General features: G+C 40.6%; 8 protein-coding genes across 11 annotated transcripts; 2 read left to right on the top strand and 6 right to left on the bottom strand.

Moving 5' to 3' along the window:
- Window positions 1–50,339: 50,339 nt before the first annotated feature.
- sdc2 (syndecan 2) lies at window positions 50,340–98,846 on the bottom strand. Of its 2 annotated transcripts, none has more exons than XM_030740845.1 (5): window positions 98,396–98,846; window positions 59,676–59,790; window positions 58,747–58,919; window positions 56,395–56,527; window positions 50,340–52,809 (listed from the first exon to the last, which is right to left on the bottom strand). In XM_030740845.1, the coding sequence occupies exons 1-5, from the start codon at window positions 98,453–98,455 to the stop codon at window positions 52,646–52,648; spliced, it is 645 nt and encodes a 214-aa protein (XP_030596705.1). In that variant the 5' UTR covers window positions 98,456–98,846; the 3' UTR covers window positions 50,340–52,645. The 2 variants fall into 2 exon arrangements, with proteins under 2 accessions (XP_030596705.1, XP_030596706.1); XM_030740846.1 differs by having other exon boundaries at window positions 56,407–56,527; window positions 98,396–98,840.
- A 3,554-nt stretch (window positions 98,847–102,400) lies between these two features.
- Window positions 102,401–110,863, bottom strand: ppp1r36 (protein phosphatase 1 regulatory subunit 36). Its single transcript, XM_030741188.1, is given in 13 exon segments — window positions 102,401–102,636; window positions 103,253–103,449; window positions 105,238–105,290; window positions 105,292–105,468; window positions 106,078–106,120; window positions 108,338–108,463; window positions 108,635–108,733; window positions 108,835–108,904; window positions 110,030–110,076; window positions 110,078–110,149; window positions 110,300–110,380; window positions 110,487–110,554; window positions 110,755–110,863. Coding segments are annotated over 13 exon segments (1,299 nt in total). The 5' UTR covers window positions 110,785–110,863.
- A 5,306-nt stretch (window positions 110,864–116,169) lies between these two features.
- LOC115788406 (probable thiopurine S-methyltransferase) lies at window positions 116,170–120,059 on the bottom strand. 2 transcript variants are annotated; one of them, XM_030741413.1, is made up of 9 exons: window positions 119,948–120,059; window positions 119,087–119,233; window positions 118,590–118,682; window positions 118,326–118,458; window positions 117,839–117,891; window positions 117,683–117,757; window positions 117,303–117,388; window positions 116,616–116,660; window positions 116,170–116,423 (listed from the first exon to the last, which is right to left on the bottom strand). In XM_030741413.1, the coding sequence occupies exons 2-9, from the start codon at window positions 119,182–119,184 to the stop codon at window positions 116,305–116,307; spliced, it is 702 nt and encodes a 233-aa protein (XP_030597273.1). In that variant the 5' UTR covers window positions 119,185–119,233; window positions 119,948–120,059; the 3' UTR covers window positions 116,170–116,304. The 2 variants fall into 2 exon arrangements, with proteins under 2 accessions (XP_030597273.1, XP_030597272.1); XM_030741412.1 differs by having other exon boundaries at window positions 119,895–120,047.
- A 1,520-nt stretch (window positions 120,060–121,579) lies between these two features.
- ext1c (exostoses (multiple) 1c) lies at window positions 121,580–217,445 on the top strand. Of its 2 annotated transcripts, none has more exons than XM_030741580.1 (12): window positions 121,580–121,756; window positions 134,478–135,871; window positions 198,838–198,931; window positions 203,297–203,404; window positions 205,196–205,315; window positions 209,222–209,354; window positions 209,846–209,964; window positions 211,339–211,434; window positions 211,826–211,912; window positions 212,035–212,195; window positions 214,882–215,053; window positions 215,158–217,445. In XM_030741580.1, the coding sequence occupies exons 2-12, from the start codon at window positions 134,925–134,927 to the stop codon at window positions 215,341–215,343; spliced, it is 2,223 nt and encodes a 740-aa protein (XP_030597440.1). In that variant the 5' UTR covers window positions 121,580–121,756; window positions 134,478–134,924; the 3' UTR covers window positions 215,344–217,445. The 2 variants fall into 2 exon arrangements, with proteins under 2 accessions (XP_030597440.1, XP_030597441.1); XM_030741581.1 differs by lacking the exon at window positions 121,580–121,756 and adding an exon at window positions 122,612–122,762.
- Window positions 217,446–218,078: 633 nt separating this feature from the next.
- Window positions 218,079–224,012, bottom strand: LOC115788395 (mediator of RNA polymerase II transcription subunit 30). Its single transcript, XM_075074406.1, is given in 6 exon segments — window positions 218,079–218,996; window positions 219,757–219,776; window positions 219,779–219,845; window positions 220,901–221,059; window positions 223,496–223,749; window positions 223,884–224,012. Coding segments are annotated over 6 exon segments (618 nt in total). The 5' UTR covers window positions 223,906–224,012; the 3' UTR covers window positions 218,079–218,900.
- Window positions 224,013–237,812: 13,800 nt separating this feature from the next.
- LOC115788497 (jacalin-related lectin 34) lies at window positions 237,813–239,591 on the top strand. The gene is made up of 2 exons (XM_030741529.1): window positions 237,813–237,974; window positions 238,561–239,591. The coding sequence occupies exons 1-2, from the start codon at window positions 237,927–237,929 to the stop codon at window positions 239,341–239,343; spliced, it is 831 nt and encodes a 276-aa protein (XP_030597389.1). The 5' UTR covers window positions 237,813–237,926; the 3' UTR covers window positions 239,344–239,591.
- anxa14 (annexin A14) lies at window positions 239,546–244,266 on the bottom strand. Its single transcript, XM_030741187.1, has 7 exons — window positions 244,170–244,266; window positions 243,865–243,904; window positions 242,888–242,984; window positions 242,657–242,745; window positions 242,074–242,187; window positions 240,092–240,199; window positions 239,546–239,927 (listed from the first exon to the last, which is right to left on the bottom strand). The coding sequence occupies exons 2-7, from the start codon at window positions 243,889–243,891 to the stop codon at window positions 239,868–239,870; spliced, it is 495 nt and encodes a 164-aa protein (XP_030597047.1). The 5' UTR covers window positions 243,892–243,904; window positions 244,170–244,266; the 3' UTR covers window positions 239,546–239,867.
- A 966-nt stretch (window positions 244,267–245,232) lies between these two features.
- On the bottom strand, window positions 245,233–282,711 carry crybg2 (crystallin beta-gamma domain containing 2). The gene is made up of 24 exons (XM_030741186.1): window positions 282,512–282,711; window positions 274,999–275,104; window positions 271,687–271,842; window positions 267,984–270,607; window positions 261,333–262,494; window positions 260,178–260,945; window positions 257,080–257,127; window positions 255,310–255,428; window positions 253,133–253,346; window positions 252,224–252,363; window positions 251,984–252,110; window positions 251,849–251,884; window positions 251,629–251,768; window positions 251,418–251,544; window positions 251,001–251,158; window positions 250,752–250,878; window positions 250,641–250,673; window positions 249,129–249,241; window positions 248,817–248,946; window positions 248,590–248,729; window positions 248,359–248,482; window positions 246,835–246,993; window positions 246,578–246,737; window positions 245,233–246,268 (listed from the first exon to the last, which is right to left on the bottom strand). The coding sequence occupies exons 1-24, from the start codon at window positions 282,709–282,711 to the stop codon at window positions 246,180–246,182; spliced, it is 7,200 nt and encodes a 2,399-aa protein (XP_030597046.1). The 3' UTR covers window positions 245,233–246,179.
- Window positions 282,712–288,358: the final 5,647 nt, after the last annotated feature.

Raw genomic sequence — 288,358 nt, 5'->3', positions numbered from 1 at the left:
CTTGACATTGCGTGAGCCACTGAGTGCACACTTGACTGCCTCTAGTATTTCTTTTATACCCAGAGACCCCAGTTTCAGGACTAATATAGTTTCCAACTCTGGACTTTCTATTGTTGGATTTCCTTGGATTAAAAAAAAATGTGAGTTATTGTCTAAATTCAGCTTACCATACAGTATGAAAAATGATGAAGTAATTGAGCTGAAACATAGCAAAACAGAAACATTTATCAGACACTTTATTAAGCACACATTGCTGGGTTGGACCCCCTTTCATCTTCTGATCTGCCTTCATTCTTTGTGACATAGATTCAACGAGGTGCTGGAAGCATCCCTCAGAGATTTTGGTCCATTGACATGATAGCATCACAGAGTTGTTACAGATCTGTCAGCTGCACATCCAGGATTTGAATCTCCCATTCTATTGCACCCAAAGGTGCTCCACTGGATTGAGACTGCGGAGGCCATCTCAATACAGTGAACTCATTGCTATGTTCAAGAAACCAATTTGAGGTGATCTGAGCTTTGTGACAAGTTGCATTATCCTGCTGTTAGCAGCCATCAGAAGATGGCCACACTGTGGTCATAAAAGGATGAACGTGGTCGGCAGCAGTACTCAGCGGGATTCTGCATTTAAACAATGTCCAACTGATATTAAGGGGCTCAGAGCGTACCAAGAAAATATCCCCCACACTATTGCACTGCCACCACTACAACCACCAGCAGCAGCAGCCTGAACCATTGATACAAGGCAGGACACATATATATTTGGCTTATTGATACCAGGATTTCTCCTGATTGGACTTGGGGATACCTGGCTTGTCAGGAAATTCGGGACGTCTGGGCACCCGTTCGGGCCTTGGTAAGGCTGCCTGTGAGGGGATGCAGAGTAATACAAACTCAAACTCAGACTCAGTATATCTGGAGCTGAATCGGAAGGGAGTAAATGTTGTCTGTTTCTGCACAGCGAGGAAGGAACCAAGAAAATTCGTATTGGAGTTTCGCCATTGAAAGTTTTCCAGTTAACTGTAAGGCAGGCAGCAAATTAATCAGTGACAGCCTGTACCAAAACAATTGTGATTATCTCTAATTTGGCTCCCTGGCCAGCCTTAAACAGCCAGTAATCTCATTTCTTCTCCTGTTAGTTATGTAAGCAGATGCTCTACTCCCCCCCACACCATCCCATCTTCTTCTGACCTGTGTGAACTGATATTGCTGATGAACATTCCACCTTTTATCAGGAGCTGTTAGCTGAGGGGGGAGCTGGGTCAGCTCCACAGTAACCCGAACCTACTCGCCTCCGCTGGCTCCCTTCCATACCCGCTCCTCCCCACCCTAACGCTCCCATGAAGTATATGTGTTCACTACGCTATGCAGAGGTTTTTTCCAACCTCATATTGTGCCCTGTTATGGGGCAAAATATGAGGTGCTTATTTTTTTTTCTCCTCACTTACCTCATTATGTTCACTATTGTTTCCATCTTTTTTTAAATGGCAGCACCTCTGATGGCTGCAAGGCCGCAGACACTGATCTCCCCTGCTTGTTTGATTTGTTTGTCTTTTCTTGGATGGGTATTCTGGAATGTAATCTCATTGTGAACAATGACTAATAAAGGAAACATGAACTCCTACATATCTTGTTTTGGCTGAGTTACTGATTTGTCTTCATATCAACTTGAAGCAGCCTGACCATTCTCCTATGACCTCTGACAGCACCAAGGCATCCTCAACCAGAGAACTGCTGCTGTTTGAACTTCAGCAGGTCATCTTTATCACGTGTCAGTGCCATGTGATTGGCTGATTCAATATTCACGCTAATGAGTAGTTTAACAGGTGTGCCTAATAAAGTGTATATTATGGCCGAAGTTGAAAGTTGATGTTACTGCCTGTTAAAGTAAATCCTGACAAAACCGGAAAGAGAGGTGAAAGTTGCAGTCAGAACAAGGTGGTGAATGTGTTTTATTCAGGACAAGTCAGCTTATCTATTCTGAGCATTTGCTTCACTGCACATGTCTGCAGAAAAAAGCACCGATCGATTAAAGCTTGTCATGCTTGTATTCTCTAAGGCTAACCCAAATGTCCCGCCATTTGTCAAGGGCAGCAACACATTTAGCCGACATGTACCCTAGTTTTCTCTCTCTCTCTCTCTTTTTGCAGAGTGTTTTTAAAGGATGGAAAACTGCTCCAAGCACAATGCTCTGAGAATGAGACTCATGGAGAAAAATACTACATCATAACACATTTCATTCATTTGCTAATAAATCAAATAACATTTATTTTTCAGTAATGCCGCTAAATTTTACATTGCAGCCCTTAGCTGGAAAAATAAACACACATACCTAAAAATGTGCTTTTGATTTGCACCTTGAGTTGTCAGTTACTACCTGGGAGGCCGAGTACACACAGCGCAGCTCCAGGCCATAGTGACATTTTCACAGACGCACATCAGAAGATTATATTAACAGCGCACATCAACCAGATCCATCTTTAAATTTGCCCACCACTCTCCGCTCTCGCCCAAGGCCACATGGCTTCTGAACAATGAGAGGACTATTACATTGCAGGGAGGGTAATAAAACCGTCATGGTTATTAAATAGCTGGGGTAAAAAAAAAAGAATAAATGTTGAATTAAAGCCAGTAATGATGATGGTTTTCATTGTTTTTATTGTGGATTCCAATAAGTCCTTGTAAATTAAATCAATTGAATCTGACAGTTGTGGACAATTACTTCAGTAAGTGTTCCACTAAAAACCTGCTGATGGAAAGCTACAGGGAGGAGAAAAAACAACCTGTGAGGAGTTAAATCTTTGTGGTTCATGACGAGATGATGACAGCAGACTTTTACTTTAAATGGGAAAATGTTGGAGTAGAAGTACAGCTTTGCAGTTTTGTTGCTATGCGATGAAAAGAACAGAGCTAAGATTATAGGCAGCAGAGTGTAGATTAAGAAGAAATCTTCTTCCTTGACTTGTTTGATGTGTATTTACAGCACATCCCCAGACACAAACAACAAAATGGAACTATTGTAAGTGCATCACAACGATACAAGATGGTCCCAAAACCGACCCAAATGAGTATGTTACGTGTTTCTGGTTAATACTTCTGTAATCAGTAGTGACTGGACTACCTTTCTAACTAGGCTAACTCAGTGAAGCTTTCAGCAGCTTAAGACCTGGATTTCCCCCTTGAGTGCAAAACAGAGCTAAAGGAGAACGAATATTGGCCTTGTTTTTACCAGGATAACAGAAACATGACCATGCAGCACATCAGCAGCTTGCTTCTGCCACTGACAAGTCGCAGCCCATTAATATTGCTCTAGCATGAGGTAGACTATAAGCCATCGTGGCGAAAAGGACTCAAACATGAGAGACAGTTGGTAAACTCAGCTCTCTCAGTGGTTGTTTGCAGGTCACATTCAATTAAAGCATATCAGTCACATCATATATAAAGTTTTTCAGTCATGTTTTACAGGGATTCAGATTAAATGATACAAGTATAAGGCAGATAAGTAGCACTCTCTCTTAGTATGCCTTTATAACAGCTGGTAGATTCATAGTGTGTCACAGAGGTCGGAGTTTAAACTGAGGAGACACTCAGCTCCTTGGTTGTAATTAGTCACAGCAGAGGACGAACTAATAGACACAAAGGAGTCATTTGTCAGTTTTTCCTTCCCACTGTTGCCACGTGCTTGCTCATAGGGGGTTGTATGACTGTTGGGATTTTCTCTCTATTTTTGTAGTGTCTCCACTTTACAATATAAAGCACCTTGAGGCGACTGTTGTTGTGATTTGATGCTATATGAATAAAACTGAATTGAATTGTAAGTCTTTGAGAGGAAATCAGTTTCAGGCATTATTATCAAAAGAGTGACGTAATGGTCAGCCAGCCACACAATGGCGTCATTCTTGCGCTCTATGATAAGAAGCATAAATGATCAAATGTTTTTATGAAGATCATTTTCTTGTTCTTTTTTTTTCTTCCCCATGAAAGCTGCAGGATGATGCCAAAAACAGCTGGTTATTTTTGGGGACATTACAGCTAAAAATAACACACAGCACAGACACTTTTCTTTGCTGTCTGACGGCGTGTCGCAGCAGATCCAGTAACCTCCTTTTATTCCAAGCTGCCACCACGAGTTATGTTTAGATCGTAAGTTAAGGTCATACAGAGGTCACGCCCCAGGGAAGACAGCAGGTCACAGCCCCACTGACCTGTCTACATTTCATGTTATTATTCAGGTATGCCGGGAGGAGGCTGGAATCAGGTTACAGTGGACTGTCAATTCATCAAGGAAAAGAGGAGAGAGAGAGAGAGAGAGGGTGTCAGAGACAGTCAGAGGCATGATAAATATCAGCAGGAGCCAAATATAAACCGCAATAAGAGTGAAGATCCAAAAGCTGCAGTATTAAAACACACAGGGAGGAAAAAATATGACAAAAGTAGAAGGAAATGAGAGAGCAATGTGGTAAGAATATGATACGAGTACCCCGCACGGAGCCTGTCGGACCTGAGACTTATTGGCATAAATCAGTCCCTCTGGCTAAGCTGACCATCAGACCTGCAAGCTAATTTATAGATCGGTTTAAGTTTTCCGTGTCTGCCTGGAACTTTTCATTCTATTGTAAAGTCCTTTGGGAAAGGAGCGGTTCTGGCTGGAAACTTAGTAGTCCATATTTTTCTGCCGTAAGCACTGTAACCCTACCTTTTTAGCATTCATTCTAAGCTGCAGTGTCTGTATTAAGTGAGAATGCCCCCAAAATGCACCTTTTACTAAGAGCCTGTACATCTATAAATATCCGTCTGTCTGTAGGGCACATCCAGAAGATGGCTCCTTCAGGAAGGGAATAGACAGATTTAAACACTGCTCATTGTCCTGGCTGACTGCCCAAACTTCTAAAGACTTCAGGGGGTGGAATTTAAAATAGGAAAAGACAAAGAAAATGAGAGGGAAGGAGGGGGAATTTATGTCAGGTTTCGGAGGTAAACCTAAAGACTTAAAAAACTGCAAAGTTTTTCTATGTGGCTCAATCAGAGTGTGACACTGGTGGCAGGGATACACTGTCACATTCTGGATGAGCCAAAAACACACTTCTCTGATCTGTTTTCAAAGGAAAGCTTTTTTTTTGTTTGTTTGTTTTGTGGAGAAAGTAACTGCAGGTAGATTGGGCAAACTAACTGACTTTCTTGCAGCTGCATAGGCATCTCCACTTTCACATATTGTACCACCAAATGCACAAGCGTAAACAGTACATGTGCATGCATACAGATATAGTGTATTGTACGACAAAGATATAAACACACATGTGCAAGTGGAACCGAAGCCCCTTGTTCAAAAAAGTCCTGTATATTTATGGACAGAAAAACTGCATAAAAAGAATTAAAAGCACATGTGTGAGTGAGGCTTCTTATTTAGATTGTTTTGTTGCGGTAGGATGTGTACCCACCTGCTGTCTGAATTCTATAGCAGAATACTTTGCGGCACCTCTGTGAGCAAGCGTTTCTGTAGTTATATGCATCCCGCCTGGAATAGTTTTCAATTGAGGGAATTATGTATGGCCTTAATGAATGTTTGTTTTCCTGCGTGCATGTGTGTGTGTGTGTGTGTGTGTGCGTGCAATGTCTTAAGGTAAACTCTTTTCAGCTAGTGGTCCCTTGCAGTCTCATTAAGTGCGGTCTCTGGCAGGGAGTGCAGTGCTGCACATTCTCAGGGTGTGGTGGTGAGAGCTGGCTTACATTTCACTTTTCTATGAATGCGTGTACATGCAGACATGTTTGTTTGACTGTGTGTGTGTGTGTGTGTTGGCTTATTAAATGCACACAGATGCCGTTCTGATTGATCCCATAAACATCCACTGGTTGGCCTTGCACCAAACAGTCTGTTTTTTATAACTTGAATATACACGACCAAGTTTTTTTTAATTTATTTGTTTATTTATTTATTTATTTTAACAGACTCCATGTGTGCGTATGCTTGTGCGTGTCTGTTTGTGTGTGTGTGCATTTATATGTGGAATAGAAACACTCACAGGTCTTTAAATAAAATGCACAGCTCACTGAAAAGGTCCCTGGACCACAACATAAACCAATGCTGCCACAAAGAAATGGAAAAAACAGCAGAGGCATTTTTGGTCTGGAAGCCTTGTGAATTGCTGGCAGAGAGGAAATTATCTTATACATTTTTATCCTGCTTGTGAGCCTCTGTCTCAATAGCTCTTGTGTTATTTTTCCTGCTCATGCTAATTAAAAACCTTGCCCGTGTCTCGTTTGCTTTGCCTTTCATTTTTCTGTGCTGCTTCTCTCCTAACCTCCACGGCTGCCTCATCTCAGTAGAAGTTTGTGATTTTCGTGTGTTGGTGTGGAGACTGCCACTCTGGCGCTACTTGGTGGGAGCATCTGACAAAATGCAACCTCAGCCGTGGGTGTCAGAGGCCTGTGATGTCTGGAGCAGCAGAGAATAAAGCTCTCAGAGAGTAAGAAATAGCTTGGCCTGTAACAGTGACACACACGTAAGCACAAACAACCTCTGTTAAGATAGGACACAGTGTCAATGCTCTTTCTCTTATGGTTTAAATCTGCAGCTACTCTGGGTTATGAACGAGTCATTTAACAATAGTAGAGCAGACTTTTGTATGATATGTGAAGTGCAAACAGGCAGCAAGCCTTTGCTGTGAAGTTATGAGCCTTGCTGTTATGAAACCTGCCGCTCCTGTGGAACATCATGTGACCAGTTACATAACATTTTAAAGAGGAGAAATGCTAAATGTAAATTTGAAAAACATTTTAATTGATGACCACACGGGTGTCAATAAGGATGGACTGGAAAGCTGCCCAGCTAGGGTTTGTTTTTAACCTACTAATGTTTAATCTAGCCCTCCACTTCCTCATCCTCTGCTTACATTGTTTATTCTTCCAACCGCCAGCATCAGGTGATGCTGAGGACTGGAAAAGATTCTCCAGAAGATCCTCTTTCAGTTTGTTGTTTGCTGGCTGATTTCTATGCTGTAGTGTCTTGACGACGGGAAATCCAAAGCAACGGGCAGCGCACAAGAGAGGTGAAGAGAGTGCAGGCAGGAGACGAGTGTCAGCGGTGATTTGTGACAGAAGGATAGCAGCAAGAGTGAAAAGGAAGGATTTCAAGATGGTAGTGAGACCTGCTGTGACGTATGGTTTGAAGACAGTCGCACTGATAAAAAGACGAGAGGTAGATTTGGAGGTGGAAGAGTCGAAGGAACTAAGAGTTTTGCTGGAACTTACTGGGATGCACAGGATTAGACATATCAGTATATCAGAGGGACAGCTCAGGTTGACTGCTTTGGAGGCAAAGTTTAGGTGGTCCAGACATGTGCACAAGCGGGAGAGTGAATATACTAGACCAGATGTTAAGGCTGATTTGCCAAGCAGGAGGAAAAGAGAAGATTCATGGCTATAGTGAGGGACATGCAGAAGGTTGGTGTGACAGAGGAGGATGCTAGGGATAGGGCATGATGGAAGCAGATGATGTGCTATGGTGACCCCTAAAGGGAGCAGCCAAAAAAGGAGTTGTCTGGTGATGGGAACAAACATAAACTGCAGGTGCCCAAATATTGGTGTGAAATGTCCTGAGCAGATAAGTTTCAACGAGGCATTAGCTGGTTCCATAATTGTGGCGCCTCAGCTGCAAAGGTTCAATCATCCTTAGTGACCACATCAGTCTCTGTAAACACTAACAAGGCCATGTCGCAAGATCTCAGGCAGGCACAGTCAGCAGTGTGCAGAATGTAGGCAGGTGCTTGACCTTATAGTGCTTTTAAAAACAAGCAATAAAATTTTAACATCAAGTCTAAAACTAACAGGTAGCCAGTGATGGGCTGCAAGGACTGGTGCAATGTGATCGTTCCTTTTGCTATGTGTTAAAAGCCTGGCAGCAGCATTTTGAGATAACTGTAGTCTGTACAGTGACGAAGACATAACCTTTTCTAAATGAGACTGAGATAGGATTGAGCTGATTTTGGTCTGTCTAAGCTGAATGAAATAGGACTGCATAACTTTTAGACACCAGTGAATCAAAAGAGAGTTCAGAGTTAAAGATTACCCTCTTTGTAGACAATTTTTGATACGAGACCCCAACTAAAAGAAAAAATCTATAGTGTTGATAGTGCTGGGAGAGTTTTGGAGTCATTCAGTTTCAGAAAGTTTTTGGGCATCCAAAAACTTTCCTAATTTCAGGCAGAAAGGACCTAATATGTGAGACATCAGTAGTGCCAGTTTTTAACAGGCCGTAGAGTTCGGTGTCATCTGTGTAGCGGTAAAAATCTAGGCTGTATCACCACAGGATTTGCCTGAGGGGGAGCAAGTTGATGGTAAATAAAGGGGACCAAAATAGACCCCTGGGGAACCCCACAAGATAACGAAACTAACAGTCTTGCATATGATACATTTAACCAATTAAACCATTTATTGCAGGTACATTTATTACAGGATATTTTTTTTAGCTAGATGTATCTGCTAGAAGTTGAGTTTCTGTGTTTTTCTTCAGCACCTGTTATTTGTTTTTTTTTCTCTCAGCCGCCTCTTTCTGAGCGGGTTGTGACATTTACAATTTTTGTATGTGACGGTAGTTGTTGTGCAACAGAGTCAGCGTAAACAGCCAGCGGTGAGCAGCTGTGGCAAAAAGCTAACATGACTAAGTAGGTGAGGCAGCAATATATGAGGCTCCAGCTCTCGTAGCCTAACACGGCACACGCACACACGTATACTTGAACACTTTGTTCAGTCACACATAGCTAAGCATGCTAGTATTTGGAGGCACACACCCACCACACACCAGGTGTGCACTTGACACATGGTGATAATGGCATGCAGGCATGACTAATACACAGAGCCTTATTGGTGAGAATATGGGTTAGCCTGGGCATATGGAGATCATCACTCACACCTAGAGAGCTAGCACTAGCAGTGTGAGAAGATCTATGGGTTTCAATGAGGGCCTGGGCTCTGGCCTCTCAATTCCAGAGCACATTACTGGCAATCACTTACTCCAAATAAGCACACCAAAGGCTGATTAAAGGGGAGCGACTGAGATAAAAAAAAAAAAAAAAAAACAGTCAGATGACTGAGAGTCAGGGAGAGAGAGTGAAAATACATGAATCACTGTGAGGTTTTTAACAAAAGAAACACCACACCTTCTCTGGCACTTGCTGGAACGAAGCACGTAGCATCTTCTGGGACCAAAGAGGTGTCGTCCCAATTTATTTAACAACGCCTCGGCTGAGTCACCAGCATTTTAAACTTGTCTTTTATCTCCAGATCCGTCCATTCCACAAAAGGGCCCCATCGCTCAACGAGCCTCTGAAAAAGATAAGCAAGGCAGATTAGAGTCAGATGAGCAGAGGAGAGGAGGAGAAGATGAAAGGATTAAAAAGTGGAAAAGGAGGGGAAGTGTTAGATCCATGAGCTGGTTAAGAGAGGTGCTGTCATTACATGATGATGATCCCTATAGAAATATGCAGGGTGAACCAGCAGGGCCATACAGGTCTGGCTATGCTTTGCAGGCATGAGATAGAACACTTTAACAAGCACTCAACAGTATCTTTGAGACTGGTTTTGGCACAGTTATGCTTACACAAAATTACCCCTTTGTGGTGCTCATATGTAAACGTATACCTGTAACCTTATCCTTTCATATTGACCATCTGCTGGCTTTTGGCTTTGACTTTGCTCTGTCAACAAATCTAGGACGGCTTATGAAAAAAGACTTAAAACTGCCATGTAATAATACACCTTGATTCAAACATTCAAGGTCCAGTTAAGATTGATTATAATAATTTCCGGACTTTTTTTTTTTTCTTTTTATCACCACCATCACAGCATAATTTTTGATTAGGTCATTATACTGTAGCTACAAAATGAAGCATAACATCAACTGTTTGAAGTACACTTTGCACCAGCTTAGTCACCGGACAACCTGACACTTAATGCTCTGCTCTGGTGACCACGCTCATGTCAACACAATTTGCTACTCCCAACCACCTCCACACAGTATGTCATAGTTTGTATTGTTTATTCAGGTTGATGGTTAAGGTTTTGCTTTTTTTTGTTTTTGTTATTTTTTTTGGCATGGCTTGTGTTCACTTATCCCCTTAGCAGGAAGGATCAGTTGTTCTGAGTGATCACCTTTATGCTATGATGAAGTTTTTCCATACTGGAAATTGGGGTCTTCTTGAATGACGATGTCCCCAAAGCGCAAGAGGTCAATGAAGAATTTGATGAGTATGACAGTGATCTGAGTCATATGATGTAAACCCAGCTGCACACCTATGGGGGATTTTTGTTTGACAGCACTCACTGGATTGAGCAATACTCAGAACAACGAGAAAGTCCAAGGACCTCAGTGAAGATCTAAGAAGGAGAATTGCAGGTTTACACAAGTTGGGAAGGTCTCTTGGAGCCATTTCTAAATAACTGCAGGTTCCAAGATCATCGGTTCAAAAAGTTGTATGTAAGTACAAGTTACTTGGAGAAGACCCCATCTGTCAGCCTTAGATGAGGGGAAATTGGTTAGGATGTTCAGGAACAATCTATCAACCACCAAGGCTCAAGTCTGCCATGGACTGGAAACTGCTGGAACCGCAGCATCACCGTCCACTGTAAAGTTCCTGGAATTGCCTTTCCAAAGCTTAAAAGCTGAGTCTATGCCAGGAAAACAACCAATTTAAATGATCTCTACCGATTCTGCCAAGAATAACGGTCAAATATCCAGTGAGAATTAACTTAATTGCTAAGAGACATTCAACCAAATATTAGTGGGGTTCTATGTATACATTTGAGCCTGTATGCATACTTTTGAGAGTGTGCGGATTAGAGTAAATGAAAAATGTAGTCCAACTTTTGCACCCAACTCCTGTTTTTTTTTTTAAGTAAAGATGTATGATGTACAATCGTTCCACTCTGGAGAAGGAACAGTTCAAAGAAAGCATTAAAAGCCTCAAATTACCATGAAATTCAACTCATGATGAGTGTATGTAAACTTCTGACCATAAAGTATCCCTCCACTAGAGTTAAAGAGACTTTTGGCGAGGCACATCGCAGCATTTCTGGCAGCGGCCCAAAACTTTGTTTTGTTGGTTTTTTTTGTTTTGATTTTTGTTTTTTTGTGCACAGAAGATGTCTAAATTTGAAAGGACAAATAATCTGCTGATGTTAATAACAAGCTGCACCCTGTTGGTGCTGTAAGTCCTTGGACTGTTGATGGTCATGCCGCTGAGGGTCGTAACGTGGCTGATACAGTGTTTTTCTCATGATCCAGTTAGAATGCTGCTAGTGCTGGTGCAGTAATAACACATTCATTAGGAACATTTTTTTCACTCCAGTGTAAAAAAAATTTTTTTTTTTATCATTATTTGCTGGGTATGACAAAGAACTATATGTATTACTATCTAAACAGAGGGCAAATATTTATTTCTCTTGATCGCTGCTATATACCAGATTTTAATTTGCAGCTAAGACCTGGGGTCATCACAGGAGAAGCAACACAGATCTAACAACAATAATACTACTAATAGGGAACAGTTTTGTATATTCTGACAGTTCAGGAGTGAATTGGTTGTTAAGTTATTCTTCATCTGTGAATGAAGAGTATAAAATTAAGTGAAAGGTTTCTGCACTAATAACTGCTGATTGAAGAAGAGGAATATTAATGTTATAGATAATTAGAGGAGAAATACACCAGCACAGTGGTGTGCATTATAACATCTTTTGATAAAGTGCATATTTAGATGCTAAAAGGGTGTGGTTGTGATCAGTTCTTTTCACTGTACTTCAATATCTGTTTAATTTACACCTCCTCTCATGTGAATGATGAAAATTTCTCTAGCATTGCCATCCAGAGTCTTGCGTTTTCACTTCTACCGTATGCTCTCAGGTTTGTCTCTGCTGTAACACTGTGTTGCACAACAATGAATTGTAACTCATACTACATTATGAAGACAGCTTGCAATTCTGTCCTGATTACTGTACATCTTCTAAAGCATGTCAACTTGATAATTATAAACCATTTCAGTGCTTAATTATAATAAAATAGTTTGTTATGCAGCAAAAATGTGTTTTTAACTTAAATACTGAATTTTTCATTCATAATACATTAGAATGAAATGCACATTAAATTAAAAGCAACTTCTATTTGCTAATGTATCACCCAATCATTTTCCTTCTTACAATTAATTTAGCAGCTTAGTGGGGGCAGTAGGCTAAGCAGAGAAGCCCAGACCTCCCTCTCCTTGGACGCCTTCTCCAGTTCTCAGGGATGCTGAAGTGTTCCCAAGTTACCCGAGCAATATCGCCTCTCCAGCATGTTCTGGGTCTGCCCTGGGGACTCCTCCTTGTAGGATATTCCCAAAAACCTCACCTATGAGGCAGCCCACCTACTTGGATGCCCAAACCACGTCAGATGGCTTCTTTCAGGGTAGAGCAGTAGTGACTCTTCTCTGAGCTCTTCACCTTATCTTTAAGGCTGTGCACAGACAACCTATGGAGTAAGCTCATTTCCACCACTCGCACCTCATTCTGTTGGTCACTGCCCGAAGCTCACTGCCTTAGGTGAGGTTAGGACCAGTAAACTGACAACTTAACTTTCCCGCTGAACTCTCTTCACCACAACAGATAGTTTATTTGTGTCTACATTAATGCTGATGCTGCACCAATCGAGGAACAGTTTTGGGGGGATATGATGCCTCTTTAGACCCACTGCACTGCCTTGGTATGTTAAATGGGTTTGGGTGCTGGAGTGATCCCAGAAGTGATGTTTTCAGGGGAAATTTGTACACGGTGGTGCTCTTCCAAGGAAAATAGGTCCTGTATGAGATCCTCTATGAAGACGAGAAGACCAAAGGACTATGTTACCATCTACCCCACCACGGAGACATGCCTTAGTCCATGGGACCCAGCTGGGCTCAGCGAAAATGAGCTACATGGGTCTGCCCTCCTGTGAGCCCTCAGTTCCTGCTTCTGTTGCAGTTCAGCTTCCACAACCTGCAGCCACAACACTGAGTTAGCCTCCACGATAACATGGCCGTTAACCTATAGCCATGATTAGCAGGAGGATTTTGTTTCCATGCTGTACAAATTCAAATGTTAAATAAGTCAAACTCAAGGGAAAAATTGTTTGTGATCTTAACAAAACACCCTCTGATTAAATTCTAATTCCAGTAGACGCGGGGTTCTGGTAGTTATATCTGTTTCTACTGGTTTATCAGTGCAAACACAGAGAGAAAGCGAGAGAGAGAGGGAGGAGATGGGTGGTGGGGTGGATTAATGTGCTCATTATGGGGAGGATTCGGCTCATTGCAGTTCTGACGCTGATACATGTAATCCAGCATTTTGGTAATGAAGCTACAAGCTCCCCCATTGGCTGCTTTTAATTGCTCTGACAGAACAGGGCCAATGCACCGTCCACGTCCCAAAGCTCGCTGCTGTGTGGCAGTCAGTATTGAATATGTATACATATTTAGCAGTTAAATACAGTATGTGTTCAGATGAGCAAAAGAGAGGCAGTTTTGGTCAAATATGAGAAGCGGTCGAGTTTCCGTTTCACACAGAGAGAGCGATGAACAGGTTGACCAAGCTGCTCATCAGTTGGTATGAAAAGACACCTTATCATAAATGAATAAAATATTTGAACTGTTTAGTTGGTTTGGTAACTGTTGTTCATCTTAAAATGAAAAGTATGCTTGTCCTTCTCTCCAGCCTAATATTTTTCAACAGTGACCATGCAGGGGATAGGTTGCTTTAGAAATGGGTGGGTGAATGGATGACACTGAAAATACTATTTTATTTCTGTTTCCCTCTGTGTAAACTGGTAGTAGTGTTTTTGTATCCATGAGTTTGGAAGGATGTGAGACCTCTTTAGAACCACTGTAAATAAAAGTTGTGATTTTTGCCCTTTTGCAATAGATATTAAATTTACAGTAACCACAACTGCAAAATTGATCTATTACTTTCTTCTCATCAGTCATAATTAAAATTAGTATTTTCTAGTCACACACTATTCATGCGCTCCTCTTTTGGGACTAATTTCCAATCTTTTAAGTTTTTATAGCAGCTGTCTGCAGAGGAGTTGTGGGTCTTTCGACCAGGAAAGCAGAGGCGTTATCTGTCGTGGAAAACTCTACCACTGAGTAAACCCATTTCTAAAATAGCAAAAGCCAAAATAATCCCCCAAATTTGCATTTTCAGTGTAAGGAAACAAACAATGCTAAGGCTGAAAAATGACAGCACCCTAAGAAATGAGAACCCACTGCTGCAGCATGTCACATCTGGTAATGCCCTCAGTGTTAATGCAGGTTAACAACAGGGGTGATGACAGGGGTGGCTGTGGTGAAGGGGAGAGGAGCCAGTAGTTTATCAGGGGTGGAGGAGGATCTGCGGGGACAATGTTAAGGTGGTAGCGAGATTTGGAGGTTCGGGGAAGTGAAGAAAGTTTTTGTACAGTAGGAGAGTGAAGGGGGAGTGAGAGGCAAGGGAGCATGTTGAGATAAGAGCAGTGATGGTGGTATAGTACGGCAACAGGAGAAGAGTTTATCTGAGCTGACTGAATGTCCTCCATTGTCGAGGTCCCAGTTTGCTGCATTGCACACAGATGGGCTTCCGAGGACAGAGGGGGACAGAGGAGGAATTTGACAATCTGCAGCGCTCTCTCTCAATCTGCAGCCGCAGCTGTTACCAGTGGACTTCCCTCCTTCCTTCACCTCTCTCCTTCACTCTCGGTGAGGCTGTGAAATATCCAGAGAAACAACCGTCTCACATGTTTAGAACAAATCACACATTTGTATTTTTATCTATATTTTTGAGACACCACAATATTTCAAACGAGTCATTTTTGGCAAAAGTTTTACACCATCTGAATAATGGCTGTTTTGTTAATGGTTAATAAAGTACAAAATTATTTATATATGTATGTATAATATAAAATGTGGCTTGTGGTGTAAAAAGCACTGTGAGTGTTCAGTAAGAGTAGAAAAGTACTATATAATATATAATTGATATAAGACTATGTTGGCTTTTATGAAGTTAAAAACATGCAAGAGACAGAGATTTTAAATCACACACCATTTTAAGAAATTGGCACACAAAAGCATTAAATTAATAATTAGCATTTTTACACTCACCTGCCACTTTGTTAGGAACACCTGTCCAACTTCTTGTTAATGCAAATACCTAATCAACAGCTCAATGCCTCTGGGTATGTAAACATGGTAAAGACAACCTGCTGAAGTTCAAACTGAGCATCAGAATAGGAAAGAAAGGTGATTTAAGTGACCTGGCCCGGTTGTTGGTGCCACACTGAGTATTTCAGACCTGATGGGATTTTCTCACACAACCATCTCTAGGGTTTACAGATAATTGTCTGAAATAGAGGACATATCCAGTGAGTGGCAGTTCTCTGGGATCAACAATGCATTGTTGATCCCAGAGGTTAGAGAAGAATGGCCAGATTTCTTCAAGGTGATAGAAACACAATATAACTCATTCGTTACAGCCAACAGATGCGGGTGAGCTTATCTGAACACACAACTCATCAAACCTTGAAGCAGATGGGCTACAGTGGCAAAAGACCACACCGGGCGCCACTGCTGTTGGCTAAGAACAGAAAACTGAGGCTAGAATTTGCTCAGGCTCACTTAAATTGGAGAACAGAAGATTAGAATAAAAAATACCTGGTTCAGTGAAGTTTAGTACCACATACTACCTGAGTGTACCCATCTTTTGATGACTGCCTCCAGCAGGATAATGCACCATGTCACAAAGCTCAAACCATCTCAAACTGGTTTCTTGAATATGATCTCCACAGTCACCAGATCTCAATCCAATAGAGCTCATTTTGGAATATGTTGAAATGGGAGATTCTCATCACGGATGTGCAACTGGCAAATCTGCAGCAAGTGTGTGATGCTATATTGTCACTATGGACCGAAATCTCTGAGGAATCTATGCCATGAAGAATACGGTGGAATATAGTTGTTATAGAGAGCTTCTGATCAAATTGAGATCACACACAAAATTCAGTATTGGGAATCAATACATGTATTTCTGAAAGAGAACGATGGAAAAAGTTTCGCACAGCTCTTACCTCTGACCTCCTGTACCTCATGTGCTGTTGACCTGTTTGGAAGACGATATGACAAACCTCATTGTAAACTACCTGGCAGCTGAGCCCCTGTCCTATAATAAGTAACCTATTCAGTCCAGTTGCTATGGACACAGATGGCACAGAACAAGACCGGGGCAATGGTAATAGACAGAGGGGTGAATGTGAATGTGGGGATAAGGGCAGTTACTGTGACACTGTGGTCACTGCTCTGATAATAGGCTGGCTCCATGGCAGGTTACAAATAGAAAACACATGCACTCTGTCAGCTGCAGTGAAAATACCTTGAAAAAGGAAAAGAAAATATATTTTCTCTGAGCCATAATCAGTGTGTCCCTAAATATTTATTCAACAAGTCCAGTTGATGCAAAGGAATTTGAATTTAGGCCATCGGGAAAGTGACAGCAGCGGCCTAAATTATCATAATAATAAGGAAAAGGACTGAATAATTCAATCACTATATGATGAGGAAAATATTGTTTTACACAACCTGCTTTTGAGAATAAAAATATAGCAACTACAAACAATACTTCAGGTTTTTGATCTGTACTTTATTTTTTTTCCCCCAAAATGATGCTGGTGATGTGGAATACACTTCTAAAATAATGGTAATTTCACATTCAAGTATCTGAGTTACTGCTTTCTGAACAATGCTATAAAATGTTTTTGGTATATCTCGGTCAGTTAAGCTATAACTACTTTTGCATATATTTATTTGCATATATATGCGGTATTTAAAATACTGGTGTTCATTTACTGCACAGGATATGTTGTGGTTCTTTACAGCTGTAAAGGAACTATTATTGTGAGCATCATGCCCACTGGACCATAACACAGTTATTAAAAATAGAGAAAATATCCAGTGAGTAGTAGACCTCTGTGTGAAAATGCCTGGTTGATGTCAGAGATCAGACGAGAATGGCCAGACTACTTTGAGCTGATAGGAAGGCAACAGTAACTCAGATAATCACTTGTTATAACCAAAGTATGCATGAGAGCACAACACATCAGACCTTGCAGCAGATGGGCTACAGCCAAAGAAGTCCACACCAGGTGCCACTCCTGTCAGCTAAGAACATGAAACTAAAGCTACAACGTGCACAGCCTCCCTAAACCTGGACAGTAGAAGCCTTGAAAAGCTTGCCTGGTCTGATGGGACTCGATTTCTGCTAAGACATCTTGGTGGTGGTGGTATAATGGTTTAAGGGATATTTTCTTGGCACACTTTAGACCTATTAGTATGTACCTACTGAGTTTCTTCCAAATGCCACAGCCTACCTGAGTATTGTTGAGTGGGTTGTCTACCAATCAGAAGGTCAGTGGATTGATCCCTGGCTCCTCCAGTCCAGGTGTTGAAAATAAGATCCTGAACCCTGAGTTGTACCCTCGTGCATCCATCGGAGTGTGGGTGTGTGAATGTTAGATAAAAGCACTGCATGGATGACTGTGTGATTGGAACAAATTAAACAAATTTTAATATTAGACAAAGATAACCCAAGTAAATACAAGTAAATGTGGGAAAAAGTAATTGCACCCTAAATGGAATAAGTGGTTGTGCCACTTTGGCTGCAAGAACTGCATTCAATTGTTTCCAATAACTGGCACTGAGTTTTTCACAGCACTGTGGAGGAACTTTGGCCCACTCGCAGAATTCTTTTAATTCAGCCACACTGGAGGGTTTTTGAGTGTGAGCGACCTTTTTAAGGTTGTGCCAAAGCATCTCAATTGGATATAAGTCCAGACTTTGACTAGGCCACTCCAGAACCTTCATTTTATTGTTTGACCCATTTAGAGGTAGACTTGGTGGTGTATATCGGAGCACTGTCCTGGTGCATTCCCCAAGTACACTTTGGCTTCGGGGCACAAACTGATGGCAGGACATCCTGCTTCAAGATTTTCTGGTAGAGAGCAGAATTCATGGTTCCATCAGTTACGGCAAGTCGTCCAAGTCCTGAGGTAGCAAAGCAGCTCCAGACCATCACACTACCACCACCATGTTTGACCGTTGGTATCATGTTCTTTTTATGAAATGCTGTGTTAGTTTTGCACCAGATGTAATGTAATGGGATGGGATGCAAAGCTTCCAAAAAAGTACAACTTTGGTCTCATCAGTCCACAGAATATTTTCTTGGGGATCATCAGGATATTTATTGGCAAATGTGAGACAAGCCTTTGTGTTCTTTTTGGTGAGCAGTGGTTTTCACCTTGGAACTCTCCCATGGAAGCCATTTTTGTGTGTTGAATCACAAACACTGACTCTAACTGACACAGGTGTAATTATTTAGATGTTGTTCTGGGTTCTTTTGTGACCTCCTGGATGAGTCACATAATAAACAGAAGTGTCACATTAACTGTTTAGAAATTACAGCCATTTTTATGCACTAATCCGTGCATGTATGAACAGTTTTACCGGTGTCCATGTTTTGAAACCAGCTGCTCAAGAGGACAAATTGCTCCTTATGCTCAAAATGGATACATTGTTGGTCAAACAATCCACTGTAATTTAAAAGCAAACCAGGAGGCGCTGGTGTTTTCTTAGTCCTCTGAGCCTGTCACATGGTGAGCACAGTTGTTCTGTTTATATGCTGTGGCCTCTGTGGAGGATTAGCTGTGCAATAACAGATGCCTTGCTAACACACATAGCGAGGCACATGAGCCTACAGTAGCTGTATAATGAGAGAAAAGGGCAAATGAAGTGTTGCCACCTGTTGAGGATGATTTCTGCTTACAGTACGACTTCTCCCATGAGCCCCTCACTCTTCACATGGTGAAGAGCAACTATTGCTACATCTGATGCCAGCGCTGACCTCCTGACAGCACGGCTACCGTTGAACTAACCACACAAACATGCACATAGTGGCAAACAGGACAGACGCTGACAATTGGATAACATCCCCAGCTGTCCTGTCACTTTCACCTTCACAGCTGCTAAGCCTTGGCGTGTACTTTACATTAGGCTGAGCCGTGTCAAGTATAGTGCTTTGGGTGTGTGTGTGTGTAAGTGCGTGAACATGTTTAAGCAAACGTGTGTGTATATTTTTTTAGTGGCCTTGTAACCACAACTATCTAAAGCAGATTTAGCAGTTGCTTTTGACGCCTGCGGTCAGGAGGGCATGTGGGATCATTTGCAGCACACGCACACAAACACGCACCCAGATAAACACTCACTGCATACAACAACAGCTAAGAAATAGAAGAAGATATGTATTAATGGAGGAGAGGAGCAGAGTGGGTGCAATGGTAACGGGGATGGGGCTCTCTAAGCCTTGTCGCTCAACTCGGATTGGATGTGGAAATGAATATGAGTCGGCCATGTAATCAGCTTATCCCAGGACCTCGCTCCGTGCCTCCTTATGCAACACTCACACCATCTGAGAGCCTTTCATTTAGTTTTCATTTAGCAGGATGAGAGACTGATATTCTTCATCCACTGGCTGGCTCACCACAGCTGGGCTCAGCCAAATGCATCCTGTTCTAATCACGCCTGCTGCTGCTGTAAAACCGTGCATGGGTGGAATGGAGTTAGGCAAGAGGTTATCAGAGGTTGTGCGGGTGAATTTTTACTCAAGTATTGTTCATCTGCGCTAAGTGTGTGTATGTGTGCGGGCTGCAGCCTTCTACAACATCGAGTGCATCTTTCATGCTTTCATACACGTTCCTTTAACTATTTATGCATCACTGACTCGCTGTTTTAATAAGGAAATCAAATTCTCAAAGTATCTACCTTTGAATTAAAATATTTATTAATTTGAAAACAATACATTAAAGTCACAAGTCTTTAAATGTCATAATTTACACCTTAATTAGGACTGATAAGACTGTCATCCTTCCTTCTGTTTTGGCAGCAGCCTAGGTAAAAGCTGCCCTCTTGGGGTCTGATTTATTCCTGAATCCAGCTACTTTATTTTTTAATGAATTTAACATTGCAGATACACGGTTTGCTCCTTAACTCACTGAGCAACCATTATGCATTTGCTCGAGCTGCTTTTATGAACTACTTAAAACCCATCTCAACTGAGAAGCTCTTTCTTTTTTCTCTCTCTCTCTTACAAAACCTGCTCGGCAAAGTGCTGTCAGCGCTGTCATTTCTGAGGCAAACAGCAGCAGAAATAAATCAGCAGAGCAAAGTCTTGTGTCTGTCTCAACACCACTGGTTTATTTTCCTTTTTGTTTGAATTGGACAGGGCCGCATGTACCCGCTGTACTAAATCTGAAAAAGGTTACAGTAAACACTTTAACTTTAGAATGAATCCATGGCATTTAAAACCAGAGTTTAAATTATCTGTTATACAGCATAAAAAGAATGCATGTGTTATGCATTAATAATACATCAAAAGCAAAGACGTCAAAGAGGCCCAAACATGAAAATATGACTTGAGGAAGAAAGCCTATTTGGAGGTAAAACTTTGAATGGATAGGCAACTCGCTGAGAGGAAAAACACTTTTTTCTAAACCTAGATTAACCACGTTAAAATGTCTGAGTACACATGCTGCTAAGTACAAGTGCCCTGCTTTATTATTTAATATTTTCTGCTTTGTACAACTGTCTTCTTGGAAGCCAAGAGTCAAGGTTAATCTTTTGCTTGGTGGTAATTTCGATATGTAACTTTTAAAGCGGTAATAACACAGCCTTCCTCTTATAAGTGAAAAGCTCAATTCATCAAAAATACACTCCAGTACACCTAAGTTTTCTTCTACAACTGGAAATACAGTAGCGTGCAAAAGTCTTGACCACCTTTAATCTTCAACACAGCCTGAATACTCTTAGGCAGGCCTTCTTGTCATCTCTTTAAATAGTCATCATAAATAGTTCTCCAGGCTTCTTGGAAGACATTTAGAGCTCTGCTTTGGATGAACACACACTGCTTCAGTAATGCTGAGGTTCAGGTTCTGGGGAGGCCAGTCCATGAGTGATGGTGTTCCATTGTGTGTTTTTTCTGTCCTGGTGTGCTTTTGCTGCATTGGCAGTGTGTTTGGGATCATTGGCATGCTGAAAAACGAAGCCACTGCCAATCAGAAGCCATTGCATGGTGGATCAAATTCGGTTTATGCTTTTCTGTGGTCATTATTCCATCAGTTTTGACCAGATCTCCAACACCACTGACTGAAATGCAGCCCCAAACCATGACAGAGCCTCCACCATGTTTTACAGACGGCTGTAGACACTCGCTTTAAAAAAATTACAATAAGGTTTTTCTCAGTGGGAGCAAAATATGAAGAAATGAGGGGTATTACTGTAGTAAGGGTTGGGGTAGTACTGTTTTACACATTTTATCTATTGATTTTCTTCATGGACACATGTATAAACCCCTCAGCAAAGTTTATCCAGGCAGTCTTGAAAATAGGCACAATGTTTATTCATTTGTGCTCATAGACCAGAATTGTGGCACTTCCAGTCAACAGTACCAAACAGTCATAAAGAGAGCCGACCTTTGTCCCTCTTTCTCCAATAAGAATGCATTATTCTCTGTTATCACTCCTTTGGTCATACCTGAAATCAATACGTGATATTTTAGTATTTCAACTCGTCAGCTAGGAGAAACACCAAAAATCAAACAGAAATGCCCCAAAAATCATCTACAACAAAGTGCCCTTTTCCTTTTGGCAGGGAGGACTGGAGCATAGGCAGAGAATTTGTGGTTAGTCTACAGTGGTATTAGGATAAATGCGTAGGAGGAGGATTTTTAAGGACATCCAGTTTGATAACCTGCAATGCAGAAAAATAACCACACAGGTTTGATTTTTTCTCATGTCAGACTTCATCAGTCTTATGTATTTTCACTTGATCCAGCATGCGTTTACATCCATCCTCATTAGAAAGCATCTCTGTGTGACATAACGTGTCGCAAATCTGCCGCCTTCGCCCGGTCTGTCACAGAGGAACGATTAAAAAAAATGCATTGATATCCGTATGTCCTTGTAAATTGGCCTTTATGTGTGTTTGTGTGCTCTGTTTATCTTGATTAATGTGTATTCCATCCTTGCAAACAGTCATGAATGCCAGTGATTCTCAATTACACACTTGAATTTTTCCGTATTACTCAACGTGAAAACACAGCTGTACTCTGTGTAACAACACAGATAGATCACGTAAACTCTACAGTCTGACGCCTCTTCTACCACAAGACCATTTTCCTCACTTCTCTTCCAGTGAATGCAGCTGCATTCACTGGAAGAGAAGTGAATTTACCATATAGGAGGTGCGCCACGTGTTTATAGCTAACAGCACATACTCCTAAGTAATGTAATCTAACCCTGGATGCACTGACATAAAACATGGATGAAAGAGGATTAATTTTAGTGGAATCTCCCTTTTAAAACTAGAGACATAATCCAAGACTCATTCTCAATCCTCTGCTCCACACGAGTGTGTCTGAAGAACACCCTCACAGTATAATGATTGGGTGTAATCCAAAACTCGAGAGCTTTATTAGAGACTGTTGGGTGTGCAGGCTAGACAAGGAGTGTTTCAAGTGATGGCTCACCCACATCTCTTGTCTAGAGGAGAAACAAAGGAGCCTTTCTGCTCCCTGGGCAGTTTACCCATTCTGGTAACAATAGAACCACGCTCCTCATCTGTGTGTATATTTGAGGTCCACTCGCAGCAGTGAGCCTCAGAAAGCGGGTTGAAATGTATAAGGTAATCTAGACGAGAAATGAAATACAACCTTGAGCCATTCGATCTACTGGGGAAATAGCAATGTTACAAAAAATTCACATTATGTGTTATGTGGATTTGCTTGTGCGCTCATTTTGGATTGAAGTTTAAAGTACATCACTCTTAGATTTCTGACAGCAGAGCTATCTTTGGAAGTAAACAGAGCAAAGGTTGTGTTAGTTTGAGAGATCAAAGTACTTATGCCAAATTATTCCAGGAGTCATGAGGGGAAGAAATATGCAGATATGTTTTGATTTTATTTACCCCTAACAACAGTACTGCAAAGCTTTTCATTCATATGAGGCCATGTTTTTGTTTTTCTTGTTTGTTTGGTTTTTTTTAGTAAGCTGTGAAAAGCTTATTCTCTTCAAACATTTGATCATGTTTATGACAATCCATGCAACAGTTATTGATTTTTTTTATTATTATTTTATATTTCTATGTTTTATATAACCTCATTAAATATTATATGCACAGGTTGGAATGTGAATGCCAAAAAATTTTAAAAAACATGATGGATTGCCATCCATCATTATTTTGTATTTTGCTCTTAAAAATGGGAAATAGGCGCAGTGATTTATTGAAACATGGAAAGGTAAATGCGTTTTTCTATCCAGGTGTGCTTTTGCTGCATTGTGTGTTTGGGATCACCGTCATGCTGAAGCCGTTGCCAATAAGATGCTTTCCAGATGCTGTTACATGATAGATCATCTGTCTCTGCTTTTCTGTGCTTTTCATAGCTCCATCAATTTTGACAAGATCTCCAACACCAGTGGCTGAAATGTAGCCCCAAACTATGACAGAGCATGTTTTACATATTTCAAGTTCTTACACAATTTGGCACACCTCTACCTTTTCTTTCTGTTTCCCTTCCTTAAGAATGGCTTTTTGACAGCCACCCTTCTATTGAGACCATTTCTGATTAGGCTTCAATGAACAATAGATGGATCACCTGAAGGGACAGATGTACCTCTCTGGTCCTGTGTCAGGGCTCTGGACATTACTTTTAAATATGCTTCATTTGCTGTAGATAGTTTTTTAGGCCTGCTAATTCTTTTGTCTTCAACTTGCCCGGTTTCCTCAGATTTTTTGAGGATATGCTGCCCACCAAGCTGAGATATTCCAAGTTTTTGGCTAATAGCTTTTTGGGAATCACCTTGTTGTCACAAAAATATTTTATGCCTGTTGAACTGTGTTATCTTTGGCATTTTTTGGTAGATTCAACAAAATAAGCTAGAACAGATTATGTGTTTATGTCACAGGCTGTTAGTAACAAAGTGCCCAAAAATTTCAAGTTCAGATTGGTTCTTGGGTAAGTTGTCTGGTATGTATAGACACAACACTATTTAATCCCTTGGGTTAAGTGGGGTTTTTGTCCTTGATTCATGGGTCAGTGTTAAGTGGCTTAACAAACAAAAAACATTCCTCTGAAAATGGTCAGATGCGAGGACGGGACTGAAAATGAGTGAAAAAGCAGACAATTTCCAAAGGAAAACTTTTAGAAAGCCTGGATAACTATTGCACAAGCCCACTTTAAAAAATTACAAGTAAGTCTGGCTCATTGGAAGGAAAATATAAAGAAACAAGGAGCACTCCGAGAGCACAAACCTCCACCAAGGCAGCTCACTCTCTGGGCAGCATTTCCTTCTAAGGGAACAGTATTGTATTTAGTATATATTCATTTTGTTTTCTTTGTTCTTTTTAAACATACTTTAATAAGTTTGTAGTGCAGTAGGTAGTAGGCTTTTGGTGATCATCATTTACCTGCCCTTAAACTTCAGCGAGATATGTTGTAACTGAACTGGTGTATGGGCTCCAGTTTCACAATACTATGTAAATGCTTAATTTGGTGCTAATAGGCCACTCTCTGTTTTTATAAGTCTTTGCAAGCAGCCACTAGAATTTCACAAGACTGCTTTTGTTCCACAGCTACACATGTAATTTTCTCTCTCTAAAAAAAAAAAAAGAGGGTAGTTAAGGGGTGTGAGGTTAGGGAGAGTGGCAGGGAGTGGGTGATTTGGTGATACAGGTTAGGGTGGAGTCAAAGTCCAAACATAATCTCTTTAGCAGTTCTCAACAAAAACTTTGTGTCTTGGTATAAATAGATCAGCTAACCAAACAATGTCACAAGAACTGCAGTAACTGTTCGTTTGCTTTTTGGAGGGGGTGGGGAGAACCTATAGATTGACATTAGCACTGATTTAGTTTTTTAGTTTCTACTCAGCACTTCTAATTCAGTTTATCTTTTAGCTCTGTTATAATAGCACACGTCACCTTTTAGAGGTATCCTTGGAGAGATGATGCAGAATGAGCAAAAAATAAACAAAATAAAAATAAAGTAAAAATAATAGATATATACTATATATAAAAGATTAAAAGATGGATGTAGCCACCATGACATCACCTACTGGTTAGTGAAACCTCATTTTGGAGTACATTTATCATCTACGGCTAGCTTGGTTAGCGAGGTGCATCCGTAGAGTGCATCTGTGCATCAGGTACCTGCTAATTAGTGCTGAGTGGTTAGCATAGCAAAAGGCCACAAGACCACAAAAACAGTCCAGAGAGGCACTTCGGCAGCTTACATTAGCCGAGATGACGCCTAGCCCAACTGTTACTCAAACTCTTCCTGATGGCATAAATATAACTTTACACATTGTTAAAAATGTAAACAAGTGAGATGACGCTTGTTTACATTGTTTATAAGGCAAAAACAGTTTTTTATACCAGGTCCTATAATTTATTTTGTGAAGTTGACCATTTTAACATGGGAGTTTATGGGCTGTGACTTACCTCAAGTGGCTATTCAAGGAATTGAAGCCTTTGGGACATTCAGCCCCAGAGGTATGCAACCTCTGGGATTAGATAGCTAAACAATGAGCTTATAGACTCTAAACTACCTTTAGGTCTGTCATCTTTACATTCAAGGTATTCACACTCTTCCTTAAAACACTAATATTAATTAATGTAGCTTTAAAAAAAAAAAAGTATATTATGTTATCTCTTGCCCTTTTAGCAGATCTTAAATGATATGTTGTAGGCTAGTGAGGATGTTGCCACAGCTGCAGTGCTATCACAAAATTATTAATCACACTGCTGTGATATCATAGCAATGGTTCCTCTCGGCTCAGACTCCTGCTGGAAGGATTATGATAAACCAGTCACTCAGGGTTCTGTATTTATACTGAACATGGTATCTTACTGCGAAATGTTTCTGCAGGGGGCACAAATAAATAGTACAGTGTAATTTTATTTATTTAGTTTTAATCTCTGGTAGCATTGTTCGAACATTTGAGTGAAAAAACCTAATATTGTATGGTTGTTCTGCAGAAAATCTACCTGTTAGGGCTGCAAGATCTCCAGATTTTATTGTCTTTTATGAACTAGGCAGTGCTGCACAATCTTCTACCAATAAGAAGCTGACAACACAAGTGAGTGCTCTGAGTGTTTTGAACTTTTCTGACATAAACGCACAACATCCTAATATAGATTCAAGTACTAGACTGGTATATTCTGCCTTGATTTCACAATAGAAAGAGAAATGGGGGAAATGGAGAAAAGCAAGGAAAGAGACAACAAGGGAGGCAGATCATTAGGAGATTATCTGATGTTCCTGTGAAATAAAAGACAAAAATATATATTTTCACTGAAGTTTAGGAATAAAAGAGTAGTCACATCCTAACACCCACTCTATCTTGCACTACAAATGTGATTTATAGTCAGTCGTTACCACTTGCTTCGGGTAATAAAAGAACTGGGGAGCTCCGAAATACATTATCATAAATAGCGAAGTGCTTGGTACCTGAAAACACAGAAAAATGCCATTAAAGAGTGTGTGAACTCTATGACATATCTGAATAACTAGCAATAGAGAAGCCAGGAGCACATTCGACCCTCATTCCTCTTCTTTATGAAATGTGTCATTGCGTACAACAACTGCTGCTCGTCATAGTAATTGTTGCGGAAAAGGGAGTAATATACTCCGACGAGCAGAGAAACGTGCAGAGGCTGTCTGTGGATTATCAGCCTCTGAGCCTTGCGCAAAGGGCTCGGACATATTTATTTTTCATGATGTTTTGGTGGTGAAAAGTGCACCTCAAAGTAATGCGTCAAAACAGGAAAACAGCCGCTCCTGTGAGTAATGCATGGATATGTGTTTAAGGGGGGTCTGTGTGTTCTTTCCTTTGCTTCAGCGTGTCATCTTTTTGCTTTTTGATTTCTCTCAGTGGTTTTGGAACAGGGCTCCATATCCTACAATTCATCTTGCAGACCTTCTTTCAAGAACACAACTTGTAACTTAATCTCCTTTTAAAAAAATGTCTCAAGGAGCTTCAAACCATGAAGGGGAAGTTGAAAATGACACATTGCCATAAAGTCATTTTTTTTTTTATTTCCCTTTTGATAATTTTATCATGTGCTTCAGGTGCACAGAAAGAAACGTATGTAGTATGATGCTTTGGACTGTTGCCTCACAGCAAGAGGGTCCTGGCTTCAAACCTCACTAGGGCCCTTCTGTGTGGAGTCTGCATGTTTTTCCTGGGCCCTCCTGTTTTTCCTACCATTGGAAAAACATGCTAGGTTAATGCTGCCTATGACAGCCCAGCATACCCGAGAGATTCTAAATCTCAAGAGTTTCACTTCCTGGTTAAATAAAATAATGGTGAGTAATGGTAATCTTCTGGCTACTTTACTCTCTCCTCCACTTTGTGAGGTACGCCTGTTCATTAACACAAATAAGTAATCAGCCAACCACATAGCAGCAACTCAATGCATTTATGTATGTCGATATGGTCGAGACGACCTACTGGAACTGAGCATCAGAATGGGGAAGAAAGGTGATTTAAATTACTTTCAACAATGACTTTGTTGATATCAGATGGGCTGGTCTGAATATTTCAGAAATTGCTGATCAGAAAATGTCTTGTTGATACCCGAGGTCAGAGGAAAATGGCCAGACTTCTGCGAGCTCACAGGAAAGCAGTAATAATTGAAGTAACCACTTGTTACAACAAAGTTATGCCAGAAGAGCATCTGTGAACACACACAGCATGTTCAACCTTGAAGCAGACGGGCTACAGTAGCAGAATACCACACTGCGTGCCACGCTTGTCAGATTTAAAAAGGAAACTGAGGCTAACAGATGAGCTCACCAAAGGTAAAAAACTGGAAAAACATTGCCTGGTCTGATGAGTCCTGATTTCTGCTGAGACATTCAGATGTTGAGGTCAGAAATTAAAACATGGATCCATCCTGCCAGTGGTTCAAGCTGCTGGTGGCAGTGTAATGGTGTGGGGGATACGTTCTTGGTACAGTTTGGGTACCAGATGAGCATTGCTTAAATGCCACGGCCTACCTGAGTATTGTGGCTGACCATGTCCATTCCACTGATGTCTGTTTTCAGCAGGATAACGCTCCTTACCACAAAGCTGATCTCAAGCTGATTTCTTGAACATGACAATGACTATACTGTACTCAAATGTCCTCCACAGTCACCAGATCTCAATCAATAGAGCACCTTTGGAATGGTGGAATGGGAGATTCATCCATAGATCTGAAGCCGACAAATTGGAAATTGATTTGAGTTTCACTGTTGCTCAAAAATCTCTGTCTGTTCAATAACCTTTTAGATTTAAGCTAAATACACAGTGGAAACCATTTGCAGCGACATGGCGACCAGAGACCACTCTGCAACTTCAAGCAACTATAACCACAACGGCCCTGATATAAACTTTTCTCCATTTCCAGGCGAGCGGCTGAAGCAACCACCAGCGAGAGAGGAAAAATATCGTCCATTGACACCTGACCTGGTAGTGAATATATTAGAGAGTCACCTAGGCAAATGGAACCTGGAATCTCTCCAAGTGACCATTCATCAGCTTCAAAGCGATGTGCAGCGGCCAAATCGCTTCCAGTGTGGACAGAGTGCGAAGCAAAGCAAAATCTGCAGTGATTGTCGGGGAGGTTGTTGCTCAGGAGGTCGGTGGTTTGATTCCTGGCTGCTTCCGTCTGCATGCCATCGTGTTCAATGGAGTGTGAATGTTGGATAGAAAGCACTTAGGTGTGGAAAAAAGTGCTCAGGTGAATGAGGCAGGAGTGCTCAAGTAGAGCAGAAAAGCACTATATAAGAACCATTCCAGTAAATGTGTTTTTGCGTTATTTCCAGCGATTAATCCTTCTAATTCGTGTATTTTTAGTATATTATGGCTTGGCTGTCTCTAGCTGTCTCTAGCCTTAATACTCTGGGAAACACATGTAGAAAGTTAGAAAACAAGAACAATTTATATTGGAAAATGAGGCAATGATCTGTAAAATTTGACAAATCAGGGCACAGAAAATCTAAAAGCCATGGCCTCTGTTTGGTAGGGTTCATTGACTTTTCCTCTTGCACTATCATCAGTCTCCCATTGCAGCATTTGCTTTTGACAGCGTTTCTCTGCCTAGATGTGAAATGCAACACCTGCCTTTTCTCTCTGCATTAAGAAAATCCACACCTTCAACTATATTATAAATTCTTTTTCTCTCCCTTAAAATGCGCGAGGACGGCTGGATGTCTTACAGGTCTGTACATGTCAGAGGGGGTGTGCACATGTGTGAGGCAGGTAACTGTGTTATTTGTACTGTAGGTCCTCTCTTTGTCATCACACTTCAGTGTGGTCTATAGTTCTGGTGACAGGTACATTAGTGCCCACATACTGGCTGCAGGGTGTGTGGGAAAATAAACAAAGAACAGTTCAATCATTTGCTCTTTTGTGTGGAACTTTGAAGAAATTGTGTTCTCCAGGCTTGGAAATCTGTCTCATAGAACAAGAAAAGCTCAAGAAAAAACTTCCTGTGAAAGTTTGGGGGGGGGGTCTTTGTAACTGCTGAGAAGGAGGATTTGAACTGAACAAGTATGTCGTAATCTGCTTTCTATTAACACACAGACAGTATATTTTTCTCCTTTCACCACTGGCTTCTTTTCCATTGCTTGTCAACATTTTATGGATTGCTTTTCTTTCTTAAAGCGTGCTAGCCATTAATAATAATTTAATAATTCCTTGGCCCTTTAATATAATCCATGTCAGCATTTCTTGAATTAGCTCCCCAGCTAAAAAAAAATATTTGCTAAGATGAACTGTCATGTGTTGATCTTAGCCAAGATGGTTTCAAGATTGCATTTTCTTCTTTGTGACACGAGTAAAAATTGGACAGCAACCTTCTTGCAACTAGGAAAAAAATTGTGGTTTCCTGATTATTGAATTCAATTCGTTTTGCTTTTGCAGACTGATTGCAAGTAGTTGCAACAACCTACTGATTGCCCAGATCACTTTTGATCACAAGGCAATTGCACAGGTCACCTGATGGGAGGCAACCTGTCTCCAAGCAATCTGAATGGGACTGACAGTTACTGACTCAGCTCCGCTGGTATATTCCTATATAAATCAAAATTGCTTATCGTCTATGTCATGTTGCAGTTAAATAGTTGTCCTGCAGCAACTACGAAACTATTTGTAGAAGAATTTCTTAATTTCTGAAAATCTATTAGGTTCTGCTTGGACTCTGAATGTAAGTTGTTTATATAAATTTCTGTGTATGTAGATCGCATCAGCGTTACAATTGTTCTTGTTTGTTTGTTTTTGCTGATTTTTCAGATTTAATTGCTGTATTACCACAAACAGATTGCCAATTTGACCCCATTCAATGGCAGAATGACACAGTTTTATTGCTATGTAATCTCTGTCTTGACAAATGTCACTTTGAAGACAGCAATTAACTCAGACAACAAGATCACAAGTTCATTGCATATGGTAATGTATGTAAGCTTAAAACTTACATTTTTCATAAAACTTATAATTAGGGCTGCATCAGGTGACCCAGAACCATCCCTGCAATAGGCCAAGGCTGCTGGGGGGTTTCCATAATGCACTGAGTATTTGAATAAGTTTGGTCGTTCTGCGGCCTCCAACCACCGTCTTTCCTAGTGTGACTATAGAATTAGTCTGCAGGCAGCCAAATTCCACTGAGACAGGACTGGTCAATAGTACTTGGAATACAAATGGCAGCTGGAAAGCCTCTATTATCAAAAATGTAGTCTCTGTAAGTCTTACTTACAGATTAGGTGTGTTCATAGGGAAATTATCCTTTGCTTGAAACTTCAGGACAGGGCAATGTGTGGAGCAACTGATAAACTGTCCCCATACTCAGTCATTACAAAGCATTCATAATATACAATAATACACATCACCGTAATTGTTTGAATTAAGTACATAATGTTCAAACATATCCTAAAGATAAATACTGTATTGTACATGTAGCATATATGCATATTCTACAGGTACAGTATACTAATTAAATTGCAAAAATACATTATTTAAGTTGACTGCATCTACAGTTCCAGCAAATCCCATCTTGGGATATCCATATTTTAATAGACAGTATAATTTTTCTTCAACTTTAAATCCTTTTCTTAAACCACCCCGCCTTTAAAAGAAATAGAAATGCACAAATCAAAGGCAGTAAAATAAATATTCAAAAGCACTAAAGTTAAACTACCATTCGTAGACATTTTCATGCCAGCTCAGATATGGACACATACTGCACAGCTCATTTGATAAATACATCATTCAAAATGGCCACAGCCTAAAAATATGACTCATTGAATCATTTATGGGTTAACAATCAAAGTTGTTCTGCAGACATGAGGAAGCACAGCAGGAGTCGAAACCTCAGAGAGCCGCCTCGGCGAAGCAGCTGATAGAGAAGAAAGAGAACAGAAAAGGAAAGACTTAGCAAAAAAACAGGTTTTCACTCCCCGTGCAGTGCGTTTATAATTTAGGTCATTACTGATCTGGCGCCTCATGATGTGAAACATTTAAGGTACAATTTTTCGAAAATGATAGTCCCTCTTAACGACATCCCCCACTGACATTTTATTTGACACCATATTCTCAAATGGAAGAAGATTTTATAAGGCATATTCTTTTTCCATAAAAGAAAAAATAAATGTCAAATAGCAAGATTATCTTCATATTGTGAAGCAAGATCTGGAGCATTTACATTATGGCATCCTTTAAAGGTATTTTTTCATATAAAAAAAATAAGTACCCATAGGGTTTTTTTGACCTCATTGTGCAAGGAAGATGGCTTAGGAGAGGGGAGAGAAATGGATGAGGGCAGCATGCCCAACCAAGCAGAAGCAGAGAGGTGAGAATGAGCCATAGCACTGTGCTAATGTTGTCTTTCAACTCATTAATCTCTAGCTGGCCACGCCGCAAAAACAGGGCCTGGATGAGAAGGAGGCTGTAATCACACAGACTAAGCTTGCCAGTGGCTGACTGACCGTCCCTGGCCTCATGTATTCTCCATGAATTCCAGAGCTAAATTCACGCATGCCAGCCTCTGCCCCACCAAACACAACACCACATGACTGCATGGACACAGAGAATGAAGGCAGAAATAACATAGCCAGGTGAAGATCAAACCATCTCAGTCTTTGATTTGTGCTGATATCCTGCTGGTAAACATGCGTAATGAGCACAATCTCATTATGCTCGAGAATGTACTGCTACTTTTTTTTTTTAATAACTGGCTACAGTTTATTCAGTGGACCAAAGTCAGACCTTTCATTGCAAAATGTTTCCCTTTGCCTCAAACTCATGGATATACTTGTGTGTCCTTGAGTATGCGCTCAAGATGCAAATAGAGAACACTCATACAGTCATAGTCATGGCTTACTGGTGCTAATATCAGTAATCTAGCCCAGTGCATTTAGACATATATTTTTTGCAGCACATTTTTGCACTTCCACTTTGTTGCATAGCAAAAGCCATTAGAGTCATTTTTTCAGTGTGCAGAGTTCCATTCCAGTAAGATATTTTGCACTAACAGATTCATGAGCAGGAAGGAAGGTGGGGCTTCAGACGGCTGTCTGGGACTGTTGTTTACACACTTTCATATCGCTTTCATTTTATTTATTTATTTTTTTTTTGCAGTTGTGAGCATTTTTGCACAGTCTCTTCATGAAATACGGCAAATGTGTGTCTTTGACATTGCATTTGTGGTGCGGTTTTGGGCCGTCCTTCACACATCCTTCAAATCACCGGTGTTGAGGTCATTACTGAATAAAAATAATCCATTACACTTGTTACTTTTCTTTAAAGTAATGCAGTATGTAACTTAATTACTCCCCAGAGGAAGTATTCTACAAGCTTGACTGCTCATCACAGCTTTGGTTACCTGTTGAAGTTCAGGCTCTGGCTGCTGGGCTGGTTCTCCACTAGCTTTGTGTTAGCATGTTGTCTGCGCAAATGTTTGCTAAGAGCTGAGGTTGTGTTAGCAGTATAATGCAGTTGTTTCTGTCCTGGACTCAGTTTGCACTTCTGTGCAATAAAAACAAAAGCAATGTCTTTATTTCCACTCCTCAAAAGTTGTAGATGCTCCGTTTTCCTCCTCCCTGTGAAGTATTCCTCCCCGTAACACCAGTATACAGAATTGTAGACACAATTGTAACTGTACTGTGATTTAGTATAGCAATGCCTTACTGAATGTAATGTAATTTGATTACAGTAACATGTTATGTTGGAATGCGTTACACCCAACACTGCAGATCATATTGTGAGTGCTTTAGAAGCAGAGCATGCAGCTTCATGCAGTTTCTGTAAAAAAAAAAAAAAAAAAATGGTCAGAAGCTTCTGGGACACCACACTGCCACTGCATGAAGCCCCCCCTGGTGTATTTCAGGGGGCACGGTGTCTGTTTCAGATGTGACTCTTACTTACTGAGTCAGTCATACTGAAATTATGTTAAAGGGTTACCCAGTATATAAAAATGTGACGCCTGACCGAGCCACTTGGGACAGAAAACAGACTGATTTTTGCTGACTTTTCTAAATCCAGTTCACATAGTTTGGGATGCATCTGGCATGTTAGCATTGTAAGGGTTAGCGGATTCTTACATTTGCATGAAGCTGGTTTAGAATGTAGTTTAAGTGACGATTTAAGTGCTATTACAATGCTCCTCATGGCCACATGTAAGTGTAACAAAAATATTGTGACTCATGGGTAATCGTTTGTCGCTATGAAGCCTTTCTTGGACAGCTTTTCCACATTTTTGAATGCGGCAGCACAGATTTCACACAAAAGCGTTATGGAGGGAGCTGCTGTTTGGCAGGCAACAGATCTTTATTTGCTGACGTACTGTAGTATTAAACAGTAAAAAAAAAAACCATATAATTGCACTGTAATAATGTTTTTATATAATTGTTGACTTATTAAGATTTTACCTCTAACCCTTTCCTTAGTTGCAACTAAGCAGCCAAGTCCAAACAATATAAAACAGCCGCAGACTAAAAGTATGTGTTTCTTTTTTTCGTATGCTACTGGCTATGGAGTTTATGTTACTGATAATTATGGTACTTTCAAGAAATTGGGCTGAAACATTCCAGGAGTCTCATTTGATGCTATAGTATTATGACTGTTCATATCACATTCACAAAGTATTGCACGCTGAAGTTCACTTCCCCTCAGCTCAAATGCAAACCACATGCAGAAGAGTATATATTCCTTTTGATAACACATGGCCTTAATAGATCGCTCCAGGCAAGATGTCACACTGTATGATAGCGGCCCACCACAGTGGAGAATACTAGAGCGTTTGGCTGGGGGTGGGGTAAATAGAGAGCTGCTCGAGAAAGCAAGAGGAGAGGATGACCTGCAGAAAGAAGAAGAGGAAGAGCATAGGAGGGTTGGATTAATGGGAGGACAGCAGTGAAGTCGCCCACGGAGTCACTTTGTTGCGATAACAGAGTAGTATCAGCGCCGGGGGATGACGGGAAGAGAATCACTATCTGTTCCTGAATGCCGCAGGGATGCATGTGTGTTTCTGAATGTCTTAAAAACATGCAGATATACACACACACATGCACCTTTTAGACCACAAATGCACACACACTGGTTTCTGCTTTCCATACAGCCCATCACATCCTGTAGTCATGAGCTTTAAAAGTCATGGAGCTAACGGGATGGGACCACCACGGTTAGTTAAGAAGAGACATGATCCATGGCCTGATCACAGGGAAGGACAGGGGGTGAAGGGGGGTTGGTAAAATGGGAGAAGGGGGTAGCAGCAGTGAAAGGAGGCAGTTGTAGGAGAGAGAGGAGAAGATCTCACATGGAACTGACAGAGACAAAAGGAAGGAAATCAAGAGGGAGAGGTGGTAGATGTGAAGCAAGAGGAAACGACAGCGTGTCTTGGGAGAGATGTTGGTCCCTTTTGAAGAGGACATGGGTGCTGCTCAATCATAGTAAACTTCAAAGGCTCTTCATTAAAGCCTTGCCTGGAGACAGGGAGCCGCTCCCCTCCCCTCCAGCCCTCATCCATCCTCATCCTTCTTTTCTTCACTGTCTGTCTCACTCACTTTCTCCATTTCCCCCTCTGCCTCCAGTCAGCCATTTAAAAAAAAACAGCAGGTAGAGAAGCGAGTGAAAGAGAAGAAGCGCAGGGAAGAGACAAAAGGACACAGAGATCATCCAGACGTGGCAGCACAATGCCGCGTCTGCCGAGCCAAACGGGCAAACGTCTTTTCTTAGAAACTGTCTTCTTTTGTTGTTGCTCAAGCTCAATCAACAAAGTTGTCTTGCTCTTCGTATTTTCTGCTCGAACGGTTGAGTCAGAAGCGAATGAAAAGGTGTGCACAGGCTTGAGTGAAGAAGCAGAATAGAAGCAGAGACGAATGCTTCGGCGTGTTTGAAGCCCACCGTGGCAGGGTGATGTGTCACACAACTTATCAGCTGTCACATGAAAACACAGCGTTCTCAAAAAGTCAATCTCAGGGCTTTCAGCCTGTTAGACATTTAAAAAAAATGTGTTACATACACTGTTAATATGTCATCAAAATTATCTAAAAAAAAAATCAATCAATAATTATCAGATGTTTTGATTTGACTTTTGAAAACACAAGCCTGAAATGATGTAATGTAATGTGCACGCGGTCCTGCTGACGCTACTCTCAGTCGTGCAGTGAACACATCCAGTCTAATCAATGTCATGATGAAATACACACCACGCTGAGGAAAACGCAAGACAGCTGATCATTAGGATGAAGAGTACACAGACAGCGAAAACACGCAATCGCATCTGCAGATAGTGACTCACAGAAAAAGACAAAAGTGGCATGTGGCTTTAATTGGATATGCGGATATGCTGATGTGGACATATGTCAGGTGGAATAGAAAAGGGGAAAAAAAAGTTCCCTTTGAAGGCAGAGACCCTGCCTGTCACAAATGATGAAAATGCATCCATGACTGTGAAAGAAGTGACACTGAGGTGTAATTTAAGGAGAGAATGATAAAGCTGGATTGCTAGCAGCCTGCTTTTTGCATCACTACTTGAATGTTTGCTCAGGCTGTCAAGAGTCTGAATTTTGGTTATGATTCAGGATCTGACTGTCAGCTCCTCTTATTAGTGGTACAGTAACAGTGGCATCAGAGCTCTTGTCAACAAACTGAATGTCATTTATGTAATCGTTTGTAATTGCTTTTGTATTTGTCTTCTGTGAAATTATGTCTATATATTAATGTTGTCTTCTTGATTATCTCAGGATAATCTGTAGTTTATGGATTATGTGGATTATGTGAAAGGAAACTTTTTCTTTAAATGAATGAGGCACTTCATTTCTGGGTTTGCCCTCTGTGCTTAGTTTTCAATAGTGAAAGGATTTCAGTAAGAGTAAATCTATGGTTTTGGTTGCAATGTTAAAGCTTACTTAATTTAATTTAATAAAAAAAAAATTCAAAATGGTAAATTCTATATTTATTTTCTATACACATAAAGTGAAATATTTAAAGCCAGTTTTGTTTAATTCCTAACGTCAGTCATAAAGAGTATTCATAATATGTACAGAAATGTCCAACTTCTGAAAAGTCTGTTCATTTATACAACCAATACATGGTTGGGGCTCCTTTGCCATAAATTACTGGATCACTGCAGTGTGGCGTGGAGGCGTTCAGCTTGTGGAGCAGCCCCAGTTTCTTTGATAGCTTTGATTTGATCCTCCTTTTGACAATAACCCACAGAGTCTATGGGGTTGAGGCCAGGTGTGTTGACTGGCTAGCCAACCACGGTAATAACAAGATCAGTAAATCATTTGGTAGTAGTTCTGACATCATGGGAAGGTGCCAAGTCCTACCAGAAAAGTTGAGCTTAGCATCTCCATGAAGCTCAGTGTTGGACTTGATAAAACAAACAGCAGCGGATGACGTGGTTCCCCAAATCACAGACCGTGGAACAGAAGTGGCAAAAGTACATACATTCTTCACTTGAGTAGAAGTACAGATACTTATGTTAAAAAGCAATTTTAAAAAAAAGCTCTATTTACGGTTGCCTAAATTATAGATGAGTGACTTTGCCTCCACACTAAAACAGTGTATACACGGGAAATCTAAGACTGGTTGTAGTGGTGCAGTGTGGGAAAAAGATTGACTTGAGATCAGCTGAACGTGCTGCTGCTCTCTGTAGATTTACATAACTGACTTTAACAAAATATAAGCAGATGTTACATCAGCTATCAGCTGATTGTCAGTGCCTAGTATAAAGTTAGAATTCAGCACTTCTACGTTGTTACTTTCCACCTCTGCTGTGGAAACTTCACACTGGACTTCAAGCACTTTGGATTCTGTGCTTCTCGAGTCATCCACCAAACTCTTAGACCATGATTTCTTAATGAAACGCATTCATCTTAAAGATGAACGATAGTCCACAGAGCAACAGTGCAGTTATTTTTCTCCTTAGCCCAGGTAAGACGCTTCTGAGGCTGTCTCGGATTCAGGAGGGCCTTGATGTGACAGTTCCTGAAGACGTCTGTGCGTCATGGCTGTTGATGCACTGACACCAGCCTGAGTCCACTCCTTGTGAAGCCCTCCCAAGTGCTTGAATCAACCTTTTTTGAAAAGTCTCTCAAGGCTGCAGTCATCACTGTGGCTTTTGCACATTTTCCTGCCTTACTTTTCCCTTCCAGTCAGCTTTCCATTAATATGCTTTGGTACAGCACTCTGCAAGCAGCCAGCTCTTTCACCCATGACCTCCTGTGGCTTATCCTCCTTGTGGAGGATGTAATTGATCGTCATCTGGACTACTGTGTAGTCAGCAGTCTTCCCCATGATTGTGGCTGAGTTTTTTTTTTTTTTTTTCGTTTTTTTTCATGCTGCTGCATAAACAGGAGAAGCTGATTAGCCGATATCCAGCAGATATCCCGATCAACTCCACCTGGCACTGCTCCCTGAACTGCTCTGCCCCACCTCTCCTCCTGCAGCTGAGCTAAAACCACAGCCCACTGCCACATGGGGTTTTCTGGGGAAGTAGAGTCTCAGCCACAGTCATGATCAGAAATAAGTTTTCCAGCAGATATTAATACATTCAACATCAATGCTTTCCAACTTGCCAAATGCTTATTATGAAATTGTGGCACCAAAGATGGAGCCTTTTAGGTTTTATGTCTAAAGCAAAAAATATATTTCATTTATAATCCAGTCAAATACGACTATATTAGACACCCATCCTACCTCAGGTAAAAGTCTGACTTCATTAGGTCTATGCCCAGTTTGAATTCCTTTAGCATCACTCCCTTACTGCATGACATAATGATGGGCAACCAGGCAGGCTGACCTTCACGAGAAGCCAGATCTTGATGTGTGGCATGACCAGAATAACACACATAAGGTCCCTGATATAAAAGTGAGCTGGACAAGATTAACCAATTTCAGTGACTGCACCATTGCTGCGAGAAAGCAATTTAAAACCTTATTGGCCCATTATCAAATATATTTATGATAGTCTGGCTGCAAAACTCCGACACCCTTTTCTTTCTTCCATTCAGATTTGACTTCAAAGATGCATCCCTTCATTGCTCTCTGTTTCCTTTTTCTTTTTAAAGATGATTTATTTGGAAATATGAGACTTTCATCATACAGCACTACAATGAGAACAAAGGCGGCTGTGCACCAGGTCTTCCCGAGTTCAGTGGATGAAAAGTCTGTGATGAATATATAATCAAACAATATGAAAGGTAAAAGAAGGACAGATCAGCACACTGTGACTTTACTGAACCTTCGTATTGTGTATTTTATTGTAAAGTTGGTTTCTGCAAATTTCTCGGAAATAAACTTTCCTCTCCAGCCTTGATCTCGCAGAGCTTCAGTTTTCACTTAATTTATGCTTCTCCACAGAATACTTAAAATCACTCTATTACAGGGCCTTAACACCACAGAAAATCATAATTTAAACCATCACTGGAGCAAATATTACACTTCCAGAAAAGAGAGCTTTCCCAAGAGTTCTGAGCAGAAATCCATATGACTTTTCCTCCCCGTAGCCTCAAATCTAATTAGTATATAATAGTTATAAACGTTTCCATCACAGAAACCCTAATCAAAAACAAAACTTCCATTTCCCCCCAGTGGACCCCCAATGAGCGAGCTGCATTTAAATGAAATGCTGGTAATATCATGTTGCAGCCTATCTTCGGGGAAGATGAGAAGTGCGTGTCTTTTCCAGTTCAGTGAAATGATTTTGCAATCCTATCGAGAGGTGGCAAGGTGGCACATTGGCATTCATCGCCAGTCAGTATTTAATCAAGAAACTCAGTGATTAAGTGACAAAGTGAGCTGCTTGTTGTTTCTCCAAATTAAGTTTGTCGTGTGTGGAAGGTTTTATTAGTCATTTCTTAATTGCATGTTAGTGTTCTTTTCTTTTAAAAAAAAAAAGAAAAAAATAGGCATTATCCCACAATTCTTCCATTTTGAAGTGATTTTAAATCAAGAATACACAATATCAGAGGGATGATGGGACACTTTGGTCCAAACTGAAATACTGTAATTATTGGATGGGTTCCTATAAATCTTTACGTTAACAATTCACATAAACAGGTGAGATTTTATATCCTACTATAATACACCAAATTTCTGTCTGTGTGTTTGCTTCTTTGTCTGCAAACTTTTCCTAGAACATCAGGAGTTGAGCAACTTAAAAGTGGCACACGGGTACATCTTAGGCCCCTGAAGGTTCTTAGCTATATCAGATATTATGATGCTATCATGTTAGCTAGCAACCACCCAGGAATGGGCTAAAATTATCTATTTATTGCATGATATACACTATATCGCCGAAGATATTCACTCACCCATCCAAATAATTGAATTCAGGTGTTCCCATCACTTACATGGCTGCAGGTGTATAAACCAAGACTGCTTCTACAAACATTAGTGAAAGAATGGGTTGCTCTCAGGAGCTCAGTCAGTTCCATCATGATATTGTGATAGGATGCCACCTGCACCAAGTCCAGTCGTGAAATTTCCTCGTTACTGAATATTTAACCGTTAACTGTTAGTGGTATTATGACAACTGGGATTGACAGCAACTCAGCCATGAAGTGCTCGGTGATGTAAAATGACAGAACTGGGTCAGCAGATGCTGAGGTGCATAGTGTGCACAGGTTGCCAACTTTCTGCAGAGTCAGAAACTTCATGTGGCCTTCACATTAGGTCAAGAACACTGTGTAGAGAGCTTCATGGAATAGGTTTCCATAGCCAAGCAGCTGCATCCAAGCCTTATATCACCAAGTGTAATGCAAAGCGTCAGATGCAGTGGTGTAAAGCATGCCGCCACTGGACTCTAGAGCAGTGGAGACAAGTTCTCTTCATGTCTCCATCTGTCAATCCAATGGATGAGTTTGGGTTTGGCAGTTGCCAATGGAACGATACTTGTCTGACTGCATTGTGCCAAGTGTAAAGTTTGGTGGAGGGAGGGATTATGGTGTGGGGCTGTTTTTCAAAAGTTGGGCTCTGCCCCTCCCAGTGAAAGGAACTCTTAATGCTTCAGCATACCAAGACATTTTGGACAATTTGATGCTCCCAACTTTGTGGGAACAGTTTGGGGATGGCCCCTTCCTGTTCCAACATGACTGCACACCAGTGCACAAAGCAGCTCCATAAAGACATGGATGAGGGCGTTTGGTGTGGAAGAACTTGACTGGCCTGCACAGAGTCCTGACCTCAACCTGACAGAACACCTTGGGGATGAATTAGAGCAGAGACTGCGAGCCAGGCCTTTTCGTCCAACTGACCTCAAAAATGTGCATCTGGAAGAATGGTCAGAAATTCCCATAAACACTCGTAAACCTTATGGAAAGCCTTCCCAGAGGAGTTGAAGCTGTTATAGCTGGAAAGGGTGGGCCGACATTGTATTAAACCCTATGAATTAAACTACTATGAATGTGATTAAGAAAATCAGTTTGCCCAAGCAGGAGCAAGCCAAACAGTCCTGTAGCATGGTGTTGTGCCCAAGCTTAGGTGAAACACCAGGCTGGGGCATAGCTTAACCTTACTTCCCTGCTCCCCACTCCCAAAAAAGGACAAAAGAGAAAATGAAATATGTATCACTACAAAAAAAAGAGTGTGCAGTAATTTTGTGAAAAAGGAAAAGCCTTCCCATCCCTACATTTGCCCAGACTTTTTTTTTAAAGAACACATTTATAGTATTTGCAATATTTAAAAAATTACTAATCCAGCTATCTCAGATTAAAAAAATATAGTTCACACAGCACCACTCTCAACAACACAGCTCTACTCTCTGTTACACAGTTTGACCGTTTCTGAGCAAATAACAGAAAGAAACAGCCCGTTCTCATTCCTCAGGCATCAAAGACTTCCATTGTGTTAAAGCCACTGGAGTCTCAGCGACATGCACAAGATTTCTTTGGTGTCAGCTCATGACGCACAAGGTTATAACAATAGTGAAATGGGTCTCACTCCAATTTAAATGCACTAGCTGTAAGCATCATTTTGTAATGTACAGAGCACAGTTTAACCCAAACCACAATCTTTTTCAAAACTTAACCAGGTAGGTTTTTGCTACATAAACGTAACCAGCAGGTGAAAGCAAAAGAAAAACAAAGCTCGGGAACTCGATACAACCCATTAGCCGAGAAACTTGCGAGTTATACCACTCCCACTGCAGCCCTTCATCCTAATGCAGACTAATGCTTTCAAATAGGACTGTCATCTGCTAGCATCCAATATTGGTGTGAAAGCACAAAACAAATAGACACCTTGCGTGGATTTCTGTGCCATCAGTGGTCTCTGACCAAAGGGGACTGTAATAAAGAGTAATCACTGACACTGCTGTCATCCTCAGTCATACTTTATCTCCAGTACCTCCTAAACATCAACATGTCAGCTTTGTCACTGTGAACATGCTTAACACTTAGCTCACAGAACCACCATCCCTACATGCAGCCTCACAAAGCTGCTTTCATGGCTGCAGACTTTTGGTTTTGTTCGGTTTCATTTCCAGCGTGAGAGTTAATGTTCTCATTTTCCCAGTTTGTTCTGCAGGTTGGTGGTAAACGGGACAAGAGCTGAGTGTTTGTTGAGAGCTTCCCAGATTTCAATAGCGCAGCCTCTATAAGTCTAATTCATAGTGGAAAAACTGGGACAGCTGCAGCTTTTGGAGACGAATGTTTAGATCTTGTTGGCTCCCAGTTGTTGAAAATGATCCGCCTGCTTTGTTCGAGTAAGGGAGCAGAGAATAGTTTTTTCAGGGAGCGGTCATCCCTCAGAGTGAAACATAGTACAAGATGTTTTGTGTGCTCACAAAAAGCTTAAAGCTTAACATGATAAATGAGTCCTAATAATCTCATTTCTTTTTATCACAAAGCCGACTCCATGCATTGAGCCATCGGAACACGAGGTCATTACAATAAATCGGCGCAATCAAGAAATTTAATTGAGCGTGACATAAGTTCAATCTGGGTGAACTCTTGGGTTTATGGAAGAAGCTCAAAAAATGTAGGAAAAATCTATTATTTATCTGTTCCTATGTGCAAATAACATTTAAAAACAGCCCATAAAGTATTCAGTCTCTCATAAATAACAGTAACAGCCATGTTTAAAAAATAAATGCTCCACTTTGGATTCATGTGTTGGTCATTACATTTTTCCTCCATGCCATGTACGTTGCTCTTTATGCAGCAATAATGGGTTAATGGCTAAATGTCTGAACCCGACTCAACAACCAGCTTACAAAGGCAGCCGAGTACTGGACTCCACTCTAACAATGCACCAGCTCTGTTTATGCTTTCAACCAAGGAATTAAAATAGTTCAAATTCCCCACTGGATCATTCAAACTAAGCAAAATTGTTACATAATTAGTTTGTGCTCCCCTGGCTGATGTAAAAAAACAAAAAAGAAAACAAGCATCATTAAGCTTTAAAACCTCAAGATCTAAATTACCTCTTTTTTTTTAATACATGATTCAGAGCTGTAAAAAGCAGAGCAACAATAAAGGAGATGGAGATTAAGCCACACGTTCAACACATTGCAGCAGCTTTTTCACAACAGTTAGACATGATTTACCTCCTAAGCATCTCTGAGCACTAAAACCTTTGATCCTGAGAAGTACTGAGCTGAGCTCACCTCCCTCACAGGGGGTGAATTACACAGGCTCTGAGAGTGCTTTGCTTTTAGGAAAAGGCATACCGCTCGTGCCCCTTTGGACCAGTCAAACTTTAAATCCGGTGAAGTGTATTTACCAGAAGAACACTTAGTCTGACTTAGACAGGACAGAGATGAGGATCTTCACTGCCAAGTTTCCTTGTGGCAGCGATGACCAAATATAGTGGCTATATGACAGACTAACATTAAGCTTTCCTTTATTCCGATGGTGATTTATTTCTTCCTCTCTCAGTCCAGCCAATCTACTCCCGTCACATGTGGTTTCCTTTTTTGTAAAGGCTCTGCAGAGGACCTTGTGTGCTGCTTTAAATCTGCAGTTTTGTAATGCAGCAGTTAGATATTTCTACTTTCTACTACGACTTTCTACTAGTTTGGTGATGCTGAGCTATACAGTAGCATTCCTGAGGCCTTTCTGTGTGGAGTTTGCATGTTCTCCCTGTGTCTGCGTGGGTTCTATCCTGGTTCTCTGGCTTCCTCCTACAGTCCGGTGACATGTGGTGTTAATTGGTGAGTCTAAATTGGCAGTAGGTGTGAATGTGAGTGTGAATGGTCGTCTGACTCAATGTGTTGGGCTTTTTTCTTTTGGTTCTCAGCTTTAATGTTAGGCTACATTTCCATAAAGGTTTGAGTATTTGCTTTGTTTGAAGCTGTAAAGCACCATGTCGCTGAGGCTGCAGCTGCTTTGGCTGAGACTGTTGAGACTGAGGCCTGTGGCAACAACAGCTCTGACCAATCCCAGACAAGAATATAGACATTTCTAGAGCTCAAACCAAGACTTCAGCTTCAATAATACTATAATTAGCACAGTTTAATTTGCAGGACCCGGGCTTGAATTGGTGCACTGTCCCGATGAAGTGCAGTGTTTTGTCTGCTTGCTATGCTGCTGTACTCTGTGTTTGGGTCAGTGAGATGCTTTGTGTGGATCCTGGTCGGGCCCGGGCTTAGTATTCAGCCATAAGCTCTTATGAGGCCTGACAGCCTGTTTACCTTGGACGCCAGTTCCTTGACGTTTCTGCATGGTTTGGCACTGACTACCAGTTGATGGCCAGCAGCTTTATTGAATTAGCTCTGCAGCTATAAAGGAAGAAAAGAAAAAAGAGATGAGAAAGAAAAAAGGAAAGAAGCAAGGAGTGGAGGAGGAATGAATGAAGGGAGGAAATGGGAAGAAGGACAGAAGGGAGGTGAAGAAGAAACAAAAGGGGAGAAGAAAGGACAGAAAAAAGTGGTAAGGAAGGAAGAATGCAAGGAGGGAAAGAAAATGAGCGAAAGAGTGACACACAGAAGGTTATACCACTCTGCTGGACTCATTGTGTTCTTCCTGACATAAACACACTGTGACCTTTTATATTAACCTAAGTCACACACAAACAGTGCATAAATCCTGGTTGCACTTTGACACAAACTTGAGACTAACAAGGCAAACACTTGCAACATATCTTCACAAAGAGTAACGGATTGAGAAATGTTTGTTACTGCATCAGCCTCAATATAAATGGCTTCTCCCATTGGCTCTGTGCTCCACCACCCCCCTAAATGGCTCCTATCCTGGTGAAATATCTTGTACAATCTCCCTCTGGGCAAATATCACATACTTTATTAGAACATACTGACCTGATTCCATAGAAGAGAGCATAAAGATGAGCATTCACTTGAAACAACATAAGAGAGCCAAAAGTAGCTTTATACTGTACCCAGTGAGCTACCTCCCCCCAGGTTAGAAGAGGGGAGATGCATGCAGCTGCTTTAATACAATAACGCACACATATGCAGACAGGCTCAATTTTGGAATATATATATATATATATTTATATATATGCACGCTTGTTCAGTTCAGACAACATCATAAGACCCATGCAGGGGTTCTTTGCATATGTACACTCAGCAGCCACTTTGTTAGGTACACCTGTTCAGCTGCTTGTTAACGCACTGCATTTAGGCGTATAGACATGGTCAAGCTGATAGGAAAGCAATAGTAACTCAATAAACCACTGGTTACAACCATGACATGCAGAAGAGCATCTCTGAGTGCACAACACATCAAATCTAAAGCAGCAGACGACCACACTGGTGCCACTCCTGTCAGCTAAAACAGGAAACAACCGAGGCTACAATTCACACAGGCAATAAAAAACTGGGAAAACATTTCCTGATCTGATGAGTTCATACTTCTGCTGCAACATTCAGATGGTGGGGCCAGAATTTGGTGTAAACAACATGAACGCATCCTGCTTTTTATCAGTGATTCAGGCTGGTGGTGGTGGTGGGGACGGAGATCCCCATTATGGATATGCAGTCAGTAAATCTGCAGCAGCTGTGCGATGCTGTCATGTTAGTATGGAGTGAAATCTCTAAGAACTAAGACAGCTCTGAAGGCAAAAGGTGGTCCAGTCAATATCTGTGATGATGCAGCCTGTAAAATTACAAGTCAGTGTTGATTGAATATAGAGGAAGAGAGCCAATAATCTTCAGCCAGTGTCTGACATTTCTTTTTATTTCATGGTTATAAAAACTACATATCTTAATTGGTCAATATTTATTAAAACAGAAGAATAAAAAAAATACTATATTGCTATTTTATATTTTATATGCTGGGTGATAATTTGGCAGGTGCAGTTAGTTTCACAAGCCTTGTAGTCACAGTGAGATTTCCAAAATAAAAGATCCTTTAAATCATATTGTTTTGGTAATTTCATATAAACAAATGAGACAGCTGTTTGCCCATTTATAGTTTTTACTGTATGATAAAAATTGGCTAAAAATTTAGATAAATTTTTTTAACAGACATTTTTTGCTCCCCAAGCTAACTCCCATTCCCCACCTTTTTCTGCTGTGCCAGCCTAAGGTTTATATGCCCCAGGTAGCTAGCTGTGACTTAAAAATTAGTGTGTGGACATTAAATATTTACATTATCTTAATTTGATTTGGAATAAATTAAACACTTCCTGTCTCTCCCTTAATTATCAGGATCACTACATGTATTTCTTTCATAAATAAGAGATGAATAATGGTGTATTTTTAATGATCTTTAGAGGGAAGAAACTTTACATGAACCACACGAGGGTACCTTGTGTGTTTTTCTCTCCAAACTCAGTTTAAATAAACCAGTTAATGAAAGTAAACCCCCACCTCCCCAGACAGTTTTGTCAGAGGATGATTCAGTCCTATCCCCACCCCCCAAATTCCACTCACAGAACCACTCAAGATGTGCAATCCTGTGGCGATTAATCCCCTCTGTTACTCTAATCTCCCTCTGTAACAGGGTGAGATTAGGGAACCAAAATGATATGGTGCAGCTCATAACCACATAAAGATTACTCATCTACACTCTGGTAATCCCCTTCGACTTTAAGTAATGTTAAGAGAGCAAATGTGCTATAGAGTGTTAAAGTCAGACTTACATTTTAAATGTGCAGTGCTCTATTTAGAAATGCACAGGAATTCTTTCTTTTCCTGAGGGCAGCTTTGCTGTGGGGTATCTTGTGCTTCAGAGTAAGCAGAGAAAGAAAAGCTTACCTTTGAATAATTAGCCAAATGAGCACTTTGTTGGAGACATTTTTTAAGGCGGTCAATGAGCCGTAAAGCAAGGCGTCGGCTCTCAACTTTTCAGACAAAACATTCAGTAACGGATCCCAGGAGAAGTCTTTGTTCAGAGGTATTTATGAAAAATAGAAAACATGTAAACTAAAAGCCACAAACGTTTCGTAATTACAAGGGAACGGAATGACAGATATGCCAGCAAGTTAAACTTTAATTTCTCCGTATTTCAAAGGAATTATTCAGCATCCTGGGAAGTCGAGTTAAATGAGAAGATTGCTAGCCCTCTTATATCTATAATGTCGAGTAACTGAGCCAGGCTGCAATTAGGCAGCATAGACTGACAAAAAAATAAACACCTAAAGCCTAACATGTTTTTGATGTTTGTCCAACTGGTACACAAACAGAAGAATGTTATTAAACCTGAAGCAAGGCATTTGTCTTCTGAATCCTTTGCCAGTAGGTCCCAAGAGAAACTTTTGCTCAAAGATGTTTAGAAAAAAAAAAAGGGAAAATATGAGCTGGGATAACAAAAAGGCCTCTGAAATGGAAAGGTTTGATTGATACAGTTGACAGTACAACACACTGTGCTTCCTTTGTTTTGGGTTCATGTGTATGAGTCAGCCCACCACACCAGCTGACCCCTTCACAAACCTCCTCTCAATCAGGGTCAGGCACCGCTCCGCTTTGGTGACCTGCTATCAGGGACTGTTATCAGGCATGAACATGAGTTCTGTGATGCTGATGCTTACAGGTCATCGGCTGGAATCTATCCCAGCTATCACAGGGCAAAAGACAGGTTACCCCCACCCCCCCGGACAGGTCACCGGTCCAATGCTTGGCTCACACAGTGACAGACAACTACCCACACGCTCTCAGAGCCACACTTGTAGTCAGTTTAGAATCAGCACTTAAGCAAACAAGGAAGCAACTTTGGCAGGAACAGGATTAGGTCATAACTCCCTCGACTTCAGGGCTTTAAAACATTTGCTCACAAACCAGCAGGTCACGTGGCTACATCCACTTTTCCTAAAGTTGGGAGGTTGTGCGTCCAACACTGGGTTTGTGTGCACTGAGATCAGAAAATGTTGAATATTGTTAACAATTTGTACCAACATTTTCACTATTAGGAACTTATTGTTCTGATTACTCCAACTTGATATGGTTGCACTATTCAGCGTAGCACTGGAGCCCGTGAGACAACTGGCCGTGTTTAGATGCACCGATCAGCTGGCCAGGGACCGGTGCTGTGCCAAAAAGTGAACATCTGCCAAAAAGTGATTTCTATTGTTTCTGTGGGTTTTTTTTGTGTAATTTCTTTGTTTGTATTGTTAAATAGACTGTAGTCAGGAGGATTTATGAAGGGTTTATATATAAAATGAAGAAATGACCTGTTTTGCAAGTATCTTTATGACTGTGTTATTATGTCTACATTATAATCAATCCAGTACTTTCTGGCCACTAAAAATATCTTTATAGAACTGAAATGTTACATGTGTTGCAGTTTCTGCTGCCCTTTTGGTCAGATCTCTCTGAGACAAAAAAGACACTTTAATGGCAATGACAGTTTTTACCCTGATAAATAAAAAAAATATATCAAAGTAATTTTGCCAAAAGGTGATTGCAGCTTCTACCTTGTGACAGGAGTGTTGTTGATATCATTCATGAGATATGTTTGACATAACTGTAATAAACTGAACAGTAAACTATAGGGGGACCACCACAAAAATGTTTGTAATTACAAATCTAATACAACACTTAAATTACCCTCACCCAGCAAAACATGGGCAAATATAAGGAAGTAAACAACATGGCTAAAGGTAAAGCTATCTGGAGCTCAGAGCCAGCAGCCTCGGTATGAGCGATGAGAAGATCAAAAACGTTACGAGCAAAATTATGGAAACAAGTGAAAAAATGAAAAGGCTTAATATCCTGTGTTTTGGTGACGTTATAACATAATGGAATATTATGTAAGTACCTGCTCAAAAAAAAAAAAAAAAAAAATTAAAGGAACACTTTTCATCAGAGTACAGCATCAGGTCAGTTAACCTTTTGTGATGGTCAGGTCAGGTCAGGTAAGTAGCAGAAGGGGTTGTTAATCAGTTTCAGCTGCTTTGGTGTTAACGGCATTAACAACAGGTGCACTAAAGGAGTAACAATGAGACAACCCCCAAAACAAGACTGGTTTTACAGGTGGCAGCCACTCACATTTTTCCCCCCCTCATCTTTTCTGATCATTAATTTTGCATCTGGCTAGGGTCAGTGTCACTACTGGTGGCATGAGGCAATACCTGGACCCTACAGACGTTGCACAGGTAGTCCAACTCTTCCAGGATGGCACATCGATACGTGCCATTGCCAGGTTTGCTGTGCCTCCCAGCACAGTCTCAAGAGCATGGAGGAGATTCCAGGAGACATGCAGTTACTCTAGGAGAGCTGGACAAGGCTGGGAAAAGAGGAACATGATGAGCACTGTCAGAACTCTACAAAATGACCTGCAGCAGGCCGCTGATGTGAATGGCTCTGAGCAAACAATTGGAAACAGACTTCATGAGGGTGGCCTGAGGCCCCACACTCACCTGACCTAAAGCCTATAGAACATCTCTGGGATGTTATGTTTTGCTCCATGTGATGCCACCAGGTTGCACCTCAGACTGTCCAGGAGCTCTGTGATGCATTGGTCCAAATCTGGAAGGAGAACCCCCCCCAGGACACCATCCGTCAGCTCATTAGGAGCATGCCCTGATGTCAGGCATGCATACAAGCACATGGGGGCCATACAAACTACTAAGTACCATTTTGAGTTGCTTCAATTAAATTTCAACAAAATGGACAAGCCTGACTCATCATTTTTTTGCTTTAATTTTCAGGGTGTCTTTGAATTCTCCTCTCACATTAACATCAGCCCAAAAGCCAGGAGCTTCATGGCATTGGGTTTCCATGGCTGAGTAGCTGCTGTTGGTGTAATGTTCAGGTGGCCCAGTACTTTTGTCTGTCCATTCTCTTCTGCTTATCCTCTTCAGGGTCTCGAGGGGGCTGGAGCCTATCCCAGCTGACATAGGGTGAGAGGCAGGGTGCACCCTGTACAGGTCACAGGGCTAACACAGAGATATAGACAACATCCACACTCACATTCACACCTATGGGCAATTTAGAATCACCAGTTAATCTAACACCAGTAACTGCATGTCTTTGTACTGTGGGAGGAAACCAGAGTACCTGGAGAAAACCCACGCAGACATGGGGAGAACATGCATTTGTTTAAAAATGTGATCAAAAAAGGTGATCACAATTTCACAGAGGCCATGATGACACCTTAAAAATTGTCTCACAGGATATCAAATCTACACTTATTTAAGACAGAAAAAAGAAAACACACAAAAAAAATCCCCATTAAACTGCCATATTTGAAAAGCTGAGTAAATTGCCTGAATCCAAAGAAAATCAGCGAGTAAAAGCAAAACACCTAATTGTGAAATTTCTACTTCTGACCAAGAGATCACAGAGGGGAAGAAGAGATTTTTAAAAGGACGACAGCACGAGCAGTTGGATATTAGGCCACAATGTTTATTCAGTAGTGTTGTTTCAACTTATAGGTACAATACTGTCAGCTTTTGTAAGACTAAAAAAAAAAAAGTTACCATTACAGTCATCCATGCTCACAGAATGCCAGTCAAGTTGCTTACACTCCTCCTCTGTGTACACACCCGACACATGCTCCCCTTGAGCAAGTACATTTCCAAATGGTAGGCACTTTGAAGGTTTAAAACATTTGTGAATATACATTTATATATATATATTTATATTTCTTTTCTTATACTAATAAGTAATTGGACTCAAAGGTCAGGTCTCTAAAAAGAAGGGGGGGAAAAGTAAAAGAGTGAAGGAGAAGAAAAGGGAGGGGAAATGACATGATGTGGCCATAATGGAGGGGAGTGAGTATGAGAAGTAGAGTACTTTGAGTCTTTGGGTTTTTCTGTATAGTTCAGTAATTTAGGTCCTATGACAACAACAAAGGAAGCAGACACCAAAAAGGATCACGGAGACTGAAAGAATGAGAGGAACACAAAGGATGGAGAAGTAGAGGGATGAACAGCTGCATGTGGGTGGTGTTAGAAGTTTAGACGATACTACATCTACTTCACATTACTGTACATCTAAAAAAAAAAGAAAAAAAAAAAGGCAACTTCACAAACCTGCCTGACAAAAAATGTCTCTCAAGAGCAAGTTAATGTAGATGTAACATTAAAAGGAAAGGAAGACAGCAACCTGCTGTCACGTGACCATAACCTTTGTTTTCATTTGATGTAGCTATGTGGCAATCTTTCAGCAGCCATCATTTAAAAGATTTTATTTTTAGGATGCAAAATGGCATCAAAACTAACCCCAACTTTAGGTTTTTAACCTGCTAAACAACCTCCCAGAGAAAGCTCTTTAGAAATGCAAGGACTCACCACTAAAAACAAACAAAATAGCCCTCAATACGGGTGTCTTGTCAAAGACTATTCAGATATATAACACGGTTTTACATTTTCTGTGCAGCTTTATGCATATTTCACTCAGAGAAACTGGATTTCTAAGAGTGCTTCTGCTTTCGTTTGCTGCAAAAGGATGTGCACTGCATGCGAGGATTCAGGCCCAGCCTCGTGTCCAAGAAGTAGCAGGCCTTCACTGAGCAAATCTGTGGGTCTAAAGTACCTATGCTGGGACACAGACAATGACACCAGGCAACCGGGGAGGGAGGAGGACTGACAGCTCAACTGGCTGTGCTCCACTCTGTTTATAAAGACGGTAGGAGCGAGGGAGTTTGGGGGGAAACAGAGAGACAGAGAGGGGACAAAGGTTAAAGTCTGCTAGCAAAATCTGGGTGCAGTCACTAAACTTGAGGGACACATCGAGGAGGAGGGGGCTATGGGACAAAAACACAAGAAGCCATGGAGAGGAAATGCTCCACATACATGCGCACAAAGCTGGACAACAACAAGTGGAAAGCAAAAGCAGTAAATGCACAATGTGGAAAGAGAATGAATTAAATAGACAAGAAGAGAGGTTTGTGGATTTGCTTGAGCCCACACATTTTTTTCTTTTAAAAGATCCTGTGTATTGAAGAAAAAAAAAAAAAATAGGGCTACACTGAGAATATACAAATTAACATGACATGATGACATGCTCACATTTGACCAAAAACGGATATGAGAGCAAATAATAAACATTGTAACCTGAAGGGAGAACATTAACATTGACTGTTAACAGCGTTAATGTGAAGACCAAAGAGCTTCATCAAAACTATAAAGGCATTTTTTTTTTTTAAAACGTCAGAGAAACGATAAATTAATGTAATACACCTTTTAGAGATCAACATCAGACATGCTAGGACAAAACAAACAAACAAACAAACAAAAAAAAAGAAAGTAGGTTCGATACAGAATAATTATATTCAATTATTTCCACTTAACTTTTTTTTTTTTCCTTTACAAAATAACATACTGCTACAGTTAAAAGTAGTCAGCGACTAAAAACGGCTCCAGAACACAGATGCGGTCAGTTGCCTCAACTTTACACATCCTGTTTTTATTTTTTCAGCCTTTTCAAATAATACACAAAATGCTTAAATATACTCAGATGCCTTAAAATGAGAAATGCTTGGTTTTCATTTAAAAAAAAAAAAGAATGAAAGAAAGAAAGAAAAGGTCATAATTACATTACTCTATGCAAAAGCTTTCCTATTTTACCTTTAATCAACTTTAAAACATTTTGTTGTTGTTTCTTGTGTTTGAGCAGGTTTGCTGTTGTTGGACTGCGCTGCTCACAGTCCTTCGTGATTTGCTGATCTGGTGATGGGAGAGCGGGTTTTATGCATAAAACTCCTTGGTTGGGGCCTTCTGATAGGCCGCGCCAGAGGGTTTCCTCTCTCCCAAGTCATAGCTGCCCTCATCCTTCTTCCTCATGCGGTAGACCAGGAGGAGAATGAGGAAGATGGCAAACAGGAAGCCAATAACACCACCTGCAATAACAGCTGAGAGAGAGCGAGACAGAGGAAGAAATGGAGGGAGGATATCAATGCTACTGTGCATGTGGAAAATAAGAGCTTAAATACAGTCTATCCAAATGAATCAGTCATAAGATTATTTGAGTCTTCTATCCTGTGCAATCAGTTGCACAACAGTTTACTTTAGCAGCTGTTGCTGGTACTGTTTTAGCAAGTTTCCGTATGAATGTAATCCAACAGCAAATGCTCAAAATTGATGGTTTTAAATGTGTTGAAATCAGGCTGCAGCCCTCACAGGTGATTGCTCAGACTAATGCGGTTACTTCATGTCAATGGGAAAAACGGCAATTTGTCTCAGGAGACACAGAGTCAGTCAGTCTTAACGCTTAATTTCACCTCTTCCAACGTGTTGCCGAGTTTAAAACGTAGTGTTCTGTTAGGAGGCTATTCGAGCTCCTATCCTTGATTAGTACGCAGAGTCCATCGGCTGTTGGTTCATCAAGGTTTATTTTCCATTCAGTGACTGCCGATTGAGGTTTTAGAGGAAAAAGCTTGTGGCGTTGGCTAGATCATTAAAAGTCAGGCAAATAAATCCAGCAGGGGAGTGCAAACAAAAATAGGCCATTAACACCAAACAGAACAGCAGTGCTTTAACTGACCAACAGCCAGAACGTAACCAACATACACACCCTCACCCTGGCCCAGCAATGGTTCTGATATAATGTTAATGTTGTGACATTTAAAGTGGACGAGCACTTTATTATTAGGTAGGCATTTTTAAGCAAACCATTATTAAATATATCAATGGCCACTACATTAGATGCACCTAATAAAGCGGCCACTGATGCCATTTTATTTCTTATTAGATACTGTATTATACAATTAGGTACGCATGTGGTCACTTTATTAGGTACACCTGTGGCTGCTTTATTGGGTACACCTAATGTTGCCAGCCACTTTTTTTTTCCTAGGTGCCATCTCCCTTAAACTTTTTTAGCCAAACTTTTTACCTCTTTTTAAAAGCAAGCCAAAGTCGAAGAAAAGCAACAATTCCACTGCAATTTCTCCAGAAATTGGATTGTGTAATATTATTACGGTTGCTGTCTCTAAATATCTTTAAGAGCTTAGACATTTCTGCTTCAGGCTTTGTACTAGGTATGGGATGTTTCACTATTAAACTATATCATGTTTTTTGTGACTTTAAATCTAATTTTCTTTTTTTAAGCCTGAAAGTTATTTTTCTACCACCTGATGAGTTCATATTTTCAGCAGCCATCCTGTATTATATATTATGTCCATGCTGATCTGTAAAAAGATGTCTCAAGAGGTATCCACTCAGGACACTGAAATATAGTTTGGAGATACTCGAAGTTAGACTTTCTGTGGAGGGCATATTGTACAGTAAACCAGTGGGCTAACAGCAGACTAGCATCAGGGAATTCGGAATTAAATCCACACACCCTGAAATCCTCCCTTTCAATTATGCCTGCATGAGGTTCTTTATAGCTTCTAAATCTATTTAAGGTCTCTCCTGGTGTTACAATCTGCCCTCGTCTGCACCTTAGGTTTCCACTTGTTGCCTAGCCCTTCTCTCTCATGGGTAAAGACCTGGCTAAACATCCAAGTGCTGAGTTCCAAGAAGCAGTAATGCAATACAGAGAGAATAAAAGAAAATTACATTATGGGCAATTATTTTTTTTTAGAAGTCACAAGGGGGATGAAGAGTAATGATTATAATCTAGAGGAAGAGAAGAAGGTGGAGAAGAGAGATAAAGACTGGGTTTTGGTGGGGGGTTGGGGAGCGGGGGGTGCTATTTTTCAGTTTTTTTTAAGGCCTTATCCAAAGACTGAGTGCAATAATATTTTTTCCTATCACAATCCAAGAGCAATGTGCCAAAGATGGAGTGAGTTGATCAGTAGCAGAGAAATGAAAAGTCTTTGAGGGTGTCCTGATTTGTCCTTGTTGATGTTGTTTCTGCATATTGCCAACACCAGATGGATATCGCAGTAAAGTAGGTGCCAATCAAGGTTTGCTCCAGACATGCAAGGATACAGATACAACATCAGAGAGCACGGTGGTTTTGAGTCAGAAGTTTTTCTTTCCACCATCTTTTATGCATTCAAAGCGAGTAACAGACATCTGAAACGTCCACAATGCTCTGAACTCTGCGAGGTCCCACAGAGGAACGTTTATGAAGCAGTTATTCTGAGGAGTGGTTCAGGCGAGAGACTTCAGGGAAAATATTACCGAGATTTCTGAGATTGTTTACTGAAAATATGCTCACATAATAAAGATTAGATGGAAAGCTCAGTAACTACTCATACACATCAAAGAACATAATGATGTTGATGAAATTTTGAAGGAACAGTTTGACATTTTGGGGAAAGAACTAACTTGTCTCTGATCAAACTTAACAAATTGGCATACCAGAAACACTGATAAAAAATATAAATAAACTTAGCACAAAAAGTGTGTTTGGTCGATTATTTCCTTATTATAACGATGCTTCTTGGCAATAAATCTTATACCATTGGAAAACCTGTTTATTTCCCCTTAAAATGGAGCCACATATATAAGGAAAATGCATTTGCAGAGTTGAATATGTGGGTTGAACCCATGAAAAACTTGCCAAACCCTCTCTGCCAGTGCCAAACAGCTTATTCTGCTATTGACTCTTGTTTGGTGTCGTTTAATTGATTGAAGTCTGAAAAATCAAGACATATTTATTCATTCAGCCTGGCACCACCTTCTCATGCTGCTCACACACTGTTGTGGGATGGCTTCAGTCAGCTCAAAACGTGAGTCGAGAAGCATTGTTACGAAAAAAATTCCTTTCTTTTTGTGCTAAGTTTATTATGCAAGCTTATTATCTCCAAATTTAAGTCTGTTCCTTTAAGAAACACTCATATGCAGACAGTTCATGGCAGTGTTCCAAGTTTATGTGCTATGAACATTCAGAGCTCTTCTTTGGATGTTGGATGCCTTTTGTTCCATTTTCTGTCAAGATGATCCCACACTACTTTAATAATGTTGAGGTTTGGACTCTGTGGAGGCCAATCCATAATGGTGATGGTGTCCCATTGTGTATTTTTGCTATCCAGGTATGCGTTTACTGCATTACCATGTTGAGATATGCCAAGTTTTCAACTAACAACTCTTTGAGAATCACCTTTTTGGTACAAAAATACTATTTTATGCCTGTTAAACTGTCATCTTTGACCATTGTAGTAGATTTAACTAAAGAAATAGGAACAAAATAGGAACAAATTATGTGTTTATGTAACAGGCTGCTAATAACAAAGTGCCTAAAGATACAATTTTAAAATTGGTTCATTGCTAAGTTGTCTTTTACACAACACAGGTTCCTCCCTTGAGTTTCAATGACACATAGGACAGTGTTAAGTGGCTTAACAAATAAAAAATGGTCAAATATAAGGACTAAAATTAAAATGAGTGCAGCCAGTGTCCAAAGAAGAATGTCCACGAGAAAACCTGAAGAACTTTTGCTCAAGACCACTTTAAAAAAAATACCAAAGGTCTGGCTCCTTGGAAGCAAAATATCAAAAGAAATGAGAGGTGGCTCAAAATTTTTGCACACTGCTGTAGCTTACTATGACACATACCTGCCAACACCTCTGTCCTCTGGAAGAGGTTTTCAGTGTGGACCTCAACGGGATCTGGAGGTGAGCCGGGGGCACTCGTCGTGCTAGTCCTCTGCATGCCCTCTGTATCTGGCACTGATGCCTGGGTGAGGAGAACGTGAGGAAAGAGTCAAAAGAGAGTTTAAAAAAAAGGTAAGAAGAAGAAAACAGTTCAGGGCTGCCCAGCTGACTAACTTAAATTCCTCTTATAGTCCTTGTTTGTTTTTAGAGGGTACATAGGTTTTTCTGCCCAAATCCCTCTGAGGCATATTAGAATGTGTTTAATATTTTTGGAACCATTTTGTTTCCTCCTTTGAATTTTTGGTAGATGAGAAGATTGATATAAAGCTCATATATGAAATTAAAACCAGCACCCATTTAGCTTAGTTTAACATAAAGAATGGAAACAGTTGGAGGATAAAACAAAAAAAAATATGCCTACCATGATATCTTGCTATAGAAAAACTGATGGATAAAAAGGGTTCATGTGGGATATTTCCTATTTGCTGGAAAACTTAGAGTGTCAACAAGATTTCAGAGGTGCTGTTAAGCAAATGTTTTTACCTTTATTCATTGTCTAGTAAGCAGTTTATGCTGTATGCAAAACTACACTAACAAGCTGTTGGCCTTAGCAAGGATCCAATCATGTGACGGGTCACCCTTACAAGAAAGCAAAATGCCTGTGTTTCCCCACATATTCACCTTGGAGAAAAAAGAAATGCGGTCCATTCAGCTTGGCTGTCTACTCATAAGGTGGGGCAGGGCTAAAATGGAATCTGGCCAGGGAAACCTATGAAGGCTAACCAAAAATGAAAATGTAACAAATCCAGATCGCCTAAAGAGATTAGTGGAACTCTCAGGAAAAGTATGCAAATCCAGCCAGTGACCCCAAGGCTTTTTCTTCTTAAATGACTAAAAAACTGAGGCAAAGTATCTGGGCCCATGCACCCCATATTTTTTCCAACACCAGTAAGAAGGATGCAAAGTGCCAAAATGGAAGTGAGTCAGTGAGTTTGGCCTAAGGGCCATGGACAGTAGCAAGGGGGGGGGGGGGGGGGGGGGGGTGGGGTGGGGGTGGGGGTGATGGACTGCATCCAGGTAGGCTTAGGGGGTTGAGACCTTGATGACTAATCCCAAACAGATGTAGTATTCAGCATGTTACAGTAAGAGTGCAACACAGAAATGAAATCTAGGATGCTTCCAGAATATGTGATTATGTCCGAGAGAGATGTAATCCCCCATAATTTGCAACAGGGCGAAAACAGTGAGAACTGACGTGAGCACTTTATCTTTATCCTGAAAGCAACCTTGCAGCTCCTGGTATTACAGGGGATTTCATGGCATAGTGGGTCAGCTAAAGACATACTGAGGTAGTGTGTTATTCTCTGTTGAGTCACGACAGTTACAGATGAGTGACCATGACTATAAAAGACTGGGTCACAAAGTGGCATCATAAAATATAGCTGCTTTCCAAAAAAAGCACACAGCAAGATTTTACATCAGTAGCATCCTTTAAGTACAGTAGATACAAACACTTAAATGACTGATTAATCTATTCAAAGCCCCAACTGTAAAAACAAAAGCAAAAAAAAAAAAAAAAAAGTACATTTTCATTTGTTTTACCAGGGATATGTCAGTCACACTGGCCTAGAGACCCATCGGTGACCTGTGTGCAACCACCAGTTGCTGGAGTCTGCTTGCAGTCAGTAGGTGAAACTGGTCATAAGGAGGTATACTGTGTTGCGATTGCATTGGTTGCTAGAAGGTTTAGGTGCATGGCATGGAAGACACCAACTTGTCTGCAAACACTCACCAAGTGCTCATAAAGCAGTAATCAAACTGTGAAAAAGTGCAAAACTGGAAATAGAGACCATTCGCCTTACCTTTGAAACTGATTTGTTTGAAAAGCCATTGCCATTTCCAGGTTGCATTGCAATTTTTCAAGTTTCACTGCAGCTCAGAGAATAGTCTGCACAGAAGTCAGTATCTTCCAAGCAAAATATGGGCAACTGCAGCAATCTGGTTGCGACCAAAGCAATCACAATGAGGTTTTTGGTGCAGCGCCTTCTTTGAGACTGATTTTAGGTTGCCGGGGGTTGCCAGCCTGTCTCTAGGCCTGCGTGACTGAGGCTTTAAAGGGTGAAATTATCCTTCGTAAGGAGAACGGTCTCTTCTGCAGCTTAATATCTGATTGACTTCTACATGCCCGCTGGTAGTAATTTCAATCCCACCCACTTTGAGTCACCAACTGCATCAATTGCTATCTAAGCTCTTGCTTGGTGTTATTTATATGTCACAGGACTTTTTAAAGTGGCGTCTTACCTTTGTTGTGAATGGTTTCCTGGGTGTGTTCTGCCTGGGTTTTACTCTAACCGTGGCTGTGTCCATTCTCGGGGTGAAATCTTTCGTGGAGTCTTGGGTAGGTTGTGCTACACTGGGCTCAATATAAACCATAGTGACAGTCGCTGTTTCTTCTACCACTTCTTCACCTCCACCTAGGAGAATGACGGTGTAATTAGTCATGAAATAAAAGACTAATGAGTAAAAGTATCTGGTTAATGTAAGTCCTGTTGTATTCTTTACAGAAAATTTGTTTCACTGGATATTATAATACAGTATAAAATGTAATTGCATACATACATATGCAAACAGGTAAAATATGGATTTACATTATATCATTATTGCCTAACTTCACACTAGTGGAATTAATTTTAATGCAGTTTTAATCTCCAATTGAATATAGAGTGGCAGAGCAGAGTAATGGGCTATACACTGTGTACAGAATTGAATAGGTTATTGATCACAATCTGTTCTCCTTTTACCTAGTCTGACCTTTTCTCAATGTAGCTGTACAACTGTCTTAGAAAGAAGAGTTACGTTTGACCAAGGAATGAGTGTTATAAAAGGTGCTTAAGGCAAGCAGAGCAAAGGAGCTAATAAAAAATACACATAAAATTTGCACACTTGCCCACAGCAGTCTTGGTGACAAGGCAATCTTAATTTAAAATCGAGTGAGAGAGAGGCAGTGAACAAAGAACAGACAAAAGCGAGAAAGGAGGGCGATTAAAAAAAAAAGAGAAGGGGGAAAAAAATATGACACAGCCTAAGTCTGCTGGTTAAAGTCGAAAAACTTGGTGCGCATAAAATTTACAAGCGGTGGACAGGAGAATGGATGTCGTCAGGCCTCTGAGTGATTGCCTGCTGAGCCTGTGAGAGAGTGTTTTCACCCTATATGTGTAAATGTGCCTTACCTGAGCCAGACCCTGAGTTAAAGTCATCATCATCTTCAGGGTAGTAACCTCCTGATCCTGTGTCATCCAGGTATAAGTCATCAGCCTGGGAGGAAGTCTTGGCTGCTTGTGCTATCTGCAAAATAACAAGATAACGAGGAGTTGAGGACTCGTGTCACTTTTATTATACATCTCATTTAATGTCCACATACAGGTGTATGTTTTCATTCTGCGCATCACATGAACATTTTCCCTGGTTATAATTTCAGTATCATACACTTAACATTTCAATAAATCAAAATCTAGTGTCTGGCTTTTTAAAAATATTTTGAAGCATTTAAAATCATTAACAGCCTTTTTGCTTTTAGTACACTTTAGATTTTTTTTTAAATGCCAGAAATAAACACCTCTATTGTAGCAATGCAAAATCGCTATCACTGAAACTTCTGAAGAAGGAAATACAAAGTTGATAAAAAAAAAATAACAGGTTTTAGTTTCTAAAAGTAGACATTTTCATTACATTAGATGTAATATATGCATAAGAAAAATATCTACTGTCAACAGATCACCTTACATATATCTAAGTTTAAGCAAGTGCTACAACTGTATTTTGAGCTAAATGCTACCTTTAACATCATAACACAGCTCACAAAAGCAATGCAAACAATTCAATTTAAAATTAGAGCCCACTACAGATATTTGGTCATTTAAAAATCCTATATTCAAAAACATCGCCCTATATAATTTTTTTTTATAGCTGCTGATAAACTGGCTGGGCTCTAAATGAACACAAACTTCTAATTTTTAACAATATGTTGTCTTTGTGCCATTTGTTAAGTACAGGATTTAAATTGATCTACTAATCACAGTAATCTATTTCTATTTAGAAATAGATTACTTTTTTTTTTTTTTAAAAACAGGGTTGTAGGTAAACAACACATTTAAAGGTTGAGAGAAAACGTTAAAAGGGATCCCCGGAGTCATTAGGATAATTATTCAGTCAATATTTGCTGAAATATTTTGACCATAATTGTGGACAGATTGACATTGCCATCACTAGAGCTGAACTGCTCGAGTCGATAATAACACTCGTCCACAGCAGCACAGATGACTATCCAGTCAGAACATGTAGCTCCTCTCACAGCATCATCACCTAGACAACAGCTCACAGTAGTGGGAATGTTTGTGTTCTGGCTTAATGGAGTGATTGGCTGAAAAGAACAGGGTTTAACAGTGAATCTGTGTTTAAAAAGCACCTCCTCACGTGGCGTGTAAGTTTAAATTCTAACAAGAAATAAAAATAAGAAAACAAGATGGATTTAAACATACCAACAGGTGTGTGTTTTAGACGTGCTGCTAGTTACATGTTTTGCTGAGTGTGTGTGACTGGACTAGCTATAAACGCATCCATGGCAACATCTATTCACCAATCTGTGTTTGGCTGTGCTGCCCCTTCTATACTAACAGTCCTGCTTTCAAAAGACCCCACTATACATTGCTCCTGTGTATGTGTGTATTTGCACCCATTTAGCTGGTTGCTACAGCTCTGCATTGATGATATATATTAAAAAAAACTGGTAGGACTGGAGGAAATCAATTGCTTTAGCAATTTTCTAAGGAAAATTGGCCAGAACCTCCCATTTATGCCAGCTTTGCATGTTCTGTGTTTTAGCACACCTTGTTTGAGCTGCTCATTTTGCATGCTCAGAAGTCAAAAATGCAAATATATTAAACTTGCAGTGAAACGCTTTAAAGCAGCAAACCTTCACACATGACATCTTCGCTTATTTAAATGCTCTTACTCCAGGGAATAAAAACAAGATGCAAGGACAGGGAAAAAAAAAATGTTTTCTTTCAGATGCATTCCTCATGTTTCTCGGCATTTCCAATTACAATTATTCTAACGCGAGTGTTGTCTGAGTTGCTTTAAAGTCATTGTGTGCACATATGTGTTTGGCGTCTCCACACAGTCACTCTCCATAACAAAGAGGCAGGGAGTACACAGCAGTGTGAAAGAGAATACAGAAAGACAGAAGGGAGATGAAACAGAACAATACGTTTATCCATCTCTCCTCTCACAACTGCCTCTGACTTGTGGGATAAAGGCCTTTCACCACTGAACCACCTGATCAAAGAGAGAATTTGTTCAAAGCAACTTTATCTTAACCTTTCTTGCTGCCCTCTCCTCCAACCCCCCCACCGGTCTATGGGTCTTTATGCACTGCAGATATGAGCACAATAGACCAAAAGGAGGCAGGCCACAGATTAAATGGTGACAAAGAGCACTAATGAGATTGAGGCCACACACACACACACACACACACACACACACACACGCACACACACACACACACACACACACACACACACACACACACACACACACACGCACACACACACACGAGTACTCGTTTTACAAATGTATGCAAGAGCATTCAGTGAATATGCATCAAACACATATTAGAGCGAGCAATTGAGCATATAACATTACAAACCACCACCAAACTAAACTTGTAAAGAAAAGAAGGCAGGTATTAAACTCTTGAATGAATAAGAAGCATAGTGAGATATATTTAAGTAGCTAATTATAGTCTATTTTTTTCTTTCTTTGCTGGAAAGTCCCTGGAGATACAATTAGTGTTAAACATTTTTGTGGTAGCACATTTGATCATTTTGTGTGTAGAATTTCAGCTAATAGTAAACAGAAACTATTCATGATATAATATCTGTAACCACTGATTTCTCATTTTTTTGTCCAAATTTCAAACAGTTCACATGCAAAATCCATTTAAGTGCGCTGCACTCATGAGTTTACAACAAGGCTACATCGAACTGCAATGACACAACTCTCAAAAGCAGACAGCAAAATCTCAGAGATTTATGCTACCTTTCAGACATGCAGAGACTTTTTTCCTTTTTATATTTCAGACTTGTAGGTACACAACAGTGTGAACAAAGCTTCTGGATTAGAGTGGATCAACTGTGCAAGCTTCACTGCAACACAAAATCAGTACAGATTGGAGAGGACAAAAAGGTCTGACCTCGATAAACTTCAGTGACTTTATCTGACACATAGGGAGACACAGAAACTAGCAAGCATGTGTTCTTGTGAGTCTACACAATATAAACTTGATAAAGCTGACTTTATCAGTAACACAGAAAAGTGTGTGCACAGACAGGAGCCCTGATAAACTTTGCTCTCTTTATCAATCCAGTGACATTTACAGTTTGTTTTCTGCTTTTAGCTCTTATCGCAGGCTTTAAGCTGACCCAGACATCAATCTGCCACCAACTAAAGGACACACACCGAAAAAATTGTTAGTAAATAGATTTGCAGAAGTCCACTTTTTATTACGCTGCTTCATTGTTGTGTTGCTGCTCCAATCTAAGCGGCAGTTATCTAAAAAGTCCCATAGTGCTGTAAAAACGAATCAGGGCAGGAAGGGGTAGTGATATAGAACTAATAGGAAATATCCAATTTAGCAACAATTTCATAAATCCATCTATTACACAGCAAAAGATCAAATCAGAGATTACTGACCCATTGCTTCTTAGAAACCAACACACTGTCCTTTTCCTCAAGAAGTACCTATTAAATCCATCTGAAGACTGATGTGAAATTTAAGTTACTATGTTTATTGGTGTGGCAGAAAAGTTTTATATATATATATATATATATATATATATATATATATATATATATATATATATATATATATATATATATACACACATACATACCCTGGCTCTCACCCCCGTGACCCTGAATTGGGTAAGTGGAAGGAAATGGATGGATGGGTCTGAGGTTACTTTCTGCCAGTCGTGTATTTATAAGCTTTATTCTTTGACTTTAAACCGTATGCACTCTAGTGGACTGAAAAGGAGTCTGTGTCAGACAGAGAAGGGTAAACTGTCACTGTTCACTACAGTAGACATTCACAAAGGCGGCAATTTAAAAAGACAAGTAAGAAAAAAGGCCTCAGTTAAAATGTGCAAAAAAATAAATAAATAAATCTACCGGATGCAGACTATCAGTATGGTCTTTTCATCATTCACACAAGCCTGCACACGAACACATATGACATTATTAACTCTGCTTGGTGCTAATACAAGTACTGAATACCTGCCTTCTTCAGGAGTGTGCAGAAATCTTGAGCCACCCCTCGTTTCTTTATATTTTCCTTCCAAGGAGCCAGACGTTACTCTAATCTTTCAAAATGGTCTTGATCAATAGTTCTCCAGTCTTTCTGAAGGTCTTTCAAAGTGTTTGCTTGAACAGTGGCTTCCTTTTCACTCATTTTCAGTCCAGTCCTTGTACCTGAGGAATGTTTTTTTTTGTTAAGCCACTTAACACTGACCTATGAATCATTTAAGCATACAAAAGGCACCTGACTCACAGGATGAACCATTGTTGTCTATAGATAACAGACAACTTACCAAAGAACCAATTCTAAATTGCATCTTTGAACTAAAATAATGAGAACCTCCAAAAAAAAAAAAAAAAAAGCCAGAGCTAATACAGTTTGATGGACATAAAATAGTACTTTTGCACCAGCAAGGTAATTCCCAAAGAGCTATTAGCCAAATACGTGACATATCTCTGAGGAAACTGGACAAATGTACTGTATTTTCTTCTATTTCTCATTTTCCTAACAAAATATAACAAAATGAGGGGTGGCTCAATACTTTTGCACAGTACTGTATCAGTAATAACAGGATACACAGGCTCCGGCAGTCTTCCTTACAACGAGCTGGGTTCGATTTTTGACACATTGCCAGGCAACATCATGTGGCAGGAGGTCTGTCTGTCTGTGTCTCCCCGTCACTCTGCAGTGGTAAATCAAATTTGTGTTGGTGGTGATGTGCTGTTTCAGCTACTAGTGCCTGATCCCTTGCATTTTAATACAGAGCTGTTTTCTGCCTATATACCTACAGTACGCCCACCCAACTCTTTTTTTTTTTTTTTTTTATGGCACTGTTACCACAGTAAGCACTTGTGGCTTCAGAGGATGCTGTTCATCAAAAGTTATAATACTATAATATACCTGACCGTCTAACATCATCTAACTGTAGTTTCAAGACCAAATCTTAGAGCAGCTGGCCCTTTGCCTTATTTATTTGTGCAGAAATCGGCTCTTTGATAGAACTAACCAAACGTTGTCATCATCACAGTGAATAATTAGTAGAGCCTTGTGACTTCCCATACACCGTGACACATAAGGGCACTGTCTAGACACACACACACACACACACACACACACACACACACACACACACACACACACACACACACACACACACACACACACACACACACACAGTCTCATTTGGACACCTTAACAAGCAGATCCTACACAGTCTGACCGAGCTCCCAGACGGTGAAAGACAAAGGGATTGACAAAAAGGCAGCAAGTGAAAGCAAGCATAAAGGAGGGCGAGCTGCCAATAATGAGGTAGTAGCTTGCAATGTATCCTCTCTTAGTTGTGAAGGGCTGCTGTATCTGGCACCTCTGCCTGATAATGAACTAATAAGCCAGCAGGCGGTCCGTCTGTCTGTGTCTCCTTGTCACTTTGTCTGGTTAACCTGTTGATCGACAAATGCACGAAAATCTAAAGACCAGGATTGGACAAAACATAGATGACAGAGAAGGAGGGCAATGAGAAAAGAGAGTGATGACAAAAGAGAGAGTGGGGGTGGACAAATGAGGGAGAGGATGAGAAAAGAGAGAGGGAGGCAAGGGGGTAATAAGCCACTGCTGAAGAGAATCCTGTAGCCTGAGGATGCCCTGCTAAAAGCCTGTCAAAATCACTAAGTCCATGCCCAGCAGGGCTTGAAAGGCAGCAGGACTATATGTGCTTACAGTATGTCAATGTAATATTTGCAACTCTCTTTCTCTATAAGAGACGGGACAGAAGGAATGAGGGGATACATATGGGTGAAATGGAGTCATCTGTGCCTGGGCGCTGACTTTCTACTGTTGACACACCGCTCTCTCCAAACACAACAAATATTAGCTCAGCTCCAATTCAGGCCAGGGGAAATATTGTTCCTCAAAGGAATGCAGACACACACACACACACACACACACACACACACACACATACACACACACAAGCATATGCGTGTCCATGAAAGAACCCATGGGACATACATATGTGCCAACACTGGCACACGCGCGCACACACACACACACACACACACACACACACACACACACACACACACACACACACACACACACACACACCCTTATCCAGCTCTCACATCTTGAAGGCGTGAGATGAATACACAGACACACATCATAACACCAACTTCAGAGAGAAGAAAATGTGGAAAACAAGTGCACAGGGGCCAGCAGACAGACAGCGTCTCAGATCTTTCCTCATCGGTCCGATGCTCTCTCTGGTTCTTAACTATTTTTTAAGTCTACCACAGAACTACAAGGAGCCTAGAAAAGAACTACCACAGAGGAGGGGAAAAAAAAACACTGCTTTTCAAGCACTGTCATTGCACTGCACATGTCTTTGTGCTTCACAAGTCCCTTCTCAATATTTAATCAGAATATCTAGAGTATATGCACTTACGCTAGCCACTTTCAAATATTCCTTCAGCTTAATACATTTCCAGTCTTTTATTAGACATTGTTTCAGGGAGCAAATTTACACTGGTGAAGCAGTGCTGCATCATATTAATGATTTATTATTGAGCAAATTTGAATGTTAAGTGGTTCTTAAAGGCTTGCTGTGTTTCAGAATCAGAGAATGTGGAGAGATGGACCTACAATAACATAATTATATCCAAGGCTGGTAACCCTAATGTCATCATTTGTTAGCATGTAAAGTGTGCTAACAAAGCAAGCGAAGCATCTCAAGACTGCACTGAGATGCTTTGCTTTTTCTGACATCTTTCCAGCATAATAGCTGCAAATGAAAAACCTGCCATGTGCCGTCTCGTGCCACAGTCTCAGTGGCAGAGCTGAGATGTAATAAGATTAATCATCTTTGCCTAAGAATCACTAATAATAAGTGAGTATGAGCATTCATCGATTTGGACACCGATTACCACAGCAAGAGTTTAGGCTTTGAAGCATTCAGCTGTCCTAGACTGAAAAGTTTATGTTCTTTGCTTTCTTGCAGTCGGTTACATGAGACGATTAATAGCATTCTTATATGGATCTGTATTGTCTGTACAGCCAGTGAGATTAGCATGAAGACTGAAAGCAGGAGAAGACTGAATATTTCTGATTTAAAGGAAAATAAAAACCACCTCCCAGCAACTTGAAGCTGGTATAAGCTGGCACTCCGCCTTGAGTCCTAATTTACTACATGATTACTGAAGGATCTCTTTGCCTCTTATTCGTTCAGATGCATTAAGTTTCATAATACCAAGGTTCTTCATGTGCATCCTGCATTAGTTTCACTCTATGGAGTGTGCTGTTGGCTTGGGGAAGGCGTGTGTGAGAAAGACAGTGAAATAAATAGTGTGTTAATCCCCAATTAACAAAGTAAAGATGGCAGATTGGCCTGCTGGACTTTACTTTATCTGTTCTACTTGGCCTGCTGCAGTTCAATACAGGAGGTCAATACAGCAACGCAGGCTGGCAAGCAGCACCCATGCTCTGCCCTGTTTCACTCCGCTGTCGACAAACCGAGCCCACTCTCTTTTTCCTTCCACGGGTTTCTTCCTAACCTGTACTTCACAGCAGACAGGACAAAACCAGTGGAAATAAAGAGAGAACGCAAGCTGAGAGGAGCATATGAGAGGTGCCCTCCTACACCTTTGAGGCAGAAAAAGAGGGCGAGGCAAAGAATCGCTCAGTGGAGGCATTATTGCAGATGTCAAGAAGTCTAAGTAATAGTCCTGCAACCTGTTGCACCTGTTTACTCTTAAATTTAAGGGTAGAGCCTTTTAAATTAAGGGTAGTTAAGTGGTTAGTTTCACAATAACAAATAATTCACCTGAAATCAAAACACTGTTGCAGAGTGACGTTTCTATTTGCATCTAGCGAAGCATTACAGCAGCAACTACTAAAATAGCAGCTCAAAATAAAACTGCGATTTAAAAATTCTGTAATTAAAAAATCCAACAGTTTGTGTTTAGTATAGTCATGATATTTAAATCGCACTTAATTAGTCGTGACATATAATAAACATCAACAGTCCTTCGCTCACAGCCAAACGATCCTGCGTCCACTACAATTAAAAGCAGCACAATTCCCACCCAAAGTCATGTCTGTTCTAACAGTGACCACACATTCACTGGTTACTTCATTAGGTACAGCTGTTCACCTGCTGTTTACACAAACATCTAATCCTAAGCATAGAAATGGTCAAGATAACCTGCTAAAGTTCCAACTGAGCATCAGAATATGGAAGTAAGGTGATTTAAGTGACCTGGCATGGCATACAACCAAGATATACAGAAGAGCACCTCTGAACGCACCACACATCAAACCTTGAAGCAGATGAGCTACAGCAGCAATGGATGCAATGGTGGGGGGAATATTTTCTTTGGGTCCTTTAGTACCAATTGAGCATTCTTTAAAATAGCACAAGCTAGGTGAACCTAACTATCCTTGCTTTCCATGTCCATCCCTTTATGACCAGTGTCTCATGGCTGCTTCCAGCAGGATGACGCACCATGTCACAAAGCTCAAATCATCTAAACTAGGTTTCTTGAGCATGACAATGAGTTTACTGTACTCATATGGACTCCCCAGTCACCAGATCTCAATCCAATAGTGCCAACAAATCTGCAGCAAGTGCATAATGCTAGCATGCTGATATGGACCACAATCTGATTCCAGCTCCTTGTTGAATCATTGCCATGAAGAATTAAGGCAGAGCTGAAGGCAAAAGGGGTCTAACCCAGTAGTAGAGCGAAATAACACCAACTTTTCCTCAGGGACATTTCATGAAGCATGATGAACTACACTGCTTTGTGTAGTTCGGCAACAGAAGCTGACATTGTGTTTGCTGCAGGAGTATTTCCTCTGAGTTTATTAAAGACCTGCAGCCCTATAGGGTTTTGTGCATAGAGTAAAAATAAAGTTGAGGCTTTTTATAGAGATAACAAAAATTAGCATAACAGTAGTTACAACAGTAAAACACCATCCGTACTGTTCTACCTCAGGCAGGTGGGCTGTCACACAGAGTCACATCCTTAAAGTCTCAGGTTGAGTCCTGAACTTCGTCACAGCTGTTGGACCATATTATGCGTCATACTGTTTGCTGTATTGAGATAAATTATTACACATGGGCAGAACTTTCAGTGTTGAGAATATGAGAAAAAAAAAAGGTCAACACAGAAAGCAGATTTGGGCTATTTTTTCTTTTCACCTTCAAATAAACCTCTCACATCTACAACTAATTTTCTTTTAAATGCTCGCTGCAGATGCTGTGTGACGATATCATTCCCCCGAAACATCCAAACATTACATTTGTCCCACAAACACCTGCCGAAGACTGAACAAACTGACAGCAAAGACAGACAGAAAAAGGGTCTCTGTGAGTCATCTATGTGGGCGGTGAGCATTGTTTGGAAAATGTAAATAGGAAGAAGAGGCAGCAACAGCCACCCACAGGACTGCCAGTGAGGATGTCCAAACTGTAACTCTAACTCTAACTGGTCAGAAAAGGTTAGTGTGTGTGTGTGCGTGTGTGTGTATATCTGTCTGCCTGTCTGCCTGCCTGCCTTTGTGCTCTTTTGAACCCACTCTAACTTTTATTGCCCTCCCAGGGATCATAATAAGGAACTAATTGATAGTCTTTGAGCTGCGGGCTGAGAAGAGGGGGGAGTTCCTGCAGGAAGTCAACACAAATCAAACTCTCTCTGAGCCCTAAAGGTCTGGAGCTATTCCAGCAGAGTTGTGGTGGGTTACAGTCCCTGTGAGCATGTGTGTGAGTGCGTGTGTGGGTGGGAGTGAGGCCAACAGAGAGGAAATAAGAAAGAGAGCAACAGTCTGGAGTTGACATTATGGAGTTTTTCCACATCAACCTCTCTATAAGTTGCCTCATCACGCAATGACACAAGTTTACATTTTTGATTTAGTAACTCCTACATTGTCATTTTGACCTTTAACTTGTTGCAATTATTGCTTCTTATGTGTGTAAAATATTTACGGGATTTTTTTAGTTTAAGCACGAAATCAGTTTGATGAATTTGACATCTTGGAAAAAGACTTGTCTCTGTACAGTATCTATGGGAAATTCCTTCGCCCCCCTCCTGCATTTCAATTTCTCAGTGCTCCTAAAGAACGAGATCACATTGCCCTTGTAGGTGAAAGGCCCCCACCCTCAACAACGTGAGCACAAGTAGAGCATGTAGGTGCATTCGGCTCAGATTCACATCGTCTCCCATTCCAAAACAAACGGCTGTCTGACACAGAAAGGCATACAGTACATTCCACAGGGCTCAAGCCCCTCCATAAGGGAGCTGGCAGGAGCGGGAATGGTTTCCAGCTCAAGCTACCAGGGATATTCGCTCCATGCTGCACTGTGTGAAAGACCATGGCCTTATAACACCTGAAAGTGGGCCACTTTTAGGAAGGTTTGCAATTTAAAGAAATGTTTGATACTCCACTCCTGAGCAAATAGCACTAAAAAAAAAAAAAAAAAAAACTTATGTCACTAACAATGGACTGTTTGCCCAAAGACTCGCTTATTCCTCTGTACCAATTAATGAATCACACATTTGCACTGTGTGAAAGACTCATCCATCAGAATAAATGAAGGCAAATGTTTGCTTGAAAAGGGTTGCAAGTCTTTTTTTTTTTTTTAAGTAAGTATAGATGTGTGTGTAAGAACCCAAGCGGTATCTAGTAGCTGGATTTGAATATCTTCAAAAGCTGTTCTGCTACTCGACTACCTTCAGTTTTATGCTGGTGTGCAGTCGGCTTGAAATAAGTGATGTTCAGGACAAGAGGCTAAAAAGATTTTTACTTCGGTGTGAAAATACGAGTTACCCTTCCAGTCCTCATACTGCACCCTTTCTTGCATACTACCATTAAAAGGATGAGTGCAACCTTCTACAACTTTATGTCCCTATAAAAGATTAAGTAAATGGCCTTGAACTGTGGAGCAGTCGAATGAGGCAGCCTGCTCTGCGAGTGCTGCTGCTCCACGCAGGTGTCGCCTGACTGCCACAGTCTCAGCGTTTGCTGCTCAGCAAACACACCAATTTTCTGAAATATGACAGATCAGCTACTGTAACTCTTCACTGCACAGTGGGAACATTTTCTGCCTACAGAGAGAGTACCGAGACCTAAAACTGCTTGCTTTTGGAGGGATTTTTGTTGATGAACAGGAACTGAAATGTTGAATCAAGTCATTTTATAGACATGCTTGTGGCACATCAGTCACTGGTGAAATCTCAAGATCTATGGCTTACAATGAATTTAAATTAATGTTATTAAGAGGATGAATCCTAATGACTTTGGTAACACACAGTGTGCCATTTGGGTGCGGGTGGTTCTTAGTGAAAATCTCAATATATTTAAGTGGAAAAACTTCAGCAGATAGATAGCATCATCAGCAGTTCAAATAATTTTTTCGCTTTAGTTTGGGGCATTCTAACACGCTAAACTAAACTGATGAACACGAGCTACTCATTAGCATGCTGTCATTATGATCATGCTGATGTTAGCATTTATTTTAGCTAGTGCCACTGTCTTGCCTAACTGCAGCCTTGCAGGGCTGCAATATTTCTTCGAGAACAAAGAGAAGTAAGTCAAAGTTCACTCTGATATCTCCCACTAACAATGAACACCTTCTGGCAGCAGGGATTTAATTGCTACTTTCAAACACAGCTGCCAGAGTTTATTACTCTAACTCGTCCCATGCAAACGGCACACGTGGGCTCCTGCCTACCCTAACATGCTGCTTTTGAACCAGCACCACATGCTCCTCTGTTTTTTCCTTCCCACAGACCAGTAAGAGACAACATGGGCTGAGTCTGATTTTCTCCCTCACAGTATTACTTCCCAACAGGAAGAAATTCAATTTCATGGTTTCCAAAAATAAATAAATAAAAGGCCACAGGCTGGCAGACCACTAACAGTGGCCTTTTGAGGCTAAGTTAGACAGCAACAGATAATAAATCCAATACATTTTCTTTAAAAAGTAAGACATCACCTAATTTTACAAAGAATCATGTTCTTATCTTGCTGCCGTGTTGTATTTATGGGTCTCTGTGGGTGCATCAGTGTAAGAATATGGATTCTCTCACAATTCATCTCAGACCGCTAAATATTTTAGCACTCTAATTAAAGGCTGCCTGTCAAGTGGCTTCTCTTGATGTGCTGATCAGATTTAACGTAAACTTAATGCAAATCTTCTCACTGTGAAATCTGCCCCTCTGCACTTCCACATATCATAATGAGGGGAACAATGTGGAGCTCATGTGGCTTCAACATGGCTCTATTTAGAAATACCTCAGTGCTGTGGTATCCAGGCTTATGGACTGTAACTGGCTTTTTTTTTTTCCTTTTGCACAAGAAGGACCTTTGCAGATTCCCAGGCTGAGACCATTGCTGCTCCCTACACTGAATCCCGCCCTCTCCACTACGCCTCCTGTGCATACCGGTTGGGAATTGGTGAAAAATCCTCCGTGTCGGTAAACGGCTTCGGATATGCACGGGGAAGTCTAGATTCTTTGTCAACTGTGAAACTCAACACACTGGGAAATAAGCTTTACCTTCCAGTCATCTCTTGTGCTGAGAAGGGGGAAAACTATAAGATTTGCTTCAGCACAGCAGCTCTCTTCCCTCATGACTAGAGAGAAATATGAAGCTTCAGAAAGAAAAAAAAAAAGCCCGCACTGAGCAGCATAGTGAAGAGCAAATGGAGTAAGCGAGGGTATTTTAAGTGCATTATATAAAACGGGTTTCATATTCTCTATCTGAAAGATAGTAACCCAAAAAGCACTAAGCAGCACCATGTGAACAATCTGGAGTTTCTCCATTTAGCTGGAAGTGACTGCACAGTCCATATCATGAATACCACATATCAGAGACTCAAGCTACTTACAGGGTCTCAAAATGGAGCTGAGCCATCTACACACAACTGTGTAACTGCTGTAAGACTAAGAGACTGAAAATGGAAAGAAGTTTTGCCAACACTTCAAATCTCTGCTGAAAGGGAAGCTGAATCTTTGATTTTAAAGTTGTTCTTGTTATTCCCAAACTGTTCACTAAATGAGGCAGGTTAGCTTCCTTTTTAGAGTTTTAAAGCATCCTTCCTTCACATATTGAATTTACTAACTGATTGAGATATGCCCACGATGGCTGTTTTGTCTTTCAATATTCAGTATTTTAGTTCCTCAATTTTGTGGCAGTTGAGTACCTTTATTAGCTGTAATGCTTACTACATTTTAGTTAGCAAAAATAAACTTCATGATGAAATTTCCAAGGACTTTAGAGGACCAAAACTGTTTGTGCCTTGTGAATGTCCTTCAAAGCAGACAAACAAAAACAGGTAAAAGCAGTTGCAGCTGTCACTAAGAGAAAAACACACTTCCACTGAGAGACAGCAATTATTTTACTGAAACTTCTAGTTTTTTCATATAATTAATAGACACCTTTAGCACTTGGGTCAACCTTTCTCAAAATAACTACACCTGCAGGACACCCTGGGGAGAAACATTAGCATTATGACAAAAGCCTATTCTTTTGGAAAGGTCTCAGTGACCCTCCTCTATTCACTCACTCCTGAAATAACATGAAACTTATCCAGCATCAGGGCCCTGTATCCGTGCAGTTTTTCACCTGCACTGCATTAATTCTCAATCAGCTTAACTTTTAGGCCACAGGTGCACACTATATGAGACATAAGCTTTCTGTCTATGCATGAGCAGGAAATTAATAGTTATGTTGCTAACTTAGTGTGTGTTCTCCCTGGAGCTGCAGTGTATATTAGAGGAAGTACAACATAGAACATGCATAACTCTCTCCCCCTCCTCATTTCCTGTTTAAGAGTTCCCATCTTTCAGCTGTGGTATGTAATGCTCACCTCAGTGGGCAGGAACATGTGCATACTTTCACTCCTATTTAAGTGCATGCAATTTTTAACTACCTCTCGGTGCCAAAAGATTTCCTGCTCACTTGATGCAGGCATACGTGGTTTGGTTGAGTAGCATGCGGTCCTGAACTGAAGCTGTTCTGTGTTCAGCTGCTGTCAGCAGCCAGCAGACAGACAGCAGGCTGGGAAAGAGGAATACTTACAGACTGTGCCAAGTCCATCTGTAAAGGAGAGCAAGAGTGAAAACAGGTCTTTCTTTATCGTGTATTTGGATCAGCCTGCTAAGAGGACAGGCTGGATGGATGGAAAATACTTTCACAATTATTTTTGGATGTTTGTGTGCTATGTGCTGTGTGTACTATGAGAATAATGAATCGTATTAGCTTTTCTTCATCAGGAAGCATACAAAACAATTCTTATCAGTGCAGGAGCAAGTAGTTTAAATGTTTCACCAATTAATAATCATTTCAAAAAAATAAAAAAAGCAAAAATGCTGCATCTATCTTCTCAAATGTCAAGATTTGATCTATCACTGGAAATTTAATATATTTGGATACTGGAGTCTGCACTGCACTGCACTGTGGCATGTTGTGAAAAACAACTTATATGATCATGGCCTGAGATTAATATTTCAAAATTGGTGGGAATTCCCCCTTTAAATGCTTCCCAGAGCGAAGATTTATCCACTTTGGAAAGGGCGGGTCAGGACTGGTCCTAGCCTGCTATGTCAGGGTGGGTAGCCAGAAATAATAGGTGGGTGTTTTGGGCCCACCTAGTTAATGCAGTCACACACACACACACACACACCCACACACACACACACACACACAGAGACAAGTCCTCACTGTGTATGTGAAAATACTTAATAATACTGCTAAAATCAATGTCCCTCACCACTGCTGCAGTAAAAGCAAGATGGAATAAAAATCAGTGGTTAAAAATGTAAATGCCTCACACTCTAGTTCATATGTAAACACAACTATCTATTCAGAGGAAAAATAAAGGGAGTCATTTCTTTACATTAAGTTTCTTATTCGATGCAGTCAGTCAGAAACAATGGCTTTAAAAAAAGCAACTTTTTTCCTGATCAAAACTATGGCAACACACCTCAGTAAAGATTAGTTAAAACAGTTAAAACAGATTGTATGTCTGAGTATGTGATATGTTTTATATCTTTTTTTCATGCAGGGGAACAATGTGTGAACACCTCTGAACACTCCACAGGATTCTGCTTCTTTGGATGGCTGCTTCACCTTAATCTTGATGGGTTTACCAGAAATAAGTACAGAAGTTAATGTTAAACATTGTTAACCAATTGCCAATTTCCTGGAAATGCCATCTGAGCTCGTGATAGAGGCCCACGTTTGCATGCCTCCAAATTCACATCTTAGTCCTGCAGTGTGTGCATTATAAAGGCGAGAGTACAGGAGTTACAGGATTGTGCACAATATGTGCAGTCCTGCGCTGAAATTCAAGTCCAGTATGATAATCACTGACTACACAATTAGCCAACGATAACAGACATATCAGTCAATATTAAAGTAATTCATTGCACCAGCTGTTTTTCATATTGAGAGTAGTATTATAGACTAAGATGTACTAAATGATGGGGTGGATAAATAAAAGTGTATGCATATAGCCGTGAAGTAAATTTGATAAAACATTTTCAGCACGTTCTTCGGCCTCAAGCTGTGATTTGGTTTTTTTCATACATGCGCCACGACACTGATAAGTATCCAAGGAAATGTAATTCATTGACTTGGTGTTGGGGACGTTATAAATGCCAGACATTTATAACATCCTCACACTCCCTTTGGGGTCAACAACATTTAACTGATGTGCAATTCTGCACTCCTTGATGCTTAATATCCTATCGCTTCACCTCCATAAGCTAGAAGCATTAGTTAATAAAACTATCTTTTTATAGTGTCACCAAATTCAAAAACAATTTGCTGGCAAAACTCATCTCAAACTCCACAACCAGCAAAGTGACATTTTGTTATATTTAGTTTCATTAAACAGTTGCAGTTCATTCTGAAAGTGGGCTGACTACCAGAACATCTCACATGAGCGCAAAGATGCTTTTGTAACTCAGGATATCACATGAAATGCCAGATGAGTCGAATTAGATTTTATTTGCATTAAAAACACATTCATAAGTAAATGTAGTCGCATTCGTCAACAACAATAAGGACTTCAAAAGCTTCACGGGGCTCCCATCTGAGCTACATCACGCTGTTTGTTATACGCACACACCTGTGCCGCAGGAAAAGACACACACCGTGTGTACAATGCCTTTGATGTACACAAGCACACACAGGCATATATGTACTTCTGAAATGTTGCTTGTTCATTGTTACACTAGTTAGTCTACAGCCAAAATGCTTCCAAATTAAACTTTTCTAACTTTGAGTCACTGAAATTAAAATGCTGCTTAACGTCATTGGTCCATTCTAGGCTTCATAAATGTTCTTAACTGAGACCAGAAATGACTAAAATACATATTTACCTCAGAATTTTAGCAAAAACTGCTCAAATGTGGGTATGTGTGTAATTTTCAGATGGCTGCTCTTTTTAAACTATTCGTGCAATTTCAAAGAAATTGAACTGCTCATATGAACTGCAGTCGTATAAAGTATGAAAAGCAATTTTCCAATTCAGATATTATGTCTGTCTGACCTTGGATTTGACCTTCATGGTAGCAGGAAATTTGTGATGCTATAAAAAAGTTTTTTTAAGCACATTAAAATAGTAATCGTTTTTCATTCTCTTCTTTCATTGTGTAACAGTGAAACGCCCTTGCATTTCCTCTATTGGTGAGTTACATTGTCAAGTAATTAAATACATTTGGTTGTGGAGACATCCATAAACAGACGTGATGAAACCAACAAAATCACCTTGACCTGGGATCTAAATAAATTCAGTACAGTCATTTAGTCAAATGAGTTGCAACAACCCTTCAATGCTTTCTAATATAAAGTCTTCTCTATACAGACCCTCTTCACTTTTCCTGTCAATGTATTATCAAATTAATTGACCATATACAGATAGCACATAAGCTTACAATGTATGATTAAAACACAACTATCCAAACAATACATAGGTACAAAATGTAAAAAGAATTAAATATCTTGGAAACTGAGCCAAAGAGCTATTTTAATAGTCATATTTGGACTCAGCACATCAAAATCCATGTTAAAAGCAGTGTTGCCTTGACCTGCTCAATGACCTCTCTTCATGCAGTGTGCACATGCATGGTCTTCAGTCTTTCTCCCACCAACGCTTATACTGTATATACACACACATTTCTTCCAGTCAGTCAGTCAGTCCGCTGGATAAGGATGAATGTGGTCTTTTAAGCTGCAGCAAGCCTGCAATATCAGCCATTCCAGCTCTAACGCAGGTGCTGCTTCTGCTGGATGAGTCAAATAGTAGCCATGTGCGTGGCACTCTCTAAACAGCATACATACACAACGAGAATCATAATCACCTGAGAAGCACACAGGGGCAGTCAGAGCTCTGTGTTCTGCACCACTGATCCCACTTTTGCCAGCAAAGCTCACAGACTACTGGAATGTGTTTTGTTTGAACCCTATCACTATAATTAGGCTTTGTGTATGTGTGTGCACTTGTTCCATGATGCCTTAGCATTCTTTGTTCGTGGACTCTTTGTTCTTGAGCTGGGCAGTTGTTCAAGTATTGCTAAATGCTTTTTGCATCAATGTTGAAAAGAGCAAACACACACACCAAATGTCCTCATTGTGAACTCGATCTGATGGAAAGAATACATTTTTTTTTCCACTTTAATTTCCCACCTTCAGTCTCCTTTTAGCTGTTATACCACTGGCATGCACATTATGTCTAACATAAAGGGGAGCTGTTAAGGGTTTTAAACTCAGTGCCCTTAATCTTTAAAACAATGGCATGTACATGGTTCCAGGCTTGAGAGGGGGTCAGTGTAATTAATCACTGACCATGTGCTGCAGACTTACAGCTAAGCTAATCAACTTGTCTTACTGCAATCCAGTTGCAGGAATGGGGGGGAGATGGGGCAGAGGTATGCAAGGAAGGGGAAGAGAAAGGAGAATGATTTTGTCCCTTTGTTGGCTGATCTGGTTCAATCCTTGTGGTGCAGCAATTGAATTCCCATCCAAGCCTTTTCCTTAAGAGGATTTGGACTCAAGGGAGTCGGAAAGCCACTTGACTACAGGGCAAGGCGGGGGGGAAAACCCCTGATCGGATGATTGGAGTGATAGAGGAGAGGCATGGGTGCACGAAGCGAGAAGAATGGACTGGAAAATTGCAGAGAGGTAAATAAGAATTCTTAATGATAAATCCTGCGCATTGTCACTTCTAGCAGGAATAATGTGGCAGCTATCTAAAGACTGGTAGGAAGCACAGATGGTTAGGAAGGTTAATGAAAGATGTCACCACATTAAAACCATCAGAAAGCAAATGTGAAAGAGAAATGGGACAGTAACGATAAAGTGATGGATAAACAGAAGAACTGCAGGAGCAGAGGCAGGATGAAATGATGGCAGAGGAGTGGCAGGTGGTGATCTCTGATCCCATTATACAGGGCTAATCCTGAGCAGCAGCGAGTGTTTGGATGTGTAATGGTGTGCGTGTTCTTACTGTTGGTATGCAGTAACAGAGGTATTGAGTCTGTCAATCAACTTGTAGTCGGGTCTGAAGAAAAACTGAGAGTGAAATGTGTGAAAATTTCACTGCAACGCAGGTGCAAAGGTTAATTGACAAAATGTTATTACAGGTGGGGAAAAGTAAACTGGCACATAATTAAGCGTTACCTCGTTGTAAAAGTACATCTAAAGTTTAAGATCTTTACTACAGCTATCCATTTCATGAGAAATATGCCATTTTGTCCCATTATTATGGCAAATCTCAAGTGAAGTCTTGGTCTTGATGTTGCACAGAATCGTTTTTCTGAAGTTTTAACAAGACATTTCTCTGTCACTTCTCGCTTCATTTTCTCCTGTGTCTGCCTGCTCTCCACATCGCCCTCACTGAAAAAGCAACAAACGTCTGACAGCTCGCTGCCTGTCAGATGAAACGGCGTACGTCTCTGCCAGCTTCCACAAAAATAATAAAACTCAGGTGTAAACTTTTCAGAGCTTGAGAAACACCAGGTATGGCTTGATGACTGATGCTTGGTGCATGCAAGCTGGCAGCTCTCAGTATGAGGTCAAAGTGACATAATCTACAGTGCAGTCATTTGACCAGTGTGTCTGGACACGTACGTCATGATGTTATTTTATTTATTTTTTTATATTAAAGACCTACTGTTAGAATTAAGGCTACAGAATCCATTTTCACTGACTGCTTTTTTGTTTTCAGGACTTAAACTGTCTGATTTCATATCAATAAGTAACTGTTACTTGTGTTGTTATACAAAGTGTGACCCACATACACGAACACATATCAAAGAGGGCTTTATCTTTGGGCCCTCATCAAGTCTGGGTCACCAGGTCACATGATGAGTGATCCTGATGTATGCAAGCAGGTCTGTTCAGATAGGCCAATCCTCCTATAATCAGCCTAAAAATACTGAATTAGCAATACATATTAAAACTTTAAAAAATTGGTTACTTGAATTTTTTTTTATGAATAATTGCCTATTTAATTATTTTATCCATATGCTCTTTGTCAGAGAGGTGTTAAAAGAAGTTTTCTTTCTACTCAAGTGCGCAGTGACACTAAATGTAAGTGGGGTTTTAATGTCTTCAAATGGGCTAGAATTACAAATAATGGCCACAAAATAGCCCCGTTAATTCTTTTGATAATCTTTAAAAAAAAACAGACATGCAGATCTGAAGACACAGGCTACAATTAAGGTACTGGAAGGGCTTCTGAGTCATTTCAGTCTGTAGAAATGTAGGCTCTGATAAGAGTTTTGAAGTCATATAATAGAGCATCTAAGCCTTCATTAAAGCAGGGCTGTGAAAGTAGGTCAAGAGAATGCATCTGAAAAGTGTTTTCTTGGCAGGAAAACTCAACAAAGATGAACAAGATGGCAATCACAGATGAAGAAAAAAAAAAGAAGGTGGCACATGGTGGGCTCCAGCACAACAGTGATGAGCTCCAACGTGGACTAAGCATGACTCATCTAATTGCAGATAAATGACAGTGTCTAATTATGGGTGGGTGAGCTGAATACTGTGCCAGGCTTAGCTGAAGGTTTGCAACCACTCTCCTATTTCTACTCTCCATCAATATAAAAACTTTAAATATTCCCAAATATGTCCCCCAAATGTCTTTTCTGGCATTAAAACAAGGGTATAGATTTAATTCCTGCAGCATGTTTAAGTGAAACCATGATCCAGACTCTGAGGCCAATTATTTAACCCATAACCCAGACTGGTTTCAATGATATCATCAGTGACCTCATTTGTTGCTACATGTATATTCAGGTGTCCTGCTTTGTTAATAAACTGCAGATTCTAGGCATGAACACGCAGTCTGATTCTCCACTGCCACACAGTTGGCTGAGCAGTGTTAGAAAACCACCTGAGGTTCAGCAAGCACATCCTAAAGATAAGCTTGGAGGGACCTCTTAGCAACACTTGTGCATGGCATGCAAGTACCACCACACTCACAATTACTCAAAGTCACACTAAAGGTGTTAACACCCGTTTAATTTGCTCCCAAGTTAGAGTAGAGGCAAACAGCTCTTATGTAGAGCTGAAACAATTAGTTTGTAATTAATTAGTCCTTCAAAATGTTTAATTGTTATCTCTTTTTTTTAACAATTTATTTATTGGATTCATTTACAAGCAAAAAATCTCAAACCTTAAGTGGTTCTAACTTCTCCAGTATTTGGATTTCATGCTTTTCTCTTTTCTTTACTGTATGTCATCACTGACAAAGTCTAGGGCTAATTTTGAGGGGTCTTTTTCCAACTTTTTTGACCTTTTGTGGATTAAATCAATCCATTCATTCAAAAGTAATTGCCTGTAAATAGATAAGTGTTAGCTGCTTAAACCTTTACAGGAAGAAGGCAGCCTACAGTTAAAGATTATGGCGTATGCTGGGGTTACTAAAAAAAGAAAAAAATGCTTTCAGTTCCGCACCGTGTGAAACAACAAATGTGACTTTGGTGAGAAACATAACAATTTCTCAAAGAGGAAGCCATTTATAATATACATCTGTGCACATGCGAGTGAAGTTTGACAGAGACGCCACATCCATGAGCCATCTACTCGGTTCCTGTGCAATTTGAAACAAACTGATCCACAACAAAAGGAAAAAACGGTTCCATGTTTTACATATGTTGGCCAGCTGCTTGATGCAAGATGTATTTTTCACTTATCAGCCAAACAACAGAGAGAAATATGAATGAACAATTCAAGTCTCTCTGCGTCTTGCAGGGTGGGTTACATGTAGCAGTTCTGCTTTGATTAGCTCCTCACTGGAAAGCCTTTTAGGTGAGGACTTTCTGAGTTTAATATTCTGTTTAATCAAAAGAAGTTCACACTCATTTTTAAAGGATGGGGTGTGTGTATAACTCATGCTGCAACAAAACCAGATGGTCTCTTTTTCTTTGGTATATTTTTATGACCTTTTTTTTTTTAAGTTTAGGGTCTTGCTTGTCACTGGAAATGAAATTCTTATTCATGTTCCCCTCCTATGTAAATAATTGAATTCTGGCACCCAAAATAGGCCCAGTTCTGCTGCCACCGCAGCTAGGCTGCATTTTCAATATTTAATGAGTATGTGAAAGAATAAGCTGAGACTTTGAAAGAGTGCCAATTTATCAAGATGGGAAAACACACTTTCAGCTGAAAGAAAACACAATTACGAAGCCAAATAAAAAGAGATTTTTGTTATCCTTCTTTTGGATGCAGGACAGAAATCACAACCAAAATTCCTGTAGCTAAAAATGTCTTTCAATATGTCTGCCAAACTTTTGCTCTTTCCCACTTTTTCCCTGTGCTGTAATTCTTCAAGAATGAGTGGTTTCTTAAGACTACAGTCCAGGAAATGATCCTGGAAGGTCCTGAGAAGACTGGCCAACTGGATCTCCACCCTGTGCTCCAGGTTTTACTTCCTTACTAATGGCCTGTTGATGCTAGGGTCTCAAAAGGACAGTCGTGTGGTATCATCATGTGGTTAAGAAAATTCAAAAGACAAGTTTAAAGACAGCTTTTCTTCCAAGTTTTAGGGCAGTCAGTGAAAGCAATAAGAGATGAGGCCATAAGCTCTGATACATCATGGAGAAATCTCAAGTAAAAAACAGACAAAGATATACCATGAAAGCTGGGAGAGGCTGTGGTGGCACACTAAAAAGCTCCCATTATCAAAAAACCACCACAAGCCAAACAGATGTGTTACACTGCAGCTCTTTTTTTTTTTATTAAAGTCATAAGACCTTTTATGGTTACCAAGTCACACATGAAGTGCAACCACACTAAACAAAAGCAGAAGCTGCTAATCATCTTCAAACAGCAATCTTCAATAGCTTCTCGAGTTATACGTTGATGGGGTAAATATGGAGGCAGCTCTGTCTGCCACATACACATGTGGTAAGGCCACTCGAGTTCATTAGATGCATACTGGCAAAGCATGATGCCGATGAAGGAAAGCCCTGACACAGCCAGAGTAATTCACATAAAATTAAAACCGCAAGCGGTGATATCGGGCCCTCGCACTCCGCGCGCGTCGACCTGTGGCGCTCGTCGACCCGTGCCGCACTCGGAGGTTTTGTGATCGTGAGGGGTCTCTAGAAAGTTGAATTCTTTTATAGGAAAAGGTATCTTTTGCTCTCGGCATAGACGCAATGGAATATTTGGGGGTGTGGTCACGGCTCCAGCATGCAAAATAGGGCATGGGTCTGATTGACTTTTTTGATGGGCTGTTTGTCTAGATGATGTGGAGCCAATTTGGTCTCACTGGGTGAAATGCCCTAGGAGGAGTTCATTCAAATAGCAGGCCTGAAAATGGCAAAAATTGACACTTTCAATTGAAGATGCTGGACTTCCTGTAGGGTTTGGAGTATGGCTCCAAGAGACTTTTTTGTATGTCTTAGGATGTTACATGAGTGTGCAAAATTTCAGAGCTGTAGATAAAATGTAACTCAGGGGCTAGCTAAAAAACATGGTATATTATGATATTTAAAGCTGCCAGTAGGGGCGCTCTAACGTTTATGGACTTTATGCATATCAATGGGTTCAGGGCAGGAGGCTTATCAAATAGATGAGGATTTTGTAAGGAATGGTGAAAGATATTTCATGTATTTCAGAGCAAAACTAATTCTGTGGACGGTCATACAAATTTTCATTTGCTTCTGTAGGGGGCGCTATTGCGCCTACAGTCTTGAATCTGTAGTTATGGATTCAGCCTGGGTGTGTACATGAGTGATTAAATTTTCAGCCTGATCAGACAAAGCATGTGCGAACAAGTGCACAAACAATTTTGGTGGTGAGGGAGAAAAACAAAGGCCAAATTTAATGGCCTGGTGTGACAAGGCCGTTTAATATTTTGTAAAGATTTCCACAATATTTGATGGGCTACTTGTGTAGATGATCTGGAGCCAATTTGGTGTCAGTGGGTGAAATGCCCTAGGACGAGTTCGTTCAAATAGCAGGCGTGGAAATCGCAAAAATTGACACCTTCAATTGAAGATGGCCGACTTCCTGTAGGGTTTGGGGTATGGGTCCAAGAGACTTTTTTGTACGTCTTAGTATGTTACATGAGCCTGTACATTTTCATACATGTAGATAAAACGGAGCTCCGGGGCTACTCAAAAAACATGCTATTTTAAGATATTCCGAGCTGCCACTAGGCGGCGCTCTACCGTTTATGGACTTTATGCATATCAGTGTGTTAAGGGCAGCATGCTTATCACACCACTGAAGTTTGAGCCAGATTGGGCAAGTTGGCTTTGAGTTACAGCCATTTTTGTGTTCATGGCGAATCATCGAACTTTGCCGTCCCATAAGGGTCACGCCCTTTTGTCAAAAACTCACAGTTTTGAAAACACAGTAAGTCCAACGTCTTAAGGCTTTCCAGGTGAAATTTGAGATGGTTCTGCTAAACCACCTTGGAGCTGGACCTCCAAGTGTAAAATATGACATTTCCTGTTCCCACTAGGTGGCGCTGCGACTGATATTAAATATTGTCATATGTATGTGTTCAGGGGGGCACCCTCATCCTACTGGACAAGTTTGATGCACATTGGATCATGTAGGTATGAATGAGAGGCAATCAAAATTTCATGGCGAATGATCAAAGTTCAAAGGGGCATAAGGACCCCTCCCCCTTGCCAAAAACTCACCATTTTCGAGATTTAGATTCCCCTGGGGGTGTAGGTTAGACAAACCAAATATGAAGATGATAACGTCTAAAACCTCTGAGTTATTAGAAAAAGCGTGAGGGCTGCAAATCGCCAAATTTGCATAATTAATTCAAAATGGCGGACTTCCTGTTGGGTTTAGGGCATGGCTCCAAGAGGATTTTTTGTGCGCCTGGACATGATATACATGTGTATGAAGTTTCATTCATGTACGTGAAACACAGCGGTGGGGCTCCAGTTTAGGGGGCGCTAGCGAGCCATTTGGGCGCGCCCTTGCCCGAGCCCATTAAAATACTTAAATTTTCACCAGGTGTGATGCATGTGCAAAGTTTCATGAGTTTTTGAATATGATAAAGCCCCCAAAAAGCCAATTCATTTGCCTGAATAATAATAATAAAAATAAAAAAAATAATAATAATTAAAGCCGCAAGCGGCGATGAGCGGGCCCTCGCACCCGGCGCGCGTCGACCCGTGGTGCGCTCCAGCCAAGCTGCGCGTCGACCCGTGGCACGCTCCAGCCGAGCCGCGCTCTGAGTTTCTCGCAGACGAGAGAGTAGTGGGCCCACCCGGCTGCTGACGGCTCAGCAGGCTAGCTGTACCTCCCGTCGTTCGTCTCCCGCTTCCACTAGGTGGCGTCGGTGAGTGCCCACTAATGAAAGTATCACAATGCTCTATGTAATGCCCGCAGCCATCAATGAAATTATAATGATCATAGGATAATGGTTATCAGTATTCTACTGATTTCATGTCACCACTAGGTGGCGTTATGAGTGTGAAACAAAGCTGATAGATGGGTGTGTCCAGTCTCCCTTACCCTCCCGTTAAGCCTGTGAAGTTTGAGGCAGATCGGACAATGTATGTCAGAGATGTAACAATTTGGTGCACTGTGGTATATGAGTAAAATCCCACATTTAGAGGGTTGCTACGGCAACACCGTTCAATATTCTACAAAACCATGAATATCTTTTGATGGGCTACTTGTGTAGATGATCTGGAGCCATTTTGGTGTGACTGGATGAAAAGCTGTAGTAGAAGATGATTCAAATAGCAGGCCTGAAAAATGTGAAAAATGCTGCAAAAATGACACCTTAATTAGAACATGTCAGGCTTCCTGTTGGATTTCGGCTATCGGTCCAAGAGACTTTTTTGTACGTCTTAGGATGTTACTTCAGCATGCACGATTTCAGGTACACAGACCAAGCACTGGCCTGGGGCTGATGTTTAGAACCTATCTGGGCGTGAAATGGAAAAAAGTCCAAATTCAGAGGGTTGCTACGGCAACACCGTTCAATATTCTACAAAACCATGAATATCTTTTGATGGGCTACTTGTGTGGATGATCTGGAGCCATTTTGGTCTCACTGGGTCAAATGCCCTAGGAGGAGTTGAGGCAAAAAGGCCTGAAAAAGGCGAAAAATGCTGCAAAAATGACACTTTAAAGTGAACGTGGCTGACTTCCTGTTGGGTTTCGGCTATCGGTCCAAGAGACTTTTTTGTAGATGTTAGCATCTTACATCAGCAGGCACATTTTCAGATACACAGAGAAAGCACAGCCCAGGGGCTGATGTTTAGAATCTCTGTGAATTTGAAATTGAAAAAAGTCCAAATTCAGAGGGTTGCCATGGAAACACCGTTCAATATTCTACAAAACCATGAATAACTTTTGATGGGCTACTTGTGTAGATGATCTGGAGCCAATTTGGTGTCAGTGGGTGAAATGCCCTAGGACAAGTTCGTTCAAATAGCAGGCGTGGAAATCGCAAAAATTGACACCTTCAATTGAAGATGGCCGACTTCCTGTAGGGTTTGGGGTATGGGTCCAAGAGACTTTTTTGTACGTCTTAGTATGTTACATGAGCATGTACATTTTCATACATGTAGATAAAACGTAGCTCCGGGGCTACTCAAAAAACTTGCTATTTTAAGATATTCCGAGCTGCCACTAGGCGGCGCTCTAACGTTTATGGACTTTATGCATATCAGTGTGTTCAGGACAGGGTGCTTATCACACCACTGAAGTTTGAGCCAGATTGGGCAAGTTGGCTTTGAGTTACAGCCATTTTTGTGTTCATGGCGAATCATCGAACTTTGCCGTCCCATAAGGGTCACGCCCTTTTGTCAAAAACTCACAGTTTTGAAAACAGAGTAAGTCCAAGTTCTTAAGGCTTTCCAGGTGAAATTTGAGATGGTTCTGCTAAACCACCTTGGAGCTGGACCTCCAAGTGTAAAATATGACATTTCCTGTTCCCACTAGGTGGCGCTGCGACTGATATTAAATATTGTCATATGTATGTGTTCAGGGGGGCACCCTCATCCTACTGGAGAAGTTTGATGCACATTGGATCATGTAGGTATGAATGAGAGGCAATCAAAATTTCATGGCGAATGATCAAAGTTCAAAGGGGCATAAGGACCCCTCCCCCTTGGCAAAAACTCACCATTTTCGAGATTTAGATTCCCCTGGGGGTGTAGGTTAGACAAACCAAATATGAAGATGATAACGTCTAAAACCTCTGAGTTATTAGAAAAAGTGTGAGGGCTGCAAATCGCCAAATTTGCATAATTAATTCAAAATGGCGGACTTCCTGTTGGGTTTAGGGCATGGCTCCAAGAGGATTTTTTGTGCGCCTGGACATGATATACATGTGTATGAAGTTTCATTCATGTATGTGAAACACAGCGGTGGGGCTCCAGTTTAGGGGGCGCTAGCGAGCCATTTGGGCGCGCCCTTGCCCGAGCCCATTAAAATACTTAAATTTTCACCAGGTGTGACGCATGTGCAAAGTTTCATGAGTTTTTGAATATGATAAAGCCCCCAAAAAGCCAATTCATTTGCCTGAATAATAATAATAATAATAATAATAATAATAATAATAATAATAAACGAAGCAATTACAATAGGGCCTTCGCACAGTTCGTGCTCGGGCCCTAATTACTGCAAGTTATCATTTGCCCTTTTTATATGATGAGAAGTGATCATTATTCCTTATTAAGCTTTGGCCACAAGTGTAAAAGAGAGTTTTCGTCTCATTAACAATGAAACTGCGTTGAGGTAAGGTATTATTCTAACAAAACTAACACAAAGGCTTAGTCATTCAACCCTGCTGAAGCTGAGCCTAGATAATCAGGGTTTTCTTACCACAGTGCAACTCAACATTAGACTTTCCCCTCCACTCCTCTTGTTTGTAACACAGGCTTCCCAGGCTCAAGCTGAGAGATTCCTAAACCTGAGAAACACCCCTACAGTGCCAAAGCAGACATTATACTGTACTTATTTTCACAGCCTCTGTAATTATTTCCTTGACTAGCAAACTAATTTTCGCGATATCATAACTAGTGGTCCAAAAATCACAAAAGTTAGCCAAAGAGTCTCTTTAGATCCACTTTTTAATTTATTGTGGTGAATCTAAAACCCCCTACAGAGAATGTCTTGTAAAACTGGGAAGCTCCAGTGTCTCCAGCTGAGTATGGAGGGTAGCGGTCATGCAGCAATTCCACTCAGCCACCCAATCACTTGATTATACAAATTATCATCATCAAAGTAATCAAGCTTTGCACCCTGCCGGCCTCCATTATACCATGAAAACGGGTTTATCCATAGCATGGAAATCATATGGATTATAAGTGAAGCTGTGACCTTAGCTGCTGTCACTGTTAAAAAGGTTTTAGTTTATGGCCGAGGGTCGGAAGAAAGATGGCCAAAGAGGCAAAGAGGATGGGTGAAAGTAAGGGACAGAAGACAGAATGAGGACATTTAAAAGAAAAAGAAAAAAAAAGGATAACGCTAGTTAGTGTCCTCACCTTTCTTTCATTTTCTTGTAACTCTTTCCCCCATAAAGACAACATTAAACAACCTCTCCTGTACCCTTAATGACAAGTTTTGACACCTCAGTATATATGTCAATAAAGATGTGCTGTGATGACCATTAGAACAGGTTCCAGGTTCTTCCAAGGGTAGCCTTAGTAAGCCGTATAGGCAGAGATTACCTTAACTAACTTCTGATGCATACTCAGTCATTTTGTTCTCGAAGCAGGCCTGAAATATGACAGAAACTACTCAGTTCCAAAAAGAAAAACAAAGGTTACCCCTTGTAGGTGTCCAAGGAGGATATGGCAGAGTATGGCAAAGTCTGCAACCTAAACCTAGTCAACTGTGCACAAATAGATTTCCAGTAAATGTGTCAAAGGGTCAGCTTTGTACCTAACTGCCGACATGACACATTCTGACCAGCAGCCTCTGTTTAATTATCACCACACACACACACACACAAAAAAACCCACCAGCAGTCAGCGATATTTGCATTTAAAAATCTAAATGGTTTCCATCTGACTTTGTTTCCCTGGTCTGAAACCTCTCTGGGATAAATAATGAACCCAATCCCTCGACATAATGTAGGACTGACTGCTGGGGAGCTGAATGCAGCGTGGTACTCAGCTGAAAGGGTTTACAGTTGGTGCTGAGAACACAGATGGCTGTTAACAGAATGAATTAGTAAAGATTAACTCGCCTGGTAGATTTGCCACATTAGTGCCTTTGATCATGTTAACAAACATGGCAGAGAGACAGTCTGTGACATGATAAGGCTCGGGCTGCACAGTTCTTGTGTAGGCCAGTGTTACTATTATTTAAAGAATACTGATGACATCCAAATGCACAACAGTGTGGAAAGTTCACTGGCGTTCAAAACAGCAGGCAAGATGTTGATGAATATGCCAACTGTGCACGCAAGTCATTTTCTTCTACAAGACTGTAATAGTTTGCACATGTTTTGGCCCATTAAGTCATGCTTGCTATACGTTGCTCATTTACCATTTATGTTGAATAACTAGAAATCATCTTGTGATGGGATCACACCAGTGATGCCAATGAGTTCTCACACATGCTTATACATCAGATAGAGATCCTTTATAAGGGAAGGTACCAATAAATTAAAAAATTAAGTGGTTCCTGCACTTTATTTACCATTTTCCTTGGTCAGATTGTATCTATTTTCCAACATGACCTTTATTTTGATCCCAGCTTCACACCTTTAAAGGTTTGTGACTGTATCTTGATGCACCAATTCTCATTTAAACACACACTTGGCTGGTATGAGTGGTATGGCTCTAGTTTTTTTTTTTTTTTTAAATCACATCTAGTCTGGATTTGACTGAATTATAATCGCTTGGCAGTTAAATTATGGTTTTATCATATTTGTGACTTTTTTTCTATTTCTGTTAGAATCGGCTATCATCCCGTTACGACCACTTGTAGTCAGAAACTTAGAGAAAAGAATAATATTACCTGTTCACATTACCTTTCTGAAACTAATGCATTGTCAGAGATGCTAAATATTTAACCGTTTTGGGCGCCGCGTGGTGGTGCAGGCGACCCGGGTTCACCGCCCGACCTGTGGCCATATACTGTGTGTCTTCCTCCATCTCTTTCTTCCCACTTTCCCATCTCTCTCCACTGCAAACTATCGAATAAAGCTGCAAAGGCCAAAAAAAAATATATTCGACTGTTTTGCTATACGATTTTGCATGAGAAGTAGGCCAGTGAATTTTTAATTCATTGGAGAACTCCACTGACTTTTAACTTTAACCTAATTCTGCTGAAACATTTTGCTTCTGACTTGATGAAAACAGACTTCTCAGTAAGTGGGGTAGCTTAATGGTACTACTGCTCTTACAGATTCAGATTTTTAACACAGTACTTTACCAGAAACAAAAACAAAGGAAATTAAGAATGCAGTCCACATGGTTTCATTTTCTTATATATACACACTATATATAAATTAACATTCGTGAATGGTAAAAGCAAAAAATGCAGGACATTTTCCACAACACTGAGATTACAACCTGTAGTGCCAGAGCTTATCCATACTATGATCTTTAATAATGTAACCCTGGTGGGGATTTTAAAACAGGTTTTCAGTATAAAGGTATTGCATACATAGTAGTACATGAGACTATTCCAAAAGTACATAGTACTATTCCAAAGATACAAAACTGCTGATCTACTGGGATCCATAGGGTTTACAGAGAAAATATCCAGAGAGGACCAGTTATCTGGGTGAAAATGCTCATGCCAGGGGAGAATGGCTGGATTGTTTCAAGCTGATAGGAAGGCAACCATAACTAAAATAACCACTCATTACGGCCGAGGTATGCAGAGGAGCACACTGAACCTTGAAGCAGGTGGGCTTCAGCAGCACCTGGTGTGGGTGCCACTTCTGTCAGCTAAGAACAGGAAACTGGAGCGACAATTATTCCAAATTGGACAACAAAATATTGGGAAAATGTTGCTTGTTCTGATGAGTCTTGATTTCTGCTGCTGAGCATCATTTAAATGCAACAGCCTACCTGAGTACTGTTACCTACCATGTCCATCCTTTTTTAACCACAGTGTATCCATCTTTTGATGGCTGCTGCCAGCGGGACAACACATCATGCCACAAAGCTCAGATGATCTCAAACTGGTTTCTTGAACATGAAGATGAGTTCACTGTAGTCAAATGGCCTCCAGATCTCACTCCAATAGAGCATCTTTGGGATGTGATGGAAATGGAGATTCACATCATGGAGGTGCAGCCAACCAATCATCAGCCACTGTGTGATGCCATCGTGTTAATATGATCAAAATCTCTGCTGAATCTATGCCTGATGAATTAAGGCATTTCTGAAGGCAAAACCCAGTGCTAGTAAGGTGTACCTAATAATGTGACCAGTGCAAAAAAAAGAGAGTGAAAGAGAGAGAGTGCATGTGTGTGTGTGTGTGTGTGTGTGTGTGTGTGTGTGTGTGTGTGTGTGTGTGTGTGTGTGTGACAGAGAGAAATTTGTGTGGGATATTTATATTTCATTAGTGCTCAGCCCTTTACATATTTTCCCTCTTTCGAACCACTGTTAGCTCATGCAGTCTTACAGTGTGAGTCACTGTCTCAACTGGCTGGATAATGTGGTCAGAGTTTAGACTTTCATGGGATGTCTGCTACAACTCCAAGAGCAACTCAGGATACGGATCTGGGGTGTCGACATCAGAATTCCTTTAAATCAAAATAATGAAAATAGCAAACTTCAGCAAAATCGTCAGTAACCATTACCTTTTAAATTAAGGTGGAATTATATGAAAACCACTACTGAAAACTAAAATGTTTCTCTTTTGCCAAAAATATGGAATGCTGGAGACAGATGCACATTTATAAGCATGGGAAAAAAAAGCCCTAACATTAAATTATAGGTTATGTGCTCATAAGGAAATTATGGAAAGCTAGAAGCATTCAGCAGTTTACTTAGACTACCCACACAGAGACAGGAAGGGAAGTTTTCCTATTTTTATTTATTTATTTGACATGCTATAATGACAAACATCTCAATTATGAATATTCATGAGCACTTAATTGAAGCCTTTAAAGTCACCGCTTTTCACTAAATTGAGATGGGGTAATGCAAAGTGTTATGTGCTGTGTGGGGAGTTCACTAATGAATTCCTTTCCCCAGCTCATCAACTTCCCCGAATACCCTTTGGAATCTCTCAGTTTTCTCATGAAAACAGCTCCAAATTAAGTGATTGCATGGAGTTTAATTTGTGGTGGGTGATACACCCTGCACAGAAAGCATGATTTGCATGCTTTAGCTCATTCAGAGCTCTTTTGACTCAAGACGAGGGAAATAATGGAAACAGCAGACATTAAAGCGCATTTTTCTGTTTGGAAAAATGCCAGAGCAGATATCAATTTGGAGTCTTTTAGAAACGATAAAGCGCGCTCGTAAATATGAGTGAACACAGATGTGTTAAATGTGCCGTGCTGTTTTCCACAGCAATCTTGGGAGTTAGATGGAAAAAATCTAGCTGACGTCATGGCTTCACATATCGCCCATATTTGGATAGTATACACATGGAATGCATTTGTCCATACAGCAGAACAAAGTGAAGCAAGACAGCTTCACAAGCAGCATTTGATTTCATTTCATCCTTTAACAAGCTAGACGCCAAAGCCTGAACTGACCACAATCTATACTAATGATATTTAATACAACTTTAAAGAGAGAGGGTTTATTTTAGTTAGGGTCAAAGGGTAAGCAGACTAATGTCAGAATTCCTGATTTATAGCAGCAGGAACTGCATAATGCACAATTTCTGATCATCTTTCCATGCTTTGTCTTCTCTGAACACTCTTAATTTCAGCCTGTTTAACAAAGCACTGGGCTTTCGCTTGTTTTGGCTCATATGACATTAGACTGAATATAATCAGCTAAGGGACACTATCTCAAGATGTCACCGTAGGCAGAGACCCAGACATCAGTCTGCAACTATCTGGCAACCACCGGCTGTGAGGGAAAGATTTGTATTCCTAAACCAGTTGGTGAGTTTCAAAGATGCACCAGAAACCTCCTCGTAATTCCTTTTGGTCGCTAGCAGGTTGGCACTGTCAGCAGTGGTTTACATGGAAAACCCTGACTTTGCAATTTTTTCCGGCATCATTACATCTTTGAGAGTAAATGCTGAGTGTCTGCAGATAAGTCTGCGTCTTCCATGCAAACTGTGGGCGACCGTGGCAATCTACTTACCACCAAACCAACTGCAAGGAGGTTTTTGGTGCAGCACACTCTTTCTGACCTACTTCAGTTGGTGACAGCCACCAGCCTCCAACAATCACTCGCCAACTGGTCAAGGAATGCAACCTTTTCTCTAGGTTGCCAAGAGGTCACATGGTCTATGTCTAGGTCTATGTGACTGAGGCCATAGATTCTGTGATAACATCATTTTCCAATATTTTCTGACACGGTTACCAAACAATTAAGAGATTAATCAAGTAAGGGATACAATAATCTGGCAATTAATTGATAATAAATTACCTCAATCATCATAACTGGCTTCACATTAAGTAAAAATGCACACCAAACTGTCCATAATTCTGCATGCTGAACCAGTGCAATATAAATATTTAAAGTGATAATAGTTTAACAGCAGCATTAAATGCAATTTAAAAGAATCTTCTCCCTAATAACAAAACAGAAACGTACAAGCCGAAAATGTCTTTGGAAGTTGGCAAAATAAACAGTACAGAGAGATTCCTGAAACAAACTCTCCATTCACCAAACAAAAAATCAAACAAATTAGAGGCACTCTGCTGCACCACGTGGTTTAAGTCCTGGACAAGTTAGACACCTTTCACACCTTGCATAGCAAATATCCAGAGAGGACCTGCCTGGCTTGGAAAAAAACACAACACCAAAAGAGAGACAGGGTTTAGACTCCTCCCCCACAGTCCTTTTCCTTGATCTCTCTTTGCTTTTCCTTCAATTAACTCAAAACTGTAAAGCAACAGGCAGTTAAAAGAAAAAAAATCGAGAGAGAGAGAGAGAAAGAAAGGAAGAAAACAGACATCCTGACACAGGGTTTTCCCCCCATTTCTCTTTGTCACAGCCACAATCCCCTCAACCACAGTCCTGCCAAGGAAGTTTCCATTTGCTAAGCTAATTAAACCGAAGAAAAATGGGAAGAAAGAGGGTGGGAACACGGGAGTTCCTGATTTGCTGTGTCTAAATATTTTCAAAAAGATTGCCACATATGCATGCAAAAGGTTTTGTACAGTGCTGCGGCTCCAGATAGCCTGCTATCTAAGGTGGCTGCGTCCCAACATAAACCAGCACTGCTGTCATCCATTTTTGCTGCAGCCATATCACCTTAATGTGTTTTCCCCATGCTCTGGTGGCTGGTATGACTGTGTATTTTAAACATGTGGCTATAAACTCGCACACACATGCGCGCGCACGCGTACGCACACACGCACACATACACACAGGGATGTAAAAAGGCACAAACAGGGACACACAAACATGCACAGTAAACACAGTTTGACTATTTGTGAGTCTCTACTAGTATGCACAAGTTGCTGCCAAAGCAAAGGCCTCTTCCAACTCGTCAACAAGGGAGGGGAGGGGGAGGCGAGAGGAGGGAGGCAGCTTCTTTCAAACACACATATGTTCTGCAGATGTTAGCAAATTCAATACAAGCACTCACACCTTTAGGGAAGGGAAATGTGGTGGTGGGGGGGGTGCGGGTTGTGAACGCATCTTGGATGAGAATATATTATTTTCCTTCATTTCTCCCCCCATCTGCCTGAAATATTCTGCCACTGTTCTCAGCCCACACCAAGAGATATAGTGGTAATGACATGCAGCATCTTGACCAGGCAGGCAGAGATGTGGCAAGAGGGGAGCAGTGTGGAAGAGGGACCCAGAGAAACAACAAGGGGGAGGCAAGGGACCATGTGTGTTTATCTACTTGTGCTTGTGTGCCTGCATGGTGACAAAACAACAGTTCATGCGTGGACACAGATGGATTCAGGGAAGGAGGAGGGAGGGGTGGTGGTGTTGTGCTTTCAGTGGTCCTGCAGCCCCTGCCTCCTGTGGAGTCCATTAGCGATTGCATAATGCTTGGCAGACAGGGACTGAGTGAATGCGCCCCCCTGAAGGGTCAGACACTAGCGAGGAGGTAGGACGTTCTGCAGCGTTAAGAAACTCTGCGCTCCCATGTGTGTCAATGGCAGATTGATGAGAAAAATAAAAAGACCATGGCCCTTTTTTTGAACAGCCGGACAAAACAAGCCCTGTGAGCTGGTTATGACTGCAGATTGAGGAATTCTACACTGATGCAAAAATAAAAGAGCTTCATTAAATATACAGCAGGATAAGCTGCAGTAGCAGCACAGCACCTGTATGTGTTCATTTTTATCCTCAGTCATGACTTTCTCATCTTGTACCTTTTAATGCACTCCCTATTTGGCCATTTTTGTTCTCTCTCAGTTAATAGTGTTCTCCTCTGGACTGAGCGCTGATTGAAAGAGAGGAATATTTTGTCCACGCATCCCAGACAGGCATTTTACTTATTCATCATGAAGAATATCGGAAACGAAGTGCTTAAGAGGTTGCGCACTGCTTTTAATAATGGTGAATGGAAAGAAATTTGGAGTGTACACACCTCATTCAGGCCCTGAAAGCCTTGTGCCGAGTACAAAAAAAAAAAAAAGCAACACATTCAGTTCAGTTGCCTTGGACAGAACAATCAAAAAAAACATTAAGTGCAGTGGAAATAACATGTTAATATAGCCTTCATATCAATCTAATCACAAGATAATATCAGTGTTAGTTATTTGCTCTTGGTTGAGGACAGAATAATGTGTGTGAGTTGCGAGGAAGGTCGAGTATGTGTCTGTGTTTGTGTTTTTGCTTTCATTACCAACAAAACTGCAGATACTAAACAGTTGTTTCAACTAGAAAATGAAACTTGAATACAGCTGTGGGACCCAGATAATATATCCTTCTCTATACAGAGCCAGCACCTTCTCCCCTCCCTGAAAAAGCCATCAAAGGTTTCTGCTTTAGTTTTGTATTTCTTGTATTGCCCTTCTCAGCCTTGAAATATTGTTAAGGCTCAGGCTTGGCATGCCTTTTTGTCTGTTTGAGGATAGCGAGCCAACCTCACTGTCCCTTTTAAGACAAGACAGCTTTCACCCAAGATCATCCTCATGAATTGGGTGAGTCCATAACAAATGTCCAGGAAAGAATAGAAAATATGTCAAATCTACCATTCTCTGTCCACTAAATCCCTTGAATTTCAACTGAACCATTCACTGCAGCTTCTTCTCCTTAATCCTTCAATTTCCTTTCCCTTTTCCATCACACTCCAGTTTTTCTTTGACTGTCCTTGGAATCGAGGCTCATGCCGTATCCAGCCCTCCTCTGAAGTGATTCCTTTTGAGTGCGAGACAGCACTCAGACCCCCCGCCCCCCTGCCCCCCAGCTCACCCTCCACCCGTAAATCACAGATGTAAAGGGGGGGTGAACAACACCCCCGCTTCCCACCAAAACATGACACAAATTACAGACCGCAACATCTGGTGAGTGGTGTGCACCAAAACACAGCAGGGTGGGCTGAGGATATATAGCCTAGCTTCACTCAAACAAACCCATCCTCCATGTTCGCACAGGTTCTTGGAAGCAGAGGCGTGACAAAAGGTAAGGTTGTTGGGGCTGTCAGCTAAAGACAATCCTGGCTGACTGAAATCAGACGTTCTCTGGTTGCAGGGAAAAAAAAAAAAAAACATCTGCACATTATCTCTAGATGAGCTAAGTCTAAAAGAGAGAGAGAGGAGGCTTCACATCCACATTCTACTGGCAGACAGTGGAGCCCTGTAGCTGGTGCAGGATGTGATGCTGTTAGAAAACTATTTTTAGTCCAAACTTATTGAAATATGCCAATTCTGCTGTGTTCACACTCAAAGCTTACTCGAGCAGACCACCTGAAAGCAGACAAGATAACATGCATCACGGCGCTTAGTTGTGATCGACTTCCAAGTAAAGGTTTAGTTAGTGTTAAAAGTTACAAACACCCCCGTTTCCACAGGTAGCCTGCTCTAAAAATAATGGGTTCATGCTGGAAGACTATTGATGTAGAGCTTTTCTCCTTATCAAAGTAACCCCAGGGATTGTCTGACCAATTTGTTTGGATGAGAGCATATCGACCAACCGATCGACACGACAACCTGGAGATTCAAGCCCTTGTAAAACGTGAGTGAAACAATCAGACTGCCACAGCTCCACATTCAATACATCATCTCAGAGAGATGCGATAACAGCACGCAAGCATGGCTTGCCAGAAAAAAAATAAACTGTATTTTCTTCAGCGTGTGCAGGGACCTCACATATAACACTGCTGTAAAAGCATTAATCAGTGAGCAAGCTGGTAAGCAGGAAAGCAAACCAAAATACAACAAGGGGCACTGATGGCGTCTAGAACTGCAGGGTAACAAAGAGTCCTGTCTCTTGTTCAGTGGTGAAATAATTCCTTCTTTAAAGCCAGGAGCAGTTTTATCATTAAAATTTCAGAAGCCTCTAAGTGTTACAACATACCTCTGTGATGTAATGGGGTAATTAACACACAGACAGATGTGCCTGAAGCAGGTTATCAACCACTTGTCAACATTGGAGTCAATACTGAGAATCAATGCCATGTGTCAATTTCCAGCAAGGCCTTTAGGGGACACTGATAAAAGAGAGTCCAGTAATGATCAGGTTAAAGTGTGTGTGTGTGTGTGTGTGTGTGTGTGTGTGTGTGTGTGTGTGTGTGTGTGTGTGTGTGTGTGTGTGTGTGTGTGAATAGTTGGTGAAGATTTTAAAGCATTCTATTAAATATTTTTTTTTGTATTCATATGATGCTTAAAATATAGAGAAAAATCTGTACTTTCATTATACTACTGTAATAGAAATGTCTAACTGGTATATTCTGTATCAAAAAAACTTGTAAGTATCTCCAAGAGTATAATTGTTTCTTATATTTTAAAAAGTTTGAGGCCACTTCCAAAGCCTGGCATCCTATAGCCAATGTACAGTGACGAACTCAAGCATTTCTTGCAGACACACAGAAAACATTAAAAAAAAAAAAAAAAGTACTCTGAGGGTGACCTCGTGCAAAACAATGAGTCATTAAAACAACAGTGACTGAATCAGCTAATTGGACAAGTGGTTCTAACAGTGGAGGAGGCGCTGTGCCAAGTGACAAGTCACAACCCACAGAGAAACAACAGGAGGGGACAATAATGACAGAGGCTGCACATTAAAATGTGCCAAAATCTGTCGTTCCAACAACCCAGCCAATTTGCAGGGTGATGCCCACTCAGTTAGGAGACTTACTCGAGCCTGAAACTGGAAAACGAGTACATCACGGACTTTTTCTAGAAAGCATCATTTGTTTTTTTTTTTTAGTATCGACATGATGGGTTGGGCGTGGGGTGGGGGGGCAGAATTCTGTCTCCAATCATGATGACATTTACTCAATAACGCAACTATTAATGTGAGCATGAATCCGCACAGTTGCCACGGGGATTAAGAGCTTGTCGTGAAATCACTGCAATACAGCTGTACAGAGCACCTCAGAGCCAGCTTAGTGATCAGACCCCCACATTTCAGACTCAACTCTGTCCACATAACTACATTCAAAGTATGAAAGCCCAAAGCTGAGCACCTCTGGGCAAAAAAGAAAAAAAAAAGTGAGAAGCACGCTTCCCTCTGCAGGATTAAAGGAAATTATTACAGCCACATACTTGAGCACAGGGGCAGCAATAGCCTCTATTCTAGTTGGTTAAGTCAGAGATTTAGTTGACAATGATTTATCAGGTTGCACAACCCCCCTCTCGCTGTTTGCTTCGTCAAATTAAAGCAGCTGTTTTTTCTCTCTCTCTCTTTTTACAGAAGTAGTAAAAATATACTAGAAAAGAAATGAACAAATGCTTCGACGGGATTTCTCTTAGCGGCAACAAACAGCAGCGAGTGGTCCCTGCGTGGACCCAAGTTGCCTTTCTCCCCCCCAGACACAGCTGAATGCCCAGTAGTTTAAGTTTGCTATCGGAAAAAAAAAGACAAAAAAACTTACCCTTTCCCCGGAGAGGAAGACAGCCAGCCCAAGGGTCAAAATTATCCAAACGTTCCTCATTATTCCTCTTTGTGAATTAAAAACGCGTTGTTGCAAGCGAAGTGTCAAATCTTTCCCCCCTCTTCTTCTTTCTCCCTCTCGCTTTCCTCGCACCCAACTCCTGCCGCTTCTGTCTCTCTCAGGAGTGGGATCCCACCGGATACGTGTTGCGTTTTGATTATTCCTCCTCCCCTCTCCCCCAGGCACTTTTTTTTTTTTCCTTTCTTTTTTTTTTTGGGCCGGGTAATATCTGAGTAAATGTATGTGCCGTACAAGTACAAATGCGCACGGTTTAACCGCGAGGTCCTCCGCGCGCCAGTGTGTCAGTGGAATCTGCACGAGACGCCTCGCTCGCTCTCGCTCTCCCTCAGCGAGCGCTCGCTCGAAATAAGAAGGGGGCAAAGTGTAGAAGCGCGAGCACGGCACCGGCGCTCCGGTGAGTGCGTGCGTTCCTTTCAACCGTGTCACCGCGAGACGAAGAGAGAACTTGCGACGGAGCAGCTAAAAGGAAGCCAATAACAGCAGTCACAACAAATCTCTTGTTTAGTTTATTGACGTACAGTAAGTGTTTATTTTAATTCGCTTACTATTGATTATTGTCTATTATTTCAACCCGGGAGATCGGATAACAATTCTTCACCGGGATAAGGCTCGGCTAAATGAGCCATTTATCCCCTTGTCTGCGTAACAATCATTAATTGCACCCTAATGAGGATTACACAGTTTAATTCAGTAACTGCGCCAATTTACAATCAAGCCTCGTGGTTATCATGCAGCAGTTTTTAACCAGCGCATTTGATTAGCCGTTGCAGCTGTAATTCTGCATATGAGATCAGTTCACAGGCTGCATGTGAATAAAGCGCAAAGCACCCTGGTGGAAACACGCTATACAATAGGTTGGGAATAATGTTATGGGCAAAGTCTCCCCCTGTTGGTATAAGTTGACAACTTTCTCTAGAAGCTGAAATCTGCAAGTTTGCATTGTATTTTAGCTCTGTGGGGGAAAAAAGGCGGGGTCAGATTAGTCTGAACATTTAGCTTCTGATTCGCAAATGACATGTTTGCTTTCACCTTCGTTGCACCTTTTTTTTTTCTTCTTTGTTCACAGATTTATCAAATATGTTGATAAATCTGATAAGGCTTAAGCTACTGAATAGCTCTTGCCTGAGTGTCTCACCAATTCTGGTTGTAGCAGCTCCACAGAAATTCATTAGTCATTTCTAGTGGGTCCTTTACAAAAAAAATAAATAAAATCATCTCAAGCCTGTGAGGGCGCACACACACACACACACACACACACACACATCCTGACATCTTCAGCTTCACAAGACCAACTGATTTTCCCTCCCTCATCTAATCATAACAAATCGAATAAAATGAAATAAAATGCCAGTACGGGCACAAAACTAGATTTCAAGAAAACCTTTTTTGAATGACTCCATAAGTGTTACTGAAACGCCATTAGACAAATGCAACGTGCTTTAATTAAAATTGAATCAGTGGCAGACACTTTTGCATAAAGCGTGGTAGAAATCCAAGCCAGAGCAAATCAAAGAGAAGCCTTTGAGAGCTTCAACACTCAGTTCCACTTTCTACCTGATACAAGTGGCGCACGGCTTGCTGGTGCATGAGGAGAATCAAGATAAACAGGTAGTGAAAGAAGAGGGAATTCAAATTTAGCTTCAAAGCATGTGCTACTTATGTACATTTGAGATATAGGTTTTGCAGTCACATGAGCAGCATATATTCACACCTCACAGCAAATTTCCAAATTGCTCGCTAACACCCCAAACCAAAGAAAACAGCATTTTCCAGTCACCTTCTAAAAGCCACAGTGACAGGCCGCTCTTTTTGCAAAGTAAATGCTTCTTTTATAGCGCTTTTCTACTTGAGCACTCAAAGCGCTTTATACACTTATTCGCCCATTCACACCCACATTCATACAAGCACTTTTTTTTTATGCCTAAGTGCTTTCTATCAAACATTCACATTTACATTCTGATGACCGCATCAGGGTTCAGTAAATTGCCCAAGCATACTTTGGCATGCAGACTGGGGCAGCCAGGGATCGAACTACAAACTTTGCAATTAGTAGATGACCTGGTCTGCCTCCTGAGCCACAGCCACTCTCAAAATTCAACCTTAAACTGATGATGATAAATTAGGACAAAGGTTCCTGTAAATGTATATAACAGTATAGTGTAGAGTTAAATGTATAGCGGTGCCATTATCCCCCACCAGAATTACATGTATCCATGCTAATTTGGCTAAAATATGAATACATTCCACCTGTGGAGGCGCTTACATGTTGCGATCTGCATTAAATGCTGACTTTATGTACACCTGGATGCTGAGTTCAGTGTCTGATATAGCATTAACCAGTTCATCTTTAACACTTAGATGGAAAAAAAGATGCAGGTCACAGCACTAGAATTACAAAGCTTTATTCAGGCGGCATCACGGCTGACTTGCTTATTGTAAAAAAAAGCAAAACAATTTTGAAAAGGCTGCTTACATTATTCACCAGAATATTGTGTGGAAGGAAGTATAATTTAAAACCAAACTAATTCCAGCTCTTCATATGAAACTTACAATAATTTCACTGTCTACTGTCGAATTGAGGAGTTTTTGTTGGAGTAGTTTGACCACCGTTAAACATCAAATTGTCATTTTTACACTGAGTTTTTGTGCAGATTTTAAAAAAGCTGAGCTACAGCGAGTTAACTTGAATAGTAATTGAGGTGTTGTTACCTTACAGGCGACCTGTTTCTTATCGTTATCCTAAGATAAACTACCCAGCTGTTGTCTCCAGTTACATATTCACAAAAAAGCCCCAAAGGTTGGTACCAATATACGATCATCAAGAAAGGTAATAAGCATATTCCTCAAAATCTTGAACATTTTGATGACCAACCTTTTATTGTTTAACTTATATCATTTATAGGTGATAGTCACTGCTCCAGAGCCAGTGTAGCACCTCTGAGTATTCATTGAGGCCAGTGAGAGGGACCTGTTAACAGACACGACAGGTTTCATTCTGTCAAGTATCTGTCAGTTTCCCTGTTATTAGCCACAGTGCACGGGAGGAGGAAGGCAACAGGAACAAGGGAGGAGACAGAGAGGGAAAGTGATAGTAATCATCAGGGGGAAAGATATGGTAGCCAAAGGAGGAGAGTAACATGTCTTATTTGACCTCTACAATTTTCACTGCCTGTCTTTAGATTCTTCCCCCTCTATGACCTGAATAAAAACAAACTTAAATTTTGAAATTAAAATTATATCTTGGGACCCATCCCCCATCCTAACACACAAGCTTCCCAGGCCTTCTCTTTCCTGTCCTCGGAGGGCTTAAGTCTACTCCTGGTGTCCCAGATTACTCAGCCAATTAGGGCAAAGGCAAAGCCCCTTCTGCTACCAAGCCCGGCTCGAGTGATTTGTGAGTGTGTGTGTGTGGCAGTGGTTCACATGACTGCCAGCCTTGTTTCCAACAGCACAAGGACACATAACGACAAAGTCAGCAACAGGAAAATAAAAATAAATAAATAAAAACCTTGGTGTGAAGAATACATAATTTTACATATCATCCAGAGTGAATTATGAACACGCCGAGGTCGACTTTCTTTATTTTTCTGTCAACTGAATATATTTAAGAATCTATAGAAAGGAGACCTTCAAAAGTGTTATGAATTTCACTATATTTTATTCAACAGCACCACCAGCTGGAAGCACTAAACAGATTCATATTCAGAGGCATATTCCAACAAATAGTGTGCATGGTAATAGTCCAGGAATGAGCTACACATGAGCAGACTGAAATCTTAGATCCTACCTCATTGTTTGCCTTGTTTTTTTTTAACCTATGTGACGTGCAAATAAATGCACAAGTTTAAGCTTATTGAATGCCACACACGCATGCAAAAACACTCACTTTCACACATGTGCACGCAAGTCACTCAGTGTGCCAGGTCAGTTTTTAGTTTTTATGAGGGCGGTGCTTCCATATTTGGAAAGGGCCGTCGACTTCATTCCCACGAAGGACAACTCAGTACCTTGAACATGGATTCCAGGATGATCTGCACTGTTATTAATGTCACTGCCAGCTTCCTCGTCCTCACCCTCGTCTCTGCTTTTCTGTTCTCCGTAGGGTAGCAGGGTGCTGTGGCTGAACTGAGCCAATGGCTTCCCAAGAATCCCAAAGCGCAAAAAAAAAAAAAAAGTTTTGGCAGTCTGCTGCTCTCGGGTCTTATCAGGTTTATAAAGGCCATTTCCAAACAATCTGAAGTCCATCATTCCACAAAATTCCCCCACAGTGATGTGAGAGATGATAAAATCACACAGAAAACAATTACTTCTAAGTTACTGCTGCCAAAGGTGGTTCTACGAGCTACTGAATCATGGGGTGTATTTAATTTTTCACAGGGCGGCGTCGAGTCCTCTGAAAAACCCAATTTATAGGATTGTATTTTAATATACTGTATTTCTGCAGTTCTCTCTGAATGGAGTAACAACATTACAAATAAAATAGATGTGCATTTTTATACAACCTGATGATAAATTAATGTAAAGGTCTTTTTATAGCTAACTTTAATTATTTAAAAAAAAAAAAAAAACACTAACTAACCAGCTCAGACTCAAACTGCACAGCACTCTCATGGCTGTCATCTCCCCACATATTTATGCATATAAAAACCAAAGGTAGTTGACTGGAGCTAACAGATGAGGCGGAGACGCAGGTATCAGGAAAAACAGTAGTGCTGGACCAAAACATACCCCTTATAATAGTAAATCACATAGGATATGAAGTTGTACGCCACCTGACACTGGAAACCTGCTGGTCAAGCAGCTCCATCAGCGCCTTGGTGTCACAGTACTGGGCCTTCAGCGGGCTCTGACTCCTGGCTCGGCTGCCCAGGAACAGATGGGGTGACCGTTCTTTGGGCGAGGGCAGCAGAGAAACCATCAGAGGGGATCGCTGATTTACTATACTGCTGAGTGGCGGACGCCTCTGGGGCGTTCTGGTAAAAAGTCAAATCGAGGGATAGGGTAAAAAAAAAAAAGTACATACTGAATAAAAACTCCCAAGGGAAATATGCTAATGTAAAAAAAAAAAAAAAAAAGTATAATTGAGGGGAAGGATTGCTTACACAGCAGTGTGGACACATTTCTCTCAAATACATTTTACTTATGCAGCTTACAGCAGGAAGTCAAACTCTGGAACTGTTTACATATTTTAAAAACACTGAAGCCATAACAAATCTGTCTGTACAGAAGCTTTTCCAAGCACAGACAACAGCTGTGCAAACCTTTTGAAAAGGAGACATTCCTCATTACATTAAACTTAAATACATATCTTGAGTCAGTTAATCAGAAAAACTACTTTGGTAGTAAAACCTATATTCAGATGCTCATCCAGAAAAACACAAATCTATAGACCAACAGATGTTTAAGATTTTTTTGTGTGTGGTGAAGGTAGTCCAAATTGTGTACATCCACCCTCAGGAGGACAGCGAGCTTCGAGCCCAGCTTTTGATTGTTTGCTCTCAACCTGACAGCAGGAAAGCGCACCGGGCCTCTGACAGCTTACAAAACCACCCCTCTCATGTCAGACAGAGCTGAGCAACATTAAACAGGCTGTCAGACGGTCCCTCCCATCAGACAAAGCCATGACTCCGTCTACATCAGTCATACTGCAGTCAGGTGTCAAACATGGCATCCATCAAACACAACTTTAATATCTGAGCTATTAGGTCATTTGCAGTATGATGTGCTGATCCAGGTTAAGAGTGGTTACACATATTAATGGTTAAACCAAAAGCAGGATACTGAGAAGTCCTCCTCAAAGTGTGGGCAGTGGTCACACTGGCTGTATGCTTGGCCAGAGTTCAACAAACATGAAGTCTGATCTGAGAATGAGCAGGAGCTAAGGTTTATGAACTTATTAGGTCACTCCAAATAAAACAAAATCAGAAAAAAGGCTCCCATCTGACCCAGTAAGAATCAGTTGGATTTTTGTATAATAACTTTAGTATACAGCTTAATGAAAATATGTAAAAAAAGAAAAAAAATTACTTCTGGCCCCAAATTTTGTGCAATTTAATTTGCAGCATTTTTAAGCCCCTATAACATCATACATTAGATGCATGAAATTCTCCTGGCTAAATCAAAATAAAAACACATTTATGATCTAAAACCAACCACATCAATCATACACACACCAAGTGTACACATAGTCCAATTTAATTTTTCATCAATCTCATGGGATATTTCACAGTTTGAGTGGCATAAATGCACCAATTTAATGTCTATGATGTAGATTAACAGAAATGTGACCTGGCTGTTTGGGCCGTTTCTGATAATTCACTGGAATTAACTTGAAAAAAAAGTGCATTTTGGGTAAACTTTTAAGGGTGGTATCACCCTGTGGGATAGGTCAAAACAAGCTCTAGCATATGAAAGGGCTCATATTTACTGTACCTACATTGTGATTCCAGGCTTATCCTCTTGTCATGTAAATATTCAAAGAACTTCATGCAAAAATGCACTCAATGGGCAAACCTTAGAAATACTGAAATATACACCACAGGCCATGTATATGCTTTTTTTTTAACCTTTTCTGATTGGCCTATGGGCGAAACCTTTTAAAAAAAAAAAAAGGAAATGGATAATGTCACTGTAACGGGACTGTATTTAGAAATTTGTATTACGCTGCTCTCTATTTAAAAGGTATTTAAGTAATAAAAATATCCACAAGGCCCTACAGTAACACACATCCTCAAACCAACCTTTTCTTCAAATTTATGTACCTTGGTTTTAATGCACTATTACATGTCGTCATCTTGCAGTCAGCTGCACCCGTCTTCACTTGAACCATTACCGACAGCTGAAGTCATTTTTGAGTTCCCATCAGTCATGTTCTTCACTGCCATGTTGAATGCGTCAGAGTACAAAAGACGTCCAACCTCCTCTTGAATGTCCTTCAGGTCCTTCCTGCCAAATGTCACCCAGGCCACGTAGCAGAAGAAGCTGTAGACGCACTAGAACATGAGAGAGGAAGGAATCTGTCCTTTATCAAACACATTCGTACATTTTGTCCATGTATTCACAGAATGAACATTTACCATCCCTACTTTCAGAACAAAGCCCCAGGTGGCCTCTTAGTCATCTGTGGTTTTGAAAAGGTCACAATAGCTATTTCTGTCCAAAAAAAAGGTCACACACAGAGCAGTCGATAGGCCGCTGCTGTTAGCACGGCTTTGCTCTCCCTGTCAAGCCACCTGGCTAAATACCGGAGAGAACCTGTCAAAGCAAAGCACCTGTGTTGAATCAACATCCCCTACCACTAACTAATTCATTAAGGACACCAGGCGTAACCGCCACAGTGTTGTTCTGTCCTGCTCCCTGCTGTCTGTATTCACAGATGGTGAACTTGCCTTGATCTGATCCGCTGAAGGATCTGTACTGCTGTGGAGATACTTTTTGAATCTTTGGAGAACATCTGACCAAAGTCATCAAATTTTAAACAAATTATTAAACAAAACTGTCATGGGGAACAGGTTCTAACGTTCATTAAAAATATATCTGAATGGTCCATTAGCAATGGATGCGAGAAATATGTGTAGCAGAATGTTATGATTGCACCTTACCGCATGCAGAAGCCATTCTGTTCTATTTGAGGACATCTGACTCCTAGAAATCAACACAAGATCTTCATATTATATGTCGCAACAACCTGGTATTGGGTAACTGTGAATGACGCAGTGATTTCAGCACTAACTTTTTGATTCAGGATTTGTGAGCTGCCTGGACACATTTCAAATATTATTTGCTGTGTTTTTAATCAGCAGGTAACATTTTGCAGAATAAAGCTTTTTAAACAATGACGCAACTGCAAAGAACAATACCTGGATTTTGATGTGAGATATCAACACAAAAGCAATGCAAACCAACGATCAAATACAAGTATGAACATTTAAAAAGAAATCAAAAGCATTTTAAGAGGAATAAATACAAAGAACTCCAAAATCTTCAGACTCAAACAAAGATCTACAAAAGGTTTCATACACACATTCTTTAAGATGTGCATATTAACCTGACTCCAATCTAAGGAAGACAGTACATAAATATGCACTAAGGAAAGCCTGTGTTCATATTTCTTTAACTCTGTCCTAAAGTACAATTACAAAAAAATTGGATCACTGTGCAAAATGTAAATAAAAACAGAATGCAATGATTTGCAAATCTCATAAACCCATAATTTTATTCACAGTAGAACACAGAAAGTACATCAAATGTTTGAACTGAGAAAATTTTCCAATTTAAGATCAATATTGGCTCATTATGATGTTGATGGCAGCAACATGTGTCAAAAAAGTTGGGATAGGACAACAAGAGGCTGGAAAAGTAAGCAATACCAAAGGCAACATTTGAAAGCTAATTAGTTTAACTGGCAACAGGTGAGTAAAGGAGCTTCTTAGAGAGCCAGATTCTCAGAAATAAAGATGGGCAGAGGTTCACTCATCTACAAAAACAACTGCTTCTACAAATAGTGGAACAATTCCAGAATAATGTTCCTCAACATTAAAGAAGCCATGTGTGAAGAATTTGAATATCTCATCATCTACAGTATATCATCAAAAGAGTCAAGGAACCTGAAGAAGTCTCTGTGCACCAGTGACAAGGCCAAAAATACAAAAATCAGTATTGGTTAACTGTCATCTTCGGGCTCTCAGGCAGCATTGCATTAAAAACAGACATAATTCTGTCATGGAAATCACTGCGTGGGCTCAGGAACACTTCCAGAAATCACTATCACAGTTAGCCACAAATACAGGTTAAAGCTCTATCATGCCATCTTCTCCAGACAAAAATGTCCTGAGGCAAAGTGGAAAACTGTTCAGACAAATTGACTATTTGAAACTCTTTTTTTTTAGAAAATCCCACATCCTCTGGACTAAAGAGGAGAGGGACCATCTGGCTTGTTGTCAGCACTCAGTTCAAAAGTCTGCATCTGTGATGGTATGAGGATGCACCAGTGCCTATGGGGCTGGTGCATTTTCTAACCCTGGAAAGGCACCATGAATCCTGAAATGTGCAGGTTTTAGAACAACATCCAGATGAAGTCTTTTTCAAGAAAGGTCTTGCATAATTCAAGACAATGCTAGTGCTAAAGCATATCCTCCAGGTATTACAGCAGCATGGCTTTGTAGTAGAAGAGTTCAGGTGCTGAACTGGCCTGCCTGCAGTCCAGACCCGCACCAACTGAAAACATTTGGGGCATCATGAAAAAGAAAATACAACAAAGAAGAACCAGGACTGCTGAGCAGCTAGAATCCTCTATCGGACAAGAATGGCACAACATTCCTCCCCCACAGGTCTGGCAACTGGTTTCCTCAGTTCCCAGAATGGACTGTAAACGTGTCCCTTTCCCAGCTTTTTTGAGACATGTTGCTAATTAAGTTTAAATATTTGATATGTTTTCTATGTTCTACTGTGAATAAGATATGGATTAATGAGATTTGCAAATCACTGCTGCACTGTGAGTTTATTTACATTATACACAGTGTTCCCAATTTTTTCAGAATGGGGGACAAATTGTTACTCCTGTCTCTTCTAAACACAGTGCATGTAATGGGAACAAAAGCCACAGTTGTAGTTTTGCGTAGATGTTTTAGAGTAAAGCTGAAGCAAATTCTGCTCTTCCTAACATGAATCTCAGCTCAACATTAAGTGCTTTCCTTAGACCTCCTTAAGAACGTCTCACTACTGCCACCCAGAAGGTAGCTTCGTTCAGGTATCACAAGTAATGCATCCTCGTACAACAACAAGTATGCAGCAGCTGGGTGAAAATATTACAGAGGAAAGTGGACTTTCTCTGCCCATCAGCTGTTCAGTGAATTTCCTCACTTGTGATATGGGCGATGCTGGTCTCTCTCCAGATCCATCATTAGCCGGAAGAAGCAGACAGCCAGCTTCTTTTGAGCCATCTCTTTTTTAGCCAAAGTCTCCGCCATCATCTGGCACTCTGACACGCTAGTGTAGGCAGCGTGTCAGTGTCGGAAAACACAGGGGTTGAAGAGGGAAAAAAAGAGAGAGATAATGGACATGGGTATATAAAAAAATGGAGTTAAACACAGATACATGCAAGGAAAAACCGACATGATTACAACGAAGGAAGTAGTCACCACTTTGTAATCTACTTACACCACTAAAGGCGTAGGTTTATTCTCCAGAGATTTATGTTCAAAGAACCAAGATAGGTAAAGAAGAAGAGTAGCCAGGACTTCATCGAGCTCCTCACTCCTTTACAAAGACAATGGAACACAAGGATGGGAACTTTTATAGTATAATACCTACAAATGTAATGATTTGTATGTAAGAGGTCATATTATGTTATCCATTACTTCAATAAATCCAGAAAGCGGTGAGGAACGGGAAGCAAATAATTCTCCTGTAGCAAACCGACAGCCACCTCTGCAACACAGAAAGTGTCATCACAAACACATTTAATGCTCACTACATATACAAGAATGCTATCACCATTCCTGAAAAGCATCATTTTATGAGATTTAGTATTGAGACTGGTCTACATTTAAAAGCAAAGGGTAGGAAAAGGTGCGCATACAGTACACTGAGATAAGTCAAATCTCAAAATTTGTTCTGTGGTCATTATTGGGTATTTTCTGATAATACTGCAAGCCAAATTCAGGATTTCTGCACTCTCACAAAATAAAATGATCCTGTTTGAGTTAAAGGTCATTCTGCAATTGCAGGGGCATTTTCTGTTTGAAAATAATCCATGCACAAAACACTAAAACATGTATTTGTTGTGCAAACTACACAAACTATGAACCTAGCTGTTGAAAATGTGGTTCCAAAATGACATTTTTCTCTTGCTCCAACTTCCTGATAACTAAATTCATGCCAGTTTGTGTCCCACAACATATTTGCAACACTGTTACTGAAACCTGTTTAACCTGGAAGAGACAAAAGTGAGATGTCATGACAAGGAGGAGGTGACACAATCAAGTCATGTGCTAGCATCCATTTAGCCACGTTAACTTGTGCAACACTGTAATTTTAACCCTGTTACCGTGTGATTTTTAATAAAATAATCAAATGGTTTTCTTGGCTCACAAGGGTTTAATCTATTGCCTTTGTAATAATTTGAATTATTATGTGTATAGTGTATAACATTACTAGAAACTGTTGAAAATCTGGGCCAGTTAGACTTCAAAAGTTGCTTGAATTAATATAAATGAAGCCTTATCTGAAGTGGAATGAGTAATCAGTATAATAGTGACTAACTTAATGATCAAGAATTTATTAAACAGTATTTTTAAAATCTACTTTTTCAGGTTCTGGAGTGTTGGTAACAGGGTTACCTTGCGTTACCTTTGATGCCCGAGCTGGACAAATCTAATTTCGTGGATGGTTTATTATTTGTTTGTTTGTTTGTTTTTTAAATACATAAACAGAAAATTATAAAGGGTTCTTTTTATATATAATTTTTGAAGCCTGAATTGTCCTCAATCTGTAGAACGACCCTTAAATCACACAATATTACTGTCATTAGTTCAACATCATCCTGAGACTTGCGTTTAACATCTTCAATGGTGACCCGGTCCCCTGGTCTCTTCAGCATCGAAATGAGCAGAGCTCAGGCTGCTCCTAATGCTTTGGCGCCCTCTATGGTTCACTGTAAATATCTCAGCCAACCTGAGGAGCCAACAGAGGAGAGAATGTGCAGGTTAGTCCCAAACACACCGTGAATTACTTTCTACTTTGTGCAGTCTTTGTCTTTTAAGTTGCAATAAACACAGCTGAATAAAGTGAAAGCATAATAGGTAAGTTTTGGTCCACGCCTACCACTCTGCTCGCTGCTGAAGCTCTTTAAAGTTGTTAATAGTTTGAAACGTCCTCAAAACACCCTCTTCTCCTGGGTGAGAACTATAAATTAAGAAAAAAAAGTGCCTACCGTGTTATTATATCCTAACAAAGCTTCTCCTGTTCTCAGGTGCTGTATACTACTGGCTAGTTGGCCTGCTTCGCTCACCTGATTAACTCCAGCTTTTTGGAATCATTTTTCCAAACCCAGCGGCCTAAATGAGGCGGGATATTCACCTGAAAGTCACAAATGGTGAGTTTTAATATTTTCTCGAGTCGAGCATTTCAAAAGGTTAACGTAAAAGGCGCAGCACAGACACCGGTGGTGATATTTACCGCAGAGCTGCAGCATTACTACATTTTTTTTTCTTTGTTTTGCCACAACACAAAAATATCCAAAAATTTAGGAATTTGTCTATTTCTTTGTGACAACTCACATTTTCGGTATCCTTTGAATATTTTGGCATTTTTATAAATTTCCTAAAAGGTTTAACTCCCGCCTCTTCCTTCCTGTTTGTTGCTTGCTAATGTTAGGCACGGTGTCCGGGCAACAGCCAATGGCGAAGAAGCTGGTCCCTCTGCAATCAGAGCCTTCAGAGAGTGACTGCAATTAGCTGACCGTACTGCTGTAAAACAACATAACCCATTAAGTCCATTAATAGATCATATTCTTGCGTTAATGGTGTTCATAGTATTGTACAAATCACTGCTTCTTCCAGATGACCCTTGGATTCATGTTACTACAGTTCACTGTTAATCTGAGGTCAATCAGAGATTTAGAGCTCGTTAAAGTTTATTTGAACCAATGTAAACAACAGCACATCCATTAAATACCCCCCCCTCCAGTTTGTAGCAAACTGAGCTACTGAAATACTTTCCTGTATTGGGTTCTTGTATTGCAAAAAAAAAAAAAATTTGCAGCTATTGCACCACTGGGGCCTAAAGGGTCATCAAAAATCAAGTATTAATGTGTGCAGTATAGTATAATTTAAAAAACTGTGAGCAAAGGCTGGATGGAGGACAGTTAGTGAATCAGGAAGTGTAGAGGAATAGTAAGGAGGAAGAAGAAGAAGAAACAGCCTTTATTGTCCCGCAAAGGGGAAATTTAGGTGTAACAGCAGCAAAAATGTCAAAATAATCATAATAATAAAATAAAATAATATATACTGTACAGGATTATAACCACAGGAAATGACAATATACTATGTATTACTATACAATATATACATACTATTGGTTCTATTCTTGTTTTTGTTGGGAGCAGTGATGGATATAAAGTCTTACAGCTGCTGGGAGGAAGGATCTGCGGTAACGCTCCTTTGTGCATTTAGGGTGCAGCAGTCTGTCACTGAAGGAGCTCTCCAGCTCAGCAACAGCTTCATGCATGGGGTGGGAGACTCTGTCCATCAGTGATGTTATTTTGGTCAGGGTCCTTCTGTCTCCCACCACCTGCACTGGGTCAAGAGGACATCCTAGGACAGAGCTGGCCTTCCTGATGAGCTTGTCTAACCGAAGTGCGGGCAGCTATGAAAAGTTGAAGAGTGGAAAGGCAGTTGGTCCAGATAACATACCTGTGAAGGTAAAGTGATGTCTAAGAGAAAGAGCAGTGGAGTTTCTCACCAGTATAGTATATAATTAAAAAAAATGTGAGCAAAGGCTGGATGGAGGACAGTTAGTGAATCAGGAAGTGTAGAGGATTAGTAAGGAGGAAGTGCGGGCAGCTATGAAGAAGTTGAAGAGTGGAAAGGCAGTTGGTCCAGATAACATACCTGTGAAGGTAAAGTGATGTCTAGGAGAACGAGCAGTGGAGTTTCTCACCAGACTTGAACACAGTCTTGGAGAGTGAGCGGATGACTGAGAAATTTAGAATTGTACTGGTACTGATTGTCAAGAACAAGGGTGATGTACAGAGCTGCAGTAACTACAGAGGGTTAAAGTTGATGAGGCACACCATGAAGCTATGAGAAAGAGGTGTCAAAGCTAGGTTGAGAGGTGATTATCAGCGAGCAGCAGTGCGATGTTTGGGAGTGTTGATGAAGAAGTATAGAGAAGGTCAGAAGGAGCTTCAGTGTCTTTGTAGATCTCGAGAAAGCATAAGAGTGCTAAGAGAGAAATTGTGGCACTACGTGAGGAAGTCTGGAGTGGCAGAGGAGTACTGAGGGTGCTGCAGAACATTTATGAGGTCAATTAGACAGTGGTGAGGTGTGCAGTAGGAGTGACAGAGGGGTTCAAGGTGGGGCTGGCATTACAGCTCTGAGACCAATCTTCTATGTGATGGTGATGGACAGGTTGACAGATTAGGTCAGGCAGGAGTCTCCATGGACTAAAATGTTTGCAGATGATATTGTGATCTGTGGCGAGAGGTGGAGGGATGCAGTGGAGAGAATTGGAATGAAAGTCAGTACAAGCAAATTAGAAAATGTTTGTGTGTGTGTGTGTGTGTGTGTGTGTGTGATTGATGTGAGGGTGACTGAATCCATGCAGTGAAGATGCAAGGAGCAGAGGTGGTGGAGAAGAGAGTGCAGGCAGGGTGGAGCAGGTGGAGACGAGTGTCTGCAGTAACAGTGAAAGGGAAGATTTCCTAGATTGTCGTGGGACCTGCTGTTATGTATAGTTTGCTCTGATAAAGACAGAATTTCAAGTTTGTCATTGGGAGTGATCAGGATGGACAAAATTAGAGCGGTTTAGAGCCGAAGTTAGAGAGGCAAGGCTGAGATGGGTTGGCCATCTTGAGCGTTCTAATCTCATAAGCTTGAATTACTTTTTGGAGTGATGGTGAGGTGCACATTTTCAGTGAAGAAGTCCTGTCCCAAGTTTTGCTCTTTGTTAATGCATCCACAGACCACAGCAGGTTCATAGCTGCCCCCACTGAAAAAGAAATGCACCACTGAAAATAACATACTCTCCATAGCACCGTGGCTACTTCGATTTAGTCTGAAGATCATTTCTAATGTTGTGTTTATGTTTGATTTATAGAAGATGCCAAACATGGGGGAAAAAATTGCTTGTACAGATTCTAAGACAGCTTGACCCATAAATCTGAAACTCTACTTAAACTGACTGCATGTGCTTTGCTATTTCACATCATATATTATAGTACCAGATCAAATAAGGCTTTACTCAGAAATACCCCTGTACCAAAAGGGGAAAACATTGTATATGAGTAAAAATGTCATCTAGTCTCTAAAAGCTCACTGACTTCCCAAAACACAGTTTTTTAAATACCTTTCAGCACTGCAAGAGCAGCAGTGGTTATTTCTTTATGATATGACATTCCTGGCAATCATTTCCTCATACCTTTAGCTGATAATTCCTGTCACATTGTTATTAAAGTTCACGAAAAGGTCTCTTCATTATGCATGTGATCAGATTTCATCAGTAGTCCTTTTGATTCACAGACACATGCAAGACATCTCTAAAAAAACCCAACATGGCTACAATTATTCGTATGACAGCTGTTTGCATACAAAAGGCCATTAGAATCTAGCCCAGTGACTAACTAACATATAGAAAGGTCATTACAGTGTATTAAATGCCCATTGACTTGACATGATTTAAGTGGTCTTTTAAATGACTGTTACTCATCCAGATATTAAACACACTGTAATCTTTTGGTGTTTAATCAGGTATACATCTACACTGTAAACCTTTGCCCCAGATAAGTTCAGCACAGGCCCTTATTGTACAGCACGTTGTTCTCTTAAAACTGCTGATTACTGATGTCCTCAGATTGCCATTCTAACCAATGGATGGCCCATAGCCATGACCTGATTGGCCTGTGATGCCAGCGTGCTGTGTGTGTTTGTCTGACCCCAGCTCGAGTGGATAACGAAGAGCAGTGAGAAAACCTGAGCTTTCATATCTGCACATTTCATCTCTGAGAACACATTACAAAACCTGACCTAAGTGCAAGAATCTAAGGGTGGCCAATCACAGATGAATCAGTTGTAGTCAGAACAGACTCGTAGACGCAGTAATCTGCACCCTCTATTGTGAAAACCCACTGCAAAAACAGGAAGTCAGAGCTTCTAACTCACATCTCAAGAATAATTCATCCAACTTCTTGAGATATGAGAAACATGAGAAAGCAAACGTCTGAAACTTACTAAATGACTTCTGTAAAATGAGAAGCATTTTTATTTTTTAATGCTGTAAATAAACATCATGGAAATATGTCTATTATGACTAGAAGTATTCACCAAAAATATGGGGAAGTTTTGCAGTGCCAATCCTAGTTTATGTTGCACTATATTGGCAAAAGTATTTACTCATCCATCCAAATCATTGAATTCAGGTGTTCAAAACACTTCCGTGTCCACAGGTGTATAAACCAAGCACCTGGGCATGCAGACTGCTTCTACAAACATTTCTGAAAGAGTGGGTCGCTCTCAGGTGCTCTATGAATTCCAGCGTGGTACCATGATAGGATGCCACCTGTGCAACAAGTCCAGGTGTGAAATTTCCTCACTACTAAATATTCCACAGTCAACTGTTAGTGGAATTATGATGATTGGGAACGACAGCAACTCAGCCACGAAGTGTTAGGCCACGTAAAATCACAGAGCGGGGTCAGCGGATGCTGAGGTGCATGGTGCGCAGAGGTCGCCAACTTTCTGCAGTCAATCGCTACAGACCTCCAAATTGTACACAATAGAGTAGCAATATAGTGTATTTAGGTGGGAAATAAGTGGGCTTTTTTTTTTTTTTTTGGAGGCACTTCCTTTCAGATTTTGGGGCGACTGGTAGAGAGGTTAAAGTAAATTTCCAGTTGAAGTCACACAAACACATTTGGAATACTTCTGTTTTCCAAATGCACGGAAGACAAAATGCGCTCTTTACTTGTGCACTTGAGGCTGATGGTGGCCAGTTCTGTCCGTGTTCCTTCTGCTGTCCGTGGCCCATGACCACCTGGGGTACCAGCATGCTCATTTTCTTGCCTGCCCTTAACTAGTGGGGGATAATAAAGTGCAATAACTGAGAGAATACTCTGGAGTAAATAGACTAAATATCTGCGGGTGGAGACGGGAGTGTGAACATATGATGTTACAAAACTTGACCCAAGTGCATGAATTGAAGGATAGTTGATCACAGAAGAATCAGCTAGAATAGGCACAGTTAAAGGTCATAAAGCTGCATGGAGACACAGTAATCTGTGGTCTCCGTCGTGTAATGTAGGAAAATAATGACCAAACTCGTCTGAGTTCTGCTGCATCATTTGGATGGTAGTCAATATTTGCTATAAATAACATGAAGATGGGATGCATCCTGCCTTGACTCAATGGTTCAGGCTGCGGCCGGTGGAATAATGGTATGAATGATATTTTCTTGGCACTTTGTGCACCAATTGAGCAGTGTTTAAATGCCACAGCCTACTTGAGTATTGCTGCTGACCACATCAGTCCTATTATGCTGACCGTGTACCCATCTTCTGGTGGCTGCTCCCAGCAGGATAACCCAGCATGCCACAAAGCTCCAATCATCTCAAACAGGTTTATTGAACATGACAGTGAGAACCTTAATGTGCTGGATGTGGCTGAAAAATCTGCAGCAACTGTGTAACGCTAGCATGTTAATCTGGACCAACAATTCAACCTTGTTAAGTGTGTGTGTGTGCGTGTGTGTGTGTGTGTGTACTTCTATGCTTACACTTGATTGATGCATCTGTATCAGCATGTTCTAAAACCAGTGGGTCACTTATCGTATATTTCTTAAATTCTATGTGGTTTTATTTTTAGTATTTTTAGTCACAAACTCATTAAGCCACACATCTTGTTATAAAACATGTTCAATTATTTTATTATATATATATATATATATATATATATATATATATATATATATATATACACATATCTGTATCCTTGTGGTATTAAAAATGTTTTTTTTTAATTCTCTTGCCATTGAATATTCAGGCACTTTGATTTCCACTTTACTTTTTCTACCTGTGACTGACAGGATCTGCTTTCTCGAAACACCGAAGCTAGTCTTTAATTGCTCTTTGGTGTGATGAGGTGCACATTTTCAGTAAATTTATCCAGGCCCCATTTTCGCTGTTTGTCTGTCAGAGCATCCTCTGAGTGCAGCAACTCTATGTCACAGCTGCTCCCTGAATTTAAAGAAACAGACAAAATAATACACAATTAAAAATGTTAACCTCCAATATCAGGAAAAGGACCCCAAAATTAAAAGATCTGCACATATCGATCAATTATCACCTGTATTTTAGTTAATTTCTAGGCATTGGCTTTATGATTGAGTACAGAAATGCTCAGCCATAATTATTCTTATTAATACTCACCAAACAGGCTGTGTACTTGCTCATCGGGCACAAAAAAGGGAGGACCTAAGAGATGCACAGAAACAAAAATAGCTGTTATATTTATTTAACCTCAGAGAAACCCCCTTAATCGAGCTTTCACACCAAATGCAAAGCTAAGTTTCACCTCACATTATCCGCATGTTAACAGTTGCACTGGATACACACAAATAGCCAACGGGATGACTACTGACATCTGGAATCAAGCTGCAGAAACACATCTTCCTAACTTACCAGCAGGTCCCACAATATTCCCTGTTTTCTCCAAGCCGCCTCCTTTTTTTTCCCGCCTTTGTCTGAAAGCAAAATTGACCCAAACGACTCCAGCTGCCCTCAAACTGCATCAATGAGCTCGTCCTCCATTTCTGACTGTCGGGAGCATCAGGAGAGAATCCACAGTCTATGTGACTGCAGCAGATTTGTCTCTATTTGAGGTCGCCTGGCAAAAAATTGAGTCAATTCGCCTCTTTGCATTGACTTGTTCTGCAGAAATATCACTTTGCATTTGGTGTGAACAGCCTGGAAGAATCTTCATTCAAAATGTATGAAAGTAAATTGCTTTAGATTTAGTACCGGAGATGTGTATGGAACTTGTATTTACCCTACCCCACCCCACCCGCTCACAAACACACACACACACACACACACACACACAATATAGAAATATACCTTGATATAAATCAGGATTGTACAGAAGAGTGTCCAGAAGGTATCTGCAGTCTTTAGCCATCAGAGAAATGATGAGATCAGCATACCTGCAAAATAAAAGAACATGGCATGGAACATGCATCTGTGGTTACATTACATAATCCAGTTTCAAACTATGCGATGTACCTACACTTAAATAATATTTACATTTTAGAAACTGAAGTGCTTTTATTTTGAAATAAATGTCACTTCCAGAGTTTAAAATGAGGGCTTGATCTCTAAATAAAAGCACTTCAGTTTCTAAAATGTAAATAATATTTACATTTTAGAAACTGAAGTGCTTTTATTTTGAAATAAATGTCACTTCCAGAGTTTAAAATGAGGGTTTGATCTCTCTTTACTTTTCTCTGTCTCCTGGGTTGATGGCCACGAGCGAGCCCCTGTCCCAAATTGCTCCAAACTGACCTTCAATGGAACTGGGAATTAAGAACGAAGTCATTTTAACAGAAGTCATTTATAATTTTAAAAAAGCACAAAACCATATGTAGTTTGCTCACCTGGAGAAGGTAAACAGGTTACATTGATACAGGGAGATGTTCTTCTCTGAGTTCTAAGAATACAAGACAGTGTGGATGAACATCAGTTTGAGTGTCTTAAACCTCAGGTAATAATATTTGAAAAACACTGCATACATTTTCATTGCTATCAGGGACCTCTGCTGTGGAAACTGCTCCCAGTTTGTCTCACACAGTGTGTCTTTTGTCCAGAATCTCTTTGCTCTGTTATTTCTACATCGCTCTATTATGTCACAAGGTTAAGCAGAAGAAAATGGATGGATTAAAAACACTTAACTTTTGATTATATGCTGCCTCATTTCCTGCACAAGCAGTTTTAATCTAAGGCAGACCCCAGCAGCGCCATAAAAAGCTAGCATACAGAGATGTAATTACAGTATGTAAATACACTGAATTGCTGAGAAGTAATAACACTGAATACCTTGACCACATCATTTAGTGGTTTTGTTTGCACACAAAGTCCACCAACCTTGTAAACCTTTGCTCCAGGTATAGCAGGCACAGGCTCCTCACTGTACGTCATGTTGTTCTCCTCAAAAAACTGCTGAATAGCCTTTTCAGATATCTCCACTCCAACCACTGAATGGCCCAAGTCTGCTAGCCTGAGAATCACAAAGAAAGAAAAGGGAATAATTGAGAATTTTATTATATAGGATGACCGTACCTTTTTTTTTATTCAGCAAAGATGACAGCTAAAGTAGTAAAAGTAAGAGTAATCCATTTTTTTTCATACCACTTCATATCTACTGCTTTCCCACACAGAGGGAAGAAGAAGCGAACTCCTGTTCGTCCATTAAGAACTTTATCAATATTGTTCTCCAGCATCCTGTCAAAAAGCAGACACCCCCACAAAAAAAAACAAAAACACTATTAACATCCAAATAAACATCCCTCTGCATTAAAATAATTATGTCTACATCTTTTAAAGTTCTCATATTTATGAAAACACTAACTTTATAAAAGGCGCTCTCTTATAGAGGTGGTGACACCTGGATTAAGAGCCTTCCTGATGGTCCTTATTTACCTTGTAAATAATTTGTCTGTGCTCATTTTCTGAACCTTTTGTGGGACACACCTGTAGGTGGCAATGTGCTTTTACAGTTGAGGTAATCTCCTTATGTCTCACATGCACTTGGACTATTTTTTTTTTGCACCTGTACTCCACTGAAGTGTGTGTGTGTGTGTGTGTGTGTGTGTGTGTGTGTGTGTGGTGGGGGGGGGGGCCTTTACTTGTGCACTTCAGGCTGATGGAAGCCAATTCTGTCCTGTTGCCAGCGTTCCTCCCATTCACCGAGCGCCATGACCCGATCTGCCTGCTGTCCCAGCATGCTGGTTCTGTTTGTTTTACACCGACCACCAGTGGATAGCGAAGAGCAGCTAGACAAAGTGAAAAAATAATTGTTTGTGAAAAGCATTCATGTGACTGGAAGACAGCATGAAAATACACGATCCACACAGGATTATGGTCTTGCGCACTAAGACACCTAAAGCAACTGCACAGTTTGTGCATGTGTGGGTATAAAACAAGCCTTAAGGGAGCGGTTACCCTGCATGCAAGGTTACAAAACCCGCTTATCTGAATCTTCTGCTAGATAATCAATTGGAGCCAGAACATTCACGGTTAGCCGGTTAGCTGCACGCCTGCGCACGGTTATCTGTGCGGTCCACCGTAAACACACACGACCAATCAGAGCTTCTAGCCCGCATGGTTATCTTCAGAGTAACTGACGTTTAATTAAACTAATAACAAGCAATTTTTACTTAACAACAAACATTTCTTTATAAAACAAACTCCATTTTACAGTTTTAATGGCTCGAATAACAGCGTCGTTAAAGTGTTGTCATGATCAGGAGCGATTAATAATTACCTAACAGTTTCATAACAGGGTCTGATGCTCGCTTACCTCACAATATAATGGCAAAAAACCCCACCCCACAGTACTATAAACCAAGAAAGTGAACGTGAATTAAGGCTAATATTGTGCAGCGTTGACCTTACACCCGCTGCCATCAGTAAACGTAACGCAGCGTGCCTCACCTTAAGTCTTAACCCTGTGTTTTGGCAATAATGCGACCTTTTTGTTTAACTACCTGTAGGCTGTCTCTCAGAACTGAAATGATAAGGAGGAACCCTTTGCCTGAGTGAATGAAACGAGGAAGTACAACTAAAAGTAAACCGGTTTTACTTCTGGTTTGGGAGGAGCCTGAGGCTGCGTTCAGGTTACGTTAGAAAAATGGGAGTTATTAGTATTCTGTGTCACAATACCTCATGCTTTTAAATTGCTCAAACTGGACAAATTCAATAAAAAGGCAAGTTTGGAATATAATTTTAAATAAGTAACTTAAAAGAAAACAATGTGAATGTTTTGTGCGTGAGTGATTAGAAATCTTTGAGATTACCCGTTATGCAGATATCTCTGGGGACGTAATGGTCCCTGAAGGGGTTCTTAAGGGCTCCTATGGTAAAACATAAAATTTTATTTTTCAGACTCAGATAAACAATGCTTTCTCTTTTCGAGACAAGGATGAGAATGTCACCTCACATTTTATAATAATAATAATAATAATACTAATAATAATAATAATATTAATAACGTAATTTATTATTATTATGTTAAAAATGCAGTATAAATTTTGACATGGATTCCTATTTATCTTGAGCTGAAACCGGAATACTAGAATTTGGCTTCTTTATTGCCCATATATTCCCTTGCGATATAAATAATGCATTATTTCCAACATGAACCTTTTTTTCTTTCTTTCCTTTTTCTGTAAAAGCTTGCTGCAATCACGATTCATACTGTGACAGCTGTCACTAATCCTCAGAAAGCCTCTGGACTGTTGCACAGTGATTAGTCTCGCTTGCTCAGGCTGCCTCTCTCCACACTTGATTTGGTACAGCTCCAGCGATACGATATTCTCAGCAAGACAATGAGAATTAAGGAAGGAAGGAGTGAAGGAAGTGAAAAGTGTTTCTGGACGCAGAGCGGCGCAAGCGTTTAAGAAATCTCGGGTTTACGCTGAGGCGCCCTGCCATAGGTCCGCTTTACCGTAGTTTTGTCATGTTTTACCTCCTTAAATGTGCAAAGGTGTTGAAATTTGGTCATATAACATTTTTAACTTCACACAGTCATAGTGCAGCATAATAATGATCCATAAGCGAATTAAAAATATTATTGGTGTTTGTAAGAAGATACTATAAATCAGGTGATTCTGCATCCATTTCTGGATCTTTATGCCTCTACATGCAGATCCCCGATATCTGGAGCGCGCAAGTGTCAAAATAAAGAAAGAAGCATCTCACTGCACTCTGGTTTAATGTAGAGTAATCATGTGTCAGAGCCCACTCTCAACCTGGCCATTAACCAAACGCTATTTTTAAACAACTGATAGAACTGCTGAAGCAAGGAAATTCTTTCATGCTGACCTCCCTCATAGAAAGCCGTTACCTAATTATGGCTGTGTTTACAGCGGTGTATTGGAAACAATGCTTTCCACAAAGGTGACAAGATTGCTATCTTTAGCCACAATAAACAGTGAACTGCGTTCACAATGAACCACGAGAAAATGTGACGTTCGTCTGTGTCGGTTCAATTCCTGTGCGTAATTCGGTGTTTCCAAAGCGCTCCAGCTGCGCAGGGTCGCGTCCAGATGTGTGTGTTTTTCTTTACGGGGCGACGAAGACAGCGAGGAGCTTCTGAACCAATCACTGCCGCCCGGGGGCGGGTCGAGCGTGAAGTGTTGTGGATATGGAAAATGGACAATTTATCACGCACATTCATCATTCATATCCCACCGGGGAAACCTTTGGTTGCACGCTGATTTGATTGGCAAATGCCCGGCCGTGGTGTGAAACGGAAAATTACCAGTGGGGAGGAGAAGAGCGTGGTTCGCTACCCGGTAAGGGCGAGCTCTCTGATGGGGAGAAGTCGGGGCGCAGTGGGGATTGTACTGGGTGATTGCTGTTATGTTTAGAGGCTGTGCTCACCGGGATGCATTTCAACAGCAAATTATAAGCAAATGGTTCTGTTGAGAGCTAAGTAATAATTCCTGTAGCCTGTGTATTTCATATTTTGCTCACATCTTGCCCTCTGTCCTGAAGGCGCAAATCACCGCTGCAAGCTCATATTCTTGAAAATTCAAGGAAACGCTTTCACATTCGTTGTCCACTCGCTTTTGACAACGGTGCTTGCAGCGATAGCGGGGATAATAGCCTGTAAAGTGCGTTTATCTGCTCGGAAAGCAGCAACTGACTGCTGTTAGCCACTGATGTATTGTTTGCATAGCGCTCAGCAGCAGCGCACCTTTGTTACTCACTGCTCACCGAGACGGGAATCTCAAGTGCTCGTAGCAGCCCTCACCAGCACACGGAGCAGTAAATCTCAAAGACCTGTTAGACGGACTGTATGGAGATCAATTAATGCGATAAGGTCACTGACGCCTGAAGTCCTTCTAAGAGTAACAGGGGCACTTCAGTCCACCCCTGGATTACACGAGACTACCAGCATGTATTTGGCAGCCTGTAAAACCAGGTTGTTGTCGGAGCAGCAGTGAGTGATGGGGGAGGCTGTTCACGGCGCTCTGACAGGGAAGGGTGCATGCTAGATAATAATAAAGGAGAACACGTTGGCGGGTGAGGGATTTGGGAAATTTAAAGGACGTATTCGAGGGGGCGGCGGGACATTCCTCTTTGGCATTATTATTTTTTTTTTGGATGCGCCTGGACTGTGCGTACAGTGCGCGCTATGCCAGAAGGTGGTAACTTAATCATATTGTAAGCGTCCGGATTTGCACCGTGAGGAGGAGAAGTTGGTGTCTTGAGCCTCTACAGCTGGTGTCATCGGGAAAACGGGCTACAGCAGCGCCGCAAGAGCAGCGCGCTCAACAGCTCAGTGCGCAACTGTAGGTACGGTTCTGGTTCAGGGGGGTCTAAAGGGCACATATCTCAGTATCTTTCTCTGGCAGGCAGAATAGAAGTGGCATGTTTTGACAGTGAGATTTGCACACCTTCCTGTGTCACACTATGACTGATGTATTTATTGACTCCACTGCAATTTGATACACTAGGACAGTATATAGCTGTGCTTTGTAATCCTAACAATGTCTCTGGGATATCGGGGAAAGTCAACACAGGCTGGACAGATGGGCTGCGGGGTGCTCTGCCACCATCCAAGAATATTAAGCTAAGTAATGTAGTTCAGCTGTCCTACTGTTTCCGCTTGCAAAATAGTTGGCAACGTTATCAAAACATGAATCCTTTTACCCCAATATGAAGTCTTTCCAGACATCTTTCCTAATTTGATGGAGATTGTGAACAGACCACGGGCGCACTGATAATACAAGGCATGTGTGCATCAGTGGAGTGTGCATATCACGGAATATATTATGACTTCTTCCTAAGAGGCTCATTCAGTAAGCCCAGCAAAATGATATTCAGTCCTGAAAAATATAATGGTAATTCTAAATTAAGTGCTTTCCATCTCCTTGAGTGCTATTTTAAAAAGCACCTGCTCATCTTCTGATGCAGTCTAAAAGGCATTGTTTTATTATGATGCCCGATTGTCTTAGCTAATGCCCATCTTGCATTAGCTAATAGCTCAGGAAAGACTGGAAAAATTGCCAGCTTTCACATCCTACTAAGTGCGCCATGTATTAATGAATCCCAAAGAAACAAACAAGGCTGGCAGAGTTCATTGCAGTATTTAATTACCAGTCTCAAGTTATTTATTTTATTCTATTATATTATTTATTTATCATGTTTTTTTGTACTTTTTTTGTTGATGAAAAATGATGCTGACCTCACTGATCCCAAACAAAACGCTGTCATTATCACAGTGGTTCCAAAAAAAGGCTCTCTGGGGGGAGGCTGGATCTTGACAATAAGCTGTACATGGATTTCATTTGATTTATGAAATGACTTTTTTTTGTAATGGCAACCTCCTCATCTTAATGGGATTTTGCATTCATGATGGTTCTGTAATACCCTCCCTGGTGAATAAGAGACTCACAAATCTTGTCGTGTCAAAGCCTTGGCCATGCTAGACAGTTTGCATAAACCATGGGCAGCAGGAATTTCCAGTCGCACGTTCATTAAGTGGGCTGAGTTTACAATGTGCATTGTGCAACTTTGGTGTTATTGGTTTTAGTATTCTGTTGCACTCATCACTCTCCTTGTGTAAAGATGGGTAATGCTTTTAAAAAAAATGTTTTGTGTTACTGTTATGAATGCAGTAACACAGTGTCAGTGGGGAAAAAAGGCTGTTTAAATTTCTTTTTAATTTTCCGTACAAGACTGAGAATTTTTCATATTCTTCTTCAGTGAAAAACTATACCTCCCTAATGTCAGAATTCAGGGATGCGCCGCTAATTGAACCCTGTCAGGAATGCTCTTCTTCTTTCTTATCCTAGGGTCAGGTCGTATATCTGATCGGGTGTTGTCAAGGTCAGATTGTTTATAGGCCGATCTGATTAGAGTTCTGTGATGAGACTGCCTCCAGGCTGAAGCCTCAGAGATGAGATGCGCTGCAGGTAAGATGCACTGTTAGCAGGACTGGTTAATAAGGCAGATGGGTTCGGCTACACGCTGTTTCACAGCCAGCCACTGTGCCGTATCACTGTCCTCTGAAGGATTTTTTACTCTGTATGCCTGGAGTGGTGTGCTATTGTTACTCTCTGCCTGTGTGATGCCCGCACATATTCTGTGTCTGTGTTTTAGGACTGTAAACAGCATTGCCAAATTCAGAGAGCAAGCTTGAACCTCCTAATAATTGTTCCTGCCCATCTTGTTCATTCTGTTAATTAGCCCTTGTGGCGTTGGAGTGCAGCATATTGTTGAGACATAATTAATCAACCGGGCTTGTAATTATGCTGGGTTTGGAATGCAAGCGTGGTTGGGAGGCTGGTTGCGTTGCAGGGCGTTCAGCTTGAGGTAAACATCTTATTAACTGTGTCGGAGTACCTTGGCCAAGACAGAGCAATGTGGTTTTATTAAGCTGGAGACGAATGTGCTGTTATCCATACTACGAAAATGGCCTCATAAAAGAACCGGCGCTTGATTAAGTTTATGGCCATTATGGTTCTGAGGTGGTCGAGCTAATGGAAAAATACTTCAGTAGCTGTGTGGAGACAGCAAGAGAGATGGTTTTTTTATAAAGTAAAAAGCCATTTGTTGAGCAAAGACCAAAGAGTGTGTGTGTGTGTGTGTGTGTGTACCTGCTTATATATGCATACAGTGTGTGGGAGTGTAAAGAGCACCTCAATTTCAAAGGCCAACTAGTAGGTAAGGACAGAAAATGGAACATGGATCACATCCCAAGCCTTTAATGCAGGTCTGTCAGGGGAGACAGCCCTTCACAGACTGAGTGATACGACTACAGACAGACAAACCTCTCATACTCAGTGACTTCTAATCAGGTTTTACATTGTGAGAAAGTTATAGCATATAATTACATGCAGGCATTCAGATTTATTATGCCAATTAAAAACCACAAAGAACATACAGTACAGAGAAACGTACATAAGAGCTTTTTTCACCAATGCTCTGCAGTCCTGAATTCCTCTAGACATTACCGGATGAAAGTGAATGTGAGAATGCAAATGTCCAGAGTTGGACCGGATGTTAGCAGACATTTGCCTGCCAGCTACTGAGTAGAAAGTCTGTGTGATATCCATTTGTGACAATTTGAGCCGATGTGAGAATAGCACAGGTATGTAGTCATGAAAAACAAAGGTTTCATAGGTCTCTATGCAGCCTTGTATAAAAACTAAGTACACCCCGTGATTCATCAGCTTGCAGAACAGCTGATCAGTTAGCAGCATTAGCTTGAAGTAATGACTTTCTGTTTGACTTTATGAGTTTCTCACATTGTTGTGGAGGAATATTGGCCCACTGTACTTTGCAATAGTGCTTTAGATCATTGAGGTTTGTGTCTATGCACACCTCTCTTAAGCTCCCACCACATCATTTCAATCATGTTGAGGTCTGGACTTTGACTGAGCCATTGAAATACTTTGATTCTTTACTTTTTCAGCCATTCTGTTGTAGATTTGCTGCTGTGCTTGGGATCTTGTTGCATGACCCAATTTTGGCCAAGCTGTAATCTGACTCTAGAATACTTGTAAAGTGTAAAGTGTTCAGTAATGCAGTAATCTAAAACATTACTGTACTGTAAATTCAGTAATCACATTACAATTACAATTCTGCTGTTACTTGTGTTACAAAGGTTCTTCAGTTATCTGCACGATGGGCAGACGGAACATGCCTTTTTATTCTTGCGCACTCGCACAACAATCAGCTGATTGTGTGTATGAGAAAAATGGTGGAGCATCTACAACTTTTGAGGAGTGGAGATGAGGGCATTACTTCTGTAGTTATTGCACAAAGGGACAAGGAGAAAGTGGTAAAGTGCAAACTGCATCCAGGACAGACACAACTGCATTATACTGCTGACACAGTTTCGGCTCTTTGCAAACATCTGCACAGACGGCGTGCTAACACAAAGCTGGCGAAGAAGTGATGTTATAGCTGAGCGTATGCTGACCTGAGGCTTGTAGCATTGTAGTCTTCATTTCTACCTGTACATGTTTCAGCAGAATCACAGTGGTGATCGTTTTGGAGTATCTTTGGGGTAGATTTCAACTTTTAACACAAAACTGACAACACAAAGCAAACTTAAACACTAAAAGAAGCATTGCATGTATGACCTTATTAGTACAGGGTTATGTGTTGGCAAGTGGGACTGTAGTCGATAATTATGTGACAATCCCCTTTAGGTCAGAAAAACAATGTAACTAGTGTAACAAATTACTTTCCCCAGGGAGCAATTAAGTGACCTACTGCATTACTTTTAAGAAAAGTAACAAGTAATGTGCAAAGCATTACTTTTGTTCAGTAACAACCCCAACACTGATGGCCATCTGTCCAAATGGCATTGTTTGACCTTGAAGTGAATGTCCTGGGACATCCACTCCTGGGACGATTGTGCCATTTTGTTAACACACATCTGAATGCTCCAGACCAACAAACTGCCCAAACCTCTGCTTTTATAGAAATGTTCTATACAGGCTTATCAGTTAGTAGAGGTAATGATTAGCAGCACCTGGCTGCTACTCACCTTCTTAATTTCTTAGTTAGTTTCTCACAGGACTGCAAAGAATCCTGTGAAAACTCTTTTTCACTCGACTGTAAGTTCACAGCTAGTGAGTGGTCATCCTGTGTCCTGCCTCCTGTATGCTTAAATCAGGAAGACCCCCCTCCAAAACAAACACTGTATTGTATTTATACACAATTTCTACTGCTGTGTAGTACGTATAAAAATGGGCAACCTCTGACAGACATTGTCTGTAGTTCATTCATGAAAACAGCTTAACTCAGTGGTTTCCAGCCTGGGGGTTTATAACCCTAAACAGTCTACATCTAAAAACATCTGAAGAAGCTCATATGACTTTTTTGCTCGAACTGGCCTCTATAGTCTGTGAAATATGCAAGTATTAAGGAATCACAAGTAGACACTGGTTTAATTTCAAGGATCACACAAAAAAAAGTCGGGAACCACTGTAATAACATAAACTGCACAGTGCAGCCATCCCCTGGTCCTCCGTCACGCTGTCACATCTCTCGGGCCCGTAATAACAGAGTCCAGCATTTAATTTTAGCTCGATTGAGCCTTTCACCTCACCGCAAGATTTGTGTTTTCTTCAGAACACTTTATTTTGCCGAACCGATGTATTGCCAGCACTAGGCTTGGAAAAACACGCGTGCCAGATGTGCATTTAAGTATAGTTTTGACATATGCTTACACACAACCACAAACAGTCACTGAAAACACTTGTATTTGTAAAGAGCAATCAACCAGCGTTTGTCTCAGTGTATGTTAGGCTTTCATCATTCAGGTGGACTGTCTAACCATGGAGGTATCATTTTTCCCAGCATTTGGCCCATCTAGTGTCAATTTTCAACCTGCACTATGTCTACCCAAATCATTTCAGACATAATAATGCTACTGCTGCTTCTTTGACAGTGACAATGACTTCACCGCACAGAGAGTGATTGTAATGGCAGTGGATTTCATTTTGAGCATTTACAGTGTCAGTTGTGCTCAGCCCTGGTGCTGTGGCCAGAAAACAGCAAATTGAACAAATAAGGAAAAAGCCAATCTGTCAGCGAATGACAGAAAATTCTTTCGAAAAATATCCCTTCTGGTGGGAGAGAAACACAAATTGACAAATGCTGAATTTCTAGCAGAAGGCCATCATCGGCAACATCCATTTCAGAGCAAGTCAGTTTTCATTTTCTATCAAAGCCGGTATAACCACAGTTGAATAATCAGCTGTGCAAACACAATTCAAAGGAGACATGGGATGACAAATTTCAATTCCATTTCCCTGAATGGCTTAATCGTGTTGTTCCCTGAAAAACTGCAGCAGGTAGAAGCAGTTTAGGGACACCCATAAGGCCATCACGGAGAGAGATTGAGGGCAGGAAGAATGGGGACTGGGTCCAGCTGTCGCCCATAGAATATCGATCTCACAGTCCCTCTCCATTTTGCTGTGTTCTCCTTCCTCCGTGCCTCCATGCCACTCATCTGCACATTTTGACTGAATAATTCTGTGTCCTCCAAATGTTGTGTTTATCAGGCACTTGCAAATTAAATTACCATCAATAGATTGTTAAATCCTTTGAAGCTTTAATCCTTAAGAGTACTTCACTGTGGCTGCGATTTCTAATTCCATTAATTCAATTGAAAAACTAGCAAAAACTGACACTTTACTCATTTTGTGCCAGCGCTTTGATCATCTGAAATAGTCTTTTATAACCTTTTGTGATTAATATATTAAGTTTTTAGGGTGTGAAAAGAGACACGGTAAACAGTAAATCTGATATTAATGGGATGGAATTGCAGTAAAGAGTAATGCTACATGTGTGATCATGGATGCATCATACTCTAAATCCCTGGTGCTTGTAAAGGCACGTTTAGTCTAGGGTTGGGAGCGGTGGACTCTGTGATTACGCACAGGATAATAAGATGTAATTAATTTAATTACATTTAATTCTTGTTGTTCAAGTCTAATTCTGACCCTGCCATTTGAATATTGCAGTAGAACTCGAGCCTCGTCAGATCAGGCGACAGTTTTCGAATCGTCTTTGATCTGATTTTGGTGAGCCTGCATGAACTGTGGCCCCAGTTTCCCTAATCTTAGCAGGAGTGACACCAGTGCGGTCTTCTGCTGCCGTAGCCCATCTGCTTCAAGGTTCAGCAATGTTGTGCATTCAGAGATGCTCTTCTGCGTACCCTGGTTGTGTATTTGAGTTACTGTGGTTTTCCATCAGCCCGAGTCAGTCTGGTCATTCTCCTGTGGTGTCAACAAGGCATTTTCACCATGAAAACTGAAATACTTAGACCAGCCTGTCTGACACCATCAACTATGCCATGCTCAAAGTGACTTGAATTAGCCTTCTTCCACATTCTGATGCTCAGTTTGAACTTCAGCAGAGTGTTGGATTCAGCCAGAGTATGTTTAATAAGAGTGTAGCATGTTTAGAGTGGTGAAATAAGGTGAGCATAGAGGTTTTTTTTTTTTTTTTTTTTTAATTCCATTTTTGTGGTTAGGATAGGAAAAGCTGGTTTGTCCTGTTCTCATGGTACATTAATCACAACCTTTATGTTCCCTTGTTTCAATCTTGTTTTCTTTCTTCATTGTAACACAATTTCATTGCTCGCTCAGGACACTGTAAATGAACCTGCCTCGAAGTTTCTGTGCACTTAAGGCAAGCGGATGATCAAAGAACTGTTGGCCTTGCTGAGTGTATTCCTCGTTTCTGTGATTAGGAGTTTTTCACGCTTCTCCTCGTCCCTCTTTTGAATAATTGCCAAAAGAAAAATGATGCAGAAAACATGCATTGTTTAAGTGAAACCCTCCAGTCAACCGAGGTAAGGTAGGAAAAGGAGTGGATAGGGAAAGTAAAAAATAGAAATAATTAATAAACTGAGGTAAGGAGGTGTAGATGGAAAACAAATTATGAAGGGCCGAATTGTAGAGCTCTGAGTTCAGCTTTCAACTTTCCTTGAACCCTATCCCTCCACCTAATGCCCCTCTATTCAATGAGCCTTGTGGCTTTTTTTCCCCTTTTTCTCCAGTGCTAGCCACACAACCACAATGATCCATCAACCGATCCATGACAGAGGGACTGTCACCACTTAAAGCCACTTACTTGTGTTTATGTGTGCAGCTCTGTGTGTGTCCTCTTGCTTATTTGTAACTTCAAGGGTACTATCAGAGCTGGTGAGGCCCAGGCATGCCCTACAGTTTCACCGGCTTACATTCATCATAATTGCTTATTGTTAATAGCCACTATTTGATATTGTACAGTTTGCCCTTGGATACAAAAGTGCACACAGAAGTGTTCAAGAGGCTTCCACATACTTGGATATCTTGTAACAATAAATTCTATGACTCTGTTCAATTTGCATATTATCCTTCACCAGCCTCTAAACCTGAAACCTCACTGCCTCAGATATTCCTCAGATATTTCTCCTTGTATTGTGTGATTTTTGAACTCAATTCAAATTCGAGACTGAGTCACTATTGTTTGTTAAATGAAATTTAATAAAGATTTCCAAGAGAAGGTTTTAGATAATGGTGTCTTATTGTGAGATTCATTTTGTTCATCCAGCAGGAGTGGAGAGAGACTTGGTGCACTTAAATCAATATCCTTACGGGATTCTTATTTTTGGAAGACTCCTGCAGAGGTTAGGCAAAAGCAATGGTGTCCTTATGCGAAGTGGCTTGGCATTAGATTAGATAAGGCAACAGAATCAATCCTTCATGCCCATCATCATTACCATCATTATAATGATACCCTCCATCACTTTTCTATTACACCTTCTTGCCATCACTATCAATTATCCCACGCAACCACAAATCACCAGGACAGAGCTCATTTCTCACCAAAGTGTATCCCGAATAAAACTGAGGTCTAATTGCGCTCGTTGGTGGCAGGGGACATAAAGCATGAAAAAAAGAAAGAAAGGAAAATCAATGCCTTAACTAAAGAAGCCAGTGAATTATTGATGAGGAGCATGTAATGGGATCCCAAGTGTCTATTTCTCCTTAGCTTGGACTGCTTGCTTCTCAGTTGTGGCCAGAAAAGTAGAAACACGAGAGGTGACATAAACCACCCACTAACATCTCCACAGGCAGATTAGCTGACCCAAATTATCTGGGGCACCGTAGCTCACGCTCGTGGCAGTGGTATGCATACACACACACACACACACACACACACACACACACACACACACACACACACACACACACACACACACACACAGCATTTTCATTAAAACGTGTGTGCACAGAAGTGACTGTTAGACCGCATACGTGCTTTCAAGCATTTACTTTTACTTTAATTAAAGTCAAATTTGCATGAATTTGGTGCCTCTGCTCTCTAATTTTGACAAGCTCACAATAATACAGGCTTATTTTATGGTGCTGATGAACTGAAAATGTTTTCTCAAACCACTGCTTCGATGTTTTTAGTGCTGTGACTGTTTAGCGTTTCATAAAAAAGAATTAACGGTTCTAACACTGCAGAATTTTCTTATAGTATGACGTTTCGAGCACACCTGCTCTTCATCAGGGACCCTGCTTAGCATTCCATACCATGTTCTAGCAAAAAGAACAGCTTATTGTATCGATTGGGCAACAAATAATATAAGGGATTAGAGTTATATTATTATTATTAATAATAGATGGCATTGTATATTTTCAATCCAGTCCTCACACCTGACCATTTTCGGAAAAATGTTTTTTTGTGTGTGTTAAGCCACCTAACACTGACCCACAAATCATACAAGCATAAAAAAGGCACCTAACTCAAGGGATGACCCAGTGTTGTCTTCAAGTAACAGACAACTGTATCTTTAGGCATTTTACTAGCAGCCTGTCACAAAAACACATAATTTGTCCAGTTAATTTAGTTGACATCTATGAAAAATGCCAAAGATAACACAGTTTGAAGGCATGAAACAGTATTTTTGTACCAACAAGGTACCAATGAGCTGTTAGCCAAAAACTTGCCATATCTCGTTGTGGTATGCAGTGTGCCCTCTAAAAATTTGAGGAAACTGGACAAGTGGAAGAAAAAAGTGGCAGCTTCATATGAATAAGGAGAGATCGTTAGGAAGACTTGAACGTGATTTATTGATATACAGAATTCCATTAAGCTGTTTGGCAATTAGACTCTGATGGCCCATCGAAGCAGAACGGAATCCCAGCAATGATAGGAATTAGGGCAGGACGCCCGGAGTGTAGACGCTAGTGGTGGTGAAGATAAAGATGGAGGCATGGATGGCACACTGAGTGACTTATGTGAGGCGGAGATGGGGAGGAGGTGGGCTCCACGAGTGAGTCTGCAAGAAAGAGTGACAGATAAGCAGTGAGATTTAAAGTATGCAGAGGGGAGACTGATTGGCTTATAGAAAGTGGGCAGAAAGATGATTGGACTAGAGCACTGATGCCAGCTTTAAGTTGGACAGTGTGGGGAAGCAGAAGTGATGTGAAGAATAAAACTAGCAGCCAAATACAGAGGAAAGCAGACAGGAGTGAATACACATCTCGATGACAATGATCCCAAACACACTGCTAATGCAGTAAAAGCATACTCGGATAGAAAAACATACAATGGAACGCTGTCAGTCATGGATTGGCCTCCTCAGAGCCCGAACCTCAGTGCTACTGAAGCAATGTGCCAAGATCCAAAGAAGAGCTTTGACTGTCCTTTAAGAAGCCCAGAAAACTATTCCTTAAGACTACTTAAGGAAATTCAAGATATGTTGAAGAATAAAGGTGGTCGTACCAAATATCGACTCTTTCCTTGCAAAATATAAAAACATGAGGGGTGGCTTAAGACTTTTGCACAGTACTGCATTGCTAATATTTTCCCCTCTTCATTGGAACATTTGGGACATTTTGACTAGAAAGTAACACCTGAATCTAGTGCACGTTTATTAGACTGCAATGAGGGCTTTAATATGGATTGTCGCATAACAATGGGAAACAAAACGATGTTGACGATAAAAATTGAAGCGACATTTCAAATTGATGGTTTTATTTGGCCAAAAGCTATTACATTAACAAAAATATGACACAAGCAGTAACACCAAGTGCTCCCATTTGCAAAGGGAAAGCAGCAAATGTCGAACGTTTTTGCTTGATGAACGACTCCGGCTATCAGTTGATTGATTTTTCTGTCATCTGTACTACTCATTCAGCAAAAAACACTATACCAGATAACTTTAGTTATGACATTCAAAGAGAGCACACAGAGATTTGCCATCCGCCGCCATTGGAGTTTATCTAGTTCTCCTCTGTACATCAGATGAATTGCATAATCCTTGAGTTTATTGAACCCTTGAAATAATTACCCTAGAAAAGCTAAAACTGCAGAAACAGCTTCTCCCAACGTGTCTGATTTCCTTCACACTTTTCACTAATTTGAACTTTAATTATACACGGCGTTTAAAAGCAGTTGAGGTAATTCACATGTAAATTGTCATTTCCTCTGTATTTCACCTTGAGGAATGAGAACTCGCATTGTTTACCCATACTGTCACTGGGTTGCTTGTTTTTGCTGCAAGAGGAGAAGGCAGGCAAGCTTCTGCTCAGCTGGAGAAGGCAGAACGGAGGAATGTGAATGAGCGGGTGGCCAGGTGAGGCCTGAAAGCTGCCTTTGTGTGGCAGCTGGCGGTAAGAACACTGACCTTCACTGTGAGGTGTGCTCGCCGCACAGACACACACTGTATGTACTGTACAAGTCTGAGAGTTATGAGGAAAAAAAGAATATGGAGCTGAAAAACCGTTGCAAATTTACAAAAAAGCCTTCACTCAGTCCGTCCTCGGTGAACGGACGTGTCAGAGCCATAAAGTGGCTGTGTTTTCCTGCTGTGTTTCCAAATCTCATTTTTAGATGCTAAACCCGCTCTTATTTTCTCCTCCACTGCACCTCAACTGTATCTGCTTCAGTTCAACTGGAGCTTGAAGAGCTTGATAGTATTGAGCCCAGTCTGCTGTTCCCAGTTTCTCATGCTATCACAAAAAAGGCTATTCCAGAAGCGAATGCACATCATAGTACAAATGAGCCTGTAAATAGCCGTTCCTTTTTATAGGACTGTGGAAGCTGGAGAAGGATGAAGGTGGACTTGACTAAAAGATGATTTTGATGTGTGGCCGATCACGGTTGGATGCCTTTTTGAAAGTGCGTTTAGTTAACTTTTCACAATTTTCTCCTTGTGAACTCCGGCTGAAGGAGGATTTTGACAGCTTAAAACCCTCCGCTGCCTGTGAAACATTACCCAGCTGTGGCGCTTGAGTGCTATTTGATTATATGTGTGTTTGTGTGTGTATTAAATGTGATCGGGTGGGGGGGGAGGGGGGTGCAGATTACATATGTTTAACCAAAATGAAAAGCTATATTCACTGGGCTATGAAAAGTGTTAGTTACGGCATCTGCTGAGACAGCAGTTACACAACTATAACCCAGTATATCTCTCAGTGCTGGTTGCAGAGCCGTGATGCTGTTCTGTGCACTGATGTGTGTTCTTGTTTGTTTACTTCTCCCCAGGAGGGCCACTGCAGACAGCAGTTGTGCCAGGCACCATGAGGCAGCAAGCTTGGCCTGTGAGAGCGGAGAAATCACCCTTCATCACTCTCGGCCAGGCTGGACAGCGGAAGAAATGCACAAAGCAGCAGCACATACTAGAGCAGAGACAGGCTAATACAGAAATCTGAGCGTACAGCTGAGAGCAAATGGGGAAGCCAGAAAGAGACTGAAAGAGTGGAGTCAGTAATTTAGACTGTGTCATTCCTAAATGGCAAAGTGGACTGGGCCACATTCAGAGGCAGTGATGTCCTTGTTAACACATTGTCCTCCATTGGAAGCTCCTTGTTAGAAGTCACAAGTCTGTCCAAAACCCCTGTGAGGCTAAGAGCTGAGGGGCCGAGGAAAATAAAAACAGAGGACGAAAGAGAGACAGAGTGGGGGGAAAAAAAGAGAGTGTGACAGGCCCTCATGCAGGCGCGTAAGAAGTATGTTCTGCTGGGCTTGTGTGCGTGCTGCTGGCTGGTCCTCTTTTACTTGGGCGGAGGAATCCAGCTGCGTCTACTCCGCTGGCTGACACGCCACCGGGGTGAGGTGCTGCGCCACTGGCCCAACTGGACCGACCGAGCCTTCTTGCCCCGCTATGCCCACTTGGATGAGCTTCAGACAGACCCCGGGATGGCAGAGTCACCCCGCCAGCGGCGCCAGGCATGGTCTGCCATTTATAAAGACAGCCGCTGTCGCATGGAGACCTGTTTCGACTTCTCTCGGTGTCGCCGTAGAGGAAGGGAAGGTTTCAGGGTGTACATATATCCATCTGAGAAAAATGATCGGGTGTCAGAAAGCTACAGAAAGATCCTAACATCTATAAAGGAGTCACGGTACTACACTTCAGACCCCCATGAGGCATGCCTGTTTGTGCTTGGGATAGACACCTTAGACAGGGACCAGCTATCAGGACAGTTTGTGCCCAATGTGGATGAACGCATCCGTGGTTACCCGTTGTGGAATGACGGGCGGAACCATCTGATTTTCAACCTGTACTCGGGCACGTGGCCGAACTACACAGGGGACCTGGGCTTCAACATCGGTCAGGCCATCTTAGCCAAAGCCAGTCTCAACACAGAACATTTCAGGCCCGGCTTTGATGTCTCCATCCCTCTCTTCTCAAAGGATCACCCACAGAAGGGTGGAGAGCGGGGCTGGCTGGTGAGGAACAACGTTCCGCCACGGAGGAAGTACCTGCTGATGTTCAAAGGGAAGCGCTATCTCACGGGCATTGGTTCAGACACAAGAAATGCTCTTCATCACATTCACAATGGCAAGGACATTGTGTCGCTGACAACGTGTCGCCACGGGAAGGACTGGGAGAAGCACAAAGACGCCCGCTGCGACCATGACAACCTGGAATATGAGAGGTAAGACGAGTCACATGGCACGCAGGCGGGTGATGTTAAAATGAGAGGTGTGAGTCAATGTGGCGTTACATGAGGATTCATAGAAAATGGTGGGAAAAGTTATATTTTTTGATTAGGAAATACACAGTGGGGTTGTTCTGCTCGCCTTCTTATTTGAACTTTACATGCTGTTTTATTGGTCTTTTAGATATCACTGATTTTCTACAAGCAGTGTCAGCGGTAGCTTTTGTGTCCCACTGGTTATTTTTGTCTCGCTTTTATTGTTGCACAGTTTTTGACTGCTTGAGTTTATGATATTTGGCAGTTGCATCCCAGATCAAAGATTTTACACATAGACTCGCATCTCTGGAAATTTAGATTCAGGTCACAACTTCCAGCAATCCCTTTTTTATTCTTAAATTATATTTGTACTATTAAAAGTGATTGTAATGTGCCTAACCAACAATAACTGACCTTGAGCTCCTTTTATTGTTTAGGGTTTAAAACGTATTACAGTATTATAGATGGGCAAATTAGGGAATTCAACCAAAGTGCACATGCAGTTATTTCCACTCTGTATTTTGTGTGTACTCATGCAAGTCCAGGAAAAAGCGTAGCTGCAGCTAATGAATTACAACTGGAACTACAGTGTGAAATGAACCAAAGCAAAGGTCACCACAAAGAATGACTTTGCGAAATCTGTTAAGAATAAACTGCTGCTGGCTTTTGGGGTGTTTAGTGTTTATTTTATTTAATTTTTGTTCAGACGGTCCGTGTTTTTCATGGCACGATGTCCTCGCTTGTGTTGCATTGAGAACGATGAGTTTGCAGCAACATCTAAAGTGATTTATTATTAAAACTAATTAATTTCAGGATGCAATATGTGAAAACAGTCTGGACAATGTTAAAATATATATTTCCACTTGTGTGCTGTCTGAGGTGTTTCACTTAGTGGTTTTCACCCATTGTTGATTTTTTTTTTTTTTCCTTTTAATAATGAAAAGCTTTTGGAAACACACCCATCTGCCTCGTACATGTTACAGCAGCAGCTTGATAAGTGCGCCGTTTCCTCTCTGCACTTTTTGTCCTTCTGGATTATTAGAGCCTTAACAGTAAATTGTCCCACTTGAAGATTTTTCCCGTCAGAACTATGTGTCTCCAAGCTTATCAATTTATCATGGGTTTCTGACAGTTGGTTTGTGAATTGAGCATTATGAAACAATGGCATAAGCTGTTCACACCTCAGTCACACACCTTTCTTTTATTAATATTTTTTGCTGTTTCTTCACTCTTATGAGCCAGAGATAGCAAAACTTTTTTCTTATCAAGATCTATCCCACACCGCATTACCTCAGAACAGGTTTAACCGCCAGTTGTTGCCTGACAAGCTGATAAAATGAACACAAATGAAGGTCGACGTTTGGTTGCAGGAAAACAATGAGTGCCATTGTGTTTAAAATCCACAAACTGAGCTGATTTGGTTTAAAACGCTAAGAAAATATATTAAATGACAGCTCACATGCTATTTTCAGTGGCGTTTATTTGCTGAGTTAATATTCCAACACTAATGCTTCTGTTTGCTATAACAAAAATGTTACACCCTGGTAATTACAGTGTTATGCACATATTAAAGGTGGCGTAGCTGTAGACCCTATTGGCTGTTCCCACTCTTCTTGGTTAGCATTTTTTCTTCATTAAGCAGAAATGAATGTAATCATTTTGTCTGGACCAACACTGATTGAACATTGATTATAGCCTATGTATTTGTGTAATTTTCATTATCTTTTATTATTCTTTACAGTAGCATCTACATAGATTTGAACACTTCCCACTTGCTGAACTTAGACTTTGCAATAAAAGTCTCTGCAGCTGAAGTGCTGACAGAGCTTCTCATTATAAAGTCTGTGCCTGTCCATTCATAGAGCCATACCGTGGTATTCTGATGGTGCAGAACATTTGTAGACAGGAGATGATGGATTTCTGCAAAGGAAAGTACAGGGAAAGCATGAAAATTAGAAGTTCAAGTCACACCAGACTGTCAAACCTCAGCTGTATTGGGGCTAACGGAATAAAACTGCAAAGCGACTTTTGGAGGACCTGTTAACATTGTCATTATACTAGTGTAACATAATAAATATGAAAAGATGTTTTTTAGAGTTTTGTTCTCCCAGCTTAATATCATTTGCTTTAAATTCAGTAGTTAGTTGGTTGTTCTGATCCATGAACATGCTGTAGACTATACCTTAGACTTGTTTACATTGGGCTCGGTAGCATAGGGACGGAGCTGCTTAAGACTTTATGAATGAGCTCATTTATTCCACACAGCTCACTACTTAGAAACCGGGGTGGGGTTATGAGAAGGTGGGTAGGATAGTGGGGGATGAGAGGAGGGCCCATGCGGTCACTTGTGGTAAATTTGGATATAGCAGCGGCTCTGAGAGTGTAAGGGTGTGAATGGGGGAGGGAAAGTGAGAGACAGCTGCTGTTTGAACAAAAAAGAAAAAAAACAGCTGATTTATTTTTTTAAATTTTTTACTACTTCATCCTTTTGTATGGATTCTCTCTCGGTGGTGAAGGAGAGATGTGAGGGGACGGGAGCAAGGGAAGGTGCTGGATCACCTTTTTTTTTTTTCCCTGCATCCTTTGAGTTTTCCTCTGGGGGTAAGAGAGAGGATTCCAGTGGGGAGAACACGAGAACCATGGTGGCCGCTGAATTAAGATGAATTAAAAAGAAACAGAACATAAAGTGCATGAGTAAGATTTAGAGTGTGTAGCAACACATCCTCATTACTCCATCTGTCTGCAGGCTCATTGTTTCTTTTTTAGTCAACAATGCAACTGAAAAATCGCTACGCTACTACTAATAGTTCAGATCACAGAGGGCATATGTCTTTGTTTGTGACTGTCGCTGCTAATATACAGCGTGCATGTGTTTGTGTTTGTGTTTGAGACCGTGTCTTGGTTAATGAGGCTCTTAGAAGGTAGCACCAGGTTAATGATTGCCTGCATCTGGTACACCAGCAGATTAGCCTTGAGAGACCTGGACAACCAGTGACATAAGCAACCCAAGGGGGGGAAAGGGCACAAGGGAGGAGGAGGGGGAGGAGGACCTAGGAAAAGGGGAGGACTTGGATGGTGCAATCAGTGGAACGCCATGACATAATTTTTCTGCCCCTATAAAAACCTGACCCCCCCCCCCCCCCTGTTTTTTTTAAACAAACGAGAAAATGAATAGGACTGCAAACAGATTTCCTTCGGGGTGAACATCAGCTCTGTATTCTTTTAACAGTAAACATTAATGAGTTTTTATAATGACAAATTGTTAAAATTGGGCGGAGAAAATATGGGAGTGAATGTGATGAGATTACATTCACAAATTAATCTTGTCATTACCAGCTAAACTGCTGAACAACACAAGTACAAAATGTTCAGTATAAAGTCATAGCTGGTGGTTGTAAAGGAAAAAGAACTTCAGTAAGAAACCCTTAAATCTGTGAGTCTGGAGAAAATATTTTTTTTTTATTGAAGAGTCTGAATGTCTACATTCTTGGTGTACAAGATACATAACTGGTAATAACACTGCAACTGAGGGAACGTTAGAAAAGCTGCGAATTTCAGAGATCTCACACTGTGTGATACACTCGCATCACTCATAGCAGCTGTACATCACTTTACAAACTGGAAAGCCATATTTGTGTGTGTAAACATGTTCATGCATACATCTTTAATTAACCCTTTATATATATATATATATACATATATAGCACTGTCATCAAGGACAGTGCATTAGGAGCACATAAGTCAATGGTGCCATAGCTGATCTCCTATCTTCACTCTCCTAAAATGTAAGTCAGTCAGTAAATTTTATTTATATAGCACATTTGAAACCAAAGTTGACAGTTTGTACACAAAAATGAAAGGGTTCCTAAAAATTCATGACCCAAACATTCACAGCATAAAATAACACAACAACCTGTCCTTCAAACACAGTTCCAGAAATCAGCCACTTGCAAAAAAAAAAAAGCTTATATTTAAAGACGGCCGGTTCTAAAATGTTGAGGTTATATTATATTTTTGTTGGAATGCTGAATTGTGTATCAGTGCTGTGCTTTTCCTGGCTTGAGGAAAAATTGGTATCTTCATGTCCTCAAAGTCCTTTTTTTTTTAAGGTTTAGTTAACTACCTTTGTCCCTACTATTTCTATTAACACAATTTTACTAGTTAAAAGTGCAGAACGATTGGTAAATTGGACCCAAAGAATCCCATTAAAATGCGCCACAGGGAAAAGGAAATCTGAATAGGAATGGAGGGTGCCGGGAAATATTTTTTGGTTGGACTGAACTGGTGGGGAACTGTGTGTGTGTGTGTGTGTGTGTGTGTGTGTGTGTGTGTGTGTGTGTGTGTGTGTGTGTGTGTGTGTGTGTGTGTGTGTCTGTGTGTGTGTGTGTGTGTGTGTGAGTCAGTGTGAGAGAGAGCGAGTGTGTGTACATGGATTATGGATGATAGGAAGGGAATACAGAATGAAATAGAAAAGAGACAAGTTGGAGATAGGACACAGTGGTACCCAAGGCATAAGAGCAGCAAGATAGAAAGGAAGAAAAAAAAAATGCCATGTGATAGAGATTATATAAAAAGGTGGGGGGGAGACAGGGTGATACCGCAGGCAAGTTAAGGAAAAAGCGAGTATCTAACAGGGCAGGAGGGAGGGTGACAAAGTGGGAGAGAAAGACGGGGCAGAGGAAGAGGGAATTGGAATAGTGGGGATAGTTGAAGCAAGGGAGAAGCAGTGCTGCAGCCTAATGGCCTAGTTTCCCTCGCTTTATAGAATTCTCTAAGAAAGGGTTGGGAAACGTGCATTGTACAGTGAATGTAAATGAGCAAGAGTGCAAAAAAATAGAGAGAGGGGAGTAAGAAAAGGAGAGAAATATACAAAAGGTACCGCCAAAAACACAAAGTTCTCAGCTTCCTTTTGCTCAGAAGTACCAAAGACGAACAACATGGCAGGAGGAGATTTAAGTTGCTTAAATGCTGTACTTCACTGTTAGTCTTAACCGGCTTTGGTTTATATAAGTTCTCAAGTTGGAAACCAATGTCGATTATTGACAACCTTCCTTGAAAGAGGCTGAGGTTATTGAAGGCGAAAGAATGAGCAATCGGACTTTAAAACCTGGGTGAGAGTTCAGGATGAATGCAGCATACTGATCGAACAAAAGAGAACTGAAGGAATTCGTTACCCTAAAAGTTAGAAGGAAAAGCTGCAGAAATGCACTAAAACCTGTGTAACTCGAAAAGGATGGGCGCAGTCTTTTATGGTGCCGTGTGCATGCAAACGCAGTGTAAGAATTCCTACACTATGAAGGATTTTAGTGCATTGGATGAAAAGTGAATCCACACTAGAAAAGGAGCTAGTTCCGGTATTAGCTGCTGGTAAACAAAAAAGGCAGTGTAGTTACTACTTCCACACAAGCACAATCTAAATTAATATGTGGGTGGGTACATGCATAATTATGTGTGTGTGTGTGTGTCTGGATCTGTAAATGCAATATGAGAAAGTGCAGTTTAAGATTTTGGCAAACCGAATATGCAGCCCACTGTAATTAGGGCCTGTGAAATTGTACCTCTGGAGATGCGCGCATGTGTGTGTGCGCGTGTCTGTGTGTGGTTTGTGTGGCCCATCTCTGCCGTCTCTGTTTAGAATACTTGGAAATGAGACGCAGCCTTGTGATTCTCTGGCACTTTCACACTCCATTCTCCGTTCTTTTCCTCCTCTCAAGCTCACATCTTTCTAATCCCACACATCAGTCCTCTTCCCTCACTGCTTTCATCAAGTCTTGTCCTATATAATTATTGAGTCTGACAGTGTCTCACAGTGCTGCAAAAGGTTGTATCCATGGCTTAAGATTAACCTGCTGGCTCACCCAGAAGCTTACTGGTTTTAAGCTTGCTTAAAATCCATTAAAATCCGTATTTTTACAGTAGCAGTGGATCAAATGGCTGTAAAATGTGGAAAGGTGCCACTCATGACAGACCTGAAGAATACAGTCGGACCGATATTGCTATTTGCCAATGCACCATTTATAATGGTCAATAAATAAAGACAGGAGAAACACCCTTCAACTGTGTTATGCGAGTTGATGTTGCATAGTTTGTCCATCAGAGGGCACTCTGCAACTTACATGTTGACAACATGCGTTTGGACCTCCACAAACACAACAAGCTGATCCGAGCAGCATCGGGCAGACTTGTTGTGACAATAATAATAAGAAGAAGATTATTTTTAAATTGCATTGTCATATTATCTCAGTAAGGACTCATAAATAACTACATATTGTTTATGTTATGTCTGTCTGAAAGAAAAATATTGGCTGATATATTGGGTTTTCAAATCACCAAATACCAGTGTTGGTCTTAAAAAAAATAATCCTGTATCGATCAGGCTGTACTGTAGATAATTATTTACTAACTAATTAAGTCTAATTAAGTCCCACAGGCCTCGAGACCAGTCAGTGACCTCATGGCAACCACAGGTCAATAGAGAAAAATTTGTTGTCCTTGGCCAGCTGGTGTGCAGTTGCTGGAAGTCGCCAATTGAAACTGATTTCAGTAAGTATATGGTGCTGCACCTTCCAATCACTTGCTAGTTGGTGAGTGTCTGCAGACAAGTCAGCATCTGCCATGCAAACTATGTACTGTTCTACTTCCACCAAAGGCGATCACAAAGAGGTTTCTGATCCCGTACCCCCTTTGTGACCAATTTCACCTAGCAACAGCCAGAAACCACAAACCAACTAGTTGGGAAATACACATTTTTCAGAGGTTGTCAGAGGGTGGCCAACCAGTCTCTAGGTCTGTGTGACTGAGACCTAACTAACTCAAGTCTCTAATTCCCATCTAACTACGCAGTTCCCCAAAGCTCTGCCCAGCTCTTTATGTCATTGTTTGGTTTTATTGACTACAGCTTTGTTTTGATTCAAGCTCATGGCTTCTGGAAGGGGTGTTTTTTTTGATAAAATTAAAAAACAAAACGTCTTATTGATTATCTACTGAGTATAACATAGCAGGTTGCCAGATGTTTTGAATCACAGTTGGTGGAGACCAAAGTGGAACTAAAAGTGCAATCTTAATTGGAATAATTGGAGGAGGTTGTTTTACCTTCAGTACTGGTTTTAAGGATGCACGCGCGCCTTTGCATATTTTCTTATATATTCCCTTCTTTTAGGTGACAACTTCATAAGTCTGATTTTTTTTTTAAAAAAAGTGATTTTTATCAATTTTATTATGTGGTGTACAGTTTTCTCTTTCTTTCTGTAATATACACTGCTCAAAGGAATTACAGAAACACTTGTTGATCTGAGTATAGCATTAACTTTTGGGATATTGATGTAGGTTGATCGTTTTCATTTCCATCAAACAACGTTGAATCCTTTTATTCCTAACAAATCACCCAGTCAATATCAGTATAGATATCCAGCATGATTTTTAAAAAATATTGAGATCTGATGCGTTTTTAACGTGTTTAGGGTGGTTTATTTATTTATTTTTGAGCAGTGTATATTGCTATTCAATTCCAGGAATTCCAGGAATTCTTGTGCACAGATAACACTTGACCAAGGAGTAATTTGTTAGGTCTTGACTCTCATGAAATTCTCAGTGTATAAATGGTTTAGCTGTCAGAGAGGGAGACACATTTGCAAGGTCATAAACCTATTTAACTTCACTTTAACTAATGGGAATGATGTCTTTGGCTATAATTCCTACTTGGAAAAGAGAGTTTTGGCAGGGGTTTGGAATCTTTTTTAGTTTCCCACCGCTGCTCATCTGAGAGGTTGAAAAAACATGACTTTCATTTTCACATAAAATTGAAAAGATGACATTTTGCATTTCTGGTCAAGCATAAGCCAGTCACAACCTGCTCATCATTTTGGTTTTTAGCGTTGATCGTCATGCAGTCATTGTTGGATCAACTGCTGCATTCATGGCTTTGGCTCTCCCACTTCCTAAATGCTGTTATTAGGGCCCGAGCACGAACTGTGCGAAGGCCCTATTGTAATTGCTTCGTTTATTTTTATTTTTTTTTTTTTTTTTTTTTTTTTTTTTTATTATTATTATTATTATTATTATTCAGGCAAATGAATTGGCTTTTTGGGGGCTTTATCATATTCAAAAACTCATGAAACTTTGCACATGCGTCACACCTGGTGAAAATTTAAGTATTTTAATGGGCTCGGGCAAGGGCGCGCCCAAATGGCTCGCTAGCGCCCCCTAAACTGGAGCCCCACCGCTGTGTTTCACGTACATGAATGAAACTTCATACACATGTATATCATGTCCAGGCGCACAAAAAATCCTCTTGGAGCCATGCCCTAAACCCAACAGGAAGTCCGCCATTTTGAATTAATTATGCAAATTTGGCGATTTGCAGCCCTCACACTTTTTCTAATAACTCAGAGGTTTTAGACGTTATCATCTTCATATTTGGTTTGTCTAACCTACACCCCCAGGGGAATCTAAATCTCGAAAATGGTGAGTTTTTGCCAAGGGGGAGGGGTCCTTATGCCCCTTTGAACTTTGATCATTCGCCATGAAATTTTGATTGCCTCTCATTCATACCTACATGATCCAATGTGCATCAAACTTCTCCAGTAGGATGAGGGTGCCCCCCTGAACACATACATATGACAATATTTAATATCAGTCGCAGCGCCACCTAGTGGGAACAGGAAATGTCATATTTTACACTTGGAGGTCCAGCTCCAAGGTGGTTTAGCAGAACCATCTCAAATTTCACCTGGAAAGCCTTAAGAAGTTGGACTTACTGTGTTTTCAAAACTGTGACTTTTTGACAAAAGGGCGTGACCCTTATGGGACGGCAAAGTTCGATGATTCGCCATGAACACAAAAATGGCTGTAACTCAAAGCCAACTTGCCCAATCTGGCTCAAACTTCAGTGGTGTGATAAGCATGCTGCCCTGAACACATTCATATGCATAAAGTCCATAAACGTTAGAGCGCCGCCTAGTGGCAGCTCGGAATATCTTAAAATAGCATGTTTTTTGAGTAGCCCCGGAGCTACGTTTTATCTACATGTATGAAAATGTACAGGCTCATGTAACATACTAAGACGTACAAAAAAGTCTCTTGGACCCATACCCCAAACCCTACAGGAAGTCGGCCATCTTCAATTGAAAGTGTCAATTTTTGCGATTTCCACGCCTGCTATTTGAACGAACTCGTCCTAGGGCATTTCACCCACTGACACCAAATTGCCTCCAGATCATCTACACAAGTAGCCCATCAAATATTGTGGAAATCTTTACAAAATATTAAACGGCCTTGTCACACCAGGCCATTAAATTTGGCCTTTGTTTTTCTCCCTCACCACCAAAATTGTTTGTGCACTTGTTCGCACATGCTTTGTCTGATCAGGTTGAAAACTTAATCACTCATGTACACACCCAGGCTGAATCCATAACTACAGATTCAACACTGTAGGCGCAATAGCGCCCCCTACAGAAGCAAATGAAAATTTGTATGACCGTCCACAGAATTAGTTTTGCTCTGAAATACATGAAATATCTTTCACCATTCCTTACAAAATCCTCATCTATTTGATAAGCCTCCTGCCCTGAACACATTGATATGCATAAAGTCCATAAACGTTAGAGCGCCCCCTACTGGCAGCTTTAAATATCATAATATACCATGTTTTTTAGCTAGCCCCTGAGTTACATTTTATCTACAGCTCTGAAATTTTGCACACTCATGTAACATCCTAAGACATACAAAAAAGTCTCTTGGAGCCATACTCCAAACCCTACAGGAAGTCCAGCATCTTCAATTGAACGTGTCAATTTTTGCCATTTTCAGGCCTGCTATTTGAATGAACTCCTCCTAGGGCATTTCACCCAGTGAGACCAAATTGGCTCCACATCATCTAGACAAACAGCCCATCAAAAAAGTCAATCAGACCCATGCCCTATTTTGCATGCTGGAGCCGTGACCACACCCCCAAATATTCCATTGCGTCTATGCCGAGAGCAAAAGATACCTTTTCCTATAAAAGAATTGAACTTTCTAGAGACCCATCACGATCACAAAACCTCCGAGTGCGCCACGGGTCGACGAGCGCCACGGGTCGACGCGCGCGGAGTGCGAGGGCCCGATATCACCGCTTGCGGTTTTAATTTCTATTTGAACTTTTACTAAGGCTGCCTCTCCAATTGTTTAAAAAAGGTTATAATTTATCCATCTTGTCAGAGGGCATTCATTGTAACAAAAGCTTGTTGTTTACACTGTCACCCAAGCAAAACCAGCAACACGGGAACCACAGCCCTGGATGAGTCAGCTCGGGTCTCAGCAGCTTTGTGCTGCACCACGCCTGGAAAACAGCATTTTTTTTCCTTTTTTTTTTTTTTTTCATATACAAACAAGATCAGGAAAAAAAAGCAGCCACCCAAAATGGTAGACACATCTGCACCACCCAGGTCTTAGGAGGTCTTAATTTTAATCCCTGTGTTTAAAACAACAGCAAATCTAATTGCATACATAAAGTACACGCACATGAAAGGATTTTTCAGCTCACTGTAATCATTCCTCCTCTCCCTAACTCACAACTTTTTATTTCAAGTATTCCCTTCACTTTTTCATCCCATTATCTTCCCTTCCTTCTCTTATTTTTTTTTAAACTGTACCGTACACAGTCCCGCAGCCAACTGCGAGCCTCCTACCATCTTTCTGAGCTCCAGTGTGCATAATTTATGAACAGACCAGGCAATGAAGGCAAACTTTTTTTGACAGCACAGCTGTGTCTGTAGTGTAACACAAAGTTGTCTTGCTTTGTGTTAATTACCTGCACATGTGCATGCACGCAAACCCTCGTGAACAGTCCCCTTTTTTGCTTCTCACTTGCTGATCTGTGCATCCCAGTTTTGAAGCCATGCTCCCCCCAAACCCCCCCATACACATTTGAATGAACCCTTTCTTCTGCATGCAAAAAGGTCACAAAGGGAAAGGTTTCACAACGTGTGAGCCTTAGGGTGTCAGTTAAGGTTTTATTTAATCTATACTTTAAGAAGTTACAAGGTTTTGACACACAAGTATGTCACCCTCTGCAAAGCCGATTCCTTGCACTTTTTTCAGTACCCTACAGCCATCATGGATTGATTTTCTTTTTTCAACTAAGGTGCCTCTTGCACGGTTTATTAATGGTATATAAAACATTTATATAAATCATTCCATCTTCCACTTTTTCCAAACTCACTGAAAAAGTAACATAACTGTTAGTGAGCTTAAGAAAAGCCGATCAGAGTTCATTATTGTTGAAAAAAGGAGACCACCACCCCTCCTTTTGAGTCTTTGTTCTTAGCAAGATAACCAGCTGCTCTTTTATCCTCCTTCTCATCTTATTCTGTAATATCAACTGAATGTGCATGGTTTATAAATTTTCGAGCAACAGTATCATTTTTAACAGCATAGCAGCCTATATTCTCCAATACATGTATTTTGTTTCCAGCTAGTTTATCAGTGTTCATAAAGCAGTAGGAAGTAGTCCTTTATGCTAACTTTGTTGGAATAAGGCCCAAGACAAGTGAGATACAACTAAACGCTTAGATAACGGTAACAGTTTTGTAAGACTTCAGCCCCTCTGTATCTAATTTTAAAATAAAACATTTTACTTGTCAGTAGAGGCACCTGATCATAAATCATAAATTGCTGTCACATTGTCATATTGCGCAGCAAATACGATCCAGCTGCTTTGAAGGAGATCACTTTACCTGTAATGTCCTCTGTCTGTGGTTTGACCTCGCTGGGTTCACTCACTACAGACACACATGTGAAAACAGTGATGATTTAAAAATACATCCATTTTCTTCTGATTGTCTTCGGGAGGTTGGAAGCATTTCAGAGGTCACACAGTTAGAAACTGTGACTCAAGAAATCTTGGTGGAATTAGTCTCAGTTTATTCCAAAGGAGTTCAGGATCTTTAAGGCTGGATAAGTGGGGGTACGGGGTGGGGGCTTATCCAGAGCCAGTCATGGCTTTGTTTCTTACTGTTTAATATGGGAGATTTGGCTTAAAGTTATGACTTTATATCCACATGCACTGTCATAACTAGACTTCCAGCAGAAATAATTCAGAGTGGAAGGTTAACCAAAGCTGTATTTAATAAGATTCTGCTTCGGGGGGCTGATGATAGCTTGGGCATGAAACATTTGCCTCATGGCAAATTATATCTGAATTTATTGTGCAATTTATGATGCTGAGAATTGTATTGTGTTCAGAAACTTTCTTAACCTTTTAAATGTGACTTTAGGTTCTGCACAAAGGAAGGAAAAAAAGAAACTTTGACATGAGATCAGATGATTTGTGGTATTATTGGGTGGTCTCAAATTATGCCAACAACCTGGCTCTGATTTCTAGGCTTTGGCATATTTTCACATGCATCTTGTAGCTTAAGTAGAATATGAAGAAAGTCGGAGAAGAACTTTGAATAAGTGTCTGTACTTCAGGGTCCATATGTCCTGTTCATTGTAGATTTTTCCTGTTTGTGAATTTAATTATTTGCTTGTGATGTGATGACTCATTTTTTTTAATGGCAGATTGGTTGTATAAAAATTAATTCTGAGTTACTCACGGACTTGAAAATGTTCTTTTCTGTCAAGTCCTGCCCGTGAGTAACTCATTCAGCTTTGCCACCCTCAGCTCTTCATTCTTCAGTTGTAGCAAAGATGTACAACTCTGGTGAGCGTGTGTGGGTGGTTCCACTCTGTCAGGTGCATATCAGGTTTCTCAAGGAAGGCCGTTTGGCCCTGGGGCTCTCTCACTGGTGTGGTTGTCCTCTTAATGGGTGCCCATTCAGTGCCCTAATCGAGCCCTTTATCAACCCCAGCTAACAGCACGGCGATCATAGCAGAAAAAGCCTCTAGCAACTGTGCTTGCTTTGTTCAGGCCAACTGGAGCGTTAAAGCTTTGACAGTGACAATGCAGTTGGGAGAGAGAGAGAGAGAGAAATGTGGAGGGAGACATTTCTCATTCCTTACGTAGTTAAGGAGCCAGCCTTCAGTTCAGTGGCCTAGTTTTCATTTGTTTGCTCTTTCTTGATAGCATCTATTTGACCTTTGACCCCACCAGCACAAGCTATGCGCATCTGTGGTTTAGTGATTATCAAGAGAGGTATGTGATTAGTGATACATCTGTCTTTATTTCCTTTGGTAAAAAGCAAACATGTGAAGAAAATTATGAGGCATCAGGGGAGAAAATACAGGGGAAGGCTCATTTGTGTATAGCTAACTCACTGAAACCAATCGACCTCAGCAGAAGCAAGTGCTGCAGAAATTGTTCGAGTTTAGAAGTTCAAACCATTAATGTGAAAAGCAGGCAAATCATTATGAAAAGACACGCAGCACTCCAGCACACTGCAGATTTTGCTGCAATTAGGCTGTCCCAAACACATTCTGAAGTTTTCTATTTTTTTTTTTTTTTTTTGGAAGCATTTCCTCACAGGACGCTCAAATTGCCCGAGATATCTGCTGTAAAATTAGGTCAGAAAATATTGTGTAGTATAAGTTTGCAATAAGATGAAAAGGCTTTTTTAATAACAGCTTCTTTTTTGCCCTCTTTGATGTAGAACGAAGGGCTCCGATTGGCTGGTCTCGAGATGAATGACTGATACTCGGTGATAATCTCGACCACTGGGGGTTTCAAAGGATTCGCTAATTTATGGAGCACTATCAACATTAAAATAATCTGTGTATCTCGGTTTTTAATAACACAGTGGGGTATTGGGGTTAAACAGGGATTTGGACCCAAGCAACCTCTAGTATGTTTTTATGTATTTCACAACCTTCCGTGTAATTGGTTGATATTTCACTTATACACCATCCTTTATTTGAGTATGTGTAGTACTGTCTAATTAATATATGTTTCACTTATATTGCAAGCTACTTAATCAAAATTACAAGGTCCTGTTTCAATGTTATGTTAGTTTAAATTATTGATATTATATGAATAAAAGTTTAAGTTGGAGGTTCTGACTCCATATTCATACTGCACTGAGACAGGGAAAGGTGTCATACTTTGCTTCCCCCTCAAGCAGACGTGGTTTTCAATCAGTCCCACAATGTGAAACTGAGGGCTTACAGCTTGTTTGTTGTGGGGTGTAATATAGTGCTGCTTTGTCAGATGCATAAGGTGTCCTTTGGCACTGACATGCACCAGCCTTTGCAAAGCTGGCCACAGAGTAGGGTTGTCAAAAATAACGGATTCTCAGATACTAATTGATGCTAAAAATGAATGGAATAAAATATCCATTTGCAACATTATCAATACCAACACTGCCAACTTCACCTACTTCAGTCTACAGGAACTACAAAGTCTGTGTTAAGCGCAGGGGGGGGGGGGGGGGGGGGGGGGGGGGGGGGGGGGGGGGGTGACTGGCTATAAACTGCGGGTTCATCTGCCAGGAGTTCACTTCCTGTTTGCACCTTTTTGTGTTTTGCACTTTCTTTTACTGTTTTCACTTGCTGATTTGTTTCATCTTTGACTTGCTTTTCATTTCATCTTTCCTGTGCTGAGTAGATTAAGGCACTCAGAACTACTTTGTTAGGTTTAGGCACTAAAAATGTCTGTTAGGTTTAGGAAAAGATTGTTTTAAAATACACAGTTCACCCTCATGGCTACAACCAGCTATGGGGTCACTGAGGTTTTCAAAACAAGACATTAAAGGTTGGCACAAATCAATGTGTGATTCTCATTGATGTGTTTTATTATGGCTTCTATTTTGAAAATTCTACAACGTTGTGGCCCATCCCACAGTGCCTCTGATTGGGTTGCATTTAGGGAATTAGGCTGATGCATGACTCATGAGGAATGGTAATTGATAATTGGTTTAGGCACCAGGAGTGAATCAGAGGCACAGTAGGACCAGAGCCATTGAGTAATTACATTTTTCCATTGTTTTATGCACACAGCACTCATCTTCCATATTTGTATGAAACATGGAAGATGTTTTTTTTTTTCTGCAAAAGAGTGAAACTGTGTAAAATAAAGGCCTTTTATAGTTTTTAAAATTTCTGGTATTGCAACTCTAGGACTTCAGTTTAGCTTTTTTCTATTGGTCATTGATTCACAGGTGCTACACCTTAAACATGATGCACTAAGAGAAAAACATTCTGGACCTCATTCATTTCTAAAGCCTGGTGATGGCCCTGGTACCCTTGCAGCGTGATGAATGATGAACTGGGGGCAACAGCACAGTCTCAGTAATGCTATAACCCAGTGTATTAGGGCAAAGGGCTTTGAAAGAACTGCAGTAATTGACAATCCTAGGATGAGAGCACGCTGAAATGATAACACAATGCCTATATCTGGCTAAAACATCAGGTTTTACTTGGGGAGGATTATCACTGTATCTCTAATTCTTTTTTTTTTCTCCATCCTATATGCCGTGTCAGTGTTTTATATTGTCTGTGGGCAGTGATAACAAGGCAGTAATATTTTTTGTTTGTATCGTACAGGATCAGGAGGATTGTGTTTGCATACAGTGATATACTCTACATTTCGCTAGCAGTGGTTTAAAAAAAAACAAAAAAAACTTAGTGCAACTAATTTAACAACTGCCTAACATTTTGACTATGCAATAAAGTCTTGTTTGGCCCTCGAGGCCCTATAATGGCGTGGCATAAAGTGAAAACTATGAATAGGAAATTAGAGCCATTCCATGGCACCAGTAGGTGGGGAAGAAATCAAACAAGTACACAAAGGTGGTACCGAAATGACTGATTTTGATCTATGTTTGATCAAATACGGATCCTTTAAGAATTGGCCACAGTGTTAATGTATTGAGTGTTACAATAATAGACTACAGGCCACACTTATCATGAGAATAACGGAAATTTAACGAGCTGTCACTTGTTGTGTTGAAAAAAAGTTTTTGCCAATTAGTTTTTCTGCTACCTGGGCTGCATGCAAGTCAACACTGTGTGTGGGCAGTGCAGATAATACAGCCCTTTCTTCCAGAAACAAATATTCATACGATTGCTCTCCACTTGCTGTAGCCACTTAGTACAAGATGTGCTCCTTAATTGCCAGTTCTGCTCTTTGAAAAGGCATACATGGGTGGCACAGCTTGTCTGACCTGTGCAGCAAAACCTGCTTAAAACTGAGTCATTTTCAACTCTTTTTTTTTTTTTTTTATAAAGTGACATGCTTGTGTTTCTCTTCTGTTTGTGTTCCTCCAGAACAGGCTGCCTCAGTTCCACTTCATGTTATCATTTTGGTGTTTGAACTTTCATTAGAAATGGATAACAGAGAGTTCAGCGACTTTATTGGATCCTGACCTGTCTCGCATGCCCTTATATGAGGAGTGTATGGTGTACTGTTACCTCGGGTACTTGTATTAAAGGAGTACACTGGGTACCTTTTGATCAATAAATAGCAGTTTGTAAAGGGCAGCCGGTACATCAGTGGAATGCAGTCTTTCTCTTAAACTGTTACAATATCAGAGAGGCTCTGAAATCAGACCTACTGCTCTTGTGCTGGTTAACCAGCTCCTCTTTCTCAAACACTGCGACTCAAAGAAACAGCAGAAAAGCCTGTCTGAATTGCACAAAGTGGACATTACAAGTGAAAAAGGATCTTTTTTCCAATTTATATATTTTTTTTTATTTTATGATGATGGGGTAGAAAGGAGATATGTTTTTAAAGAGTTTCGCCTGCTTATTTGTTTCTTTTGCAATGCAGTGCATTCTTCACTGGATGGAAAGTGTGCATAAGTATCTGTGTGCTACTGTTGCCAAGCCCAACAGCAGACAATGCAGTATGTGTGCCCCAGATAAGGGCTTTTATTCTGCTACCTAGCAGATGAACAATGTGTAGATGATCATGAATTTCTCATGAGTTATACTGTTGAGCTCTTATTTAATGATAGCCATTGCCGGGGTGGGTTCTGAACCTCTCTCTCGTCTCCCTCCTCATCACCTCTGATGAATGGGGAAACAAGTAAAGTGAGAGAAGCTTCCCCTTAGTTGCTCTAGAAATGTCTTTTGCAGTGCAGTCTCTCAGAAACTGCACCATAGACACAAACTCTGCAAGCCGCAGTTGCACTTCCGAGTCTATGATGTATAGCCTGCTGCTCTTCTTGTCAGATGGCCTACTACACTGAACACTCACCTACAGCACACTACAAAACAGCTTTCCTCCAAATGGCACCGCACCGAATATACAAACACTGTCAGGTCTGCCTGCCGTGTGAAAAATGGGCTTTATGTTGCCTCCGCCTGCTCAGCCTAAAAGACTCCTTTCTAGATTAAATCCTCAGCACGCTGAGCCCCCTTCACACTACAGCAGGCCCTGACTCATTCCAATCTGACGCTCATTTCAGTCCTCATTTCCTTTACATTATACACACCATTAAGTATATGAAGCTCAAAGCCAGCCAGTGCACTGTCCCATGAACTTAATGATAAAGCTATCTGTGTGCATCTTCATTTCTCAGCAAGCAGGTGCACCAAGGCAGTTTTTTTTTTTTTCATGTATCATTACATGAAGCAAGATTTAATGTCATCTGAAGTATTAGATAAAAAGAGACTTCAGTCACCACCATGCTAGCTGCTCCAAGAAACTCACTGGTTCTTTGAGCTAAATGCTAACGTATGCAAAACCAATCTGGGTACCGACTGGCTTCTCTTTTGACTTTTTAGCCTTAAGGTGCACACAGGGTTCTGGTCAAAACTTTCTCTTCCACCCGCTACTCATTACTTAATGAAAGTGGCTCAGACACATACATAAAATTCAATTCAGTTTTATTTATATAGTGCAATATCACAACAAACAGTCAAGTCAAGGTGCATTATATTGTAAGTTAAAGCCCCTACAATAATTACAGAGGAAACCCAACAGTCAAAACGACCCCCTGTGAGCAAGCACTTGGTGACAGTGGGAAGGAAAAACTCCCTTTTAACAGGAAGAAACCTCCAGCAGAACCAGGCTCAGGGAGGGGGGGTCATCTGCTGTGACTGGTTGGGGCTGAGGGGAGAGAGACAGGACAAAAGACATGCTGTGGAAGAGAGCCAGAGGTTAATAATAACTAATGATTAAATGCAGAGTGGGGTATAAACAGAGGAAAAAGAGGTGAATGAAAAGAAATACTCACCCCCCAGCAGCCTAGGCCCATAGCAGCATAGCTCAGAGATAGTTCAGGGTCACCTGATCCAGCCCTAACTATAAGCTTGGTCAAAAAGGAAAGTTTTAAGCTTCATTTTAAAAAATAGAGAGGGTGTCTTTCTTCCAAATCCACATTGGGAGCTGGTTCCACAGAAGAGGGGCCTGTAAGCTGAAGGCTCTGCCTCCCATTCTACTCTTAAGTATCCGAGGAACCACAAGTAAGCCAGCAGTCTGAGAGCGAAGTGCTCTGTTGGGGTGATAAGATGGGGCCTGATTATTCAAGACCTTGTATGTGAGGAGAAGACTTTTAAATTAAATTCTGTATTCAACAGGGAGCCAATGAAGAGAAGCCAATATGGGAGAAATATGCTCTCTCTTTCTAGTCCCTGTCAGTACTCTAGCTGCAGCTGAAAGATTTTCCGGGAGATTTTAGGACGGCCTGATAATAATGAATTACCGGATATTTCTAATTTTAGAAATATTGTACAAATGCAAAAAAAAAAAAAAACATTCTTACATATTTGTTTAATATGTGCATTGAAGGACAAATCCTGGTCAAAAATGACTCCAACATTTCTCACAGTGTTACTGGAGGCCAAAGTAATGCCATCCAGAGTAAGTATCTGGTTAGACACCATGTTTTGTGGGGCCGAGTACAATAACTTCAGTTTTATCTGAATTTAGAAGCAGGAAATTAGAGGTCATCCAGGCCTTTATGTCTTTAAGACATTCCTGCATTTTAAATAATTTATGTGTGTCATCTGGTTTCATGGATAGATAAAGCTGGGTATCATCTGAATAACAATGAAAATGTATGCATTGCTTCCTAATAATACTGCATACCGTATTTTTCGGACTATACGTCGCTCCGGAGTATAGGTCGCACCAGCCAAAAAATGCATAATAAAGAAGAAAAAAACATATATAGGTCGCACCGGACTATAAGTCGCACTTTTTTTTGGGGGGGGGGGGGGGGGGGGGGTTGATAGAATCCGAGACCCAGAGCACAAATTCCATCTTGAACGGCAATTTAAAATAATAATGGATTAAAGAACAGGACGAACACGGTTACACCTACGTTATGCTAACGTAGCACATTCAGCTACATGACGCACAACGAACACGTGTTCGGTATGTTAACGTTGTAAACACACTTCCAAAGTCGGCGATATTCACAACAAAGGTCGTCTTTATTAACAGAAAAACGGCTGCTGTAGGCCACAGCCACGCCAACCACAACTACAACAGCGGAACAGCAACACACACACAGGCAAGCTCTCGGTCTTTTTCTCTCTCTCCATGCTGCCTTCACGAACCTCCCGAACAGTCCGAAATCCCACAACATCAACACGCTCTCTAACTAAGAGAATCGCTACAGTATGTTAACGTAACATTAAGTTATTCAGATAATCATAGCATAAAGAACATACTAACAAGTTAACCAAACCATCAATCCATTGAATTCTTCATCCTCGGTGTCACTTCTAAACAATTCCGTACACTCCGTAGACGAAGCGCCGCTTCCTCTTCTGTGTCGCGTTAGTCAGACTCGTCGTCAGCTGCAGTTCCAATTATTCCAGCCTTTCTGAATCCCAACAGGATGGTTTGTCACTGAAGCCCATGTTTTCTTGATCCATCCAATGACTTCCAGGAAAGTTGGGTGGCGCATTCTCCCAGTTGCCGTTAAGCTGTGCTCTCCATCCATCATCCACTGCGCCCTCAGATTACGCAAGACTGCCTTAAAGCTGCAGTTCACGGAGATGTCAAGTGGCTGGAGTATTTTGGTTCATGTGTTATAAATGTCACATATACGTCGCTCCGGAGTATAGGTCGCACCCCCAGCCAAACTATGAAAAAAAGTGCGACTTATACTCCGGAAAATACGGTATATAGGGAAGCATGTGCAGTCTAAATAGAATTGGTCCCAGCACAGAACCTTGCGGAACTCCATAATTAGCCTTAGTGTGTGAAGAAGACTCCCCATTTACATGAACAAATTGGACTCTAATAGATAAATATGATACAAACCACTACAGCGCGTTATCTTTTAATACCTACAACATGCTCAAATCTCTGCAAAAAAAAGCTACTCACATTTTTATGCCAAATCCAAATTAATTATTTTAGGCCATTAATTATTCTATACACCAGTGTTTCAACCATGTTGGTATGGCCTGAAATGTACATGTATACACTTCCAATTTTCATTCATACTCTCATCCACTTTTGGGGTCATTCAGTTTTATCCTGATCACTGAGGTCAGAAGAAGCTGGAGATTCACTGCTGCATATGTTTATACCATTACTATTATTAGCTTCCTTGTTGGCATCTACTATAATGACCTCTAACCATCTAGTAGTGGCATTCAGTGTCTTTCCCAACCTTTCACCCAGTGCCAAGCAGCAGGTTACACACATGCGTACACCTCGTGTGCCCTCAGAAGCTCTTCCACTCTTTCCTGTCTTTCCTGCGGCTCTTTTTTTCTACTCAGTCATTCTCTTAGCACAGGATACGAGCGGTCACACATGCCCCTGCTCATGTTACTCGCCGTGTGGCCATCCGACTGTGCCCTCCTTTCCCGGCCCTGCTTCTGTGTTTCCAGCTGTCCTCTGGTTATCACTCTCTCTTTCCACTGGCTGCCAGTAACCAGAGCGCTCTGCTTCTTTGTCTATCTAGTGACCTCTCTTATTATGGGATAAGTCTTCATCCCATAATAACACATTCCTCTTTCCCTTCGGTTTGTCATCTTGCATCTACTGTCTATTTCTGTTTCATATCCTTTAGGAAAGGGTTTTACTATTTCTGGTGCTTTTACTGCTGAATTTATTTTGCTGCACTGCTGTCTGTCATCCTGCTGCTCGTCCAGCTGTCTTGAGTATATAACACCATCAGGTTGTGTGTGTGTGTGTGTGTGTGTGTGTGTGTGTGTGTGTGTGTGTGTGTGTGTGTGAGTGGTTATATTCACTTATATGCGCTTGTCTCCTCGTAATTTTTTTTTTTTTACACCTTTCACACTTTTAACCTGCTGGTGACACTTATTAATTCAGGGGCACATTGGTGTACACAACTGTGAACTATGCAACCAAACTAGTGAAAGGATCCCTTCCCTGGATGACTTAAAGTTTTCAGACAATTTAGATACACTTAAGTGTTTGCAGTGAGAATGTTTGGTACATCCCCAATGCATTACACACCCTCTCCCCACACCAATCCTGCCTCTGCCCACTTACTATGCACATGAAGCACTTACTAACTCTGTCACACTCCATCATGGCCTCTAATAGGCCCTGGCCTGATGGAGTGGACGGGCATGCTCAGCAGACAGTGGGAGAGTGAATCTATATTCAGTCTCTGCACTTCTTCCTCCTTTTTCTGGAGCCTGATGAACTCAAGGGAATCTGTGGTGCCAATAAACACCCTCTGATCTATGGAGGCACTCTCCCTGGAATGCAATACTCCTTGGGGCATGGACTTTTTCTTTGTGAAGGTGGAGTGTGTATGAGTGGTTATTTTTCCTTTGTGTGCCTGATGCAGAAAAAGGTCCAGTGGTTTAATGCACGTGTAAATGCATTAGGAGTTTTCTGTGTGTGAATGCAAGCCACTAAGTGAAAGCGGCAGGCTCAGAGAGAGAAAAAGAGAAAATGGATTGGATAATGAGTGTGTGCTTTCTGAGTGTTGCAGCTATCAGTTGTCTACGGGGCAACTGCAGCAAATGAGCCAGGAGGAGTAATAATGTTAGTGTCCCATAAAATGCAGCTTCCCATGAGAGTGCCCTCACTGCCACAATGCCATCATAGGTTAATGCAATGATGATTAAACATGTGTGGCTTTATTGATCCCAGCAGCATTTTTTTCTTTTTCACCACGAGGTCAGAAGAAGGTGGAGAACAGGTGGCGAAACTGCCAGAATCCAGTGTCTTGCTCAGTGGCATGCTGGCACGTTGACAGTATTGATCACTGTACTAATCTGCACTTAGCATATTTTTTTTGGTTCCTAATTAAGTGATATGTTCAGTTTGAATTTTGAGGTACAGTGCTGTGAAAAAGTATTCACCCCTTTCTGATTTATGTTTTTGCACATTTGTCACAGTGACACATTTTTAGACAAAGATAACCCAAGTAAATACAAAATGCAGTTATATGATGATTTAATTTATGTCTGACAAAGTGAAGTAGGCTAAAAGATCTCAAAAAAGCAACACTTCCATGCCATGATCTCAAGAAACTCCACAACAGATGAAGCACGATGTCGCCGACATCTATCAGTCTGGAAAGAGTTCCAGAAAACCACAAACGAAGAAAACTTTGAAGAGTGGTGAACTTTCCCAGGAGTGGTGACTCATCCAGGCCTCACTTGCCTCAGTTAAGGTCAGTGTTCATGATTCAACAATAAGAAAGAGAGTGGGCAAAAATGGCGTCTATGGGAGAGTTCCAAGGTGAAAACAACTGCTGACCAAAAAGAACACAAAGGCTCGTCTCACATTTGCCAAAAAGCATCCTGATGATCCCTAAGACTTTTGGGAAAGTATTCTGTGGACTGATGAGGCAAAAATGTAACCTTTTGGACAGTTTGAGTCTAAACTAACACAGCATTTCACAAAAAGAACATCATATCAACAGTCAAACATGGTAGTGGCTGCTTTGCTGCTCCAGAACCTGGACAGATTGTTGTAATTAATGGAGGCATGAATTCTGCTCTCTACCAGAAAATGCTGAAGGAGAATGTCCAGCCATCAGTTCGAGCCCTGAAGCTCAAACACACTTAGCCAGGACAATGATCCAAAACACACCAGCAAGTCCACCTCTGAATGGCTCAGAAAATAAATCCAAACAGGCCGTTCATACTTCAAAATCCTCCAATGTGGCTGTAAATGATACCCATCGAAACTCATACTGAAACAATAAGTACATTTTGTGTAGTAGTAGTAGTAGTAATAGTAGGATGGTATTGGTCCACCACAGGGCTCTACAACATCATCAACACATCTCTGGAACTCTCCTGAGGGTGAAGAGTCGTCATCTCTGGTCACCAGTATTTTGACGATGCTGTTGGTGAACACCAACATGTTCATCCAAAAGTGTCCACCCAAATCTGGACTGCTTTTCTTGTGGGTCATTCTCCTCTTGATATCTTGATTTTTAGTCAAAGCATACTGGGCCTGTTTATTCAGAGTTTTACTTCAATTTGTCACTTTCCCTCGGATTGCATAGTCGTACGGTAAACTTTTTGAGGTATTGCTTCCCGAGTTTCATTTCCCTCATAGCTCCGAGGAAACTGACAGTGAGCAGAGAGCGTAATGTCATTTGCACATTTATAAAAAACTCAAACCCAGGTGCAATGAAATGATAAAAGTAGAAGCTTTAACAAGGCCAAGTTAAATCCTCAGAGTTGTTAATCTAGCTTGGGTAATTTTAATGCCGGGTAGTCAGCAAAGGGCTCTTTATTCAGAAATGATGAGGGGAAAAAAAATCTTAAAAGCTTGTTTAGTTTATGCTGGCTGTGTGCAAAAAAAAAAAAAAAAAGCCCCCAAAAACAAACCAACAGAGAAAAAAAAATTGAAAAAGACATGAGTATAATGGGCACAAAAAAGAGAAGAGTTTCCTCCAGTGATATCCGAGCCACTGAGGCTCTTTCCTTCTGCATCTTAAAATGTTATGCTAGAATCTTCTTGAACTGCAGGGTAGTACAGCGGTAAGCCAAAAGCAGCAATGCCCTGAGAGGCTTCTTGTGCGAAACACAAAATGACTGAATTTCATTGGAAATTAGGCTGCAATTGTGGAAAATTACATTTGATTTTACGTGTGTGGGCTGCTTAACTGTGAGTGTACAATAGTGCTATTAGCCTGGTAACCTCCTAATTCATTAAACCCATAATCAGGCCTTCATTTGTATTCAGATAGCTTTTCTCATTGATTATTGGCTGGAAACTTGCCGTCCTGAATCTGTGATCTCCCTTTTTTATTGGAGATGTCACTCTGACAAAAAAGAAAGGGGGAGACACACAGAGAGAGAGAGAGAGAGCGTGCTCGAGGCAGAGACCAATCTTTGGTTCGTTACTGAGCCTTTCTCGCTGTCTTTTCCCTCCCTCTGTACCACCGTCCCTCCCTCTTTCCGTCGCCCCTTATTTCTTACGGTAATGCTCCATTGATCTATGCTGGGAAGAGATAGTGCTAATTCACTGAACCCTGCTCAGCCGCTGCTCTGCCTTGGGCTGATTGCACTAGTTCATCCCTAATGTTTCCTTTTCTCTCTGAGCTTTCTCTGCCTCTCTAAGTTCAAACCAGCATCCTGGCCAGACATGTTTAACCCTTCAGCCTTCTAATGCTGCAGGGCGGCTGCCAGCTAATAGTGAGGCAGACTCGTCTCTGTGGCAAGTGGTGCTAATGATGACAGCGCCAGAGTACAAGTGCCAAGAGAACGGAGATGGTAAAAGCGATGGTTTGATGAGTAGTGCTTTCAGCAGTGTGTGTGTGTGTGTGTGTGTGTGTGTGTGTGTGTGTGTGTGTGTGTGTGTGTGTGATGAGCTGTGAAAAGTTTGTAGGGAAAACTTCTGCGGCAGTTTAACTTTCAGAAATGATAAACTACAGACAAATTAAATTTAACAATGACTCCAAAATTCGGCTTTATTCTCTCCTCGTCCTCAGGCGCTTTCGTCTAAGGATTCATATAAGTGTATAAATATGAAATGAGGTCTGGGTTCAATCATGAAGCTGCTCATTAAGTCGTAGGTAGCTCCTGATTAGAGTCCCTCAGCTGCTGCAAAGGTGTGATTGGTGCAGCAAATCATATATATGGACAAAAAAATTGAATGGGAAGACTGTTATTGCCAGCTTAGTTTGACAATAACTCACAAGTGAACTGAAAAACAGCCAACTACACAAAACTTAGAAGTGAGAGGAAGACACTAAATAATATACTGTATAAATAAAAGAGGAGCTATAACAAATACCCAGGGGGGAAATGCCTTTATTTTGCAGTCAAATATTGGTTTTTAGTTTGGATTTATAGGTAGGTTGTCTATCGCTCACACACAAACGCACACGCTAACACCTAAGGCCACAATGCTGCCTCTTCCTCTCGGATGTCTCCTGTCCCTTGTTCCCTCACTGCGACATAAGAGTGCTCTTTTCTCCCCCTCATTCATCATCTGCCTGCCAGGTGGGTCAGCCTCTGAAGCACAGTGGCTACAATTAAACTAAACCCATTAGAATTGTGCCTGTGGTAACTTTACCAAGGGCACAGTATTGAAAAGGGGACTTACACCTGAGCTGGTTTTTAGATGGTTATAAAGACTATTTTTAAGGACATTTTTTAATCTTTAGGTACAGTCTGTATGTTTTGCATTGATATTCATTTTAAAGAAAGATATGCACAAGTACTGTGGTACAAATTAACCAAATGGAAATGATGTATTTTCTGCCAGGATTATTCAGTGAAAGGCATGAGGGCTATTATTTGTGCATTTGAGTATAATAAATCATTGCCTGAACATGCATAATGATTTTTCCACTGCTCCTGAAAGAGTGTGAATCATATTTCTTCAAAACAACAACAACAGCGATAATAATAAACCAACACATTAGTTTAAAGGGCAATTGGTCATTAGGAAGTAAATGCTGATGGTTCAGTGGTGTGGCTGTTGGACAATGCCACTGCTGGCCTTTAGATTTGTTCACATGCTATTTGAAAGCTGAAAGGGTCGATGCTGGAAGAGCTGGAATAACTGTTGAAACTCTGTGTTGCAAAATACCAAAAAAAAACCCTCTTGTTGGAGGATGCAAAGAGGGAGAGTAACAAATGAAAAGTGAAACAACTGTTAAAGTTGGAGCTCTCTTCATTAGACCAGTGTTAATTTCGTTGACGAACTATTTTCATCATAGTTTTCGTCAACGACCCTTTTTTCATGACAAAAACGAGACGATATCGAAATAAAAACTACCTAAAAGGATAAAAACGATGACAAAATTAATTGACAGTTTCGCCAACAAATGAAAACGAGACAAAAATGCTTGGCAGGGACGACATCCAATCAGAACTGATTCAATTTTGTGACAGGGCGGGACAAATTAGGAAAACATCCAGTCAAACGCACAGTTGCACAAATTTGATCTAAGCGCGGGGGGGCCACACTAGCCTGTGAATTTTTCAGGCAGAGCAGGCCTACTCATCAGTATTTTATTATTATGTTCAATAAACAAGGTCAGGTAAATGTTTGTGTGTGTATTGGTCTTTCAAGCATTAATAATATTGCAAAACCTTTAATAAATGTTTAATTTCGTGTAAGTGTGTATAATGACTAATTCAAGGGAACTGAAGAAAAAGCATTTACATTTTACACCCTTTATATTTTAGTCAACTGAATTGACTGTATATTTAGACGACTATATTCTTACGCTAATTAGTCGACTAAAACTAGACTAAAACTAAAACTATTCAGATGACTAAATTATGATTAAAACTAAATTACATTTTTGTCAAAAGACTATGACTAAAAGTAAATCAAAATTTGCTGTCAAAATTAACACTGGATTAGACCCTCCTGGGACTTGGAGGGACTCAAAAGAAACTTGCTGTTGGCATTATGGCCACTAGATTAGCAAGTAAGAAAAGTATTGATGGAAATCCGCTTAGTTTCTTCTTTTGCTACAAAAAAGTGTGATACAAGCTTAGCATTCACATAAAGATGGGATAAAAAACTGGACATGGGTTCAAAACAAAACAAAACAAAAACTACCAAATATATTTTCTTGCAGTTTCCAGTCTTTGTGCTCAGCTAACTGCTTGCTGGGGAGCCTCATATTAACTGTCTTCTATGCATCTTCTCATCTACTCGTGGCAAGAAAGCACATAAGCCCATTTTCAACTTCAACAAGAGTTTGAACTGAAAACAAAATGTGACAATAACTAAGTGATTTCTGAGGATAACATAGGTAGTCCAAACTGAAATAAATTGGATGTTGATGACCTACTCCAGGTGAAAAATTCAGCTCACCCATTCTTCTGGTGTAATTTTCATGTTTGATGTAACTCAAGAGCTGTTTACATGTCTTTGAAAATCAGAAAGTTCTCTTTGATGGAGCTATCAAAGGCAAATGCTGTGTTGTTTATATGCAGTGGTTGTGGTGTGTGTTTGGACCTTGCTTTCCTCTTTACCCCCCCCATGTGTGTGTGTGTGTGTGTGTGTGTGTGTGTGTTTGCCCCCAGTGGTAAGGTCAGAGAATAGTGTTTATGTATCTACTGAGGCATGACATTTTGAAAATGCACCATGCAAATTTCTTCTCCCTTCTCTCCTCGTCGCTTTCATTGAGCATTCTCAAGTGTCATATACGGTATCTTCCTCCCCTCTGATCCACTTTTTTTTTTTTTTTCCGCATCCTTCTTTACCTGAAACTGGAAATTTGCACAGCTTTAAATATGCGCGCAGCAAGCTAGGTGTCAATCACCATATTGTTTTCATTACATGCTCCTTATCTAGCCTTTCCAGATGTATGGGAGGCATGAGAAGCTGTGGAGTCAGGAAGTATTCTTGCTGCTTTTGGCTACAGTCTGGTTTCTTCTACTGAGCTCTCCCTAGAGGCTGAGGTAGTTCTCTTGTTTTCAAACCAAACGAAACTGATTGGCTCGAGGGCTGTTCCCTGCATGCCAGTCAACTCGTCTGACTTAATTAACCACTAATCTCTCAGCTGTCAGCTTCTGAGGCGGGAGCTGGAGTGACTTCAATCTCCCGCTCTTCTCTGTACTTCTTCCCAAGAGCTTTAGGGTCCCAGTAGAAAAACCACAACCTAGCCTGCCCCGCTAAAAACAGATAACACCGACATCAAATATCCAGCATCATGCTGCTCTGACAGCCAGCAGACGTCAGCCACCCACAGGAAATTGAAAGCTGGGGTTGAGAAAATGACAAGGCGCTGCAAGTTTTTGCTAATGTGTGTTTTTTGTTTTGTTTTGTTTTTGGTTTTTAGTAAGTAAATTAAAAAAAAAATGTCTGGTGGGAGGTGGTTGATGGACAGCTGGGGGGAATCATAATGAATTTCACTCTGACTAAATGAGGGAGCGAGAGGAGGAATATTGATGTTTAGTGGTTGTGTTTCTGCAGTATACATACAGATAAATAAGCAGGACCTACAGGTAATCTTTGTATCATAGTGCACACTGATGGATGCATCAGGGGCAACTCTGGGTTAAGTATCCTGCCCAAGGATACTCCAGCATGCACGCTGGAGGATACAGGGATCGATCTACTGACCTTCTGAGCCACAGCCACCCTACCAAACAGCTGCTTTGCTAGTCAGCACCAGAATTACTAGTCTGTTAAATGTGTTATTATTATTTTATTAACAGTAGTTGCAGGATTAAAGATGTTATAACCGGGGCTGCAGCCCTGATAGATGGCTGAACTCCTTTCTATCTCTGTGAAGAGAAATTGTAGACAAGCAAGGTGGGACGTAAACGGATGACAGTTGCGTGATTCTAAAGTACTTTGATGTTTAAAAAAGAAAAGGAAAAAAAGAGGGGCTGTATGTCGGCTGTGCCAGAATAAATTGGATGGTGCACAATTCAGTGACCTGTAAAACACGATCTGATTAATGAGGAATGTAATTATCAGTTTCATGGAGCTCCTAAAACACACACAAAATATTTCTTTGGCCAATGTTTAACCTCTTCCATTAAATGTATTCTGTCTTTTAAACTAGTTGATTAATATTTTTTCTCCCCTTTAAATTACTATAAATTAGGAACATCCTTAATGAGTACCCCCTAATCATAACATAAGTCCACATTATAGTTTGGGAATTATTCTTTTTTTACTAAGTACTTGGTGATATTAGTCCCAAATATAATAGATATTTTTGCTGCACTCTGCTTCACCAAATCTGTGTGTCATTAGTTAAAACAAAATACGATGAAGTAAAATTTTAATAGTTTCTGTTTGGCTGCATATTTGCCTGCTCTGACAGTATAAGTGCTGAGCCTAAAATCACACTCCCAGCACTTTTTTTCTTTGCGTTTCAGCCCCAGTCGAGAATAAAACGATGATTGAAAGTTGTTTCAGTTACTGCTGCGGGTACTACAGCGTGCGCACTTTCGCACACTTTTTGTGTCATTTTGGCAGGAGGGCTTGTTTCAGTTAATACCACACACTGACGTTCGTCACAACTCGCAAACCCCTAAGGTCACCTTGAAAGTCAAACTCCCCCCCCCCCACGTTTTATTTCCTGTACACATCGATGAGAGTTGGCTTGCCGTTTGTCTGTAGCAGGCGGGTACGAGTAGGTTCATTTCATGTGACTGCCTCCTTTTCAAAATTCCTTGGTTGAAAAATTTTTTTTTTTTTGTCCATTTCATCACCAACTTTGATCTTTGCATTCATATCAGTCCTCTAGCTCTGGGCAATGCACTAGCAATGCGATGAAACGTATTAGCATATTTGTCGGATATGCCCTTTTATGTATGCTCGTGCATTACTTCAACTCTTTTATGGGCCTACCAGGCAGGTTCAGTAAGGAATGTTAGGGCTAATATGTTTCTCTAATTAGATGCAGTGTGTTGTTTTGAATGTTGCTCAGTGGGGAACTGAATGAGGACTTCTGTAGTGCGGCCACACATTCTGCACAAGTTTTGTTGTTTAATTACTGGATATCCACTTCCCCTGAGGTCCCTCTACCACTCCTTTAATTCATTACGCTACTTCTTTCATCCCCTTTTCCTCAGTTTTAGCCTTGATGCTCTCTCACCTCGTGTTATTTCCTCTTCTTGTATTTCAGCTATCTTTTTAACCCCTACCCCCTCATGGTCCTCATTTCTGCTCTGCAGTCCCTCTGACATCTGTTCTTTCATACCTCATGTACCTCTCCCTTGTCTTCCTTCTGAATGTTATCTGAGGTGGCCACTGGCCCATCTGTGGCACAATTAGGCATAAACAAACATTTGGACATCTCCCTCCTGAGCTCCTCCCTTGTCGCGCTATTCTTTTCCTTCAGTTATTCTCCTCACACAAGGACGGCACAACTCTTTCAAGTGTTTCATTATAATCTTTGTATTCAGTGACCCTGACTGGTTGAATGTAAAAGAACACTACAAGAATAAAGATAACAAGATGGAACAAGAGAAAACACGCAGTTTTAGAGAGTTTTGGGAGAGAAGGAATAAAATAGAATTCAGGGGCATTAAAAGGATGCACAGATTTATCAGCAGAAACTGTTTTAGCAGGAAATTGATGCAGTTATTTGTATTTTTTCCTGGGTTATTTTACATGCTCTGTGTGCATAAACTACTTTTTCTATCTTTTTCTGTCTAAAAGCTTGCAAGTGATGCTAAACTTTTCTTTAAAATGATACAGGGCACTTTTATCTGTCAGATGTCTGTGAAATATTAGGACTTAATATTTTCTTAATGCCTGCAGAAACCCATGGAACAACTTGGACCAACTTAGCAAACCAAAGCCAGCCTTCTTATTAGTCTTGCAAAGGAAAGGTCTTAAAACGTAGATCATGAATAAATAGTTTGGCACAGATGACTTAAAGAACCTTGGCGTAGATCCTGCAGAGGCTTGGGTCCGTACCCAGAACCCGCTCCAGTGGAAACGCAGAGTGTCTCACGTCACTGCAAGAGACCTGATGAGGATTATGTTAGTTAATATGGAGTGATAGGAAAGATGGACAGTGCTAATCTACTAAAATGAATTTTTAAAATGAACTTGTGTTATTATAACACCAATAACAATTTTCGTGAATTAAGCTATTTTGATTGGTTATTACATAACGATCACAGCAGTCTGTAATTATGTATTACATGTTGCGTTCATGCTGTTTGATTATCAGATTTTGACAGACTGTGTTATTGCACAATGATGTAGAACATTATTACATAATGTAACATAATGCACTGTTTCACACCCTTTTGTTTTCTGTCAAACTCTGTTACAGTGAGAGTAGGACGAGTCACACGTATGCAAACACACGCACACTCATAGAGGTTTGTGTGTGTGTGTGTGTGTGTGTGTGTGTGTGTGTGTGTGTGTGTGTGTGTGTGTGTGTGTGTGTGTGTGTGTGTGTGTGTGTGTGGACCTAAAAAGGGTTTTCTGAATTCAAAGCATGGCTGAGCTGTGGGTACATGCGGCTGGGTAAACAACGGGACATCACAAGGTAACTGTTCTGAGGAACCGTGTTTGTCCGTGCCTAACCGTTACCAGGCAGGGACTGGACGAAACTTCTGTAGTCTGACTTTACCTTGATGCAAAGAACGAAAGACTTTAAAGGCGAGAAAGAGGCAGAGAATGTCAGGGGAGGTAGTCGATGAAATATCTTCACTGAACTGTTTATGTAGCATCTGAGAGAAGTTTATGATGCCTGATAATGATTGAACTCTGCGTGTTGCTGTAATTTAGGTAGTTCCACCGCAGTGAACTGAGTCTGAGATGCTGTGTTTCTTCTGTTTGTGTGTGTGTGTGTGTGTGGTTGTCAGTGCATTCTGATTTATATTTTGCTTCTCTTGCATGCATTTATATGTTTGTTTAGATGTATATGCTTATGCGGGGGTGTATTTGTGTGTATATTAATGCACAAACACACACACACACACACACACACACACACATACTTCCAAGCCCTGTCTTCCCTAGAGGTGCACTGTAGATGATTGTGTCACAGCAGGAAGACGCTCTCGCTCAGCTCCATGTCTAATTAACTTTACGCCTCATTTTGTGTGTGTTTGTGTAGTGCGCGTGTGTGGGCTTGGCTGCGCATTGTGGCTTTTGCCAGTGCTAAAAATGAGAGCGAATTATTTAAAATGAAAGTGAAATATTTAAAAGGAGAATGAAATATTGGCCTGGCGTTGCTGCAGAAGGTGGGAGGCGGAGAACTGAGCGGTAAAGGAGCAAGAGGGCTGTCACGAGTGTGTGATCCTCTCAGCGGGTGAGGAGAGTTGTGAGGTTGTTATTTTTGGGGAATGTCTCAAAGTGAAGGTGAAGAATCACCTATGAATCACTTTTCCTTGGCTTTAGTACACATGTAGAGCGCTTTCAAAGAACACTTGGCATTTACTGCAACCTTGAGCCACATTTTACAAGACTTTTGAGCAGTGTTGTCAGCTACTGGCCAGGTCTCATTTAATGACTGTTCCTATTTTTGTCGTGCATTTTGCGCTTGCACGTTTAGTCATCTCATTTGAACCTGGCCACAGTGGATTTTGTTGATTGAACAGCTAAAAGATTCCCTGGTTGGTTCTTGCCACTGCAGCTAATGAGCTTAAACTGCTGCTAAAACTTGCAGCCTTGAAAACTTCCATAGCTGATGTGTTTTAAAGACCGTAGCAGTCTTGATGGCACCTTGTGTTAAGTGGTGCTTCAAGTGTGTGTGTGCGTGTGTGTGTGTGTGTGTGTGTGTGTGTGTGTGTGTGCGTGTGTAACCTTGAGGTCTGACAAACACATTAGAAAGATTTCTCACACAAACATTTGCCAAACAACTGCTTACATTCACTTTTTTAAAGCTTCCCTTCTTTTTCTAGCACACTGCTGCACCTCATAGTATGTTATGTTTTAATAAGTTCCTGCTGCTACATATGTATCATCACTAAGGACGTGGAAGGAAACAGCAGAATCATTTGAGTAATGCAGGTTAGGCTCGCTAGACCTACCCACTTACAGTTGTTAATTCAGGAGCCTCTGTGGACTATGATGTTCACAGATGACACTGTGACCTGTGGTGAGAGTGAAAAGCAGGTGTAAGCGTGCCTGGAGAGGTGGAGGTATGCCCTGGAGAGAAGAATGAAAGTCAGTAGAAGCAAGACAGAATACATGTGTGTGAATGAGAGGGAGATAGGTGTAAGAGGAGCTGCAAGGAGCAAGAGTGGTGAAAATGGATGAGTTTAAGTACCTGGGGTCAACCATCCAAAGCAATGGACCGTGCACAAAAAAGGCGAAGAAGAGAGTACAGGCAGGGTGGAGCAGGTGGAGACGGGTTTCAGTGGTGATTTGTGACAGAAGGATAGCAGCAAGAATGAAATGAAGGAGAAGAGTTGAAGATGCTCAGCTTTTCATTGGGAGTGACCACGATGCACAAGATTAGAAATGAGTATATGAGAGGGATGAGTCAGGCTGAGTGGTTTAGAGATAAAGTTAGAGAGGCAAGGCTGAGATGATTTGGACGTGCAGAGGAGGAAGAGCGGATATTTTGGACTAAGGATGTTGAATATGGATCGGCCAGGCAGGAGGGAAAAAGGAAGACCACGGAGAAGATTCATGGATATAGTGGAGGAGGACATACAGAGAGTTGGTATGACAGAAGAGGATGCTAGGGATAGTGTGAGATAGAGGCAGATGATCTACTGTGGTGACCCCTGATGGTCTTTGTGGTTGCTAGGCAACATAATAACATTACAATCTCTGATATAGATAAAAAAAAAAAAACCTTCAGGGGTCTGATATGCACCTGAGTGCCAATTCTGGTTGCTCACCTTCTGATGGTCCTGATGGAGGAGTTTGCATGCAAACAAACAGATTTTGCGTGTTAAAGTAAAATACATTTCCTGTGCTTTGATTTTTATCCTGCTTTTTAACCTGTAATACTTTTGGGGACAGATGAATTAACTGTTTGATTGTTTGCCCGAGTGTGATGATGTCTGGGTTTCGCTTGCCAAAGTAATCCGTCTCAAAGCCGACATCTGTTAACATGCAGCACAAGCAGAAACCCAAACAATGAAGAATCATTACGGACATTTGCGGAACGTCTCGATAATTTGGCTAAGCTGTAAATTTGTTTTACGCCCGGCGTTATCTGTCTGCTCCGGTCTTTTTGTCCCACCTGCCATCTGTTAAAGATCGTAACAGTAAACTTGCACAATGTCATCAAAATCAAAAGACATGGTGGCTAAATTGGCACAAATGGAATTCAACTTAGGTTGGTTCACAGCTAAACTGTCAAGGATCAGACACAGACAGATGTTTGAAGGGCGATGGCGATAATGAGAAGAGTGTGTCTTAATTGTTGTGTGCGCGCGTGTGTGTAGAAGGTCTGTTTGATAGTAATATCATGCAGAGTGGGATTATATCCTCAGCGTTACTTACTAAGACATGCACATATTAGCCACAGCAGACTCAGTGGGGTTCAGTCATTGTGTAGGCCCTCCTGTTGTTACTTGTGTTTTTACTCATTAATCACAGGTCCATTATGAATTCTTAAAGAACCTAAACCTGCAACACAACACCCACTTTGGGGAATACAAAGAAAGTCTGCTCATCCTGATGAGACATACACACTCATGGGTGTACACACTCAAGAAAAAACAGAAGTGCAAAGAAACACAGACTCACAGGCACACAATCACATAATAGAGAGGCACTAGAATACCAATGCATTCATCTAGAGATACAAAGAAACAAAGTCACTTGCATGATTGACATGATACACATGGAGACAAAATGATCACACGTGTGAAGAAACACACAAAGCGCACGAGTACTAAAAACGCAAAGAGATATAAATGAATGATCATAACATATGGATATGCATGCATGGATTCACGATCGTACACTTCGGTCAAACACTCAGATCCAGAGACTTGGTCATTTGCATGCATCACACAGCTTTACCTCAGGGGGTGGGAAACAGAGTCAGTCACTTTTAACTTCCAGCCGATGTTTAATCTATCTGTGTTTTCTGCTGGAGATTTCTTTGACTGTGGCAGCTGTCTAGCAGTGCTACAATCGATGCGCAAAGCTGCACACTCGTGTTGTTTAGCGCTGTTTCTAGAGGAAAAAAAAACAACCTCTGATGTAGACACACACGGCTGTGTATAATGATATCAAAATTCCTCCCTAAGAATTGAGGGATACATGCTTTTGTGCGTTCCTTCTGAGCGTGAAATTCTAAACACGAGTTCCTATTAGAAGCATAACATAGTGAATAGAACAGGTACCAGAAACAGATGGAAACAGCTGCTCTGGCTCAGTCTAAAACAACCTACTGACACCTGGGAAGCTCACTAATTAAAACATGTCATCTCTCCATTTTTATTCTTAATTAATTTCTAATTATCCAGGTTTATAAAGCGCACCTGCAGAATTATGGACCAAGCAGTCAAAGGACATACAGGCACAGGTATAATTTTCAAATTGTGGATTTTTTAATACCCCCCCCCCCCCCCCCCCCCCAAAAAAAAAGAAAAAAACTATATAAAAATATTAATGAAAATAGAATATTTTTAGAATCAGCCTCCTTTTTTAGCTCAAGCCAGACAGGACTGGAGCGGCAGCCAGGTGACACAAGATAAGAGATGGAAAAAAAAATCACATAGAAATCAGTGACAAAACAGTATAAACCAAATGTATGTGCCATCATTTAGTCATAATCTATATTAAAATGACATGAATTAAAACAAATTATTTGCTATACTAACTTAAATGTTAGTCAGAATGACGCGGGAACATAAAACCTTAAATTTGTATCTGATTTATATGAATGTGAGGTGTGAATCAATATTACCAAATTATTTCAATTGTGTGGCTGTGGCTATGATTATCACATATTGTGATTATTTTGATCAGTTTTTAGATCAGGATTATTTATCACATTATTATTGTCACAATTATTCATTGATTTTTTTTTTTTTATTTTCAGTAAGAAAAATGTTTTTATTGCACTGTCACATAAACATAACACTGCTTTCACCTCCACGCTGTGCTGCATTTATGCTACAAATCTGTGCAGCAGCATAAAACCGGCCCTCCTTATTCTCCTACATTCAGTGCATTTGAATGTCGGTGAGTGAGGACTAACTGTACCAAAACCTGACACAGAGTGAAATCAGCAGGGCACTGTTTTCACCTTTACACTGCGCTCCCCTCCTGTTAATTAAAACGACTTCTTTTTGCAGACAAATGAGGTGTTTATTCACCTGACCTGAGTTCGCCTCCTAAAAGCACAAAGTCGTTCACTCTGTTCATTGTACCTGCACGATGGATGTGACTACAACTTGTGGCAAAGTACTCGACAGCTGTGAGATCCCTCTCTTGTTCCTCTGCAACGTTTTGCATACAGTGCAGGTTTTGCCACTTTGGAAAATAATTGCACGAGGGAAACACATGCCTTTTGTCCATTAATTTGACCGTTTTCCTGACGTCGTCATTACTTACCATGTTTAGTGGACATTTATCTTTGGCCAAATCCATTTGCTTAGGACTTCAGTGCAGCTGGATGGATATGCTTAGGCTTGCTTTTATGGATGTTAGAGTTGATGCTGGATGATTCACTTTAACAGCCACTGCGCAGTTTTTCTTGGCCTTGAATAAGTTTGTAGTGTTGCTTTGGGGCGCAGGCTCAGTTTTACAGCTTTCTTTACATATGATTTGTTCTTGGTTAACATCACTTGTCCTAAATCCGAAGTAACAGGGTTGATCCACTTTAAGCCTCCTTGCTTTCTGCTATGCCAGACAGTCTGAATTGTGTTGTATAGCTGTCTTTTAATGTAGTGTTATCCATCCAGACTACATCCAGGAAACTTGAAGCTGCAGGGAACAGCTGTGGCAGGCACGTCGTCAGGCAGCGATTCAGGGTGCGCTTGATTTGTTTTTGCTTTGGCGAAGCACACATTTTCAGTATCCGTCAGTCATGCTTATTTAATTAATTAACAACCCCAGTATAAAGTTGTGTTTTTACTGGGGAGTTAGGTGTTAGACTATTTACTCTTTCAGTCACTGCCTGTCACTTTAACATTGACAGAAGTTGTCATTCTTACTCATCGTTTATTGCACAAAGTAAACAAATTAAATAAAATATGTAATACTTCAGAGACGATAATGGCTCACAGATAACAGGACAGAGCAAGATTAGCTTTTTCTTCAGTCTTTATCATAAGCAAAGCTGTAGCTTCATTTTGGTTTTTAACTTTCAGAAAGAAATTTCCTAAATATTCAGTCAGGTTCTTTAACAGTATATCAGTACATAATTCTTATAAATAATTTACAGCCATATATTTCCACACCATAGCCCATGTGACGCCCAGTATATAGTGAATATATTCAGTTTTCTCTTATTAAAAATGTACTTATACTCTACTAAACTGTGACTCAGCCACGTAGTTTTCTAGATTGAAATGACTGTTGGCTTTCTCCACCCACTCTATGCTGCTTCAGCACAAAATGCCATGTCAGATGTGTGTGCAACAGCAGTGATTAATGTGGCAATTCAATCAAGTCAGGTGCTGTCAATCATGTAGAGGCTGGCTAACTAAAAATGAATGGGAGGATCTTTTCCTCTTGGGGTCAACCGGTTTTGTTTTATGAGAGAATCTGCTGACCGCACAGGCCATTAATAACTTGAGGTAAGTTGTTTTTCAAAGTAAATAAATTGGTTGTGTATACTGTTGTGCTCATTAGGTTTCTTAATGCTGCATGAACCTGCATTAGTTACAAAAACTGCCACTACTGTCTCGGCTGCAAATGAGTGTGAACCCTGCAGTCAGAGCTCAGTGCATTACAAATCCTCGTTTAATCCCCGCTGCTACATCATCAAGTTATCAAACAGATCTGCAATAACTGCTTGCATTACGCTTACAAAAACTTACTATTAAAAAAAAGAAGCCGACTGGAAACAAATCATACGCTGTCTGGTCAACAGCTGGTGTTTGTGTTTGCTAATTTATTTTGTTGGTGGCAGTGTTTAACAGCCTTTTATGACAGGAATACATCTGAAGGACAAGTGCTGCATTTTTAAGTGCCGTGCCGCCGAAGTGAATATCCGACCTGAGATAGGCGAGTTTTAACATTAAAACAAGCATAACATTCATTACAAAGCTGATGGTTCAGAACCGTAAAATGAGCACTTATCCCTGTAAAATTATCCCAAATACTGTAATAGAATCAGCAGAGCAGCTCTCCACTGATAGCATAATCAAGCCTTTGAAAGCGGACCTTTTCTTTTATTTGCAAATTGGGGAAGAATTGTCAGAGATCACAGGAACAGTATGACATGGGTTAATCCCCTTTCACAATGGATTTTTTTTTTTTTTAATCGTCGTAGGAATTATGTAGAGCCTGCATTGTTGCTTGTTGTTTAGCTTGTTTACCAGCAACCATGCAGCCTGCCAGCCAGCGGTCTCTCAATGGAATGTTCTGGAGAGTTTCTGGAGAGAGGCCAGTCCCCCCACACTGCACCCACTGTCTCCCATCTCGCTGCACCGAGAGCTGCACAAGCTGAGGATGGGATGGCCAATAAGGAAACCGGAGACTGTGTGCGTGAATGTGTGTGTTTGTGAGGGAGAGCGAGTGAGTGAGTTGGACCCCTGTAGGGTCAGTGCTTGTTAAACCGTTACGCTTTCAAAACCACTGGTTATAACATTTTGCCTGCTTTCCATGCATGTGTGTGTTCACCGGGGGTGAAAGGGATATTCAGATCTGCAGGTTACGTTTAAATGCCAACACTGTAAGCTCTGTATTGGAGCTGCTGTTGCTTGTGTTAAAGTACACAGTTATCAGCAAAATGTTCTTAAAGCATGATCAGTTATGTTTTATACCACCAATTAAATGCCAAAATGAACAGAGCACATATAATTGAAGGATTTTTGAAGTGGGACGCTCCTCCAAGAGGCCATAAGACAGACCATTTACACTTTAACTTGGTGCATTGTGGATGCTGCAGTATATGGGCAGCAGCTTAAATCCTTTTTTTCTCTCTCTCGTATGAAATAATTGATGCTCTGACCTCTTCAGGCCTCTGAAGAGAATCTGCTTTTTTTAAAAACTGCTCACAGCCCGTGTATCACATGAAAACCAAATACTGTAATGCAAGGTCAATCATACTCGACTTGGCTTAAAGTGTCAGTCAAAAATGCTGGGGACCACTGCCTTTATGAGTCATATCTTTGAGTCACATTTAGTAATTTTTGTTATATAAAAGCAGTAAAAGATACAAAACCCTGACTTTTAGTAGTCTTTGTGGGTGTAATGTACTTCCATTTATATAAAGTGGTATCAGTTCAGACTTAACATTGTCTGACAATACAGTATATGGTTAATAGTAAATCCCTCAATATTTATTCAAGACTGACTGACCCTGGCTGAGCTTGTAGCTGAAGAGCGCTGGTGTTCTGTATCAAAAGAGGCTTTGAGTGTAGGTGATAAGGATGACATGTCGTTTGGGAGTGCGAATTGTAGTGCTGTGACGAGGGAAAATAAATAAAGTCACCACTTGTGTTAGAATTCCACTGAAAAATCCCATAAATTTTATGGCAGTGCTGCTAGTTCTAGTTAAAAGAATGCCATGCAGCAAATTACTGTGATCCAAAAGCAATGTCCTGTTTATACATAAATATCACTATCAGCCCAGGATTAAAATGCTAAAGAGATAACATTTCAAGGTTACCTTGGAAACATCAGAGAGGAATATTACCGTTAGATACTGAGGGGAAAAATGGAGAAAAATATTATTCCCTGTAACAACGAGAAGGTTTTGCACAGGCTTGACTCTAGTTGGAGGCTAGCCTACAAAAGTCAAAGAAGTACAGTCTGTGTGAACTGAGAAGAATTAATGTGGATACATTTTATGATGAACTAGGGTCAAGTAGGGGTGGAGCTTATCCCAGCTGATGATAGGTGAGAACTGGTCTATCTCAGAGAAAACAGTTCACCCTCACCAGTGTTACTAACTTAGAATCACCAGTTAACCTAGCATTCAATTCAATTCAATATAATTGTATTTATATAGCATCAAATCACAACAAACAGTCACCTCTAGGCACGTTATATTGTAAGGTAAAGACCCTACAATAATACAGAAAAACCCCAACAATCAAACGACCCACTATGAGCAAGGACTTGGCGACAGTGGGAAAGAAAAACTCCCTTTTAACAGCAAGAAACCTATGACAGAACCAGGCTCAGGGAGGGGCAGTCATCTGCCACGACCGGCTGGGGGGTGAGGGGAGGGAGAAACGACAAAAATGGGACCTGATTATTCAAGACCTTGTATGTAAGGGGAAGGATTTAAAATTTGATTCTGGATTTAACAGGGAGCTGGTGAAACGAAGCCAGTCTGGAAAAAATCTGCTCTCTCTTTCTAGTCCCTGTCAGTACTCTCGCTGCAGCATTTTGGATCAGCTGAAGGCTTTTTGGGGAGCTTTTAGGACAGCCTGATCATAATGAATTATGATAGTCCAGCCTAGAAGTAATAAACCATCTATAATAAACTAAACTAGCTTTTCAGCATCAGTCTGAGACAGGATGTTTCTAATTTTAGAGATACTGGGCAAATGCAAGGAAGCAGTCCTGCATATTTGTTTAATATGTGCATTGGAGGACATATCCTGGTCAAAAATGACTCCAAGATTTCTCACAGTGTTACTGGAGGCCAAGGTAATGCCGTCCAGACTAACTATCTAGTTAGACACCATTTTTCTAAGTTATGTAAGGCTGAGTTACAATAACTTCAGTTTTATCTGAATTTAGAAGCAGGGAAACCATGTCTAAGAGGAAACCTTGATAATCCCACACAGGAAGCCTCCAGGCAGGTTTGAACCCAGCATCACCATATCGCCTCTCTGCTTCACACATTTATTCATCTGAATGTTTTGTTTTCAATCATTTTTATGAGTATCTGTGCCATTTTATGAGTATCTGTGCCATTTTATGAGTATCTGTGCCATTTTATGAGTATCTGTGCCATTTCCTATATCAAATCTAATTGTAAAATGGAACAGTTCAGATTTATCAACTTAAGTTTTATGAAAAGGTAAACTAATGGTACTATAATGAGGATCTGGCTCAGTGAAGGATACAAATCGCTCTGAATGTAATAAGTGGAACAGGAACCAATGCTGTTATTCTCAGAGGTCCTTTGTTAGAAGAGAGAACATATGGTTGCATTATCACCAGCCCAGTGTCTGGGGAGCTGACCTTTTGCTGTCCTTGAGGAGACAACAAGCTTATAGTGAACTTCAAAGGCCACCGGGGGGGCTGCTACAAGCTGTAACCTTTGTTGTTTCTTGTTGTAGCAGTGATGAAGGCAGTTGAGAAAAGAGTCCACCATAAAAAATAAACTTACATTACTCACATTACTCCTGTTAACGTGGTGCATTGCAGCTGTGTTTAGTAAAGAAATTATTTATAAAGAGAGTATAGTAACACAGAAAGCAGTAGCTGAACCCTAGAGCAAAAGATGACCCTTACCCTCAAAGTAATGTGACTGGAAAGAGCGTATGCAGTAAAAGAAGAGCCTCCATGTGTTATGTTTTCAGACAGATTAGGAACTGTATGAACAGTGGGCAGAATTTTGCAACCTTTATTGACCTTTGACCTTTCTCATAATGTTAGTGGTTAAAGAGAATTGAGATTTTAACAAAACATTGTAAGCTTTTTTTCTGTTTTCCACAGATTTGTCTTGTGACCCCTGTCAGGGCTCAAGATAGATCCAGAGTCTCAGAAAGCCAATAGCTTTTAAAGTCTGTGGTCATGCCTGTCCGTGTAATCTGAATTCTAATCCATGTTCTGCTTTTATAGTGTGGCGATAAAGAGGATGGAACATTATATCAATGGCGAAAACGTGACATTGAAAGAATCATTTGATTCTGGGAAATTCACTTATTGGTTTTCTTGCCAAACATTAGATGAGATGATCAATAACATTCTCAAGTTTGTCCATTCATTGTGATGCTGACGGCAGGAGATGATCAAGCTTGGATTAGCATCAAGACTGAAAAACAGCTAGCCTTGCTGCTTAATGCTAAGCCTGGCTAACGGTATTAACTAACTTCATAAACTATCTGTACTTTAACCTTCCAAAAACCCCCAAAAGAAGTACTCTATGCACATTACTAATTGTTTCATCGATCCAAACAGTTAAATTAAGCTTGAAGTAAAGATAACTATCTATACTGATCTATTGTCAGTTTATTTGTATGGGTCATAATAAACAAATACAATCATATACACAACAATGACAATGGATCTGACTCTCTCAAACACACACACATTCACAAAGATTTGATAGGAATTCCACTAAATTATCTGCTGCAAGCAAATTCCAAACATTCCATGAAGGTATCCCAGAGAAATGTATGCGTGAGAGTGTGTGTGTGTGTGTGTGGAGACACTTGTGATGTGGTTGGGTCATTGTAAAACAACTGAGGTCACTGTATGTGTCATATATATATGCGTCATAGTTTACTCCATGTGTGTGTGTGTGTGTGTGTGTGTGTGTGTGTGTGTGTCGTCAGGCTGTTTATGTGTGCTTGTTGGTTTTGTTGTGATCTTGATAAGCAGGTGACTCCGCTGGTCTGTGGTTGAAGGTTTTTGTGCCTGGAAGCAATAAAACTGACCAAGTAGCGATGACTGCAAGTAGATACATACACACACTGATCACTCTTGCCCTGTGGCGCGCGCACACACACACACACATACACACTTAAAATATAACTGTTTCCATTGATATAACCCCTCGTGTCTGCAGTTACAATACAGGATCTCATATACTCCATACAAAGATGCAAACAAAGAAGTTTGAGTTACGATAATGCCTAAAATTTACACACACTAAGATAATCCATAACTTTCCAAATTTGCAGGATCACTGCACATCAGCAATTCATGGCAATCGCAGACGTTCCCCACAAGGGGACCACGGGATAAATCAGTCATAAAACATAATCCAGGATAAGAATGCAGAAAAAAAAAGTAGTGCTGCAAAAAATATTTTCATTTTTTTTCAAATTGCTTCTCTAATCTTTGCAAGATACTCTGAGCCACTCACATATAACAATCACAGGTTCATTGTAGTAATCTGAACAGCAAGCTGTTTCTTAAAGGCTTTGGCCTCCTTCAACCCCCTGCACCACAGGTGATCACCTCATTCCTGCTGTCTTGTTTTGAAAACGCATGCAATCAGTCAGCATGCATTAATGGAAGGGCTTATGATAATGCATGCATAAATGCTTTTGGTTATTTTCCATTTGTGCTGTGGTTAATGTTGTAGGAATATCAGGAATGGAGAATATGGTCGGAGGCAGAAAGACCCAATGACCAGCTGTCAAAGTTCCAAGTACATTTCAAAATGCAAGAAGATGCCAGTGCAGAAGCTTGAACATCACATTGAATTAAGGCTTACTTTCCTGGCATTTACATGTAGTAAGCACACATCGGTAAATTTCCAGGAATAATAGAAGTGAAAAAGATAAAGGCACTTGACAAGAACACAAGCTTAAAGAGTCAAATTTAAGGACACTAGATTCATAATGGAATCAGCTGTATAAATTAAAAAAAAAAAAAAATCCCCTTGCACCGTACAGGTGGTCTTTGTTTGTCCTTCAAGCTCGGGTCCTCTACCAGAGGCCTGGGAGCTTGAGGGTCCTGCGCAGTATCTTTGTTGTTCCCAGGACTGTGCTCTTCTGGACAAATATCTTGGATATCGTTCCTGGAATCTGCTGAAGCCACTCACCTAGTTTGGGGGTCTCTGCCCCAAGTGTTCTGATTACTACGGGGACCACTGTTACCTTCACCTTCCACATCTTTTCTAGCTCTTCTCTCAGACACTTGATTTTTCTCAAGCTTCTTGTGCTCTTTCTTTCACTATGGCCTTCCTCCTCCTCCTCCTACTATGTCCGGTTGGTTAGCCATCACCAGTTTGTCCATCTGACCCACAGGATCTTAGCTTGATCATTCTCTACCACCCATGCGGGGCATATCCCATTTTGACCTCAGGACTTCCAGGTCATACTCGGCACAGATGTTCCTGTATACCAGGGATTCTCAAATCCAGGCCTCGAGGCCCGGTGTCCTGCAGGTTTTAGATGTGTCTCTGCTTCAACACACCTGAGTCAAATATAGAAGTCATTAGCAGGACTCTGGAGAACTTGACTGCATACTGAGGAGATAATTCAGCCATTTGATTTAGGTGTGTTGGATCAGGGACACATCTAAAAGCTGCAGGACACTGGACCTCGAGGCCTGGATTTGAGAATCCCTGCTGTATACTATGCCGGCCACTTGGTTATGGCGTTCCATGTATGCCCTGCCTGCTAGCATCTTGCACCCTGCTGTTATGTGCTGGATTGTCTCAGGGGCATCTCTGCACAGTCTGCACCTGGGGTCTTGCCTGGTGTGATAGACCCCAGCCTCTACTGATCTTGTGCTTAGAGCTTGTCCCTCTGCTGCCATGATTAGTGCCTCTGTGCTGTCAGCCCAGCTTTGTCCAGCCATTGGAAGGATTTTTCTATATTAGCCATTTTGTCTGTCTGCTGATGGTGCATGCCGTGCAGGGGTAAGTGTGCCCAAACTTTTGACTGTTTATAAGAGAAAGAGTGAGGCACTTCATGAATTGTAGATAGAATTTGGATTTAAAAGCCCATACAGGAGGCATTGCTTCTATTTCATATTTAGAATTGGGTTTCTGAACCATAAGATAACCAAAGTGTGGGGCAATATGTAAGTTTTCAGTTTTGTAATGAAACCATTCATCTGCTCTGTCAATAGATTAAAAATAAATACACAAAAAGTTATTTTCATGCAGCAGGAGTAATTGCCACACACAGCTACAGGAGACAATGAAGGCATTTTCTTTTAAGGTGTACTTCTGCAGTTCTGTAAGTGCTGAACATGGTACTGACTATTGCATTTGTGGCCTAAATAAACACCCATGGGAGTTTCTTTAGGAAATATTGCTGCTGTCCTTAGAGCATGAAGAATTAGTGTTTTGAAATACAAACTCCTCCGAGCTGCAAGGCCTGTGCCAAAGAAAAAATATAATCCCCCACACTAGCGATGAAAAAATCCATGACTGCCTCACACTGAGGTTCTTATATAGATTACTTGAGTATTTTGAGGATTTAATCAGGGGCCGACAATGCTGCGGTGTCTCACTCTTTTTTTTTTTTTCCTCCTGCCTCTGTAGCATCAAGCTCACTAATCTTTAGATCTCAGGACACACTGCGTCAGTCATTACACCAGGTAGGGACTAACAAGCGTCGGCTCGCACACAAACACATACATAAATATGCAGAAAAGCTGAACTCCTTGCCCACATGTATGCCTGTTTACGTGTGACTCCCTGGGGTAGTGTCAGGGCCCTGAGTGATGAAAACACAGCAGCGGTGGTAGTGTCAATGCCATAAAACAAAGGCTGCAGAATAGATGAGCTGCCATCCATACCTTCAGTGATGGATTTCACCGTGAACACATTTGCTGCTGAAAACAGTCCAGTTAGTCTGCCCACTGCTCTTTCTTCTTCTTCTTCTTCCCTCCCTGCTTGCTTTAATTCTTTAACTTCTACCTTCTTCCTGCATCACAGAGCATTTTGTCTTTTTTGCATTTTCTGTCCTCCTGTTGCAGTGCGGTGATTTTTTTCCTCATATCCTCTGTCTTCACACTTTTATTTACAATGCTCTGTGCCCTTCAGCCATCTTCAAAGTTGAATGTCTCATGTTTATGGCCCCTACAAAGGAACACATCTGTTCGCTGCCTATCCCACACTGTCTGTTTCACTGTTGTTGGTCCTCCCTCTCTTCTCCGCTCCACTTGTCTGCGCACGTCTGCAGCAAACCCACCTCAGACTGTCTTTTGTCCATTCAATATCCTTCAGCGGTGAAAGGGTCACAGCAAGCTCCAATATCCTTTAAACCCCCTCTAAAATATAACGCCTATGTTTATCTACCAAATATTTTCCATAGATGAAAACTATCGGGCAGAACATTTTCAGATGTTGGCTTTATTTCCATAGACATGTTTTCCCATTTTATCTGAGGAAGGTCATTTAAATTTTTACCATTCAGGAATAACTATAGATTCTGCTGTTATTTTCTGCTTACATATCCAGACTTCATGCTTGTGCTCCAGTCAGACAGATTGCTTAATAATAACAGTCTACATGGACAGATCAGTGTTAAGCCATGCTTGATCATGACTCACAGTTTTGCAATGGCACTGGGTGCATCTGAATGAAATATGCAAAAAAAAAAAAACCCTAAACTGTGTGACTATTAATAGAGGGTGGAATATCACAGAGACAGATTATGTTCACACCAGGGAGTCTCAACAGAGAATTTTCCTCAACGATCTTAAGTAGTCCCACTCAACAATGCATAACAATCCCCCCCTCCCCATGTTTTCCAAATAGATGATCATGGAGGGAAAAAAAATAGAAGTGATGTTTTCATTCACACCAAATCCTTTGCATGCTGTTTCCTTTATTGCTTTTTTTTTTTAATTGTTCTATATGTAATTGCAGTACAGTTTAAGATTTGCAAGTCTTCCAACCAAGCTGCTGTAATCACATTAACAATCACACTGGAGACCCTCCAAACACAAAACACAAAGTTAATTAGAGCAAGTATAATGATCCGAAAATACTAAAGTTGTGGGAACTTAAACTTTCTTCCTCTTTTGGCTGCTCCCTTTAGGGATCATCACAGCAGCTGACCTGTCTCCACCTCACCCTATCCCCACACTAACCCTCTGCATGTTCTCCTCCACTACATCTATGGTCTTCCTCTTTTCCTCCTGCCTGGCAGCTCCATATTCTGACAGGATTCTGGTAAATAACATTCCATTAAGACAAATTCATCATCTCTATACAAACCAGCAATTTTAACCACTCACCTTCCTACTTTATTCAGATAACTTCAGTCAGTTTCAGTTTAAGTTGTTGTTAATCAGAGAGCCATTTGTGGAAGTTTGTGAAAATTTATTTATGAAGAGTGGAGCGCCAGTGGTTTTCCAAGTCCAGGAGTCTCAGCCCACTTGGAGATCAACCATCATGTAGAGTCCAAGCGGCTGAGCCATATTTTGCTAAGAAAAAAAGGACAGCACTTCCTGACCTTCTTTCATGGACCTAGTAATAGCTAAATAATGTCTGATTTACCACCCTGTGAGTGAAAATTGGCTGGAAAAAATAATGGCATATTCACCCCACCATGGTGGGCTAGCTTTTAGCTGTGTTGACAGCCCGGCTGGCTTACCCCTTCTATTTACATCACTCTCCCTTGACTCCATGCAGCCAGATCTTATTACACCAGCCTTGTATGCGCTATCATACCTGTGCAAGTTAGATTAGGTCAAAACAAAGAGAGCAATGCCATCATTAGCAAACGTGCCATCAAAGTGACTTTGAAGCCAAATATGAAACAGTTACAGATCACTACTTTGAAACATCATTCATCACAAGTTTCCAAACGCTGGAAAAAAAACTTCTTTGCAGAACACCCACCAGTCACAGACATTCAATCATAAGTTTAGTCAAGCCAGTTGGAAGAGTCAGTCCCACTTATTTGACCATGAAGGTTTACGATAAATGGGCAGACTTTATGAATAGAGGCTCTATTTAGAGATGGCTCCATAAAACATGCAGCCGTCCACTGTTTTATGTTTTATCGTAAAGCATAAGGTCAGTGCCGTTTGAAGTGCAAAATGGGATTCATTCTCTATTTTTGCAGGGTGGCAGTTAATTGCATGTGATATAATGTTCATCTGTATAGAAAATAAAGCAAGCGGGGGCTAGTGTTTAACCTGAATCTGGAAACTTTTGTGGTTGAGTTTACACAATATGTTTGTGTTTCAGCAAGGTGAACGTGCATGCTAACAGAAAAGCTATTTGGGGCTCTGTGAGGGCATGAAAGGAGGGCTTTATATGTATGCACTAATGACCCTATAGTCTGTGCAAGTTTAAACTTTCCCTGTTTAACTTCAAAAGGAGCAGGTACATGACAGCCATACCTATTGTGTCCCCACCTGTGTATGGGCGTTTCAACCACTGCTATTAGTACAGCTGCTTGTCTATATGCAGCAGTATTTGCTGAGAGCTAAAATAGCTTTAATGACAGTGTGTTTGACACTGTGCTCTCAAAAGCAGCTTTGCTGTCCCTGATGTAATGTCTGTTGTCTGATTTTTAAAAGTCCATAGGCGGTCCAGCAGTGGCAGGGGTGCAGTTGATGGGTTTGTGTGTGTGTGTGTGTTCTGCCGTTTAAAAGACAACACAGTGAGGTGCCAGTTGGCTTGTCTCATCACAAGCTCCAAAAGGTGGCTATTCTCAGGCAAACAGGAGACGAAGCATTTGTCGGCTCTTCCATGTGAATACAGTACACAATTAAAGGCAGGGGGTGAAACGTGAACATGCGCGCATTTTATGTGCCTCTCCCTCGCACCTACACATGTGCATGCTCACAAATGTACAATTTCCAACCCTCCATATAAGTTCCTAACACATTTTATTTTCAGCATGCAGCAGGGAAATCATAAGGGGGAGAAAACTGTCATTGATGTGTAAATTCACTATGAATAATTCCTATCTCGTCTCACCCAAAAGACCGTCTTGACGCGTGTTCGCTGCTGCTGCTTCCAGCTTATGCCTACCTCTCTCTCCTTCCCTCCTGTATCCATCTCTCCCAGCATCATTACTTATGAAGCAAAATAATGAAAAAAAAAAAAAAAAAACAACTCTCATTTTCAGTGTTTTCTGAGACCCGCTGTCACCGTCCTCCCTTCCTCACTCTTGGACGGGCGTGCTAGATAAAGTATCCAGCCATAATGGAACATGAAAGCGGGGTTGTGGCCTACACACTTGCATGGTGTGAAAAACAGGAGAAGTGGAAGAGTCCTCGCCTTGCTCTGCTCTATATTTATAGGCTGAAAACCTGATTTCAGATCAGTCACGCTAGACTTGCAGCAGACACCTACTGCACGCTGGGGGAGGTGGCCAGGCATAGAGACACTGAGCTTTTTCTAGTGCTTTCTTTCTATCTTGAAATGTGAGCGTGCTGCATTTTACTTTCTGTTCCCATCTACTGTTGCTTTCTCCCTTTGTTTCATCTTGCATGTCTTCAATGCTGAAATCTTTTAGCTGTTTATGCTGAGTACAGTTATGCATGTACGTATTCAAACCCGAAGATTTATTCATTTGTTTCCAAAAAGAGAATTTAATGCATCTTTTTATTTGATGAAGCAACCTGTTTACTATTAAAATTTGTGTCAGTTCACTGGAGAAAGAAAGATAACATGTCTGCAAAATTGTTCTTCTTGGAAATAGGCTGGAGTATTTCTACTGTATTAATAGATTTTTTTTTCCTCTCCTCTGTGAAGACTTTGAGTTCAAGAACTGAAGAAATGCTCTTTGAGAGTGGCTGGAAGAGCCTAATAAGAGACCCAGGGATGAAAGTTTCTAGGGGAAATATGCTCACTTGTTTTCTTGTCAACTCTCATATGCACCCCCTTAAATAACAAGCCATTAGCATGTCAGCTTATCTTAGCATTAAGACTGGGTGCACATGGGGTAACAAGCAGGAGCAGAGTCTGCTTAACCACCAGTTTCACCAGTTATGCTGCTATATTCTATTTAATACTAGAAAAAACGTGTATACATTAGTCGTTAAGTAAAAACAAATTGAATACTGAATATTGGCTGCTTGTGTGATGGAATTCCTTACTAGCACCAGAAGGTGATAATAATGCTTCTAGCAGCTGTTAACCACCATTAAACATTAAACATAGAAGAAAAATTTGTTACATATGCTGTGTTCCTTTTTAGCAACGTCACCAGAACTGAATCTTGTACCATTGATACCAGATTTTTAAATACAGTACAGATCCTCCAGAACTGATGAGGGCAGCATATGCTTAAAAATGTTCTTATCTATCCCTACATGCTGAAGAACAACAGGGAGACCCACAATCACAGAAAAAACTACACACTGAAGGTGGCAACTAGTTCAGCTGTTGCGAAAGCTCCGCCCCAGCTCGTTGATAAGTTACTTTTTTGACATTTCGCTTTCCCCTCCAATTAGTTAGCAAAATGTCAAAAAAGTAACTTAAAGGGCCAAATTGTCTTTTATTTTTGACATGAAATCGTGGGCCGAAGTAGGGAGCGGGGCCGGGAGTTTGAGACCCCTGAGCTAATGTTATGTTATTCCTAGTTCCTTTTACCTCAGATGGCAGAACTGGGAGCAACATCATCAGAAAAACAGGCTTTGTTTTGCTCCCTAGCATGGTAGAGTCTTCCAGCCATCACTAGCAATACCTCGTTCTTTGTGTATGGCTTATTTAGTGAGTCTCAAATGCATTGCATTGGTTGCACAGATTACAGGTTTGACAACTTTACTACTGCATGCTGCCACCATCTTCAGTTGCAAAGTTAGTTAGTGTGACTTCTCCGACTTTCTGAAGGGGAAGTTCAACTTGAGGGGGTATTCCAGCTGAAAGATCCGACTGGTAACTCAAGATATCTAACTTCACACTCCAAATGGAACGCAGAAGAACTGCCAGGTGTCAGAAAGATCAAATGTGAGAGATACCGTGGTACTGGTTGGAAATGTACCAACAGCAGGAACCTGTAAAGCTAAAGAAAACAACAGCTATGTGGAACTACTTTAAATGAAAAATGAAAATGAGTTCCAAACTGTTCCAGTTAAAGCTGGTGTAAGTCTACCTCAACCGTGCATAGTCATGTGAGAGCAGTTATCCAACAGAGACTGTACTCGATTTGGTTTTGGTCATTTTCCACTACAATTGAATATCGCCACAATGGCATCAATGGCATGCAGTCTGTTGACGTCACATTTTCAGATCGACTCAGTAGGCTTGGAATCCAGGCTGAGTAGGTACTAAAAAAGTACCTGATACCAGGTACTACCACTTAATGGAAAAAAACCACCAAAACCGAGTAGCGTTGAGTCAAGCTGAGTAGGCACTAGTGGAAAAGAGGAATTAGTCCTCTTATGTGTGCCAGAAAACAGGTAATATATTCCTTGAAATGCAAAACTACTCCATGTTAGACACTCTACAAAACAGGCAGTGGGATTTAGATGATATTGTATTTTTGATCATAAGTGATCATAATTAATTGGTGCAATTTCCCCTGACTTCAGTGTGCCCAATGATAATTTAGTCCTGTCAATAATATAAAACATTTTTTTGCAGCTCACACTCAGGCTTGAGTAGTTGCACAACACATCTTTGAAACACATCAAAAGATTATTTACTGGCTTGCCAAAACACTTGATAAAGAGACTTACTTCCCTGTTTTCCCTTTACCTTTGATCATTTACACTCATTTTATTTCACCTTCATACAGATAATTAAAACCCTTCAAATCAAACCAAACTGTATCTGTTGTCCTGAGTTTGCCTTTTTTTGTTTCTCCTTTGTCCTTCTGTCCTCTTTTTGATGTCACAGTTACTCAAGCAGATGTCTTGATCTCTTTTTCTGTCTTTTTTTTTTCTCCACCTCGTCCCCTCATCATTCAGAGAGAAAGCAGGCCAATGTCTTTATGGTTATGTTCCTTTCCTGCTGTGCTTTTAGCCTAATGGATAGACAGCTGTGCTCCCATTTCTATATTTAACCAGCAACCCCACATGATGAAGTTGGTCGCGCCCTTTCTCTACCACATGTAGCTGACCCCTATGTTAGTGCCCAAAGAAATACTGTAGCCTCACTGCCCATTATATTTTGTATACTTCTAAAATCTAGAGGTACAATAACAAATTTTTGTTTTAAAATGTCAGAATATATTTTATGTTAAATGGATATACAAAAAAGAAAATTACTTTTTAAATAAATGCAGTCAAAACAGCACCAGTTGCATCAGATCTTCCTAATGAATTGCCTGCTGATTGTATGTATGACTGTGTATGTGTGTTGAGCTTGTACAAAAACTCTTAAAAAGCCATCTTTTGTACTAGTTTCAGGGTCTTTTTTTTGCTTAAAAATCTGAATATTTAATGCTGCTTTTTTCATTTAATCATTTAAGCTAAACATGGAAAACATGGGTTTTGTAAAATTAAGGGTACATTAAATAGATTTAGTGAAAAGCATGTTGATAAGCCTAGCTGGAACTACTTAAAATGCAATTTTTAATGTAGCTTTAATCTGCATAAAACCACAATTCCGTTATTAAGTGGATGCAGGAGGTAAAAATAAAAAAAAATCCCATCCCATTTCAGCTGTTTGGTTTCATCGGTTTGTCCACCGAGCAGAGAATGGTGACGTAGTTCTCTGCAACATTTATTAAATCCTCGGGATGATTTTTACGAGCCTTGAAAGTTAAGCACACATTAAGAACCATATAATGAGACATCGACTATTTCTGCCTTTTATTTTATATAATGCATGAAAAAAGATGCAAATCCCTTTTTCCTTCAGATACGTTTGTAACTCTTGGTGTGTCAGTTATGTCTGTAGTTCTAGTGTTTGTATTTGTGTCTGTGAGCTCTGGATTGAGGTATAAGTAAAAGCATTAGTGCTGGGGTCGTGCCCATCAGATTAGAAAGCTTAGTGCTCCCATCTTTGTGTAATTAATGAGAGACGGAGGACAAGGAGAAGATAAAGACAAAGAGGCAATGAGGGAAGTATACGTATTTGTAAAGTGATATTAAAAGAAGAAAGTGCACATGCTCTGCAGAGAAGGGATTGTGTGTAATGACAGGGTGCTTAGTGGTCAGTGTATTTGTGTACACGATGGACGACCGTGGAGCGAAGTACTGAGTCCAGAACCAACAACTGAAAGGGTTGGACTGGATATGTGGCATGTCTAGCATGGTTCAGGAACTTTATAATGTCAACAGGGATAATAACTGGAGAATGACAAGAATATAAAGCCTTGAATGCAGCAGACAAAAAGGTGCAAGTAGGCAAACACACAGCTGGAACATAATAACGGTGCAAACTTTTGTATCTGTTATTAGATTTTAGGAATATGCATATTTTTTTTCTGCAGACTTTTACTACATACAGATGGTAGCACGTTGCTCTTTTGTAACACAGAAATATAGCTTTTATGGAAATATTTAGTTTGAGTAATAATGAGGGATATGATGTTTCTCATTAAAGAGATTAATTGGCAAGGTAAGCCAAGTTTATTTCTATAGCATCATTCAACAACAATTCAAAGTGCTTTACATAAAAGGCATTAAGAGAAACTATAAAAGAAAAATCAGGCAATATAAAAAAATGCAAAGATAAAGTCATTTAGAAAATAAAAATAATAATAAAAAAGAATGACTCAGGCTACACAGGAGAATAAAAATTGCGGTCCCGGTTTTAATTGAATAAAAGGCGGTGGTAACTGGAGAAGCCATGATTATCCAGTATCTAGTAATGAGAAAAATATGCCACCCTAACATGAAAAATATCTTCTTATACATCAAGAAGGAACTTGCAGAAACTTGATATTGTTCACACCAGGGTTATTATAGTTAACGAAAACGAACGAAATAACGAAAACTGAAATTGAAAAAACATTGTCGTTAACTGAAATAAATAAAAACTATAATTAAAAGGAAAAAACGATAACTAATTAAAACTGAATTGTGAGTTTACAAAACTAACTAAAACTAACTGAAATTATCGATAAACTGACTTTCATTTACTTTTTTTTTTTTTAAGCCTTGTGGATTGATATGAAATCATTGTTTCCGCTCTCCGAGTTTAAGCTGGGAGCGCCACAGGACAACTGTGTGAGTGAGTGCGCATGTGCGTGCGCTCACCACGCTGGTCCGCAAAGTAATAGCTGCGGTCTGCCGAGAAAGCGGCAGAGTCCCGTATGGAGGTTCTTTGAGTACAAACACCTGCACACGACCACAAGGTAATTAACACACACAATCCAGCTACACAAGCATAAATGTGGACATGAGGTCGACAACTTCCGTGGGTTGTGTACAGAGGCCGCAAAGACCCTGCAGGTTTAATTAGCAGCATCTAACCAAGCTAGCTCCAAAACAGAAGCAGCTTCAGGTGGTGAGAACATCAGGATGCAGCTGGATTTGAGCTTTGACTCCTTCAAAGAGTTTGTTTTTGTTTAACACCACATGTAGCTGTTGTTAATCTGCTGCACTGATGCTGAAGTTTATTGTGGAGTTTATTGTAGAATTTATTGAGTTTGGGAGTTCATGTTTTTCTTTGTTTCTCCCTGCTGATGTTCATGTGTGTCCTTAATATTACACACATTTAGCATGTCTTGTGAACAGTTGGTTGTTGAATATATTTCTTTAAATGTATCTTTTTGTCAAGTTTTCATTACACAATAGTCACTTTTGCGCCTTGAATCTTGCACCTGATTAGGTATGAAAATACTAAAACTAATACTGAAACTAACTGAAACTAACTAAAACTAAGCATGAAACCAAAATAAAAACTAATAAAAACGAGCAAAACCACTCTGAAAACTAATTAAAACTAACTGAATTAGAGAAAAAAAAAGTAAAAACTAACTAAAACTAAACTATAATGTAAAATCCAAAACTATTATAACCCTGGTTCACACTGGGTAAGAACACCCCCCCTCATCAGCCATGCTCTAAACAAGAAAACACAAAACACAACAAGTAACCACAAGTACACATCAGACAAAGCACTGAGTGACATTTTTAAATTTTTAAAGCTCTTCAATAATGGATATTGTCTTAAAAACAGAGTACAGAGCTAAACAAATTTATTAGACCACCACCTAATGTAAGGTTTATGTAACAGCTGGCCTAAATTAAAACTGTTGGTAATTACCAAAATAATTTTTCATGCTTCTGTAATGGTTAATTCCCCAGTCTGCTCAGGCTCTTTAATCAAAAAGATATTTTTAATGTTAAAATATAATTATTATTGTCTAATAATTATATAATTTTAATGTTATACTTGAGTTCTGACTTCTCAGAGAAGTCCAGTGTGTGAACCCAGTAAGTTTTAGTTTAATAAAAAGTTTTTGACAGATTTCTAAAACGCTTGTTTTCTTGTTTTTCTGGCAGGTGGTTTGATACATTTGAATTACTGCATATATATTTTAGCTCGAGCCATACTCGCAGCTCCTTATCACAGGCTGTGCGTTAGTGAGCCGTGAGCAATATGTAAAGTAACAGCAGGTGACTCTGCTTTTGTTTACGCTATGAATGTTGTTGACATAATTCATGTGAATTTAAACTGACTCAGTGATCATTAATATACCAGATAGCCACATATTCAGGGGGTTTTCTGAAGGGACATAATCTTGTCCTTGTTAAAGGTTGCATGCAGTTTGTGAATTGCATTTTATTTTTTAGTGAGTAATGTATGTTTTCTCTCTATTACATGTTGGAATGAGGTTCAGTTTTCAGCTTAAGCAGGTTGTCAAATGAAATTATAAACAGTTATTTTAACTGTTATTTTTAACAGAAGAATTTCATTGTTAGCCCTGAGGAAACGGTGACCAATTTCCTCCAAAGAAATCACCCCTCTTGTAGCTTTCCAGAGCTCAGCCGTAATGACTCCTGGTAACTGAGGAAGACAAAGCTTCATGGCAGAAAATCCATTAGTGAGTCTGCTGCTAGATAGCAAGGAGACACAGAGGAATGGTGGCTTTTGATACTGCAAAAGGAACTACCTCTTCTTTTTGTGCGAGCGACTCAAGACGGCAGGCAGTTAGCCTGCATTTCAGAGCCCTGGTGGATGACTAATATCTGAAACACTCTGAGGTGCATCTGTGTTTCGGCCAGGGAGGGCGAGAGGACTCCGGAGGAGAGAGAGAGGACAGAAAGGGAAAGAAATTTGGGGATTGCAGCAGCGCTGTAACAATAACAGTATTTTGACAGAAATGTCAATATGGTTCAGTTTGGAAACAAATATTGCTGTTCTTGTGTCACAGGTTGGATTGATTGGCATTTTGGTCGATGCTTTGTCTGGTTTTCGATGCAGCGGGCAAAAGAGGAGGGGGATTATTGGACTTAACTTCACCAACTTCAGCAGGAAGTTGGTGAAATATTGTGTTTTTGCAACTTGTAGCAACAAATTAATTCAAGTTTAAAAGCTAAACTTGTGATTGCATTTCATAAAAAAAGAGCTTTAAAAAAAAAGGTTAAAGTAGTTTGTGAATAATTATTCAGACTGAATTTTGGCAGGAAAAAAAGTGAAAATATTAGTATTATTATTTCACCTGTGGTGACTGTGAGCTTACAAAACGGTTATAACCAATAAATACACATGCCAAAACTGATAAGCAAAATCTCACCTATAACCCCACTTTTAATCAAATCAAACTCAAGCAGTAGTGTCTTTATATACCTTTTTTTCCATTTTCAAGTGTGGTACGACATCAAACTTGTGTCTTTTAATTGCCACTAGATGTGCACAAGCGCAGGGTTAGAGCTTTCTCATAAGTTGCAGTACTTTTGATATGCAGCTTGACAGCGAGATACAGATATCAGTTCACATGGAGACCTCGCTCAACAGCAGACAAGTGTTCCAGTGGGATGGATAGGATTTAAAATCTGACACCATTTCAATACTACTGTGCTGAGATGTCTTCCTGTAGTTACTTGTGTTACGTCTTGTATGACTTGGGCTTTCGAGTCTATTCGAGTTCCATATTTTATTCAAAATATCAGTTTCATTCAGCAGATATGATTTAGTTCAAGATTTGATTCGCTGCTCAGTATTTCTTGAATTTATGCTACATTGTTTTAATACCAAGTCTGAGCTCCACAGTAGTGTTAAAAAATGCAACTGAATCCATATATTTTTGTGAAGAAAGTGTGAGCATAGAGGAGAAATAAGAAGGCGTGGCTGAAGGACTGAAGCTTATCTGTCCATCTGCCGTTACGTCAGCCGGTGAGTCTGGGTGAGCTGTGTGTCCGTGGAAGAGAGCTCCTTCCAACAGCAGACGCAGGATAGGATTTAACATCTGGATACACCTTCTTTTTCTCTATCCCTGTCTCTTGTTGACTTGTCACGCACGCACAATGGCATTAAAACATCAGCCCAGTTTTGTTTTTCGTTTTTCTTCCCCCTTCACATGAAGATTACTGGAATGCAGAAAAAGATAAAGACAGAAGGGATGAGGAGGGAAAAAAAAAAGAGTAGAAAATGAGATTTCGAACACTTTTGCTACTGTGAGACATTCCCAAGACATCTTCCACACAAAGAAGAGCATGAACACTTGTCTCTGTCTCCCTCCTTTGGTGTCTGTTTATTGTAAGAGGATACTAGAAGACCTCATTCCTCTGCACACTGAAACCTGAACTCTGTTTAGCCTCCTGTCTTTCGTGCCCTCTCTCTTTTCTCTTTCTGCACCTTTTTGCCTTTCCACTCTCTAATCTTTACAATATGTTGTTCCCATTTGTCTTTTTGTCTTATTTCATTTTTGATTTCCAGTGTTTTGTTGTCCAAATAATGTTTGTTGTCCATCTTACAATAAAATACAGCACTAAAATGTCTGCCCCTGCTTCTGTCTGATGGCAGGTTTATTGTAAGCTATAGCATCAAGTTCCTGACCTATTGCCCGCAGACAGAGCTGTAGTTTTGAGGCTCACTCTCTTCCGACCCTCCCTTCCTCCCCAGTCCCAGAGGCTGCAGCAGCTGGCTACATACATATTTCTGAATGACTAAGCAGGCAAGCAGCAGAGGCTTGAATATGCTCAATATTTTTAAGCACATTGTAGAAAAACCATAATTATTGGATATCATTACATTGGATATTTTAGCAACAGAAACTGGTGATGTCTTTCTTCCAGTGTCCCCTCCAGACATTCCTTCAAACACTCACTTGTCTTGATGCAAAATGTCAGTTGCGCCTTTAATTGATTTTCACAATTGTTTCCAAGATGCGCACATAAAATGAAACATGTGAACGGTGGTTGCTTGGACCTACAGCTTTGGTCGTAATTTGTAAGGTGTGTACCGAAATTACCAAGACAGTCAGGTCATAGTGTGCTCGATGAGGTGTACATAAGAATGAAAAGCACTGACAGTGGCCTGTTAGTGTCGTGGCAGCTAATCCATAACCCTCTGTGAGCCACACACTTGTGCTTACGCATGCAAACACACAAAAACTGGGACACGTTCACGCTCCATCAACACCTGACCTTTACAGGAAGCAGAGTGGAGATCAACTGACCAGAAGCTCCTGTCAGTCAAGGAGCATCCACCCCACCTACCCCTCCTGTCTCCCTCCATCCCTCACCTCTCTGCTTACACGTAGTCAATATATATTAGTCAGTGTTTAGCACAGAATATGAGAAAGAGTATGTGGAAGAATGATGCAGAAATAAAAGGAAAAGTGGACACAGTGTGTGTGTAAATTTAAAAAATGGAGGGTAAAAAACAAGTCAGGGAGGGCGAAGCTGATGTGTGTGTGTAAGTGAGAGAAAGGATTGGAGGGCAGAGGAGAAGCAGATTTGCTTATCAGACAACCCAAAACACACATGCACACACAGTCGGCAACTCAGAGTGGTGCCATCTTAGTAAACACAGCTTTGATGATGGGTATGGGTATCAGACTGAGCCCAGTGACTTGACTTAAAGAGAGAGAGAGAGAGGCTGTGGTGCACTGTGCACTTTGTGTGTGCACGTTAGAGAGAGAAGCTGAGACAAAAATATGAAAAAAGGATAGAAATATGAAGATATCAGGCATAAATCTATGTATGTTTGTGTGTTTTTTGTAAGTGAGGAAAAAGAGAGTGAATGTGTGTGTCTTGACTACAAATCAACTTCTCTTATCCATCTACATAGATTGCCCCCATATTGGATGTTTAATATTTAACTATATCTGTTCTCTTGGGAGGCATGAAGATTGGAAAAAGTTGGGAGGATACGGGGTGTGTGTGTGTGTGTGTGTCTGTGTGTGTGTGTACACACATACACAAAAGCACACACAAATGCAAACACAGAGCAATGCTGACTTCTACAGATCTAAGTGTGCACATAATCAGGACCCTTCATCACAAACCCACAAGCACTCTGTGCAATCAAGAGCATACAAATGAGATGGAAATGTATTCAGACAACACCTAGTGTCAAAAAATTAAGTGTAAGTTTCACACATAACTACTGTGGTCCTGAAATAAATAAAAACTGATAGTTTAAGTCACTTAATAAACATTATTGCCCAAATAAATACTGGTTCCATCAATCTCAGATCAGCAAAAGTTGGCAAACAGTAGCAGATGTGAAGTCACATTATTTTTAGCATCTTTTTAGCATAATTTGTGTCTTTTCAACCAAGGTGTTTGGCTAAAATTGCTGATTTGCTAAATAATGTAATTTAATGATATTTTTTTAAGCAATTTTCAAAACACTCAAGGTCACCTTACACAGAAGACTTGGAAAAACAATTTAAGAATAACCAAGAAAATATCCATGAAGTCAATGAATCAAGTTTACAATACATGAAATCATTAAGAACAGAGGATTCATGTGACAGGTGGAAGCTGATCAGAGTGTGTTTGCCAGCATTTTGAGACAGGATTTGAAAGTGGAGAGAGAGAGTCAATGTTACAGATGTCTGGTGGGAGGGAGGTCCAGAGGCCAGGAGCAGAGCAAGCAAAGGCTCTAGACCCTGTGGTAGTCACAGGAAGAAGGGGCAAAGATGGAGAGAAGAAGACCTGAGATTAGTGTGCACATGACATACTCGATGGATACTTTCCCAAAGTAACATGCAGGGAAGTGCATTCCTTTTTAGGGACACTATAGAATCGCATTTATGCAGTTATACACACAAACATTTATGCAAAGTGAGTCTTTGTCTTTTAGCTGGGCTTACCTACCCAACTCACAGAATCACTGACTCACATATTCACTCATATGCATGCAAATTATCTTTTTTTTTTTTTTTTTTTCACATTTAAATTGACGGTTCCTCGACTTACAAACCCACAAATTTTGTCACTCAGCTGCTGTTTAGGGTGGCCCGACTGATCTGACAGAATTCTTGTAAATGTGTCATATTTTAGACACTTTACCTTTTGTGCCACAACTGCTGGCTCACAATCAGAGGTACTAATCTATGTGTATGAAGCCAAAAATGGCAGTTTTGGAAATTAATGTGAAGGGCCGGTTCATGGCTACACTTTTATATAAATTTTCACTAATGCGATGGAGGCCGTGCATACTTGCAAAACTCACTTATTTAGCCTAAAACAGCTCGCAGTTTTCTTCAGCATTCAGAGGGTTGTGCACTATGAAACATCCCCAAGGGTTAGACTGTCGGCACCAAGTTGCAATGCAAAGTTCTGACGTGTCTGTGGGAGAACATCAATCCGTCCATCTGTCCATCCATCCATCTGGTGCAAAAGAACTTGAACTATGTCACCATTCGCCTGCTCACAGTGTTTCAAAGCACCCTACTCACCAGATTTGACTCCCTGCAGCTTCTTTCTTTTCTCCAATACAAAATTTGAGGTGAAGGGTCACCATTTTTACACAGTGGAGAAGATCGAGCACATGTTCCAGATGGTGATTTGAAGCACTTACAGAATAGGACGTGCAGGGGGCATTCCAAGTCTGGCACGAGGACTGGGATCAATATATTGCTGCACATTGTGACTGCTTGGAAAGGGACAGTGGCAAATTTAAAACTATATTTTCTTTATATCATTTTGGAGGAAAAAAAAAAGACTTACTAAGCTACCAACTGTTTTTATGATATATATAAGAATCAAAAAAGTAGAAAATCTTCACATTTGAGGTTTTTTACTTACAAAATGTAAATTTGTGAAAATGTTTCATTTTCCTGTTGATTAATTACTTAATTTACCACTTGTCGATTTATTTATATATATTACGCAAACACACCTACACTACTACTTCCCACATCTGCCTGTGGGCTCTATATGACGGCTGGCATTGATAAGCTCATGCGTGGTCAAAGGAAAGATGCAAAAACAAAAGGGCAGATGAAAAGAAAGTGAGAGCGATTGAAGGCGAGGCAGCAGGCTTGGTTATTTGCTGTTGAAAACAAAGTGCTTTTACTTGTTCCCTGCATTGATGTATTCCCTCATTAAGGAAGCAGCCAGCTAGCCAGACTGCTAGATTTGCAGACAGACCGAGTTGCATTCAGACTAGCACAGTCCCCCTTCAGCGCAAGCTGAGTCGCAGTTATGCATTATCAAACACGCACAAAAACACATGCACGGACACAGAAGCAGCACACCCGGAGACAGAAGTGGGTCAGGCTAACCAGCTCGGTCTCACTACATTTGAAAAATGCAATGAGGTCCCGCTGTTTCACATTAGCCACGACCGATGCAAAGGCATTCATAAAAATATACGGCATGTGCACGCTCACATACACAGTTTAGCAGAATATTCATGTATTCTCATACCAACATGCCGAAACTCGGTATGTTTATTCTAGAAGACAAGACATTTACTTTTGAATGCAACACACACTCTCACTTACACATTTATTTATTCCCTTTGCTCAGACACATGAATACACAGTGGAGCTGTACATTTTCACAGATGCAATCTACAAATTCATTTACTCATGCATAGCTAAATGCATATCTTTACCCAAATCTCGAGCTTAGAACAAGATTTGGACAGCAAATCCTCAGAAATACATTGTGCAAATCTCTTTAACAGTCATGATGGATGTTTTCACTGGAAGATTAATTTCAAATGTACATCAGTGCTGCTCATTGGAGTTTTGTGCTGTTGTGTACATGCAAATAGATCCTCATCACACACCCACGCACATATGCACGTATGTGCATAAAGCAGTAGAGATATCTCTCTATCAGCTCCATCAACAGGTGGAGGAATATCAGAGCAGAGCTGCAAGCAACGTCAGACAAGCCTTGTCTTTCAGTACACTGATGCCAGTGTTTGTGTGGGTCTGTGTGTGTCTGTTTGGTGTGGTTTTGACACATTTATATTGGATGCACAGCAAACGCTGAGCTATAACAGTGACATCCTTTCAGATCTTGAACTCCAGAACCGAGTGTGCCAGTGTTAACTGTTGCCAGCATGAGCAATGGAAGCCCAATTTTTGTCATCCTGGGAGCAAAAGAGGCCTGCATCTTGTCACTCATGAAGGGTTAGATAAATGACTAAGGGAGCGAGAAGATTAATAGCAGGCATATTTTGCACTGATGTTCCTGCTGCAAATAAACAAGCTGAGTGTTGGATGTAGAGACATGGGAGGGCTGAGGAAGAAGAGCCGGGTAAGAGCAGGACCTAAACAGGGGGGGGTGAAGTGGAGTGATTAGATCGGGGCGAAGGGGAAAGTTGAACTTTCCCTCAAGAGGCCGTTTGTTTCCTCATCTGTTTGCTCCCCTGTGCAGTTCTTTACCATGAAACCGTTATGCCACTCGACCGTTGCTGTTCTGCTTAGGGTATGAAGGGGAGTATTGTTGCAGAGATTTCCATTTGGCATCTTCTACATCACGGAAGTATGAAATATGAGTATGAGGCGATGGACCTGAGCCAGTGGGAGTGGTACACTCAAAGTTTCTTACTTGGCATGAGCTCAAGTCATCTTGTCTACAACAGAGAAGAGAGATTAGGGCATATTTACTTATGAGCTCAGTGATAGATACTTTTTCCAACATGTAGTAGTTATCTGTACCGGTGCCAACGTGTCTGCAGAGGGAAGATTTATGATGGCACATAATCTGAGGCATTATGACTAAATATCTGAAATGAAAAGCCACAAAAATCCCAGTTTATTTAATGTGTGACAGATGTTAAATTTGATGTATTAGAGGGAGCATGTGCTGCCACGTTGGCAGACTATTTATTATATTTGTTTGCTATCATTTTAGTAGATAAGGCCTTCACACTGTGACCGTTTTTAATCATTTCTGCTTTTACAAAGTTATTCTGCTTGTATCAATATTAATCTGCCAGTTGGCATATTATTATTACTCTCACTCTAGACTTTACTTTCTTCTTTAACTGTTCCAGGCACAGTATTACTTCTTTTTCCACTTTTTACTGTCTTACAAAGTCAAAACTCTGCATGGTTAGATAACCAGAACAGTCACAAATACATGATTTTAATAATACCTGTAAATACCTGTGGGTTAAAAGATCAACTGGTAATAATTAAGAAATCCTGCCTCTGTATACATACATGTTGACAAAGATTAATAATGGTTTATAATTGCTCTGTGCTAGGTTTGATTACCAGGAGCTCCTCCACAACTCGACGTTCTGTTTGGTGCCTCGAGGTCGACGCTTGGGCTCGTTCCGCTTCCTTGAGTCGCTGCAGGTAAATATATATTGTTCTGCACAGTGCTTAATTGAAACATTATTTACCTTAATGTCTCATAAATGATTTTTCATGCCCTACACCTGGATTCCACAACATTAAAAGGCCCCATCGTCTCAAACTGCTTTTCGCCGTGAGGAATAAGATCCAACACTTTTGTTGATTTCTCTGGAGATTAGCTGCATCAAATAACGTCACACGCTTTCATGTGCCGATTAGCTTTAGTATTATTTGAGTCAGGATCTAACAGTTGGTGGGCTCTTTGCTTATGGTACCAACACAGTCTGAATGAAGCAAATTAGATGAGCTTACTATCATGACGCCAAAGCTGAAATTTTGATTATGAATTGTTAATGTTGCCAATTTAAACTTGGTTTTACATAATCGTTAATATTATGAAATGGTGTATGCTCATGATAAAGAGAGGTTTCACAGGGAGGCTTAATAGTGAAAGTAACAGCCGGGTGCTGCTAATCAAATGCACTTGATTAGCTGATCATCAGCAACTTGGAGCATTCAGGTGTGTGTTAACACAGTGTCAAAGAGGAAACAGTGATCTCAGAGAAGTAATTGTTGTTGCCCATCAATCTGGGATGGGTTGTAAGACCATTTCCAAACATTTCAAAGTCCATCATTTTACAGTGAGAAAGCTAGGACAGCTGCCAGTCTTCTCAGGAGGATGGATGTCCCAGTATATTCAGTCTAAGGCCAGACCTTCAGTGCTCAGAAACCACGAGCTACATCTCAGACTCTACGGGCATCAGTTAGCGTGTGAAATGTCATGACAGTTCAATTAGAAAAAGACTGAACTATTGTTTGGAAGGGTTGCCAAGAGAACAAGAAAGCAGCATGGCTGAGGTTTGCACAATTGCATCTGAACAAACCACAATATTTCTGGAACAATGTCCTTTTGTCACATGAGACCAAAGTGGAGATGTTTGGCCACATTGCACAGTGACACATTTGGAGAGAACCAAACACAGCATAACAGCACAAATGGCTCATATCAACAGTCAGCACAGTGGCAGAGGGGTGATGATTTGGACTTGTTTGGAAGACACAGGACCTGGGCACCGTGCAGTGATTGGTTTAACGAGGGGGGTCAGGGTTGACTCAAAGTATTCTAGAGTCAAATATGAGGCCATCTGTCTGACTGGTTTAAATTGGGTCATGCAACATGGCAAAGGTCCCAAACACAGCAGCAAATCTAAAGATTGGCTGAAAAAAAGAAAAGAATGAAGGTGTTGCAATGGCCCAAAGTCCAGACCTCAACCTGACTGAAGTGCAGTGGCAGGACCTTAAAGAGAGCTGTGCATAAATGAATTCCCACAAACCTCAATGAAATGAAGAAAGGCTGTAAAGAAGAGTGGACAAAAATTCCTGCAACAATGTGAGAGGCTGATGAAGCCACAGAAAATTCTTACTTTGAGTTATTGCTGCTAAACTTGGTTCTATTGAATCATGACTGAATCCGTATGTGTTTACCAATCTTAATTATTTGCTTGGCTTAGTGTGCCAAATGTAGAAACATAAGAATAAAAAAAATCATTCATCGGTTTGCTCTTTATAAAAAACCTGTTGTTGTTCATCCTCGATTCAGCCTGAGTGAGTTTTCAGGACTTTCTGGTTAAACAGCTAAAATCCCTTGTGAAACATGCCAACATGATAGCTATTAAAATATTGTCTGATTCTGATTTTTCAGTTCTCGCTGCACGAGCTCACATGCTATCATTCAGTCGACGAGGAAGTACAAAGAATGCAGAATGTTTACGTTCCAAAGCTGCGGTTTATGTAGTGTTTTTGGTTATTGACACCTTAATGGTCACATCTGCAAGTGTTTTCCCCAGACCATTGTGCTGTGCTGAATGCAGATTGGGCCATAAAGTCTTTATTTGCTGTTGGAAAGGCCTTTTAGGCTAAAATGGATCCATTAACACACAGAGATGCAAGCATGCACTTATACAAACACTGGAATCGTTCATTTAAGTCCATCAGTGAAATGTGCAAGTACACAAACAATCAAGAAACCACAGGCAGTGGGGTGAGAGAACAGTTTAAACCAGTCAGTGTGCTGTAGTTCTCGCTCTGCCACCCAAGTTGATGTTCTCACACCAGTGCAGGAAGCAGCAGTGGCTGTTTTTAGATGTGCCCAACGCTGAACTCTCTGGCTGCTACAGTGTTCCCTGGCTGCACTGCTCTCTGGGGCTGTGTGTGTGTGTGTGTGTGTGTGTGTGTGTGTGTGTGTGTGTGTGTGTGTGTGTGTGTGTGTGTGAGAATAGTCCGGAAGCATCTATGGGAGTGGCAGCCTGCCCCACCGCTGATGTCTGCTGAATGGACAAATCCACACACAACCCACTTGGCTTGGCAGCAGGCAGCAGTCATGGTCCCTTTCTCCTCCTGCCTTCCCTTTTTTGCTCTCTCCTTTTCTCTTGTTCTCTCCTCCCTAACGGTCTCTCTCTTTTCCATTCAAGCCACTCTTCAAGATTTTTTTGCTTGTGTACTCTTTTTAAAAAAAAAAAATTTTTCGTGCCAGCCAAGCCCACAAAAGAACTGGCAATTACCACTGTGGTAGGAAACTTACTGCCAGCTTTCCAGTATACACACAGACACACATTTGCACACTCCTCCACACACACCATTGCTCAGAGCCTCCCCTTCTTCATCTCCCAATGCAAACAAACTAAAAACAACTACACAGCACAGAGGCCTTCATTTTCCTCTACCTCCAGGCAGAGGGGGCTATAAAATGTTTGAAGCTCACCCTCACAGTGATTTATCTCTCAGGGAGAAGGCTCAGGTGAGCTGCTGCAAAATTAAAATTAAAGGCCTTGGATTATCACTTGAGAATCTTCATTTGGCCTTGTTGTAACCTGGTGCTAATTCCCACACATGCATACATCTACAAGTCCTGCTCAAGCGTCCTTCAGCAGGTTTATTCTCTGATGGAATACCAGAGCGTGGAAGTCTCATTGGGCCGAAGAGTGGTTGATCTCCACAATTTCAGCTGCTGATGGTGTATCTCTAGTGGTTTAATTAAAAAAAAATAGGTAGAAACAAACCCAGACCTACCAACAGTCCAGACCACAGTGAGTAAAAAGAGGAATTGAGCAGGGTGAGATGAAAGTGCTGCAGAGAGAAACTGAAAGGAAAAAAAAACAAACAAAAAAAAACCAAGCACACAAGGAGAAAATCTGATAGAGTTACAGAGAGGGGAAGACCAAAGGGGTGCAAGGGTAGCAAAGAAAGGAGGACAACATCAAAAACCTGTCAGTAAATAAAGAAATAAGGCGACATAAAAAAATCCACTTCAATGAAGCATTATGCCGTAACGCATCAACTGGTTCTTTCTTTCCCCCCCGCTTTCTCTCCCGTCAGTGTTCTTCTTTCCCCACATATGTCCCCCTCAGTGGTTGTGCCTAATTAGTGCAGAGTGAGTCAGCCCTGTCAGCCACATCTGTGTTTGCATCTATATGAATGACAGTGTTTATCAAACCTCCAGGGTTTCCACGGAAAGTAGAGATCGTTACTGCTCATTCCAGCCACTCTGTAAGGGTCTCTCTCCCTCTCTCACACTCACGCATATAGAAACATAGAAACATTGATCATATTATTTGCTCAGTTTGGGAAATCACAGTGCCAAGCAGCTGGGGCTGTACTCCTACAGACTACATTGTGTTCATGCAGCTGTAGTATGTCAAACTATAGCATTTACTGCCAAAGGGGAGCCCAAGCCAGCAGCTAGGAGGGCTGAATCAGAAGGAATCCATTTTGACTCACTGGATGTCAACTGTGGGTATAAGCCTGCCTTTGGCTGTGAATTTCACATGGCATTCTCCTGGCATTCTCTTCATGTTACCAGTTTCAAAATCCGCTTTTCTTTGGGAAACAACAACGAGCTCCAAAATTGCAACCTACACGCTTACAAAAAAGGAACATTCTGGCAAAGCAGGCCTGCTTGGTTCTTGGGTGGTTGTATATATTTTCAAGAATTAGTCGTGCACAGCCAGATCTATCTATGTAACACAGTGTGATAATGACAGCTTTTGCCTCCCAACGTGCAAGTGTTCCACCAAAAAAAAAAAAAAAGTCTCTCCCAGAAAAGAAAATTTTGCAGCCTCGCTACATCCTGGGTTTAGCACCACCCAATGTGATTGTGATTGGTTTAAGGGAACAGAAAGGGCCAAAGCACTTTTATACTATCGTAGAATGATAATGGATCCAGCAAAGCTATTTATTTAGAGCTGTGGAAATGGGTCTGGCTACAGGAAACTAGAAGCAACCAATTTCATCTGCAGCTGTGCAAAGCTAATATATATTTTGTTAAGTTTGTCCTATGTTCTATAATTCCAATGCATCTGTGTCCAGGCGGCGTGTATCCCAGTACTGCTGAGTAACGGCTGGGAGCTGCCGTTTTCTGATGTCATACAGTGGAACCAGGCAGTCATCGAGGGAGACGAGAGATTACTACTTCAGGTAACAGACATAAGATGAACACCTTAACAGACATTGTGTTGATGGTCAGATGTACATTCAGGATGTCTAAAGTAGATGCTCATGGTCTTTGCGTACCAGCGGGCTACTACTGAGCAGTGTGGCAAATTCAGTTTAATGCATGTGGATGCAGACAGTTATCCAACTGCATGAAAAACAGACTTTCATTTTGCAAAATTTAAAGAATTGATGGCTCATCAGGCCATAAGTTATTCTCTATCATCAAAAATGGGCATTTTCAGTTCTAGCAGATGAATATATGACTATAAATAAATACATATCCAGAGATATTTATCCACAGTTTTGGAGTCATGTAGGTTACCTCTTTTTTTTTTTTTTTTTTTGGAATTATGCCATTATTTGACAGCAACAGTAGCCAGGAGACATGTAAAGAGATGTGATACTCAACAAAGAAGCACGTTTAAGAGATCCAGCATGTATCTTAACCTTTCGATTTTTTTTTTTAATCAGATGTTCATTTATTCTGTTTTTAACAGAATAAACACATCTTACGAAACACAAAACCACTAAAACCTACTTTGTAAGGTTTGCAAAGATTGATGGCCAGCATTTTTCTCTGCCTGTGCAGAGGATTGGCTTAGTTTAAATGCAAACATGGCCACTGGAAAACATCCAGGCAGGCATTACCTGTATCAAACGATGTGGTTACAGCTTGGAGCTCCTTTGAGATTAAACACCCCAAAAGGCCTTAATCCAGCTTTATTCCAAAAGCACTCACTCTCTCACCGTGTCTCCTTGTTACACAGACACGCAAATAAACACAGCGAGTGAGAAAAGCCAGTTCTCCCCCTGCTGCAACCTTTATCTCTCTCTCACACACAAATTACATCATGTCTCCTCTGCATTGATCCGCTTCGATCTTGACCAATAGAGGGCATGAATTGGCATTCTGCTAATGAGCAGGAACAAGCTCCCTGGAGTTCAGGGCAGGGGAGACATTTTCAAATTAGGGCAGAATTGGTTGAATGAGCTGACCTCATCAGTGGAATTTCTGCACACCTGCAAAAGTCTCACTTGGAAACACACATATATTACACCCAGGCATTCACATCATCTGTGATCTGAGTGCAACTAATGCAAGGCTGAGTGCAGGCAGACACAGTAGATGAAGTGAGGACTACACTACGCTAGTGAAGCTGTCCTTAACATGCACTAAAATGAATAAGAGGACAGAGCAAACAGAGAATCAGAATGGAGCAGTATGATTATATTGCAGCACTGAAGAAGGTGTGTGGTTAAAAGAAAAAGAGGCTGAGAGATCAAGATCAAGAATTTTAGAAAACAGAGGGAGATTTTTGAGGCATCGCAGCTTTCATTAGAAACTATATTAGCTGTATGCAGATATCACGGCTTAGATGAGTCAACTGCTCTTATTTTTCTAAGTTTAACGTGTTTCTCCTCTTTGATTGAGTCAAAGACCCTAGCTCTCTAACTGATTAAATCAATTTTGGTGGTTCATCTGAATCCCCCCCAATTCATCTTCACCAATTAAGGTCTCATTATCTGAACGACAGGCCCTAAATCAGATCTGTGTCAAATGTTTTAAGGGCCAAATTAAGCAACCCCTTAAATTTGTTTTTGTAGTTTCTCTTTATCTCTTTTCTAGTCTATTTTAAAAGACACACTTTGCTTTAAACAATAACCACCAAAGGAAAAATCGCCATTTTTTTTCTCTGTTGCTCTGTTTAATCTCTTTCATCATTTCACTATCTGGTGTTTTTTTTTTTTTTCCTCTTTATCTCTTCTCATCAGGTTCCATCTACAGTGATAGCAGTAGGGAATGAGAGCATCCTGGCTCTAAGACAAAGGACACAGATGTTGTGGGAAGCCTACTTTTCCTCGGTGGACAAGATAGTCCTCACCACACTGGAGGTCAGTCCAAAAATGGACAAACTCGCAATAATAAGGTCCAGCCACAGAAAAGCCATACAGATGTTATTGGCAGAATCCAGGTCCAAAGTCAGAATGTGGTCCCACTATTTGAAACAGAGGACAGGTTGTTGCTGGGTAGAGCATGCAGGACACTTCAGGAACTATCTGATAAAATAGTCTACAGTATATTATCTCTACACATCCAGTTACTTTGGTATTTTAGTCTGAGGATTGTAGATTAGTCTACTAAGATCATTTTTTCCAGTCCCGGGAAAAACTCCACACTTGCCCTCTAAATTCCCATGAAATCAGTGAGCAGCAGCTAGGTGCTAATCAAATGCACTTGATAAATTGCAGTTTTGCTGCTCTGGAGCATTCAGGTTTGTGTTAACACAATGCCATACTCTTCACCCAAGGTCAGATTGTGCAATGCTCAGAGAAACTGTAAAACTGTTGAGCTACATCTCAGACTCTACAGGCTTCAGTTATTAAGGCTTAATATTAAATATTAAGGCCAATTACACTACAGTTAGAAAAAGACTGAACACTCCTGGCTTGTTTGGAAGGGTTGCCAGGAGAAAGCCTCTTCTCTCCAAAAAGAAAATGGCAGCACGGCTTAGGTTTGAAAAGTTGCATCTGAACAAACCACAAGGTTTCGAGAGCAGTGTCCTTTGGACAGACAAGACCAAAGTGGAGAGGTTTGGCTGTAACGCACAGCTCCATGTTTGGTGTAAACTGACTACAGCATATCAGCACAAATGCCTCATAACAACTGTTGAACTCTGTGCTGGAGGGGTGATGATTTTCGCTTGTTTTGCAGCCACAGGACCCGGGCACTTTGCAGTCATTGAGACGACCACGAACTCCTCTGTACATTAAAAAAAAAAAAAAAAAACTGAAATCAGGTCGTGCAACAAGACGATGATGCCAAGCACAGCAGCAAAACTTCAACAGATTGGCTGAAAAAGAAAATAATCGTGGTGTTGCCATAGCTCAGTCAGTCCAGACCTCAATCTGATTGAAACGTTGTAGTGGGACCTTAAGAGAGCGGTGCTAAACAAATGCCCACAAACCTCAATGAACTGAAGCAACGCTGTGAAGAAGAGTGGGCCAAAATTCCTCCACAACGTGATGTGAGAGACTGATAAAGTTATACAGAAAAATATTACAGCAAAGTATTGGAGACATACTTAGTTTTTCACAGGACTGCATAAACTCCTGTGATTTTGTTCTTTTTTCACATGACTGTAGCCACAGTGCCATCAGCCATTGGTTAGTAAAGCCCCTGTTTGAAGCTTCCAGATGAGTGTTTTGGCTTTTGCCATCTTTGTTTTTTGAAACTGCACATGACATGCAAGTACACCAATCAAGTATAACATTATGACCACCTGTCTAATATTGTATTTCCCACCTTTTTGCTGCCAAAACAGCCCTGAGCTGTTGAGGCACGGACTCCTCTAGACCCCTGAAGGTGTCCCACGGTTCGGGAACCAAGATGTTAGCAACAGATCCTTCAAGTCCTGTTAGTTGTGACGTGGGGCCTCCATGGATCGGACTTTTTTGTTCAGCACATCCCAGAGATGCTCTATTGGAATGAGATCTGGGAAATTTGGAAGCCAAGCCTCATTTCTGAACCATTTTTGCTTTGCAGCAGGGAGCATTATCCTGCTGAAAGAGGCTACATCCGTTTCCATGAAAGGGTGTACATGGTCTGCAGTGCTTAGGTACGTGGTTTATATTAAAGTAACCACATGGATGGCAGGACCCAAGGTTCCCCAGCAGAATATTGCCCAAAACATCAAACTACCTCCACGGGCTTGCCTTCTTCCCATAGTGCATCCCCAGGTAAGCAACGCACATGCACCTGGTCATCCACGTGATGTAAAAGAAGGCGTGATTCATTCAACCAGGCCACCTTCTTCCATTGCTCTGTGGTCCAGTTCTCATGCTTATGTGTCCATTGGTGGCGCTTTTGGTTGTGGACAGGGGTCAGCATGGGCACCCTGACTGGTCTGCAGCTATGCAGCCTCATACACAACAAACTGCAATGCACCGTGTATTCTTACACCTTTCTATCAGCCTTTGCTGCCCATGAACCTGTCGCTGGTTCACCACTGCTCCATCCTTAGACCACTTTGACCTTGGACCATTCTGACCATTGCAGACTGGAAACACCCCACAGCTGTAGTTTTGTAGATGCTCTGACCCAGTCGTCTACCCATCACAGTTTGGCCCTTATCAAACTCGCCCAAATCCTTATCCCATTTTTCCTGCTTCTAACATCAACTTTGAGGACAAAATGTTCACATTCTCCCTGATATATCCCACCCACTAACAGGTGCCATGATGAAGAGAAAATCAGTGTTCTCACCAGTCAGTGGTCATAATTATGTTATGCTTGATCGGTGTATATCCACCATAAAGCGTACCGTGCTCTGTACTCAAATGCTTTTGACTCAAATGGGAGTGGAATTTACAAATCCGCTTTACTGGTATCACGTTAAGCTTTGACACCCTAGTGCCAACACAAGGCCTGTGTCCCACAAATATGGGTGATGTGAGTAATGCTACAAACCTAGTTGAATTTTTTTTTTTCTCTGCTACTATACAGATCTATTTGGAAATGTGCAGAACTCAGACCTCTCCAGTGGACGCAGCTGCTGCTACAAACACAGCCGTAGTTGCTACTTCGATGTATTTTACCGCCTGTGTCCTGTATCATCAGTCCTCTTTCAGAAGACAGCTTTCCAGCAGAGTTTTCATATTTGAATCAAACCACCCTCCTATCATTATGATTACAGGGTTGGAGCCTGGCCCATGCTCTACATTTCCACTCTTTTACTAACTCAGCTTTGTGTTGAACTGTGCCTGTGAAACATTTCAAAGCAGGCCACATCTGATCCACCTGAAGTCTTAGAGAAATCCCCTAATGTATAGAAATTATATATCATTACTTTGGAAATATCAGTCTCAACCTGCCAGTTTCTACCTCGGTGCTAACTGTTCTGACTTTTATGTTGCACATCAGGTTCAGAAAAAGAAAAAAAAACACAACTTAAACCAGAGAAACAAAGAGCTCCTTGGGTTTTTCTTTAATTTTCCCAGTACCAGTGTCCAGTCTTGCTCTCAGAGTATCTTTCTCTGTGCACGTATTGTCTAGCTTTTCTGTCTTTGAACAAGCTGCAGAGAAATGCATTTCAAAGGAAGCTACTCTGGCTTAGAGAATGTCATTTGAAGGTTGGCCCAACGTTCAGATGATGCATGAAAAGAAATGCTAAACTATCTTATATGAGACATTTTTGCACAGAATGCTAATGCCAATTTTAGCACATAAAAATGTAGGAAAACAACAGATTTAACCCTGCTGAAATCTAAAGAAAACACCATTAGGATAGGCTTTGTAATCTGATGTTTATGAACGCAGGTCTGGAAGTTCCTAGCTTATTTGCTGTCTGAGATTTATCCAAGGGATAGTAACAGAAAGGTTCTGGAGGTTAGTGATAAGCTGGTTATATACAATACATAATACATGTAGAGGGGAACCCCTCCCCACGGGAGACAGCTGTGCAGTTAGCCTGAGGTCACTGAGGCAGAGGGCTTCAGATTCCACTGTTGCTGCTGCATGGACACCTCCTGTTGGTGTACAATGGGAAGTACACAGATCCTGTCATTACAGACCGCTAATATATTCAGAGACAAGTGTGTCAGGACTTGAACTGCAGTGCAGTTTATATTAAGCTTTAAAACTCTCATGCACTGGCTTAGAAGGGGGGGGGGAATGAGTGTGGTGCAGGCTTATAGTAGATGAGCCCAACAGCCACTTTACTGCATAAAGCCAACATGTTCTCTCTACTTCTCACATCACAACCCACATCCAACTTCATCCAATTTTTTTTTCCTCTTTAGATTATTAAAGACCGTGTGTTTTCTCACGTATCGAGGAACAAGTACATGTGGAACTCCCTGCCAGGAGGTCTGCTGGTCCTGCCGGAGTACTCCACTCATCTTGCACATTTCCCGTTCTACTATCTTGGATTAGGTAAACACACGGTTTATTTAAATGAATCCGCACAGTTTGCAAATCTTGATTGCATGCTAAGGATTTTGGAAAGGAGATGAATAATCAACACTCCATCAGCAAATTGTAATCAAACGTTTATTTAAGTCCTCGTCTGTATTTGTTTTAATTTTTTTGCAATCCTGCCAAAAATTTGTCACAGATATGGCTTCCTCTTCTTTTATCCTTTTAACGTCATTATTTTATAAATTACACTGATTGCTTAAGCATTTGTGGAAAACTCAGACACACTTGGTGAAATTTGGCGTCTCGCCTTAAGTGGCAGCGTTACTCTTTACGGCACACTGTCACAAGTCTTCATAGTGGCTTTAAATTGTTCTGATGATCCTTAACTGATTAATGCAGATAAACATTTGTTAGTTCAGGTTTAGAGGAGGAGCACCCTGCAGCTGTTCACACAGATAACACATTTCTTTCCTACGTGCACATCTTTGTTTCGTGACCTTGCTCAGGAGTCAGTCCAGGACAAGAGTTTACTGCTGTCATCCACGCTGTCTCTCCATTGGTCTCCCAGTCTCAGCCAATCATGAAGCTACTCCAGGTGGTCTCTAAGTCAAAGTACTGCACACAGGTACACACTCTGAGATAACATTATGACAAAATTATGTAAAGTGGGCAAAAGCTTGACTGTGTATAGTTGCTTCAGAAAGTAGTCAGACACCACTTCACTTTTTTGCATACGTTATTCGTTTATATTTAACTTTAAATGCGTTTAAATGAGTTTTCCTATTAAGCTACACTCATAAACCCTTGCAGACAAAGCAAAAACATCTTAAGAATATGTTGAAAACTTGTTACAAATCCTTTCACTCAACCATTTCCTTAACTGCTTATCCTGGGGCCTATTCAACCTTTATTGCAGATGAAAAGCTTAAATCTCTCACTTGAAAAGCATCCACATCCACTCCTGCTGTTTTTCTAAAATTACTGTCAGCCTCCTCTCTGTTTAATTCCTCTTTAGATGAACTGTTGTAAACTGGATGGATTGCACATAGTTTAGTTCATGTATATGTAAGATTCGGTGATAAAATCACAGTGAGGTGTAGACCTCACCAGGTTGTAAAACTGAGCAGCTCTGATGAACTGATGATCACAATGGCCTCCATACTTGTGAAATGCAAGATATGCTCTTCATAGAGTTGTGCCAATCTGAGTAAACAAGCAAGAAAACACCATGGTCACAGAAGTGACCAGGAACCCAACCGTCAACCTAACAAGTCAATAGAAGTTCTCTGCAGGGATGGGAGGACCTGCCAAAGAGGCAGCCATCTCAGGAACATGTTAGCAATCAGGCCTTTATGCTAAAGTGGCAAGTGAGAAACCGCTCTGAGTAAAACAGACATGTCCTTGAAGAAAACCGGCTCCCAGCACATGTGACTGCACACCGGGTTGACTATTCAGTATGACACTAAACCTAAGCGTGGTTCTGGGACAAGTCTCTGTCTCAGCCCAAACTTAAACCCCACAGAGCATCTTTGGAGAAATTTTAAGATGTTAGGTCATAGAGGATTTCAAATCCAGGTGTTTTTGAGAAATACTCAAGAACACTACTGCAATTTTGGAATACTTTTAGTAAATAAAATATTTTTACTTTGTTATTTGGGGTAATCGAGTTTTGATTGCCCTGTGACCCTGAAAAGGATAAGCGGAAGAAAATGGATGGATGAATGGCGTATTGATTACGAAATGAGCGTTTAATGTATAAACTCACCAATATGAAATGAAATCGACATTGCAAACGAGTCCAAAACTTAATGTGGTCTGAATACTTGAGAAACTGAGGCAACTACAGATGATGAAGATTTATCATTGAACAAATCATGTTCTGGTGAGGAAGCATACCTCTGCCGTCCCACTTTTTGATTGATGGCAGCTGCTTTTCCAATCAATCTAATGCAACTGTATGTCGACGTGTTATATGAGCTTCACTCCTCTTCTGTTTTAGATCATTATTCTGTGGAACAGCGAGAAACCGCCACCCAGTCGGAGCAAATGGCCCCCTATGCCTGTTCCCCTCACTGTGACAGATGGCAGGAGGAAGGTGAGGGCCAGTGCCACTCACAACTTAAGCTGAAGCCCGCTCTGACGTCTGAGTGACAGAATGACAAACTGTCACTTGCTCAGTCCGTTTATGCGTCTCTCACTCTCTCCATATCTGATAATCTGTTTTTCGCCCTGATGTCTCTTTTTCGGTCTTTATTTCTATCCGTGTTTATCTGACGTGTCCACCGATCCGTGCAGCGTTTACTTTTATAGATGTGTGTATTTTCAGGTTTTTTTTTTTCTTCCTCCCAAGGCAAAACCTATAGTGATTCACCCATCTCAGTCACACAACATGATTTACTGTATTTCATAATCTCTCAGAGCACGAGCCAGCCGTCCTACAGGATACAGCACCAGAGCTAAAACTAGTGACTTTGTTTTTCTCACAGACCACCAGTCGGTTTCTACCTCATGTTGCCATAGAGACGGAAGCAGTGCTGAGCCTGGACGAGGATACGGTCCTACTGACAAGTGAGGTGTGTGGACATGTACAACACATAATACATACAGCAGAAGCATCCATATTACTGCACATGAATAAATTAATATTTAGAAAAAAAAATGTGGCAACAATAGTCTTCCTTGTCTGTACTTGCAGGTGAACTTTGCCTTCTTGGTGTGGCGGAGCTTCCCTGAGCGGATTGTAGGTTATCCCCCCAGAAGCCACTTCTGGGATCCCCTGAAGCGTGCCTGGGGCTACACCTCCAAATGGACCAACGACTACTCTATCGTCCTGACTGGAGCTGCATTCTATCACAGGTGCCTCAACACAGGAGGAAAAAAAAATAATACAGGAATCACCATTTAGAGCTATGAAAGTGTGTTTTTGTTGCTGTAACCCAAAAAGAAAAAACTTAATTTGTTGATTAACTAATCTTTTAATTAAAGGTTCAAAAAAGGGGGGGGGGGGGGGGGGGGGGGGGGGGGGGGGGGGGAGGGCATCTTTCGTTTAATCTGGCGGCAGATAAAAGAACAGGAAAAAGTTTGTTTGGAACGAGGATTTCTATATTCGCTGGTCTGATCTTCAGTCACTTTTCCAGACACAGCCTGACTTCACTAAAACAAACGGCTGTATTTTTCATGTATTGAACACAGCATAGATGTGAATGATTACTCACACATTAATGTGAGTAATCTTTCACAAAAAGTATGTGAAACTTTCTCCTATTTGGAGTCAAGTGTTCCAATTAAGTAGATGAGATTGGCAGTGTGGGTTGGCATGTCTTTCTCTATAAATAAGGCATGAATGTTGCAATTGAATAGACTTTTTTTTTTTGCTTACGAAGGTTACTAACTGAGTTAAATGACCTAGAACTAATTAAGTGGCAGCCACAGATAGCCATAGAGCTGATTAAGGATGATAAGGAAAGGTGCTTCAGTGCTTCTTTCATGATTCCCTTTAGTATTAGATACACTGTGCCATCCTTTATGACACCAAATAATGCTATCCCACAGATTCTCTTTATACTGCAGTTGTATTTGAAACAGTCACACCAAGAGCACAACATGCAATCCTGAAAGGTCGAGGGGGCAAAAAAAACTCAGGGTTAACAGCAAAACCATCACAGAAATCTTCACAACACACTGAAATCTTTGTTTATATTTCCACTATATGAAAAGTGATACTGAATAGAATGACCTTACTGGAAGGACACATTGCTTTTCAGGAACAAAACCTTACAGCACATCCAGAGTGTTCCAAGGACCAGACCGAAGGTTGCATGGATGGATGAGGCAACAGCTGAATCTTTTTACAGAAACACAGTGTTTGAAGGGGGGGGCACTGCACACCAACACCAGAATCTCATCCTAACCATGAAGCAATCACTGAAGATACTGTGACTTTCTAAATGCATCGAGAAATTTTTTGCAGGAAAATGTTAGGACAGCAGTTCATGACCTTAAAAGGCTGAGTGATGCAACAAGAGACTGATCCCAAGCACATAAAAGCAAAGCAAAAGACCGGTTGGTTGAAAAGGAAAAAAATTAATACTATGGAATAGCCAAGATGCTATGGCATCACCCGAAGAGGGCTGTTCAGTCAATACATCCCAGGAGATTAACGAACTGAATCAGTTTTGTAGGAGGGACTGGTCGAAAATGAAGTTCTTACTGTTGTGCAGTTACAGGAAAACAGGAGGTCCTGCAAGTGGCTAAATTCAAGCATTCACTTCTTCTTGCTTAATGTGTTCAATAAAATGCTTGTCCATAATTCCACTTTATTCCAAAGGGTTTCTCTTGCAACTGCAACTTTTGACAAACTAATACAGAACCAACATTAAAATCTCAAAAGGGACCGCTTCAGAGATTAAAAACCGAGAGCAGGGGAGAACTTGAACTGCAACAGCTCCAAACATAATGGCGCAAATATCAACATGACGAGCAATAAGGGACAATCAGACAGAAAGAAAAGGCGTGCATCAAGAATAATTATGTATTTGTGTGAGCGAGAGGAAAAGAAAAGGCGAGAGTGAATTACTCAGGGATTACGTCAAGCAGTTTGATTAATTCGAAAAGCCCGAAGTCGATTATGTGCTATGGGAGAGGGATGGGAGTTCTAATACAATGAGAATGTAATTACACCACAGACAGGGTACTTTAAAAGGTGTTGAAACCTTGTGACATTTTGAGACAATGTGGTCATTGTCAGCAGTTTCAATGAAAACACGTTTTTGTCGTGCTAATTTGAATCTTTAAACCCTATGGAGACATCAGCATCAACTCAAATAACCCCTTTCACTGCAATGAAGAGTCAACCTATAAAAAAACCCGGCTTGCTCAATGTGGGAATGGATCATTTAGTCTTTATCTAATTTTTACTGCATATCATATCAGTAAACTGATCTGATGGAGCTCCTAGACTCAACTGAATGAGAGATAAATATGGTCAGTTTTGCTTGTGAAGCACAATTGAAAAAGAAGACGGTGCCAGTCGCTTAGTCTGAAAATGGAATAATAACTAAATTAAAAGCACTTCACCCTTAAAATTGATATTGGAGAACATAAGCATTGCACCGGTCGGTTTTAGTCGCTTGTTCACTGCAAAGCTCAAATCTCACTTGGGGAGAAATCATTTACTTGTGTCAGATGCATATGATCAGGATATATCACACCTTGTACTGTTTTCTGTAGAGGTCACCGTGCCTGTTAACAGATGGTTACTTAATCATGTTCTGTTGCATTTTTATTTTAGGTGAGGCATTAGTGAGTGTAGGTATGAGAGGCTGAAAGTGTTATTAGAGCTATGTATAGCACACTGGCAAAGAAGTGACGAAATATTGTTGTAAGAGAAAAAAATGCAAATAATATCGTGTTCTGTGACAAAATAACAGAAATTCAGTTTTTTCCCCTGTTTTCACATCTCTCTCTTACATAAAGCACCATCACTTGCTGGCTTTAAGAATATGCTGAGTGTGTTTATGTAACACTCTCAACTTCCCCACAGGTACTACCACTACCTGTTCACTCACTACCTGCCTCAGTCTCTACGGTCTCTGGTGGATCGCACCTCCAACTGTGAGGACATCCTAATGAACTTCCTGGTCTCTGCTGTGACTCACCAGCCACCTATTAAAGTGACTCAACGGAAGCAGTACAAGGAGCTTCCCAGTTCACAGGTAGGTAGCATGTTGTCTTTAATGTAACAGTCTCTGTATGCTCTTGACTCAGTTCTCAGAACAAGATTGGATGCTTAATGGCATGTCCTTGTCCTACCTCCCAGGGTATGAAGAGCGTCCCCTGGGCCAACCCGGAACACTTCAATCAGAGGCAAGAGTGCATCAACTTCTTTGCCAACTGGTTTGGCTACATGCCCCTGGTGCATTCTCAGTTTCGCTTGGACCCTGTCCTCTTCAAAGATCAAGTGTCTATCCACCGCAAGAAGTACAAAGACCTGGAGAGGGCGTAACATTTCTGGACTAAAAGGCCAGGGAGGACTGAAGTCTTGTTTAGAGGCATTTTGGACAGACTGATGGACATGTCATTCAAAGACTGCATGGGAAGTGCACAAAGAGACACTGAGATCCATTTGTGACATGGACAATCATCAGTAAGACCCAGGAGGTCTGGACTATATGGATATAGATCTTAAGAGAAAGGGATCTATCTATAGTGCTGGAAATGCTTCTCCTTTGGGCCTCTCTGTCGGACAGCTTAAAAAAGGAACGTCTGCGAACACTTCAGGTGTCAGTGCTACTGCAGTGGCAACGAGGAGGGAATGACTATCTCATGCCAGGAGCACCCAAGGGACTGGTATCGGTGCCATGCACTCCGGTTGGCAACATCTGTCTCCGTGCTACTGTTGCCAAGGAAACAGATCATTTCACATTAAAATGCTAACTGTAAGACAAATAAAGTGATTTATAAATGCAAACTCTGACCTGGTGCTGCAGAATATTCACATATTATGTCCCATAATTGCCAAATATGTTGTGTGTTACCAGGCCATACATTTATAACAGAGATGAAGCTTTAGTTATAATTTAAGGTGCAAGCAACAAAGATAACATATCAGAGAGGCTGATAGTAACTTGTCCATCTTGTATCCTGTTACACTACAAACAGATCATCTGGTCGCATTGCTGAGGATGGCAGTCACACTGTCTCTTAAAAATGCACAAAGACAGAAATACGTATTTAATGAGGATTCAATCACTGTTTATAGTATCTTTAAATGAGCAGCAGAATCTGCAGGTGAAGAGCTGAGAATTGTTATTCCAGAAGATTTCTCATTTGTAGTCGGAGTTGATGTTTGAGAAGGCTTTGGTTACATGCGGATAAATGGTCCCCATGGAGCGCAAAACGAGAGTTAAATTGCTGGAAGGGAAACCAACATCTATAGTCTGACAATGATGTTATGAATGCAGATCTATTTTTAAAAACAATGGCAATGGATAAAACAGGAAGACTTGAACAGGATATCCCTTATCCAGATAGCCTGGCTACACTGCACTAAATGTCATAAAACTCCTACATATATACTTGAATGTACTGAAGGTACTCAGGTAACCAATTAATCCTTTGTAAAATACTACAAATACTGCTTCTGCCCAATAGTCCAAAATAATTCATTACTGTAATATTATATGTAATACTGTTGCAGGGGGTTATTGCTCAGGAGGTAGAGCTAATTGTCTACCAGTTGGAAGGTCGACGGTTTGATCCCCAGCTCCCCCAGTCTGCAAGTTGAAGTATCACTGGACAAGATACTGAACCCCAAATTGCCTTTTGATGCATTCATTGGAATCTGACAGTGTGCGTGCAACTTAGAAAGTGCTTAAAGGCATAGAAAAAAGTGCTGTGTGAATGTGGCTTGTACTGAATGTGGCCAGTACTTTTTTAAAAAGTACTGGTTTGATGGGTTGGTCTGAGTGTTTAAGAAACTGTTGATCTGCTGGGATTTTTCCAACACCACCATCTTTAGGCTTTACAGAGAATAGGCAGACTGCTTCGAGCTGAGAGGAAGGCAACGGTAACTCAAATAGCCACTCGTTACAACCAAGGTATGCAAACGAGGATCTCTGAACGCACAACACGTCAAACTTTGAAGACGACACCGGGTGCCTCTGCTGTCAGCTAAGAACATGAAACAGTCTTTACTTCACAGATCACCAAACTTGGACAACTGAAGATTGGAAAGATGTTGCTTGGTCTCAATTTCTGCTGGGACATTCAAATGGTAGGATCAGAATTTGGATCCATGAGAGCACAGATCCTTCCTGTTAAGGCTGAGGCTGGCAGTGGTAGCTAATGGTTGGGAGGATATTTTCTTGGCACACTTTATGACCACATTGTACCAATCTTCTAATGGCTGTCTCTAGCAGGATACCACACCATATCACAAAGCTCAAATCATCTCAAAATGATTTCTTGAACATGGCAATATTTACTGTACTCAAATGGCCTCCAGAGTCACCAGATTTCAGTCAGCACCTTTGGGATGCGGTGAAACAGGAGATTCACATTATGGATGTACAACTGACAAATCTGCACCAACGGTGTGATCCTATCATGTCAGTATGGACAGAATGTTGAACACTTTGTTGAATCTGTTCCATGAAGAATTAAAGCAGTTCTGAAGGCCAAAGTGGGTCCAACTCAGTATGTGTACCTAATAAAGTGACTAGTGACTGTATGCAGCTCATATAGATGAGCATAATTTGCTGTCCGATGGATACACTGAAAATTTTTGGCAGGTACAGTAGAATGCCACTACAGCTGAAGTACAATTAAATATAGAAACCCTTTTGGGGCAGAATGAGTTTGCTAAAAAAAAAAACGAAGTACAATTACAGCGATCGAAAGCGTGGCTCAATAACATCCTCCATGACTGGGAGAGAACTACACTGAGAAGCTGTTGGTGTGTAAAGAAAGATGAATACAGAAGGTCAAGGTCAGTGTGCATCATTATGTGTAGGTGGATGTACTTTGATGCATTTATATGTCATATATATAGATCATGCATTCCTACATCTGCCCTCAAGGTTGAGACCAACACTACGGAGCTAATACTGCAGTCTGAGTTGGCCCATCCTGTATTTATATTATATTATATATTATATTTAAATTATATATATATATTTTTTTTTCATTCATTCATTCAGACATTTTGTTTACTATTTTATTTATAAAAAAAAAAAAAATACCCAGTAGACCAAGCATTTGTTCCACAGTTTACAAAAATAAATTCACAGGTAAGCAAGTCTCAACACCCTCGGGGTAAACAGGTGTGATGTCTAGCACTCAGGAAGCTAATCTCATTAAGCACATGCACACACTTATGTACAAAGCACCTGAGATACATAGCTGCCAAGGGGCCAATTTGAATTCTGAATTCATAGTGTTTTGCAACTGACAGAGCACAAATATGGGCAATTGTTACAATTGTAAACACAATCATCAGATCAGCTTCTCTGCTTTCTGGAAGAATTACCTGCAATGAATTCAAGTCTGTCTGGTGTCAAGTCAGCACCTGGAGGCAGAACACCGCGAACAGGCAGTTTAGGCTTCTTTCTCGTGTGTGTTTTTTTGTTACCTGAGGCAATCCAGGTTCCAACTTATTATTTCAACAATATGAAACAGAAGTCTATAACTTATTTAAGTAGTTACAAAATAGTTGCAGAGCACTCTGCAAATGTAAGTTGTCAGCTGCCTCATACAAAAAAAAAAAAAAAAGTGATTCTTAGAATTGGAGCTTATCCTGTTTTTGGCTTTGACTCAAGACCTTATTCTGTCCCGTTTATGATTTCCCCCTTATCGGCTTCAATACAACAAACAACACCAGCTCTTAGATGAAAAGGTGCAAGTAAATCATGAGTTTCAGTGCCAGCTCAGAGTAGGTGGAAGGTCCCACAAATCCTACAGAAGTTCCCTTATTTCCCCTGGTCTTTCCGCCTTACAGTCCGTACGCCTGAAGAGGAATGCAACACAAAAAAAAAAAAAAAGTGTGCATCTCATTCAGAGCCATCATTTCCTGAGTGTCAGCATAGCATTGACATCCCACAAAAGGTTCCTCATCTGATCCATCAGAACCTTCATCTCCTGGTTCTTCTGACGCACCTTCTGTATAACAAGACATTTGGCCATTAGTTAAACTGTACAGAGTGCATGGAATGTAACCATAGCCTTTTACATACTTACATGTACAAACAATCAAGGCAGGAAATAGCTAATTATAATTTAACAAGTGACGCTCGCATTCCCTTACACCTGGAGGAAAAAATAATTTTGTACTGATGCTGACACTAAGACCAACAGTCCTCTCAGCCTCGGGCAGAATTTTCCACAGCTTTGCCACTGGCTCCCCGAAGGCAGCTTTGTAACCCAACTGAAATATTAGCTCGAACAAAAAAACAACACCTCGATTCAGAAGCAGTAAATAATGCAGCTTCTGCATTTAAAATCTAGATGCTACTTCAGCCTGTGTCAGCACTGCCACCTACAGGAATCTGAAAGGAACTTTATTCTGCTCAGTTCAGCACAGCTGAGTAACACTGTCCTATTTATCAAAATATATAATAAACAAAGAAAAGAGCCAGCCAAACTGCCAAACAACATATGACAAATTCATTAATGTTATTCAAGAAAAGCTGCAGCAATTAGTTGATTAATAAAATAAAATTTTTTGCCAACCTTTTTCTTTTTTTTTTAAAGTAAGCAAATAATGGTTTTGATGTATTCTTCATCTTTAGGATTGACTAATAATTTTTGACTGTTGGTCAGAGAAAACAAAAGAGTAAAAAATGCCCCTTTCAGTTGCGGGAAATAATAATTTTCGAGACTAAAGACTGCCTGAGACAACAAGAAGAGCACAGAAACACACCTCTAGGACCTCATTTCTTCCTGGAGGACAGCAGGACTGCAGGGCTCCACTCTGACAGAAACCAGCTCCTCTCCAACATACGGCACAAGCTGAAGACACAGCACAGACAAATTATTATTAAAATGTCATTGTTTTATGATCAAGGCTGTTTTTGAATAGCCCTTTAGACACAAGGTAATACAGACTGCTTTATAGAGTGATTCAAAAATACAAAGACAATTAAAACATGTAAAACATATGTATACATGACATAAACCATGCACAGTCATGATAGAAACATAACAGTTAGATGCGAAAACCAAAAAGACTAGAGTTGTTTCCCCATCTTCACAGATGCCTAATGTCTACCATAGCCGCGAGTCCATAATTACTCCAAGACTTCTGTCCAGGTTTGAGGATTTAAGCATCACGCTTTCTAGAAAGGCAGAGATGTTTATTTCACTCTTTTCTGAATCGAGTTGCAGGACATTTTGGCCTGTGATGACACTGATGTGTGTGTCATCTGGACAACAATGACAGGAAATATTATAATATTCTATAATCTGAGCAAGATGTAGCAGTTATATGTTAAAGAGGAGAGGTCCAAGAATGGACTCTTGAGGAGCTCCACGTGTCAGTTTTGTTTGTTCAGATTCATGGTTACCAAGTGACACAAAGTAGTAAGTAGTTCCCGTCTTGTAATTATGATCTGAACCAGAAGGGGGGGGGGGGGGGGGGGGGGGGGGGGGGGGGGGGGGGGGGGGGGGGGGGGGGGGGGGGGGGGGGGGGGGGGGGGGGGGGGGGGGGGGGGGGGGGGGGGGGGGGGGGGGGGGGGGGGGGGGGGGGGGGGGGGGGGGGGGGGGGGGGGGGGGGGGGGGGGGGGGGGGGGGGGGGGGGGGGGGGGGGGGGGGGGGGGGGGGGGGGGGGGGGGGGGGGGGGGGGGGGGGGGGGGGGGGGGGGGGGGGGGGGGGGGGGGGGGGGGGGGGGGGGGGGGGGGGGGGGGGGGGGGGGGGGGGGGGGGGGGGGGGGGGGGGGGGGACATGGGCATCTAAAAAGGCGCTGTCTCTGTGAGACTAAAAATCCTTAACAGCCAATTTTCAGCAAAGGTCTTCTGGAGGACACTGAGATCAAGCCAGACATTTTGAGCTTTTCTTTTCTCTCTAACCTCTGTTGGCCCCTCCTTCAGGTCAGAGGTCATTTCCACGCAGCGCTCATATAGGAGCCGGAGTTTTTTGAAGAGTAGGGTGAGCTGCCGAAGGTGTTCCTGGAGCTTCCCAAAGCGGTCCTGGTACGTCGCCTGGCTCTGAGTCACACCATTAGGAAGCTGAATCAAAGACACAATAACTCTCATGAACTGATTTATAACAACTACGTTCTTATTTTCAATTACAGACGTGTAATATTGGCTCACAGTTTTCTGTAAAGTAACAGGCTGACACTGTCAGCCTTTCTTTGTACTTTTCTGTGTGTTGGACTTAAAAGCATGTAGACAATGATTTGCCAAGACCGAGGAAAATGCATGGCAACACAAAAACATGGTCTTTTTCTTCTCAGAGCAGCACAGGCAGAAAAAGAAAAAAGTTTGCTTTAATGGGTAAGAACAAGCTTGAAGAAGTTAGTGCTACACTGAAAAACAGACACATTTGGAGACACAGATCAAGTGGAGATGGAAGGATGGGTACTAGGGATGCTGACAGGCACGCCGAGCAGATATGCCAGAAAAGAAGACAGGACAAATTGAGCCTGACAAGGAACAGTGGAACCGTTTTAGCTAGACAAATACCACCCACTCAGTTAACAACCACACATACAGCAGAGTTGATGGTGTAGTTTTCTGCACTTAAGCTAAAGAAATTTTGTTAAGTTAAACAATAATTGCAGTTTCTGGTAGTAGGAAAATATGTCTATGTAATCCTAACCATCTGTGCTGCTTGTCTAACTATTACAGATTGATTAATCAAATAATCAACCTGCTGATTCACCAATCAGTAAACCTGCAATAACTTGAGTATTCTATTAAAATCCCAACGGTGTAAAGGTTACAGTCTCCAGTGTGAGCATCTGCCACAACACATTCCAGGAAAACAGTATCCTGCAGCAGAGATGGAGGAGGGCTTACCAGTGCTGTAAGCACCAAAACGTGAGAGGTGCCGTTGTCTGAAGTGTGGATTGTAACTGTAACTGCTAATGCCTGGATTATACTCACTTACGGATGAGGACACGGACAGAGCTGGAGATCACAGCCAAAAGCTTGATCTTATAATAGTTTTACCCAGTCTGCACTGAGTCCACCTGGAGGGGGCCTAATTGGTGCCCTGATAGTGCAGTCACCAACTCGGCAGGCACAGAGCCTCATGTTCACACTCTGATAACAAACTCACTCTCACCGAGTTTTTATTGCAATGTTTGCCAATCCCTGGTTTGTTGGAGCGGTTTTCTTGATCTGAGACAATTTTCTCCTTAATAATAAAAAAATACTTCAATCTACCTCAATCTCTTTAAAATGTGTTATTATTGTATATATGCACTTGAATTTGCAGCTTACACTTGGCTTAGTTTGAAAACATTTTTCAGATTAAATAATTGCCCAAAACAGTAACTTTTGTAGTTGCAGATTTTAAGTCAATATGGGTGAGAAATCAACATAGGGACTGTAACCGGTAATGAGAGAGAGCTTGCTGATATGATTGAGAGAAGGAAGGTAGATATATTGTGTGCACAGGCGACCAGGTGGAAGGGAAGCAAGGCCAGGGGCACTGCAAAATGAATTCAAATGATTCTACCATGGTAAAAAAAAATAGGAGGAGAAACTGAGTAGGGGTAATCTTGGAGGATGAGTATGTGACTAGAGTTCTGGAGGTGAAGAGAGTGTCTGACAGGATCATGGGTTTGAAGCTGGGAATTGAAGACGTGATGCTGAATAATGTCAGTGCGTACGCTCCACACGTTGGATGTCTGTTAGAAGAGAAAGAGGAATTCTGGAGTAAACTGGATGAGGTGGTATTATAGAGTATCCCCAATGGGGAGAGACTGATAATAGGAGCAGACTTCAATGGGCATGTAGGTGAAGGAGAAACAGATGCGATGAGGGGGTATTGGGTGGGTATGGTGTTAAGAAGAAAAATGCAGGACAGATGGTAGTGGATTTTTGCAAGAAGGATGGAAATGTCTGTGGTGAACACATCTTTCAAGAAGAGGGAGAAACATAGGGTGATGTATAAGAATGGAGGAAGATGCACACAGGTGGACTACTACTTATGCAGAAGGTGTAATCTGAAAGAAATAAGAGACTGCAACATTAAGATTTTCATTTGAAATGATATCATAGGGACAGCTCAGGCTGAGTGGTTGGAACAAAGTTAGAGAAACAGAGGAGGGATAGCAGATATACTGGGCAAAGAATGTTGAAGATTTGAGTTGCCGGGCAGGAGGAGAAAAGGAGGCCCACAGAGAAGATTCATGAATGTAGTGAGAGAGGACAATGCAGACAATTGGTGTGACAGAAGAGGATGCTTGGGATAGAGATGGAGGATGTGGTGACCCCTCAAGAGAGCAGCTGAAAGAAGATGATGAAGGTGAAATCAATGAAGGTGTGACTTAAAAAAAAAGTCTGGTAATGAGAAGGGATACATTCAAAGTGTGTGAGAATAACTATCTATGCAATATAAGAAAAATATGAAGAAATATAACCGCCAAAGTAGTTATTTTGACATCAAGTTAGACATTTTCTACTACTAACCGTCAGCCTAGTGTTCCTTACCTGCGTGGCTCGTGTAATCTGGAAGATCTCCATGGTGCGTGTGACAATGTCCTGCACAGTCTCCTGTCCAATCCTGCACAGAAACACCGGGGAGATCTCCCTGAGGGCTCCCTGAGGAGGCATAGGCTGCTGACCTGCAGCTGTGGCAGCACCGGGGGGCAGGTGAGGCTGCTGCTGCTGCGGGGGCATTCCTACCATCCCCGGCTTCTGAGGCAAAGAAGCTGCCATATCCACAAAAGTCTGTGGGAATGCGACTGTACAAGACAAAAGGTGACGATTTGCTGAAGCAACTAAACGTTCTGCCAACATAGCAATGACGCGCGTGCTAGCGTAAGCTTATTAGACCAAATGAAAGGGTTTCAAAATCATTTTTAATAAAGCAGAATACCTCTTGAAAATGTACTTTCCATAGAGACGAGGGAGAGAAACCTAACTTACTAGATTAACATGCTAGCTCAAACAAATGAAGCTAACTAGTTAGCCACTGGCTCTGCAGAGAGCCGCTTACCTAAATTCAAAACGTCCTTTGGGATGCTGGGTGCTGTGCAGATATCTCCCAGTTGCTCCAGCGTTTACCAAAAAAAAAAAAAAAAAAAAAAAAAAAGGTCTGGTTATTTATTATTTAAAATCAAGCATGATCATAGGACCTTTCCGTGGATTTCTTTCAGAAAGCGCAGCACGTTATGGCGTCACTTCCGGGGAGCAAAGGGCCACCTTTTCCCACCACCAGATGGCGTAGGCAGACGCTGAGATGCCTGAAGGTTCCTGAAGTTCCCCAGAAAAACGCATTAAAAGTAATCATAATGTCTTCAGTTTTTTTTAAAGAAAGGTTTAGTGTTGGATTGCCATTACCCATGCACGGTGGTTAATTAATTTCGAATTACGCTTGAAACAGATCTTACATTTTGAATGTAAAATCTTAATCAGCGTTATAACAAACCTTAAAACAACTATTGAATGAATGTAATAAGGTAAAGATGAAGATCCTGAATATACAAATGTGCATTCAAAAACAGCTATTGAGTACATTTACTTAGTAATATTATCATTTTTGATATCATAGCCATCACAAGATTTAACATCACAGCTATCAAATCATTATAGGGTATGTGTAATAGGTAAATGCAAAGCCTCACTGAATGTGTCTAGTATTAGTCAGTGAAATATTCTACAGAATATTACTGTTTTATAGCCATAAAGAGTCGATGTCTTCATCTGTCTTAACCACAATAGTCTTTGTACTGGATATTTAAGTCAGTAAATCAAATGCTTGTTTACGAATTGTTCACTTATAATTTAATTGTGTAGTTGTTAGTTTCAAGTACTTTTTTTTATAATAATCCTATCTAGCACGGCTGTATCATACAAATTTGTAATTAAATTTAGAACCTAGATAAGCCAAGCTTCCAAGCAGTAGACCTTTTTTGCTCAAGGTCAAATGACTTAGACTCATTTGCTTTGCTGTCAAATCAGACCAAATTCAGGGAAAGACGGCATTTGCCATTGACATGTAAATCTGTTTTCCTTATTCGATGAGTCTGGTTGGCTCACTTTATCCATGTTTTACATAGGATCAAAGGTTGCAGTCATCCTGGCAGGACAGTAAGGAAGTACATTGTGTTCCTCCAGTGATTTTGTTTGTTGTCTGGGAACATGCATAAAATGACCTGCTGTACAGACATGGACAAAACTGACAAAAGTAATAATAACTTTCAAAAATGCTGAAAATTTATTTTTTTATTTTATTAAATTATTCAAAAAACAAACAAACAAACAAATGAAACTGGACTGGACAAAATAGGGATGTGTTAAACTAAGGTGTGTCTTTTAGTTAGCATCACAGGTGTCTTCTAACTTGTAATCAGTCAGTCTGCCTATTTAAAGAGTGAAAAGTAGCTGCCATGCTGTTTGGTGTCATGGTGTGTGGTACACACCGTGACACCAAACAGGCTGCAACAGGAAAATTAATGACAAACTCGAAGGTCAAGGTACATCAGTGTCAGATCACCCCATCCGTGGCTGTTTGAGCCAAAGTAGACTTAATGGAAGACCTAGGAGGACACCTGTTGAAAGCAAATCATAAAAAAGTGAGAGTGGAATTTGCCAAAATGCATGCTGGCAAGCCACAAAGCTTCTGGGAGAATGTCCTTTGGACAGATGAGACAAAACTGGCACTTTTTTGGCAAGTCACATCAGCTCTATGTTCACAGATGCTAAAATACATACAAAGAAAAGAACACAGTACCTACTGCGAAGCATGGAGGAGGCTCAGTTATGTTCTGGGGCTGCTTTGCTGCATCTGGCACAGGAATCTCAAGACTACTGAGCCATTTTGGAGCAAAATATGTGCTGCCCAGTGTCAGCAAGCTTTGTCTCAGTCACAGGTCATGGGTCCTCAACAGGATAATGACCCAAAACAGACAGCTAAAAACACCCAGGGATGGCTGTAATTTTTTCTAAGATAGTAGATCAAATTAAGGAGGCAAATTTAGAAAAGAAAAAAAAAAAAAGACTGGTGTTTTGCTCCACTTTAACATATTGCCTACTGTATATGCTACCTTTTGTTCATATGTCACAGTACTATTTCCATGTGTTAAATGTACCGTTTCAACTTGAATGTTGTTTTTGTTCTGAAGGAAATACAATTTGCATGGAAGTATTAAGCACAGAGGTCACAGAAACATACTGATAACAGTGACTGTCAGATGCATTATGACACACAGTAGGCTGCAGAAGCAAGAACACTTGTTAAAATACTTATATTCAGCATCAAATTTTGAATTTATTACAGTCATTCTTCAGTATGATAGTGTGAGGTCAGGTGGTCCTTGACAATCAGCATCCATTGATCATCTTTGGTCTTAAAGTAGTTCTTCATCTACCTGCAGTTTCCTTCTCCACAAAGATGCAAACCAGTGGGTGGTGCATGACTCTGAGGAATTAGATTTAATTCCTCTTTGGTCAGGGTGGAGTTGATTTGGTGCAGGTGTCATATTGTCCAGTAGCCAGTACACTCCATACTTGAATTTTCATGTTCCGCTGTAGGTCTGATATACTGTGGCATTTCTCCTTTCTGTTAATATTATTACATATATCCTTCTTTTTTTTCTTTTGCTGTATATCAGTATATACATGCATCAATGAGTAAAAATAACCTTTTTCCAGTCTATCCACTGCTCAGCCTCTGAAACCACCAATCCTCTTCCTCCATATCATCTCCACTCAATGTATTATGTAGAATATTAAGTAAAAAAAAGCTTGGCTCTATGGTAGATTAATCATTTGGTTTAAATTTTTCATTTCAGATTCAAATTTCTCCACAGCTCTTGACTAGGGAGAATTTTTTTCACATTCATATTCATAACAGAACATTCTGGACCACATTTCTTAAAATTTGGAAATGGGACATTAACTCGAGCAGAGTTCTAGATAGCAAATGCTAACATGCTAATGTCCGTGTATAAGCGCCATACTGTGAATACAAGCCTCCCAATTTTAGCATTTAACTCAACCCAGCCCTCAATTCACACCTTCATTCTTCAGTGTTGTTTAGTTTGTAGACAGAATGGAAATCAGTAACTGTGCATTTGAAGGCTTACAGTTTTATCTTTCATTGCTTTAAAAATTCAGTCCTATGGAAAACAGCATTGCTTCAGTGCTTGAGGTTTGCAGGCATTCATTTATACACAGCACATAACTTGGGTTGAGCACTGGACTTTTGCTGATTTGCAACACTTTGCTTCTTTTCTTTATTCAATCAGTCTGTTGTAGATTGGAAAGCATACTTGGGGTTGCATGACCCAATTTGGACCAAGCTTTATAGGTAGCTATAAGGTATAAGTATTGCTTATTAGGCGTTAGATAGCAGACAGATGGCTCATATTGGACTCTAGAATATTTTGGTATTCAGAGGATCCCAGAAAGTTGATTCTATTCATCTGGACGCAACACTTAAACCTTCTGGGATTTCCTTACCTGGTTTATTGACTATGCATCAAGACAGACAGAGGAGCTTGTGGTCAACTCAGTGACTGCAAGGTGCCTGGGTCCTTCAGCTGCAAAACAAGCAAAAATCATCACCCCTCCACCATTGTGCTTGGCAGTTGGTATGAGGTGTTTGTGCAGATATATGCTGTGCCCCTCCCACCCAAACATGGTGCCATATATTATGGTCAGACATCTCCTCTTTAGTCTTGTCTGTTCAAAAGACATTGTTACTGAAGTCTTGAGGTTTGTTCATATGCAACTTTTCAAACCGAGGCCATGCTCCCACCTTCTTTTTGCAGAGAACAGGCTTTCTCTTCAAAACTTGCTCAGTCTTTTTTATAATTGTATTGATATGAACTTTAACATTTAACATACTGACTGTAGAGAATGGGATTTAGCTGTTGTTGTTGCTCTCAGCACTGCATGGTCTGACCCTGCAATGAATTCCTAGGATATCCACTTCTGGTAAGACTGTGACACTGCGATAACACATACCTGAGTGTTCCTGAGCAGTAAACTGCCAAAACCACAGATGTAACATCAGTGATAGGACCTGATGCAGAGATATATATATATATATATTTTTTTTTTTTTTTTTTTTTTTTTTTTTTTTTTTGAGTCCTTACTGTCACGTTGTATCTGTAGCCAATCAACATAGGAAACTTGCCAAAAAAACAAAATGTTGACATAAACAGGTTTGCACAGACAGCAAAGTCATTAAGTACATACGCTTGGCTGTAACCTCCCATCTCTCCAGGACCTGTACACCTCCAGGACACTGGGGCGTGCAGGTCGGATCACAGCCGACCACTCTCACCTGGGCACAGACTTTTTGACCCTCTCCCCTCAGGCAGGAGGCTACGGTCCATACGGACCAGAACCTCCCGCCATAAGAACAGTTTCTTCCCCTCTGCTGTTGGACTCATGAACAATTACCCTAAGACTGTTACCACCACCCTCCACAAACGCTGATGATCCTATGTCTATGCACCTGTCTGATTGCACTGATGTACATATTAGTGGAATATAGTTTACATTCTTTTATCTTTTAATTAGTCTCTGCACTGTATATTTTGTAAGCTCTAATATCTCTGTATATTTGCAATTGTATACTTGTATATTGTCTTATAGTTTTTATACTTATTTGTTTTTTTGTTTTTTTTTTTCTGTAAGCACGAAGTACCCGCAGCAATTTCCTAATGCTGTGAACCTGTTCACCCATATGGCAATAAAACCTTCTGATTCTGATTCTGATTCTGATCTGATTATGTCCTAGCATGGCCCCTGCCATCAAAACCTTTCAGAAAAGGGACCTATTTTTAAATCACTGTAGTGTTAAAGTTCTGAACTGAAGAAGCCTTTTGGATGAGAGGTGAAACGTCTTCAAGAAACTTAAATGAGTGCAGTCACTTTTTCAAGCTGCAGATCTTTTATTACCTCTCTAACTTTCAGGTTGAATCATAATGTTTGCAAGGCTCATCATTCTCCATTGTGGCTGAGTCGCCGAGGTAATAAACCATCACTTGTGGCTATAAATAACTCCCATCTGACTGAACATTTCTGAGAAGAGGGAACTGCAAGGAAGACTGCAAAGAATTTTTTAAATACTGACTTTCAAGTAGTGATTCAGCGCCTTTTACACACTGAAAAATGGATATAAAACTGACATATAAAACTGACACTGACATAAACTTAAACATGCTTGTGCTGTGACTGGGGGCATTTAGTTATCTGAATTTATCTGGTACCAGGAAATATGCAGCACAGTGTGATAACACAGCTGATAACGTGCTACAAAAGGCTACTTGTGATCTCATAGCTACCAGAATAATTTGTTACAGGAACAAGTTTGCTTCCCTCTCTGGACTTGAGATAATTTGGTGATAGGAGAGGAATGAAATGGGTTGTGGTTTAAATGTTTTAGTTTCAGATGCTTATTTGGCTTCACCCACATTATAGGACACACATATTTTCCTTTAATCAACTATAAAAAAACAGTGTGTACCAGTTAATTACTCAGGTGTTAAATACTTACACAGTGGGTTGCAGTTGTGGACCGCAGCATCAGAGGGGACAGTACCCCTCAAAATCGAATTACATATTTTTCCCTTTGGCCTGTAGTGCCATCTGTTCAGACTGTTTTGGTGTGAATAGCTGAGTTTTGGGACATACGCTGCGGAGATGTCTGCCTTCTTGTGCTCATGTCTTAAAACAAACACGAGCACCTCAGCAGCAACGTCTTTTTCCAGAAATTATGACCTGGATGTTTAAAAAAATGAACCATTTTCTTTCTACCAAACTACACCCGCCAGCTAATTACTCTGCAGATGGATTCATGCACCGACTTGTGAAAAGAGCCTAATACATGGGACCAGGTAACAAAATGCAAATATTTATGGCACGCCCTCCTTAGCTGAGTTGTTATGTTAGCTAGCTTCTGGTTCTAATGTGGTAAATTGATTTTATTTATTGGTGCTATAAACACTTCAACACTTTGTTTCATTAATATTCAAGAGAAGGTGGACATTTCTACAGGTCCAAAAACTGAACCCTAAATCATGTTTGGTAAAGGTGACCTTTTGGCACAGGCTCCAATATATACATGCACAGTAAAATCTTTTACGAACTGGTGCATACATTTACAAGGCCAAGGCCTATTAACGTCTCCTTAGTGACCATATTTGACTACAACAGGTAGTTTCCCTTTGGCAGCATAAAATGATTTACTTGCACTCACTGGATTAACAAATACTCAAAAAAATGGTAAAGTCCAAGAACTCAGTGAAGCTCTAAAAAGGAGATTTGTAGATTTACACAAGTTGGGAAGGTTGGGAACAAACTGTACATAAGTAGAAGTTATTCAGACGTGTCACTACTTTGCCAAAGTCTGGAAAAAGGCCCAAACTGTCACCCTCGGATGACAGGAAATTGGTTACGATGTTTGGGAACAACCCAGAAACCACCCATGCTCAAGCTTGCTGGAAACTGCTGGAACACCAGCATCACAGTGCACAGTGGAGTTTTACATTGCCACAGACTTTTTGGGTGCTGACCAAAAAAGAGGTTCCTACTCCAAAATTGACACCTTAAGTGCAACTGAACTGTGCAGCTGCCCACATGGACAGGCTAAATGCCTTCTGGAGAAAGGATTTACGGTCAGACAACACAAAGATTGAGCTATTTGGCCACAGTGTCAAGAGGTGTGTTGGAGTAGTAAAGGTGAGGCTTTCAAACCTCTTCAAACCCAACACTGTCAGCACTGTGGGCTGGTAAATTGCACAAGGTGGATGAAATATTGAAGGAGGAAGACTACCTCCAAATGTTTCAAATTCACCTCAAATCGACAGCTAGACTGGGATAACACACATTAAAACTGGTTTGGGAATGGAACAAGCAGTCTAACATTAAACTTCTGGAATGGTTAAAAGTTGGGTCCATGCCAGAAAATCTACCAATTCTGCCAACAAGAGTGGTCAAATATCCAGCCAGACTCACGGCAGACGAAACCCTGTAACTGTTGCTTTTTGTGCTGTTGAAAATGAGTGGCATAAAAAAATACAATAGGAAATCTATAATATTTGTAAGTAATAAGTGATAATAAGTGTAATAAGTGATAGGGTGCCTCAAATATTTGTAAAACCTAATATCAAAAACTAAATATCGCAGGTTTAAATTCCTTTCTGCTTGCATCAGTTATTCCAACAGTTCCTTTGTAGCAAGTCAACACACCAGGTCAACTCAATGTGCATAAAATGTTCACCATTTAAAAAACTCAATGCAAAAATCTTAAAATATGAAGGTTAGTAAGGTAGAATTCTTGTGTTATCAAAGTAACAATAGAGGCATTGTTAGATTCAGTGGCCAAATTCCCTTGAATGACCTCATCGTATCACAGCTTTTCCTCTGTTGACTCAATCTCAGGTGTTTTCTGGCCGTGTCTGCCCTTGGTGGAAAGTTAAATATAGAGGAGACAGATTCTATCAAAATGTAAGACAATGACGCTAGTTTAGATACTTGTCTACTTATACTGAAAGTCTAGAATGTGATCCAATCTTATAATATAAAATGAATAAGATGAATAAATAAATGAAGAGACCTGCTGTGCCATAGCTACTATAAGCCCAGAAAATTTAGTATAAGGGTTATTCTTTCATGATAAAAAAAAAAAAAAACACTTTCCCAGAGAATTACCTGACAACATCATACACAAAACATCCAGTCTTGTTAGCATAACTTTCCACAAACTTTATTAAACCTGGTAATATGGCACTATTGTTAATGTGGGAAGATGTGCGTCAGGACAATATGTGTGTGTCCACATCCTCCAGCTTCATTTCATCCCCTTCAGAGTCGAACCAGCAAGCAGTCAGCATTTTATAAAAACAAATATTAAGCCTAACTTGAAAAATGCTAGGGTTAATACTTTTTAAAAAATGCAGTGTAATAGGCCTGCCCTCACACCGTTATTCTAGTTTATTTACCTTTAACTTAACTACCCCCGCCTGTCATTTAGGGTGATTTGTAAGTGCTACAGGGAATGATTTTTTTTTTCCTTCTGTTATCAGCATCAGTACTACAGAGAGCTGATAGGTATAAAAGGTGAGTCAGGTAGGTGTGGACAGCCATAAAGTACAAAGAAAATTGACCAAGAAGACCATGATGAAGATAACAGGGATGCTTGTTTTCTGTGTCTGTTTGGCCTTTATGTTTCAGGGCAGCAAGGTAGAGGCACTTTGACCTAAGTTACCTAAGCCGTATTTAAAAAAATTTAAGAACGTTTTTTTTAAAAAGCTATGACGATCCACAGACAGCTATTCAGTCCAGCATGTTTTTATTAGTAGCAAGAAGTTGAATTATTCTGGATTTGAAGCATTCGACGTAACCATTTGATGTCGTAGTTTAATTGTGGGTGTATTCAAATCAGAGGTAAATTAAATGTTTGAATGTATTAAAAGCCAATGTAAATGAGAGGAACCAAAGCAAACAAAACACAACAAAACAAAACACAGAAACTGATTTGATTCACAACAAGGAGAACAAACGTGAAAAAGACTTTTTTTTGTCTTTTTAACACATTTGTTCATTGCGCTCCTTCACTGCTACGATTCTGCTAAACTGAATGCATCCGACCGACTTTATTTTGTTCTTTATTGTGCTTTATTCTGTTGGAGCGTATTATTGTGTCATCATTCACATTTCCATAAACTAAGTATGGCCTATCAGGCACAATGTAAAGTGCAGATATGAACTGCAGATTCAGGTTTAGGCCATCAGACTTCACAGCGGTTGGGTTTGGCACACCGTCATGACCTAGAGCCCTGCCAACCACAGCGATATGCAAAGTGCAGTTGACGCTTTCATGCTTCATGTACTGTTGAAGAAGTGGGTGCCCAACCTTTAATCATGTGCCTACAAAGGATAGTCCACTGAAACAGAGACGCATCTGTAGTCTTTATTTATACCAGAAAGTATGATACAGAGAGGAAATGTATAATATAATAATAAATATGGAATCAATATCATTATATTAAAAAGCCTCATGCACTATGAACTCTTATTTTCTCTTGCAGGCCACTAATTCCACAAATGAAACAGCTACAACAGCGGCCAATAACAGCACGTTGAGTACTTCTACTCAGTCCACATCGACTACACCTCACCTCACTCCACTGCTCTAAACATAACCACCACCAGTGCCAAACGACCATAACCACAGGTATCACCCCTCCTGCTTCCTCCTCCTCCTCTGCAACTACCAACTCTTCATCACAGAACACCACAGTGCCCCCTACTCAAAACCCTGGGACCACAGCGTCCACTGCTCAGCATTCTACAACTGGGACTACACCAAAAGGAGGCTCTTCCCATGTGTCTGGGTGCTGCGGTCAGCTGTTGATGTTTGCTGTCACTATTCTCATCTGCTGTGCATAGAGATGAATGTATGAAAGCAGAGACATTGCAGTGCATTTCATTTTATTTTTCATTTATATTTAATCTATAAATCCTTAAATACTGTGGAAAAATATTAGATTATTGATAGACCCTCATATTACATGGCTCCTACTGTAAGGATGAATAGTGCTTTGTTTGCACTGAGCTTTTCTCCACCTTTACGCAAACCTCCACAAGGTCTGTCTAACATTGTGCTTCATTGTGCTGTATTTCATTCCTGATTATCAGAACGAAAATAAAGTTTTCTGTTTTTTTTTATGTCAAATAAAATGAAATGATGATATATTGAGGAGGATGAAAAGCTAATTGCAGTGAACATGTCAACAACCCCAGGTCTATGTCAGCTGAAGGTGAAATGGCCGTGGCCCATTTCAAAGCTAGTTCATTTTATTCGGGCATCATCACATTTCAAATCAGGCTGCTTGCACAGCATCATCTTCTTTTGTATTGTTTCTCTCTTCCCTGTTAAAAATGCTGTTAGGGCATGAAAACAATGTATTTATGTTTCTCTGTGTAACCAAAAACATGAGCTCTAATCTGTTACTTATACTTATTTTTGGGGAAATTGTAAAGCAGTTCAACTAGAAACTATTTCATATTAACATTTAACAAAACTAACCAATCAACCAAAAAAAAAACAAAGATTATGGTGGAGTGTTTTATTATATTGATGTTAATTAAAAGTGACTGGTGAATTTTACCGACATCAGTGTCTTTTTTGAGCATCAGCAGCCTGAGGGGCTTTGATGAAGAAAGACACGAGGTATTGCTTACATCCATATCCATACAGGTTCTGCATAGTTCCGGCACAGTGTGAAGTTTTGAATCATTGATCCATCACTTGGGTGGAGACTTACAGGTAAATAGTGGGAACGCATCATTAAAAGGCAAGCTTCGGAAGACAGCACACATTTTACAAGACTTTCAAGTGCGGATGAGAAAAACAACAGCAGATCTCATAAAACAGTCACATTTTAATAAGTTATCTTAAGCTATTTGCTTTCTAGAGGAAATATGAAGTACTTTGTCTTGGAGCTGTTTTTACTGACTCTGCTGGGATTTGCCTGTGTACAGGTAAAACCCTTCTTCACTGGCTATAAAGTAGATAGGAGGGAAAAGGAAGTTATAAAGATTAAATGTAAAAAAAACAAACAAAAAACAATCAAATAACTTTTTTGTAGTCAGACAAAAAAATCTTGAAATAATTTTCAGCATGTAAGATAATTTTTTTATGAAAAACATTAATAGTCTCCTTCTCTATTTTTCAGTATTAATGCATTCTATTAAAATCACAGCCTGAACATGCTTTTATTGTATATAAAGTATAACATGTCATAATCTGTAAAATACATCCCAATGCTGTGTCACAACCTTTGTTGGTGTCCTCTTTATAACCCTGTAAAGAAGTCAACATCTGCAACAACAGTGAGTACCAATTACAATTCATCCTGGACCAATGTAAACACCAACAATTACACTGGCAACGGCAACGGGAGCGGCAATGGCAGTGGCAGTGGCAGTGGCAACAGCAGCGGCAGCGGCAGCGGCCAAGCTTCCACCAGCACGATGCCCACAGTGAGTGTGACAACTCCAAAGAGCGGACAGAGCCGCAGCTTCACCTCCGTGGCTCTGCTGTTTGGATCTTTTGCTCTTCAAGCCATGTGGCAGTGAGCGATCAAGAGCCTCAGCTGGAGCTAGTCCATGACTACAACTCTATTTATCACAGTAAAAATCTGAGCACATTTTAGTTGGTTGCACATGAAATATTTTACACAATGTAGAATATAGACTTGCATTTGCTTGAAAGTGTCTGTAACAACTTTGCGGATATGTGCACGCAAGTCAGTAAAGTTGATTTATGCAGCACTTTTCGCACATAAGCAATAAGTAGTTAGTAGATAAGTAGTCACAATGTGCTGTACAATATATAATATGTGAATGAGGAAATCTCTGCTGCTTTTTAAAAGCACATTAAGACATAGACACAGACAAAATTTTATTGTCATTCAAAATTGCACCATACAGTGCGCATGAGAACGAGATTTTGTTGCTATAGGCTCGGATTAAATTTGGAGGAACTGCAGCAGTGATGTACAAATAAGACTAAATAAAGGAATAAAAATAAAGAGAAAAATACTAAATAAAGAATCTAATCAAAAATAAAGTATATGTATGTACATACACACACACACATATATACATATATACACACATACATATTTATATATAAATATATATATACACATACCATACACATACATACTATAATATATAGATATAGATACACACACACGCACATCCATATATATATATATATATATATATATATACATACACACACACATATACACATATACACATACATACACACATGTCCAACACCTGCATATACCCAGATATACCTATAGACATAGTATAAATATATATATGTGGTGATAATGTAGGCATCTTTTGGCATGTTTGAATTGTTTAATTTGAAGGGAATATACTGCTATTTATTTTCTTGTGTGAAAATAAAATGTATAAGTTCATTGTAATTTTACCTCCAGGTGTGTTACAATGTAATAAGACAATGACTTCCTTATCTGTACTGATATAATTATTTGCACATAGTACAAACGGCTGTGCAACTCTTTACATTTATGTGTGAAATACATTAAACATGTGATATTTTCTAAAATGAATGTTAATTAAAAAAGAGCATTAGTTCAATAAATGTGTGATTAGGTATCAAAATTTACCTTTGCTCCCTTTTTGTGGTGCTTTCGTCTTTGAAATGAAGAAAATGAAAACAAAGCTCAGAAAAACATCGTGAATGTTGGTTAAGCTTCATTAGGAAGTCTAACAGGTTTTTGCTGGCATGATTGATCCAGTCAGGGTACTGTATTCTTTCATTTTAAAAGTTATTTGAAGAACCAGTGCAGAGGCTAAGCTTACTCACAAAGGAGAGCTGATCCAAGCTTTAGTGTGCAAGAATTCACATTAATCCTGAGGCAAAACTCTGAAATTGGAGACTTTAATACAACATTATTATACATATAATAATAAAGCTAGTGAGTATTGCCTTTAGTGCAATACTATTACACAGTATAGGAGTGATAGATATTGTTCGGTATGAATAATATAATATTGCACAGAGATGTGGGTGTTGCACAGTTACAGTGGGTGAGTGTGTGAGTTCAGGGTGGTGATTGCTCTGGCGAAGAAACTGTTCTTGAGTCTGTTTGTTCTGGCTTTGACGCACCTGTAGCACCTGTCAGAGGGCAGTAGGTCAGACAGTTCAAGGCCATGGTGTGAGCTGTCCTTGATGACCCCAGCTTTTCTATCTTTGAGTTAACCAAGGATAACTTGTACCTTCCCAAATGGGCAGCTGTAGTAGCAAGAGTGTTATTAAAACTCTTGCTACTAGAGTAGTGAAGCAGTGTATACTGTGGCGATCAGTCTGAAGTGAAAATGAAACCTGCAGTTTGCTGGTCACTGTTGCCCTCTGCTGCCTGAGCAGGTCCATTGCAAAGATGGTTTACTAGTAACGGGAGGCTGCAAAGAAGCCAATGAGGGAACCTGGAGCTAATCTTCAAAATACTAATCATTTGTAGATTGATGTTAACGCTTTTACCATTTTATCAGTGGCATCATTAGCGACAGCTGCTAACTGAAAACCTACTTTTTTTTTTTTTTTAAACCATTTCTCAGTGTCAGATTTTGGTTATTATGTCCAGTGACAAACCACTTACACTCAAGAACTGCTCTGGAAGGTCTGACAGTCATCTTTATCCTACACCTCAAGCTTCTGAGCAAAGGTCATTGTTACCCATGTGCTTTCTAGGTCATCCAACAGGAGGAAGTCAGACTCAGTGACCGTTGCTAAGTAGTGCAACTCTCACCAATCATTGGACTTAACTGCAAATGCCATGTCTAATGCTTAACAAGGAGCAGGGGCAGTACAGGGAAGGTAGTAAAACATGGGTTACAAATTAAACCATGTATAAACATCATGGGGGAAAAACTGTCTTAATCCATTTTTATGATGATTACATCGAAAATTCAGAAGATTTCAGCAGTGTTGTGAAATTCAAGCTTTCAAAGTAAAAGTTAGCTCAAAGGGATTACAAGAGCTCATACTTTGCATAAACTGATAATAATTGATAAATGTAATAAAATTTATGAAGCATGTCTGATCACATTAATGCTGAAGGATTTCTTTTTTAAAACTAAACACATTCAACATAAGGAACAAAGTATCAGTAACTCCCTGACAACTTCCTGGATACTGGGTTAGGTCATACTCTGTGCCACACCTACTTCTCCTGAAACATGATATTATTCTATAAAAGCAAGAACACAAGATTTCCTCTTAGTTTCCCTGAAGTAGGAGAGGGTTGGAAGGAGATCTTTCAGAGCAACTGAAAATACATCTTTTTTTTTTTTTTGAGCAGCAGAAAAATTTCTGCAGCATCTTTGGTACATCTCTGACTCATTGGTTCTTTCCAGCATGGAGATATTGTCTCTGGGAATTTTCATACTGGCTTTGCTGGTGCAGGTATTTACTATATCTTTTAAAGTAGTTACATTGGAACTAGGCAGAAATTTTTTAAATACGAGATTATGTCATGTCTAATGCTTATGATATTGCTTGTAGAGACATTTTATCAATAATTAACACACGATGGAAGATGTGTGAATAAAAAAAATGTTTCGCAAAGAGTGTCATAAGCTGACATGTCTAAAAACCCTAAAACGTTTTTATGTAGTTTGAAAGTTTCCCCAAGAAACACTGTTAATATGATCTCATGGCAATCTATTTCTTCTAATGGTAATAATTAAATAAGTCATTAAAATAGCATTAAATTTGTTTTAGCATTATAAATTACTATTTCCTGTAATTCATGAAAGATGTTTGTATATAAAAAAATTTGAAAACATTCAAAAACAAAAATTCTAATTAATGAAAAATCTTGTCATTGGACAGAAATTGTAGGTCAAGAACAGTCAAGGTTACTGCAATACCATATAAACAATTAACAGAGTAAATAGTGGGTGATAATGACAGTATGGATGCAGAAATGTTCCTGTTGTGCTTTTAGTCCCCACACACTGAAATGATTTTCTACTTTGTTCCTTATTAGTCTCCAGGAATTACACTTGCTGACACCTCGGCCAACACACCTACGACTGACATTCCAGACAACACAACTACAACTGACATTCCAGACAACACAACTACAACTGACATTCCAGACAACACAACTACAACTGACATCCCAGGCAACACAACTACGACTGACATTCCAGACAACACAACTACGACTGACATCCCAGGAAACGCAACTACGACTGGCAAGTCGGCTGACACGGGTACGACTGGCACCTCAGCCAACACCGGAACGACTGGCACCTCAGCCAACACGGGTACGACTGGCACCTCGGCCAACACCGGTACGACTGGCACCTCGGCCAACACGGGTACGACTGGCACCTCGGCCAACACCGGTACGACTGGCAGCTCGGCCAACACGGGTACGACTGGCACCTCAGCCAACACAGGTACGACTGGCACCTCAGCCAACACAGGTACGACAGGCACCTCAGCCAACACGGGTACGACTGGCACCTCGGCCAACACCGGTAGGACTGGCAGCTCGGCCAACACGGGTACGACTGGCACCTCGGCCAACACGGGTACGACTGGCACCTCGGCCACCACCACTGCAGCCGGTACTCCAGCCACCAACGCTACAAATGCCACTCAAAGCATCCCAAGTAATATGACCACCACAGTGACTACATACAGCAGCTCATCCACTACAAAAAGTGCTACCACCACAGGAAATGGAGCCTCAGCACTGAAAGCTTCTGTACTTTTTCCCATTTTTCCACTCTTGCTCTACATGCTCTGTTTTTTTTTTTAGTTTATAAAGACTAAATTAACTAAATGTAGATAACACTAATCATGGGAATGAAGGACAGCATCAAAGCTACATCCTGAGCCTTTTATGTGTGGTACACAAAATATATAGAGACTAATCTTAATTTAACAATATGCTATACATACAATATCAGAATGTAAAGAAAAAGGGAGCCATTGTTCTGCTGTTTATTGGTACAATTTGGGGAAAAAATTCTATTTATATATTTGTAAAAGATTAGGAGGAAAAGGAAGCATTCCAGTACATAATTTAAGCAATAAAAGCAAATGACCAAACTGCAGTTATAAAAGTGTCAACAGAACCTGTTTCATTACATTTGGTTGCACCAATAAGTACCAATAAGTCAATTGCAGCAAAAACTCAATATCTAAAATGTGTATATGTAAAGCATGCAATTCAATAAAATATGAAAGTTGGCACAGCATTGAGTTTATTTTTGCAGTAGCATTGGGGAGGAAGAATTCTATAAGGGAGTAGAAGGTCCAGCTAGAATTTGCAGCTTTTGTTTAATCTTCAGATCGACAGATGGCGAGCAGAGCCTGTAGATAGTCTCCTTTAAAGTGTTTCTGTTGGGGGGGGGAATGAAAATTTTTGGATTACATTTTAACAAATACGCACAAAAAATATTAAAAAAATATATATATTATTATCAGTAGATATTATATTCATGCAAATCTCCCGGCTAAATATGCAAATTTTATATTAGTACAGTTTTAGCTGTGTGACCAACCTGCAGTGCAGTGTAGAGGGAATTTCCTGTTAATTTAATGAAGGCAGCTCGGATACACAGCAGATCTTCCTCACTGTGAGACACCATAATCCTCTGCACTAATTCTTTCTGTAAGAGTGGAATGATTTTTGGGTAAACAGCGTGTTGATTGTCTCGTGACGATTTCATTTACAAGATGTGCATTCTGTCATTTTAGCTTGTCTGTACAGTTGAAGGTTGTTTTCCGTGTGTGCTCATCAAAATTAAACTACTACACTGCAAAGAAACATGGTGACGTGGTGACTGCCTCTCCTAATAGACTCTGTAAAATTACAATGATTATGAAACGCTACAGATTAGATGTCTGTGGTTGTTCTTTGAGATCCCATGCGGCACTGTAATGCCAGAAACGAAAGTGATCGCAACACTCAGATATTTCGGACCCAAAGAAGTCAGCAACGCAGCACTGATGGCATAGGTTTGCCTCAGTGGCGACAAAGACAGTTACAGTGCTTTCACAGATACTGGTGCAGAGTTTGTTTAATATCAGTGGATGATGTCCTCATCTTGCAAACTCACAAAAGGGCATTCATGGACACAGGTGTCCTCAGTGCGGTTAATGTAATCAACGTACACTGAGGCAGTGCTCTGGCATAGCAATAAGTACTAAAAGTACCAGCAGGGCAAATGAATGTAAGAAAATATGACTGTGAGCAGATTGTGTTTCCAAATATCTGGTTACATGTGGCTCCCAGTTTATTCAATAGAAATGTTCATTGCAGGAAACAGCATTCATAATTTACACTCTCCTAACAGTGACTGCATTCAGTTATTATTATGTATATTGATTTTTCTGTCCATTTTACGCCTATCATGATATAAGACTGCAGCTGAAACCAACCAGTCGTATCTTTAAAAGCATGTGACACACCTACTGTAGCAACAGGGTCGGCACGTCCTCGATAGCTATTTTGGGCCCAAACAGTACCCAGACACTTTACACCTTCCTTTTTCTCTTTTATTTGAATCTCTAACGGGAACTCTGAAGTAATTTAATGACCAGCCACCAGCTGGTAACTCAACGTTCACCTCTTGTACTTCTCCATTTTCTTTGACTTCTCTGTGCTTTTGTTTACTAGTTTGCTTCACTTTGAGATGGAGGCCGACTGTAGAAGCAAGTTGAAAGGAACTGCTAGCGAACATTTTTAGATTTCTGTCACATATAGACACATAAAGCCTGGATTCTGCTGCATTTTTCAACTTCACTTTTATTTCAATTTCAACCACATCTACATGGTTTGCATCTAGATAGCTAGATGCATTAAAAAAAATGACAGACTCAACAGAACTGCTAAGATAAATATGCAGATTAAGGAGATGTATATATAATTAAATAGCCTATTAAATCAAAAATAAATAATTAAAGAAGAAAAACTACAACAAATAGCTGCAAGAAGACAAAAATAACAACATGAGAGGGAGAGAGAGAAAAGCAGACCCCACTGTTGTGTGCATAGACATAAGCAGTAAGTAGGATCTATAAGTTAAGTCTAATAAGTTCATGAAGTCACACAATCGCCATAGCTGGTTTCTGCTGTTTGATAAACATATCTTTTTGAAGTCTGTTTGTTCCTCCCACACCTTCTCCACCCACTTGTTAAATATTATTTAGCTTTCCATCAGTGCCTTCTGGCATTCGACCCAAAGGTGCCACCTACAGGTCCTTTACCAAAGCATTTGGAGTTTAGGACGAGTGTATTTTATTTATAAGTTTTACCCATGTTTAAGCCATTTTTAAAAATGTTTTATACTCTTATCTTAAAAATCTGTAGACTAGAAAAAAAGATCGGTAAAGCTAATACAACAGCTAAATGGTGCATTAGAAGCATTAAAACGTGGTAAATCCATTAATCGGTCACTTCATCCATTCATCAGTTAATCATATATATATATATATATATATATATATATATATATATATATATATATATATAAGCACTCACAGCCATGGCCTCCTGGAAACGGTAAGCTTCATACTCCACAGAGGGGATCAACAGCTCCACCAACAGAAGCACCAGGTCTCCAGATACAGCTTTCTTCAGAGCAGTCACTATGTCCTAAGTGCATCACATGCAAAGAGAAATGTCAAAAAAAATAATACTGAATTATGCCTCAATTTGAAAACATTGATCGTTTCACCCCTGGTTTTCTTTTCTCCCCCCATGGTAAGTTGCTTTAGTATAGTGACACCAATGAAGAGAAACATCTAACAATACTTGTATTGACTAATGGAAAAACTACCAGTACACTTGGGATGGCACGTTCACCACCATAGTATTATTTCCCTTTAAGTTACGCTGTGGTATCTCCATCATTAAACAAAGGTGTGTTATTAATATTTGATCAGCAAATGCAAACTGTTGTGACTATTACAACTCCAACTCAGCATTCACTGTCATTGCTTAAAGTATATTATAGTAAATATTAGTTACTGGAAGACAGCTTACAACCTTGAAACCCTTAAAGTCTTAATTTCTAAACCCTTGCAGAGATTTTTCGGCTGGTTTTGTCTCACCGTTTCTTTACCTTTTGCTTTGACGCTTTAAAGGCCTCGGCGATTACTTGCCTCTGAGCGTTGCTTCGATTGGTTAGTATTCTCACCAGTGTCACTGTATCTGAGCGAGATCACAATATTCAGACACTTACTGATAAAAAGGTAAAAAAAAAACAAACAAACATTCAAGAGGCAAAAGAAAAGTAGGAATTTCTAAAGCATTCTTCAGCATTCAAAATACTGCCATCCCAGCTTTGGCATACCTTTATTTTCCAGCGCTGCCTTGATCGCCATCACATCTCTGTCAGGGTGGAAATTGGAGAAGGGTCGTACTGTACCAAGGGTACCCCAACACATATTCTATATAAATAAAAAAAGGGAGGCACCGGTAACCAAAATAAGATTAGACTGAATCATGACATCTGCTTTGCCTCTAAAAAAATAATAAAACAACCGAGTGGCAAGAATCAAATGAAATGTGTGACAACGAAAGTAACCTGATAATGAATATACCGTGAAGGTATGTTTCTGGAGATGTGGAATGATACAGATTAGATCTTTGCAGTTAAAGAATGCTAAATACGCCATACTACAGAGTACTAGAAGAACGGGTTTGCGGCGTGTTTGTGTGTGTGTGTGGTGGGGGATGGTTTTAAAAAATAAATAAAAAATAGTACTATGGAGTAATTTTCAACAGTGATATGAGGCACGATTAGCACGATGGTTACTGTAGCACTCCTGCTTCACAGCAAGAAGGTCATAGGTCCAAATCCATCATCTGGCCAGGGCCCCTCTGTGTGGAGTTTGCATGTTTTCCCTGTGTCTGCGTGACAGCTTTCTCCCAGAGTCCAGTGACATGCAGTTAGTGGGGTTAGGTAAATTGATGAATCTAAATTGAATATGAGTGCAAATGGTCTCTCTGTGTTAGCACTGTGACAGACTGTCCTACGTCAGCTGGGATAGGCTCCAGCCCCACTGTGACCTGGAATTGGATAATGCATGGATGGATATGGGGCACAGCAAGGCTGAATTGTGTTACGTGGCCTTCTTGACATTTAAAATCTAAAGCTCACATTGTGCAGCATACTTGGGCGCATTCTTCAGTAGATAGCAACTAGATACCCAGAGTGAACAAGACAGCAGATGACACTGTGTAAATGTCTTAGTCTTAGTGAGCAGTCATTACCCAATGTCAGAAAGAAGACAGGGCAGAGGCGTATTTCTGGAAAAGTTTACTTACATAAGAGTTACAGTACTCAGAGTCCATGGCTTTCTTTTATCTAATGTGAGATAAATACACACACATGTAGAAATAGTACACACATTAACAGCATATGTTAAGGAACAAACCAGACAGGGACTGTTAACGTTATGTTCAGAGGACCTGTGTGAAAGTCTATACCACAGCTTTTAAGAAACTAGCAGCCCCTGCAACAATTACCTGGAGGCTATGAACAACAACATACTAAAACACATTACTAGCTGAATACCATGACCCATTTACTCTTTAAACAAATTCTTTAAAGGAATAAGTATTTCTCTTACCTGTAACAGAATACTAGGCAAGCTCTAACAAGGTGTGGAGTCAGTATTTTTTGTTTTTTTTTAACGCCCTCCCCTCAGTATGCCACAGCTGCTTCCAGCGTTCCCACGTGACTGTCAGTCACTGATACTGACCAATCAGGGCTCAGTATCACAGCTTCTTCCGTGCCATTTCCTTTCGCAAATATTATAGCGACTCACTTCAACCTGAGAGTCAAGCAGGAATCTTGACAGTCAGGTTTGCGTACAGGTGACATTTTCTTTGGAGTCTATTTGTATCTTATCGTGAATTGCCCCCCCCAATTAAATAATTGGGACATTGCTGCATCAGGCCAAACAACTCATAACATTTAAATAATATTATAGTATTTTAGAATTTCTAAATGATAGCTTTGTCATTTTAAAGTTTTATATCAACGAGCGAGCAACTGATAAGCAATCTAAGTGGGCAACATGCCAATTAGTTTTGCAAGTGAGTGAAGGGGAAACTTGGCTTTCAGGGTGTGGCCCTGCAGAACCAGATGATCTTTTGCCTTCAAAGTCTGGCAACGCAACCAGGTTTACAGAGTCAACAAAAGAGCATTTCAACATCCACATTTGATGCTGTTAAATGATAGAAAGTGATAGTCAGACATGGGGGGGGGGGGGGGGGGGGGGGGGGGGGGGGGGGGGGGTGATGCATTCGCCCCCCACCCCCCACCCCATCTACAAATGCCTTGCAGTTTTGTTCTGTCCCACCCTCTGTCCCCCTCTGCTTCTTCCTGCTGCGTATCTACAGGCAGAGAAATGTGAGGTCTGTACTACAAACAAAGCTGATCTGCAGCAGGCTTTGTGTGACTTTGATAAGCTTTGCTGCTCTAAGCAAAGCACTTTGTGTGTGCATCTTCTTCTGAAATCGCTTGAAATGTCCTTTGAAGACTGGAAACAGTTAATATTCCAGCTCATGCATTAGCACTGAAAGCAGCTGGAACGCGAGCTGAGGCATAAACAGTTGAAGCAAATTAAACGACAGCCAGCTTTTTGCTACATTTATTTTTTTATTCAATATTTTAAAACCGTTCCCTCTTACATAAACATAAAATTACATCTTTAGTATCAAATATTAACATACAGCTGAAGCAAGTAAACGCATAAACACTAAGACATGGAAATATGTCAAGAAATGAAGTAACTTGACAGAAACTGGACATACGACCCAGTTCATTGCACTGCACCACGCAATCTCAAATGCTGCATACATAAGTGCAACTTCTCCCACAACACTTATAGTAATATACAAAAAAAATACTTAAAAGTATAACACACATTTCTTGACTACTACACATCCTTTTGGCTTCATTCCTCCAGCTTCATTATAAATCACAGGGAGCCGCTTTGTGTTCATTCTAGGAACTCTAATGCTGCAGAGCAATTTGAATTTCAAGCAATTTATTTTATAGTAAACAAATTTATAAAACAAAAAGCTCGTACAACCTCAGATTCATAGAAACATGGAAATCCCAGGCTGAATACTCAAATCGCTGACAAATGATCAGATTGAAGGTCAAATAAAGTCATAGAGAAGAGTGAACCATACACTTGGTTTTACAAGCGAGAGTGTCTCCCTGCTGGGTTCATATAAAGTACATCCTTAAATACAGTAAATCTTCCTTTTCAACTCATGATATGATCCAAGTCATAGCAAAACAACAAGGCACTCATTAAACCCTTCTTTGTGTACACTTTTTAAAAATCTGACTGATGAGAAAAAAAACAAAACAACATATCTATACATAATTTCATACTGTGAATACAAATGAACAAAACCTTGAAAACAACTTGGGCAGCTTTTACAGGGCACGCAGTGCTTCCATGCATTCTTGCTGTTGGATACCGATTTCAAACTAGTGCTCAGAAGAAACTACACGTCCTGAGATGCATTATATCATGAAGCAGACACAACAGTGGTTACTGAAATATTAAGACAACATTACACAGTTGCAAAGGTAAGCTCTGTTCATATACAGTAGACTGCTACAGCAACTCTAACTCCCACTGCTGGCTTGGCCTCTCATCATTCTCTGGCATAATCACGACATGGTCCTTGTCATAAGTTTTGCCACCTGATGAAAAAAATATTTTGAAAATGTCAATGTGACATCCTAAACAAGGATTACATTTTTTAAAATTTTATTTTAATTGATCTCAGTAGTGGAATGTAACTAAATCTCTCAGTGAGTACTTATTTAGATTAACAGTGGATATGCCGGACATTGAACTTGAAACTTGAGATTCTGAAAATTAAGTCATACCACATGAGAACAGATGAGACTATAAAAACTACACTATCCACCTTTGCATTTGTTTTAAGCACATTCACTAAGCGCACAACAAGTGTTTAAGGGTCAGATTATCATGTTTTCTTCTCATACCTTTAACATCCAGCACCATGCCAGGGAAAGTAAGGCTAGTGATGAGGCCTTTCATTTGGGCTGTCCAGGTTTGAGCGGGCTGCCGGGTGTCTGTCCACAGAACCACCTTTGATGCTGGCTCTATGTTGCCAACCACCTGAAGGCACATGGTTGGAGACAACTACAGAAGACAAGATATTTTATTAGAATAGGGTCAAGATCTGAAACACATAACTGTGTTGAGGTTCAAATTTATAGGATGCCACCAACATTGTTACCTTGTTTTTAATTAGTCCATCCTGGTAGAACCAGATGTCACTCAGTGGCTCCACATCGGGCGTCACCACCACCCGTCCTGATTTCATTTCCTCCACACCACCCTGGACGGACAGGAAGTGACCTCTCTCTGTGTTCTTGATACGGAAAAAGTGGCGCTTCTGCAAAAGGCAAACATACCACAGTGTATTACTGTTAAAGAATCAGTTATAGCAGTGGCTCCCAAAGTCAAGAGTGCTTCGGCCCCATTAAAAAAAAAAGAAGAAAAAAAAAAAAAAAAAAACAGAACCCCCCCCCCCCCCCCCCCCCCCCAAGACATTTTCCTGGCTAGAAGCCTGACTTCACTCTCCTCAAAATCCAAGACAAAGTGATGCATTACCTTGAAATTTGACTCAAAAACCATGAACAACACAGACGGTTGGTTATAAATTGCTAATACTACCCAGTCATATCTAAAGTGCTAATGCTAACATGTTACCCACTTGCCACTGGAACGCAAACTTATATACAAGAGCAGTAAATTTAGGTCAGACTATTGAGTAATATCACAAACTAACCACCTCCTATTACCAGTTTAAATTCCCTTTTTATATAAATACATACTTCTAAATAAATATGTAACTGTACTTGTGAGTAATTTCAAACTGAATTGCTGTTATTACTGTGGTCCGCCTGCTGTAGCTTTGCAGCTCACCAGGGGGCCACGGCCCACATTTTGGGAACCACTGCGTTAGAGAATAAGACAACTCAGTGTCATTTATATATACCAGGAGAACAAGTCAGGATTGGTTTTACTCTAATCATGGATATTTTCACCTTTTTATGGAGGGAATTTTGAGAAAACACCATTCAGTCACACTCAAATTTTGGAGTTATTTGATACAGTTAACATCCCTGAGATTTATGCAAATGTCAAGATGATTTACTAATATCAGCAACAGCAGCACTAAACTAAGATATAGACCTGGAACACAAAGATCAACACCTTCAATATCACATTCTTCTTTAGGGTCCTAATGAGGGTTCGTTTACTGCAGTGATTCTCAAATCCAGGCCTCGCGGCCCAGTGTCCTGCAGGTTTTAGACGTGTCCCTGATCCAACACACCTGAGTCAAATATAGAAGTCATTAGCAGGACTCTGGAGAACTTGACTGCATACTGAGGAGGTAATTCAGCCATTTGAATCAGGTGTGTTGGATCAGGGACACATCTAAAACCTGCAGGACACTGGGCCGTGAGGCCTGGATTTGAGAATCACTGGTTTACTGCAACATGTAGCCTTGTGGTTACTCAGTCTTACACCAAGTGTGTCAAGGAAAGGGCCTGAACTGGTGCAGATCGCAGTAGCTTAGGTTTATAAAACATGACTTACCTTTCATTAAAAAAATATTATTATTATTATTATTATTATAAGTCACCTGTAATAAAAAAACAAAACAAAAATGACTCAAACTTTCACAGATTCCCTTACATCACTGACATTTACCTTTTCTTAAAGACACCGCAAAGGCTACTTGTTAACAAACCTGTCTGACTGGGTACATTGAGCCAAGAGTATGCAGTGAGCTGAACTTCGGCCAGTTGGTGATTTCAATTGGCTCCAGTAGGAACTGGCGCCCCCTATAGTTGCTGTGTTCACATATCACCCAACTACAAAGCAAGAAGATGGACACAAAGGATTACTAACTTAAGATTCTACTGTCACAGCAGAGATACAAGATATTTCCAGTTCCCCGTTAGCTGATGAAGCCATTTACCAGCCGCTGTTGACTCGGAGCGACAGGATGTGGTTGTTGAAGCCCTCTTCGACCATACTCACGATCTCCATGTCTGTGGTGATCTCCCTGCCCTCCAGACACTCAAGCCCAAACAAAGAGATGGAGGGGACTGAGAACATCTGGGCACAGAAAGAGGGAGGTTTTAGAAACTCTATTACATAATCGAGAGCAATATTTTCCCAACGCTACATGAGGGCATTTCTCACCAAGGGGACGATCTTCACAGAACGAATGGAGCAGTCGGGGGGGCAGCCCATGCTGATTAAATTGGGGTAGTCTCCTTCAGATAAGACATACAAATTCCCAGAGAACTGTTTGTCGTCATAGAGGACCCAGCTGAAATACAGAGTGACACATTATGTGTTTTTATTGATTTGCTATCAGGCATTATAATGAATAAGTATGTCATTATGAAATCAAACATAAGTCATTTTCAATCTCCTTAACTTTCTTTTGGAGTTGTCCTTCTTATATTTCTCCATCAGTCATTTTTAGTACTTTGCTCCCTGCTTTCTTACCTTCCTCCTGCCACTCTGCATGACTTGGCAAGTAATTTTTCTGGCAGTGTGTCCTGGTTGCATTCAAAGATGTAACACTCTCCCTGGAAGTCTGGCTCAGAGTACAATATTATCTGACCGGGAGGGACAGAGAAGATAAGTGAGATGTCAGATATGAACATTCATATTCTTAAAACCTTTATTCTTCTAAATATTTTTACTGCTTAGTCTCATTTAGCTTTTCACAAACTCACATACAGCGTGCCACTACTTCACTGATGTTCTGCCCAAATTAATTCTCTTGATTTCAGCAAATGATAAACAAATGCTGACTAGTCTTGAAAAAAAAAAAATATATATATCTATATCTCCATCGATCTACACAAAATTACCATAATTAATCACCATTTAATCACTACAGTTAAAATGGAGCAACATTAACAGGATAAATGTCAAGGTGCTTTTGGTCATTCAGTTCATTAGTTTTATGGCACGCTCCGGCTTTAAAAAGGGTTTTAAGCAATAGAGCAAAAGCAGTGGGAAAGAGTAACAAGACACCATGTAAACCAGCTCAGGGCAAAACATTGCACATTGTTTTGAGACCAACGGGGAGCAGGGGACAAAGAAAGGTGAAGAGAAACTAACTCTAGGGCAATCTATAAGTTATATATTCCACCTGTAAGCCCTTTGGACAGTAGAGGAATGTGAAGAATAGTTTTGAAAGCGCTGCCCGCCTCCTTTTTTCTCTCTTAACCCATTAATGCCAAGTGTGTCATATTTGACAAAACATTTTTAAGCAATAAACTACAACAACAACAAAAAAGGCCAAATGTAGCAAATATGATACAAATTAAAACAAGGTGAGCAAATTAATATTTAATTTATTTATTTGTTTTAATTATCAGAAGGTTCACTAAACACTCCATTTAAAAAAAAAAAATGCAATACTTCATTCTAATCTGCTGCCAAATCTCTTTTACACTGCTGGAACTGCAACTACAAAAACACAGGACACACACATGCGCACCAAGAAATCAAATTTCTAGATTGGGGAGATGCTGCAGAGACCACCCCTTTCCTGTGACTGTGCAGGGGAAACCCTGGATTTACTTAGTGAGTTGATAACCAGCTTTGTGTGACTGCTCATCCCAATTGCCAATGTTAGGGTAAGTAAATGTATATAATAGGGTACCCCGGGTGTGCTGAACTCACTTCGTAGTAAAGGATCCTGGGCTTTTTTGAGAGAAGAGGCTATCTCCTGGAAACCCTTCCAAACAAGCCATGCTTGTTCAGTCTTTTTCTAAGTGTGCCTTCATGAACTTTAACATGCTAACTGAAGCATGTACAGTCTGAGATGTGGTTTCTTTTTCTCAGAGCATTAACACACCTGAATGCACCAGACAAGCAAACTGCCAAAACCTCTGCTTTTATGGAAGTGGTCACACTTACTGGTCATTTGGCCAGCAGCACCTGGCTGCTGCTAACTTTCTTAATTCCTATGAAAACAGTAAGGGTGTACAGGACTGTACTTACCTCATCCCTGGACCTTGAGCTGTCACCTGGAGCCTAAAAACAAGACAAATTACTTCATTCTTACAGATGTTAAATTAGCATTTTGAAGATGTGCTTTTCAATGATTCTCACCAGTAAGATGGGCTGAACTGAGCAGACACGGGTGTCTTGAGAGCCCCAGTCAGCACAGTTATTGTAGAAGCCTTTCTCTAGGATGTACTGGTGACCAGAAAAGTCCACATGAGAGTAAGCTATCCATCTGTAAGGATGAGGAAAAGATACCTGATTATTGTCACACTCTCTCCACTCATCTGTGCAATGCAACAAGAGAAGGGAAAAAAAAAAAAAAAAAAAAAAATACTGTAGCTTCTATAAACTTACGCCCCGCTGATTACATGGATTGAGCGCGTGGAGGTTTTGTAGCCAAACAGCTCAACATCAGGAATGGCCTCCGTCACCTCGAAGGTGTTCTCCTCCTGCATGCCCTCCTGGTCTTCCTCTGGCTGTTCAAACATCACCATGGCAGGGTCCGTCAAGTCCTGCAAGGGAGCAAGAGTATAGGTTAAAAGCTGCAGTATTCTAATAATAAATCACATTATGGACAATGCAAATCATATGGGAGTTCACTATTTGAAGTTTCTGTGGATTCTTAGAGAGCAATTTCAACTACACACACAAACACACCCCTTGCTATTTAATGCACAGCTTTTTCATACTGGGAATCAAACTTTGTTTAAAGAGTTTAAAACATGAATATTAACAAATATTAGCTCTTATAAAACAGTCCTTATAACTTACTGCTCGAATCACCCTAACAGAGCGCAGCTCTGCATCACAGCCTCCCCACACCCTCCAGTCATGGTACTCTCCCTCCTCCAGCAGGTACTGGTGTCCTCGGAAACCCTCCTTCTCATAGCCCACCCAGCTACAGACACAGAAAGCATATGCAATGAAATGTTAAATGATAAAATGCCTTTTCAGGGATCAAACATGTAAAAGCAACACTCACATTCCTCCCAGTACTTTAAGAGAGCCGACGTTATACAAAAAGGTTGTTTGTTGTCGCTCTGTTCTGGTCATAAAGTCTCTCACGTTGGTGCTTATAGTCCTCGATTTGCCAGTGAAGTAGGGCTTCTCATAGATCACCATCTGGAGACAGAATATCAGCTTTGAAGCGTCAGTAACCACATTTAACATCAGTTTGAGAAGAGAAAAACTCATGTCTTTACCTTTGGCTCGTTCAGATGTTCCACCTTTGGTTCACCCTGTGATTTAAAAAAAAACATATATACATATTTTTTTACATAATTATGTAGAATTAATAAAGAGAAGATGTTGTAAATGCTTCTAAAAATGCCACTAACTATTTTGAGTGGATGTAATGACCCCACGTAGGGCTGCTCCACCCCCCAGGCTGCTGGGTTAGGGTACCCCCCCACCTCCAGGACTCGTGGTACACCCTGGAAAAAGGGCTGTGCGAACACGAGCCATCTGAAAAGCATGAAGCAACCGGGTTAAACTGGATGAAGTAAAACACTAATGACGCATGACTGATGTCATATCAAGTTTGGCTTTACAAAGCAACTTTAATCAACATAACTCACAGCCCCGCATTAATAATGACGGAATTCGCCTTGATGGGGAAACCAAAAATCCTGGCATCCTCAGAAGTGTCTCGGAAGATGACTTTCTTTCCCTCTGCGTTCTCTTCAGGGAAAAGGCAGATTTCTGGAACGCTGTAGTCCTGAGGGAGGACAGAGCACCCACTGATGTTATAATGCTGCAGTCCCACAGGAAACACATGGCTTATAGTCAAATGAGTAATAATAACTAACTCTTTCGGCCTGGATTTTAGTTTGGTTTGCCATCTGAAGATAACCTGAGCAGTAGCATACAAATGACAAACCATCTCTCCAGTCTTTAAGAGTCTGCATAAACAATCTGCCGATGTCAGACATGTAGGCATGCCATGTAAAAGGTTTAGTGCTCTTGCATAATTGCTATGTGAAGCCAAAACTAACAAATCAAATGTTTACAATAAACCTTCATCTCAGATTTTCTGATGCGAATACTTCATAAATCTGTTGGCACAACAGTTTTAGAAAATAACTGAATATTTATTCTTCTGTTTTGATTTTCACATTTTTTAAGCCTAAGCAAAAAAAGATAAAAACTAAAAATTTTGGTTTCTGTTACACGTTTCAGATGATAACACTTAAAAACTGTAACATTCAGTATAAATACCTCAAGCACTTTTCAGGTTTTCCAGGACACTCTTTTGCAGGCCCATTCAAAAAAAAATGCTGACACTTATTTGTGACACTAGATGGTGCCATTGAGTTGAGGAGCAAACAGCTGTTTAAAAACTTAAAATATCTGAAAACTAATCAGCATTTCATTAAGAAATAATGAGCCTGCAACAAAATGTTCCACTGCAAATCAAATCAGCTATCAAATCCTGATTTAGGCAGTGTGGCAACAGCCAGCAACAAACAGTGGAAAGAAATTCTTACCCTCACTGCTCTTCGTATGGACCCGATGATGAACCTCCTGGCTGGCTTGGTTTCCTTTTGCTGATCATTAGTTTCTCCATTCTGCTCTTCTCCCTTATTCGGTCCAGTCTCCTGCTGTTCTTCTGCAGGACCAAAGGGGTAGGTAATCTCTATGTCACCCTCATCCAGAGCAATCTTCTCCCCCTTGAAGTTGGGTTTCTCATAAAGCACCCACCTACAGAATTTTAAAGGAGGACAAAAAGTGTGAAGTTACAGCCATCTGTGTATGACCTTTGTTTCTGCTGGGCATTTTTTCTGCATTTTATTGCTGCAGCATTATTTTGAAATATGTCAAAACTGTGTTCACACACAAGGGACAAAATACTTATTCATTATTAGTTTAGGTAGTAGTATGCGTTATTACTCTCACTGATGCCAATTTTGGGGTGATAATTTTACACAGCTGCTGCTGCTGTTACTGACCAAAGGCTTTCAGAGGTAGTGACATTTAAAAACAACACTAGTCATTCACTGCTGCAATTCTGCTGTTAATGAACCCGAGTCACATAACTATAAGGGTACTGGAAGGTAAATCAAATTCATCTATAGTGCTGTTTTACAACTTCTGTTAAGTTTGACAATTTTCTTTTGTCCATCTGAAACCCGATGAAGGGCCTGAAGTAGACAGAAGCTTGGTTAGCCTTAAATATTGCATTTTAATTTTAAAAGGTTATCTTTTTCTGTACAAAATGGTTCTGAAAAGCAACCAATAACTATAGCCTAATTAAATTATAAATTATAGTCTACTCTAAATATGAGCAAGAACAAAAAAACAAAAACAAAAAAACAAAACAAAAAAAAGAACAGCACAAAACAGAAACATGCAAGTACAAGTACAGTATGCTAGCAAATGCAATAAAATCCCAACACTAGAGCTGCCTGACCGAGATAATCTCTTTACAAAAGACAGATCTTTTTTTTTAAGTCAGAGGCCGATTGACTACAAATGCCACTTACTTTGCACTCTTTAATTAGAGTATTAGCTGTGGTTTGGGCAGCGGCGCAGGAAGTGGTGTGTGAACTGACTGTCTAATCATCTCATTGTAAGAAGTCGAGGAAGCATTAGTCTGGTGTTAGTGCAGGTCAGAGCAGCACCGGTAGGGTTACTGCAGGTTCACAGTGCTGGCTGCGTTTGATGAAACATTCCACATCTGAGGCAGGTGTGTGTTTAAACTTGTGTTTGGGGTGTGTTAACGATTGAAGGAATTTGCATGACCACAGTGCGGCAACAGCAGTTTTGTTTTTAATGCTGCCTAATCACACGCGGAGAGAGGGGTTCATTTTGGAAAAACCAGCGACTCGTTACACGCTTGACATTTCAAGAAAAACAAGGTGCAGAGATGACATCCCATCTACCCTGTTACATGGAAGCCTTCGTTTTAGCTGCCAAATTTGTGATGGTGGTATGAGGAAAAGACTCATTAAATGTTTGTTTGCAGACACACTTCAGAGAGAGTTAAACTGTAGCATAACTGGGCAGGCAAAAACCAACCATTGAAATTTACAAGGTAAAATATTAAAACTAGAGCTCTTTGCACATGCTGATGCAAGTGAACTGCTTGTTTTTCGAGGAAGTGTTATTCACACTTCTACCTTAACATCGGGTCTAAATTGTGGTTGTAGCAAAGTTATTGTAACCGATACTCATTTCCAGTTTCATTTAAAAAATAAAATTAAAAAAATATTTGTTTCTGTGTGTTGCGGAGGAGGAGTAACTTGTGTGCGCATAATAGGAAAGTGAGAAAATAAAGTGCTGGGCATGCTGTGGTGTTAACACACACAGTAGAGCTGCATAGCTGATGATAGCTGTAAGGTTTGGTCATTAAACAGTTCCAGCTTTAAAAAAAATAAATTAATTAATTAAAAAGTTGTGAAAACTTATTGTCTCTTGTATCATGACTAACTTGCACTGGTTAAACCCTTAATCCAAAATTTTCTTTAGATACACTCTGCAAAGTTATGCTATAAACATGTAATAAGCACCAAGTACCACTGTCTGCAGTTAGTAACATTTAGTTATAAAGCACATTTAAACAAACAAAAAAAAAAAAAAAATCTGTCCAAAGTGCTACAAGATGACAATGACGCAGTTTTCCATTTATAAAATATTGAGAGAAAAAAATGGCCATAATACATACCCTCCTCTGATGACCCTGATGGAGATGGTTTCTTGCAGCTCCCAGGGTGTAGCATCAATGACATCGCCGCGTACCTCAATCCTCTGGCCGCACATACCCGGTCGGTCAAAAATGTACATCTAACCAAAAAAGATGGACAAATATTGGCACAGATTATAATAATTGCTCATTATTGCTGCTCATTTAAGACAGTTTATTTTTTTTTTGGCTGCAAGTCATATAATCAGAAATTACTAATAATAAATTATGCTGAGTAGAAAGCCAGCGTTAATATTACAGTAGAAGCTATTCAATACTACGCAAGCATGCAGGATGAAATTACAGAATTACTGCAGGCTACAGAAGAATCTTTTATACTGTCAAAGCAAAGTAAGGAATAAAGCCAAAATTCTCAAATGGCATCATCTCCAGTTTCATATCCAACTACACCCTTTAGGCATTTAAGACGAGAAGAGTATAAAGTTGACAGGATAGCATAGCACCTACAACATTAAAAATGAGGGAAAAAAAAATGTAGGCACAGACACGTATGTGTTGATGGTGAATTGGAAGTGAATTTTTAATTGAACAACAAAAACCTGCCCATGTCTAAAGCACAGACATGTTTGGAGCATTCAGGTTTGAAGCCCTACAGCATGGGAGAGAACCTAAACCTAAATGTCAGCTCCTCCTTAATATTTGAGAAAGAGCTGACATTTAGCTGACATTTCTCAGTGAAAACCTCAGTGAGAAAGTCGAAAACGCTCTCAAGCAACAAGCAGAAGCAGTTCTAACATTAACACATGGCCACAGTGGAACAGGCAAAGATGTAGTAGGTATGCACTTCAATTACCAATCAAAGCAAGAAATTCCACAGAAGAGGTTTGGGAGGGTTTTAATTAATCGTTGATTCAACCAACTGTTCAACCAGACAGTCAGCGTCTTCCATTGAAGAGTGGGTATGAAATCAATATGCAACAGCCCGCACATTAACAGAAAGAAAAACAGCCCTACAGTACTACTACTACTACTACTAGTACAAACTTCCTGTCAGGTAAAGCAGCTACATGTACGTGTTCTGTACTGAACAGCACACTGTCTGATCCACAGAAAGACACCGAGTTCTGGGTACTTACTCCGCTTTTAACAACTTCTCTATACCTACATTTGTAATATGCTGACACTTTTTAGTTTAAAAGGGTAAAAAAAAAAAGGTCAATAACTTGTCACTAGTATTCAAAAGAGTCTTAAGTGTGCAGGTCTGTGTTCTGCCTGCTCAGGCTGAAAATGTTTTATTTATTTAGTCAGTGTTTAGTGACATTATAGATAGCTAAGATAACTGGCAAAAGTTGCTGTCAAGCCTGCACAACTTTCTCAGAGGCATGTGGGTAAAAACAACTTTCACTCAAGAGTGCAGTTTGTGGTCTGGTTGTTGTAAAAAGAATCAGCCTCCCCTCCTTGCTTCAAACAATGGCTGAATGATACGTTTGTATGTTGAAGCCAGTTGGTACAGATTGTTTGACTCAACAGCATAAATCCACTAAGATTTGGGGTCCCTTTGTCAAGCACATTAAGATGGTGAAACTTCAAGCTGAGAACTGACAGTTTGTTTGATGTGGATTGTAATGCTCCAGACTCCAGCGTATAGTCTCGGTATGCATTCTGTATGTGGTGCTGGTTTCCTGGTTCCCTCTGCATTGCTCAAGGCCTCTTTCGACAGTAGGCTAACGAGGACTCTAACCTTGACACTTGACTCACAGTATTCGAATGCAGTTAGTGTGGGGAACTCACCTTTCCAGGACGTGGATTAAGCTTTCCGTGTTCCTTCTCTTTAGTAAGCTACGGACAAAGAACAAAATTGTGAGGCTTAAAAGTGACATCGTGAAGTCACAGGACATTTTCTTTTCCTGACTTCTGATTCTTCAAATCAGGTCAAGAAAACAGCCAAGGTGAGCCACAAGGGTGTAAAATAAAACATATTATTATGTCCAGCTTCTAAGCATGCCAGACAATCCAAGCACTGTCACTGTCACCTTGTTCAACAGGTTCTGGGGGGTGCCCAAAAGAAGATGTGAGGAGACGAGGCATCCTTCATGACAAAGCGAGGATGTGTTTGACAAACAGGACTACATTCTTCCACTAAACCTTTTTGACACTAGCCCTGATGACAACAGCATGAGCTCAGCTGACAAAGAATGCTCTAGAAACAAATGTACTGTGTACCTAACAAGTAATGAGTAAACCTACGTATGTGTGTGTGTGTGTGTGTGTGTGTGTGTGTGTGTGTGAGTGGAGCACATTTCCAAGCTAAACTGTAACTGGGATGCTGGGATTTTGGGATCCTTCAAAGAACAGTTTGCAGTGTGGTAGATAACACTGCAAATTAGAGTTATGGGTGAGATTGGTGTGTGTGTGTGTGTGTGTGTGTGTGTGTGTGTCTCTTTCTATCTCTCTCTCTCTCTCTCAGGTATCACTTGACTCCCGGTGTCTGGGAGCTCTGCAGGAAACAGGTTACCATCCGGATCACGTTACTGTTCAGTGAGTGGCTGCAGCTGGAGCTAATGTTTCAATAGTCCCTGACCTAATTTCATTTGGAAACATGAAAATAATGTTGAAAAACAAGGACTAAATATATTCACCCCTAATACCTAAACTTTCAGCACACTTTGGCATTTTCAGTGAAAGTGAGCCAACGGTCTGTTTTCATAACTCACCTACTGAATAAGACTGGCGCTTGTATTGGCTTCTGCTCAGACACGGAGCCACAATTTCCTCCAATTGTTCCTGCTACCTTCTCACATACCCAAACAGAAGGTAGTAATTCCCCTCAAAAGCAACCTGCTTTCTCAGTTCTTACAGATTCTCAACTGTTGACACATTTTTGTGTTCGTGTATGTGAGTATTTATGTGCATGATAATTTTCTAACATATTTCAGATGACAGCGCTGGTTCTGTGACCAAAATAAATATTTTCTTTAAATTGACAGTTCTGCATTTTCACATGCCCTACAGAGACCGACACGTTTTACCTTCTGTTCCCTTCCCTCCCTGCAGCCTGCAGGGCGGGATCTGCTCTAGCATAAAATGTGTTACTGCAAATGGAATGTGCAGTTTCAGCAAATCACGTTAAATATTAATAATAATAAAAAAAAAAAAACTGTGTGACCATGTGATACCAATAACTAATGCCTGGAGTAAATTAAAAAATTAGGGAAGAGAACAGATAACGCATCTTTTATTCCTCACACAGGTGTCTCCTTATTTGTTCCTGTCATCATTCATTTAGTCAAATTTCAAGTAAGCAAGTGGAGAAACGTGAGTATAAAAACAAAAAGAAAGGTGTGGCCGCGTCTCTGCAGGAACAGACAGCTCAGCTCCACACCCACCCCAACTATCTGAGACTTTAAAAAAAAACCCACAGCTGTTAAAGCACTTTAAATAATTGTGTAAATGTACATCAAAAACAGGGTTTGCAGGAAGAAATCTCGCCGATTTGCTGAGAATGATGACTTTTGAAATGATGCTTTTTTGTCTCATACTGTAAGCAAGATTTTACGTGCAGTTTTACTCACACTCTGCTATAAATACTTTAATTCCCCCTTCACTACATCTTAGAACTTCTGCTGAAATATTCTCCGAGTAGATCTCATGAGGCTCAAACCACATCTGAAGTTAGAGTTTTATTACATGAGCTGTGATCATTGTCAGCCCATAGCATGGAGTTCAACCTGATAAAAAAGGACAACTACACATTGTGCAGGAATTTGTGTCAACACTACATTCCAGGTGACTCTCTCTTGCTTTTGAGCGGAAGTGAATAAAACCACCATGATGCGCTCTGCAAGGACAAATAAAATGAATAAACGGATATTCCAATCTTTATATTCTTCTGTCAGGTGTGTGCCTGCTGTGCTTCCTAACTGCAATAGCTTAAAACCATCTTATGGTTTGCTTTGGGTGGGGTGTGAGACACACAGTGGTGCTGGGATCCAGAATTAATGTGTTGACAAGAAGAGCCAGACAAAAAAAAATAAATAAGTGTGAGAGTGTCCTTGCTGCCATTCAGGCATGAGTGTGTAGATATTGTGTTTCTATGCACACACGCAAGTGAACCATAGTCTGCGCGCACGCACACACACACACACACACACACACACACACACACAAGTGCGCGCGCATGCATGCATGTGCACACTTTCTCCTGTGAACTTTGCAATACTCATTTAAAAGAAGTGTGTGTATCTGACAGGCAGGAGCATTTGTCCCATTCTGAAGGATCACTGCATGGCAGTGGAACCATCTGCAGTCGCGTCCTTATTAAAAACCACTGCTGGTGTTCTCTAAATATTCCATTATGGAGGTTATTCAAATGGCACCTTACGCATGTTTGGCTAGACAAAAGCCAACAAAAGCCACAGGGATTTATTGTGTGCACAACTTTCCACATGCAGTCTTTAAAGCTCATGTATTGTAATGTACTGACCTGCTATTTTTTTTGAAACACAATGGGAAAAGAATAGATCTAAGAGCGTGGATAAGACCTGCCTGTAAGTACACGCATTCAGAGGATTTTTGTCCTTATTCTGTTACCATAGACATAGTTAACTTTTCACACCTCACGCCACCTTCCACTTAATGCAATTGTTGCATGCTGTGAGCAGCCGCACTCGAATACTTAGAGCAATGAGCCACTTTTTTGTTACACTGCTTAAAATAAAAAGAAACCTGCATTCTTCCTCTCTATTGCCTTGATGTGTGCATGTGTCTTTTGAATTGAGACCCACTCCTGCCTGTCTGATGTCATCATATATATCCTGGATTGTCTTGTCACCTCATCAAAAGTAATTCACAGTAAGACAAAATAGCTGATCTATATAAATATTACTCACATAGGCGTCAGGGAAGGCTCTGTATTTAGAAACTAGATTCCTGTCAGGCTCAGTCGCTTGGCTCTGGAACTGAGGCTTTCCATGCACATTGCTGAACAATGAATTCTGGACCCCCACGGCAGAGTCGCTACTCAGGCTCCTCTGCAGGATGGGAGTGCCCACTGTCCCACTACCTACACCCACTCCCATCTGAGGTGTCTGGCTAAACATTGATAAAGGAGAGTCTGTGTTGGTGAATGGCCTGTGGAGGTCTATGGAGCCAGTGGGGCTGAGGAGCCGGGTGGGGCTGAGGCTGGCGGGTGGGGAGCCGATGCTCAGCGAGGGAGGCTGACTCAATCGAGTCTTACGGTCTTCGGCTCTGGTCAGAGATCCTGATGAGGAGGATGAGGAATTCATAAGAAAGGAGATGCGCTCAAAGCGGGATCCAGCTGATTCTGTACGAGCACCGAGGTCTCCTGGCTCCTTCGACCCTGCAGTCATGTGATCTTTTGAAGACAATGTTTCTGGTAGCGAGGTGGTACGGAAGACTGGCCGATGGGCCCTTCCATTTTCCTGCGTCTGATCTGTGGATGACTGCTTGTAGTTACCGAAGAGGACACTGTGATCAAGGCGAGAGGTTTTGATGGGAGATGGAGGTACTTCATTTCCATTAAGCTCTGGAGATTTTAAATCCTCAGGAGAAGAGTCGGAGGATTTTCTGACCGTAATACTGTTAAGAGTTGATGCTCTCAGGGGCAAGCTCAGACCTCTTGTCCCAGGCTGCTGGTCCTGCAGGTGACAGGATACATGCACAGAGTTAAAAAAAAAAAAAAAAAAGTGGTAAACAAAAGGCACTAAATCATACTCTATACATCCATACACATCAACATGTTTCATGCTTCAAGGCTTTGAATCACCCTCCTCTGAGATTTATGCCTTTAACACATTGCAATATACATGAGTGGACTTTCATTTTTGATGCTGACAGATTTGATATATTCGAAAACATGTTTTTAGAAGAAATATCCAAGATTTCCTGAATAAACACACAAGCAGTTCTTTGCAGTTTGGTTGAATCTTTAACATTTAAATTTTCATGGCTTCTACAATAACCAATAATGTGATCATAATATAAACAAATGAAGTCAATCATGTAATATAATGTAATAATGATACCTGATTTTGCCTAATCAGCTCCAGAGGAGAACGATTGTCTCTTTGGGAAGTCCTCTTCAGTCCCAGATCAGCAGGCAGAGTGCAGGATCCATTGAGGGACTCAGTTGGACCGACTGTTCCTTCCGGGTTTGTTTTGAGACTGCCTATGGAGTCGGGCACGTCAGAGGGGATAGGGCTTGGAGCATCCTCCACAATGGGTGGCAGGGAGGAGAGGAGGACTGGAGCAGTGTTGCGTAGACTCATGCTCCTCTGCCTCAGAGAAGGTCCCATGCTCTTTAAGGTATCCACCAGAGTATCCATGTCAAACTGGCTGGGGGAGTCTTCGTCTGGGGAGGTAGGGGGAGTGGAAGGGGGACCTGTGTGGTCAGAGACTGCCTCCACGAGTGTGGCTGTGAACACCCCAGTAAATTGGGATACCTCGTCGTCCTCTTCTCCAAAACTGTCGGTGGTGTCGTAGCTGGTTTTGTGTGTTGAGGAAAAGCCAGACGGTGGGAGCTGCTGCGAGTCCCAGGCTGAGTTTATACTCTCTGACTCTCCCTCTCTCCGTCCCTGTGTTTCACCTGCAGCTGCAGCAGGCTCCTCCTGCTCCACTAAGCTCCTCCTCCACTCATCTTTTGGTTCTCCCGCCGGTTTGCTTTCACGGCTCAGATAAAATTCAGTCCTGTCGCTCAGCTTGTTGCCAAGGGCAATCGGCTCCTCTGAAGAGCGGAGGGAGGAGGAAGAGAAGGAGTCGCTGAAGTGTGTGTATGCTGTAGTCTCAGGAAGAGCGGAGGAGGAGAAGGAAGATGAGGAGGAGGTGTCAGATATTTTGTAACTTAGGGAGTCAGTCTCTGTTTTACTATGTTTATACTGAGTTACCCCCTCAAATCTGTTTTTCCATTTATACTCCGAGTCAAGATCCGTTCCATTTGACTTGGTCACAGTGGTGCTTGTTTTGTAAAAGTCCACTGTATCTTGGCTGTCAGTGGCATTAACCTCATTAATGAGAGAAACTTTATGAAAACGTTTGGATTCATCCTCTTTGTGGAGAGACGAGGTCTTAATGAACAGTTTGGTGCTCAGGCTGCTGAAGCCTGAATTCATTTTGCCAGCTGATTCTTGGTCGTCTTTTGTCTGGTCAATTTCTGAACTTGCTGTGGTGGTCCTTGAAGCTGTCAAGGACCTAGACAAATAGAGAAAAAAATATGACAATAAAACAACAGTGACAAAAAAACAAAAAAAACAAAGAAACTTCCTGTCAGATTTAGCAGATGGTAACTGTTTCACATCATATAAAGAGCTCCAGGTTGAGCCTCCGGGGTGTGGCGGCCACACAATGCCAACAATGCAAATTATACAAACCAACTTTGCTTATCTTGACTCGCATGCAACGTCAAAGTTTGCAAAACATGTCATGAATGCCGTTTTTTTTTTACATTTGAGAAATAAATTACTATATAAAAGGATCTCAAGCAAAAAACATTCAGCTGAATTAAACAGACCCTCCGCATTTACAGAGTATAGCATTCACTGAGAACCTCAATAAAATTACGCCTTGTTTTCTGTTCCATGTACAGCAAAGCGCTCCACACTTCCATCTAAGCATTAGATAAGAACACTCAAAGCAGTGTGAGACCTGTGAGGCTGTGGATTTAGATAATTCATGGTGCGGAAAACACAAAGACGTGTTTAGAAGAAAATAAAAGGTTCGTGCTTTTAATGGTCGGAAAGGGATCTTATTAAACTCTAAAAATGAACGCTGCATATTAATTTCAGATTCACACATGACGTTTAGTTTACCTGTCATGAGTAAAGTACTGTTTGGCCTATTGTAAAACAAACAAACAAAAAACTGTTGTATTGTCTTCTTGATTCTGCAGCTGTGGAGCAAGTTCCCAAAAAGATGGTGTGACATTTGAAAGAAAGGGCCATTGTGCAGGCTGGACCAGTCTAATAAAATATCCGATCCAGCTGATATTTGAATCGTGTTTTTTGGAAGTTGGCCCATATTTGGGACTAAAAGTCAACAGACAGTGCTTAAATTTATCAGACCCCGACCCAATGTAAGGCTAACACCACACCTGCCCTAAATTAACAGCATTGGTAACTAGCAAAATAATTTTTCTATGTTTCTCTAAGGGTTAATCCACAGGTATGCACAAGCTCTTTAATCAGAATATTTTTTCATAAGGTACTGTTTTAAATTAAAAAAAAAAAAAAAAAAAAATCTTTAGTTTTAGACACGTTTTGAAAAGATTAGTTTAAATATTTGCATTTTCTTGTTTTTAATAATAATAATTTTGTTAAGCACCATAGCTCAGAGTCTGCTACTTTAAATCTTCAAGCTCCCAAACCTTATGAACATGACGAGCTCAGTGACTCATGAGTATCCCTTTAAGTAAAATTCAGTCCTGAATTACACTTTCAAGAAGCAAGAGGTCCTATCAAATTCTTAACATTCAAAATGTTAATAAACTGCACTCTCTGCAGTTTTGGAAAAAAAAAAAAAAAAAAAAAAGCATCATCCACTGTATCTCTCTCTAAAAGGGAGGTTTTTCCTCTGACATTTCTGAATTTTTACCATTTGTAAATGTATGCAGCCCATGGTGATACCTTGAGAATCCAAGCAGGGCAAATTCATTATGACTCAGATATGAAATCATAATTATCAATGCTGCTTAAGAAAACAGAACTTTAAACTAAATGTCAAACATCATTCATAAGTAAAGCAGTAATTATAAGTTGATCCTCCATTAGTGATTCATATGACTTGTTTAAAGGTTTTAACTGTGCACAGCAGGAGGGGCACATTTATAAAAATCAAGTTTATTGAAATGAATAAATCTTGTTTTGTGTTGTTTTTTTTTTTTTTAATGGTGGAAACAAGCAACAAGGAAACATACATAGGAATCAAATCTAGAATGTCCCCATTAAGTCCAGAGCTCAACCTAACTGAAATGATGGTGGGGCCTTAAGGGAACTGTGCATAAATGAATGCCTGCAAACCTCAATGAACTGAAAAAAGGTTGTAAAGAAGAGTGGGCTAAAAATTCCTCCACAATGATATGAGAGACTAATAAAGTCATACAGAAAGAGATTACTTTGAGTTATTGCTGCTAAAGTTGGTCCTACAGGGTACTGAAGCACAGGGTGACCTGTGTCCTGTGAAAACTATCACAACTGTATGCGTGGTCTGTGGCAGCTGGACAGTAATGAACAGTGTTCAATGGATCAAAGCTCCTCAGAGGACACAGAGTATACTGGTGCTCTGACTGCAGAAACACACCTACAGTAAACAGTAAGGCACCAGAAAATTCTGGCAGCGAGCCTAAACTTCCTCGTGTTGGACGGCAATAACCAGCCTTTGGTCAAATCCCAAATAGCAAAGAGCAACATCGCCCTCTGCATAATTTATTAGGGAAACCTTGACAGGAATTTATCTTCTTTTGGCATTAATCAATATCCTTAAGAGTTTATACAAAAAAAAAGCATTAAAAAGCATTCTTACTTCTGTACTCATTGTACTTCTGTACAATGAGTTCCATGTTTGTGCATGAACCTGCTGAGAGGAAACTTCTTCCTCACTTCTTTCAGCTCAGGGTGCAGTTTATTCTCTCTGAAGACGTTCTGCTCATTTACAACAAAGGAAACTCTCCACAAGTTTGACATTCTGTGAATGTCTCAACTGATCTGTCAGCAAGTCACACATGGCAGGAAAACAAAAGGGCAAGATCAGTGTCAGGGTTTAGTTTAAAGACCTAAGTGGTTCGACTGGCTCTCAGAAGAAACAGTCCCGTGTCCCTCAGTTTTGGACAGAGGGAAACAAATCTACATAACACAGCAGAGACCAAATGTGTACCTTCCTCCAGACTTCAGTGCACAGAAACTCTGTATAATAGGTGGGGCTGGCTAAATGCCGTGCTCATCTTTCACCGAGCATCAGCACACCCCTTCTTCAGAAACCTGTGGCCACAACGTGTTTGCAAAAAGAAACAGAAGCTCTGTACTGTACTTCAAACAAATCCTCATTTGTTCTTCTCCATTCTGCGAGCTTTCGCATTACCCAACTAATACATGTGGCGCTTCACCTTCATTCAGCACAAACACTTTAAGCTATTAAGCGTGTCTCAGTGCGATCCTTCAAATGTTTTGGTTTCTGTCACTTCTGCAGCTGCTTCATCACATTATTGTCTCCCCAGAAACACTTCTGCTGGGTTTTATTCAGCTTCCTTTGTGCCCCTCACCCCTGTTTTTTTTTTTTTTTTTTTCCCCATTCAGCATCTGTTGTGCTTTGTGAGCTTTTGCAGCAGTTTCCTATTTGTTGGTGTTTTCTTAGGTTGCAGTGCGTTTGACCTCTCAGGGCCACCGTAGACATCACTTTGCTGCCATCTTGTGGTTCTAACAAAACAAAAATAAACTGCCATGACATGTTTCACAAACAGTGGCGGCGCCAGGGGGGGCACTAGGGGGTGCTATAGCTCCCCCTGGAAGAGTCATAGCGCCCCTGTAGCACCCCCAAGAAAATAGCTTGTGCCTGTTGAGAACTGAAAGAACAAATGATCCTTCATAGCACCCTCAGTAAAATGCTTAGCCCCCCTCTTAGCACCTGAAGAAAAATATTTCTGGAGCCGCCACTGGTCATAAAGCAGATGCACTTTGGTACCCTTTTCAGGGGCACTCTTTTGACTGCTCTCTTATTCACAAGGGGGTCCCCACAGTGGGTAGCTTTGGCAGATTTTTTACACCAGATCCCTTCCTGACAACTCCAGAAGGAATCTGTCTTCTTCCAGGACTGAACCGGCTATCTTTCGCTTGTTAGGTGAAAGTGTGAGTTATACCTTTCATCATCTACCACCCACAGGTAAGACTCTTTGGCGCCATCTTGTGGTTTTAAATGTGCAACAAAAATAAACTGCCTCTCAGCTGCCTCAGAGTATTCATACTGACATCGGTCTGTAATATTTAACTGATCTGAAAACTCACACCATTCCTGTTAATACTTTATAGAAGTTTAGAAATTGCAAAGTATTTCATTTATCTTTATGCTTTACAGAGTTAAAATCGTGCTGTGCTCATATGCTCATTAATAACATGCTCATTAATGTACCAAAGAGAGCAGCTTTCGCTGAGGCACTGTGTTACAGGGTCAAGGTGTGGTCAAAATTCCTTACATGTTTTTTTTTCTTTTAACACTACCTCACATTTGTTCCTGTAGATTAAGATGCTTGATCAAATGCCAGATACAGACAAAGCATAAAAAAAAATGCCATCATGATTCCAAACCTAAATGTGACAATATGCAAATACAGTCTGGCATAAATGTCGGGACAAATTTACTGCAAAAATATTACAGATGAGTACATGTGTCTGACCCTGCTCCTGATACTTCAGTGATAGAGACATGAAAACCATATCAGACAGTGTAAGTGACCTTGATGTTCTGCATGCACGAACCTAAACCTGGTGAGAGCGTAGTGCTGAACAGAGTGCATGCAAACACAAAACATGCCATATGGGTTATTCAGTTTTATGATAGATTGCAAATACATTTTTGAGTCATATTCCAACCATTTATCCCTTAACTGTCAAACACTGGGGAAATAAATGCTTGGATGATGTGAAACATTGTTTCTTAATGAACAGCAGCTGTGCACAGCTTGATGTCATGTCAGCCAGATGAGATTATGTGGTAGCAGTATTTTTGTAGCAATGTGTATATTTCCATATGATAAATGTTTGATTTTTTTTCAGTTCGTCACAATAATTTAAGCATCTTTGGAAATGAGTCTTTAAAGATGATCTGTGGGACTATTTCGTCAAATATAGGAATCAGAGCGCTACTAAAGGAGATAATATTAATGTGAAAGCGTTAATATGCATAGATAAATTTTTTTATATATAATTACTTTAAAGGTGGAATTTATTTATGCCTGCATACTAAAGTACACAGATGTTTATGCAGCTATAAATGCTAGGCAGACTGCCTTGAACTTAAGCTTGCCAGCTCACTAACTGTGACAGGTTCTTCTCATGGTGTTCAACAGCATTTAGTCAAAATCATCAACATGTTTAAGCCACGTCAGTCCAGTTTACATCAAGTTATGACAAAATGACATCTCCGTATCACTTTCTATTACCCGTGTTGGATGAGTTTAACAATTAGAGCAGACTGGCAACATCATTCCTGCGCTCACTGCTCAACCTGTATTGCTTCACAGAGCTGAGGCTAAGCCACTTCACATGTGGTCCTTCAGAAAGGGTGTGTTCATAATTCACAGGTATTTAGACACCTCTGTTGCTTGCCTGCTCATCAGGGGGCATGTTTAGCCTTCATACATATAAAGGGCCCTTATCATATGACTACATGGTAATCTGATGAATTCACATGGTTTAAATGACACTGTCTGATGGTTGCCTGAAGCTACACGTTGTACATTCCAGCACAGTAGCTGCAGAGGTGGAATTTCCAAAAATGAAACCACAATAAAATATGTAAAACAACTCTCACTTCTGCTCTCACTGACTTTCCCTCAATACTCTGTAAACATGAAATGTATTAATGGCATAACCCAACTTCAGCTCCGAGTTAGAGAACCATTTGTTGCACCTCTCAGCATTTATATTGAGCTTAAAAACTCTGAGCTTTTTCTGCATTACTGAACTGTCACTTACCCCTCATTCAGGTCAAGCTGGACTTCCTTTGGATGCTCACAGCTCTCCGAGAGAGCCTCTGCAACGCCGCTATCAGGATGCTGTGCTTCTGCGTTCGATGCCGACAGTTCGACTGCCACCTGTTCTGGCGTTGTAATGTTTCTGTCAGGGCTCTGAGTAATAGTATCCGCCCACTCAGTACTCAGTGGAACCCTATTGTGTTCAATCTCTGTGGAATCTGATTGCAGCTGAGCACTGTGCGTCAGATTGCCCATGACAACCTCTGCTGCACCTGCAGTATCTGTTAATGTACCTTTTGTGATGATCTTGCTACTTTCTTTGCTCCCTTCATCTGCCTTGTCTGCATCCACGATCAGTGAAACTTGCTCTTCTGTCTCTCTTGTTCTGGGGGCATTCACATCCTCCTCCTTTGGGCAACTGGAAGTGGCATGTAAATGTCCAGAATTTGGGAAATCTTTGTTAACCAGAGTTCCCTCCTCCTGGCTTGAAAACGGGCTCTCTCCATTAGACTGGTCCTTTGTTTCCAAGTCTACGGTCCAGTTTCCTCTCGACCCCTCCACCTGCCCATGCAGCTCACTGGAGGGTGGGGCAAAATCGCATACCATCATTGTATTCGCCTGCTGAACCGGTGTAGCCAGCAACTCCTCCTTTCTACCCTCCTCCACCTCTTCATTTATTTGTGGGTGTACTGCGGTTGCTTCTTCTTTCACTGGACTCTCAGATTTTCCTATTTTATGCACTTGACTGTTTGATTTCTGTTCTTCTAGTTGTTGCTGTACTTCATTTTGGCTGTTATAATTCCCTGCCTTTCCTTCACTGTCTATTTTATCTCCCGCATACTCCATTTTTACAATCACGGCCCTCAAATTGCCTTCATCTCTCCAGCTGATCCCTCCATCCGTTGCCTCTGTGTGTTGTGAAAGTTCCTCACGTAGCCCCTCAATGGATTCTTCTCTTTCATCCATCGTGAACATCTCATCCTCCCCACTCTCGTCCGCATTGTCCTCTTCAGCACTGTAGTAAATCTCCTTTGTACTGTCATCATCCGATCCAACACTTAGATATGCAGGACTTAAAAACCCGTCATTTCCAGCCATCTGTCCAGAAGGGGCAGAAAACTCGTCTGTCGTTCCAATTTTTATCTTAGGAGCCTTCTCCGCATTCATTCTACCAGGCACTGAAGAGCTACAGCCTGGATAAGTGTTTGCTTCGTCGGTGACTAACTCTTTGACTAGGATCACTCTCCGTTTGGAATCAGTAACCTGAGCATCTGTCCCACGGGATGTTTCATAGTCGGATATGGGAGGGGCAGAGTTCTTACACACAGGGACTGACCAGACAATGTCAGTAACAAGGCTTTTACTGTTTGATGTCAGCTCTGAATGGGAGCGGGTCAGCTCTGAGTAAGGAATGCTATCGCTGGCAGGATACTTTGACGTTGCGCTGACAGAGGTAGGCTGATATCTATGGTGGTTTTCTGGGATTGCTTGAATCTGAGAAGCATAAAAGGAAAGTCTGGAGCTCTCAGTAGAAGAGTGGCCCTTTCTTTCACTGATGGAAGCCAAACTGTCAACAGTATCACTGATTTCGCCAGCAGTCGAGTCAAACTCACAGGAAGTCGACATTCTGGAGTACAGAGTGTTTGTTTCTGCGTGGCGTTCATATTGGGTTTTGACTGTGACAGATTCTGTTTTGGTGTCCGGAATTCTTTTATCAGTGCGAAGATGATGTGAAGGGCTTAGGAGCGACGATACTACCTCAGAGGCAAAATTCTGGGGGAAAAGTGACTCATACAGAACTCCATAGACGTTATCTTGACTGACAGGATCAGTGCCGCTTTCGCTGCTAACAGCTGAGGTTGTGGTGACAATCTTGGCAGTTTCAGGAAAGGACTCGGTGTGGGAAATTAAGACTTCATGATGGCTGGCAGCAGAGTCTGCACTGATAGCCGACTTGTCATTTTGAGGATCAGGACTTGGCCCTGTAACAGTGTAGTTACTGGTGTCAACACACTCGCCATTTGAAACTGTACTGTCAACTGTGACAGGGGCATCAGACTGAGGATATGATAAAGCCACGCTGGTGGATTCAATTTTTTGGCATGTCTGTTGGGGGATATCATCATAAGGATCGCTGCCCGTGCAGACTGAGCTGACAGTCGCCGCTTTGTGAGCTGGACTGTCAAGCACAATTGGTGTCTGGCTGGCTGGAAGGCTAAGTGCAGCCTGGGTATGAACAACAGAAGTTGTTTTTAAAGGAGCTGTCAGAGCTGCTGATTTGGCATCATTTGTGGTTGAGATATGAACCGGAATGTTCTCTTTCTCCTCCAGTGAATTGGGATAGTCAAGTTGCAGCTCAGGAATGGAAGCAATTGGAGCTTTCATTGTTTCCCCGTGAACATCCAAAAGATCAGAGCCGCTCCTAAGAGCTGCCTTTGGTTCACGTTGGGTGTTTATAGTGCTAACTGGGACTGATTGGGACTGTGTAGGGAGAGTAAAGTACGAGTCTGACTCATTTGTGGCTACAGGGGGAGGAGAGGGGATGTCAAATTTACTGCTGCTGTCAAGCTCTGGTTGAGACATACTGAACTTCTTAGTGTTCCCCGGATCCAGCTGCACAGGAGTCTAGAAGAAGATAATTTGTAGTTTAACTGATAAAATACATAAAAGAGGTCTGGTGTAAGTAATAATGGTTTGTACATATAGTTTGATAGCCTTCTGTCTATTATCATAGCATCTGAGCTATTCCAGACCCAAGGCTACCGATATTAAAAAAAAAATCTAAATATATATATATATATATATATATATATATATATATATATATATATATATATATATATATATATATATATATATATATATATATATATATATATATATATATATATATAAGAAAAATTATGTTCAATACAAAGCACTATTAAAGTATTTCTACATTCCTCCAAGACTTTTTCTAACCAATGGATCAAAATAGTCTACTGATCAACAAAAAGATCTTTGAGGAGACACATTCATAAATGTAATTACTTATTTCTGAACATTTAAAAGTTCTGCAACTCTAGATTTGAAACTTTATTAATTAAATGTATTTATTGCCCCATTTTTAAAAGGGAAAAAGTTCACATTTTGTGGCTGAAGGGGTTCGTGGTAAAGCGAATAATTTCACCATTCTCATCAAATTTGAGTCACACACACATTACAGATTTTCACACATTTGTATTACGTTTTAATACTTTAGTTACTTGTTTGGGGTTAAGCATCAAAATGAACTTGGTTAGGGTTAACAATAAAAAATGACTGGGTTAAGTTTAGAAAACTTTCACGGTTCGGCTTGAAATACAACAGCAGCAACTTCTTTTACAGTCCTACATATGTGCTGCAGAGATGGAAATATATTCTGTCAAAACACATGACATGACAAATATATGCTGACTGTCATGGGGGGAACAAAAAAAGAAAAATCTATTTGTGTCCATGAACAAACAGATTTCACATTTTGCTGGGAGAATGCCAAATCAACAAATTCAGTACATTTTACTTTTTGTGTCATAAAAAAAAACCAAATATATTTGTGGCTCACTCCTTACTATGCAATGGGTGGAATATTTTATCCTAACGGACAAATGAATAAAAAGATTTTAGGTGATTTTAACAAACAGTTTTTTTTTGTTTGTTTTTTTAAACTGTTGATTCACTGTTACCTCTTCCTGCTCTTCAATGTCTTGGGTAGGAAGCCCAAAGGTGCTCTTTGAGATGTTCTCTTCACCTCTCTTCTTCTTCTTTCTAAGACCGAATGTAAAGCTAGCAAACCTTTTAGGTTTACGGAGGTCCATCTCTGAGTAGCTTAACTCTTTGGCCTGAGAGAGAAAAAAAAGTAAAGGACAGAGAGTAAAACGTTTAATTCAAAAGGAAAGAGAATTTCAAAATAGTTAAAATAAACAGGCTGCAACTACAATATCTGCATTTTTATTAAGAACCATAAAAGAAACTGTTAAGGTACCATTGCTCACAAATACAACCTTTCAAACATAGTGCATGGCAAACATTTCATTATAATCACTTGCTACATGTTAATTAGAAACCACCCCACTGTGTATTTCAATGGTAAGAATGAGGATGTTGCTCAGTTGTGATTGTAAACAAAACAAATGAGCTGACACCCTAACTTCATTCCTAAAAGCTGCTCCACCCTAAAAGCAATGAGAGGCTAGTAGAACATGATTTGCTGAATCTGCAGCAACAGCATGGCTGACTAAAATACCACGGTTAACAGACCTAAGTGGGAAAAAAGCCTGTCACCAAATTACGTTAAGTGACATATCAGGACAAAAGTTTCGGAATATGGGCATCAGCATTATATAAAGCTATTCTTTGAGCTTGTCAAGGCAAACACTGATTGAAAAGATAGTGGTGATGCTATTCTGGTGATTGTGTTTTGTTGAGCATCAGTGAGAAAGTTAAATGGAAGACACGACTGCCTGCCATCAGTCAGATTTCTAACTGGGTGTGCCTGCGAGCATTTTTCCTTCTGTGAGGGCTATTCTGAAAAGTATGAGAAGCAAATACAACATCTACACAGAGATTAAAAACTTTCAGTTGAGCCTGCAGTGGTTCCTTCTGTATTAGATGTGAAGTCTGGTATCTAAAGTAAATTATGTTATCAGCAAAATACTTCACGTCAACATGTGGATGTATCTTCCAAGCACATAAAACACAATCAAATAATTTACAAGGAAAGAGAGATAAAACACACACACACACACACACACACAAATATTTATAGCTACCAGAGACCATAACTTTCTTTGTGATTTAAATCAGTGTGAATCTAAATTTTTATTTTAATCTAATAATGATCAAACACCACATGGTATATAAAGAACAGGCAGCTTCCTTGAGAAGTGACTTAAGTAAGAACCCATGTCCAAGTTCCCAACATGCTACATTTATAGTCCATCTCAATCTTTGGGAGTTTCTGGCATATAATGTACCACCTGGTGGGGAAAGTGAAAAAGAACCTCATTTTTTTTTTCTAATTCATCCAAGAAGTTATTTACTCGTTAGGCAGCATTCCAGTGAGCTGAGCTGTTTTTTTTTTTAAAACAATCCTGTCACTGCATTAACAAAATGTTGTCACTCTCTGCTCTTGAGTACATGAGGGCCTTTAATAGATTCATCTAATAATGAAGTGCATTCATGTTTCGTAACCTTTATCGTCATCATCGGTATTTATAAATTCAATTTTATTTATAAGGCACCAAAGCACAACAAAAGTTACCCCCTTATAAATGTTCCAGTCCAGCAGTAATGCTTCTGTACGCTGCCACCAGATCATAGCTTCACCACAATGCTGCTTTCTAGCACCCTCTTCTGGTGGTAAATTTCACCTGCTTTCCTTCTGCCATTCAGTGAGTAGTCCTATACTGGGATCAGGTTATAAATGGAGTGTTTTTGTAGGGACAACTCAGGTGATTTTTAAGAATTGATCAAATACTACTACTACTACTAAATAATGTAAAGACTGCACTGAATTGCACACTGCATATTTGAGTTATTTTGAGAGTCTGTAAAAAAAGACCCGGAGTTATGCAGTGAAACACAACTGGAATAGGACCAGCATTGAAGAGTGGCTCATATGGTAACATTATGCATGTTTAAGAAAAAATATATAAAAAGTAAAATACAATAAAACCCCAAGAATATTGTTGTTGAGACAAGTTCCTGATCTCTAACTGCTTAGAGAAAAAAAATCTTAGATGTGTCCTAAAATCTGAGAGACAAAAGACTTAATACACCAACAACTGGATTTTACTCACAAATGTGTGTCAAAGAATGAAAAATATAATTTTGTGTTACTTGCATGTCAGAAAAAAATGAAACTGAGAATGTTGCTTAAACAGAGCCAAATAATGCACTCGACATTTTAGTTGCAGTGAATTGCGTCACGTTTCATGGGAACGTCCCGTTTTTACCCTCATAAAAATTATGGAAATTTTTCTCTTTTTTTTCTTACTTTAAATCAGGTTACAATCTTGTGGATGTTAGTTCCGTTTCCTTATTTATGGCAATAAATTATTTAAAAAAAAAAAAAAAAAAAGAAAAGAAAAAAAAGAGCTATTGCAGCAAACAAATGAGCTGCAGATAACATCTTTTGAGGAAACTGGTAACACTTTCCATTACAGTGATCAGTTTAGGGCACGGCAGAGCGGTGACTTTTAAAACTCTTTACCAGCTGGGCAATCAGCCATGAGCTTTTGGTTGCCAAGTTTGAAACAACTGCAGTTTATGGTGGTTGTCAAACATCGACCTGCTTGATTTACAGACACAACATTTCAGGTTTAGGGAGAACTATGACATGGAAAAAAAATCTCCAGCTTATAGTATGGACAGATCTGGGTCACGCTCAAATAGAAGAGAGAGAAAAATAAACTGACATGAACTTGATTAGAGTTTAATGAGAGTAAAGTTTGGAATAATTGTTTTCAATACAGCCTGACTGCTTTGAAAATTCAGTATCAGCTGGGCTCTACTTTTTAATGTCACCACTCCTCACAAAGACACTTTATTAGTGTCTATTGTTTCTCTATTGTAAATTTAAATATAATTATTGCTTAATTTTTAATTATGAGACTAGAGATTACAAATTAAATATGTAAGACTTTAAAGAAAGATGTTCTGACCCCAAACAAAGCTGTGACATTTATTAGTAAATAGTGTTTCTGTTTGTTTGCTTTCCCATATGGTCGGTATGGTTTACCATTAGTTTAAAAAAAAAAAAAAAAAAAAAAAAAAAAAAAAAAAAGGGTCCGATTACCTGTTTGCCAATAACTTTTTTTTTTTAAATTGTTGACTAAAATATTATATTTATGTAATGTAACATGTTAAAGACTGACGTGGCACACAGTCTTTGGGGCTTATAGTTTGCTTGCTATCTGAAAAAAAATGGGAGGTTAACAGGATTTTTCAATAACTGCACGTGAAAAGAGCTCACCACTTACAACTTCTTTACTGACCTTTACCCTCGGTGCGGTGGCATAGACAGAAGAATGCTTCTTGCCCGGGTCATTGTTGACAGCTCTGGGCTCTCCGTCCTCTGCAGTGTTACTGGACTCAAGAGCACTGAGGACCACAAAGTGAAAAATGGGAATGGGTGCAGAAATATGTAAAAATTGCTACAGATTGAATCCATTAATTAACTGACCCCGCTCACAGTATTTGTACTACATGCAGAGTAGCATTTTTTAATGTAATATTGTAGAACACAATGAGGTTTGTGCAACATCACATATTACAAAGGGTACAATTTAAAAAGGAAAAAAAAAAAAAAAGGAAAAATATGTTGCTTAACAAAAGAAAACTGTGAATCACTGTTACTGGAATGCTGAACAGAACCGGCTTTACAGAAAGTGAGTTGGCACTTCTTAGAACAGAGTTCTATGTTAAGAACAAAGGCAAATTAGGCCATTAGTGTAGCTTTGTGCACATCATCTGTGTCCTATCAAAAAAAAAAAAGTATCATTAAGCTATCATTGTAAGTAACTAAAGAACTATTTGTATTTGAACTTATCAACCAGTTTTAAAGTGGAGCGACAGGTGCTGGCTTTGTTCAGCCATCAGCAACGCCACTCATTTCTGTACCGCTACAGAGGCTTCAAAGTCAACAGAGCGGCTCCATCAATAATCACAAGCTGTCACTTCATTAAACAAGCGTTACAAAGGCCTCTTTATGCACAGAATGTTTCCGCTTTTACACGACCGGATGCTGGACTAAAAAGGCCAAATGACAAGCAAACATGAGTAGCTGTCAAAATTTATAGATCACTGTGTTCAGAAACTATTCACAATGTACACACACACACACACACACACACAAATATTCACATTTCTGTACTCGTATAGGTGACAACTGCTTAGGGTCTTTTATGGTAGCTTTAATAATAGAACCCAATACTAATAATGTGTTTATACATTTATGCATTTAATCATTAGTTATTATTAATCATCTCTAATCTCTTGTACACAGCAAGTCTTTTGTTGGGTTCTCTCTACATTTATTGCATGGTCTTTACCTTATAATATAAAGCACCTTGAGGCGACTGTTTGTTGTGATTTGGGGCTATATAAATAAAATCGAACTGAACTGAATTAATACTGACAGACTCAAAAGGTTTTGTCCCCCCCCCCCGGCAACCCAAGAATCAGTCAAGTAATTAACTACTGCAGTGGCTGAGACAAATAAGCCGTTTCTGGTACAACAGATTTCCTAAGATAAGAGGATGAGTTGCATCTTTGGCCCCAGGTGAATGGTGTTTACATGCCAAGACAGGCAAAGCCTTTCACTGTGTGAAAACACAACACCTGATACTCGTGAAAAAGAATTTCATAAAGGTCTTCCTTAAGTTCAAAGTGCCTTCTGTACAGAAATAGTTGCAACTTTAAAAGGAATCGTTTAACACTTTCTGAAGTCTTTTTTAACCCACTACTCTAAAATCCTGTTTCATTACTCATATTACAAACCCATGATGCGTTTTAATATTTAAAAAAAAAAAAAAAAAAATAGAATAATTTTGAATGATTTTAACATTTTTAACACCATCCAGCCAGGACTTCTGAGAGACAAGCTGGAACTGTCAGGAGTGGACCACCACATCTCCGAGTGGATACTGGACTACCTCACTGACCGCCCACAGTACGTGAGGACACAGGGCTGTGTCTCTGACAGGCTGGTCTGCAGTACGGGGGCCCCACAGGGAACTGTGCTGGCACCGTTCCTCTTCACTCTTTACACTGCAGACTTCTCCATCAACTCCCCACGCTGCCATCTGCAGAAGTTCTCTGACGACTCTGCCATAGTTGGCCTCATCACAGGTGAGGATGACTCAGAGTACAGACAGTGGACTCAGGACTTTGTGGACTGGTGCCTGCGGAACCACCTCCTGATCAACGCCGCTAAAACCAAGGAGCTGGTGGTGGATTTCCGCAGGCGCAGACCCACCACACGGACACCGGTGAACATCCAGGGAGTGGACATTGAGATAGTGGACTCTTATAAGTACCTGGGTGTTCACCTAAACAATAAACTGGACTGGACTCACAACACTGATGCGCTGTACAGGAAGGGTCAGAGCAGACTCTACCTGCTGAGAAGGCTGAGGTCTTTTGGAGTGCAGGGGACATTCCTGAAGACCTTCTATGACTCTGTGGTGGCATCAGCCATCTTCTATGCAGCAGTATGTTGGAGCAGCAGCTTGTCTACAGCTGAGAGGAAGAGGATAGACAAGCTCATCAGGAAAGCCAGCTCTGTCCTAGGATGTCCTCTCGACTCAGTGCAAGTGGTGGGAGACAGAAGGACTCTAACCAAAATAACATCACTGATGGACAAGGTCTCCCATCCCATGCATGAAACTGTTGCTGAGCTGGAGAGCTCCTTCAGTGACAGACTGCTGCATCCTACATGCACAAAGGAGCGTTACCGCAGATCCTTCCTCCCAGCAGCTGTAAGACTTTATAACCATCACTGCTCCCAACAAAAACCACAATAACCTACACAATGTAGGATAATATATAATATACTGTAAATAGTCCGGCCTGTTAAGGTTCAACACACAGGCACATCATGTACATTGTATATAGTGTTATTATTATTATTAGTAGTATTAAGGTTAATATTGTTTGTTGATTTTATATATATTCTTTTCTTAATAGTGTGAATTATTATATCTTTATTTATATTTATAATAACTGCGGCTGCTGTTACACCCAAATTTCCCCTCTGTGGGACAATAAAGGCTGTTTCTTCTTCTTCTTCTTCATTTCAAAAACAAAAACTTCCAGTACTAGATACTTGTTGGTCTTGTGTCACTTTTGAGAGAAGAAAATGAGGGCTTGATCTACAGTAACCAATTATATTTTTCATAACCATCTGGCTACATGTTTCAAGCATGTGGAACAATGGGATGCAGTTTTGGCCAGATTAGATATTCTGGGATGGGCACACCTGTATTCACAACTTTACTCTCATTAATTCTGAACACAATCTTCAACCCTAGAAATCATTCCAGCTCGGTCCCCATGAGGAAGGACATAATTCTGTTCCCTTAAAAGTAACATATAGAGCAGTTTAAAAAAAAAAAAAAAAAAAAAAAAAAAGACTTCACATATGCCAAAACACTGATAAGAAATGTATTTTGTACAACCAGAACATCGATGACGTAGGAGCTCATCCAGCTCACAATCCATCACAACTGACAGGTTATTACACATCAAATTAAAAGTGAGATGTTGACATTGCGCACAGTTTGGATGAAGACCCATCAGGTCATCATTGTGTTCGAGCTTCACTGAAGTCTGCCCAGTACTACAGGAGGAGTAGTGATTTTTGTGAGTCGTAGACATTGACATGGTATAAGATTATCGGTCCTTTGGCCACATGACCTAATGATTATGTACAATGCCAACATGTTATTTTGATGACTGGGTTTTTACTACCAAAGTTGGATCCTCTTTACTGTGCAAAAACTGCTTTTGGAAGCATGTGTTGTCATGTAGACTTGACTGTGTGAAACTTTATTCTAATGTTCTGTGTGAACGGGGAGTCCTCTTATTAAATCCACTCAGCGGTGAGAAAACACTGGGTGAATGAATACATGAATTAATGCATACTGAAATTCAAGACATGCATAACGAGCACCTAAGGCAGTCAAAAGTCAAACACAGTATATAGATAATGCTACCATTTTACAGTCAGCAAAAAAAAAGACCATGGCACAGGTAGCACCTGTGGGAATACAGATGTTACCTGAAAGAGGTGTATTAAAAGTTAATGTTTAACAAGTGTATGTTTTCAGAATACACAGCGATACACCATGCATCACAATCACGTTCTTTCTTCATGTTAGATACAAACACAATAAAAGGCTTTATGATGCTGCTTCCTTTATTCTCTGCAGGGAATCACCCCACTTTAAAAATAAAAGAATTACACATGTGGCAGGTGTACCGCTAAAGACATAAGTGCAGTGTTATGAAAACACATCCCTGCAATAACAGCTGTCAAAAACTGCTCCTAACTGTATTCCAGATCAGCTCGGTCTTTATGAAAAAGTACACAAAACGCAGCAAAGGATTATGTCAGATTCAAAATGATGTCACTGAATTATTAAATATAGTGTAAGAAAACAAGATTAACCCTCCACTGAATAACAGATAATCAAAGATTACTTTAACAGTGAGGTCTTTGTCAGGTGGAATCAATGCCCCTGAATCATTTCAACAGCAGTGTGTAGCAATCCACTGCTTGGAACACATCCCTTGTTTTAAGGACAAAGCCTCCTCAGACTTCACCGATCCACTGCTCAATTCAATTTTATTTACGTAGCGACAAATCACAACAAACAGTTGGCTCAAGGTGCTTTATATTGTAAAGAGCATACAATAATTACACAATTAATTTCAGCCCTTCTTTATGTGAATGAATGGAACAAAACATAACCGTGTATTTTCTTTAACTCAACACATTTTGAGTTTACGTAACCCCTGTTCAGATCGGCCCAAGCCTTGAAGGGGCCCTAAGCAAGATTGTATTTGGGGCCCCCTTCATACCATTTCATTGTCCTCTGAACTTGATCGTTATTAATGCAGGAGGGTTAAAGTTCATTATTAATTTTTTTTTTTTTTAGGATGTATTACTGTTTCAGCCTTTTCAATTCAATTCCATTTTATTTATACAGTGCCAACTCACAACAAACAGTCGCCTCAAGGCACTTTATATACTGTAAGGTAAAGACCCCACAATAATTACAGAGAAAACCCAACAGTCATCCTAATCTTAAAAATAGAGAGGGTGTCTGTCTCCTGAATCCAAGCTGGGAGCTGGTTCCACAGAAGAGGGGCCTGAAAGCTGAAGGCTCTGCCTCCCATTCTACTCTTAAGTATCCTAGGAACCACAAGTAAGCCAGCAGTCTGAGAGCAAACTGCTCTATTCAGGTGATACAGTACTATGAACCAATGAAAAGAAGCCAATATGTGAGAAATATGCTCTCTTTCTAGTCCCTGTCAGTACTCTAGCTGCAGCATTTTGGATCAGCTGAAGGATTTCAGGGAGCTTTTAGGACAGCCTGATAATAACAAATTGCAGTAGTCCAGCCTAGAAGTAATAAATGCATGAATTAGATTTTTAGCATCAGTCTAAGACAGAAATATTAGAGTGTAGCCTACTCAGTAAATTAGTGTTGTTACAAGTGTACAAATCTGGACAGTTAGAATAGTCTCTTCTTTCTTTTAGGACATTGGCATTTGTAAAAAATTAAAAGAAACCAAAAAAGTTTCATGACAAATGTGGGCGAGCTTGGTGGTCAGGGGGCCCTGTGCAGCCGCATATGTCGCCTATGCCTCGGGCTGGCTCTGCCCCGGTTATAACTGGCTTACTTTTCCGAAACACACACAACAGGTTCAACGATACAGTGACTTATTATGAACTCAGCTTAATGACTGTCTTCAACACCCCTGTGTTGAGACATCTGACCTGCAGCTGGGGACAAAAAAAAAATGTTACCAAGCACAATGGTGTAGCTTGTGTGCAGCGTCTAATTGATTAGTAGTTTCATGACAGTGTGAAAGGCATGCGGAGTGGCAGGTTTGTCTGCAGAACTTCTGCTAATCCACAAAACCACCTAAGAGCCCAACAAATCCAAAGTGTGGGTGTGTTTGGCTTTTCTGAAAAAGGAATGCCAAATTTCCTTCCTGTAACTTCATACTCTGTTGGCAAGGTTTCCAATATCATCTGGCATGACTTTGACCTCACCCTTGAACTGCAGAGAGATGGAGTCAAAACAAACTATAACTTAAAGATGTATTTCTTAAGACACTGAAATCCTCGAGGCTGGACAGATTAAAATCCAGGACATGGATTAAAATTAAATCCTCAGCACAAGCAACAAACAGATTTAGTCTACATCTGGATACAGTTCTCTCTTGGTTGTCCATCCACAGTGTCAACAATTGAAAATGCATTCATTCACTGCAAAACACTAATGGAATCCTATAATTACTAGTTAAAAAAATAATTTTGAGATGTCCCTTTTATAGGCCATCAGTGGATAAAAGGCTACCAAGACTGACCCCATTATTTGTTTCATTCTGCTTTTATACACACACACACACACACACACACACACACACCTCTGCCATGATTTATTAATTATTATTTATGAATGATGCATGGCCTTTATGCACTGTTTAAAATTTTATCCTTGCGTAACGGCCCTGTGCAGAGGCAGCCCTCACAGTGTCAGCTCACTGTTTATTATTCTCTCTGTGCAAACACAAGCTGTCACTGACTACAGACACATGAACAATATGATTATATTGTCCTGGCCTGTGATTAGTAGCTTAACCTCCACCCCACCTGTGTCTATATGCACACCCACGGCTGCTGCATCCTTAAGGCTTTGCAGCATGGCTTGCGTTGCAAACGTTTGTGACCAAAGCAGTGAAGTGACCGTGCTGTGTGCATTAAGAATGAATTTGTAAAGGGTTCTGTATCCATCCATCCATGTGTTTTATTCTCCTACCTGCCACTTATTACTGGAACACCTCAGACCTCGAGGTAAAATTGCAATCTACAAAGCCTAGATCAGGGGTTCCCAAAGTCAAGAGTGCTGCGGCCCCCTTAAAAACCGGAAAATCCCATGGAGGCCCTTCAAACTGTCGGGCTCTTACACATGGGTATAATTTATGAGCAGATTGCACAAAATGGGCCTGAGCAGAAAGGTCATTGCAAGCCACAAAGAACAACAGAAAACTCTAGGTTGACACTGGACGCCTTTCAGATTGAGCATCTTGCCCAATTTTGAAATTTGCATCATATCAAATCGTGATAATACAACACCATCTATCTGAAAGTTGAAGTTAAATATCAGGGTGATTTTTTCAACAGCACATCAGCTCAAAAAGTAGAAATGGAGGGTTGTGGAAAGGCCTGGTCAAACGCCATATTTGAATAGTTGTGGGGGGGGGGGGGGGTTTCAACCCAACGATACATACAGGAAACCCTAAAACATTTTGGAACTGAAAGATTTTTGCATGCAAGCGTGATATCGATTTTCAGCATGCCATATCAGAAAACAGTGGACAGTTATGCAAAATGCAGGTTTGTGCTAAAGAAGGGGAGGACCAGCTTGTCAAGTATGTACTTAGTTTTTCCACTGGAAGAGTGTTATATCCAGCAAACGTTCTTTGTGGCTGTATGGTTGTATTCAAGTATATTACTTTATTCAAAAGGTTATGGAAGTTGACAGTTCCTATGAGATATCCCTGCTGATTCACAGCAGTGAGTGTCGCTTAATTAGGAACGTTTCTTTCAGCAAACCACTGAAAACTGCAGCCACAAGCTACTGAGTGAAAACTGGAGTCTGTCTGCAGCTTTAAAGCATCAGGAGCTGTTTCATATTACTCCTTCAAGCATATAACAAATGCACGCATGAGAAAAGGCCACTGAGTCAACATCACGACATTTGGCAAGCATACCTGAGTACCTGCTGGCTCTCATTAGCTGACTTCTCAGAGGCAGAGCCGTTCTTCGACTTTGTCTTGAATTTGAACAGCTTAAACTTCTTCTTCTCTCCTTCTCTTTTCTGCACATCCTTCTCCACGGATTCGCCCAAGTTGGCTTCGCTTTTGGAGAACAAACTTTTAACAGACTTTTTGGTTGAACTCTTCTTCGCCATCTCTAAGCCTGCTCGGGGGGAACGTCAGAGGGCCGAATGAGTCGGGTCTGCGTCCTCGCTGAGCATTCAAAGCTGATGAAAACGGTTGAGGGCCAGAAAAGACTTACTGACAGCTGACAGCTGGTGCTCCTACTGCCTCATTTTGTGTGTAGCACGCAGAGCTCAGGCGTGGCGAACACGCCCCTACGGAACACCCATCCCAGACAAACAGCGGCGCTCACTGCAGGTGATCCACGGCTGTTGTAAACGTATTTTGCAGTGGTAGCGAAAATTATTGGAATTTGCTTTATTGTCGTGGGTGTCATGTGCAATTAATGCCCACAGTGATACAAAAATTCTATCTATCTATCTATCTATCTATCTATCTATCTATCTATCTATCTATCTATCTATCTATCTATCTATCTATCTATCTATCTATCTATCTATCTTTGTATTTCTTGCACTTCTGATGATGTGCATCTGTGCAAAGAATTCTTCAGCAATTGCTACAAAGTAGCTCTTCGTTGTGCGTCTGTGTGCAAGCTCAACGGATCCAGGACGACACCGTGTGGCCTGTGCTTATTGCAGCCTGATCATCGGATGCTGCTCCTGCGTTCACACGCGTTTAGCCTCCTCTGCCTCTAGATGGCGTCACGAGATTGCTCGGACGAATCAGAGAGCAGGTCAAGTTTGTTACGCGTTAAGACAAGGAAGTGGCTGATGTACTGTCAGTAAAATAAGGAGCAAACGAGGAACAAACTTATTTATCTCTGCTTCTTCCTCGTTACCTGCGCCATTATAGGTTATAGCTCATTTAGCTCTTTAAAGTAGGGATCAGTGAAAAAGTGAAAAAAAAAAAAAGAAGCCTTCATTTTCCTTCTGATCGTGTCTTCATTTGTTTAATGAGACATGCAGCAACCCTGTGCTTCATTGGGAGTGCTAACACACACACTGTCTCCATCATGGCAGAGGCCAGTGAGAGAGTAGATGAGTCAGATAAGACTCACATGATCTAGTTCGTATTGGGAGGGGTGATACCTCCGGGGTCACACTGTGCTGGGATTTTAGGTTTTTGTTGATCAGCTGCAGGTAAAGAAGAAGAAGAAGAAACAGCCTTTATTGTCCCACAGAGGGGAAATTTGGGTGTAACAGCAGCCGCAGTTATTATAAATATAAGTAAAAATATAATAATTCACACTATTAAGAAAAGAATATAAATATATATAAAATAAATATATAAATAAATATAAATAAACATTTTGTTCTGAAGAAAATGCAGAGGATGACATGGTTATGAACTCACACCATATGATTTTTTTTTTTTTTTTATCTTTATAGGTGAAACCTTTAGACCCATTTAGCCGATTGCTACAGCATCACAGCCTTGTTATTACTCAATGCCCCACACCTATTTACTGCCTTTACTGCTGCTGACTAAAAATAACTGCTACCGAAAGTCAATCATGGCAGCACAAAGTTCAACAGAAATGAATCCAAATAAAAGAGGATTTAAAGGCAGCGCCTAAAGATGTAAAGGTCTCGAAAAAGGACATTTTTGTAGTCTTCTTAACATCAGTCGCTGGTTATCAGGGAGCCAAAACTGAAAGGGAATGCTGTCAACAGGGCAAAGTCTGGGTGTTTGTTTCTAGCTGACTCAAGCCATAGCCGCCCACATGAAAAAAACACACAAATAAACACACCCATCCCTTTTGACATTATCATCCTTGGAATCTTTCTGTTGAACTGAGACAGAAAGCTATGCTCAGGGGTCATAGGAGTTGTTCGCGAGATTAAACACCCTCCTGTTTGGTGCTTATCCAACGCAGTCCCTCCCCTGCAAGTAAAAAGGGCAACGGGCAAGAGGCTCGGCCACGGTTAAAAACATCCATTAGCTCAGGTGTTATCTGTGATTTTATACAAACTTAACTTTTAGGTTTTTGTTCAGGTTTTCCATTTGCTACCATTTTATGATGTAACATTACCTAATCATCAATCTTTGAATTTAAGCAAGCTTCCTCTCTGTCTCTCCCAACTTGTCATTTAACCACACGAATGGGCCACACCTGTATACCTGCATACGAGTATACCAGCTTGAAACATTTAAAGTTACAGTTATGTGATTAATAAGGGCCCGTGTTTTAATTTACATGCCCTTAGATTCACCTGCCACTAACTCCATAAGTGTTAACCTAAAACTGGTCAATCTCAAACTGCTAACCAATTTCTTATGTCACTTTGCTAAAAATTTTCAATAAAAAATAATAATAATGATACTTGAAAGACAACTCCTGAGGCAGTTCTCAAACCCCAACCCTGTGACTACCCTGTGACAACCATACATATGTATGAGCCAAAGTGAAACAAATTCCGTGACTAGCAAATTTGAGTTTATCTCTGGAGCGTCATCTTTAGTTTCAAGACAACAAACTACAGCAAAGCTGAGCGTTACTGCCTCTGGCTGATCCACTCCGGTGCCAAATCCTGCATGAGGCGTTAGTTTCATCTTTTTTGCCTGCAGCTAAGTTCTCTTTAACCTGTTGCACAGTAACAGTATATAATCAAATGTCATTCAGTGCTTCTTTTTCTTTTATTTAAAGATCAAAGGTATTAACTAATGTAGTCAATATAAATGTGACATTGTACTAGCATACAAATAAATATGGCAGGTAGAAAAAAATCCGTTGCAGTTAATTAAATCTTGCAGGTGGGGATTGTAAGAATGTTAACTGTGACCAGGGTTTAAGTTGGCACTGAAAATATTAATCTAATTTCAGTGAATGTTCGGCTCCAGACAAATAAATAACTACATTTCTGCCAGTCTTTTCGTTCTTTGTTCTCCGTCTCCGTATTTGCCGACCTGCTCTCTTTGCCGCACGCACACTGAGTCACTACTACAGTCATTATTTCCAAGAAAAAGAAGTGGATACAGTGTGGCAGGTGCTGCCACTACTTTTTAACTGCCCAGAAGGTTCAAGTGAAGCTCTTCCAGTACTCCTCTTTATGATGTCAATCAAGTTTAAGCTTATTTACATTTTGATGATGTCATTCAATGGTGGCTACATGCCACAACTGAATGACAGTGTCAAAATGCAAGTGGTATGTAGGATTTTAATGGTTGATACTATGCGGAAAGGGGTGTTGAAAACCACTAAAGACTGGGTGCTTTGGATTTTAAATGTTTCAGTGGAAACATTGAAACGTTTCAAACTCCCGAGGTCTAAGACCTTTGTTCTTTGAAATTTTGAATGCAAAGGAAATGACTCAATTTAGACAACTGAGCTATCATGTAGCAATTCCTTTAAAGGCTTGTCTTGATCCTGTGTAAGTTCTCACTTTCCCCAAGAAAGTGAGAACTTGTAAGATAAATGTAATCTGAAACAAGATAACAAATTCCCTGGAAACTTTAGTCCCTTGAATGTTTAAATGAAGAAAACTTCCTTGTGCAGAACATAATAGATGGGGAGCTGTGTGACTGCATGGTTCATGCAAAAATTCTAATAAAGAGACAACCTGAAAGACTTGAATGACTTATCTTTCCAAAGCCCAGTGTGTGTGTGTGTTTTTTTTTTTTACTTTTTAGTGTATTTCTTTCATTTTCACTTGCCAGCCACGCTATGTGGCAAATTAATCATTTCCTGTTGTGATTCTTTAGGGCTGAGTGAATTTTTTTGTTACAGGCTGTTGGACAGAGAGGAACTAGAGGGTGTCACAATATTTTCAAAAATTGTAAAATCAAATGGATAGTAAGCATGAAGAGGATTTCTGCTTCATGTCAGCCAGCAATCAGTGCAGCAATGACAGATTACCAACATCGTTTCTGATTCAGTCCCAGTGGCTGAGGTGCGTAGTACATAGTGAAGGTTTACTACTTGTCTGACTGCATTGTGCCAAGTGTAAAGTTTGGTGGTGGCGGGTGGGTGGTTGGGGGGGTGGTCGTGGTTTGTGGTGTGAGACTCGGTCCCTTAGTTCCAGTGAAAGGAACTCTTAATGCTTCAGCATACCAAGACTTTTTAGGCAATTCCATGCTCCCAAATTTGTGGGAACAGTTTGGAATTAGAGTGGAGACTGTGAGCCAGGCCTTCTCATCCAACATCAGTGTCTGAGCTCAGACCGTCTGGAAAAATGGTCAAAAATAACCATAAACACACTCCTGAACCTGGTGGAAAGCCTTCTCAGAATAGTTGAAGGTGTTATAGCTGCAAAGGGTGGGCTGGCATCAAATTAAACCCTATGGATTAAGAATGGGATGTCACTCAAGTTCATATGTATGTGAAGACATGGGAGTGAATACTTTTGGCAATATAGTCTATGTAAAACTTTAGAATTGAAAGAGGGAGGACTTTCTTGGCTTAGTTTTGACATTTTTAATTGTTCAACAAAATGTCTTAAATTGGTAGTCATTAGTTTAAAGTAGCTAGTCCTTTCAATAACATTGGAAGGACTTCAACATATATTTTCAGGAAAGAACCCAACACACTGTAATGTGTAGGCTACAGATAGCCTACACACATTTCAGAGACTCAACTATTTATCTGTATGTGCTAAGGAAACCGTCTATGTGTTATTTTCCCTCTTCTTTTCATCAAAACATCGCACTGGGCTTTTTCTTTTTTTCAAATTCTAACAGCAGCTTCTTCATCTGCTGTTCGGTTGCACAGTAACATAAGTGTGTACCTGGCAGCTTGCCGGGAGAAAGGATTTCCTGTCACCATGGTGGTTTGCTCACGTTAAAGATCTGACAGTGTTTTTATTCTGGTCAGTGGTGCGTAGGTATTTTCTGTGGGGTTCTCCCCCGTAGCAGAGCTCACAACAGAAAATACTATAGAATGAGAAGCCATTGCACAGCAAAAAGAAAAAGAAAGCAGTTGAGAGAGACAGATCAAGAAATACCAAATACAATTACCGTAATGAGCAAACCGTACTTACAGTAACTTTGCTTCAAGACTTTGTTTGATTGAAACTGTGCCTCATTAACATGGAGTGACAGTGATCATGTAAGAGTCTTATTCTGGGGTTTCATGTTCTTTTCGGTACAGGTTTGTTTTAAAAATGTACCTTGGGCATTTTTTTTTTGGACATGTTCCCCTCACAAAGTAGGTTTAAAACAGTGGTTTCTAATTTGGAACCCCTAATTCTATTTTACCGGAACTAAATGTGTAATAAATCTAGGGCGTGCTTTTTTTTTTTTTTTTCATTTATCTCAATTCTAAAAATGACTGCAAAATGTCAGTTTTGTTTTAGTATACTATCTTTTTCTGTATACAGCGATTCCAAGAGAATCAAGAGTCTGCTTTGTTTAAAAAAAATAAACAGAAAAAAAATGAATAAAATTAAATAAAATAAAAATTTTTTAAATGTGTTGCTTCAGAAAACATGTTCTAAAGCCAGTAATGAGATTATTGCATAATAAATGAAAATCAAAAATAAGAAATATTAAGGAGAAACAGCTGGTGATCCAAGTCAAGACCTCCAATGTTTTTAAGTAACAGCACTTATTATTCTAACTAAGAGTGCACGAACTGACGAGGACATCATGACAATTCAGAAAGTGCCGAATATTTCAGACGAAGCTGTTGACACAACCACAACCAAGATTGTTTACTACAGCCAGCCAGGTCATTTAACTAATGAAAATAAAATGACTTATCTAAACCTAATCACCCCA

This window comes from Archocentrus centrarchus, chromosome 11 (assembly GCF_007364275.1).
Source record: "Archocentrus centrarchus isolate MPI-CPG fArcCen1 chromosome 11, fArcCen1, whole genome shotgun sequence".
Classification (NCBI taxonomy): Eukaryota; Metazoa; Chordata; class Actinopteri; order Cichliformes; family Cichlidae; genus Archocentrus; species Archocentrus centrarchus.
The sequence above is the reverse complement of the archived record's forward strand: the minus strand, read 5'-3'. Positions and strand labels throughout refer to the sequence as shown.

Coding starts and splice junctions, on each gene's coding strand:
- anxa14 (XM_030741187.1), bottom strand. CDS start 243,891: ATGGACTCTGAGTACTGTAACTCTTAT. Junction 242,985..243,864: donor CTGAGTACTGTAACTCTTAT/GTAAGTAAACTT, acceptor TTATTTATATAG/AATATGTGTTGGGGTACCCT. Junction 242,188..242,656: donor TTAAAGCGTCAAAGCAAAAG/GTAAAGAAACGG, acceptor TGATGCACTTAG/GACATAGTGACTGCTCTGAA.
- crybg2 (XM_030741186.1), bottom strand. CDS start 282,711: ATGGCGAAGAAGAGTTCAACCAAAAAGTCTGTTAAAAGTTTGTTCTCC. Junction 251,545..251,628: donor CTTAAAGTACTGGGAGGAAT/GTGAGTGTTGCT, acceptor CTGTGTCTGTAG/CTGGGTGGGCTATGAGAAGG. Junction 248,947..249,128: donor TGCAGAGTGGCAGGAGGAAG/GTAAGAAAGCAG, acceptor TCTGTATTTCAG/CTGGGTCCTCTATGACGACA.
- LOC115788497 (XM_030741529.1), top strand. CDS start 237,927: ATGGAGATATTGTCTCTGGGAATTTTCATACTGGCTTTGCTGGTGCAG. Junction 237,975..238,560: donor TACTGGCTTTGCTGGTGCAG/GTATTTACTATA, acceptor GTTCCTTATTAG/TCTCCAGGAATTACACTTGC.
- LOC115788406 (XM_030741413.1), bottom strand. CDS start 119,184: ATGCTGGGACAGCAGGCAGATCGGGTCATGGCGCTCGGTGAATGGGAG. Junction 118,459..118,589: donor AAAGCAGTAGATATGAAGTG/GTATGAAAAAAA, acceptor TGTGATTCTCAG/GCTAGCAGACTTGGGCCATT. Junction 117,758..117,838: donor AACCTGTTTACCTTCTCCAG/GTGAGCAAACTA, acceptor CTTAATTCCCAG/TTCCATTGAAGGTCAGTTTG.
- sdc2 (XM_030740845.1), bottom strand. CDS start 98,455: ATGAGGAACGTTTGGATAATTTTGACCCTTGGGCTGGCTGTCTTCCTC. Junction 56,528..58,746: donor GGAAACCATTCACAACAAAG/GTAAGACGCCAC, acceptor CTCCTCACCCAG/GCATCAGTGCCAGATACAGA. Junction 52,810..56,394: donor GTTGGCAGGTATGTGTCATA/GTAAGCTACAGC, acceptor GCTCTCTCTCAG/CTGTTATTGCAGGTGGTGTT.
- ext1c (XM_030741580.1), top strand. CDS start 134,925: ATGCAGGCGCGTAAGAAGTATGTTCTGCTGGGCTTGTGTGCGTGCTGC. Junction 205,316..209,221: donor TAGTCCTCACCACACTGGAG/GTCAGTCCAAAA, acceptor TTTCCTCTTTAG/ATTATTAAAGACCGTGTGTT. Junction 215,054..215,157: donor AGGAGCTTCCCAGTTCACAG/GTAGGTAGCATG, acceptor CCTACCTCCCAG/GGTATGAAGAGCGTCCCCTG.